Below are 288358 nucleotides of genomic sequence, written 5' to 3'. Positions count from 1 at the left end.
TGTGAAGCCACTTTTAGATTCGGATGCTTCACTTCAGGTTTACTGTTTCCTTTGGACTTTCTTATTGACGATGAAACACAGAAATTGCATCCGAATGTAATTCAAAAGGCACAATGCCGACTTAAGTAAAACAGGACTGCCACTCTCACTTTCTATGATTTGAACCTCTCCTGTGAGTCCAGTTTTAGATTCCGATGCTTCACTTCAGTATTATTGTATACCTTGCACCTTCTTATTGACGATGAAACACAGATATTGCATCGGAATTGAACTCAAAAGGCACAATGCCCACTTAAGTACAAGAGGACTGAGACTGTAACTTTCTAAGATTTGAACCCCTCCTGTGAGTCCAGTTTTAGATTCCGATGCTTCACTTCAGGTTTACTGTATACCTTGCACCTTCTTATTGACGATGAAACACAGAAATTGCATCGGAATTGAATTCAATAGGCATAATGCCGACTTAAGTACAAGAGGACTGACACTCTAACTTTCTATCATTTGAACGTCTCCTGTGAGTCCAGTTTTACATTCCGATGCTTCACTTCTGGTTTACTGTATACCTTGCACCCTCATATTGACGATGAAACACAGAAATTGCATCGGAATTTAATACAAAAGGCACAATGCCGATTTAAGTAAAAGAGAACTGCCACTCTCACTTTCTATGATTTGAACCTCTCCTGTGAGTCCAGTTTTAGATTCCGATGCTTCACTTCAGTTATATTGTATACCTTGCACCTTCTTATTGACGATGAAACACAGAAATTGCATCGGAATTGAACTCAAAAGGCACAATTCCCACTTAAGTACAAGAGGACTGACACTGTAACTTTCTAAGATTTGAACCTCTCCTGTGAGTCCAGTTTTAGATTTCGATGGTTCACTTCAGGTTTAGTGTATACCATGCACCTTCTTATTGACGATGAAACAAAGCAATTGCATCCGAATTTAATACAAAAGGCACAATGCCGACTTAAGTACAAGAGGACTGACACGCTCACTTTCTATGATTTGAACCTCTCCTGTGAGTCCAGTTTTAGATTCCGATGCTTCACTTCAGGTTTACTGTATCTCTTGGACCTTCTTATTGTCGATGAAACACAGAAATGGCTTCCGAATTTAATACAAAATTAACAATACCGACTAATGTACAAGAGGACTGACACTCTAAATTTCAATGATTTGAACCTCTCCTGTGAGTCCAGTTTTAGATTCCGATGCTTCACATCAGGTTTACTGTATCCCTTGGACTTTCTTATTGACGATGAAACACAGAAATTGCACCCGCATTTAATACAAAAGGCACAATTCCGACTTAAGTACAAGTGGACTGACACTCTAACTTTCTAAGATTTTAACCTCTCCTGTGAGTCCAGTTTTAGATTCCGATGCTTCCCTTCAGGTTTACTGTTTCCTATGGATATTCGTATTGACAATGAAACACAGAAGTTAAATCCGAATTTAATTCAAATGACACAATGCCGACTTAAGTAAAAGAGGACTGACACTCTCACTTTCTATGATTTGAACCTCTCCTGGGAGTCAAGTTTTACATTCCGATGCTTCACTTCAGTTTTATTGTATACCTTGGACCTTCTTATTGACGATGAAACACAGAAATTGCATCGGAATTGAACTCAAAAGGCACAATGCCGACTTATGTACAAGAGGACTGACGCTCTAACTTTCTAAGATTTGAACCTCTCCTGTGAGTCCAGTTTTAGAATCCGTTTTTTCACTTCCTATTAACTGTATACCTAGCACCTTCTTATTGACGATGAAACACAGAAATTGCATCGGAATTTAATACAATAGGCACAATGCCGACTTAAGTACAAGAGGACTGACACTCTAACTTTCTTTGATTTGAACTTCTCCTGTGAGTCCAGTTATAGATTCTGATGCTTCACTTCCCGGTATCTGTATACCTTGCACCTTCTTATTGACGATGAACACAGAAATTGCATCGGAATTTAATACAAAAGGCACAATGCCGACTTAACTAAATGAGGACTGACACTCTCATTTTCTATGATTTGAACCTCTCCTGTGAGACCAGTTTTGGATTCCGATGCTTCACTTCAGGTTTACTGTATTCCTTGGACCTTCTTATTGACGATGAAACCAGACTTTGAATACGAATTTAATACAAAAGGGACAATGCCGACTTAAGTACAAGAGGACTGACATTCTAACTTTCTATGATTTGAACCTCTCCTGTGAGTCCAGTTTTAGATTCCGATGCTTCACTTCAGGTTTACTGTATCCTTAGGACCTTCTTATTGACGATGTAACACAGAAAATGCGTCCGAATTTAATTCAAAAGGTACATAGCCGACTTAAGAAAAAGAGGACTGACACTCTGACTTTCTATGATTTGAACCCCTCCTGTGAGTCCAGTTTTAGATTCCGATGTTTTACCTCAGGTGTATTGTATCCCTTGGACCTTCTTATTGACGATGAAAGACAGAAATTGCATCGGAATTAAATTCAAAAGCACAATGCCGACTTAAGTAAAAGAGGACTGACACTCTAACTTTCTAAGATTTGACCCTCTCCCGCGAGTCCAGTTTTAGATTCCGATTCTTCACTTCAGGTTTACTGTATACCTTGGACCTTCCTATTGACGATGAAACACAGAAATTGCATCCGAATTTAATACAATAGGGACAATGCCGACTTAAGTACAAGAGGACTGACACTCTCACTTCCTATGACTTGAACCTCTCCTGTGAGTCCAGTTTTAGATTCCGATGCTTCACTTTAGGTTTACTGTATCCCTTAGACCTTCTTATTGACGATGAAACACAGAGTTTGAATCCGAATTAAATTCAAAAGGCACAATGCCGACTTAAGTAAAAGAGGACTGACACTCTAAATTTCTATGATTTGAACCTCTCCTGTGAGTCCAGTTCAAGATTCCGATGAATCACTTCAGGTTTACTGTATCCCTTGGACCTTCTTATTGACGATGAAACACAGAAATTACATCCGAATTTAATACAAAAGGCACAATGCCGACTTAAGTACAAGAGGACTGACACTCTAACTTTCTATGATTTGAACCTCTCCTGTGAGTCCTGTTTTAGATTCCGATGCTTCACTTCAGGTTTACTTTATCCCTTGGACCTTCTTAATGACGATGAAACACAGAGTTCGCATCCCAATTCAATACAAAAGGCACAATGCGGACTTAAGTACAAGAGGACTGACACTCTCACTTTCTATGATTTGAACCTCTCCTGTGAGTCCAGTTTTAGATTCCGTTGCTTCACTTCAGGTTTACAGTATACCTTACACCTTCTTATTGACGATGGAAAACAAATATTGCATCCGAATTTAATACAAAATGCACAATGCCGACTTAAGTACAAGAGGACTGACACACTCTCTTTCTATGATTTGAACCTCTCTTGAGAGTCCAGTTTTAGATTCCGATGCTTCACTTCAGGTTTATAGTATACCTTGGACCTTCTTATTGACGATGAAACACAGAAATTGCATCGGAATTAAATTCAAAAGGCACAATGCCGACTTAAGTAAAAGAGGACTGACACTCTAAGTGTCTAAGATTTGAACCTCTCCTGTGAGTCCAGTTTTAGATTCCGATGCTGCACTTCAGGTTTACTGTATACCTTGGACCTTCTTATTGACGATGAAACACAGAAATTGCATCCGAATTTAATACAATAGGGACAATGCCGACTTAAGTACAAGAGGACTGGCACTCTAACTTTCAATGATTTGAACCTCTCCTGTGAGTCCAGTTTTAGATTCCGATGCTTCACTTAAGGTTTACTGTATCCCTTGGACTTTATTATTGACGATGAAACACAAAAATTGCTTTCGAATTTAATACAAATGGCACAATGCCGACTTAAGTACAAGATTACTGACACTCTATCTTTCAATGATTTGAACCTCTCCTGTGAGTCCAGTTTTAGATTCCGATGCTTCACTTCAGGTTTACTGTATCCCTTGGACCTTCTTATTGACAATGAAACACAGAATTTGCATCCGAATTTAATGCAAAAGGCACAATGCCGACTTAAGTACAAGAGGACTGACACTCTCACTTTCTATGATTTGAACCTCTCCTGTGAGTCAAGCTATAGATTCCGATGGTTCACATCAGGTTTACTGAACACCTTTGACCTTCTTATTGACGATGAAACACAGAAATTGCATCGTAATTAAATTCAAAAGGCACAATGCCGACTTAAGGTCAAGAGGACTGACACTCTAACTTTCTATGATTTGAACCTCACCTGTGAGACCAGTTTTAGATTCCGATGCTTCACATCATATTTACTTTATCCCTTGGACCTTCTTATTGACGACGAAACACAGAAATTGTATGCGAATTTAATACAAAAGGCACAATGCCGACTTAAGTACAAGAGGACTGACACTCTAACTTTCTATGATTTGAACCTCTCCTGTGAGTACAGTTTTAGATTCCGAAGCTTCACTTCAGGTTAACTGTATCCCTTGGACCTTCATATTGACGATGAAACACAGAAATTGCATCCGCAATTAATACAAAAGTCACAATGCTGACGTAAGTGCAAGAGGACTGACACTCTAACTTTCTATGAGTTTAACCTCTCCTGTGAGTCCAATTTTAGATTCCGATGCTTCACTTAAGGTTTACAGTATCCCTTGGACTTTATTATTGACGATGAAACACAGAAATTGCTTCCGAATGTAATACAAAAGGCACAATGCAGACTTAAAAACAAGTGGACTGACACTACAACTTTAAATGATTTCGACCTCTCCTGTGAGTCCAGTTTTAGATTCCGATGCTTCACTTCAGGTTTACTGAATCCCTAGGACCTTCTTATTGACGATGAAATACAGAAATTGCATCGGAATTTAATACAAAAGGCACAATGCCGACTTAAGTAAAAGAGGACTGCCACTCTCACTTTCTATGATTTGAACCTCTCCTGTGAGTCCAGTTTTAGATTCCGATGCTTCACTTCAGTTTTATTGTATACCTTGCACCTTCTTATTGACGATGAAACACAGAAATTGCATCGGAATTGAACTCAAAAGGCACAATGCCCACTTAGGTACAAGAGGACTGACACTGTAACTTTCTAAGATTTGAACCTCTCCTGTGAGTCCAGTTTTAGATTTTGATGGTTCACTTCAGGTTTAGTGTATACCATGCACCTTCTTATTGACGATGAAACAAAGCAATTGCATCCGAATTTAATACAAATGGCACAATGCCGACTTAAGTACAAGAGGACTGACACTCTCACTTTCTATGATTTGAACCTCTCCTGTGAGTCCAGTTTTAGATTCCGATGCTTCACTTCAGGTTTACTGTATCTCTTGGACCTTCTTAATGACGATGAAACACAGAAATGGCATCCGAATTTAATACAAAATTAACAATACCGACTAATGTACAAGAGGACTGACACTCTAACTTTCAATGATTTGAACCTCTCCTGTGAGTCCAGTTTTAGATTCCGATGCTTCACATCAGGTTTACTGTATCCCTTGGACTTTCTTATTGACGATGAAACACAGAACTTGCACCCGCATTTAATACAAAAGGCACAATTCCGACTTAAGTACAAGTGGACTGACACTCTCACTTTTAAAGATTTAAACCTCTCCTGTGAGTGCAGTTTTAGTTTCCGATGATTCACTTCAGGTTTACTGTATCCCTTGCACCTTCTTATTGACGATGAAACGCAGAAAATGCATCCAATATTAATACAAAAGGCACAATGCCGACTTAAGTTCAAGAGGACTGACACTCTAACTTTCTAAGATTTGAACCTCTCCAGTGAGTCCAGTTTTAGATTCCTATGCTTATCTTCAGGTTTACTGTATCCCTAGGACCTTCTTATTGACTATGAAACACAGAAATTGCATCGGAATTAAATTCAAAAGACACAATGCCGACTTAAGTAAAAGAGGATTGACACTCTAACTTTCTAAGATTTGAACATTTTCGGTGAGTCCAGTTTTAGATTCCGATGCTTATCTTCAGGTTTACTGTATACCTTGGACCTTCTTATTGACGATGAAACACAGAAATTGCATCCGAATTTAATACAATAGGGACAATGCCGACTTAAGTACAAGAGGACTGACACTCTCACTTTCTATGTTTTTACCTCTTCTGTGAGTCCAGTTTTAGATTCCGATGCTTCACTTCAGGTTTACTGTATCCCTTGGACCATCATATTGACGATGAAACACTGAAATTGCATCCGAATTCAATACAAAAAGCACAATGCCGACTTAAGTAAAAGAAGACTGACACTCTCACTTTCTATGATTTGAACTATTCCTGTGAGTCCAGTTTTAGATTCCAATGCTTCACTTCAGGTTTACTGTATACCTTGCACCTTCTTATTGACGATGAAACGCAGAAAATGCATCCAATATTAATACAAAAGGCACAATGCCGACTTAAGTTCAAGAGGACTGACACTCTAACTTTCTATGATTTGAACCTCTCCTGCGAGTTCAGTTTTAGATTCCGATGGTTCACTTCAGGTTTAGCGTATACCATGCACCTTCTGATTGACGATGGAACACAGCAATTGCCTCCGAATTTAATACAAAAGGCACAATGCCGACTCAAGTACAAGAGGACTGACACTCTCACTTTCAATGATTTGAAACTCTCCTGTGAGTCGAGTTTTAGATTCCGATGTTTCACTTCAGGTTTAGTTTATACCATGCACCTTCTGATTGACGATGATACACAGAAATGGCATCCGAATTTAATATAAAATTCACACGCCGACTTATGTACAAGAGGACTGACACTCTAACTTTCAATGTTTTGAACCTCTCCTGTGAGTCCAGTTTTAGATTCCGATGCTTCACTTCAGGTTTACTGAATCCCTTGGACTTTCTTATTGACGATGAAACACAGAAATTGCATCCACATTTAATACAAAAGGCACAATGCCGACTTAAGGACAAAATGACTAACACTCAAACTTTCAATGATTCGAACCTCTCCTGTGAGTCCAGTTTTAGATTCTGATGCCTCACTTCAGGTTTACTGTATCCCTTGCACTTTCTTATTGGCGATGAAACACAGAAATTCTATCCGAATTTAATACAAAAGGCACAATGCCGACTTAAGTACAAGAGGACTGACACTCTCACTTTCTATGATTTGAACCTCTCCTATGAGTCCAGTTTTAGATTCCGATGCTTCACTTCAGGTTCACTGTATCTCTTGCACCTTCTTATTGACGATGAAACATAGAAATTGCATCGGAATTAAATTCAAAAGGCACAATGCCGACTTAAGTACAAGAGGGCTGCCACTCTCTAACTTTCTATGATTAGAACCTCTCCTGTGAGTCCAGTTTTAGATTCCGACGCTTCACTTAAGGTTTACTGTATCCCTTGGACCATCTTATTGACGATGAAACACAGAAATTGCATCGGAATTTAATACAAAAGGCACAATGCCGACTTAAGTACAAGAGGACTGACACTCTAACTTTCAAAGATTTGAACCTCTCCTGTGAGTCCAGTTTTAGATTCCGATGCTTCACTTCGGGTTTACTGTATCCCTTTGACCTTCTTATGGACGATGAAACACAGAAATTGCATTCGAATTTAATACCAAGGCACAATGACGACTGAAGTACAAGAGGACTGACACTCTCACTTTCTATGATTTGAACCTCTCCTGTGAGTCCAGTTCTAGATTCCGATCCTTCACTTCAGGTTTACTGTATCTCTTGGACCTTCTTATTGACGATGAAACACAGAAATGGCATCCGAATATAATACAAAATTAACAATATCGACTAATGTACAAGAGGACTGACACTCTAACTTTCAATGATTTGAACCTCTCCTGTGAGTCCAGTTTTAGATTCCGATGCTTCACATCAGGTTTACTGTATGCCTTGGACTTTCTTATTGATGATGAAACACAGAAATTGCACCCGCATTTAATACAAAAGGCACAATTCCGACTTAAGTACAAGTGGACTGACACTCTCACTTTCAAAGATTTTAACCTCTCCTGTGAGTCCAGTTTTAGATTCCGATGATTCACTTCAGGTTTACTGTATCCCTTGGACCTTCTTATTGACGATGACACACAGAAACTGCATCGGAATTAAATTCAAAAGGCACAATGCCGACTTAAGTAAAAGAGGACTGACACTCTAACTTTCTAAGATTTGAACCTCTCCAGTGAGTCCAGTTTTAGATTCCTATGCTTATCTTCAGGTTTACTGTATCCCTAGGACCTTCTTATTGACTATGAAACACAGAAATTGCATCGGAATTAAATTAAAAAGGCACAATGCCGACTTAAGTAAAAGAGGACTGACACTCTAATTTTCTAAGATTTGAACATTTTCTGTGAGTCATGTTTTAGATTCCGATGCTTATCTTCAGGTTTACTGTATACCTTGGACCTTCTTATTGACGATGAAACACAGAAATTGCATCCGAATTTAATACAATAGTGACAATGCCGACTTAAGTACAAGAGGACTGACACTCTCACTTTCTATGTTTTTACCTCTCCTGTGAGTCCAGTTTTAGATTCCGATGCTTCACTTCAGGTTTACTGTATCCCTTGGACCATCTTATTGACGATGAAACACAGAAATTGCATCCGAATTTAATACAAAAAGCACAATGCCGACTTAAGTAAAAGAAGACTGACACTCTCACTTTCTATGATTTGAACCTTTCCTGTGAGTCCAGTTTTAGATTCCAATGCTTCACTTCAGGTTTACTGTATACCTTGCACCTTCTTATTGACGATGAAACGCAGAAAATGCATCCAATATTAATACAAAAGGCACAATGCCGACTTAAGTACAAGAGGACTGACACTCTAACTTTCTATGATTTGAACCACTCCTGCGAGTCCAGTTTTAGATTCCATTGCTTCACTTAGGGTTTACTGTATACCTTGCACCATCTTATTGACGATGAAACACAGATATTGCATCGGAATTAAATTCAAAAAGGCATAATGCCGACTTAAGTACAAGAGCACTGACACCCTAACTTTCTATTATTTGAACCTCTCCTGTGAGTCCAGTTTTAGACTCCTATGCTTCACCTTAGGATTACTGTATACCTTGGACCTTCTTATTGTCGATGAAACACAGAAATAGCATCCGAATTTAATACAAAAGGCACAATGCCGACTTCAGTACAAGAGGACTAACACTCTCACTTTCTATGATTTGAACCTCTCCTGTGAGTCGAGTTTTAGATTCCGATGGTTCACTTCAGGTTTAGTGTATACCATGCACCTTCTGATTGACGATGAAACACAGAAATGGCATCCGAATTTAATATAAAATTCACACGCCGACTTATGTACAAGAGGACTGACACTCTAACTTTCAATGTTTTTAACCTCTCCTGTGAGTCAAGTTTTAGATTCCGATGCTTCACTTCAGGTTTACTGTATCCCTTGGACTTTCTTATTGACGATGAAACACAGAAATTGCATCCGCATTTAATACAAAAGGCACAATGCCGACTTAAGGACAAGATGACTAACACTCAAATTTTCATAGATTTGAACCTCTATTGTGAGTCCAGTTTTAGATTCTGATGCCTCACTTCAGGTTTACTGTATACCTTGCACTTTCTTATTGACGATGAAACACAGAAATTGCATCCGAATTTAATACAAAAGGCACAATGCCGACTTAAGTACAAGAGGACTGACACTCTCACTTTCTATGATTTGAACCTCTCCTATGAGTCCAGTTTTAGATTCCGATGCTTCACTTCAGGTTCACTGTATCTCTTGGACCTTCTTATTGACGATGAAACACAGAAATTGCATCCGAATTTAATACAAAAGCCACAATGCCGATTTAAGTACAATAGGACTGACACTCTCACTTTCTATGATTTGAACCTCTCCTGTGAGTCCAGTTTTAGATTCCGATGCTTCACTTCAGGTTTACTGTATACCTTGCACCTTCTTATTGACGATTAAACATAGAAATTGCATCGGAATTAAATTCAAAAAGCACAATGCCGACTTAAGTACAAGAGGGCCGCCACTCTCTAAATTTCTATGATTAGAACCTCTCCTGTGAGTCCAGTTTTAGATTCCGACGCTTCACTTAAGGTTTACTGTATCCCTGGGACCATCTTATTGACGATGAAACACAGAAATTGCATCGGAATTTAATACAAAAGGCACAATGCCGACTTAAGTACAAGAGGACTGACACTCTAACTTTCAAAGATTTGAACCTCTCCTGTGAGTGCAGTTTTAGATTCCGATGCTTCACTTCAGGTTTACTGTATCCCTTTGACCTTCTTATTGACGATGAAACACAGAAATTGCATTCGAATTTCATACAAAAGGCACAATGCCGACTGAAGTACAAGAGGACTGACACTCTCACTTTCTATGATTCGAACCTCTCCTGTGAGTCCAGTTTTAGATTCCGATGCTTCACTTCAGGGTTACTGTATCTGTTGGACCTTCTTATTGACGATGAAACACAGAAATTGCATCCGAATTTAATACAAAAGGCACAATGCCGATTTAAGTACAAGAGGACTGACACTCTAACTTTCTATGATTTGAAAACCTCCTGTGAGTCCAGTTTTAGATTCCGATGATTCACTTCTGGTTTACTGTATCCCTTGGACCTTCTTATTGACGATGAAACACAGAAATTGCACCGGAATTTAATACAAAAGGCACAATGCCGACTTAAGTACAAGAAAACTGACACTCTACCTTTCAATGATTTGAACCTCTCCTGTGAGTCCCGTTTTAGATTCCGATGCTTCATTTCAGTCTTACTGTATCCCTTGGACCTTCTTATTGACGATGAAACACAGAAATTGCATCCGAATTTACTACAAAAGGCACAATGCCGACTTAAGAACAAGAGGACTGACACTCTCACTTTCTATGATTTGAACCTCTCCTGTGAGTCCAGTTTTAGATTCCAATGGTTCACTTCAGGTTTACTGAATACCTTGGACCTTCGTATTGACGATGAAACACAGAAATTGCATCGGAATTAAATTCAAAAGATACAATGCCGACTCAAGTACAAGAGGACTGACGCTCTAACTTTCTATGATTTGAACCTCTCCTGTGAGTACGGTTTTAGATTCCGAAGCTTCACTTCAGGTATACTGTATCCCTTGGACCTTCATATTGACGATGAAACACATTAATTGCTTCCGAAATTAATACAAAAGTCACAATGCCGACGTAAGTACAAGAGGACTGACACTCTAACTTTCTATGATTTGAACCTCTCCTGTGAGACCAGATTTTGATTCCGACGCTTCACTTAAGGTTTACTGTACCCCTTGGACTTTCTTATTGACGATGAAGCACAGAAATTGCATCGGAATTTAATACAAAAGGCACAATGCCGACTTAAGTACAAGAGGACTGACACTCTAATTTTCTAAGATTTGAACCTCTCCTGTGAGTCCAGTTTTAGATTCCGATGCTTCACTTCAGGTTTACTGTTTCCTTTCGATCTCCGTATTGACGATGAAACACATAAATTGCTTCCGAATTTAATTCAAATGGCACAATGCCGACTTAAGTAAAAGAGGACTGACACTCTCACTATCTATGATTTGAACCCTGTCCTGTGAGTCCAGTTTTAGATTCCGATGCTTCACTTCAGGTTTACTGTATCCCTAGGACCTTCTTATTGACGATGAAACACAGAAAATGCATCCGAATTTAATTCAAAAGGCACAAAGCCGTCTTAAGTAAAATAGGACTGACACTCTCACTTTCTATGATTTGAACCTCTCCTGTGAGTCCAGTTTTCGATTCCGATGCTTCACCTCAGGTGTATTGTATACCTCGGACCTTCTTATTGACGATGAAAGACAGAAATTGCATCGGAATTAAATTCAAAAGGCACAATGCCGACTTAAGTAAAAGAGGACTGACACTCAAACTTTCTAAGATTTGACCCTCTCCTGTGAGTCTAGTTTTAGATTCCGATGCTTCACTTCAGGTTTACTGTATACCTTGGACCTTCTTATTGACGTTGAAACACAGTAATTGCATCCGAATTTTATACAATAGGGACAATGCCGACTTAAGTACAAGAGGACTGACACTCTCACTTTCTATGATTTGAACCTCTCCTGTGAGTCCAGTTTTAGATTCCGATGCTTCACTTTAGGTTTATTGTATCCCTTGGACCTTCTTATTGACGATGAAACACAGAAATTACATCCGAATTTAATACAAAAGGCACAATGCCGACTTAAGTACAAGAGTACTGACACTCTAATTTTCAATGATTTGAACCTCTCCTGTGAGTCCAGTTTTTGATTCCGATGCTTCACTTCAGGTTTACTATATTCCATGGACCCTCTTATTGACGATGACACACCGAAATTGCATCCAAATTTAATACAAAAGGCACAATGCCGACTTAAGTACAAGAGGACTGACACTGTAACTTTCTATGATTTGAACCTCTCCTGTGAGTCCAGTCTTCGATTCCGATGCTTCACTTCAGGTTTACTGTATCCCTTGGACCTTCTTATTGACGATGAAACACAGAGTTTGCATCCGAATTTAATACAAAAGGCACAATGCGGACTTAAGTACAAGAGGACTGACACTCTCACTTTCTATGATTTGAACCTCCCCTGTGAGTCCAGTTTTAGATTCTAATGCTTCACTTCAGGTTTACAGTATACCTTACACCTTCTTATTGACGATGAAACACAGATATTACATCCGAATTAAATACAAAAGGCACAATGCCGACTTAAGTACAAGAGGACTGACACTCTAATTTTCAATGATTTCAACCTCTCCTGTGATCCCAGTTGTAGATTCCGATGCTTCTCTTCAGGTTTACTGTATCACTTTGACCTTCTTATTGACGATGAAACACAGAAATTGCATTCGAATTTAATACAAAATTCACAATGCCGACTTAAATACAGGAGGAGTGACACTCTCATTTTCTATGATTTGAACCTCTCCTGTGAGTTCAGTTTTAGATTCCTATGCTTCACTTCAGATTTACTGTATCTCTCGGACCTTCTTATTGACGATGAAACACAGAAATTGCATCCGAATGTAATACAAAAGGCACAATGCCGACTTAAGTACAAGAGGACTGACACTCTAAGTTTCTATGATTTGAACCTCTCCTGTGAGTCCAGATTTAGATTCCGATGATTCACTTCAGGTTTACTGTATCCCTTGGACCTTCTTATTGACGATGAAACACAGAAATTGCATCCGAATTTAATACAAATGGCACAATGCCGACTTAAGTACAAGAGGACTGACACTCTAACTTTCAATGATTTGAACCTCTCCTGTGAGTCCAGTTTTAGATTCCGATGCTTCACTTCAGCTTTACTGTATCCCTTGGACCTTCTTATTGACGATGAAACACAGAATTTGCATCTGAATTTAATGCAAAATGCACAATGCCGACTTAAGTACAAGAGGACTGACACTCTTACTTTCTATGATTTGAACCTGTCCTGTGAGTCCAGTTTTAGATTCCGATGCTTCACTTCAGGTTTACTGTATACCTTGCATCTTCTTATTGACGATGAAACATAGAAATTGCATCGGAATTAAATTCAAAAGGCTCAATGCCGACTTAAGTACAAGAGGGCTGACACTCTCTAACTTTCTATGATTAGAACCTCTCCTGTGAGTCCAGTTTTAGATTCCGACGCTTCACTTAAGGTTTACTGTATCCCTTGGACCTTCTTATTGACGATGAAACACAGAAATTGCATTCGAATTTAATACAAAAGGCACAATGCCGATTGAAGTACAAGCGGACTGACACTCTCACTTTTAATGATTTGAACCTCTCCTGTGAGTCCAGTTTTAGATTCCGATGCTTCACTTCAGGGTTACTGTATCTGTTGGACCTTCTTATTGACGATGAAACACAGAAATTGCATCCGAATTTAATACGAAAGGCACAATGCAGACTTCAGTACAAGAGGACTGACACTCTAACTTTCTGTGATTTGAACCTCACCTGTGAGTCCAGTTTTAGATTCCGATGCTTCACTTCAGGTTTACTGTATCCCTTGGACCATCTTATTGACGATGAAACACGGAAATTGCACCTGAATTTAATACAAAAGGCACAATGCAGACTTCAGTACAAGAATACTGAAACTCTACCTTTCAATGATTTGAACATCTCCTGTGAGTCCAGTTTTAGATTCCGATGCTTCATTTCAGTTTTACTGTATCCCTTGGACTTTCTTATTGACGATGAAACACAGAAATTGCATCCGAATTTACTACAAAAGGCACAATGCCGACTTAAGTACAAGAGGACTGACACTCTCACTTACTATGATTTGAACCTCTCCTGTGAGTCCAGTTTTAGTTTCCAATGGTTCACTTCAGGTTTACTGAATACCTTGGACCTTCTTATTGACGATGAAACACAGAAATTGCATCGGAATTAAATTCAAAAGGCACAATGCCGACTTAAATTCAAGAGGACTGACACTCTAACTTTCTATGATTTGAACCTCACCTGTGAGTCCAGTTTTAGATTCCGATGCTTCACTTCAGGATTACTGTATCTTTTGGACCTTCTTATTGACGACGAAACACCGAAATTGTATCCGAATTTAATAAAAAAGGCACAATGCCGACTTAAGTACAAGAGGACTGACACTCTAACTTTCTATGATTTGAACCTCTCCTGTGAGTCCAGATTTAGATTCCGATGCTTCACTTCAGGTTTACTGTATACCTTGGACCTTCTTATTGACGTTGAAACACAGTAATTGCATCCGAATTTTATACAATAGGGACAATGCCGACTTAAGTACAAGAGGACTGACACTCTCACTTTCTATGATTTGAACCTCTCCTGTGAGTCCAGTTTTAGATTCCGATGCTTCACTTTAGGTTTACTGTATCCCTTGGACCTTCTTATTGACGATGAAACACAGAAATTACATCCGAATTTAATACAAAAGGCACAATGCCGACTTAAGTACAAGAGTACTGACACTCTAATTTTCAATGATTTGAACCTCTCCTGTGAGTCCAGTTTTTGATTCCGATGCTTCACTTCAGGTTTACTATATTCCATGGACCCTCTTATTGACGATGACACACCGAAATTGCATCCGAATTTAATACAAAAGGCACAATGCCGACTTAAGTACAAGAGGACTGACACTGTAACTTTCTATGATTTGAACCTCTCCTGTGAGTCCAGTCTTCGATTCCGATGCTTCACTTCAGGTTTACTGTATCCCTTGGACCTTCTTATTGACGATGAAACACAGAGTTTGCATCCGAATTTAATACAAAAGGCACAATGCGGACTTAAGTACAAGAGGACTGACACTCTCACTTTCTATGATTTGAACTTCCCCTGTGAGTCCAGTTTTAGATTCTAATGCTTCACTTCAGGTTTACAGTATACCTTACACCTTCTTATTGACGATGAAACACAGATATTACATCCGAATTAAATACAAAAGGCACAATGCCGACTTAAGTACAAGAGGACTGACACTGTAACTTTCTATGATTTGAACCTCTCCTGTGAGTCCAGTCTTCGATTCCGATGCTTCACTTCAGGTTTACTGTATCACTTTGACCTTCTTATTGACGATGAAACACAGAAATTGCATCCGAATTTAATACAAAATTCACAATGCCGACTTAAATACAGGAGGAGTGACACTCTCATTTTCTATGATTTGAACCTCTCCTGTGAGTTCAGTTTTAGATTCCTATGCTTCACTTCAGATTTACTGTATCTCTCGGACCTTCTTATTGACGATGAAACACAGAAATTGCATCCGAATGTAATACAAAAGGCACAATGCCGACTTAAGTACAAGAGGACTGACACTCTAAGTTTCTATGATTTGAACCTCTCCTGTGAGTCCAGATTTAGATTCCGATGATTCACTTCAGGTTTACTGTATCCCTTGGACCTTCTTATTGACGATGAAACACAGAAATTGCATCCGAATTTAATACAAATGGCACAATGCCGACTTAAGTACAAGAGGACTGACACTCTAACTTTCAATGATTTGAACCTCTCCTGTGAGTCCAGTTTTAGATTCCGATGCTTCACTTCAGGTTTACTGTATCCCTTGGACCTTCTTATTGACGATGAAACACAGAATTTGCATCTGAATTTAATGCAAAATGCACAATGCCGACTTAAGTACAAGAGGACTGACACTCTTACTTTCTATGATTTGAACCTGTCCTGTGAGTCCAGTTTTAGATTCCGATGCTTCACTTCAGGTTTACTGTATACCTTGCATCTTCTTATTGACGATGAAACATAGAAATTGCATCGGAATTAAATTCAAAAGGCTCAATGCCGACTTAAGTACAAGAGGGCTGACACTCTCTAACTTTCTATGATTAGAACCTCTCCTGTGAGTCCAGTTTTAGATTCCGACGCTTCACTTAAGGTTTGCTGTATCCCTTGGACCTTCTTATTGACGATGAAACACAGAAATTGCATTCGAATTTAATACAAAAGGCACAATGCCGATTGTAGTACAAGCGGACTGACACTCTCACTTTTAATGAGTTGAACCTCTCCTGTGAGTCCAGTTTCAGATTCCGGTGCTTCACTTCAGGGTTACTCTATCTGTTGGACCTTCTTATTGACGATGAAACACAGAAATTGCATCCGAATTTAATACGAAAGGCACAATGCAGACTTCAGTACAAGAGGACTGACACTCTAACTTTCTGTGATTTGAACCTCACCTGTGAGTCCAGTTTTAGATTCCGATGCTTCACTTCAGGTTTACTGTATCCCTTGGACCTTCTTATTGACGATGAAACACGGAAATTGCACCTGAATTTAATACAAAAGGCACAATGCAGACTTCAGTACAAGAATACTGAAACTCTACCTTTCAATGATTTGAACATCTCCTGTGAGTCCAGTTTTAGATTCCGATGCTTCATTTCAGTTTTACTGTATCCCTTGGACTTTCTTATTGACGATGAAACACAGAAATTGCATCCGAATTTACTACAAAAGGCACAATGCCGACTTAAGTACAAGAGGACTGACACTCTCACTTTCTATGATTTGAACCTCTCCTGTGAGTCCAGTTTTGGATTCCAATGGTTCACTTCAGGTTTACTGAATACCTTGGACCTTCTTATTGACGATGAAACACAGAAATTGCATCGGAATTAAATTCAAAAGGCACAATGCCGACTTAAATTCAAGAGGACTGACACTCTAACTTTCTATGATTTGAACCTCACCTGTGAGTCCAGTTTTAGATTCCGATGCTTCACTTCAGGATTACTGTATCTTTTGGACCTTCTTATTGACGACGAAACACCGAAATTGTATCCGAATTTAATAAAAAAGGCACAATGCCGACTTAAGTACAAGAGGACTGACACTCTAACTTTCTATGATTTGGACCTCTCCTGTGAGTACGGTTTTAGATTCCGATGCTTCACTTCAGGTTTACTGTTTCCCTTGGACCTTCATATTGACGATGAAACACAGTAATTGCTTCCGAAATTAATACAAAAGTCACAATGCCGACGTAAGTACAAGAGGACTTACACTCTAACTTTCTATGATTTGAACCTCTCCTGTGAGTCCAGATTTTGATTCCGACGCTTCACTTAAGGTTTACTGTATCCCTTGGACATTCTTCTTGACGATGAACCACAGAAATTGCATCGGAATTTAATACAAAAGGCACAATGCCGACTTATGTACAAGAGGACTGACACTCTAATTTTCTAAGATTTGAACCTCTCCTGTGAGTCCAGTTTTAGATTCCGATGCTTCACTTCAGGTTTCCAGTATACCTTACACCTTCTTATTGACGATGAAACACAGATATTACATCCAAATTAAATACAAAAGGCACAATGCCGACTTAAGTACAAGAGGACTGACACTCTAATTTTCAATGATTTCAACCTCTCCTGTGATCCCAGTTGTAGATTCCGATGCTTCACTTCAGGTTTACTGTATCACTTTGACCTTCGTATTGACGATGAAACACAGAAATTGCATTCGAATTTAATACAAAATTCACAATGCCGACTTAAATACAGGAGGACTGACACTCTCACTTTCTATGATTTGAACCTCTCCTGTGAGTTCAGTTTTAGATTCCTATGCTTCACTTCAGATTTACTGTATCTCTCGGACCTTCTTATTGACGATGAAACACAGAAATTGCATCCGAATTTAATACAAAAGGCACAATGCCGACTTAAGTACAAGAGGACTGACACTCTAACTTTCTATGATTTGAACCTCTCCTGTGAGTCCAGATTTAGATTCCGATGATTCACTTCAGGTTTACTGTATCCCTTGGACCTTCTTATTGACGATGAAACACAGAAATTGCATCCGAATTTAATACAAATGGCACAATGCCGACTTAAGTACAAGAGGACTGACACTCTAACTTTCAATGATTTGAACCTCTCCTGTGAGTCCAGTTTTAGATTCCGATGCTTCACTTCAGGTTTACTGTATCCCTTGGACCTTCTTATTGACGATGAAACACAGAATTTGCATCTGAATTTAATGCAAAATGCACAATGCCGACTTAAGTACAAGAGGACTGACACTCTTACTTTCTATGATTTGAACCTCTCCTGTGAGTCCAGTTTTAGATTCCGATGCTTCACTTCAGGTTTACTGTATACCTTGCACCTTCTTATTGACGATGAAACATAGAAATTGCATCGGAATTAAATTCAAAAGGCACAATGCCGACTTAAGTACAAGAGGGCTGACACTCTCTAACTTTCTATGATTAGAACCTCTCCTGTGAGTCCAGTTTTAGATTCCGACGCTTCACTTAAGGTTTACTGTATCCCTTGGACCTTCTTATTGACGATGAAACACAGAAATTGCATTCGAATTTAATACAAAATGCACAATGCCGATTGAAGTACAAGCGGACTGACACTCTCACTTTTAATGATTTGAACCTCTCCTGTGAGTCCAGTTTTAGATTCCGATGCTTCACTTCAGGGTTACTGTATCTGTTGGACCTTCTTATTGACGATGAAACACAGAAATTGCATCCGAATTTAATACGAAAGGCACAATGCAGACTTCAGTACAAGAGGACTGACACTCTAACTTTCTGTGATTTGAACCTCACCTGTGAGTCCAGTTTTAGATTCCGATGCTTCACTTCAGGTTTACTGTATCCCTTGGACCTTCTTATTGACGATGAAACACGGAAATTGCACCTGAATGTAATACAAAAGGCACAATGCAGACTTAAGTACAAGAATACTGAAACTCTACCATTCAATGATTTGAACCTCTCCTGTGAGTCCAGTTTTAGATTCCGATGCTTCATTTCAGTTTTACTGTATCCCTTGGACTTTCTTATTGACGATGAAACACAGAAATTGCATCCGAATTTACTACAAAAGGCACAATGCCGACTTAAGTACAAGAGGACTGACACTCTCACTTTGTATGATTTGAACCTCTCCTGTGAGTCCAGTTTTAGATTCCAATGGTTCACTTCAGGTTTACTGAATACCTTGGACCTTCTTATTGACGATGAAACACAGAAATTGCATCGGAATTAAATTCAAAAGGCACAATGCCGACTTAAAATCAAGAGGACTGACACTCTAACTTTCTATGATTTGAACCTCACCTGTGAGTCCAGTTTTAGATTCCGATGCTTCACTTCAGGATTACTGTATCTTTCGGACCTTCTTATTGACGACGAAACACCGAAATTGTATCCGAATTTAATAAAAAAGGCACAATGCCGACTTAAGTACAAGAGGACTGACACTCTAACTTTCTATGATTTGGACCTCTCCTGTGAGTACGGTTTTAGATTCCGATGCTTCACTTCAGGTTTACTGTATCCCTTGGACCTTCATATTGACGATGAAACACAGTAATTGCTTCCGAAATTAATACAAAAGTCACAATGCCGACGTAAGTACAAGAGGACTGACACTCTAACTTTCTATGATTTGAACCTCTCCTGTGAGTCCAGATTTTGATTCCGACGCTTCACGTAAGGTTTACTGTATCCCTTGGACGTTCTTATTGACGATGAAGCACAGAAATTGCATCGGAATTTAATACAAAAGGCACAATGCCGACTTATGTACAAGAGGACTGACACTCTAATTTTCTAAGATTTGAACCTCTCCTGTGAGTCCAGTTTTAGATTCCGATGCTTCACTTCAGGTTTACTGTTTCCTTTGGATCTTCGTATTGACGATGAAACACATAAATTGCATCCGAATTTAATTCAAATGGCACAATACCGACTTAAGTAAAAGAGGACTGACACTCTCACTTTCTATGATTTGAACCTCTCCTGTGAGTCCAGTTTTAGATTCCGATGCTTCACTTCAGTTTTATTGTATACCTTGGACCTTCTTATTGAGGATGAAACACTGAAATTGCATCGCAATTGAACTCAAAAGGCACAATGCCCACTTAAGTACAAGAGGACTGACGCTCTAACTTTCTAAGAATTGAACCACTCCTGTGAGTCCAGTTTTAGATTCCGTTGCTTCACTTCCTATTAACTGTATACCTTGCAGCTTCTTATTGACGATGAAACACAGAAATTGCATCGGAATTTAATACAATTGGCACATTGCCGACTTAAGTACAAGAGGACTGACACTCTAACTGTCTATGATTTGAACTTTTCCTGTCAGTCCAGTTATAGTTTCCGATGCTTCACTTCCGGTTTTATGTATACCTTGCACCTTCTTATTGACGATGAAACACAGAAATTGCATCGGAATTTAATACAAAATGCACAATGACGACTTAACTAAAAGAGGACTGACACTCTCACTTTCTATGATTTGAACCTCTCCTGTGAGTCCAGTTTTAGATTCCGATGCTTCACTTCAGGTTTACTGTATACCTTGGACCTTCTTATTGACGATGAAACACAGAAATTGCATCCGAATTTAATACAATAGGGACAATGCCGACTTAAGTTTAAGAGGACTGACACTCTCACTTTCTATGATTTGAACCTCTCCTGTGAGTCCAGTTTTAGATTCCGATGCTTCACTTTAGGTTTACTGTATCCCTTGGACCTTCTTATTGACGATGAAACACAGAGTTTGAATCCGAATTAAATTCAAAAGGCACAATGCCGACTTAAGTAAAAGAGGACTGACACTCTAACTTTCTATGATTAGAACCTCTCCTGTGAGTCCAGTTTTAGATTCCGATGATTCACTTCAGGTTTACTGTATCCCTTGGACCTTCTTATTGACGATGAAACACAGAAATTACATCCGAATTTAATACAAAAGGCACAATGCCGACTTAAGTACAAGAGTACTGACACTCTAACTTTCCATGATTTCAACCTCTCCTGTGAGTCCAGTTTTTGATTCCGATGCTTCACTTCAAGTTTACTGTATCCCATGGACCTTCTTATTGACGATGAAACACCGAAATTGCATCCGAATTTAATACAAAAGGCACAATGCCGACTTAAGTACAAGAGGACTGACACTCTAACTTCCTATGATTTGAACCTCTCCTGTGTGTCCAGTTTTAGATTCCGATGCTTCACTTCAGTTTTACTGTATCCCTTGGACCTTCTTATTGACGATGAAACACAGAGTTTGCATCCGAATTTAATACAAAAGGCACAATGCAGACTTAAGTACAAGAGGACTGACACTCTCACTTTCTATGATTTGAACCTCTCCTGTGAGTCCAGTTTTAGATTCCGATGCTTCACTTCAGGTTTACAGTATACCTTAGACCTTCTTATTGACGATGAAACACAGATATTGCATCCGAATTTTATACAAAAGGCACAATGCCGACTTAAGTACAAGAGGACTGACACACTCTCTTTCTATGATTTGAACCTCTCTTGAGAGTCCAGTTTTAGATTCCGATGCTTCACTTCAGGTTTATTGTAAACCTTGGACCTTTTTATTGACGATGAAACACAGAAATTGCATCGGAATTAAATTCAAAAGGCACAATGCCGACTTAAGTTCAAGAGGACTGACACTCTAACTTTCTAAGATTTAAACCTCACCTGTGAGTCCAGTTTTAGATTCCGATGCTTCATTTCAGGTTTACTGTATCCCTTGGACCTTCTTATTGACGACGAAACACAGAAATTGTATCCGAATTTTATACAAAAGGCACAATGCCGACTTAAGTACAAGAGGACTGACACTCTAACTTACTATGATTTGAACCTCTCCTGTGAGTACAGTTTTAGATTCCGAAGCTTCACTTCAGGTTTACTGTATCCCTTGGACCTTCATATTGACGATGAAACACAGAAATTGCATCCGAAATTAATACAAAAGTCACAATGCCGACGTAAGTGCAAGAGGACTAACACTCGAACTTTCTATATGTTGAACCTCTCCTGTGAGTCCAGTTTTAGATTCCGATGATTCACTTCAGGTTTACTGTTTCCTTTGGACCTTCTTATTGACGATGAAACACAGAAATTGCATCCGAATTTAATTATAAAGGCACAATGCCGACTTAAGTAAAAGAGGGCTGCCACTCTCACTTTCTATGATTTGAACCTTTCCTGTGAGTCCAGTTTTTGATTCCGATGCTTCACTTTAGTTTTATTGTATACCTTGCACCTTCTTATTGACGATGAAACACAGAAATTGCATCGGAATTGAACTCAAAAGGCACAATGCCCACTTAAGTACAAGAGGACTCACACTGTAACTTTCTAAGATTTGAACCTCTCCTGTGAGTCCAGTTTTAGATTCCGATGCTTCACTTCAGGTTAACTGTATAAATTGCACCTTCTTATTGACGATGAAACACAGAAATTGCATCGGAATTGAACTCAAAAGGCACAATGCCCACTTAAGTACAAGAGGTCTGAGCTCTAACTTTCTAAGATTTGAACCTCTCCTGTGAGTCCAGTTTTAGATTCCGTTGCTTCACTTCCTATTAACTGTATACCTTGCACCTTCTTATTGACGATGAAACACAGAATTTGCATCCGAATTTAATACAATAGGGACAATGCCGACTTAAGTTTAAGCGGACTGACACTCTCACTTTCTAAGATTTGAACCTCTCCTGTGAGTCCAGTTTTAGATTCCAATGCTTCACTTTAGGTTTACTGTATCCCTTGGAACTTCTTATTGACGATGAAACACAGAGTTTGAATCCGAATTAAATTCAAAAGGCACAATGCCGACTTAAGTACAAGAGTACTGACACTCTAACTTTCAATGATTTGAACCTCTCCTGTGAGTCCAGTTTTTGATTCCGATGCTTCACTTCAGGTTTTTTGTATCCCATGGACCTTATATTGACGATGAAACACCGAAATTGCATCCGAATTTAATACAAAAGGCACTATGCCGACTTAAGTACAAGAGGACTGACACTCTAACTTTCTATGATTTGAACCTCTCCTGTGAGTCCAGTTTTAGATTCCGATGCTTCACTTCAGGTTTACTGTATCCCTTGGACCTTCTTATTGACGATGAAACACAGAGTTTGCATCCGAATTTAATAAAAATGGCACAATGCCTACTTAAGTACAAGAGGACTGACACTCTCACTTTCCATGATTTGAACGTCACATGTGAGTCCAGTTTTAGATTCCGATGCTTCACTTCAGATTTACTGTATCCCTTGGACGTTCTTATTGATGATGAAGCACAGAAATTGCATCCGAATTTAGTACAACAGGCAGAATGCCGACTTAAGTACAAGAGGACTGACACTCAAACTTTCTATGATTTGAACCTTTCCTGTGAGTCCAGTTTTAGATTCCGATGCTTCACTTCAGGTTTACTGTTTCCTTTGGACCTTCTTATTGACGATGAAACACAGAAATTGCATCAGAATTTAATTCAACAGGCACAATGCCGACTTAAGTAAAAGAGGACGGCCACTCTCACTTTCTATGATTTGAACCTCTCCTGTGAGTCCAGTTTTAGATTCCGATGCTTCACTTCAGGTTAACTGTATCTCTTGGACCTTGTTATTGACGATGAAACACAGAAATGGCATCCGAATTTAATACAAAATTCACAATACCGACTAATGTACAAGAGGACTGACACTCTAACTTACAATGATTTGAACCTCTCCTGTGAGTCCAGTTTTAGATTCCGATGCTTCACATCAGGTTTACTGTATCCCTTGGACTTTCTTATTGACGATGAAACACAGAAATTGCATCCGCATTTAATACAAAAGGCACAATGCCGACTTAAGTACAAGAGGACTGACACTGTAACTTTCAATGTTTTGAACCTCTCCTGTGAGTCTAGTTTTAGATTCCGATGCCTCACTTCAGGTTTACTGTATCCCTTGGACCATCTTATTGACGATGAAACACAGAAATTGCATCCGAATTTAATACAAAAGGCACAATTCTGACTTAAGTACAAGAGGACTGACACTCTCACTTTCAAAGATTTTAACCTCTCCTGTGAGTCCAGTTTTAGATTCCGATGATTCACTTCAGGTTTACTGTATCCCTTGGACCTTCTTATTGACGATGAAACACAGAAATTGCATCCGAATTTAATACAAAAGGCACAATGCCGACTTAAGTAAAAGAGGACTGACACTCTAACTTTCTAAGATTTGAACATCTTCTGTGAATCCAGTTTTAGATTCCGATGCTTATCTTCAGGTTTACTGTATACCTTGGACCTTCTTATTGACGATGAAACACAGAAATTGCATCCGCATTTAATACAAATGGCACAATGCCGACTTAAGTACAAGAGGACTGACACACTAACTTTCAATGTTTTGAACCTCTCCTGTGAGTCCAGTTTTAGATTCCGATGCCCCACTTCAGGTTTACTGTATCCCTTGGACCTTCTTATTGACGATGAAACACAGAAATTGCATCCGAATTTAGTACAAAAGGCACAATGCCGACATAAGTACAAGTGGACTGACGCTCTCACTTTCAAAGATTTTAACCTCTCCTGTGAGTCCAGTATTAGATTCCGATGATTACCTTCAGGTTTACAGTATCCCTTGGACCTTCTTATTGACGATGAAACACAGAGTTTGCATCCGAATTTAATACAAAAGGCACAATGCCTAGTTAAGTACAAGAGGACTGACACTCTCACTTTCTATGATTTGAACCTCACCTATGAGTCTAGTTTTGGATTCCGATGCTTCACTTCAGGTTTACTGTATCCCTTGCACCTTCTTATTGACGACGAAATACAGAAATTGTATCCGAATTTAATACAAAAGGCACAATGCCGACTTAAGTACAAGAGGACTGACACTCTAACTTTCTTTGATTTGAACCTCTCCTGTGAGTCCAGTTTTAGATTCCGAAGCTTCACTTCAGGTTTACTATATCCCTTGGACCTTCATATTAACGATGAAACACAGAAATTGCATCTGAAATTAATACAAAAGTCACAATGCCGACGTAAGTGCAAGAGGACTGACACTCTAACTTTCTATGAGTTGAACCTCTCCTGTGAGTCCAGTTTTAGATTCCGATGCTTCACTTAAGGTTTACTGTATCCCTTGGACTTTATTATTGACGATGAAACACAGAAATTGCATCCGAATTTAATACAAAAGGCACAATGCCGACTTAAATACAAGAGGACCGACACTCTAACTTTCAATGATTTCGACTTCTCCTGTGAGTCCAGTTTTAGATTCCGATGCTTCACTTCAGGTTTACTGTATCCCTTGGACCTTCTTATTGACGATGAAACACAGAAATTGCATCCGAATTTAATTGAAAAGGCACAATGCCGACTCAAGCACTAGATGACTGACACTCTAACTTTCTATGATTTGAACCTCTCCTGTGAGTCCACTTTTCGATTCGGATGCTTCACCTCAGGTTTACTGTATCCCTTGGACGTTCTTATTGACGATGAAGCACAGAAATTGCATCCGAATTTAATACAAAAGGCAGAATGCCGACTTAAGTACAAGAGGACTGACACTCAAACTTTCTATGATTTGAACCTTTCCTGTGAGTCCAGTTTTAGATTCCGATGCTTCACTTCAGGTTTACTGTTTATTTTGGACCTTCTTATTGACGATGAAACACAGAAATTGCATCCGAATTTAATTCATAAGGCACAATGCCGACTTAAGTAAAAGAGGACTGCCACTCTCACTTTCTATGATTTGAACCTCTCCTGTGAGTCCAGTTTTAGATTCCGATGCTTCACTTCAGTTTTATTGTATACCTTGCACCTTCTTATTGACGATGAAACACAGAAATTGCATCGGAATTGAACTCAAAAGGCACAATGCCCACTTAACTACAAGAGGACGGACACTGTAACTTTCTAAGATTTGAACCTCTCCTGTGAATCCAGTTTTAGATTTCGATGGTTCACTTCAGGTTTAGTGAATACCATGCACCTTCTTATTGACGATGAAACAAAGCAATTGCATCCGAATTTAATACAAAAGGCACAATGCCGACTTAAGTACAAGAGGACTGACACTCTCACTTTCTATGATTTGAACCTCTCCTGTGAGTCCAGTTTTAGATTCCGATGCTTCACTTCAGGTTAACTGTATCTCTTGGACCTTGTTATTGACGATGAAACACAGAAATGGCATCCGAATTTAATACAAAATTCACAATACCGACTAATGTACAAGAGGACTGACACTCTAACTTACAAAGATTTGAACCCCTCCTGTGAGTCCAGTTTTAGATTCCGATGCTTCACATCAGGTTTACTGTATCCCTTGGACTTTCTTATTGTCGATGAAACACAGAAATTGCATCCGCATTTAATACAAAAGGCACAATGCCGACTTAAGTACAAGAGGACTGACACTCTAACTTTCAATGCTTTGAACCTCTCCTGTGAGTCTAGTTTTAGATTCCGATGCCTCACTTCAGGTTTACTGTATCCCTTGGACCTTCTTATTGACGATGAAACACAGAAATTACATCCGAATTTAATACAAAAGGCACAATTCTGACTTACGTACAAGAGGACTGACACTCTCACTTTCAAAGATTTTAACCTCTCCTGTGAGTCCAGTTTTAGATTCCGATGATTCACTTCAGGTTTACTGTATCCCTTGGACCTTCTTATTGACGATGAAACACAGAAACTGCGTCGGAATTAAATTCAAAAGGCACAATGCCGACTTAAGTAAAAACGGACTGACACTCTAACTTTCTAAGATTTGAACCTCTCCAGTGAGTCCAGTTTTAGATTCCTATGCTTACCTTCAGGTTTACTGTAACCCTAGGACCTTCTTATTGACTATGAAACACAGAAATTGCATCGCAATTAAATTCAAAAGGCACAATGCCGACTTAAGTAAAAGAGGACTGGCACTCTAACTTTCTAAGATTTGAACATCTTCTGTGAGTCCAGTTTTAGATTCCGATGCTTATCTTCAGGTTTACTGTATAACTTGGACCTTCTTATTGACGATGAAACACAGAAATTGCATCCGCATTTAATACAAAAGGCACAATGCCGACTTAAGTACAAGAGGACTGACACTCTAACTTTCAATGTTTTGAACCTCTCCCGTGAGTCCAGTTTTAGATTCCGATGCCTCACTTCAGGTTTACTGTATCCCTTGGACCTTCTTATTGACGATGAAACACAGAAATTGCATCCGAATTTAATACAAAAGGCAGAATGCCGACTTAAGTACAAGTGGACTGACGCTCTCACTTTCAAAGGTTTTAACCTCTCCTGTGAGTCCAGTATTAGATTCCGATGATTCACTTCAGGTTTACTGTATCCCTTGGACCTTCTTATTGACGATGAAACACAGAGTTTGCATCCGAATTTAATACAAATGGCACAATGCCTACTTAAGTACAAGAGGACTGACACTCTCACTTACTATGATTTGAACCTCACCTGTGAGTCCAGTTTTAGATTCCGATGCTTCACTTCAGGTTTACTGTATCCCTTGGACCTTCTTATTGACGATGAAACACAGAAATTGCATCCGAATTTAATACAAAAGGCACAATGCCGACTTAAGTACAAGTGGACTGACGCTCTCACTTTCAAAGATTTTAACCTCTCCTGTGAGTCCAGTATTAGATTCCGATGATTCACTTCAGGTTTACTGTATCCCTTGGACCTTGTTATTGACGATGAAACACAGAAACCGCATCGGAATTAAATTCAAAAGGCACAATGCCGACTTAAATACAAGAGGACCGACACTCTAACTTTCAATGATTTCGACTTCTCCTGTGAGTCCAGTTTTAGATTCCGATGCTTCACTTCAGGTTTACTGTATCCCTTGGACCTTCTTATTGACGATGAAACACAGAAATTGCATCCGAATTTAATTGAAAAGGCACAATGCCGACTCAAGCACTAGATGACTGACACTCTAACTTTCTATGATTTGAACCTCTCCTGTGAGTCCACTTTTCGATTCGGATGCTTCACCTCAGGTTTACTGTATCCCTTGGACGTTCTTATTGACGATGAAGCACAGAAATTGCATCCGAATTTAATACAAAAGGCAGAATGCCGACTTAAGTACAAGAGGACTGACACTCAAACTTTCTATGATTTGAACCTTTCCTGTGAGTCCAGTTTTAGATTCCGATGCTTCACTTCAGGTTTACTGTTTATTTTGGACCTTCTTATTGACGATGAAACACAGAAATTGCATCCGAATTTAATTCATAAGGCACAATGCCGACTTAAGTAAAAGAGGACTGCCACTCTCACTTTCTATGACTTGAACCTCTCCTGTGAGTCCAGTTTTAGATTCCGATGCTTCACTTCAGTTTTATTGTATACCTTGCACCTTCTTATTGACGATGAAACACAGAAATTGCATCGGAATTGAACTCAAAAGGCACAATGCCCACTTAACTACAAGAGGACGGACACTGTAACTTTCTAAGATTTGAACCTCTCCTGTGAATCCAGTTTTAGATTTCGATGGTTCACTTCAGGTTTAGTGAATACCATGCACCTTCTTATTGACGATGAAACAAAGCAATTGCATCCGAATTTAATACAAAAGGCACAATGCCGACTTAAGTACAAGAGGACTGACACTCTCACTTTCTATGATTTGAACCTCTCCTGTGAGTCCAGTTTTAGATTCCGATGCTTCACTTCAGGTTAACTGTATCTCTTGGACCTTGTTATTGACGATGAAACACAGAAATGGCATCCGAATTTAATACAAAATTCACAATACCGACTAATGTACAAGAGGACTGACACTCTAACTTACAAAGATTTGAACCCCTCCTGTGAGTCCAGTTTTAGATTCCGATGCTTCACATCAGGTTTACTGTATCCCTTGGACTTTCTTATTGACGATGAAACACAGAAATTGCATCCGCATTTAATACAAAAGGCACAATGCCGACTTAAGTACAAGAGGACTGACACTCTAACTTTCAATGCTTTGAACCTCTCCTGTGAGTCTAGTTTTAGATTCCGATGCCTCACTTCAGGTTTACTGTATCCCTTGGACCTTCTTATTGACGATGAAACACAGAAATTACATCCGAATTTAATACAAAAGGCACAATTCTGACTTACGTACAAGAGGACTGACACTCTCACTTTCAAAGATTTTAACCTCTCCTGTGAGTCCAGTTTTAGATTCCGATGATTCACTTCAGGTTTACTGTATCCCTTGGACCTTCTTATTGACGATGAAACACAGAAACTGCGTCGGAATTAAATTCAAAAGGCACAATGCCGACTTAAGTAAAAACGGACTGACACTCTAACTTTCTAAGATTTGAACCTCTCCAGTGAGTCCAGTTTTAGATTCCTATGCTTACCTTCAGGTTTACTGTAACCCTAGGACCTTCTTATTGACTATGAAACACAGAAATTGCATCGCAATTAAATTCAAAAGGCACAATGCCGACTTAAGTAAAAGAGGACTGACACTCTAACTTTCTAAGATTTGAACATCTTCTGTGAGTCCAGTTTTAGATTCCGATGCTTATCTTCAGGTTTACTGTATAACTTGGACCTTCTTATTGACGATGAAACACAGAAATTGCATCCGCATTTAATACAAAAGGCACAATGCCGACTTAAGTACAAGAGGACTGACACTCTAACTTTCAATGTTTTGAACCTCTCCCGTGAGTCCAGTTTTAGATTCCGATGCCTCACTTCAGGTTTACTGTATCCCTTGGACCTTCTTATTGACGATGAAACACAGAAATTGCATCCGAATTTAATACAAAAGGCAGAATGCCGACTTAAGTACAAGTGGACTGACGCTCTCACTTTCAAAGATTTTAACCTCTCCTGTGAGTCCAGTATTAGATTCCGATGATTCACTTCAGGTTTACTGTATCCCTTGGACCTTCTTATTGACGATGAAACACAGAGTTTGCATCCGAATTTAATACAAATGGCACAATGCCTACTTAAGTACAAGAGGACTGACACTCTCACTTACTATGATTTGAACCTCACCTGTGAGTCCAGTTTTAGATTCCGATGCTTCACTTCAGGTTTACTGTATCCCTTGGACCTTCTTATTGACGATGAAACACAGAAATTGCATCCGAATTTAATACAAAAGGCACAATGCCGACTTAAGTACAAGTGGACTGACGCTCTCACTTTCAAAGATTTTAACCTCTCCTGTGAGTCCAGTATTAGATTCCGATGATTCACTTCAGGTTTACTGTATCCCTTGGACCTTGTTATTGACGATGAAACACAGAAACCGCATCGGAATTAAATTCAAAAGGCACAATGCCGACTTAAGTAAAAGAGGACTGACACATTAACTATCTAAGATTTGAACCTCTCCAGTGAGTCCAGCTTTAGATTCCTATGCTTATCTTCAGGTTTACTGTATCCCTAGGACCTTCTTATTGACTATGAAACACAGAAATTGCATCGGAATTAAAGTCAAAAGGCACAATGCCGACTAAAGTAAAAGAGGACTGTCACTCTAACTTTCTAAGATTTGAACATCTTCTGTGAGTCCAGTTTTAGATTCCGTTGCTTATCTTCAGGTTTACTGTATACCTCGGACCTTCTTATTGACGATCAAACACAGAAATTGCATCCGAATTTAATACAATAGGGACAATGCCGAGTTAAGTACAAGAGGACTGACACTCTCACTATCTATGTTTTGAACCTCTCCTGTGAGCCCAGTTTTTGATTCCGATCCTTCACTTCAGGTTTACTGTATCCCTTGGACCATCTTGTTGACGATGAAACACAGAAATTGCATCCGAATTTAATACAAAAAGCACAATGCCGACTTAAGTAAAAGAAGGCTGACACTCTCACTTTCTATGATTTGAACCTTTCCTGTGGGTCCAGTTTTAGATTCCAATGCTTCACATCAGGTTTACTGTATACCTTGCACCTTCTTATTGACGATGAAACGCAGAAAATGCTTCCAATATTAATACAAAAGGCACAATGCCGACTTAAGTACAAGAGGACTGACACTCTAACTTTCTATGATTTGAACCTTTCCTGTGAGTCCAGTTTTAGATTCCAATGCTTCACTTCAGGTTTACTGTATAAATTGCCCCATCTTATTGACGATGAAACACAGAAATTGCATCGGAATTAAATTCAAAAAGGCATAATGCTGACTTAAGTACAAGAGGACTGACACTCTAACTTTCTATTATTTGAAGCTCTCCTGTGAGTCCAGTTTTAGACTCCGATGCTTCACTTTAGGTTTACTGTATCCCTTGGACCTTCTTATTGTTGATGAAACACAGAAATAGCATCCGAATTTAATACAAAAGGCACAATGCAGACTTAAGTACAAGAGGACTAACACTCTCACTTTCTATGATTTGAGCCTCTCCATTGAGTCCAGTTTCAGATTCCGAAGGTTCACTTCAGGTTTAGTGTATACCATGCACCTTCTGATTGACGATGGAACACAGCAATTGCCTCCGAATTTAATACAAAAGGCACAATGCCGACTTAAGTACAAGAGGACTGACACTCTCACTTTCTATGATTTAACCTCTCCTGTGAGTCCAGTTTTAGATTCCGATGCTTCACTTCAGGTTTACCGTATCCCTTGGACCTTCTTATTGACGATGAAACACAGAAATTGCCTCCGAATTTAATTCAAAAGGCACAATGCCGCCTTAAGTACAAGAGGACTGACACACTCACTTTCAATGATTTGAACCTCTCCTGTGAGTCCAGTTTTAGATTCCGATGCATCACTTCAGGTTTACTGTATCCCTTGCACTTTCTTATTGACGATGAAACACAGAAATTGCATCCGCATTTAATACAAAAGGCACAATGCCGACTTTAGGACAAGAGGACTGACACTCTAACTTGCTATGATTTGAAAACCTCCTGTGAGTCCAGTTTTAGATTCTGATGCCTCACTTCAGGTTTACTGTATCCCTTGGACTTTCTTATTGACGATGAAACACAGAAATTGCATCCGAATTTAATACAAAAGGCAGAATGCCGACTTAAGTACAAGAGGACAGACACTCTCACTTTCTATGATTTGAACCTCTCCTGTGAGTCCAATTTAGATTCCGATGCTTCACTTCAGGTTCACTGTATCTCTTGGACCTTCGTATTGACGATGAAACACAGAAATTGCATCCGAATTTAATACAAAAGGCACAATGCCGACTTAAGTACAAGAGGACTGACACTCTAACTTTCTAAGATTTGAACCTCTCCTGTGAGTCCAGTTTTAGATTTCGATGCTTATCTTCAGGTTTACTGTATACCTTGGACCTTCTTATTGACTTTGAAACACGGAAGATGCATCCGAATTTAATACAATAGAGACAATGCCGACTTAAGGACAAGGGGACTGACACTCTCACTTTCTATGATTTGAACCTCTCCTGTGAGTCCAGTTTTAGATTCCCATGCTTCACTTCAGGTTTACTGTATCCCTTGGACCTTCTCATTGACGATGAAACACAGAAATTGCATCCGAATTTAATACAAAAGGCACAATGTCAACTTAAGTACAAGTGGACTGACGCTCTCACTTTCAGAGATTTTAACCTCTCCTGTGAGTCCAGTTTTAGATTCCGATGATTCACTTCAGGTTTACTGTATCCCTTGGACCTTCTTATTGACGATGAAACACAGAAACTGCAGCGGAATTAAATTCAAAAAGCACAATGCCGACTTAAGTAAAAGAGGACTGACACTCTAACTTTCTAAGATTAGAATCTCTCCTGTGAGTCCAGTTTTAGATTTCGATGCTTATCTTCAGGTTTACAGTATACCTTGGACCTTCTTATTGACGATGAAACGCAGAAATAGCATCCGAATTTAATACAATAGAGACAATGCCGACTTAAGGACAAGGGGACTGACACTCTCACTTTCTATGATTTGAACCTCTCCTGTGAGTCCAGTTTTAGATTCCGATGCTTCACTTCAGGTTTACTGTATCCCTTGGACCTTCTTATTGACGATGAAACACAGAGTTTGCAACCAAATTTAATACAAAAGGCACAATGCCGACTTAAGTACAAGAGGACTGACACCCTCACTTTCTATGATTTAACCTCTCCTGTGAGTCCAGTTTTAGATTCCGATGCTTCACTTCAGGTTTACCGTATCCCTTGGACCTTCTTATTGACGATGAAACACAGAAATTGCCTCCGAATTTAATTCAAAAGGCACAATGCCGCCTTAAGTACAAGAGGACTGACACACTCACTTTCAATGATTTGAACCTCTCCTGTGAGTCCAGGTTTAGATTCCGATGCATCACTTCAGGTTTACTGTATCCCTTGGACTTTCTTATTGACGATGAAACACAGAAATTGCATCCGCATTTAATACAAAAGGCACAATGCCGACTTTAGGACAAGAGGACTGACACTCTAACTTGCTATGATTTGAAATCCTCCTGTGAGTCCAGTTTTAGATTCTGATGCCTCACTTTAGGTTTACTGTATCCCTTGGACCTTCTTATTGACGATGAAACACAGAGTTTGCAACCAAATTTAATACAAAAGGCACAATGCCGACTTAAGTACAAGAGGACTGACACTCTAACTTTCAATGATTTGAACCTCTCCTGTGAGTCCAGTTTTAGATTCCGATGCTTCACATCAGGTTTACCGTATCCCTTGAACTTTCTTATTGACGATGAAACACAGAAATTGCATCCGCATTTAATACAAAAGGCACAATGCCGACTTAACTACAAGAGGACTGACACTCTAATTTTCAATGTTTTGAACCTCTCCTGTGAGTCTAGTTTTAGATTCCGATGCCTCACTTCAGGTTTACTGTATCCCTTGGACCTTCTTATTGACGATGAAACACAGAAATTGCATCCGAATTTAATACAAAAGGCACAATTCTGACTTAAGTACAAGAGGACTGAAACTCTCACTTTCAAAGATTTTAACCTCTCCTGTGAGTCCAGTTTTAGATTCCGATGATTCACTTCAGGTTTACTGTATCCCTTGGACCTTCTTATTGACGATGAAACACAGAAACTGCATCGAATTAAATTGAAAAGGCACAATGCCGACTTAAGTAAAAGCGGACTGACACTCTAACTTTCTAAGATTTGAACCTCTCCAGTGAGCCCAGTTTTAGATTCCTATGCTTACCTTCAGGTTTACTGTAACCCTAGGACCTTCTTATTGACTATGAAACACAGAAATTGCATCGCAATTAAATTCAAAAGGCACAATGCCGACTTAAGTAAAAGAGGACTGACACTCTAACTTTCTAAGATTTGAACATCTTCTGTGAGTCCAGTTTTAGATTCCGATGCTTCACTTAATGTTTACTGTATCCCTTGGACTTTATTATTGACGATGAAACACAGAAATTGCATCCGAATTTAATACAAAAGGCACAATGCCAACTTAAGTACAAGAGGACTGACACTCTAACTTTCTATGATTTGAACCTCTCCTGTGAGTACACTTTTAGATTCCGAAGCTTCACTTCAGGTTTACTGTATCCCTTGGACCTTCATATTGACGATGAAACACAGAAATTGCATCTGAAATTAATACAAATGTCACAATGCCGACGTAAGTGCAAGAGGACTGACACTCTAACTTTCTATGAGTTGAACCTCTCCTGTGAGTCCAGTTTTAGATTCCGATGCTTCACCTAAGGTTTACTGTATCCCTTGGACTTTCTTATTGACGATGAAACACAGAAATTGCATCCGAATTTAATACAAAAGGCACAATGCCGACTTAAATACAAGAGGACGGACACTCTTACTTTCAATGATTTCGACCTCTCCTGTGAGTCCAGTTTTAGATTCCGATGCCTCACTTCAGGTTTACTGTATCTCTTGGACCTTGTTATTGACGATGAAACAGAGAAATGGCATCCGGATTTAATACAAAATTCACAAAACCGACTAATGTACAAGAGGACTGACAATTTAATTTACAATGATTTGAACCTCTCCTGTGAGTCCAGTTTTAGATTCCGATGATTCACTTCAGGTTTACTGTATCCCTTGGACCTTCTTATTGACGATGAAACACAGAAACTGCATCGGAATTAAATTCAAAAGGCACAATGCCGACTTAAGTAAAAGCGGACTGACACTCTAACTTTCTAAGATTTGAACCTCTCCAGTGAGTCCAGTTTTAGATTCCTATGCTTACCTTCAGGTTTACTGTAACCCTAGGACCCTCTTATTGACTATGAAACACAGAAATTGCATCGCAATTAAATTCAAAAGGCACAATGTCGACTTAAGTAAAAGAGAACTGATACTCTAACTTTCTAAGATTTGAACATCTTCTGTGAGTCCAGTTTTAGATTCCGATGCTTATCATCAGGTTTACTGTATACCTTGGACCTTCTTATTGACGATGAAACACAGAAATTGCATCCAAATTTAATACAATTGGGACAATGCCGAGTTAAGTACAAGAGTACTGACACTCTCACTTTCTATGTTTTGAACCTCTCCTGTGAGTCCAGTTTTTGATTCCGATGCTTCACTTCAGGTTTACTGTATCCCTTTGACCATCTTATTGACGATGAAACACAGAAATTGCATCCGAAGTTAATACAAAAAGCACAATGTCGACTTAAGTAAAAGAAGACTGACACTCTCACTTACTATGATTTGAACCTTTCCTGTGAGTCCAGTTTTAGATTCCAATGCTTCACATCAGGTTTACTGTATACCTTGCACCTTCTTATTGACGATGAAACGCAGAAAATGCTTCCAAAATTAATACAAAAGGCACAATGCCGACTTAAGTACAAGAGGACTGGCACTCTAACTTTCTAAGATTTGAACCTCTCCTGTGAGTCCAGTTTTAGATTTCGATGATTATCTTCAGGTTTACTGTATACCTTGGACCTTCTTATTGACTTTGAAACACGGAAATTGCATCCGAATTTAATACAATAGAGACAATGCCGACTTAAGGACAAGGGGACTGACACTCTCACTTTCTATGATTTTAACCTCTCCTGTGAGTCCAGTTTTAGATTCCCATGCTTCACTTCAGGTTTACTGTATCCCTTGGACCTTCTCATTGACGATGAAACACAGAAATTGCATCCGAATTTAATACAAAAGGCACAATGTCGACTTAAGTACAAGTGGACTGACGCTCTCACTTTCAGAGATTTTAACCTCTCCTGTGAGTCCAGTTTTAGATTCCGATGATTCACTTCAGGTTTACTGTATCCCTTGGACCTTCTTATTGACGATGAAACACAGAAACTGCAGCGGAATTAAATACAAAAGGCACAATGCCGACTTAAGTAAAAGAGGACTGACACTCTAACTTTCTAAGATTTGAACCTCTCCTGTGAGTCCAGTTTTAGATTTCGATGCTTATCTTCAGGTTTACTGTATACCTTGGACCTTCTTATTGACGATGAAACGCAGAAATTGCATCCGAATTTAATACAATAGAGACAATGCCGACTTAAGGACAAGGGGACTGACACTCTCACTTTCTATGATTTGAACCTCTCCTGTGAGTCCAGTTTTAGATTCCGATGCTTCACTTCAGGTTTACTGTATCCCTTGGACCTTCTTATTGACGATGAAACACAGAGTTTGCAACCAAATTTAATACAAAAGGCACAATGCCGACTTAAGTACAAGAGGACTGACACTCTAACTTTCAATGATTTGAACCCCTCCTGTGAGTCCAGCTTTAGATTCCGATGCTTCACATCAGGTTTACTGTATCCCTTGAACTTTCTTATTGACGATGAAACACAGAAATTGCATCCGCATTTAATACAAAAGGCACAATGCCGACTTAAGTACAAGAGGACTGACACTCTAACTTTCAATGTTTTGAACCTCTCCTGTGAGTCTAGTTTTAGATTCCGATGCCTCACTTCAGGTTTACTGTATCCCTTGGACCTTCTTATTGACGATGAAACACAGAAATTGCATCCGAATTTAATACAAAAGGCACAATTCTGACTTAAGTACAAGAGGACTGACACTCTCACTTTCAAAGATTTTAACCTCTCCTGTGAGTCCAGTTTTAGATTCCGATGATTCACTTCAGGTTTACTGTATCCCTTGGACCTTCTTATTGACGATGAAACACAGAAACTGCATCGAATTAAATTCAAAAGGCACAATGCCGACTTAAGTAAAAGCGGACTGACACTCTAACTTTCTAAGATTTGAACCTCTCCAGTGAGCCCAGTTTTAGATTCCTATGCTTACCTTCAGGTTTACTGTAACCCTAGGACCTTCTTATTGACTATGAAACACAGAAATTGCATCGCAATTAAATTCAAAAGGCACAATGCCGACTTAAGTAAAAGAGGACTGACACTCTAACTTTCTAAGATTAGAACATCTTCTGTGAGTCCAGTTTTAGATTCCAACGCTTATCTTCAGGTTTACTGTATACCTTGGACCTTCTTAGTGACGATGAAACACAGAAATTGCATCCGCATTTAATGCAAAAGGCACAATGCCGACTTAAGTACAAGAGGACTGATACTCTAACTTTCAATGTTTTGAACCTCTCCTGTGAGTCCAGTTTTAGATTCCGATGCCTCACTTCAGGTTTACTGTATCCCTTGGACCTTCGTATTGACGATGAAACACAGAAATTGCATCCGAATGTAATACAAAATGCACAATGCCGACTTAAGTACAAGTGGACTGACGCTCTCACTTTCAAAGATTTTAACCTCTCCTGTGAGTCCAGTATTAGATTCCGATGATTCACTTCAGGTTTACTGTATCCCTTGGACCTTCTTATTGACGATGAAACACAGAGTTTGCATCCGAATTTAATACAAAAGGCACAATGCCTACTTAAGTACAAGAGGACTGACACTCTCACTTTCTATGATTTGAACCTCACCTGTGAGTCCAGTTTTAGATTCCGATGCTTCACTTCAGGTTTACTGTATCCCTTGGACCTTCTTATTGACGACGAAACACAGAAATTGTATCCGAATTTAATACAAAAGGCACAATGCCGACTTAAGTACAAGAGGACTGACACTCTAACTTTCTATGATTTGAACCTCTCCTGTGAGTACACTTTTAGATTCCGAAGCTTCACTTCAGGTTTACTGTATCCCTTGGACCTTCATATTGACGATGAAACACAGAAATTGCATCTGAAATTAATACAAATGTCACAATGCCGACGTAAGTGCAAGAGGACCGACACTCTAACTTTCTATGAGTTGAACCTCACCTGTGAGTCCAGTTTTAGATTCCGATGTTTCACTTCAGGTTTACTGTATCCCTTGGACCTTCTTATTGACGATGAAACACAGAGTTTGCAACCAAATTTAATACAAAAGGCACAATGCCGACTTAAGTACAAGAGGACTGACACTCTAACTTTCAATGATTTGAACCTCTCCTGTGAGTCCAGCTTTAGATTCCTATGCTTCACATCAGGTTTACTGTATCCCTTGAACTTTCTTATTGACGATGAAACACAGAAATTGCATCCGCATTTAATACAAAAGGCACAATGCCGACTTAAGTACAAGAGGACTGACACTTTAACTTTCAATGTTTTGAACCTCTCCTGTGAGTCTAGTTTTAGATTCCGATGCCTCACTTCAGGTTTACTGTATCCCTTGGACCTTCATATTGACGATGAAACACAGAAATTGCATCCGAATTTAATACAAAAGGCACAATTCTGACTTAAGTACAAGAGGACTGACACTCTCACTTTCAAAGATTTTAACCTCTCCTGTGAGTCCAGTTTTAGATTCCGATGATTCACTTCAGGTTTACTGTATCCCTTGGACCTTCTTATTGACGATGAAACACAGAAACTGCATCGAATTAAATTCAAAAGGCACGATGCCGACTTAAGTAAAAGCGGACTGACACTCTAACTTTCTAAGATTTGAACCTCTCCAGTGAGCCCAGTTTTAGATTCCTATGCTTACCTTCAGGTTTACTGTAACCCTAGGACCTTCTTATTGACTATGAAACACAGAAATTGCATCGCAATTAAATTCAAAAGGCACAATGCCGACTTAAGTAAAAGAGGACTGACACTCTAACTTTCTAAGATTAGAACATCTTCTGTGAGTCCAGTTTTAGATTCCGATGCTTATCTTCAGGTTTACTGTATACCTTGGACCTTCTTATTGACGATGAAACACAGAAATTGCATCCGCATTTAATGCAAAAGGCACAATGGCGACTTAAGTACAAGAGGACTGATACTCTAACTTTCATTGTTTTGAACCTCACCTGTGAGTCCAGTTTTAGATTCCGATGCCTCACTTCAGGTTTACTGTATCCCTTGGACCTTCTTATTGACGATGAAACACAGAAATTGCATCCGAATTTAATACAAAATGCACAATGCCGACTTAAGTACAAGTGGACTGACGCTCTCAATTTCAAAGATTTTAACCTCTCCTGTGAGTCCAGTATTAGATTCCGATGATTCACTTCAGGTTTACTGTATCCCTTGGACCTTCTTATTGACGATGAAACACAGAAATTGCATCCGAAGATAATACAAAAAGCACAATGCCGACTTAAGTAAAAGAAGACTGACACTCTCACTTACTATGATTTGAACCTTTCCTGTGAGTCCAGTTTTAGATTCCAATGCTTCACTTCAGGTTTACTGTATACCTTGCACCTTCTTATTGACGATGAAACGCAGAAAATGCTTCCAATATTAATACAAAAGGCACAATGCCGACTTAAGTACAAGAGGACTGACACTCTAACTATCTAAGATTTGAACCTCTCCTGTGAGTCCAGTTTTAGATTCCGATGAATCACTTCAGGTTTACTGTATCCCTTGGACCTTCTTATTGACGATGAAACACAGAAACTGCAGCGGAATTAAATTCAAAAGGCACAATGCCGATTTAAGTAAAACAGGACTGACACTCTAACTTTCCAAGATTTGAACCTCTCCTGTGAGTCCAGTTTTAGATTTCGATGCTTATCTTCAGGTTTACTGTATACCTTGGACCTTCTTATTGACGATGAAACACAGAAATTGCATCCGAATTTAATACAATTGAGACAATGCCGACTTAAGGACAAGGGGACTGACACTCTCACTTTCTATGATTTGAACCTCTCCTGTGTCCAGTTTTAGATTCCGATGCTTCACTTCAGGTTTACGGTATCCCTTGGACCTTCTTATTGACGATGAAACACAGAGTTTGCAACCAAATTTAATACAAAATGCACAATGCCGACTTAAGTACAAGAGGACTGACACTCTAACTTTCAATGATTTGAACCTGTCCTGTGAGTCCAGTTTTAGATTCCGATGCTTCACATCAGGTTTACTGTATCCCTTGGACTTTCTTATTGACGATGAAACACAGAAATTGCATCCACTTAATACAAAAGGCACAATGCCGACTTAAGTACAAGAGGACTGACACTCTAACTTTCAATGTTTTGAACCTCTCCTGTGAGTCTAGTTTTAGATTCCGATGCCTCACTTCAGGTTTACTGTATCCCTTGGACCTTCTTATTGACGATGAAACACAGAGTTTGCATCCGAATTTAATACAAAAGGCACAATACCTACTTAAGTACAAGAGGACTGACACTCTCACTTTCTATGATTTGAACCTCACCTGTGAGTCCAGTTTTAGATTCCGATGCTTCACTTCAGGTTTACTGTATCCCTTGGACCTTCTTATTGACGACGGAACACAGAAATTGTATCCGAATTTAATACAAAAGGCACAATGCCGACTTAAGTACAAGAGGACTGACACTCTAACTTTCTATGATTCGAACCTCTCCTGTGAGTACACTTTTAGATTCCGAAGCTTCACTTCAGGTTTACTGTATCCCTTGGACCTTCATATTGACGATGAAACACAGAAATAGCATCTGAAATTAATACAAAAGTCACAATGCCGACGTAAGTGCAAGAGGACTGACACTCTAACTTTATATGAGTTGAACCTCTCCTGTGAGTCCAGTTTTAGATTCCGATGCCTCACTTAAGGTTTACTGTATTCCTTGGACTTTATTATTGACGATGAAACAAAGAAATTGCATCCGAATTTAATACAAAAGGCACAATGCCGACAATACAAGAGGACTGACACTCTAACTTCCAATGATTTCGACCTCTCCTGTGAGTCCAGTTTTAGATTCCGATGCCTCACTTCAGGTTTACTGTATCTCTTGGACCTTGTTATTGACGATGAAACACAGAAATGGCATCCGAATTTAATACAAAATTCACAATACCGACCAATGTACAAGAGGACTGATACTCTAACTTACAATGATTTGAACCTCTCCTGTGAGTCCAGTTTTAGATTCCGATGCTTCACATCAGGCCTACTGTATCCCTTGGACTCTCTTATTGACGATGAAACACAGAAATTGCATCCGCATTTAATACAAAAGGCACAATGCCGACATAAGTACTAGAGGACTGACACTCTAACTTTCAATGTTTTGAACCTCTCCTGTGAGTCTAGTTTTAGATTCCGATGCCTCACTTCAGGTTTACTGTATCCCTTGGACCTTCGTATTGACGATGAAACACAGAAATTGCATCCGAATTTAATAAAAAAGGCACAATTATGACTTAAGTACAAGAGGTCTGACACTCTCACTTTCAAAGATTTTAACCTCTCCTGTGAGTCCAGTTTTAGATTCCGATGATTCACTTCAGGTTTACTGTATCCCTTGGACCTTCTTATTGACGATGAAACACAGAAACTGCATCGGAATTAAATTCAAAAGGCACAATGCCGACTTAACTAAAAGAGGACTGACACTCTAACTTTCTAAGATTTGAACATTTTCTGTGAGTCCAGTTTTAGATTCCGATGCTTATCTTCAGGTTTACTGTATACCTTGGACCTTCTTATTGACGATCAAACACAGAAATTGCATCCGCATTTAATACAAAAGGCACAATGCCGACTTAAGTACAAGAGGACTGACACTCTAACTTTCAATGTTTTGAACCTCTCCTGTGAGTCCAGTTTTAGATTCCGATGCCTCACTTCAGGTTTACTGTATCCTTTGGACCTTCTTATTGACGATGAAACACAGAAATTGCATCCGAATGTAATACAAAAGGCACAATGCCGACTTAAGTACAAGTGGACTGACGCTCTCACTTTCAAAGGTTTTAACCTCTCCTGTGAGTCCAGTATTAGATTCCGATGATTCAATTCAGGTTTACTGTATCCCTTGGACCTTGTTATTGACGATGAAACACAGAAACTGCATCGGAATTAAATTCAAAAGGCTCAATGCCGACTTAAGTAAAAGAGGACTGACACTCTAACTAGCTAAGATTTGAACCTCTCCAGTGAGTCCAGCTTTAGATTCCTATGCTTATCTTCAGGTTTACTGTATCCCTAGGACGTTCGTATTGTCTATGAAACACAGAAATTGCATCCGAATTTAATACAATAGGGACAATGCCGAGTTAAGTACAAGAGGACTGACACTCTCACTTTCTATGACTTGAACCTCTCCTGTGAGTCCAGTTTTAGATTCCGATGCTTCACTTCAGGTTTAGTGTATACCATGCACCTTCTGATTGACGATGGAACACAGCAATTGCCTCCGAATTTAATACAAAAGGCACAATGCCGACTTAAGTACAAGAGGACTGACACTCTCACTTTCCATGATTTAACCTCTCCTGTGAGTCCAGTTTTAGATTCCGATGCTTCACTTCAGGTTTACTGTATCTTTTGGACCTTCTTATTGACGATGGAAAACAGAAATGGCATCCGAATTTAATATAAAATTCACAATGCTGACTTATGTACAAGAGGACTGACACTCCAACTTTCAATGTTTTGAACCTCTCCTGTGAGTCCAGTTTTAGATTCCGATGCATCACTTCAGGTTTACTGTATCCCTCGGACTTTCTTATTGGCGATGAAACACAGAAATTGCATCCGCATTTAATACAAAAGGCACAATGCCGACTTTAGGACAAGAGGACTGACACTCTAATTTGCTATGATTTGAAAACCTCCTGTGAGTCCAGTTTTAGATTCTGATGCCTCACTTCAGGTTTACTGTATCCCTTGGACTTTCTTATTGACGATGAAACACAGAAATTGCATCCGAATTTAATACAAAAGGCACAATGCCGACTTAAGTACAAGAGGACAGACACTCTCACTTTCTATGATTTGAACCTCTCCTGTGAGTCCAGTTTTAGATTCCGATGCTTCACTTCAGGTTCACTGTATCTCTTGGACCTTCGTATTCACGATGAAACACACAAATTGCATCCGAATTTAATACAAAAGCCACAATGCCGACTTAAGTACAAGAGGACTGACACTGTAACTTTCTAAGATTTGAACCTCTATTGTGAGTCCAGTTTTAGATTTCGATGCTTATCTTCAGGTTTACTGTATCACTTGGACCTTCTCATTGACGATGAAACACAGAAATTGCATCCGAATTTAATACAAAAGGCACAATGCCGACTTAAGTACAAGTGGACTTACGCTCTCACTTGCAAAGATTTTAACCTCTCCTGTGAGTCCAGTTTTAGGTTCCGATGATTCACTTCAGGTTTACTGTATCCCTTGGACCTTCTTATTGACGATGAAACATAGAAACTGCAGCGGAATTAAATTCAAAAGGCACAATGCCGACTTAAGTAAAAGAGGACTGACACTCTAACTTTCTATAATTTGAACCTCTCCTGTGAGTCCAGTTTTAGATTTCGATGCTTACCTTCAGGTTTACTGTAACCCTAGGACCTTCTTATTGACTATGAAACACAGAAATTGCATCCCAATTAAATTCAAAAGGCACAATGCCGACTTAAGTAAAATAGGACTGACACTCTAACTTTCTAAGATTTGAACATCTTCTGTGAGTCCAGTTTTAGATTCCGATGCTTATCTTCAGGTTTACTGTATACCTTGGACCTTCTTATTGACGATGAAACACAGAAATTGCATCCGCATTTAATGCAAAAGGCACAATGCCGACTTAAGTACAAGAGGACTGACACTCTCACTTTCTATGATTTTAACCGCACCTGTGAGCCCAGTTTTAGATTCCGATGCCTCACTTCAGGTTTACTGTATCCCTTGGACCTTCTTATTGACGATGAAAAACAAAAATTGCATCCGAATTTAATTCAAAAGGCACAATGCCGACTCAAGCACAAGATGCCTGACACTCTAACTTTCAATGATTTCGACCTCTCCTGTGAGTCCAGTTTTAGATTCCGATGCTTCACTTCAGGTTTACTGTATCCCTTGGACCTTCTTATTGACGATGAAACACAGAAATTGCATCCGAATTTAATTCAAAAGGCACAATGCCGACTCAAGCACAAGATGACTGACACTCTAACTTTCTATGATTTGAACCTCTCCTGTGAGTCCACTTTTAGATTCGGATGCTTCACCTCAGGTTTACTGTACCCTTGGACGTTCTTATTGACGATGAAGCACAGAAATTGCATCCGAATTTAATACAAAAGGCAGAATGCCGACTTAAGTACAAGAGGACTGACACTCAAACTTTCTATGATTTGAACCTTTCCTGTGAGTCCAGTTTTAGATTCCGATGCTTCACTTCAGGTTTACTGTTTCCTTTGGACCTTCTTATTGACGATGAAACACAGAAATTGCATCCGAATTTAATTCAAAAGGCACAATGCCGACTTAAGTAAAAGAGGACTGCCACTCTCACTTTCTATGATTTGAACCTCTCCTGTGAGTCCAGTTTTAGATTCCGATGCTTCACTTCAGTTTTATTGTATACCTTGCACCTTCTTATTGACGATGAAACACAGAAATTGCATCGGAATTGAACTCAAAAGGCACAATGCCCACTTAAATACAAGAGGACTGGCACTGTAACTTTCTAAGATTTGAACCTCACCTGTGAGTTCAGTTTTGGATTTCGATGGTTCACTTCAGGTGTAGTGAATACCATGCACCTTCTTATTGACGATGAAACAAAGCAATTGCATCGGAATTTAATACAAAAGGCACAATGCCGACTTAAGTACAAGAGGACCGACACTCTCACTTTCTATGATTTGAACCTCTCCTGTGAGTCCAGTTTTAGATTCCGATGCTTTACTTCAGGTTAACTGTATCTCTTGGACCTTGTTATTGACGATGGATCACAGAAATGGCATCCGAATGTAATACAAAATTCACAATACCGACTAATGTTCAAGAGGACTGACACTCTAACTTACAATGATTTGAACCTCTCCTGTGAGTCCAGTTTTAGATTCCGATGCTTCACATCAGGTTTACTGTATCCCTTGGACTTTCTTATTGACGATGAAACACAGAAATTGCATCCGCATTTAATACAAAAGGCACAATGCCGACTTAAGTACAAGAGGACTGACACTATAACTTTCAACGTTTTGAACCTCTCCTGTGAGTCCAGTTTTAGATTCCGATGCCTCACTTCAGGTTTACTGTATCCCTCGGACCTTCTTATTGACGATGAAACACAGAAATTGCATCCGAATTTAATACAAATGGCACAATGCCGACTTAAGTACAAGTTTACTGACGCTCCCACTTTCAAAGATTTTAACCTCTCCTGTGAGTCCAGTATTAGATTCCGATGATTCACTTCAGGTTTACTGTATCCCTTGGACCTTGTTATTGACGATGAAACACAGAAACTGCATCGGAATTAAATTCAAAAGGCACAATGCCGACTTATGTAAAAGAGGACTGACACTCTAACTATCTAAGATTTGAACCTCTCCAGTGAGTCCAGCTTTAGATTCCTATGCTTATCTTCAGGTTTACTGTATCCCTAGGACGTTCTTATTGACTATGAAACACAGAAATTGCATCGGAATTAAAGTCAAAAGGCACAATGCCGACTTAAGTAAAAGAGGACTGACACTCTAACTTTCTAAGATTTGAACCTCTCCTGTGAGTCCAGTTATAGATTTCGATGCTTATCTTCAGGTTTACTGTATACCTTGGACCTTCTTATTGACGATGAAACACAGAAATTGCATCCGAATTTAATACAATAGAGACAATGCCGACTTAAGGACAAGGGGACCGACACTCTCACTGTCTATGATTTGAACCTCTCCTGTGAGTCCAGTTTTAGATTCCGATGCTTCACTTAGGTTTACTGTATCCCTTGGACCTTCTTATTGACGATGAAACACGGAGTTTGCAACCAAATTTAATACAAAAGGCACAATGCCGACTTAAGTACAAGAGGACTGACACTCTAACTTTCAATGATTTGAACCTAACCTGTGAGTCCAGTTTTAGATTCCGATGCTTCACATCAGGTTTACTGTATCCCTTGGACTTTCTTATTGACGATGAAACACAGAAATTGCATCCGCATTTAATACAAAAGGCACAATGCCGACTTAAGTACAAGAGGACTGACACTCTAACTTTCAATGTTTTGAACCTCTCCTGTGAGTCTAGTTTTAGATTCCGATGCCTCACTTCAGATATACTGTAACCCTTGGACCTTCTTATTGACTATGAAACACAGAAATTGCATCGCAATTAAATTCAAAAGGCACAATGCCGACTTAAGTAAAAGAGGACTGACACTCTAACTTTCTAAGATTTGAACATCTTCTGTGAGTCCAGTTTTAGATTCCGATGCTTATCTTTAGGTTTACTGTATACCTTGGACCTTCTTATTGACGATGAAACACAGAAATTGCATCCGCATTTAATGCAAAAGGCACAATGCCGACTTAAGTACAAGAGGACTGACACTCTAACTTTCAATGTTTTGAATATCTCCTGTGAGTCCAGTTTTAGATTCCGATGCCTCACTTCAGGTTTACTGTATCCCTTGGACCTACTTATTGACGATGAAACACAGAAATTGGATCCGAATTTAATACAAAAGGCACAATGCCGACTTAAGTACAAGTGGACTGACGCTCTCACTTTCAAAGATTTTAACCTCTCCTGTGAGTCCAGTATTAGATTCCGATGATTCACTTCAGGTTTACTGTATCCCTTGGACCTTCTTATTGACGATGAAACACAGATTTTGCATCCGAATTTAACACAAAAGGCACAATGCCTACTTAAGTACAAGAGGACTGACACTCTCACTTTCTATGATTTGAACCTCACCTGTGAGTCCAGTTTTAGATTCCGATGCTTCACTTCAGCTTTACTGTATCTCTTGGACCTTCTTATTGACGACGAAACACAGAAATTGTATCCGAATTTAATACAAAAGGCTCAATGCCGACTTAAGTACAAGAGGACTGACACTCTAACTTTCTATGATTTGAACCTCTCCTGTGAGTACACTTTTAGATTCCGAAGCTTCACTTCAGGTTTACTGTATGACTTGGACCTTCATATTGACGATGAAACACAGAAATTGCATCTGAAATTAATACAAAAGTCACAATGCCGACGTAAGTGCAAGAGGACTGACACTCTAACTTTCTATGAGTTGAACCTCTCCTGTGAGTCCAGTTTTAGATTCCGATGCTTCACTTAAGGTTTACTGTATCCCTTGGACTTTATTATTGACGATGAAACACAGAAATTGCATCCGAATTTAATACAAAAGGCACAATGCCGACTTAAATACAACAGGACCGACACTCTAACTTTCAATGATTTCGACCTCTCCTGTGAGTCCAGTTTTAGATTCCGATGCCTCACTTCAGGTTTACTGTATCCCATGGACCTTCTTATTGACGATGAAACACAGATATTGCATCCGTATTTAATTCAAAAGGCACAATGCCGACTCAAGCACAAGATGACTGACACTCTAACTTTCTATGATTTGAACCTCTCCTGTGAGTCCACTTTTAGATTCGGATGCTTCACCTCAGGTTTACTGTATCCCTTGGACGTTCTTATTGACGATGAAGCACAGAAATTGCATCCGAATTTAATACAAAATGCAGAATGCCGACTTAAGTACAAGAGGACTCACACTCAAACTTTCTATGATTTGAACCTTTCCTGTGAGTCCAGTTTTAGATTCCGATGCTTCACTTCAGGTTTACTGTTTCCTTTGGAGCTTCTTATTGACGAAGAAACACAGAAATTGCATCCGAATGTAATTCAAAAGGCACAATGCCGACTTAAGTACAAGAGGACTGCCACTCTCACTTTCTATGATTTGAACCTCTCCTGTGAGTCCAGTTTTAGATTCCGATGCTTCACTTCAGTTTTATTGTATACCTTGCACCTACTTATTGACAATGAAACACAGAAATTGCATCGGAATTGAACTCAAAATGCACAATGCCCACTTAAATACAAGAGGACTGACACTGTAACTTTCTAAGATTTGAACCTCACCTGTGAGTCCAGTTTTAGATTTCGATGGTTCACTTCAGGTTTAGTGAATACCATGCAACTTCTTATTGACGATGAAACAAAGCAATTGCATCCGAATTTAATACAAAAGGCACAATGCCGACTTAAGTACAAGAGGACTGACACTCACACTTTCTATGATTTGAACCTCTCCTGTGAGTCCAGTTTTAGATTCCGATGCTTCACTTCAGGTTAACTGTATCTCTAGGACCTTGTTATTGACGATGAAACACAAAAATGGCATCCGAATTTAATACAAAATTCACAATACCGAGTAATGTACAAGAGGACTGACACTCTAACTTTCAATGTTTTGAACCTCTCCTGTGAGTCTACTTTTAGATTCCGATGCCTCACTTCAGGTTTACTGTATCCCTTGGACCTTCTTATTGACGATGAAACACAGAAATTGCATCCGAATTTAATAAAAAAGGCAGAATTATGACTTAAGTACAAGAGGTCTGACATTCTCACTTTCAAAGATTTTAACCTCTTCTGTGAGTACAGTTTTAGATTCCGATGATTCACTTCAGGTTTACTGTATCCCTTGGACCTTCTTATTGACGATGAAACACAGAAACTGTATCGCAATTAAATTCAAAAGGCACAATGCCGACTTAAGTAAAAGCGGACTGACACTCTAACTTTCTAAGATTTGAACCTCTCCAGTGAGTCCAGTTTTAGATTCCTATGCTTACCTTCAGGTTTACTGTAACCCTAGGACCTTCTTATTGACTATGAAACATAGAAATTGCATCGCAATTAAATTCAAAAGGCACAATGCCGACTTAACTAAAAGAGGACTGACACTCTAACTATCTAAGATTTGAACCTCTCCAGTGAGTCCAGCTTTAGATTCCTATGCTTATCTTCAGGTTTACTGTATACCTTGGACCTTCTTATTGACGATGAAACACAGAAATTGCATCCGAATTTAATACAAAAGGCAGAATTATGACTTAAGTACAAGAGGACTGACACTCTAACTTTCAATCTTTTGAACCTCTCCTGTGAGTCCAGTTTTAGATTCCGATGCCTCACTTCAGGTTTACTGTATCCCTTGGACCTTCTTATTGACGATGAAACACAGAAATTGCATCCGAATTTAATACAAAAGGCACAATGCCGACTTAAGTACAAGTGGACTGACGCTCTCACTTTCAAAGATATTAACCTCTCTTGTGAGTCCAGTATTAGATTCCGATGATTCACTTCAGGTTTACTGTATCCCTTGGACCTTGTTATTGACGATGAAACACAGAAACTGCATCGGAATTAAATTCAAAAGGCACAATGCCGACTTAAGTAAAAGAGGACTGACACTCTAACTATCTAAGATTTGAACCTCTCCAGTAAGTCCAGCTTTAGATTCCTATGCTTATCTTCAGGTTTACTGTATCCCTAGAACGTTCCTATTGACTATGAAAAGCAGAAATTGCATCGGAATTAATGTCAAAAGGCACAATGCCGACATAAGTAAAAGAGGACTGACACTCTAACTTTCTAAGATTTGAACATCTTCTGTGAGTCCAGTTTTAGATTCCGATGCTTATCATCAGGTTTACTGTATACCTTGGACCTTCTTATTGACGATGAAACCCAGAAATTGCATCCGAATTTAATACAATAGGGACAATGCCGAGTTAAGTACAAGAGGACTGACACTCTCACTTTCTATGTTTTGAACCTCTCCTGTGAGTCCAGTTTTAGACTCCGATGCTTCACTTTAGGTTTACTGTATCCCTTGGACCTTCTTATTGTCGATGAAACACAGAAATAGCATCCGAATTTAATACAAAAGGCACAATGCCGACTTAAGTACAAGTGGACTGACGCTCTCACTTTCAAAGATTTTAACCTCTCCTCTGAGTCCAGTTTTAGATTCCGATGATTCACTTTAGGTTTACTGTATCTTTTGGACCTTCTTATTGACGATGGAAAACAGATATGGCATCCGAATTTAATATAAAATTCACAATGCTGACTTATGTACAAGAGGACTGACACTCAAACTTTCAATGTTTTGAACCTCTCCTGTGAGTACAGTTTTAGATTCCTATGCTTACCTTCAGGTTTACTGTATCCCTTGGACTTTCTTATTGACGATGAAACACAGAAATTGATCCGCATTTAATACAAAAGGCACAATGCCGATTTAGGACAAGAGGACTGACACTCTAACTTGCTATGATTTTAAAACCTCCTGTGAGTCCAGTTTTAGATTCTGATGCCTCACTTCAGGTTTACTGTACCGCTTGGACTTTCTTATTGACAATGAAACACAGAAATTGCATCCGAATTTAATACAAAAGGCACAATGCCGACTTAAGTACAAGAGGACTGACACTCTAACTTTCTAAGATTTGAACCTCTCCTGTGAGTCCAGTTTTAGATTTCGATGCTTATCTTCAGGTTTACTGTATACCTTGGACCTTCTTATTGACGATGAAACACAGAGTTTGCATCCGAATTTAATACAAAAGGCACAATGCCGACTTAAGTACAAGTGGACTGACGCTCTCACTTTCAAAGATTTTAACCTCTCCTCTGAGTCCAGTTTTAGATTCCGATGATTCACTTCAGGTTTACTGTATCCCTTGGACCTTGTTATTGACGATGAAACACAGAAACTGCAGCGGAATCAAATTCAAAAGGAACAATGCCGACTTAAGTAAAAGAGGACTGACACTCTAACTTTCTAAGATTTGAACCTCTCCTGTGAGTCCAGTTTTAGATTTCGATGCTTATCTTCAGGTTTACTGTACACCTTGGACCTTCTTATTGACGATGAAACACAGAAATTGCATCCGAATATAATACAATAGAGACAATGCCGACTTAAGGACAAGGGGACTGACACTCTCACTTTCTATGATTTGAACCTCTCCTTTGAGTCCAGTTTTAGATTCCGATGCTTCACTTCAGGTTTACTGTATCCCTTGGACCTTCTTATTGACGATGAAACACAGAGTTTGCAACCAAATTTAATACAAAAGGCACAATGCCGACTTAAGTACAAGAGGACTGACACTCTAATTTTCAATGTTTTGAACCTCCACTGTGAGTCTAGTTTTAGAATCCGATGCCTCACTTCAGGTTTACAGTATCCCTTGGACCATCTTATTGACGATGAAACACAGAAATTGCATCCGAATTTATTACAAAAGGCACAATTCTGACTTAAGTACAAGAGGACTGACACTCTCACTTTCAAAGATTTTAACCTCTCCTGTGAGTCCAGTTTTAGATTCCGATGATTCACTTCAGGTTTACTGTATCCCTTGGACCTTCTTATTGACGATGAAACACAGAAACTGCATCGGAATTAAATTCAAAAGGCACAATGCCGACTTAAGTAAAAGCGGACTGACACTCTACCATTCTAAGATTTGAACATCTTCTGTGAGTCCAGTTTTAGATTCCGATGTTTATCTTCAGGTTTACTGTATACCTTGGACCTTCTTATTGACGATGAAACACAGAAATTGCATCCGCATTTAATGCAAAAGGCACAATGCCGACTTAAGTACAAGAGGACTGACACTCTAACTTTCAATGTTTTGCACCTCTCCTGTGAGTCCAGTTTTAGATTCCGATGCCTCACTTCAGGTTTACTGTATCCCTTGGACCTTCTTATTGACGATGAAACACAGAAATTGCATCCGAATTTAATACAAAAGGCACAATGCCTACTTAAGTACAAGCGGACTGACACTCTCACTTTCTATGATTTGAACCTCACCTGTGAGTCCAGTTTTAGATTCCGATGCTTCACTTCAGGTTTACTGTATCCCTTGGACCTTCTTATTGACGACGAAACACAGAAATTGTATCCGAATTTAATACGAAAGGCACAATGCCGACTTAAGTACAAGAGGACTGACACTCTAACTTTCTATGATTTGAACCTCTCCTGTGAGTACACTTTTAGATTCCGAAGCTTCACTTCAGGTTTACTGTATCCCTTGGACCTTCATATTGACGATGAAACACAGAAATTGCATCTGAAATTAATACAAAAGTCACAATGCCGACGTAAGTGCAAGAGGACTGACACTCTAACTTTCAATGATTTCGACCTCTCCTGTGAGTCCAGTTTTAGATTCCGATGCTTCACTTCAGGTTTACTGTATCCCTTGGACCTTCTTATTGACGATGAAACACAGAAATTGCATCCGAATTTAATTCAAAAGGCACAATGCCGACTCAAGCACAAGATGACTGACACTCTAACTTTCTATGATTTGAACCTCTCCTGTGAGTCCACTTTTAGATTCGGATGCTACACCTCAGGTTTACTGTATCCCTTGGACGTTCTTATTGACGATGAAGCATAGAAATTGCATCCGAATTTAATACAAAAGGCAGAATGCCGACTTAAGTACAAGAGGACTGACACTCAAACTTTCTATGATTTGAACCTTTCCTGTGAGTCCAGTTTTAGATTCCGATGCTTCACTTCAGGTTTACTGTTTCCTTTGGACCTTCTTATTGACGATGAAACACAGAAATTGCATCCGAATTTAATTCAAAAGGCACAATGCCGACTTAAGTAAAAGAGGACTGCCACTCTCACTTTCTATGATTTGAACCTCTCCTGTGAGTCCAGTTTTAGATTCCGATGCTTCACTTCAGTTTTATTGTATACCTTGCACCTTCTTATTGACGATGAAACACAGAAATTGCATCGGAATTGAACTCAAAAGGCACAATGCCCACTTAAATACAAGAGGACTGACACTGTAACTTTCTAAGATTTGAACCTCACCTGTGAGTCCAGCTTTAGATTTCGATGGTTCACTTCAGGTTTAGTGAATACCATGCACCTTCTTATTGACGATGAAACAAAGCAATTGCATCCGAATATAATACAAAAGGCACAATGCCGACTTAAGTACAAGAGGACTGACACTCTCACTTTCTATGATTTGATCCTCTCCTGTGAGTCCAGTTTTAGATTCCGATGCTTCACTTCAGGTTAACTGTATCTCTTGGACCTTGTTGTTGACGATGAAACACAGAAATGGCATCCGAATTTAATACGAAATTTTCAATACCGACTAATGTACAAGCGGACTGACACTCTAACTTTCAATGATATGAACCTCTCCTGTGAGTCCAGTTTTAGATTCCGATGCTTCACATCAGGTTTACTGTATCCCTTGGACCTTCTTATTGACGATGAAACACAGAAATTGCATCCGAATTTAATAAAAAAGGCACAATTATGACTTAAGTACAAGAGGTCTGACACTCTCACTTTCAAAGAATTTAACCTCTCCTGTGAGTCCAGTTTTAGATTCCGATGATTCACTTCAGGTTTACTGTATCCCTTGGACCTTCTTATTGACGATGAAACCCAGAAACTGCACCGGAATTAAATTCAAAAGGCACAATGCCGACTTAAGTAAAAGCGGACTGACACTCTAACTTTCTAAGATTTGAACCTCTCCAGTGAGTCCAGTTTTAGATTATTATGCTTACCTTCAGGTTTACTGTAACCCTAGGACCTTTTTATTGACTATGAAACACAGAAATTGCATCGCAATTAAATTCAAAAGGCACAATGCCGACTTAAGTAAAAGAGGACTGACACTCTAACTTTCTAAGATTTGAACATCTTCTGTGAGTCCAGTTTTAGATTCCGATGCTTATCTTCAGGTTTACTGTATACCTTGGACCTTCTTATTGACGATCAAACACAGAAATTGCATCCGCATTTAATACAAAAGGCACAATGCCGACTTAAGTAAAAGAGGACTGACACTCTAACTTTCAATGTTTTGAACCTCTCCTGTGAGTCCAGTTTTAGATTCCGATGCCTCACTTCAGGTTTACTGTAACCCTTGGACCTTCTTATTGACGATGAAACAAAGAAATTGCATCCGAATTTAATACACAAGGCACAATGCCGACTTAAGTACAAGTGGACTGACGCTCTCACTTTCAAAGATTTTAACCTCTCCTGTGAGTCCAGTATTAGATTCCGATGATTCACTTCAGGTTTACTGTATCCCTTGGACCTTGTTATTGACGATGAAACACAGAAACTGCATCGGAATTAAATTCAAAAGGCACAATGCCGACTTAAGTAAAAGAGGACTGACACTCTAACTATCTAAGATTTGAACCTCTCCAGTAAGTCCAGCTTTAGATTCCTATGCTTATCTTCAGGTTTACTGTATCCCTAGGACGTTCTTATTGACTATGAAACACAGAAATTGCATCGCAATTAAAGTCAAAAGGCACAATGCCGACTTAAGTAAAAGAGGACTGACACTCTAACTTTCTAAGATTTGAACATCTTCTGTGAGTCCAGTTTTAGATTCCGATGCTTATCATCAGGTTTACTGTATACCTTGGACCTTCTTATTGACGATGAAACACAGAAATTGCATCCGAATTTAATACAATAGGGACAATGCCGAGTTAAGTACAAGAGGACTGACACTCTCACTTTCTATGTTTTGAACCTCTCCTGTGAGTCCAGTTTTTGATTCCGATGCTTCACTTCAGGTTTACTGTATCCCTTGGACCATCTTATTGACGACGAAACACAGAAATTGCATCCGAATTTAATACAAAAAGCACAATGCCGACTTAAGTAAAAGAAGACTGACACTCTCACTTTCTATGATTTGAACCTTTCCTGTGAGTCCAGTTTTAGATTCCAATGCTTCACATCAGGTTTACTGTATACCTTGCACCTTCTTATTGACGATGAAACGCAGAAAATGCTTCCAATATTAATACAAAAGGCACAATGCCGACTTAAGTACAAGAGGACTGACACTCTATCTTTCTATTATTTGAAGCTCTCCTGTGAGTCCAGTTTTAGACTCCGATGCTTCACTTTAGGTTTACTGTATCCCTTGGACCTTCTTATTGTCGATGAAACACAGAAATAGCATCCGAATTTAATACAAAAGGCACAATGCCGACTTAATTTCAAGAGGACTAACACTCTCACTTTCTATGATTTGAACCTCTCCATTGAGTCCGGTTTTAGATTCCGATGCTTCACTTCAGGTTTACTGTATCTTTTGGACCTTCTTATTGACGATGGAAAACAGAAATGGCATCCGAATTTATTATAAAATTCACAATGCCGACTTATGTACAAGAGGACTGACACTCTAACTTTCAATGATTTGAACCTCTCCTGTGAGTCCAGTTTTAGATTCCGATGCATCACTTCAGGTTTACTGTATCCCTTGGACTTTCTTATTGACGATGAAACACAGAAATTGCATCCGAATTTAATACAAGAGGCACAATGCCGACTTAAGTACAAGAGGACAGACACTCTCAATTTCTATGATTTGAACCTCTCCTGTGAGACCAGTTTTAGATTCCAATGCTTCACTTGAGGTTCACTGTATCTCTTGGACCTTCGTATTGACGATGAAACACAGAAATTGCATCCGAATTTAATACAAAAGGCACAATGCCGACTTAAGTACAAGAGGACTGACACTCTAACTTTCTGTGATTTGAACCTCTCCTGTGAGTCCAGTTTTAGATTTCGATGCTTATCTTCAGGTTTACTGTATACCTTGGACCTTCTTATTGACGATGAAACACAGAAATTGCATCCGAATTTAATACAATAGAGACAATGCCGACTTAAGGACAAGGGGACTGACACTCTCACTTTCTATGATTTGAACCTCTCCTGTGAGTCCAGTTTTAGATTCCGATGCTTCACTTCAGGTTAACTGTATCTCTTGGACCTTGTTGTTGACGATGAAACACAGAAATGGCATCCGAATTTAATACAAAATTCACAATACCGACTAACGTACAAGAGGACTGACACTCTAACTTTCAATGATTTGAACCTCTCCTGTGAGTCCAGTTTTAGATTCCGAAGCTTCACATCAGGATTACTGTATCCCTTGGACTTTCTTTATGACGATGAAACACAGAAATTGCATCCGCATTTAATACAAAAGGCACAATGCCGACTTAAGTACAAGAGGACTGACACTCTAACTTTCAATGTTTTGAACCTCTCCTGTGAGTCTAGTTTTAGATTCCGATGCCTCACTTCAGGTTTACTGTATCCCTTGGACCTTCTTATTGACGATGAAACACAGAAATTGCATCCGAATTTACTAAAAGGCACAATTATGACTTAAGTACAAGAGGTCTGACACTCTCACTTTCAAAGATTTTAACCTCTCCTGTGAGTCCAGTTTTAGATTCCGATGATTCACTTCAGGTTTACTGTATCCGTTGGACCTTCTTATTGACGATGAAACACAGAAACTGCACCGGAATTAAATTCAAAAGGCACAATGCCGACTTAAGTAAAAGCGGACTGACACTCTAACTTTCTAAGATTTGAACCTCTCCAGTGAGTCCAGTTTTAGATTCCTATGCTTACCTTCAGGTTTACTGTAACCCTAGGACCTTCTTACTGACTATGAAACACAGAAATTGCATCGCAATTAAATTCAAAAGGCACAATGCCGACTTGAGTAAAAGAGGACTGACACTCTAACTTTCTAAGATTTGAACATCTTCTGTGAGTCCAGTTTTAGATTACGATGCTTAACTTCAGGTTTACTGTATACCTTGGACCTTCTTATTGACGATCAAACACAGAAATTGCATCCGCATTTAATACAAAAGGCACAATGCCGACTTAAGCACAAGAGGACTGACACACTAACTTTCAATGTTTTGAACCTCTCCTGTGAGTCCAGTTTTAGATTCCGATGCCTCACTTCAGGTTTACTGTATCCCTTGGACCTTCTTATTGACGATGAAACACAGAAATTGCATCCGAATTTAATACAAAAGGCACAATGCCGACTTAAGTACAAGTGGACTGACGCTCTCACTTTCAAAGATTTTAACCTCTCCTGTGAGTCCAGTATTAGATTCCGATGATTCACTTCAGGTTTACTGTATCCCTTGGACCTTGTTATTGACGATGAAACACAGAAACTGCATCGGAATTAAATTCAAATGGCACAATGCCGACTTAAGTAAAAGAGGACTGACACTCTAACTATCTAAGATTTGAACCTCTCCAGTGAGTCCAGCTTTAGATTCCTATGCTTATCTTCAGGTTTACTGTATCCCTAGGACGTTCTTATTGACTATGAAACACAGAAATTGCATCGGAATTAAAGTCAAAAGGCACAATGCCGACTTAAGTAAAAGAGGACTGACACTCTAACTTTCTAAGATTTGAACATCTTCTGTGAGTCCAGTTTTAGATTCCGATGTTATCATCAGGTTTACTGTATACCTTGGACCTTCTTATTGACGATGAAACACAGAAATTGCATCCGAATTTAATACAAAAGGGACAATGCCGAGTTAAGTACAAGAGGACTGACACTCTCACTTTCTATGTTTTGAACCTCTTCTGTGAGTCCAGTTTTTGATTCCGATGCTTCACTTCAGGTTTACTGTATCCCTTGGACCATCTTATTGACGACGAAACACAGAAATTGCATCCGAATTTAATACAAAAAGCACAATGCCGACATAAGTAAAAGAAGACTGACACTCTCACTTTCTATGATTTGAACCTTTCCTGTGAGTCCAGTTTTAGATTCCAATGCTTCACATCAGGTTTACTGTATACCTTGCACCTTCTTATTGACGATGAAACGCAGAAAATGCTTCCAATATTAATACAAAAGGCACAATGCCGACTTAAGTACAAGAGGACTGACACTCTACCTTTCTATGATTTGAACCTCTCCTGTGAGTCCAGTTTTAGATTCCAATGCTTCACTTCAGGTTTACTGTATAAATTGCCCCATCTTATTGACGATGAAACACAGAAATTGCGTCGGAATTAAATTCAAAAAGGCATAATGCTGACTTAAGTACAAGAGGACTGACACTCTATCTTTCTATTATTTGAAGCTCCCCTGTGAGTCCAGTTTTAGACTCCGATGCTTCACTTTAGGTTTACTGTATCCCTTGGACCTTCTTATTGTCGATGAAACACAGAAATAGCATCCGAATTTAATACAAAAGGCACAATGCCGACTTAAGTTCAAGAGGACTAACACTCTCACTTTCTATGATTTGAACCTCTCCATTGAGTCCAGTTTTAGATTCCGATGCTTCACTTCAGGTTTACTGTATCTTTTGGACCTTCTTATTGACGATGAAACACAGAAATTGCATCCGAATTTAATACAATAGAGACAATGCCGACTTATGGACAAGGGGACTGACACTCTCACTTTCTATGATTTGAACCTCTCCTGTGAGTCCAGTTTTAGATTCCGATGCTTACCTTCAGGTTAACTGTATCTCTTGGACCTTGTTGTTGACGATGAAACGCAGAAATGGCATCCGAATTTAATACAAAATTCACAATACCGACTAATGTACAAGAGGACTGACACTCTAACTTTCAATGATTTGAACCTCTCCTGTGAGTCCAGATTTAGATTCCGAAGCTTCACATCAGGATTACTGTATCCCTTGGACTTTCTTTATGACGATGAAACACAGAAATTGCATCCGCATTTAATACAAAAGGCACAATGCCGACTTAAGTACAAGAGGACTGACACTCTAACTTTCAATGTTTTGAACCTCTCCTGTGAGTCTAGTTTTAGATTCCGATGCCTCACTTCAGGTTTACTGTATCCCTTGGACCTTCTTATTGACGATGAAACACAGAAATTGCATCCGAATTTAATAAAAAAGGCACAACTATGACTTAAGTACAAGAGGTCTGACACTCTCACTTTCAAAGATTTTAACCTCCCCTGTGAGTCCAGTTTTAGATTCCGATGATTCACTTCAGGTTTACTGTATCCCTTGGACCTTCTTATTGACGATGAAACACAGAAACTGCACTGGAATTAAATTCAAAAGGCACAATGCCGACTTAAGTAAAAGCGGACTGACACTCTAACTTTCTAAGATTTGAACCTCTCCAGTGAGTCCAGTTTTAGATTCCTATGCTTACCTTCAGGTTTACTGTAACCCTAGGACTTTCTTATTGACTATGAAACACAGAAATTGCATCGCAATTAAATTCAAAAGGCACAATGCCGACTTGAGTAAAAGAGGACTGACACTCTAATTTTCTAAGATTTGAACATCTTCTGTGAGTCCAGTTTTAGATTCCGATGCTTATCTTCAGGTTTACTGTATACCTTGGACCTTCTTATTGACGATCAAACACAGAAATTGCATCCGCATTTAATACAAAAGGCACAATGCCGACTTAAGTACAAGAGGACTGACACACTAACTTTCCTTGTTTTGAACCTCTCCTGTGAGTCCAGTTTTAGATTCCGATGCCTCACTTCAGGTTTACTGTATCCCTTGGACCTTCTTATTGACGATGAAACACAGAAATTGCATCCGAATTTAATACAAAAGGCACAATGCCGACTTAAGTACAAGTGGACTGACGCTCTCACTTTCAAAGATTTTAACCTCTCCTGTGAGTCCAGTATTAGATTCCGATGATTCACTTCAGGTTTACTGTATCCCTTGGACCTTGTTATTGACGATGAAACACAGAAACTGCATCGGAATTAAATTCAAAAGGCACAATGCCGACTTAAGTAAAAGAGGACTGTCACTCTAACTTTCTAAGATTTGAACATCTTCTGTGAGTCCAGTTTTAGATTCCGATGTTATCATCAGGTTTACTGTATACCTTGGACCTTCTTATTGACGATGAAACACAGAAATTGCATCCGAATTTAATACAATAGGGACAATGCCGAGTTAAGTACAAGAGGACTGACACTCTCACTTTCTATGTTTTGAACCTCTTCTGTGAGTCCAGTTTTTGATTCCGATGCTTCACTTCAGGTTTACTGTATCCCTTGGACCATCTTATTGACGACGAAACACAGAAATTGCATCCGAATTTAATACAAAAAGCACAATGCCGACTTAAGTAAAAGAAGACTGACACTCTCACTTTCTATGATTTGAACCTTTCCTGTGAGTCCAGTTTTAGATTCCAATGCTTCACATCAGGTTTACTGTATACCTTGCACCTTCTTATTGACGATGAAACGCAGAAAATGCTTCCAATATTAATACAAAAGGCACAATGCCGACTCAAGTACAAGAGGACTGACACTCTAACTTTCTATGATTTGAACCTCTCCTGTGAGTCCAGTTTTAGATTCCAATGCTTCACTTCAGGTTTACTGTATAAATTGCCCCATCTTATTGACGATGAAACACAGAAATTGCGTCGGAATTAAATTCAAAAAGGCATAATGCTGACTTAAGTACAAGAGGACAGACACTCTATCTTTCTATTATTTGAAGCTCTCCTGTGAGTCCAGTTTTAGACTCCGATGCTTCACTTTAGGTTTACTGTATCCCTTGGACCTTCTTATTGTCGATGAAACACAGAAATAGCATCCGAATTTAATACAAAAGGCACAATGCCGACTTAAGTTCAAGAGGACTAACACTCTCACTTTCTATGATTTGAACCTCTCCATTGAGTCCAGTTTTAGATTCCGATGCTTCACTTCAGGTTTACTGTATCTTTTGGACCTTCTTATTGACGATGAAACACAGAAATTGCATCCGAATTTAATACAATAGAGACAATGCCGACTTATGGACAAGGGGACTGACACTCTCACTTTCTATGATTTGAACCTCTCCTGTGAGTCCAGTTTTAGATTCCGATGCTTCACTTCAGGTTAACTGTATCTCTTGGACCTTGTTGTTGACGATGAAACGCAGAAATGGCATCCGATTTTAATACAAAATTCACAATACCGACTAATGTACAAGAGGACTGACACTCTAACTTTCAATGATTTGAACCTCTCCTGTGAGTCCAGATTTAGATTCCGAAGCTTCACATCAGGATTACTGTATCCCTTGGACTTTCTTTATGACGATGAAACACAGAAATTGCATCCGCATTTAATACAAAAGGCACAATGCCGACTTAAGTACAAGAGGACTGACACTCTAACTTTCAATTTTTGAACCTCTCCTGTGAGTCTAGTTTTACATTCCGATGCCTCACTTCAGGTTTACTGTATCCCTTGGACCTTCTTATTGACGATGAAACACAGAAATTGCATCCGAATTTAATAAAAAAGGCACAACTATGACTTAAGTACAAGAGGTCTGCCACTCTCACTTTCAAAGATTTTAACCTCTCCTGTGAGTCCAGTTTTAGATTCCGATGATTCACTTCAGGTTTACTGTATCCCTTGGACCTTCTTATTGACGATGAAACACAGAAACTGCACTGGAATTAAATTCAAAAGGCACAATGCCGACTTAAGTAAAAGCGGACTGACACTCTAACTTTCTAAGATTTGAACCTCTCCAGTGAGTCCAGTTTTAGATTCCTATGCTTACCTTCAGGTTTACTGTAACCCTAGGACTTTCTTATTGACTATGAAACACAGAAATTGCATCGCAATTAAATTCAAAAGGCACAATGCCGACTTGAGTAAAAGAGGACTGACACTCTAATTTTCTAAGATTTGAACATCTTCTGTGAGTCCAGTTTTAGATTCCGATGTTATCATCAGGTTTACTGTATACCTTGGACCTTCTTATTGACGATGAAACACAGAAATTGCATCCGAATTTAATACAAAAAGCACAATGACGACTTAAGTAAAAGAAGACTGACACTCTCACTTTCTATGATTTGAACCTTTCCTGTGAGTCCAGTTTTAGATTCCAATGCTTCACATCAGGTTTACTGTATACCTTGCACCTTCTTATTGACGATGAGACGCAGAAAATGCTTCCAATATTAATACAAAAGGCACAATGCCGACTTAAGTACAAGAGGACTGACACTCTAACTTTCTATGATTTGAACCTCTCCTGTGAGTCCAGTTTTAGATTCCAATGCTTCACTTCAGGTTTACTGTATAAATTGCCCCATCTTATTGACGATGAAACACAGAAATTGCGTCGGAATTAAATTCAAAAAGGCATAATGCTGACTTAAGTACAAGAGGACTGACACTCTATCTTTCTATTATTTGAAGCTCTCCTGTGAGTCCAGTTTTAGACTCCGATGCTTCACTTTAGGTTTACTGTATCCCTTGGACCTTCTTATTGTCGATGAAACACAGAAATAGCATCCGAATTTAATACAAAAGGCACAATGCTGACTTAAGTTCAAGAGGACTATCACTCTCACTGTCTATGATTTGAACCTGTCCATTGAGTCCAGTTTTGGATTCCGATGCTTTACTTCAGGTTTACTGTATCTTTTGGACCTTCTTATTGACGATGGAAAACAGAAATGGCATCCGAATTTAATATAAAATTCACAATGCCGACTTATGTACAAGAGGACTGACACTCTAACTTTCAATGTTTTGAACCTCTCCTGTGAGTCCAGTTTTAGATTCCGATGCATCACTTCAGGTTTACTGTATCCCTTGGACTTTCCTATTTACGATGAAACACAGAAATTGCATCCGAATTTAATACAAAAGGCACAATGCCGACTTAAGTACAAGAGGACAGACACTCTCACTTTCTATGATTTGAACCTCTCCTGTGAGTCCAGTTTTAGATTCCAATGCTTCACTTCAGGTTCACTGTATCTCTTGGACCTTCGTATTGACGATGAAACACAGAAATTGCATCCGAATTTAATACAAAAGGCACAATGCCGACTTAAGTACAAGAGGACTGACACTCTAACTTTCTGTGATTTGAACCTCTCCTGTGAGTCCAGTTTTAGATTTCGATGCTTATCTTCAGGTTTACTGTATACCTTGGACCTTCTTATTGACGATGAAACACAGAAATTGCATCCGAATTTAATTCAATAGAGACAATGCCGACTTAAGGACAAGGGGACTGACACTCTCACTTTCTATGATTTGAACCTCTCCTGTGAGTCCAGTTTTAGACTCCCACGCTTCACTTCAGGTTTACTGTATTCCTTGCACCTTCTGATTGACGATGAAACACAGAAATTGCATCGGAATTAAATTCAAAAGTCACAATGCAAACTCAATTACAAGAGGACTGACACTCTAAGTCTCTATGATTTGAACCTCTCCTGTGAGTCCAGTTTTAGATTCCGAAGCTTCACTTCAGGTTTATTGTATACCTTGCACCTTCTTATTGACGATGAAACACAGAAACTGCGTCGTAATTAAATTCAAAAGACACAATGCCGACTTAAGTACAAGAAGACTGACACTCTCTAACTTTCTATGATTAGAACTTCTCCTGTGAGTCCAGTTTTAGATTCCGATGCTTTACTTCACGTTTACTGTATCCCTTGGACCCTCTTATTGACGATGAAACACAGAAATTGCATCCGAATTCAATACAAAAGGCACAATGCCGACTTAAGTACAAGAGGATTGACACTCTAACTTTCTATGATTTGAACCTCTCCTGTGAGTCCAGTTTTAGATTCCAATGCTTCACTTCAAGTTTACTGTATCCCTAGGACCTTCTTATTGACGATGAAACACAGAAATTGCATTCGAATGTAATTCAAAAGGCACAATGCCGACTTGAGTAAAAGAGGACTGACACTCTCACTTTCTATGATTTGAACCTCTCCTGTGAGTCCAGTTTTAGATTCTGATGCTTCACTTCAGGTTTGTTGTATACCTTGGACCTTCTTATTTACGATGAAACACAGAAATTGCATCGGAATTAAATTCAAAAGGCACAATGCCGACTTAAGTAAAAGAGGACTGACACTCTAAATTACTAAGATTTGAACATCTCCTGTGAGTCCAGCTTTACATTCCGATGCTTCACTTCAGGTTTACTGTATCCCTTGGACCTTCTTATTGACGATGAAACACAGAAATTACATCCGAATTTAGTACAAAAGGCACAATGCCGACTTCAGTAAAACAATACTGACACTCTCACTTTCTACGATTTGAACCTTTCCTGTGAGTCCAGTTTTAGATTCCAATGCTTCACTTCAAGTTTACTGTATACCTTGCACCTTCTTATTGACGATGAAACACAGAAAATGCATCCAAAATTAATACAAAAGGCACAATGCCGACTTAGTTACAAGAGGACTGACACTCCAAGTTTCTATGATTTGAACCTCTCCTGTGAGTCCAGTTTTAGATTCCAATGCTTCACATCAGGTTTACTGTATACCTTGCACCATCTTATTGACGAAGAAACACAGAAATTGCATCGGAATTAAATTCAAAAGGCATAATGCCGACTTAAGTACAAGAGGACTTACACTCTAACTTTCTATTATTTGAACCTCTTCTGTGAGTCCAGTTTTAGATTCCAATGCTTCACTTTAGGTTTACTGTATCCCTTGCACCTTCTTATTGTCGATGAAACACAGAAATTGCATCCGAATTTAATACAAAATGCACAATGCCGACTTAAGTACAAGAGGACTAACACTCTCACATTCTATGATTTGAATCTCTCCTCTGAGTCCAGATTTAGATTCCGATGGTTCACTTCAGGTTTAGTGTATACCATGCACCTTCTTATTGTCGATGAAACACAGCAATTGCATCCGAATTAATTACAAAAGACACAATGCCGACTTAAGTACAAGATTACTGATACTCTCACTTTCTATGATTTTATCCTCTCCTGTGCGTCCAGTTTTAGATTCCGATGCTTCACTTCAGGTTTACTGTATCTCTTGGTCCTTCTTCTTGACGATGAAACACAGAAATAGCATCCGAATTTAATAAAAAATTCACAATGCCGACTTATGTACAAGAGGACTGACACTCTAACTTTCAATGATTTGAACCTCTCCTGTGAGGCCAGGTTTAGATTCCGATGCTTCACTTCAGGTTTACTGTATCCCTTGGACCTTGTTATTGACGATGAAGCACAGAAATTGCATCCGCATTTAATACAAAAGGAGCAATGCCGACTTAAGTACAAGAGGACTGACACTCTAACATTCAATGATTTGAACCTCTCCTGTGACACCAGTTTTAGATTCCGATGCCTCATTTCAGGTTTACCGTATCCCTTGCACCTTCTTATTGACGATGAAAAACAGAAATTGCATCCGAATTTAATACAAAAGGCACAATGCCGACTTAAGTACAAGAGGACTGACACTTTCACTTTCTATGATTTGAACCTCTCCTGCGAGTCCAGTTTTAGATTCCGATGCTTCACTTCAGGTTTACTGTATCCCTTGGACCTTCTTATTGACGATGAAACACAGAAATTGCATCCGAATTTAATACAAACGCACAATGCCGACTTAAGTACAAGAGGACTGACACTCTAACTTTCTATGATTTGAACCTCTCCTGTGAGTCCAGTTTTAGATTCCGATGATTCACTTCAGGTTTACTGTACCCCTTGGACCTTCTTATTGACGATGAAACACAGAAACTGCAGCGGAATTAAATTCAAAAGCCACAATGCCGACTTAAGTAAAAGAGGACTGACACTCTAACTTTCTGAGATTTGAACCTCTGCTGTGAGTCCTGTTTTAGATTCCGATGCTTATATTCAGGTTTACTGTATCCCTTGGACCTTCTTACTGACGATGAAACACAGAAATTGCATCCGAATTTAATACAAAAGGCACAATGGCGACTTAAGTAAAAGAGGCATGACACTCTTACTTCCTATGATTTGAACCTTTCCTGTGGGTCCAGTTCTAGAAGCCGATGCTTCACTTCAGGTTTACTGTATACCTTGCACCTTCTCATTGACGAGGAAGCATAGAAATTGCATCCGAATTTAATACAGTAGGGACAATGCCGACTTAAGGACAAGGGGACTGACCTTCTCACTTTCTATGGTTTGAACCTCTACTGTGAGTCCAGATTTAGATTCCAATGCTTCACTTCAAGTTTTACTGTATCCCTAGGACCTTCCTATTGACGATGAAACACAGAGTTTGCAACCGAATGTAATACAAAAGGCACAATGCCGACTTAGGTACAAGAGGACTGACACTCTAACTTTCAATTATTTGAACCTCTACTGTGAGTCCAGTTTTAGATTTCGATCATCACTTCAGGTTTACTGAATACCTTGCACCTTCTTATTGACGATGAAACACAGAAATTGCATCCGAATTTAATTCAAAAGACACAATGCCGACTCAAGTCAAAGAGGACTGACACTCTCACTTTCTATGATTTGAACCTCTCCTGTGAGTCCAGTTTTAGATTCTGATGCTTCACTTCAGGTTTATTGTATACCTTGGACCTTCTTATTGACGATGAAACACAGAAATTGGATCCGAATTTAATACAAAAGGGACAATGCCGACATAAGTACAAGAGGACTGACACTCTCACGTTCTATGATTTGAACCTCTCCTGTAAGTCCAGTTTTAGATTCCGATGCTTCACTTCACGTTACCGTATCCCTTGGCCCAACTTATTGACGATGAAACACAGAAATTGCATTCGAATTTAATACAAAATGCACAATGCCGACTTAAGTAAAAGAAGATTGACACTCTCACTTTCTATGATTTGAACCTTTCCTGTGAGTCCAGTTTTAGATTCCAATGCTTCACTTCAAGTTTACTGTATAAACTGCACCTTCTAATTGACGATGAAACACAGAAAATGCATCCAAATTTAATACAAAAGGCACAATGCCGACATAAGTACAAGAGGACTGCCACTCTAACTTTCTATGATTTGAACCTCTCCTGTGAGTCCAGTTTTAGATTCCAATGCTTCACATCAGGTTTACTGTATTCCTTGCACCATCTTATTGACGATGAAACACAGAAATTGAATCGGAATTAAGTTCAAAATGCATAATGCCGACTTGAGTAAAAGAGGACTGACACTCTAACTTTCTATTATTTGAACCTCTCCTGTGAGTCCAGTTTTTGATTCCGATGCTTATCTTCAGGTTTACTGTATACCTTGCACCTTCTTATTGACGATGAAACACAGAAATTGCATCGGAATTAAATTCAAAAGGAACAATGCCAAATCAATTACAAGTGGACTGACACTCTAAGTCTCTATGATTTGAACCTCTCCTGTGAGTCCAGTTTTAGATTCCTATGCTTCACTTCAGGTTTATTGTATACCTTGCACCTCCTTATTGACGAAGTAACATAGAAATTGCATCGGAATTAAATTCAAAAGGCACAATGCCGACTTAAGTACAAGAAGACTGACACTCTCTGACTTTCTATGATTAGGACCTCTCCTGTGAGTCCAGTTTTAGATTCCGATGCTTTACTTCACGTTTACTGTATCCCTTGGACAGTCTTATTGACGATGAAACACAGAAATTGCATCCGAATTTAATACAAAAGGCACAATGCCGACTTAAGTACAAGAGGACTGACACTCTAACTTTCGATGATTTGAACCTCTCCTGTGAGTCCAGTTTTAGATTCCAATGCTTCACTTCAGGTTTACTGTATCCCTAGGACCTTCTTATTGACGATTAAACACAGAAATTGCATCCGAATTTAATTAAAAAGCACAATGCCGTCTTAAGTAAAAGAGGACTGACACTCTCACTTTCTATGATTTGAACCTCTCCTGTGAGTCCAGTTTTAGATTCTAATGCTTCACGTCAGGTTTATTATATACCTTGGACCTTCTTATTGATGATGGAACACAGAAAATGCTTCCAAATTTAATACGAAAGGCACAATGCCGACTTAAGTACAAGAGGACTGACACTCTAACTTTCTATGATTTGAACCTCTCCTGTGAGTCCAGTTTCTGTTTCCAATGCTTCACATAAGGTTTACTGTATACCTTGTACCATCTTATTGACGATGAAACACAGAAATTGCATCGGAATTAAATTCAAAAGGCATAATGCCGACTTAAGTACAAGAGGACTGACACTCTTACTTTCTATGATTTGAACCTCTCCTGTGAGTCCAGTTTTAGATTCCGATGCTTCACTTCAGGTTTACTGTATCTCTTGGACCTTCTTATTGACGATGAAACACAGAAATTGCATCCTAATTTAATACAAAAGCACAATGCCGACTTAAGTATAAGAGGACTGACACTCTAACTTTCTATGATTTGAACCTCTCCTGTGAGGCCAGTTTTAGATTCCGATGATTCACTTCAGGTTTACTGTACCCCTTGGACCTTCTTATTGACGATGTAACACAGAAACTGCAGCGGAATTAAATTCAAAAGGCACAATGCCGACTTAAGTAAAAGAGGACTGACACTCTAACTTTCTAAGATTTGAACCTCTGCTGTGAGTCCTGTTTTAGATTCCGATGCTTATATTCAGGTTTACTGTATCCCTTGGACCTTCTTATTGACGATGAAACACAGAAATTGCATCCAAATTTCATACAAAAGGCACAATGGCGACTTAAGTAAAAGAGGCATGACACTCTTACTTTCTATGATTTGAACCTTTCCTGTGGGTCCAGTTCTAGAAGCCGATGCTTCACTTCAGGTTTACTGTATACCTTGCACCTTCTCATTGACGAGGAAGCATAGAAATTGCATCCGAATTTAATACAGTAGGGACAATGCCGACTTAAGGACAAGGGGACTGACCTTCTTACTTTCTATGGTTTGAACCTCTACTGTGAGTCCAGATTTAGATTCCAATGCTTCACTTCAAGTTTTACTGTATCCCTTGGACCTTCTTATTGACGATGAAACACAGAGTTTGCAACCGAATGTAATACAAAAGGCACAATGCCGACTTAGGTACAAGAGGACTGACACTCTAACTTTCAATTATTTGAACCTCTACTGTGAGTCCAGTTTTAGATTTCGATCATCCCTTCAGGTTTACTGAATACCTTGCACCTTCTTATTGACGATGAAACACAGAAATTGCATCCGAATTTAATTCAAAAGACACAATGCCGACTTAAGTCAAAGAGGACTGACACTCTCACTTTCTATGATTTGAACCTCTCCTGTGAGTCCAGTTTTTAGATTCTGATGCTTCACTTCAGGTTTATTGTATACCTTGGACCTTCTTATTGACGATGAAACACAGAAATTGGATCCGAATTTAATACAAAAGGGACAATGCCGACATAAGTACAAGAGGACTGACACTCTCACGTTCTATGATTTGAACCTCTCCTGTAAGTCCAGTTTTAGATTCCGATGCTTCACTTCACGTTACCGTATCCCTTGGCCCAACTTATTGACGATGAAACACAGAAATTGCATTCGAATTTAATACAAAATGCACAATGCCGACTTAAGTAAAAGAAGATTGACACTCTCACTTTCTATGATTTGAACCTTTCCTGTGAGTCCAGTTTTAGATTCCAATGCTTCACTTCAAGTTTACTGTATAAACTGCACCTTCTAATTGACGATGAAACACAGAAAATGCATCCAAATTTAATACAAAAGGCACAATGCCGACATAAGTACAAGAGGACTGCCACTCTAACTTTCTATGATTTGAACCTCTCCTGTGAGTCCAGTTTTAGATTCCAATGCTTCACATCAGGTTTACTGTATTCCTTGCACCATCTTATTGACGATGAAACACAGAAATTGAATCGGAATTAAGTTCAAAATGCATAATGCCGACTTGAGTAAAAGAGGACTGACACTCTAACTTTCTATTATTTGAACCTCTCCTGTGAGTCCAGTTTTTGATTCCGATGCTTATCTTCAGGTTTACTGTATACCTTGCACCTTCTTATTGACGATGAAACACAGAAATTGCATCGGAATTAAATTCAAAAGGCACAATGCCAACTCAATTACAAGTGGACTGACACTCTAAGTCTCTATGATTTGAACCTCTCCTGTGAGTCCAGTTTTAGATTCCTATGCTTCACTTCAGGTTTATTGTATACCTTGCACCTCCTTATTGACGAAGTAACATAGAAATTGCATCGGAATTAAATTCAAAAGGCACAATGCCGACTTAAGTACAAGAAGACTGACACTCTCTGACTTTCTATGATTAGGACCTCTCCTGTGAGTCCAGTTTTAGATTCCGATGCTTTACTTCACGTTTACTGTATCCCTTGGACCCTCTTATTGACGATGAAACACAGAAATTGCATCCGAATTTAATACAAAAGGCACAATGCCGACTTAAGTACAAGAGGACTGACACTCTAACTTTCGATGATTTGAACCTCTCCTGTGAGTCCAGTTTTAGATTCCAATGCTTCACTTCAGGTTTACTGTATCCCTAGGACCTTTTTATTGACGATTAAACACAGAAATTGCATCCGAATTTAATTAAAAAGCACAATGCCGTCTTAAGTAAAAGAGGACTGACACTCTCACTTTCTATGATTTGAACCTCTCCTGTGAGTCCAGTTTTAGATTCTAATGCTTCACGTCAGGTTTATTATATACCTTGGACCTTCTTATTGATGATGAAACACAGAAAATGCTTCCAAATTTAATACGAAAGGCACAATGCCGACTTAAGTACAAGAGGACTGACACTCTAACTTTCTATGATTTGAACCTCTCCTGTGAGTCCAGTTTCTGTTTCCAATGCTTCACATAGGGTTTACTGTATACCTTGTACCATCTTATTGACGATGAAACACAGAAATTGCATCGGAATTAAATTCAAAAGGCATAATGCCGACTTAAGTACAAGAGGACTGACACTCTTACTTTCTATGATTTGAACCTCTCCTGTGAGTCCAGTTTTAGATTCCGATGCTTCACTTCAGGTTTACTGTATCTCTTGGACCTTCTTATTGACGATGAAACACAGAAATTGCATCCTAATTTAATACAAAAGCACAATGCCGACTTAAGTATAAGAGGACTGACACTCTAACTTTCTATGATTTGAACCTCTCCTGTGAGGCCAGTTTTAGATTCCGATGATTCACTTCAGGTTTACTGTACCCCTTGGACCTTCTTATTGACGATGTAACACAGAAACTGCAGCGGAATTAAATTCAAAAGGCACAATGCCGACTTAAGTAAAAGAGGACTGACACTCTAACTTTCTAAGATTTGAACCTCTGCGGTGAGTCCAGTTTTAGATTCCGATGCTTATATTCAGGTTTACTGTATCCCTTGGACCTTCTTATTGACGATGAAACACAGAAATTGCATCCAAATTTCATACAAAAGGCACAATGGCGACTTAAGTTGAAGAGGAATGACACTCTCACTTTCTATGATTTGAACCTTTCCTGTGGGTCCAGTTCTAGATTCCGATGCTTCACTTCAGGTTTACTGTATACCTTGAACCTTCTCATTGACGAGGAAGCACAGAAATTGCATCCGAATTTAATACAGTAGGGACAATGCCGACTTAAGGACAAGGGGACTGACCTTCTCAATTTCTATGATTTGAACCTCTACTGTGAGTCCAGATTTAGATTCCGATGCTTCACTTCAAGTTTTACTGTATCCCTTGGACCTTCTTATTGACGATGAAACACAGAGTTTGCAACCGAATGTAATACAAAAGGCACAATGCCGACTTAGGTACAAGAGGACTGACACTCTAACTTTCAATTATTTGAACCTCTACTGTGAGTCCAGTTTTAGATTTCGATCATCACTTCAGGTTTACTGTATACCTTGCACCTTCTTATTGACGATGAAACACAGAAATTGCATCCGAATTTAATTCAAAAGACACAATGCCGACTTAAGTCAAAGAGGACTGACACTCTCACTTTCTATGATTTGAACCTCTCCTGTGAGTCCAGTTTTAGATTCTGATGCTTCACTTCAGGTTTATTGCATACCTTGGACCTTCTTATTGACGATGAAACACAGAAATTGGATCCGAATTTAATACAAAAGGGACAATGCCGACATAAGTACAAGAGGACTGACACTCTCACGTTCTATGATTTGAACCTCTCCTGTAAGTCCAGTTTTAGATTCCGATGCTTCACTTCACGTTACCGTATCCCTTGGCCCAACTTATTGACGATGAAACACAGAAATTGCATTCGAATTTAATACAAAATGCACAATGCCGACATAAGTAAAAGAAGATTGACACTCTCACTTTCTATGATTTGAACCTTTCCTGTGAGTCCAGTTTTAGATTCCAATGCTTCACTTCAAGTTTACTGTATAAACTGCACCTTCTAATTGACGATGAAACACAGAAAATGCATCCAAATTTAATACAAAAGGCACAATGCCGACATAAGTACAAGAGGACTGCCACTCTAACATTCTATGATTTGAACCTCTCCTGTGAGTCCAGTTTTAGATTCCAATGCTTCACATCAGGTTTACTGTATTCCTTGCACCATCTTATTGACGATGAAACACAGAAATTGAATCGGAATTAAGTTCAAAATGCATAATGCCGACTTGAGTAAAAGAGGACTGACACTCTAACTTTCTATTATTTGAACCTCTCCTGTGAGTCCAGTTTTTGATTCCGATGCTTATCTTCAGGTTTACTGTATACCTTGCACCTTCTTATTGACGATGAAACACAGAAATTGCATCGGAATTAAATTCAAAAGGCACAATGCCAACTCAATTACAAGTGGACTGACACTCTAAGTCTCTATGATTTGAACCTCTCCTGTGAGTCCAGTTTTAGATTCCTATGCTTCACTTCAGGTTTATTGTATACCTTGCACCTCCTTATTGACGAAGTAACACAGAAATTGCATCGGAATTAAATTCAAAAGGCACAATGCCGACTTAAGTACAAGAAGACTGACACTCTCTGACTTTCTATGATTAGGACCTCTCCTGTGAGTCCAGTTTTAGATTCCGATGCTTTACTTCACGTTTACTGTATCCCTTGGACCCTCTTATTGACGATGAAACACAGAAATTGCATCCGAATTTAATACAAAAGGCACAATGCCGACTTAAGTACAAGAGGACTGACACTCTAACTTTCGATGATTTGAACCTCTCCTGTGAGTCCAGTTTTAGATTCCAATGCTTCACTTCAGGTTTACTGTATCCCTAGGACCTTCTTATTGACGATTAAACACAGAAATTGCATCCGAATTTAATTAAAAAGCACAATGCCGTCTTAAGTAAAAGAGGACTGACACTCTCACTTTCTATGATTTGAACCTCTCCTGTGAGTCCAGTTTTAGATTCTAATGCTTCACGTCAGGTTTATTATATACCTTGGACCTTCTTATTGATGATGAAACACAGAAAATGCTTCCAAATTTAATACGAAAGGCACAATGCCGACTTAAGTACAAGAGGACTGACACTCTAACTTTCTATGATTTGAACCTCTCCTGTGAGTCCAGTTTCAGTTTCCAATGCTTCACATAAGGTTTACTGTATACCTTGTACCATCTTATTGACGATGAAACACAGAAATTGCATCGGAATTAAATTCAAAAGGCATAATGCCGACTTAAGTTGAAGAGGAATGACACTCTCACTATCTATGATTTGAACCTTTCCTGTGGGTCCAGTTCTAGATTCCGATGCTTCACTTCAGGTTTACTGTATACCTTGAACCTTCTCATTGACGAGGATGCACAGAAATTGCATCCGAATTTAATACAGTAGGGACAATGCCGACTTAAGGACAAGGGGACTGACCTTCTCAATTTCTCTGATTTGAACCTCTACTGTGAGTCCAGATTTAGATTCCGATGCTTCACTTCAAGTTTTACTGTATCCCTTGGACCTTCTTATTGACGATGAAACACAGATTTTGCAACCGAATGTAATACAAAAGGCACAATGCCGACTTAGGTACAAGAGGACTGACACTCTAACTTTCAATGATTTGAATCTCTCCTGTGAGTCGAGTTTTAGATTTCGATGCATCACTTCAGGTTTACTGGATACCTTGCACCTTCTTATTGACGATGAAACACAGAAATTGCATCGTAATTAAATTCAAAAGGCACAATGCCAACTTAATTACTAGAGGACTGAAACTCTAAGTCTCTATGATTTGAACATCTCCTGCGAGTCCAGTTTTAGATTCCGATGCTTTACTTCACGTTTACTGTATCCCTTGGACCCTCTTATTGACGATGAAACACAGAAATTGCATCCGAATTTAATTCAAAAGGCACAATGCCGACTTAAGTCTAAGAGGACTGACACTCTAACTTTCTATGATTTGAACCTCTCCTGTGAGTCCAGTTTTAGATTCTGATGCTTCACTTCAGGTTTATTGTATACCTTGGACCTTCTTATTGACGATGAAACACAGAAAATGCATCGGAATTAAATTCAAAAGGCACAATGCCGACTTAAGTAAAAGAGGACTAACACTCTAACTTTCTAAGATTTGAACATCTCCTGTGAGTCCAGTTTTAGATTCCGATGCTTATATTAGGTTTACTGTATACCTTGGACCTTCTTATTGACGATGAAACTCAGAAATAGGATCCGAATTTAATACAATAGGGACAATGCCGACATAAGTACAAGAGGACTGACGCTCTCACGTTCTATGATTTGAACCTTTCCTGTGAGTCCAGTTTTAGATTCCGATGCTTCACTTCTCGTCACTGTATCCCTTGGACCATCTTATTGACGATGAAACACAGAAAATGCATCCGAATTTAATACAAAAGGCACAATGCCGACATAAGTACAAGATGACTGCCACTCTAACTTTGTATGATTTGAACCTCTCCTGTGAGTCCAGTTTTAGATTAAAATGCTTCACATCAGGTTTACTGTATTCCTTGCACCATCTTATTGACGATGAAACACAGAAATTGCATCGGAATTAAGTTCAAAAGGCATAATGCCGACTTAAGTACAAGAGGACTGACACTCTAACTTTCTATTATTTGAACCTCTCCTGTGAGTCCAGTTTTAGATTCCGATGCTTCACTTCAGGTTTATTGTATACCTTGCACCTTCTTACTGACGAAGTAACACAGAAATTGCATCGGAATTAAATTCAAAAGGCACAATGCCAACTCAATTACAAGTGGACTGACACTCTAAGTCTCTATGATTTGAACCTCTCCTGTGAGTCCAGTTTTAGATTCCGATGCTTCACTTCAGGTTTATTGTAGACCTTGCACCTCCTTATTGACGAAGTAACACAGAAATTGCATCGGAATTAATTTCAAAAGGCACAATGCCGACTTAAGTACAAGAAGACTGACACTCTCTGACTTTCTATGATTAGAACCTCTCCTGTGAGTCCAGTTTTAGATTCCGATGCTTTACTTCACGTTTACTGTATCCCTTGGACCCTCTTATTGACGATGAAACACAGAAATTGCATCCGAATTTAATACAAAAGGCACAATGCCGACTTAAGTAAAAGTGGACTGACACTCTAACTTTCGATGATTTGAACCTCTCCTGTGAGTCCAGTTTTAGATTCCAATGCTTCACTTCAGGTTTTCTGTATCCCTAGGACCTTCTTATTGACGATTAAACACAGAAATTGCATCCGAATTTAATTCAAAAGGCACAATGCCGACTTAAGTAAAAGAGGACTGACACTCTTACTTTCTATTATTTGAACCTCTCCTGTGAGTCCAGTTTTAGATTCCGAAGCTTCACTTTAGGTTTACTGTATCCCTTGGACCTTCTTATTGTCGATGAAACACAGAAATTGCATCCGAATTTAATACAAAAGGCACAATGCCGACTTAAGTACAAGATCACTAACACTCTCACTTTCTATGATTTGAACCTCTCCTGTGAGTCCAGTTTTAGATTCCGATGGTTCACTTCAGGTTTAGTGTATACCATGCACCTTCTTATTGACGATGAAACACAGCAATTGCATCCGAATTTAATACAAAAGGCACAATGCCGACTTAAGTACAAGAGGACTGACACTCTAACTTTCAATGATTTGAACCTCTCCTGTGAGTCCAGTTTTAGATTCCGATGCATCACTTCAGGTTTAGTGTATACCTTGCACCTTCTTATTGACGATGAAACACAGAAATTGCATCGGAATTAAATTATAAAGGCACAATGCCAACTCATTTACAAGTGGACTGACACTCTAAGTCTCTATGATTTGAACCTCTCCTGTGAGTCCAGTTTTAGATTCCGATGCTTCACTTCAGGTTTATTGTATACCTTGCACCTTCTTATTGACGATGAAACACAGAAATTGCGTCGGAATTAAATTCAAAAGGCACATTGCCGACTTATATACAAGAAGACTGACACTCTCTAACTCTCTTTGATTAGAACTTCTTCTGTGAGTCCAGTTTTAGATTCCGATGGTTCACTTCAGGTTTAGTGTATACCATGCACCTTCCAATTGACGATGAAACACAGCAATTGCATCCGAATTTAATACAAAAGACACAATGCCGACTTAAGTACAAGAGGACTGATACTCTCACTTTCTATGATTTTAACCTCTCCTGTGCGTTCAGTTTTAGATTCCGATGCTACACTTCAGGTTTACTGTATCTCTTGGTCTTTCTTCTTGACGATGAAACACAGAAATGGCATCCGAATTTAATAAAAATTCACAATGTCGACTTATGTACAAGAGGACTGACACTCTAACTTTCAATGATTTGAACCTTTCCTGTGAGGCCAGTTTTAGATTCCGATGCTTCACTTCAGGTTTACTGTATCCCTTGGACTTTCTTATAGACGATGAAACACAGAAATTGCATCCGCATTTAATACAAAAGGAGCAATGCCGACTTAAGTACAAGAGGACTGACTCTCTAACTTTCAATGATTTGAACCTCTCCTGTGAGTCCAGTTTTAGATTCCGATGCCTCATTTAAAGTTTACCGTATCCCTTGGACCTGCTTATTGACGATGAAAAACAGAAATTGCATCCGAATTTAATACAAAAGGCACAATGCCGACTTAAGTACAAGAGGACTGACACTTTCACTTTCTATGATTTGAACCTCTCCTGTGAGTCCAGTTTTAGATTCAGATGCTTCACTTCAGGTTTACTCTATCTCTTGGACCTTCTTATTGACGATGAAACACAGAAATTGCATCCGAATTTAATACAAAAGGCACAATTCCGACTTAAGTACAAGAGGACTGACACTCTAACTTTCTGTGATTTGAACCTCTCCTGTGAGTCCAGTTTTAGATTCCGATGATTCACTTCAGGTTTACTGTACCCCTTGGACCTTCTTATTGACGATTAAACACAGAAACTGCATCGTAATTAAATTCAAAAGGTACAATGCCGACTTAAGTAAAAGAGGACTGACACTCTAACTTTCTAAGATTTGAACCTCTCCTGTGAGTCCTTTTTTAGATTCCGATGCTTATATTCAGGTTTACTGCATCCCTTGGACCTTCTTATTGACGATGAAACACAGAGTTTGCATCCGAATGTAATACAAAAGGCACAATGCCGACTTAGGTACAAGAGGACTGACACTCTAACTTTCAATGATTTGAACCTCTCCTGTGAGTCCAGTTTTAGATTTCGATGCATTACTTCAGGTTTACTGTATACCTTGCACCTTCTTATTGACGATGAAACACAGAAATTGCATCGGAATTAAATTCAAAAGGCACAATGCCAACTTATTTACAAGAGGACTGACACTCTAAGTCTCTATGATTTGAACCTCTCCTGCGAGTCCAGTTTTAGATTCCAATGCTTTACTTCACGTTTACTGTATCCCATGGACCCTCTTATTGACGATGAAACACAGAAATTGCATCCGAATTTAATTCAAAAGGCACAATGCCGACTTAAGTAAAAGAGGACTGACATTCTCACTTTCTATGATTTGAACCTCTCCTGTGAGTCCAGTTTTAGATTCTGATGCTTCACTTCAGGTTTATTGTATACCTTGGACCTTCTTATTGACGATGAAACACAGAAATTGCATCGGAATTAAATTCAAAAGGCACAATGCCGACTTAAGTAAAAGAGGACTGACACTCTCACTTTCTAAGATTTGAACATCTCCTGTGGGTCCAGTTTTAGATTCCGATGCCAATCTTCATGTTTACTGTATACCTTGGACCTTCTTATTGACGATGAAAGACAGAAATTGCATCCAAATTTAATACAAAAGGCACAATGCCGACATAAGTACAAAATGACTGACACTCTAACTTTCTATGATTTGAACCTCTCCTGTGAGTCCAATTTTAGATTCCAATGCTTCACATCAGGTTTACTGTATACCTTGCACCATCTTATTGACGATGAAACACAGAAACTGCATCGGAATTAAATTCAAAAGGCACAATGCCAACTCAATTACAAGAGGACTGTCACTCTAAGTCTCTATGATTTGAACCTCTCCTGTGGGTCCAGTTTTAGATTCCGATGCTTCACGTCAGGTTTACTGTATCCCTTGGACCTTCTTATTGACGATGAAACACAGAGTTTGCATCCGAATGTAATACAAATGGCACAATGCCGACTTAGGTACAAGGGGACTGACACTCCAACTTTCAATGATTTGAACCTCTCCTGTGAGTCGAGTTTTAGATTTCGATGCATTACTTCAGGTTTACTGTATACCTTGCACCTACTTATTGACGATGAAACACAGAAATTGCATCGGAATTAAATTCAAAAGGCACAATGCCAACTTAATTACAAGAGGACTGACACTCTAAGTATCTATTATTTGAACCTCTCCTGCGTGTCCAGTTTTAGATTCCGATGCTTTACTTCACGTTTACTGTATCCCTTGGACCCTCTTATTGACGATGAAACACAGAAATTGCATCTGAATTTAATTCAAAAGGCACAATGCCGACTTAAGTAAAAGAGGACTGACGTTCTCACTTTCTATGATTTGAACCTCTCCTGTGAGTCCAGTTTTAGATTCTGATGCTTCACTTCAGGTTTATTGTATACCTTGGACCTTCTTATTGACGATGAAACACAGAAATTGCATCGGAATTAAATTCAAAAGGCACAATGCCGACTTAAGTAAAAGAGGACTGACACTCTCACTTTCTAAGATTTGAACATCTCCTGTGGGTCCAGTTTTAGATTCCGATGCTAATCTTCATGTTTACTGTATACCTTGGACCTTCTTATTGACGATGAAAGACAGAAATTGCATCCGAATTTAATACAATAGGGACAATGCCGACATAAGTACAAGAGGACTGACACTCTCACTTTCTATGATTTGAACCTCTCCTGTGAGTCCAGTTTTAGATTCCGATGCTTCACTTCAGGTTACTGTATCCCTTGGACCATCTTATTGACGATGAAACACAGAAATTGCATCCGAATTTAATACAAAATGCACAATGCCGACTTAAGTAAAAGAAGACTGACACTCTCACTTTCTATGATTTGAACCTTTCCTGTGAGTCCAGTTTTAGATTCCAATGCTTCACTTCAAGTTTACTGTATACCTTGCACCGTCTTATTGACGATGAAACACAGAAAATGCATCCAAATTTAATACAAAAGGCACAATGCCGACATAAGTACAAAAGGACTCACACTCTAACTTTCTATGATTTGAACCTCTCCTGTGAGTCCAATTTTAGATTCCAATGCTTCACATCACGTTTACTGTATACCTTGCACCATCTTATTGACGATGAAACACAGAAACTGCATCGGAATTAAATTCAAAAGGCACAATGCCAACTCAATTACAAGAGGACTGTCACTCTAAGTCTCTATGATTTGAACCTCTCCTGTGGGTCCAGTTTTAGATTCCGATGCTTCACGTCAGGTTTACTGTATCCCTTGGACCTTCTTATTGACGATGAAACACAGAGTTTGCATCCGAATGTAATACAAAAGGCAGATTGCCGACTTAGGTACAAGAGGACTGACACTCTAACTTTCAATGATTTGAACCTCTTCTGTGAGTCCAGTTTTAGATTTCGATGCATTACTTCAGGTTTACTGTATACCTTGCACCTACTTATTGACGATGAAACACAGAAATTGCATCGGAATTAAATTCAAAAGGCACAATGCCAACTTAATTACAAGAGGACTGACACACTAAGTCTCTATTATTTGAACCTCTCCTGCGTGTCCAGTTTTAGATTCCGATGCTTTACTTCACGTTTACTGTATCCCTTGCACCCTCTTATTGACGATGAAACACAGAAATTGCATCCGAATTTAATTCAAAAGGCACAATGCCGACTTAAGTAAAAGAGGACTGACATTCTCACTTTCTATGATTTGAACCTCTCCTGTGAGTCCAGTTTTAGATTCTGATGCTTCACTTCAGGTTTATTGTATACCTTGGACCTTCTTATTGACGATGAAACACAGAAATTGCATCGGAATTAAATTCAAAAGGCACAATGCCGACTTAAGTAAAAGAGGACTGACACTCTCACTTTCTAAGATTTGAACATCTCCTGTGGGTCCAGTTTTAGATTCCGATGCTAATCTTCATGTTTACTGTATACCTTGGACCTACTTATTGACGATGAAAGACAGAAATTGCATCCGAATTTAATACAATAGGGACAATGCCGACATAAGTACAAGAGGACTGACACTCTCACTTTCTATGATTTGAACCTCTCCTGTGAGTCCAGTTTTAGATTCCGATGCTTCACTTCAGGTTACTGTATCCCTTGGACCATCTTATTGACGATGAAACACAGAAATTGCATCCGAATTTAATACAAAATGCACAATGCCGACTTAAGTAAAAGAAGACTGACACTCTCACTTTCTATGATTTGAACCTTTCCTGTGAGTCCAGTTTTAGATTCCAATGCTTTACTTCAAGTTTACTGTATACCTTGCACCGTCTTATTGACGATGAAACACAGAAAATGCATCCAAATTTAATACAAAAGGCACAATGCCGACATAAGTACAGAAGGACTGACACTCTAACTTTCTATGATTTGAACCTCTCCTGTGAGTCCAATTTTAGATTCCAATGCTTCACATCAGGTTTACTGTATACCTTGCACCATCTTATTGACGATGAAACACAGAAACTGCATCGGAATTAAATTCAAAAGGCACAATGCCAACTCAATTACAAGAGGACTGTCACTCTAAGTCACTATGATTTGAACCTCTCGTGTGGGTCCAGTTTTAGATTCCGATGCTTCACGTCAGGTTTACTGTATCCCTTGGACCTTCTTATTGACGATGAAACAAGAGTTTGCATCCGAATGTAATACAAAAGGCACAATGCCGACTTAGGTACAAGAGGACTGACACTCTAACTTTCAATGATTTGAACCACTCCTGTGAGTCCAGTTTTAGATTTCGATGCATTACTTCAGGTTTACTGTATACCTTGCACCTACTTATTGACGATGAAACACAGAAATTGCATCGGAATTAAATTCAGAAGGCACAATGCCAACTTAATTACAAAAGGACTGACACACTAAGTCTCTATTATTTGAACCTCTCCTGCGTGTCCAGTTTTAGATTCCGATGCTTTACTTCACGTTTACTGTATCCCTTGCACCCTCTTATTGACGATGAAACACAGAAATTGCATCCGAATTTAATTCAAAAGGCACAATGCCGACTTAAGTAAAAGAGGACTGACATTCTCACTTTCTATGATATAACCTCTCCTGTGAGACCAGTTTTAGATTCTGATGCTTCACTTCAGGCTTATTGTATACCTTGGACCTTCTTATTGACGATGAAACACAGAAATTGCATCGGAATTAAATTCAAAAGGCACAATGCCGACTTAAGTAAAAGAGGACTGACACTCTCACTTTCTAAGATTTAAACATCTCCTGTGGGTCCAGTTTTAGATTCTGATGCTAATCTTCATGTTTACTGTATACCTTGGACCTTCTTATTGACGATGAAAGACAGAAATTGCATCCGAATTTAATACAATAGGGACAATGCCGACATAAGTACAAGAGGACTGACACTCTCACTTTCTATGATTTGAACCTCTCCTGTGAGTCCAGTTTTAGATTCCGATGCTTCACTTCAGGTTACTGTATCCCTTGGACCATCTTATTGACGACGAAACACAGAAATTGCATCCGAATTTAATACAAAATGCACAATGCCGACTTAAGTAAAAGAAGACTGACACTCTCACTTTCTATGATTTGAACCCTTCCTGTGAGTCCAGTTTTAGATTCCAATGCTTCACTTCAAGTTTACTGTATACCTTGCACCGTCTTATTGACGATGAAACACAGAAAATGCATCCAAATTTAATACAAAAGGCACAATGCCGACATAAGTACAAAAGGACTGACACTCTAACTTTCTATGATCTGAACCTCTCCTGTGAGTCCAATTTTAGATTCCAGTGCTTCACATCACGTTTACTGTATACCTTGCACCATCTTATTGACGATGAAACACAGAAACTGCATCGGAATTAAATTCAAAAGGCACAATGCCAACTCAATTACAAGAGGACTGTCACTCTAAGTCTCTATGATTTGAACCTCTCGTGTGGGTCCAGTTTTAGATTCCGATGCTTCACGTCAGGTTTACTGTATCCCTTGGACCTTCTTATTGACGATGAAACACAGAGTTTGCATCCGAATGTAATACAAAAGGCACAATGCCGACTTAGGTACAAGAGGACTGACACTCTAACTTTCAATGATTTGAACCTCTCCTGTGAGTCCAGTTTTAGATTTCGATGCATTACTTCAGGTTTACTGTATACCTTGCACCTACTTATTGACGATGAAACACAGAAATTGCATCGGAATTAAATTCAAAAGGCACAATGCCAACTTAATTACAAGAGGACTGACACTCTAAGTCTCTATTATTTGAACCTCTCCTGCGTGTCCAGTTTTAGATTCCGATGCTTTACTTCACGTTTACTGTATCCCTTGGACCCTCTTACTGACGATGAAACACAGAAATTGCATCAGAATTTAATTCAAAAGGCACAATGCCGACTTAAGTAAAAGAGGACTGACATCCTCACTTTCTATGATTTCAACCTCTCCTGTGAGTCCAGTTTTAGATTCTGATGCTTCACTTCAGGTTTATTGTATACCTTGGACCTTCTTATTGACGATGAAACACAGAAATTGCATCGGAATTAAATTCAAAAGGCACAATGCCGACTTAAGTAAAAGAGGACTGACACTCTCACTTTCTAAGATTTGAACATCTCCTGTGGGTCCAGTTTTAGATTCCGATGCTAATCTTCATGTTTACTGTATACCTTGGACCTTCTTATTGACGATGAAACACAGAAATTGCATCCGAATTTAATACAATAGGGACAATGCCGACATAAGTACAACAGGATTGACACTCTCACTTTCTATGATTTGAACCTCTCCTGTGAGTCCAGTTTTATATTCCGATGCTTCACTTCAGGTTACTGTATCCCTTGGACCATCTTATTGACGATGAAACACAGAAATTGCATCCGAATTTAATACAAAATGCACAATGCCGACTTAAGTAAAAGAACACTGACACTCTCACTTTCTATGATTTGAACCTTTCCTGTGAGTCCAGTTTTAGATTCCAATGCTTCACTTCAAGTTTACTGTATACCTTGCACCTTCTTATTGACGATGAAACACAGAAAATGCATCCAAATTTAATACAAAAGGCACAATGCCGACATAAGTACAAAAGGACTGACACTCTAACTTTCTATGATTTGAACCTCTCCTGTGAGTCCAATTTTAGATTCCAATGCTTCACATCAGGTTTACTGTATACCTTGCACCATCTTATTGACGATGAAACACAGAAACTGCATCGGAATTAAATTCAAAAGGCTCAATGCCAACTCAATTACAAGAGGACTGTCACTCTAAGTCTCTATGATTTATAACTCTCCTGTGAGTCCAGTTTTAGATTCCGATGCTTCACTTCAGGTTTATTGTATACCTTGCACCATCTTATTGACGAAGTAACACAAGAATTGCATCGGAATTAAATTCAAAAAGCACAATGCCGACTTGAGTACAAGAAGACTGACACCCTCTAACTTTCTACGATTAGAACCTCTCCTGTGAGTCCAGTTTTAGATTCCGATGCTTTACTTCACGTTAACTGTATCTCGTGGACCCTCTTATTGACGATGAAACACAGAAATTGCATCCGAATTTAATACAAAAGGCACAATGTCGACTTAAGTACACGAGGACTGACACTCTAACTTTCGATGATTTGAACCTCTCCTGTGAGTCCAGTTTTTGATTCCAATGCTTCGCTTCAGGTTTGCTGTATCCCTAAGACCTTCTTATTGACGATGAAACACAGAAATTGCATCCTAATGTAATTCAAAAGTCACAATGCCGACTTAAGTAAAAGAGGACTGACACTCTCATTTTCTATGATTTGAACCTCTCCAGTGAGGCCAGTTTTAGATTCTGATGCTTCACGTCAGGTTTATTGTAAACCTTGGACCTTCTTATTGATGATAAAACACAGAAATTGCATCGGAATTAAATTCAAAAATCACAATGCCGACTTAAGTAAAAGCGGACTGACACTCTAACTTTGTAAGGTTTGAACATCTCCTGTGAGTCCAGTATTACATTCCAATGCTTCACTTCAGGTTTACTGTATCCCTTGGACCTTCTTATTGACGATGAAACCCAGAAATTGCATTCGAAATTAATACAAAAGGCACAATGCCGACTTAAGTAAAAGATGACTAACACTCCCACTCTCTATGATTTGAACCTTTCCTGTGAGTCCAGTTTTAGATTCCAATGCTTCACTTCAAGTTTACTGTATACCTTGCACCTTCTTATTGACGATGAAAGACAGAAAATGCATCCAAATTTAATACGAAAGGCACAATGCTGACTTAAGTACAAGAGGACTGACACTCTAACTTTTTATGATTTGAACCTCTCCTGTAAGTCCAGTTTTAGTTTCCAATGCTTCACATCAGGTTTACTGTATACCTTGCATCATCTTATTGACAATGAAACACAGAAATTGCATCGGAATTAAATTCAAAAGGCATAATGCCGACTTAAGTACAAGAGGACTGTCACTCTAAGTTTCTATTATTTGAACCTCTCCTGTGAGACCAGTTTTAGATTCCGATGTTTCACTTTAGGTTTACTGTATCCCTTGGACCTTCTTATTGTCGATGAACCACAGAAATTGCATCCCAATTTAATACAAAAGGCACAATGCCGACTTAAGTACAAGAGGACTGACACTCTAACTTTCTATGATTTGAACCTCTCCTGTGAGTCCAGTTTTAGATTCCGATGGTTCACTTCAGGTTTAGTGCATACCATGCGCCTTCTTATTGATGATAAAACACAGCAATTGCATCCGAATTTAATACAAAAGGCACAATGCCGACTTAAGTACAAGAGGACTGACACTCTCACTTTCTATGATTTGAACCTCTCCTGTGAGTCCAGTTTTAGATTCCGATGCCTCACTTCAGGTTTACCGTATCCCTTGGACCTTCTTATTGACGATGAAACACAGAAATTGCCTCCGAATTTAATTCAAAAGGCACAATGCCGCCTTAAGTTCAAGAGGACTGACACACTCACTTTCAATGATTTGAACCTCTCCTGTGAGTCCAGTTTTAGATTCCGATGCTTCACTTCAGGTTTACTGTATCTCTTGGACCTTCTTATTGACGATGAAACACAGAAATTGCATCCGAATTTAATACAAAAAGCACAATGCCGACTTAAGTACAAGAGGACTGACACTCTAACTTTCTATGATTTGAACCTCTCCTGTGAGTCTAGTTTTAGATTCCGATGCTTCACTTCAGGTTTACTGTATCCCTTGGACCATCTTATTGACGATGAAACACAGAAATTGCATCCAAATTTAATACAAAATGCAGAATGCTGACTGAAGTAAAAGAAGACTGACACTCTAACTTTCTATGATTCGAACCTTTCCTGTGAGTCCAGTTTTAGCTTCCAATGCTTCACTTCAAGTTTACTGCATACCTTGCACCTTCTTATTGACGATGGAACACAGAAAATGCATCCAAATTTAATACAAAAGGCACAATGCCGACATATGTACAAAAGGACTGACACTCTAACTTTCTATGATTTGAACCTCTCCTGTGAGTCCAGTTTTAGATTCCAATGCTTCACATCAGGTTTACTGTATACCTTGCACCATCTTATTGACGATGAAACACAGAAATTGCATCGGAATTAAATTCAAAAGGCATAATGCAGACTTAAGTACAAGAGGACTGACACTCTAAGTTTCTATTATTTGAACATCTCCTGTGAGTCCAGTTTCAGATTTTGATGCTTCACTTTAGGTGTACTGTATCCCTTGGACCTTCTTATTGTCGATGAAACACATATATTGCATCCGAATGTAATACAAAAGGCACAATGCCGACTTAAGTACAAGAGGACTAACACACTCACTTTCTATGATTTGAACCTCTACTGTGAGTCCAGTTTTAGATTCCGATGCTTCAGTTCAGGTTTACTGTATCCCTTGGACCATCTTATTGACGATGAAACACAGAAATTGCATCCGAATTTAATACAAAATGCAGAATGCTGACTGAAGTAAAAGAAGACTTACACTCTAACTTTCTATGATTTGAACCTTTCCTGTGAGTCCAGTTTTAGCTTCCAATGCTTCACTTCAAGTTTACTGTATACCTTGCACCTTCTTATTGACGATGGAACACAGAAAATGCATCCAAATTTAATACAAAAGGCACAATGCCGACACAAGTACAAAAGGACTGACACTCTAAATTTCTGTGATTTGAACCTCTCCTGTGAGTCCAGTTTTAGATTCCAATGCTTCACATCAGGTTTACTGTATCCCTAAGACCTTCTTACTGACGATGAAACACAGAAATTGCATCCTAATGTAATTCAAAAGGCACAATGCCGACTTAAGTAAAAGAGGACTGACACTCTCATTTTCTATGATTTGAACCTCTCCAGTGAGTCCAGTTTTAGATTCTGATGCTTCACGTCAGGTTTATTGTAAACCTTGGACCTTCTTATTGATGATGAAACACAGAAATTGCATCGGAATTAAATTCAAAAATCACAATGCCGACTTAAGTAAAAGCGTACTGACACTCTAACTTTGTAAGGTTTGAACATCTCCTGTGAGTCCAGTATTACATTCCAATGCTTCACTTCAGGTTTACTGTATCCCTTGGACCTTCTTATTGACGATGAAACCCAGAAATTGCATCCGAAATTAATACAAAAGGCACAATGCCGACTTAAGTAAAAGATGACTAACACTCCCACTCTCTATGATTTGAACCTTTCCTGTGAGTCCAGTTTTAGATTCCAATGCTTCACTTCAAGTTTACTGTATACCTTGCACCTTCTTATTGACGATGAAAGACAGAAAATGCATCCAAATTTAATACGAAAGGCACAATGCTGACTTAAGTACAAGAGGACTGACACTCTAACTTTTTATGATTTGAACCTCTCCTGTAAGTCCAGTTTTAGTTTCCAATGCTTCACATCAGGTTTACTGTATACCTTGCATCATCTTATTGACAATGAAACACAGAAATTGCATCGGAATTAAATTCAAAAGGCATAATGCCGACTTAAGTACAAGAGGACTGTCACTCTAACTTTCTATTATTTGAACCTCTCCTGTGAGACCAGTTTTAGATTCCGATGTTTCACTTTAGGTTTACTGTATCCCTTGGACCTTCTTATTGTCGATGAACCACAGAAATTGCATCCCAATTTAATACAAAAGGTACAATGCCGACTTAAGTACAAGAGGACTGACACTCTAACTTTCTATGATTTGAACCTCTCCTGTGAGTCCAGTTTTAGATTCCGATGGTTCACTTCAGGTTTAGTGCATACCATGCGCCTTCTTATTGATGATAAAACACAGCAATTGCATCCGAATTTAATACAAAAGGCACAATGCCGACTTAAGTACAAGAGGACTGACACTCTCACTTTCTATGATTTGAACCTCTCCTGTGAGTCCAGTTTTAGATTCCGATGCCTCACTTCAGGTTTACCGTATCCCTTGGACCTTCTTATTGACGATGAAACACAGAAATTGCCTCCGAATTTAATTCAAAAGGCACAATGCCGCCTTAAGTACAAGAGGACTGACACACTCACTTTCAATGATTTGAACCTCTCCTGTGAGTCCAGTTTTAGATTCCGATGCTTCACTTCAGGTTTACTGTATCTCTTGGACCTTCTTATTGACGATGAAACACAGAAATTGCATCCGAATTTAATACAAAAAGCACAATGCCGACTTAAGTACAAGAGGACTGACACTCTAACTTTCTATGATTTGAACCTCTCCTGTGAGTCCAGTTTTAGCTTCCAATGCTTCACTTCAAGTTTACTGTATACCTTGCACCTTCTTATTGACGATGGAACACAGAAAATGCATCCAAATTTAATACAAAAGGCACAATGCCGACATAAGTACAAAAGGACTGACACTCTAAATTTCTGTGATTTGAACCTCTCCTGTGAGTCCAGTTTTAGATTCCAATGCTTCACATCAGGTTTACTGTATCCCTTGGACCTTCTTATTGACGATGAAACACAGAAACTGCATCGGAATTAAGTTCAAAAAGCACAATGCCGACTTAATCAAAAGAGGACTGACACTCTAACTTTCTAAGATTTGAACCTCTCCTGTGAGTCCTGTTTTAGATTCTGATGCTTATATTAAGGCTTACTGGACGCCTTGGACCTTCTTATTGACGATGAAACACAGATATTGTATCCGAATTTATACAATAGGGACAATGCCGACTTAAGGACAAGAGGACTGACCTTCTCACTTTATATGATTTGAACCTCTCCTGTGTGTCCAGATTTAGATTCCGATGCTTCACTTCAGGTTTACTGTGTCCCTTGGACCTTCTTATTGACGATGAAACACAGAGTTTGCATCCGAATGTAATACAAAAGGCACAATGCCGACTTAAGTACAAGAGGACTGACACTCTAACTTTCAATGATTTGAGCCTCTCTTGTGAGTCCAGATTTAGATTCCGATGCATCACTTCAGGTTTACTGTATACCTTGCACCTTCTTATTGACGATGAAACACAGAAATTGCATCGGAATTAAATTCAAAAGGCAGAATGCACACTTAATTGCAAGAGGACTGACACTCTAAGTCTCTATGATTTGAACCTCTTCTGTGAGTCCAGTTTTAGATTCCGATGCTTCACTTGAGGTTTATTGGATTCCTGGCACCTTCTTATTGACGATGAAACACATAAATTGCATCGGAATTAAATTCAAAAGGCACAATGCCGACTTAAGTACAAGTAGACTGACACTCTCTAACTTTCTATGATTAGTACCTCTCCTGTGAGTCCAGTTTTAGATTCCGATGCTTTAATTCACGTTTACTGTATCCCTCGGACCCTCTTATTGACGATGAAACACAGAAATTGCACCCGAATTTAATTCAAAAGGCACAATGCCGACTTAAGTAAAAGAGGACTGACAATCTCACTTTCTATGATTTGAACCTCTCCTGTAAGTCCAGTTTTAGATTCTGATGCTTCACTTCAGGTTTATTGTATACCTTGGACCTTCTTATTGACGATGAAACACTGAAATTGCGTCGAAATTAAATTCAAAAGGCACAATGCCGACTTAAGTAAAAGAGGACTGACGCTCTAACTTTCTAGTATTTGAACATCTCCTGTGAGTCCAGTTTTAGATTCCGATGCTCATCTTCAGGTTTACTGTATGCCTTGGACCTTCTTATTAACGATGAAACACAGAAATTGCATCCGAATTTAATACAATAGGGACAATGCCGACATACGTACAAGAGGACTGACACTCTCACTTTCTATGATTTGAACCTCTCCTGTGAGTCCAGTTTTAGATTCCGATTCTTCACTTCAGGTTTACTGTATCCCTTGGACCATCTTATTGACGATGAAACACAGAAATTGCATCCGAATTTAATACAAAATGCACAATGCCGACTTAAGTAAAAGAAGACTGACACTCTCACTTTCTATGATTTCAACCTTTCCTGTGAGTCCAGTTTTAGATTCCAATGCCTCACTTCAAGTTTACAGTATACCTTGCACCTTCTTATTGACGATGAAACACAGAAAATGCATCCAAATTTGATACAAAAGGCACAATGCCGACTTAAGTACAAGAGGGCTGACACTCTAACTTTCCATGATTTGAACCTCTCCTGTGAGTCCAGTTTTAGATTCCAATGCTTCATATCAGGATAACTGTATACCTTGCACCATCTTATTGACGATGAAACACAGAAATTACATCGGAATTAAATTCAAAAGGCATAATGCCGACTTAAGTACAAGAGGACTGACACTCTAACTTTCTATTATTTGAACCTCTTCTGTGAGTCCAGTTTTAGATTCCGAAGCTTCACTTTAGGTTTACTGTATCCCTTGGACCTTCTTATTGTCGATGAAACACAGAAATTGCTACCGAATTTAATACAAAAGGCACAATGCCGACTTAAGTACAAGAGGACTAACACTCTCACTTTCTGTGATTTGAACCTCTCCTGTGAGTCCTGTTTTAGATTCCGATGGTTCACTTCAGGTTTAGTGTATACCATGCACCTTCTTATTGACGATGAAACACAGCAATTGCATCCGAATTTAATACAAAAGGGACAATGACGACTTAAGTACAAGAGGACTGACACTCTCACTTTCTATGATTTGAACCTCTCCTATGAGTCCAGTTTTAGATTCCGATGCATCACTTCAGGTTTACTGTATACCTTGCACCTTCGTATTGACGATGAAACACAGAAACTGCATCGGAATTAAATTCAAAAGGCACAATGCCGACTTAATCAAAAGAGGACTGACACTCTAACTTTCTAAGATTTGAACCTCTCCTGTGAGTCCTGTTTTAGATTCTGATGCTTATAATAAGGCTTACTGTATACCTTGGACCTTCTTATTGACGATGAAACACAGAAATTGCATCCGAATTTAATACAATAGGGACAATGCCGACATAAGTACAACAGGACTGACACTCTCACTTTCTATGATTTCAACCCCTCCTGTGAGTCCAGTTTTAGATTCCGATGCATCACTTCAGGTTTACTGTATACCTTGCACCTTCTTATTGACGATGAAACACAGAAATTGCATCGGAATTAAATTCAAAAGGCAGAATGCCAACTTAATTGCAAGAGGACTGACACTCTAAGTGTCTATGTTTTGAACCTCTTCTGTGAGTCCAGTTTTAGATTCGGATGCTTCACTTCAGGTTTATTAGATACCTGGCACCTTCTTATTGACGATGAAACACAGAAATTGCATCGGAATTAAATTCAAAAGGCACAATGCCGACTTAAGTACAGGAAGACTGACACTCTCTAACTTTCTATGAGTAGAACCTCTCCTGTGAGTCCAGTTTTAGATTCCGATGCTTTAATTCACGTTTACTGTATCCCTCGGACCCTCTTATTGACGATGAAACACAGAAATTGCACCCGAATTTAATTCAATAGGCACAATGCCGACTTAAGTAAATGAGGACTGACAATCTCACTTTCTAGTATTTGAACATCTCCTGTGAGTCCAGTTTTAGATTCCGATGCACATCTTCAGGTTTACTGTATACCTTGGACCTTCTCATTAACGAAGAAACACAGAAATTGCATCCGAATTAAATACAATAGGGACAATGCCGACATAAGTGCAAGAGGACTGACACTCTCACTTTCTATGGTTTCAACCCCTCCTGTGAGTCCAGTTTTAGATTCCGATTCTTCACTTCAGGTTTACTGTATCCCTTGGACCATCTTATTGACGATGAAACACAGAAATTGCATCCGAATTTATTACAAAATGGACAATGCCGACTTATGTAAAAGAAGACTGACACTCTCACTTTCTATGATTTGAACCTTTCCTGTGAGTCCAGTTTTTGATTCCAATGCCTCACTTCAAGTTTACTGTATACCTTGCACCTTCTTATTGACGATGAAACACAGAAAATGCATCCAAATTTAATACAGATGGCACAATGCCGACTTAAGTACAAGAGGGCTGACACTCTAACTTTCTATGATTTGAACCCCTCCTGTGAGTCCAGTTTTAGATTCCAATGCTTCACATCAGGATAACTGTATACCTTGCATCATCTTATTGACGATGAAACACAGAAATTGCATCGGAATTAAGTTCAAAAGGCATAATACCGACTTAAGGACAAGAGGACTGACACTCTCACTTTCTATGATATGAACCTCTTCTGTGAGTCCACTTTTCGATTCCGATGCCTCACTTCAGGTTTACTGTATCCCTTGGACCTTCTAATTGACGATGAAACACAGAAATTGCATCCGAATTTAAATCAAAAGGCACTATGCCGACTTAAGTAAAAGAGGACTGACACTCCCACTTTCTATGATTTGAACCTCTCCTGTGAGTCCAGTCTTAGATTCTGTTGCTTCACTTCAGGTTTATTGTATACCTTGGACCTTCTTATGATGATGAAACACAGAAATTGCATCGGAATTAAATTCAAAAGGCATAATGCCGACTTAAGTACAAGAGGACTGACACTCTAACTTTCTATTATTTGAACCTCTCCTGTGAGTCCAGTTTTAGATTCCAATTCTTCACATCAGGTTTACTGTATACCTTGCACCATCTTATCCCAATGAAGCACAGAAATTGCATCGGAATTAAATTCAAAAGGCATAATGCCGACTTAAGTACAAGAGGACTGACACTCTAACTTTTTATTATTTGAACCTCTCCTGTGAGACCAGTCTTAGATTCCGATGCTTCACTTTAGGTTTACTGTATCCCTTGGACCTTCTTATTGTCGATGAAACACAGCAATTGCATCCGAATTTAATACAAAAGGCACAATGCCGGCTTAAGTACAAGAGGACTGACACTCTCAATTTCTATGATTTGAACCTCTCCTGTGAGTCCAGTTTTAGATTGCGATGGTTCACTTCAGGTTTACTGTATCTCTTGGACCTTCTTATTCACGATGAAACAGAGAAATGGCATCCGAATTTAATAAAAAATTCACAATGCCGACTTATGTACAAGAGGACTGACACTCTAACTTTCAGTGACTTGAACCTCTCCTGTGAGTCCAGTTTTAGATTCCGATGCTTCACTTCAGGTTTACTGTATCCCTTGGACTCTCTTACTGACGATGAAACACAGAAATTGCATCCGCATTTAATACAAAAGGCACAATGCCGACTTAAGTACAAGAGGACTGACACTCTAACTTTCAATGATTTGAACCTCTCCTGTGAGTCCAGTTTTAGATTCCGATGCCTCACTTCAGGTTTACCGTATTCCTTGGACCTTCTTATTGACGATGAAACACAGAAATTGCATCCGAATTTAATAAAAAAAGCACAATGCCGACTTAAGTAGAAGAGGACTGACACTCTCAGGTTCTATGATTTGAACCTCTCCTGTGAGTCCAGTTTTAGATTCCGATGCTTCACTTCAGGGTTACTGTATCTCTTGGACCTTCTTATTGACGATGAAACACAGAAATTGCATCCGAATTTAATACAAAAGGCACAATGCCGACTTAAGGACAAGAGGACAGACACTCTAACTTTCTATGATTTGAACCTCTCCTGTGAGTCCAGTTTTAGATTCCGATGATTCACTTCAGGTTTACTGTACCCCTTGGACCTTCTTATTGACGATGAAACGCAGAAATTGCATCGGAATTAAGTTCAAAAGGCATAATACCGACTTAAGTACAAGAGGACTGACACTCTAACTTTCTATTATTTGAACCTCTCCTGTGAGTCCAGTTTTAGATTCCGATGCTTATCTTCAGGATTACTGTATACCTTGGACCTTCTTATTGACGATGAAACACAGAAATTGCATCCGAATTTAATACAATAGGGACAATGCCGACTTAAGGACAAGAGGACTGACACTCTCACTTTCTATGATTTGAACCTCTTCTGTGAGTCCAGTTTTCGATTCCGATGCCTCACTTCAGGTTTACTGTATCCCTTGGACCTTCTAATTGACGATGAAACACAGAGTTTGCAACCGAATTTAATACAAAAGGCACAATGCCGACTTAAGTACAAGAGGACTGACACTCTAACTTTCAATGATTTGAACCTCTCCTGTGAGTCCAGTTTTAGATTCCGATGCATCACTTCAGGATTACTGTATACCTTGCACCTTCTTATTGACGATGTAACACAGAAACTGCATCGGAATTAAATTCAAAAGGCACAATGCCAACTTAATTACAAGAGGACTGACACTCTAAGTCTCTATGATTTGAACCTCTCCTGTGAGTCCAGTTTTAGATTCCGATGCTTCACTTCAAGTTTATTGTATACCTTGGACCTTCTTATTGACGATGAAACACAGAAATTGCATGGGAATTAAATTCAAAAGGCACAATGCCGACTTAAGTAAAGACGACTGACACTCTCTAACTTTCTATGATTAGAACCTCTCCTGTGAGTCCAGTTTTAGACTGCGATGCTTTACTTCACGTTTACTGTATCCCTTGGACCCTCTTATTGACGATGAAACACAGAAATTGCATCCGAATTTAATACAAAAGGCACAATGCCGACTTAAGTACAAGAGCACTGACACGCTCACTTTCTATGATTTGAACCTCTCCTGTGAGTCCTGTTTTAGATTGCGATGGTTCACTTCAGGTTTACTGTATCTCTTGGACCTTCTTATTCACGATGAAACAGAGAAATGGCATCCGAATTTAATAAAAAATTCACAATGCCGACTTATGTACAAGAGGACTGACACTCTAACTTTCAGTGATTTGAACCTCTCCTGTGAGTCCAGTTTTAGATTCCGATGCTTCACTTCAGGTTTACTGTATCCCTTGGACTCTCTTATTGACGATGAAACACAGAAATCGCATCCGCATTTAATACAAAAGGCACAATGCCGACTTAAGTACAAGAGGACTGACACTCTAACTTTCAATGATTTGAACCTCTCCTGTGAGTCCAGTTTTAGATTCCGAAGCCTCACTTCAGGTTTACCGTATTCCTTGGACCTTCTTATTGACGATGAAACACAGAAATTGCATCCGAATTTAATAAAAAAAGCACAATGCCGACTTAAGTAGAAGAGGACTGACACTCTCACGTTCTATGATTTGAACCTCTCCTGTGAGTCCAGTTTTAGATTCCGATGCTTCACTTCAGGTTTACTGTATCCCTTGGACTCTCTTATTGACGATGAAACACAGAAATTGCATCCGCATTTAATACAAAAGGCACAATGCCGACTTAAGTACAAGAGGACTGACACTCTAACTTTCAATGATTTGAACCTCTCCTGTGAGTCCAGTTTTAGATTCCGAAGCCTCACTTCAGGTTTACCGTATTCCTTGGACCATCTTATTGATGATGAAACACAGAAATTGCATCGGAATTAAATTCAAAATGCACAATGTTGACTTAAGCAAAAGAGGACTGACACTCTGACTTTCTAAGATTTGAACATCTCCTGTGAGTCCAGTTTTACATTCCGATGCTTCACTTTAGGTTTACTGTTTCCCTTGGACCTTCTTATTGACGATGAAACACAGAATTTTCATCCGAATTTAATACAAAAGGCACAATGCCGACTTAAGTAAAAGAAGACTAACACTCTCACTCTCTATGATTTGAACCTTTCCTGTGAGTGCAGTTTTGGATTTCAATGCTTCACTTCAAGTTTACTGTATACCTTGCACCTTCTTATTGACGATGAAACACAGAAAATGCATCCAAATTTAATACGAAAGGCACAATGCCGACTTAAGCACAATAGGACTGACACTCTAACATTCTATGATTTGAACCTCTCCTGTGAGTCCAGTTTTAGTTTCCAATGCTTCACTTCAGGTTTACTGTATCCCTTGGACCTTCTTATTGACGATGAAACACAGAAATTGCATCGGAATTAAGTTCAAAAGGCATAATACCGACTTAAGTACAAGAGGACTGACACTCCAACTTTCTATTATTTGAACCTCTCCTGTGAGTCCAGTTTTAGATTCCGATGCTTATCTTCAGGATTACTGTATACCTTGGACCTTCTTATTGACGATGAAACACAGAAAATGCATCCGAATTTAATGCAATAGGGACAATGGCGACTTAAGGACAAGAGGACTGACACTCTCACTTTCTATGATTTGAACCTCTTCTGTGAGTCCAGTTTTCGATTCCGATGCCTCACTTCAGGTTTACTGTACCCCTTGGACCTTCTTATTGACGATGAAACACAGAGTTTGCAACCGAATTTAATACAAAAGGCACAATGCCGACTTAAGTACAAGAAGACTGACACTCTCTAACTTTCTATGATTAGAACCTCTCCTGTGAGTCCAGTTTTAGATTCCGGAGCTTTACTTCACGTTTACTGTATTCCTTGGACCCTCTTATTGACGATGAAACACAGAAATTTCATCCGAATTTAATACAAAAGGCACAATGCCGACTTACGTACAAGAGGACTGACACTCTAACTTTCTAAGATTTGAACCTCGCCTGTGAGTCCAGTTTTAGATTCCAATGCTTCACTTCAGGATTACTGTATCCCTAGGACCCTCTTATTGACGATGAAACACAGAAATTGCATCCGAATTTAAATCAAAAGGCACAATGCCGATTTAAGTAAAAGAGGACTGACACTCTCACTTTCTATGATTTGAACCTCTCCTGTAAGTCCAGTTTTAGATTCTGATGCTTCACTTCAGGTTTATTGTATACCTTGGACCATCTTATTGATGATGAAACACAGAAATTGCATCGGAATTAAATTCAAAATGCACAATGTTGACTTAAGTAAAAGAGGACTGACACTCTAACTTTCTAAGATTTGAACATCTCCTGTGAGTCCAGTTTTACATTCCGATGCTTCACTTTAGGTTTACTGTATCCCTTGGACCTTCTTATTGACGATGAAACACAGAATTTGCATCCGAATTTAATACAAAAGGCACAATGCCGACTTAAGTAAAAGAAGACTGACACTCTCACTTTCTATGATTTGAACCTTTCCTGTGAGTGCAGTTTTGGATTTAAATGCTTCACTTCAAGTTTACTGTATACCTTGCACCTTCTTATTGACGATGAAACACAGAAAATGCATCCAAATTTAATACGAAAGGCACAATGCCGACTTAAAAACAATAGGACTGACACTCTAACATTCTATGATTTGAACCTCCCCTGTGAGTCCAGTTTTAGTTTCCAATGCTTCACTTCAGGTTTACTGTATCCCTTGGACATTCTTATTGACGATGAAACTCAGAAATTGCATCCGAATTTAATACAAAAGGCACAATGCCGACTTAAGTACAAAGGACTGACACTCTCACTTTCTATGATTTGAGCCTCTCCTGTGAGTCCACCTTTAGATTCCGATGCTTCACTTCAGGTTTACTGTATCTCTTGGACCTTCCTATTGACGATGAAACACAGAAACTGCATCGGAATTAAATTCAAAAGGCACAATGCCGACTTAAGTAAAAGAGGACTGACACTCTAACTTTCTAAGATTTGAACCTCTCCTGTGATTCCTGTTTTAGATTCCGATGCTTATATTCAGGTTTACTGTATACCTTGGACCTTCTTATTGACGATGAAACACAGATATTGCATCCGAATTTAATACAATAGGGACAATGCCGACTTAAGGACAAGAGGACTGACACTCTCACTTTCTATGATTTGAACCTCTCCTGTGAGTTCAGTTTTAGATTCCGATGCTTATCTTCAGGATTACTGTATACCTTGGACCTTCTTATTGACGAGGAAACACAGAAATTGCATCCGTATTTAATACAATAGGGACAATGCCGTCTTAAGGACAAGAGGACTGACCTTCTCACTTTCTATGATTTGAACCTCTCCTGTGAGTCCAGTTTTAGATTCCGATGCTTGACTTCAGGTTTACTGTATCCCTTGGACCTTCTTATTGACGTTGAAACACAGAGTTTGCATCTGAATTTAATACAAAAGGCACAATGCCGACTTAAGTACAGGAGGACTGAAACTCTAACTTTCAATGATTTGAACCTCTCCTGTGAGACCAGTTTTAGATTCCGATGCATCACTTCAGGTTTACTGTATACCTTACACCTTCTTATTGACGATGAAACACAGAAATTGCATCGTAATTAAATTCAAAAGGCACAATGCCAAATTAATTACAAGAGGACTGACACTCTACGTCTCTATGATTTGAACCTCTCCTGTGAGTCCAGTTTTAGATTCCGATGCGTTACTTCACGTTTACTGAATCCCTTGGACCCTCTTATTGACGATGAAACACAGAAATTGCATCCGAATTTAATTCAAAAGGCACAATGCCGTCTTAAGTAAAAGAGGACTGACACTCTCAGTTTCTATGATTAGAACCTCTCCTGTGAGTCCAGTTTTAGATTCTGATGTTTCACGTCAGGTGTATTGTATACCTTGGACATTCTTATTGACGATGAAACACAGAAATTGCATCGGAATTAAATTCAAAAGGCACAATGCCGACAGAAGTACAAGCAGACTGACACTCTCACTTTCTATGATTTGAACCTCTCCTGTGAGTCCAGTTTTAGATTCCGATGCTTCACTTCAGGTTTACTGTATCGCTTGGACCATCTTATTGACGTTGAAACACGGAAACTGCATCCGAATTTAATACAAAATGCACAATTCCGACTTAAGTAAAAGAAGACTGACACTCTCACTTTCTATGCTTTGAACCTTTCCTGTGAGTCCAGTTTTAGCTTCCAATGCTTCACTTCAATTTTACTGTATACCTTGCACCATCTTATTGACGATGAAACACAGAAAATGCATCCTAATTTATTACAAAAGGCACAATGCCGACATAAGTACAAGAGGACTGACACTCTAACTTTCTTTGATTTGAACCTCTCCTGTGAGTCCAGTTTTAGAATCCAATGCTTCACATCAGGTTTACTGTATACCTTGCACCATCTTATTGACGATGAAACACAGAAATTGCATCGGAATTAAATTCAAAAGGCATAATGCAGACTTAAGTACAAGAGGACTGACTCTCTAACTTTCTATTATTTGAACCTCTCCTGTGAGTCCAGTTTTAGATTTCGATGCTTTACTTTAGGTTTACTGTATCCCTTGGACCTTCTTATTGTCGGTGAAACACAGAAATTGCATCCGAATTTAATACAAAAGGCACAATGCCGACTTAAGTACAAGAGGACTAACACTCTCACTTTCTATGATTTGAACCTCTCCTGTGAGTCCAGTTTTAGATTCCGATGGTTCACTTCAGGTTTAGTGTATACCATGCACCTTCTTATTGACGATGAAACACAGCAATTGCATCCGAATTTAATACAAAAGGCACAATGCCGGCTTAAGTACAAGAGGACTGACCCTCTCACTTTCTATGATTTGAACCTCTCCTGTGTGTCCAGTTCAGGATTCCGATGATTCACTTCAGGTTTACTGTATCTCTTGGACCTTCTTATTCACGATGAAACACAGAAATGGCATCCGAATTTAATAAATAATTCACAATCCCGACTTACGTACAAGAGGACTGACACTCTAATTTTCAATGATTTGAACCTCTCCTGTGAGTCCAGTTTTAGATTCCGATGATTCACTTCAGGTTTACTGTATACCTTGCACCTTCTTATTGACGATGAAACACAGAAATTGCATCGTAATTAAATTCAAATGGCACAATGCTATCTTAATTACAAGAGGACTGACACTCTCACTTTCTATGATTTGAACCTCTCCTGTGAGTCCAGTTTTGGATTCCGATTCTTCACTTCAGGTTTACTGTATCCCTTGGACCATCTTATTGACGATGAAACACAGAAATTGCATCCGAACTGAATACAAAATGCACGATGCCGACTTAAGTAAAAGAAGACTGACACTCTCACTTTCTATGATTTGAACCTTTCCTGTGAGTCCAGTTTTAGATTCCAATGCTTTTCTTCAAGTTTACTGTATACCTTGCACCTTCTTATTGACGATGAAACACAGAAAATGCATCCAAATTTAATACAAAAGGCACAATGCCGACTTAAGTACAAGAGGACTGACACTCTAACATTCTATGATTTGAACCTCTCCTGTGAGTCCAGTTTTAGATTCCAATGCTTCACATCAGGTTTACTGTATACCTTGCACCATCTTATTGACGATGAAACACCGAAATTGCATCGGAATTAAATTCAAAAGGCATAATGCCGACTTAAGTACAAGAGGACTGACGTTCTAACTTTCTATTATTTGAACCTCTCCTGTGAGTTCAGTTTTAGATTCCGATGCTTCACTTTCGGTTTACTGTATCCCTTGGACCTTCTTATTGACGATGAAACACAGAAATTGCATCCGAATTTAATACAAAAGGCACAATGCCGACTTAAGTACAAGAGGACAAACACTCTCACTTTCTATGATGTGAACCTCTCCTGTGAGTCCAGTTTTAGATTCCGATGGTTCACTTCAGGTTTAGTGTATACCATGCACCTTCTTATTGACAATGAAACACAGCAATTGCATACGATTTTAATACAAAAGGCACAATGCCGACTTAAGTACAAGAGGACTGACACTCTAACTTTCAATGATTTGAACCTCTCCTGTGAGTCCAGTTTTAGATTCCGAAGCCTCACTTCAGGTTTACCATATCCCTTGGACCTTCTCATTGACGATGAAATACAGAAATTGCATCCGAATTTTATACAAAAGGCACAATGCCGACTTAAGTACAAAAGGACTGACACTCTCACTTTCTATGATTTGAGCCTCTCCTGTGAGTCCACTTTTAGATTCCGATGCTTCACTTCAGGTTTACTGTATCTCTTGGACCTTCCTATTGACGATGAAACACAGAAATTGCATCCGAATTTAATACAAAAGGCACAATGCCGACTTAAGTACAAGAGGACTGACACTCTATCTTTCTATGATTTGAACCTCTCCTGTGAGTCCAGTTTTAGATTCCGATGATTCACTTCAGGTTTACTGTACCCCTTGGACCCCTCTTATTGACGATGAAACACAGAAACTGCATCGGAATTAAATTCAAGAGGCACAATGCCGATTTAAGTAAAAGAGGACTGACACTCTAACTTTCTAAGATTTGAACCTCTCCTGTGAGTCCTGTTTTAGATTCCGATGCTTATATTCAGATTTACTGTATACCTTGGACCTTCTTATTGACGATGAAACACAGAAATTGCATCCGAATTTAATACAATAGGGACAATGCCGACTTAACGACAAGAGGACTGACACTCTCACTTTCTATGATTTGAACCTCTCCTGTGAGTTCAGTTTTAGATTCCGACGCTTATCTTCAGGATTACTGTATACCTTGGACCTTCTCATTGACGAGGAAACACAGAAATTGAATCCGTATTTAATACAATAGGGACAATGCCGTCTTAAGGACAAGAGGACTGACCTTCTCACTTTCTATGATTTGAACCTCTCCTGTGAGTCCAGTTTTAGATTCCGATGCTTCACTTCAGGTTTACTGTATCCCTTGGACTTTCTTATTGACGTTGAAACACAGAGTTTGCATCTGAAATTAATACAAAAGGCACAATACCGACTTAAGTACAAGAGGACTGAAACTCTAACTTTCAATGATTTGAACCTCTCCTGTGAGTCCAGTTTTAGATTCCGATGCATCACTTCAGGTTTACTGTATACCTTGCACCTTCTTATTGACGATGGAACACAGAAATTGCATCGTAATTAAATTCAAAAGGCACAATGGCAACTTAATTACAAGAGGACTGACACTCTACGTCTCTATGATTTGATCCTCTCCTGTGAGTCCAGTTTTAGATTCCGATGCTTTACTTCACGTTTACTGTATCCCTTGGACCCTCTTATTGACGATGAAACAGAGAAATTGCATCCGAATTTAATTCAAAAGGCACAATGCCGACTTAAGTAAAAGAGGACTGACACTCTCACTTTCTATGATTTGAACCCCTCCTGTGAGTCGAGTTTTAGATTCTGATGCTTCACGTCAGGTTTATTGTATACCTTGGACATTCTTATTGACGATGAAACACAGAAAATGCATCGGAATTAAATTCAAAAGGCACAATGCCGACTTAAGTAAAAGAGGACTGACACTCTAACTTTCAAAGATTTGAACATCTTCTGTGAGTCCAGTTTTAGATTCCGATGCTTATCTTCAGGTTTACTGTATACCTTGGACCTTCGTATTGACGATGAAGCACAGAAATTTCATCCGAATTTAATACAATAGGGACAATGCCGACATAAGTACAAGCAGACTGACACTCTCACTTTCTATGATTTGAACCTCTCCTGTGAGTCCAGTTTTAGATTCCGATGCTTCACTTCAGGTTTACTGTATCCCTTGGACCATCTTATTGACGATGAAACACGGAAACTGCATCCGAATTTAATACAAAATGCACAATTCCGACTTAAGTAAAAGAAGACTGACACTCTCACTTTCTATGATTTGAACCTTTCCTGTGAGTAAAGTTTTAGCTTCCAATGCTTCACTTCAAGTTTACTGTATACCTTGCACCATCTTATTGACGATGAAACACAGAAAATGCATCCGAATTTAATACAAAAGGCACAATGCCGACATAAGTACAAGAGGACTGACACTCTAACTTTCTATGATTTGAACCTCTCCTGTGAATCCAGTTTTAGATTCCAATGCTTCACATCAGGTTTACTGTATACCTTGCACCATCTTATTGACGATGAAACACAGAAATTGCATCGGAATTAAATTCAAAAGGCATAATGCCGACTTAAGTACAAGAGGACTGACACTCTAACTTTCTATTATTTGAACCTCTCCTGTGAGTCCAGTTTTAGATTCCGATGCTTCACTTTAGGTTTATTGTATACCTTGGACATTCTTATTGACGATGAAACACAGAAAATGCATCGGAATTAAATTCAAGAGGCACAATGCCGATTTAAGTAAAAGAGGACTGACACTCTAACTTTCTAAGATTTGAACCTCTCCTGTGAGTCCTGTTTTAGATTCCGATGCTTATATTCAGATTTACTGAATACCTTGGACCTTCTTATTGACGATGAAACACAGAAATTGCATCCGAATTTAATACAATAGGGACAATGCGACTTAACGACAAGAGGACTGACACTCTCACTTTCTATGATTTGAACCTCTCCTGTCAGTTCAGTTTTAGATTCCGACGCTTATCTTCAGGATTACTGTATACCTTGGACCTTCTCATTGACGAGGAAACACAGAAATTGAATCCGTATTTAATACAATAGGGACAATGCCGTCTTAAGGACAAAAGGACTGACCTTCTCACTTTCTATGATTTGAACCTCTCCTGTGAGTCCAGTTTTAGATTCCGATGCTTCACTTCAGGTTTACTGTATCCCTTGGACTTTCTTATTGACGTTGAAACACAGAGTTTGCATCTGAAATTAATACAAAAGGCACAATGCCGACTTAAGTACAAGAGGACTGAAACTCTAACTTTCAATGATTTGAACCTCTCCTGTGAGTCCAGTTTGAGATTCCGATGCATCACTTCAAGTTTACTGTATACCTTGCACCTTCTTATTGACGATGGAACACAGAAATTGCATCGTAATTAAATTCAAAAGGCACAATGGCAACTTAATTACAAGAGGACTGACACTCTACGTCTCTATGATTTGATCCTCTCCTGTGAGTCCAGTTTTAGATTCCGATGCTTTACTTCACGTTTACTGTATCCCTTGGACCCTCTTATTGACGATGAAACACAGAATTTGCATCCGAATTTAATTCAAAAGGCACAATGCCGACTTAAGTAAAAGAGGACTGACACTCTCACTTTCTATGATTTGAACCCCTCCTGTGAGTCCAGTTTTAGATTCTGATGCTTCACGTCAGGTTTATTGTATACCTTGGACATTCTTATTGACGATGAAACACAGAAAATGCATCGGAATTAAATTCAAAAGGCACAATGCCGACTTAAGTAAAAGAGGACTGACACTCTAACTTTCAAAGATTTGAACATCTCCTGTGAGTCCAGTTTTAGATTCCGATGCTTATCTTCAGGTTTACTGTATACCTTGGACCTTCTTATTGACGATGAAGCAGAGAAATTTCATCCGAATTTAATACAATAGGGACAATGCCGACATAAGTACAAGCAGACTGACACTCTCACTTTCTATGATTTGAACCTCTCCTGTGAGTCCAGTTTTAGATTCCGATGCTTCACTTCAGGTTTACTGTATCCCTTGGACCATCTTATTGACGATGAAACACGGAAACTGCATCCGAATTTAATACAAAATGCACAATTCCGACTTAAGTAAAAGAAGACTGACACTCTCACTTTCTATGATTTGAACCTTTCCTGTGAGTAAAGTTTTAGCTTCCAATGCTTCACTTCAAGTTTACTGTATACCTTGCACCATCTTATTGACGATGAAACACAGAAAATGCATCCGAATTTAATACAAAAGGCACAATGCCGACATAAGTACAAGAGGACTGACACTCTAACTTTCTATGATTTGAACCTCTCCTGTGAATCCAGTTTTAGATTCCAATGCTTCACATCAGGTTTACTGTATACCTTGCACCATCTTATTGACGATGAAACACAGAAATTGCATCGGAATTAAATTCAAAAGGCATAATGCCGACTTAAGTACAAGAGGACTGACACTCTAACTTTCTATTATTTGAACCTCTCCTGTGAGTCCAGTTTTAGATTCCGATGCTTCACTTTAGGTTTATTGTATACCTTGGACATTCTTATTGACGATGAAACACAGAAAATGCATCGGAATTAAATTCAAGAGGCACAATGCCGATTTAAGTAAAAGAGGACTGACACTCTAACTTTCTAAGATTTGAACCTCTCCTGTGAGTCCTGTTTTAGATTCCGATGCTTATATTCAGATTTACTGTATACCTTGGACCTTCTTATTGACGATGAAACACAGAAATTGCATCCGACTTTAATACAATAGGGACAATGCCGACTTAACGACAAGAGGACTGACACTCTCACTTTCTATGATTTGAACCTCTCCTGTGAGTTCAGTTTTAGATTCCGACGCTTATCTTCAGGATTACTGTATACCTTGGACCTTCTCATTGACGAGGAAACACAGAAATTGAATCCGTATTTAATACAATAGGGACAATGCCGTCTTAAGGACAAGAGGACTGACCTTCTCACTTTCTATGATTTAAACCTCTCCTGTGAGTCCAGTTTTAGATTCCGATGCTTCACTTCAGGTTTACTGTATCCCTTGGACTTTCTTATTGACGTTGAAACACAGAGTTTGCATCTGAAATTAATACAAAAGGCACAATGCCGACTTAAGTACAAGAGGACTGAAACTCTAACTTTCAATGATTTGAACCTCTCCTGTGAGTCCAGTTTGAGATTCCGATGCATCACTTCAGGTTTACTGTATACCTTGCACCTTCTTATTGACGATGGAACACAGAAATTGCATCGTAATTAAATTCAAAAGGCACAATGGCAACTTAATTACAAGAGGACTGACACTCTACGTCTCTATGATTTGATCCTCTCCAGTGAGTCCAGTTTTAGATTCCGATGCTTTACTTCACGTTTACTGTATCCCTTGGACCCTCTTATTGACGATGAAACACAGAAATTGCATCCGAATTTAATTCAAAAGGCACAATGCCGACTTAAGTAAAAGAGGACTGACACTCTCACTTTCTATGATTTGAACCCCTCCTGTGAGTCCAGTTTTAGATTCTGATGCTTCACGTCAGGTTTATTGTATACCTTGGACATTCTTATTGACGATGAAACACAGAAAATGCATCGGAATTAAATTCAAAAAGCACAATGCCGACTTAAGTAAAAGAGGACTGACACTCTAAATTTCAAAGATTTGAACATCTCCTGTGAGTCCAGTTTTAGATTCCGATGCTTATCTTCAGGTTTACTGTATACCTTGGACCTTCTTATTGACGATGAAGCACAGAAATTTCATCCGAATTTAATACAATAGGGACAATGCCGACATAAGTACAAGCAGACTGACACTCTCACTTTCTATGATTTGAACCTCTCCTGTGAGTCCAGTTTTAGATTCCGATGCTTCACTTCAGGTTTACTGTATCTCTTGGACCATCTTATTGACGATGAAACACGGAAACTGCATCCGAATTTAATACAAAATGCACAATTCCGACATAAGTAAAAGAAGACTGACACTCTCACTTTCTATGATTTGAACCTTTCCTGTGAGTAAAGTTTTAGCTTCCAATGCTTCACTTCAAGTTTACTGTATACCTTGCACCATCTTATTGACGATGAAACACAGAAAATGCATCCGAATTTAATACAAAAGGCACAATGCCGACATAAGTACAAGAGGACTGACACTCTAACTTTCTATGATTTGAACCTCTCCTGTGAATCCAGTTTTAGATTCCAATGCTTCACATCAGGTTTACTGTATACCTTGCACCATCTTATTGACGATGAAACACAGAAATTGCATCGGAATTAAATTCAAAAGGCATAATGCCGACTTAAGTACAAGAGGACTGACACTCTAACTTTCTATTATTTGAACCTCTCCTGTGAGTCCAGTTTTAGATTCCGATGCTTCACTTTAGGTTTACTGTATCCCTTGGACCTTCTTATTGTCGGTGAAACACAGAAATTGCATCCGAATTTAATACAAAAGGCACAATGCCGACTTAAGTACAAGAGGACTAACACTCTCACTTTCTATGATTTGAACCTCTCCTGTGAGTCCAGTTTTAGATTCCGATGGTTCACTTCAGGTTTACTGCACACCATGCACCTTCTTATTGACGATGAAACACAGCAATTGCATCCGAATTTAATACAAAAGGCACAATGCCAGCTTAAGTTCAAGAGGACTGACACTCTCACTTTCTATGATATGAACCTCTCCTGTGTGTCCAGTTCAGGATTCCGATGATTCACTTCAGGTTTACTGTATCTCTTGGACCTTCTTATTCACGATGAAACACAGAAATGGCATCCGAATTTAATAAAAAATTCACAATGCCGACTTATGTACAAGAGGACTGACACTCTCACTTTCTATGATTTAAACCTCTCCTGTGAGTCCAGTTTTAGATTCTGATGCTTCACGTCAGGTTTATTGTATACCTTGGACCTTCTTATTAACGATGAAACACAGAAATTGCATCTGAATTTAATACAATAGGGACAATGCCGACATAAGTACAAGAGGACTGACACTCTCACTTTCTATGATTTGAACCTCTCCTGTGAGTCCAGTTTTAGATTCCGATTCTTCACTTCAGGTTTACTGTATCCCTTGGACCATCTTATTGACGATGAAACACAGAATTTGCATCCGAATTTAATTCAAAATGCACAATGCCGACTTAAGTAAACGAAGACTGACACTCTCACTTTCTATGATTTGAACCTTTCCTGTGAGTCCAGTCTTAGATTCCAATGCTTTACTTCAAGTTTACTGTATACCTTTCACCTCCTTATTGACGATGAAACACAGAAAATGCATCCAAATATAATACAAAAGGCACAATGCCGACTTAAGTACAAGAGGACTGACACTCTAACTTTCTATGATTTGAACCTCTCCTGTGAGTCCAGTTTTAGATTCCAATGTTTCCCATCAGGTTTACTGTATACCTTGCACCATCTTAATGACGATGAAACACAGAAATTGCATCGGAATAAATTCAAAAGGCATAATGCCGACTTAAGTACAAGAGGACTGACACTCTAACTTTCTATTATTTGAACCTCTACTGTGAGACCAGTTTTAGATTCCGATGATTCACTTCAGGTTTACTGTACCACTTGGACCCCTCTTATTGACGATGAAACACAGAAACTGCATCGGAATTAAATTCAAAAGGCACAATGCCGACTTAAGTAAAAGAGGACTGACACTCTAACTTTCTAAGATTTGAACCTCTCCTGTGAGTCCTGTTTTAGATTCCGATGCTTATATTCAGGTTTACTGTATACCTTGGACCTTCTTATTGACGACGAGACACAGAAATTGCATCCGTATTTAATACAATAGGGACAATGCCGTCTTAAGGACAAGAGGACTGACCTTCTCACTTTCTATGATTTGAAACTCTCCTGTGAGTCCCGTTTTAGACTCCGATGCTTCACTTCAGGTTTACTGTATCCCTTGGACCTTCTTATTGACGTTGAAACACAGAGTTTGTATCTGAATTTAATACAAATGGCACAATGCCGACTTAAGTACAAGAGGACTGATACTCTAACTTTCAATGATTTGAACCTCTCCTGTGAGTCCAGTTTTAGATTCCGATGCATCACTTCAGGTTTACTGTATGCCTTGCACCTTCTTATTGACGATGAAACACAGAAATTGCATCGTAATTAAATTCAAAAGGCACAATGCCAACTTAACTACAAGAGGACTGACACTCTACGTCTCTATGATTTGAACCTCTCCTGCGAGTCCAGTTTTAGACTCCGATGCTTTACTTCAAGTTTACTGTATCCCTTGGACCCTCTTATTGGCGATGAAACACAGAAATTGCATCCGAATTTAATTCAAAAGGCACAATGCCGACTTAAGTAAAAGAGGACTGACACTCTCACTTTCTATGATTTGAACCTCTCCTGTGACTCCAGTTTTAGATTCTGATGCTTCACGTCAGGTTTATTGTATACCTTGGACATTCTTATTGACGATGAAACACAGAAATTGCATCGGAATTAAATTCAAAAGGCACAATGCCGACATAAGTAAAGGAGGACTGACACTCTAACTTTCAAAGATTTGAACATCTCCTGTGAATCCAGTTTTAGATTCCGAAGCTTATCTTCAGGTTTACTGTATACCTTGGACCTTCTGATTGACGATGAAACACAGAAATTGCATCCGAATTTAATACAATAGGGACAATGCCGACATAAGTACAAGCAGACTGACACTCTCACTTTCTATGATTTGAACCTCTCCTGTGAGTCCAGTTTTAGATTCCGATGCTTCACTTCAGGTTTACTGTATCCCTTGGACCATCTTAGTGACTATGAAACACGGAAACTGCATCCGAATTTAATACAAAATGCACAATTCCGACTTAAGTAAAAGAAGACTGACACTCTCACTTTCAATGATTTGAACCTTTCCTGTGAGTCCACTTTTAGCTTCCAATGCTTCACTTCAAGTTAACTGTATACCTTGCACCATCTTATTGACGATGAAACACTGAAAATGCATCCGAATTCAATACAAAAGGCACAATGCCGACATAAATACAAGAGGACTGACACTCTAACTTTCTATGATTTGAACCACTCCTGCGAGTCCAGTTTTAGATTCCAATGCTTCACATCAGGTTTACTGTATACCTTGCACCATCTTATTGACGATGAAACACAGAAAATGCATCGGAATTAAATTCAAAAGGCATAATGCCGACTTGAGTACAAGAGGACTGACACTCTAACTTGCTATTATTTGAACCTCTCCTGTGAGTCCAGTTTTAGATTCCGATGCTTCACTTTAGATTTACTGTATCCCTTGGACCTTCTTATTGTCGGTGAAACACAGAAATTGCATCCGAATTTAATACAAAAGGCACAATGCCAACTTAAGTACAAGAGTACTAACACTCTTACATTCTATGATTTGAACCTCTCCTGTGAGTCCAGTTTTAGATTCCGATGGTTCACTTCAGGTTTAGTGTATACCATGCACCTTCTTATTGACGATGAAACACAGCAATTGCATCCGAATTTAATACAAAAGGCACAATGCCGGCTTAAGTACAAGAGGACTGACACTCTCACTTTCTATGATTTGAACCTCTCCTGTGTGCCCAGTTCAGGATTCCGATGATTCACTTCAGGTTTACTGTATCTCTTGGACCTTCTTATTCACGATGAAACACAGAAATGGCATCCGAATTTAATAAAAAATTCACAATGCCGACTTATGTACAAGAGGACTGACACTCTCACTTTCCATGATTTAAACCTCTATTGTGAGTCCAGTTTTAGATTCTGATGCTTCACGTCAGGTTTATTGTATACCTTGGACCTTCTTATTAACGATGAAACACAGAAATTGCATCCGAATTTAATACAATAGGGGCAATGCCGACATAAGTACAAGAGGACTGACACTCTCACTTTCTATGATTTGAACCTCTCCTGTGAGTCCAGTTTTAGATTCCGATTCTTCACTTCAGGTTTACTGTATCCCTTGGACCATCTTATTGACGATGAAACACAGAAATTGCATCCGAATTTAATACAAAATGCACAATGCCGACTTAAGTAAAAGAAGACTGACACTCTCACTTTCTATGATTTGAACCTTTCCTGTGAGTCCAGTCTTAGATTCCAATGCTTTACTTCAAGTTTACTGTATACCTTGCACCTTCTTATTGACGATGAAACACAGAAAATGCATCCAAATTTAATACAAAAGGCACAATGCCGACTTAAGTACAAGAGGACTGACACTCTAATTTTCTATGATTTGAACCCCTCCTGTGAGTCCAGTTTTAGATTCCAATGCTTCACATCGGGTTTACTGTATACCTTGCACCATCTTATTGACGATGAAACACAGAAATTGCATCGGAATTAAATTCAAAAGGCATAATGCCGACTTAAGTACAAGAGGACTGACACTCTAACTTTCTAAGATTTGAACCTCTCCTGTGAGTCCTGTTTTAGATTCCGATGCTTATATTCAGGTTTACTGTATACCTTGGACCTTCTTATTGACGATGAAACACAGAAATTGCATCCGAATTTAACACAATAGGGACAATGCCGACTTAAGGACAAGAGGACTGACACTCTCACTTTCTATGATTTGAACCTCTCCTGTGAGTTCAGTTTTAGATTCCGATGCTTATCTTCAGGATTACTGTATACCTTGGACCTTCTTAATGACGAGGAAACACAGAAATTGCATCCGTATTTAATACAATAAGGACAATGCCGTCTTAAGGACAAGAGGACTGACCTTCTCACTTTCTATGATTTGAACCCCTCCTGTGAGTCCAGTTTTAGATTCCGATGCTTCACTTCAGGTTTACTGTATCCCTTGGATCTTCTTATTGGCGATGAAACACAGAAATTGCATCCGAATTTAATTCAAAAGGCACAATGCCGACTTAAGTAAAAGAGGACTGACACTCTCACTTTCTATGATTTGAACCCCTCCTGTGAGTCCAGTTTTAGATTCTGATGCTTCACGTCAGGTTTATTGTATACCTTGGACATTCTTATTGACGATGGAACGCAGAAATTGCATCGGAATTAAATTCAGAAGGCACAATGCCGACTTAAGTAAATGAGGACTGACATTCTAACTTTCTAAGATTTGAACATCTCCTGTGAGTCCAGTTTTAGATTCCGATGCTTATCTTCAGGTTTACTGTATACCTTGGACCTTCTTATTGACGATGAAACACAGAAATTGCATCCGAATTTAATACAATAGGGACAATGCCGACATAAGTACAAGCAGACTGACACTCTCACATTCTATGATTTGAACCTCTCCTGTGTGTCCAGTTTTAGATTCCGATGCTTCACTTCAGGTTTACTGTATCCCTAGGACCATCTTATTGACGTTAAAACATGGAAACTGCATCCTAATTTAATACCAAATGCACAATTCCGACTTAAGTAAAAGAAGACTGACACTCTCACTTTCTATGATTTGAACCTTTCCTGTGAGTCCAGTTTTAGCTTCCAATGCTTCACTTCAAGTTTACTGTATACCTTGCACCATCTTATTGACGATGAAACACAGAAAATGCATCCGACTTTAATACAAAAGGCAATATGCCGACATAAGTACAAGAGGACTGACACTCTAACTTTCTATGATTTGAACCACTCCTGTGAGTCCAGTTTTAGATTCCAATCCTTCACATCAGGTTTACTGTATACCTTGCACCATCTTATTGACGATGAAACACAGAAATTGCATCGGAATTAAATTCAAAAGGCATAATGCCGACTTAAGTACAAGAGGACTGACACTCTAACTTTCTATTATTTGAACCTCTCCTGTGAGTCCAGTTTTAGATTCCGATGCCTCACTTTAGGTTTACTGTATCCCTTGGACCTTCTTATTGTCAGTGAAACACAGAAAATGCATCCGAATTTAATACAAAAGGCACAATGCCGACTTAAGTACAAGAGGACTAACACTCTTACTTTCTATGATTTGAACCTCTCCTGTGAGTCCAGTTTTAGATTCCGATGGTTCACTTCAGGTTTAGTGTATACAATGCACCTTCTTATTGACGATGAAACACAGAAATTGCATCCGAATTTAATACAAAAGGCACAATGCCGGCTTAAGTACAAGAGGACTGACACTCTCACTTTCTATGATTTGAACCTCTCCTGTGTGTCCAGTTCAGGATTCCGATGATTCACTTCAGGTTTACTGTATCTCTTGGACCTTCTTATTCACGATGAAACACAGAAATGGCATCCGAATTTAATAAAAAATTCACAATGCCGACTTATGCACAAGAGGACTGACACTCTAATTTTCAATGATTTGAACCTCTCCTGTGAGTCCAGTTTTAGATTCCGATGATTCACTTCAGGTTTTCTGTATCCCTTGGACCTTCTTATTGACGATGAAACACAGAAACTGCATCGGAATTAAATTCAAAAGGCACAACGCCGACTTAACCAAAGAGGACTGACACTCTAACTATCTAAGATTTGAACCTCTCCTGTGAGTCCTGTGTTAGATTCTGATGCTTATATTCACGTTTACTGTACACCATGGACCTTCTTATTGACGACGAAACACAGAAATTGCATCCGAATTTAATACAATAGGGACAATGCCGACTTAAGGACAAGAGGACTGACCTTCTCACTTTCTATGATTTGAACCTCTCCTGTGAGTCCAGATATAGATTCCGATGCTTCACTTCAGGTTTAGTGAATACCTTGCACCTTCTTATTGACGATAAAACACAGAAATTGCATCGGAATTAAATTCAAAAGGCACAATGCCGACTTAAGTACAAGAAGACTGACACTCTCTAACTTCCTATGATTAGAAACTCTCCTGTGAGTCCAGTTTTAGATTCCGATGCTTTACCTCACGTGTACTGTATCCCTCGGACCCTCTTATTGACGATGAAACACAGAAATTGCACCCGAATTTAATTCAAAAGGCACAATGCCGACTTAAGTAAAAGAGGACTGACACTCTCAGTTCCTATGATTTGAACCTCTCCTGTGAGCCCAGTTTTAGATTCTGTTGTTTCACTTCAGGTTTAATGCATACCTTGGACCTTTTAATTGACGATGAAACACAGAAATAGCATCGGAATAAAATTCAAAAGGCACAATGTCGACTTAAGTAAAAGAGGACTGACACTCTAACCTACTAAGATTTGAACATCTCCTGTTAGTCCAGTTTTTGATTCCGATGCTCATCTTCAGGTTTACTGAATACCTTTGACCTTCTTATTAACGATGAAACACAGAAATTGCATCCGAATTTAATACAATAGGGACAATGCCGACATAAGTACAAGAGGACTGACACTCTCACTGTCTATGATTTGAACCTCTCCTGTGAGTCCAGTTTTAGATTCCGATGATTCACTTCCGGTTTACTGTATCCCTTGGACCTTCTTATTGACGATGAAACACAGAAACTGCATCGGAATTAAATTCAAAAGGCACAATGCCGACTTAACCAAAGAGGACTGACACTCTAACTTCCTAAGATTTGAACCTCTCCTGTGAGTCCTGTTTTATATTCTGATGCTTATATTCACGTTTACTGTACACCATGGACCTTCTTATTGACGACTAAACACAGAAATTGCATCCGAATTTAATACAATAGGGACAATGCCGACTTAAGGACAAGAGGACTGACCTTCTCACTTACTATGATTTGAACCTCTCCTGTGAATCCAGATTTAGATTCCGATGCTTCACTTCAGGTTTACTGTATCCCTTGGACCTTCTTGATGACGATGAAACACAGAGTTTGCATCCGAATTTAATACAAAAGGCACAATGCCGACTTAAGTACAAGAGGACTGACACTCCAACTTTCAATGATTTGAACCTCTCCTGTGAGTCCAGATTTAGATTCCGATGCATCACTTCAGGTTTACTGTATACCTTTCACCTTCTTACTGACGATGAAACACACAAATTGCATCGGAATAAAATTCAAAAGGCACAATGCCAACATAATTACAAGAGGACTGACACTCTAAGTCTCTATGATTTGGACCCCTTCTGTGAGTCCAGTTTTAGATTCCGATGCTTCACTTCAGGTTTATTGGATACCTTGCAGCTTCTTATTGACGATGAAACACAGAAATTGCATCGGAATTAAATTCAAAAGGCACAATGCCGACTTAAGTACAAGAAGACTGACACTCTCTAACTTTCTATGATTAGAAACTCTCCTGTGAGTCCAGTTTTAGATTCCGATGCTTTACCTCACGTTTACCGTATCCCTCGGACCCTCTTATTGACGATGAAACACAGAAATTGCATCCGAATTTAATTCAAAAGGCACAATGCCGACTTAAGTAAAAGAGGACTGACACTCTCAGTTCCTATGATTTGAACCTCTCCTGTGAGCCCAGTTTTAGATTCTGTTGCTTCACTTCAGGTTTAATGCATACCTTGGACCTTTTTATTGACGATGAAACACAGAAATAGCATCGGAATAAAATTCAAAAGGCACAATGTCGACTTAAGTAAAAGAGGACTGACACTCTAACCTACTAAGATTTGAACATCTCCTGTTAGTCCAGTTTTAGATTCCGATGCTCATCTTCAGGTTTACTGAATACCTTGGACCCTCTTATTAACGATGAAACAAAGAAATTGCATCCGAATTTAATACAATAGGGACAATGCCGACATAAGTACAAGAGGACTGACACTCTCACTTTCTATGATTTGAACCTCTCCTGTGAGTCCAGTTTTAGATTCCGATGATTCACTTCAGGTTTACTGTATCCCTTGGACTTTCTTATTGACGATGAAACACAGAAACTGCATCGGAATTAAATTCAAAAGGCACAATGCCGACTTAACCAAAGAGGACTGACACTCTAACTTCCTAAGATTTGAACCTCTCCTGTGAGTCCTGTTTTATATTCTGATGCTTATATTCACGTTTACTGTACACCATGGACCTTCTTATTGACGACGAAACACAGAAATTGCATCCGAATTTAATACAATAGGGACAATGCCGACTTAAGGACAAGAGGACTGACCTTCTCACTTACTATGATTTGAACCTCTCCTGTGAATCCAGATTTAGATTCCGATGCTTCACTTCAGGTTTACTGTATCCCTTGGACCTTCTTGATGACGATGAAACACAGAGTTTGCATCCGAATTTAATACAAAAGGCACAATGCCGACTTAAGTACAAGAGGACTGACACTCTAACTTTCAATGATTTGAACCTCTCCTGTGAGTCCAGATTTAGATTCCGATGCATCACTTCAGGTTTACTGTATACCTTGCACCTTCTTATTGACGATGAAACACACAAATTGCATCGGAATAAAATTCAAAAGGCACAATGCCAACTTAATTACAAGAGGACTGACACTCTAAGTCTCTATGATTTGAACCCCTTCTGTGAGTCCATTTTTAGATTCCGATGCTTCACTTCAGGTTTATTGGATACCTTGCAGCTTCTTATTGACGATGAAACACAGAAATTGCATCGGAATTAAATTCAAAAGGCACAATGCCGACTTAAGTACAAGAAGACTGACACTCTCTAACTTTCTATGATTGGAAACTCTCCTGTGAGTCCAGCTTTAGATTCCGATGCTTTACCTCACGTTTACTGTATCCCTCGGACCCTCTTATTGACGATGAAACACAGAAATTGCATCCGAATTTAATTCAAAAGGCACAATGCCGACTTAAGTAAAAGAGGACTGACACTCTCACTTTCTATGATTTGAACCTCTCCTGTGAGTCCAGTTTTAGACTCTGTTGCTTCACTTCAGGTTTAATGCATACCTTGGACCTTTTTATTGACGATGAAACACAGAAATTGCATCGGAATGAAATTCAAAGGGCACAATGTTGACTTAAGTAAAAGAGGACTGACACTCTAACCTACTAAGATTTGAACATCTCCTGTTAGTCCAGTTTTAGATTCCGATGTTCATCTTCAGGTTTACTGTATACCTTGGACCTTCTTATTAACGATGAAACACAGAAATTGCATCCGAATTTAATACAATAGGGACAATGCCGACATAAGTACAAGAGGACTGACACTCTCACTTTCTATGATTTGAACCTCTCCTGTGAGTCCAGTTTTAGATTCCGATTCTTCACTTCAGGTTTACTGTATCCCTTGGACCATCTTATTGACGATGAAACACAGAAATTGCATCCGAATTTAATACAAAATGCACAATGCCGACTTAAGTAAAAGAAGACTGACACTCTCACTTTCTATGATTTGAACCTTTCCTGTGAATCCAGTTTTAGATTCCAATGCTTTACTTCAAGTTTACTGTATACCTTGCACCTTCTTATTGACGATGAAACACAGAAAATGCATACAAATTTAATACAAAAGGCACAATGCCGACTTAAGTACAAGAGGACTGACACTCTTACTTTCTATGATTTGAACCGCTCCTGTGAGTCCAGTTTTAGGTTCCAATATTCACATCAGGTTTACTGTATACCTTGCACCATCTTATTGACGATGAAACACAGAAATTGCATCGGAATTAAATTCAAAAGGCATAATGCCGACATAAGTACAAGAGGACTGACACTCTAACTTTCTATTATTTGAACCTCTCCTGTGAGTTCAGTTTTAGATTCCGATGCTTCACTTTAGGTTTACTGTATCCCTTGGACCTTTTTATTGACGATGAAACACAGAAATTGCACCCCAATTTAATACAAAAGGCACAATGCCGACTTAAGTACAAGAGGACTAACACTCTCACATTCTATGATTTGAACCTCACCTGTGAGTCCAGTTTTAGATTCCGATGGTTCACTTCAGGTTTAGTGTATACCATGCACCTTCTTATTGACAATGAAACACAGCAATTGCATCCGATTTTAATACAAAAGGCACAATGCCGACTTAAGTACAAGAGGACTGACACTCTAACTTTCAATGATTTGAACCTCTCCTGTGAGTCCAGTTTTAGATTCCGAAGCCTCACTTCAGGTTTACCGTATCCCTTGGACCGCTTATTGACGATGAAACACAGAAATTGCATCCGAATGTAATACAAAAGGCACAATGCCGACTTAAGTACAAGAGGACTGACACTCTCACTTTCTATGATTTGAGCCTCTCCTGTGAGTCCACATTTAGATTCCGATGCTTCACTTCAGGTTTACTGTATCTCTTGGACCTTCCTATTGACGATGAAACACAGAAATTGCATCCGAATTTAATACAAAAGGCACAATGCCGACTTAAGTACAAGAGGACTGACACTCTAACTTTCTATGATTTGAACCTCTCCTGTGAGTCCAGTTTTAGATTCCGATGATTCACTTCAGGTTTACTGTACCCCTTGGACCCCTCTTATTGACGATGAAACACAGAAACTGCATCGGAATTAAATTCAAAAGGCACAATGCCGACTTAAGTAAAAGAGGACTGACACTCTAACTTTCTAAGATTTGAACCTCTCCTGTGAGTCCTGTTTTAGATTCCGATGCTTATATTCAGGTTTACTGTATACCTTGGATCTTCTTATTGACGATGAAACACAGAAATTGCATCCGAATTTTTCACAATAGGGACAATGCCGACTTAAGGACAAGAGGACTGACACTCTCACTTTCTATGATTTGAACCTCTCCTGTGAGTTCAGTTTTAGATTCCGATGCTTATCTTCAGGATTACTGTATACCTTGGACCTTCTTAATGACGAGGAAACACAGAAATTGCATCCGTATTTAATACAATAGGGACAATGCCGTCTTAAGGACAAGAGGACTGACCTTCTCACTTTCTATGATTTGAACCCCTCCTGTGAGTCCAGTTTTAGATTCCGATGCTTCACTTCAGGTTTACTGTATCCCTTGGATCTTCTTATTGACGGTTAAACACAGAGTTTGCATCTGAATTTAATACAAATGGCACAATGCCGACTTAAGTACAAGAGGACTGAAACTCTAACTTTCAATGATTTGAACCTCTCCTGTGAGTCCAGTTTTTGATTCCGATGCATCACTGCAGGTTTACTGTATACCTTGCACCTTCTTATTGACCATGAAACACAGAAATTGCATCGTAATTAAATTCAAAAGGCACAATGCCAACTTAATTACAAGAGGACTGACACTCTACGTCTCTATGATTTGAACCTCTCCTGTGAGTCCACTTTTAGATTCCGATGCTTTACTTCACGTTTACTGTATCCCTTGGACCCTCTTATTGGCGATGAAACACAGAAATTGCATCCGAATTTAATTCAAAAGGCACAATGCCGACTTAAGTAAATGAGGACTGACACTCTCACTTTCTATGATTTGAACCCCTCCTGTGAGTCCAGTTTTAGATTCTGATGCTTCACGTCAGGTTTATTGTATACCTTGGACATTCTTATTGACGATGGAACGCAGATATTGCATCGGAATTAAATTCAAAAGGCACAATGACGACTTAAGTAAATGAGGACTGACACTCTAACTTTCTAAGATTTGAACATCTCCTGTGAGTCCAGTTTTAGATTCCGATGCTTATCTTCAGGTTTACTGTATACCTTGGACCTTCTTATTGACGATGAAACACAGAAATTGCATCCGAATTTAATACAATAGGGACAATGCCGACATAAGTACAAGCAGACTGACACTCTCACATTCTATGATTTGAACCTCTCCTGTGTGTCCAGTTTTAGATTCCGATGCTTCACTTCGGGTTTACTGTATCCCTAGGACCTTCTTATTGTCGGTGAAACACAGAAAATCCATCCGAATTTAATACAAAAGGCACAATGCCGACTTAAGTACAAGAGGACTAACACTCTTACTTTCTATGATTTGAACCTCTCCTGTGAGTCCAGTTTTAGATTCCGATGGTTCACTTCAGGTTTAGTGTATACAATGCACCTTCTTATTGACGAAGAAACACAGAAATTGCATCCGAATTTAATACAAAAGGCACAATGCCGGCTTAAGTAAAAGAAGACTGACACTCTCACTTTCTATGATTTGAACCTTTCCTGTGAGTCCAGTTTTAGCTTCCAATGTTTCACTTCAAGTTTACTGTATACCTTGCACCATCTTATTGACGATGAAACACAGAAAATGCATCCGAATTTAATACAAAAGGCAATATGCCGACATAAGTACAAGAGGACTGACACTCTAACTTTCTATGATTTGAACCACTCCTGTGAGTCCAGTTTAAGATTCCAATCCTTCACATCAGGTTTACTGTATACCTTGCACCATCTTATTGTCGATGAAACACAGAAATTGCATCGGAATTAAATTCAAAAGGCATAATGCCGACTTAAGTACAAGAGGACTGACACTCTAACTTTCTATTATTTGAACCTCTCCTGTGAGTCCAGTTTTAGATTCCAATGCTTCACTTTAGGTTTACTGTATCCCTTGGACCTTCTTATTGTCGGTGAAACACAGAAAATGCATCCGAATTTAATACAAAAGGCACAATGCCGACTTAAGTACAAGAGGACTAACACTCTTACTTTCTATGATTTGAACCTCTCCTGTGAGTCCAGATTTAGATTCCGATGCTTTACCTCACGTTTACTGTATCCCTCGGACCCTCTTATTGACGATGAAACACAGAAATTGCATCCGAATTTAATTCAATAGGCACAATGCCGACTTAAGTAAAAGAGGACTGACACTCTCACTTTCTATGATTTGAACCTCTCCTGTGAGCCCAGTTTTAGATTCTGTTGCTTCACTTCAGATTTAATGCATACCTTGGACCTTTTTATTGACGATGAAACACAGAAATAGCATCGGAATAAAATTCAAAAGGCACAATGTCGACTTAAGTAAAAGAGGACTGACACTCTAACCTACTAAGATTTGAACATCTCCTGTTAGTCCAGTTTTAGATTCCGATGCTCATCTTCAGGTTTACTGAATACCTTGGACCTTCTTATTAACGATGAAACACAGAAATTGCATCCGAATTTAATACAATAGGGACAATGCCGACATAAGTACAAGAGGACTGACACTCTCACTTTCTATGATTTGAACCTCTCCTGTGAGTCCAGTTTTAGATTCCGATGATTCACTTCAGGTTTACTGTATCCCTTGGACCTTCTTATTGACGATGAAACACAGAAACTGCATCGGAATTAAATTCAAAAGGCACAATGCCGACTTAACCAAAGAGGACTGACATTCTAACTTTCTAAGATTTGAACCTCTCCTGTGAGTCCTGTTTTATATTCTGATGCTTATATTCTCGTTTACTGTACACCATGGACCTTCTTATTGACGACGAAACACAGAAATTGCATCCGAATTTAATACCATAGGGACAATGCCGACTTAAGGACAAGAGGACTGACCTTCTCACTTACTATGATTTGAACCTCTCCTGTGAATCCAGATTTAGATTCCGATGCTTCACTTCAGGTTTACTGTATCCCTTGGACCTTCTTGATGACGATGAAACACAGAGTTTGCATCCGAATTTAATACAAAAGGCACAATGCCGACTTAAATACAAGAGGACTGACACTCTAACTTTCAATGATTTGAACCTCTCCTGTGAGTCCAGATTTAGATTCCGATGCATCACTTCAGGTTTACTGTATACCTTGCACCTTCTTATTGACGATGAAACACACAAATTGCATCGGAATAAAATTCAAAAGGCACAATGCCAACTTAATTACAAGAGGACTGACACTCTAAGTCTCTATGATTTGAACCCCTTCTGTGAGTCCAGTTTTAGATTCCGACGCTTCACTTCAGGTTTATTGGATACCTTGCAGCTTCTTATTGACGATGAAACACAGAAATTGCATCGGAATTAAATTCAAAAGGCACAATGCCGACTTAAGTACAAGAAGACTGACACTCTCTAACTTTCTATGATTAGAAACTCTCCTGTGAGTCCAGCTTTAGATTCCGAAGCTTTACCTCACGTTTACTGTATCCCTCGGACCCTCTTATTGACGATGACACACAGAAATTGCATCCGAATTTAATTCAAAAGGCACAATGCCGACTTAAGTAAAAGAGGACTGACACTCTCACTTTCTATGATTTGAACCTCTCCTGTGAGTCCAGTTTTAGACTCTGTTGCTTCACTTCAGGTTTAATGCATACCTTGGACCTTTTTATTGACGATGAAACACAGAAATTGCATCGGAATGAAATTCAAAAGGCACAATGTTGACTTAAGTAAAAGAGGACTGACACTCTAACCTACTAAGATTTGAACATCTCCTGTTAGTCCAGTTTTAGATTCCGATGTTCATCTTCAGGTTTACTGTATACCTTGGACCTTCTTATTAACGATGAAACACAGAAATTGCATCCGAATTTAATACAATAGGGACAATGCCGACATAAGTACAAGAGGACTGACACTCTCACTTTCTATGATTTGAACCTCTCCTGTGAGTCCAGTTTTAGATTCCGATTCTTCACTTCAGGTTTACTGTATCCCTTGGATCATCTTATTGACGATGAAACACAGAAATTGCATCCAAATTTAATACAAAATGCACAATGCCGACTTAAATAAAAGAAGACTGACACTCTCACTTTCTATGATTTGAACCTTTCCTGTGAATCCAGTTTTAGATTCCAATGCTTTACTTCAAGTTTACTGTATACCTTGCACCTTCTTATTGACGATGAAACACAGAAAATGCATCCAAATTTAATACAAAAGGCACAATGCCGACTTAAGTACAAGAGGACTGACACTCTTACTTTCTATGATTTGAACCGCTCCTGTGAGTCCAGTTTTAGGTTCCAATGCTTCACATCAGGTTTACTGTATACCTTGCACCATCTTATTGACGATGAAACACAGAAATTGCATCGGAATTAAATTCAAAAGGCATAATGCCGACATAAGTACAAGGGGACTGACACTCTAACTTTCTATTATTTGAACCTCTCCTGTGAGTTCAGTTTTAGATTCCGATGCTTCACTTTAGGTTTACGGTATCCCTTGGACCTTTTTATTGACGATGAAACACAGAAATTGCACCCCAATTTAATACAAAAGCACAATGCCGACTTAAGTACAAGAGGACTAACACTCTCACATTCTATGATTTGAACCTCACCTGTGAGTCCAGTTTTAGATTCCGATGGTTCACTTCAGGTTTAGTGTATACCATGCACCTTCTTATTGACATTGAAACACAGCAATTGCATCCGATTTTAATACAAAAGGCACAATGCCGACTTAAGTACAAGAGGACTGACACTCTCACTTTCTATGATTTGAACCTCTCCTGTGAGTCCAGTTTTAGATTCCGATGCTTCACTTCAGGTTTACTGTATCTCTTGGAACTTCTTATTGACGGTGAAACACAGAAATGGCATCCGAATTTAATAAAAAATTCCCAATGCCGACTTATGTACAAGAGGACTGACAGTCTAACTTTCAATGATTTGAACCTCTCCTTTGAGTCCAGTTTTAGATTCCGATGCTTCACTTCAGGTTTACTGTATCCCTTGGACTTTCTTATTGACGATGAAACACAGAAATTGCATCCGAATTTAATACAAAAGGCACAATGCCGACTTAAGTACAAGAGGACTGACACTCTAACTTTCTATGATTTGAACCTCTCCTGTGAGTCCAGTTTTAGGTTCCGATGATTTACTTCAAGTTTACTGCATCCCTTGGACCTTCTTATTGACGATGAAACACAGAAACTGCATCGGAATTAAATTCAAAAGGCACAATGCCGACTTAAGTAAAAGAGGACTGACACTCTAACTTTCTAAGATTTGAACCTCTCCTGTGAGTCCACTTTTAGATTCCGATGCCTCACTTCAGGTTTACCGTATCCCTAGGACCTTCTTATTGACGATGAAACACAGAAATTGCATCCGAATTTAATACAAAATGCACAATGCCGACTTAAGTACAAGAGGACTGACACTCTCACTTTCTATGATTTGAACCTCTCCTGTGAGTCCAGTTTTAGATTCCGCTGCTTTACTTCAGGTTTACTGTATCTCTTGGACCTTCTTATTGACGATGTAACACAGAAATTGCTTCGGAATTTAATACAAAAGGCACAATGCCGACTTAATTACAAGAGGACTGACACTCTAACTTACTATGATTTGAACCTCTCCTGTGAGTCCAGTTTTAGATTCCGATGATTCACTTCAGGTGTACTGTATCCCTTGGACCTTCTTATTGACGATGAAACACAGAAACTGCATCGGAATAAAATTCAAAAGGCACAATGCCGACTTAAGTAAAAGAGGACTGACACTCTCACTTTCTATGATTTGAACCTCTCCTGTGACTCCAGTTTTAGATTCCGATGCTTTACTTCAGGTTTACTGTATCTCTTGGACCTTCTTATTGACGATGAAACACAGAAATTGCATCGGAATTTAATACAAAAGGCACAATGCCGACTTAATTACAAGAGGACTGACACTCTAACTTTCTATGATTTGAACCTCTCCTGTGAGTCCAGTTTTGGATTCCGATGATTCACTTCAGGTGTACTGTATCCCTTGGACCTTCTTATTGACGATGAAACACAGAAACTGCATTGGAATAAAATTCAAAAGGGACAATGCCGACATAAGTAAAAGAGGACTGACACTCTAACTTTCTATGATTTGAACCTCTCCTGTGAGTCCAGTTTCAGATTCCGATGCTTATCTTCAGGTTTACTGTATAACTTAGACCTTCTTATTGACGATGAAACACAGAAATTGCATCCGAAATTAATACAATAGGGTCAATGCCGATTAAAGTACATGAGGACTGACACTCTCACTTTCTATGCTTTGAACCTCTCCTGTGAGTCCAGTTTTAGATTCCAATGCTTCACTTCAGGTTTACTGTATCCCTTGGACCATCAAATTGACGATGAAACACAGAAATTGGATCCGAATTTAATACAAAATGCACAATACCGACTTAAGTAAAAGAAGACTGACACTCTCACTTTCTATGATTTGAACTTTTCCTGTGAGTCCAGTTTTAGATTCCAATGCTTCAGTTCAGGTTTACTGTATACCTTGCACCTTCTTATTGACGATGAAGCGCAGAAAATGCATCCAAATTTAATACAAAAGGCACAATGCCGACTTAAGTACAAGAGGACTGACACTCTAACAATCCTTGGTTTGAACCCCTCCTGTGAGTCCAGTTTTAGATTCCAATGCATCACTTCAGGTTTACTGTATACCTTGCACCATCTTATTGACGATGAAACACAGAAATTGCATCGGAATTAAATTCAAAAGGCATAATGCCGACTTAAGTACAAGAGGACTGACACTCTAACTTTCTATTATTTGAACCTCTCCTGTGAGTACAGTTTTAGATTCCGATGCTTCACTTTAGGTTTACTGTATCCCTTGGACCTTCTTATTGTCGATGAAACACAGAAATTGCATCCGAATTTAATACAAAAGGCACAATGCCGACTTAAGTACAAGAGGACTAACACTCTCACTTTCTATGATTTGAACCTCTCCTGTGAGTCCAGTTTTAGATTCCGATGGTTCACTTCAGGTTTAGTGTATACAATGCACCTTTTCATTGACGATGAAGCACAGCAATTGCATCCGAATTTAATACAAAAGGCACAATGCCGACATAAGTACAAGAGGACTGACACTCTCACTTTCTATGATTTGAACCTCTCCTGTGAGTCCAGTTTTAGATCCCGATGCTTCACTTCAGGTTTACTGCATCTCTTGGACCTTCTTATTGACGATGAAACACAGAAATGGCGTCCGAAATTAATACAAAATTCACAATGCCGACTTATGTACAAGAGGACTGACACTCTAACTTTCTATGATTTGGACCTCTCCTGCGAGTCCAGTTTTAGATTCCGATGCTTCACTTGAGGTTTACTGTATCCCTTGGACTCTCTTATTGACGATGAAACACAGAAATTGCATCCGCATTTAATACAAAAGGCACAATGCCGACTTAAGTACAAGAGGACTGACACTCTAACTTTCAATGATTTGAACCTCTCCTGTGAGTCCAGTTTTCGATTCCGATGCCTCACTTCAGGTTTACTGTATCCCTTGCATTTTCTTATTGACGATGAAACACAGAAATTGCATCCGAATTTAATACAAAAGGCACAATGCCGACTTAAGTACAAGAGGACTGACACTCTCACTTTCTATGATTTGAACCTCTCCTGTGACTCCAGTTTTAGATTCCGATGCTTATCTTCAGGTTTACTGTATACCATGGACCTTCTTATTGACGATGAAACACAGAAATTGCATTCGAATGTAATACAATAGGGACAATGCCGACTTAAGGACAAGAGGACTGACACTCTCACTTTCAATGATTTGAACCTTTCCTGTGGGTCCAGTTTTAATTTCCGATGCTTCACTTCAGGTTTACTGTATCCCTTGGACCTTCGTATTGACGATGAAACACAGGGTTTGCATCCGAATTTAATACAAAAGGCACAATGCCGACTTAAGTACAAGAGGACTGACACTCTAACTTTCAATGATTTGAACCTCTCCTGTGAGCCCAGTTTTAGATTCTGTTGCTTCACTTCAGGTTTAATGCATACCTTGGACCTTTTTATTGACGATGAAACACAGAAATAGCATCGGAATAAAATTCAAAAGGCACAATGTCGACTTAAGTAAAAGAGGACTGACACTCTAACCTACTAAGATTTGAACATCTCCTGTTAGTCCAGTTTTAGATTCCGATGCTCATCTTCAGGTTTACTGAATACCTTGGACCTTCTTATTAACGATGAAACACAGAAATTGCATCCGAATTTAATACAATAGGGACAATGCCGACATAAGTACAAGAGGACTGACACTCTCACTTTCTATGATTTGAACCTCTCCTGTGAGTCCAGTTTTAGATTCCGATGATTCACTTCAGGTTTACTGTATCCCTTGGACCTTCTTATTGACGATGAAACACAGAAACTGCATCGGAATTAAATTCAAAAGGCACAATGCCGACTTAACAAAAGAGGACTGACACTCTAACTTTCTAAGATTTGAACCTCTCCTGTGAGTCCTGTTTTATATTCTGATGCTTATATTCTCGTTTACTGTACACCATGGACCTTCTTATTGACGACGAAACACAGAAATTGCATCCGAATTTAATACCATAGGGACAATGCCGACTTAAGGACAAGAGGACTGACCTTCTCACTTACTATGATTTGAACCTCTCCTGTGAATCCAGATTTAGATTCCGATGCTTCACTTCAGGTTTACTGTATCCCTTGGACCTTCTTGATGACGATGAAACACAGAGTTTGCATCCGAATTTAATACAAAAGGCACAATGCCGACTTAAATACAAGAGGACTGACACTCTAACTTTCAATGATTTGAACCTCTCCTGTGAGTCCAGATTTAGATTCCGATGCATCACTTCAGGTTTACTGTATACCTTGCACCTTCTTATTGACGATGAAACACACAAATTGCATCGGAATAAAATTCAAAAGGCACAATGCCAACTTAATTACAAGAGGACTGACACTCTAAGTCTCTATGATTTGAACCCCTTCTGTGAGTCCAGTTTTAGATTCCGATGCTTCACTTCAGGTTTATTGGATACCTTGCAGCTTCTTATTGACGATGAAACACAGAAATTGCATCGGAATTAAATTCAAAAGGCACACTGCCGACTTAAGTACAAGAAGACTGACACTCTCTAACTTTCTATGATTAGAAACTCTCCTGTGAGTCCAGCTTTAGATTCCGAAGCTTTACCTCACGTTTACTGTATCCCTCGGACCCTCTTATTGACGATGAAACACAGAAATTGCATCCGAATTTAATTCAAAAGGCACAATGCCGACTTAAGTAAAAGAGGACTGACACTCTCACTTTCTATGATTTGAACCTCTCCTGTGAGTCCAGATTTAGACTCTGTTGCTTCACTTCAGGTTTAATGCATACCTTGGACCTTTTTATTGACGATGAAACACAGAAATTGCATCGGAATGAAATTCAAAAGGCACAATGTTGACTAAAGTAAAAGAGGACTGACACTCTAACCTACTAAGATTTGAACATCTCCTGTTAGTCCAGTTTTAGATTCCGATGTTCATCTTCAGGTTTACTGTATACCTTGGACCTTCTTATTAACGATGAAACACAGATATTGCATCCGAATTTAATACAATAGGGACAATGCCGACATAAGTACAAGAGGACTGACACTCCCACTTTCTATGATTTGAACCTCTCCTGTGAGTCCAGTTTTAGATTCCGATTCTTCACTTCAGGTTTACTGTATCCCTTGGATCATCTTATTGACGATGAAACACAGAAATTGCATCCAAATTTAATACAAAATGCACAATGCCGACTTAAGTAAAAGAAGACTGACACTCTCACTTTCTATGATTTGAACCTTTCCTGTGAATCCAGTTTTAGATTCCAATGCTTTACTTCAAGTTTACTGTATACCTTGCACCTTCTTATTGACGATGAAACACAGAAAATGCATCCAAATTTAATACAAAAGGCACAATGCCGACTTAAGTACAAGAGGACTGACACTCTTACTTTCTATGATTTGAACCGCTCCTGTGAGTCCAGTTTTAGGTTCCAATGCTTCACATCAGGTTTACTGTATACCTTGCACCATCTTATTGACGATGAAACACAGAAATTGCATCGGAATTAAATTCAAAAGGCATAATGCCGACATAAGAACAAGAGGACTGACACTCTAACTTTCTATTATTTGAACCTCTCCTGTGAGTTCAGTTTTAGATTCCGATGCTTCACTTTAGGTTTACGGTATCCCTTGGACCTTTTTATTGACGATGAAACACAGAAATTGCACCCCAATTTAATACAAAAGGCACAATGCCGACTTAAGTACAAGAGGACTAACACTCTCACATTCTATGATTTGAACCTCACCTGTGAGTCCAGTTTTAGATTCCGATGGTTCACTTCAGGTTTAGAGTATACCATGCACCTTCTTATTGACATTGAAACACAGCAATTGCATCCGATTTTAATACAAAAGGCACAATGCCGACTTAAGTACAAGAGGACTGACACTCTCACTTTCTATGATTTGAACCTCTCCTGTGAGTCCAGTTTTAGATTCCGATGCTTCACTTCAGGTTTACTGTATCTCTTGGAACTTCTTATTGACGGTGAAACACAGAAATGGCATCCGAATTTAATAAAAAATTCCCAATGCCGACTTATGTACAAGAGGACTGACAGTCTAACTTTCAATGATTTGAACCTCTCCTGTGAGTCCAGTTTTAGATTCCGATGCTTCACTTCAGGTTTACTGTATCCCTTGGACCATCATATTGACGATGAAACACAGAAATTGCATCCGAATTTAATACAAAATGCACAATACCGACTTAAGTAAAAGAAGACTGACACTCTCACTTTCTATGATTTGAACCTTTCCTGTGAGTCCAGTTTTAGATTCCAATGCTTCAGTTCAGGTATACTGTATACCTTGCACCTTCTTATTGACGATGAAGCGCAGAAAATGCATCCAAATTTAATACAAAAGGCACAATGCCGACTTAAGTACAAGAGGACTGACACTCTAACAATCCTTGGTTTGAACCCCTCCTGTGAGTCCAGTTTTAGATTCCAATGCATCACTTCAAGTTTACTGTATACCTTGCACCATCTTATTGACGATGAAACACAGAAATTGCATCGGAATTAAATTCAAAAGGCATAATGCCGACTTAAGTACAAGAGGACTGACACTCTAACTTTCTATTATTTGAACCTCTCCTGTGAGTACAGTTTTAGATTCCGATGCTTCACTTTAGGTTTACTGTATCCCTTGGACCTTCTTATTGTCGATGAAACACAGAAACTGCATCCGAATTTAATACAAAAGGCACAATGCCGACTTAAGTACAAGAGGACTAACACTCTCACTTTCTATGATTTGAACCTCTCCTGTGAGTCCAGTTTTAGATTCCGATGGTTCACTTCAGGTTTAGTGTATACAATGCACCTTTTCATTGACGATGAAGCACAGCAATTGCATCCGAATTTAATACAAAAGGCACAATGCCGACATAAGTACAAGAGGACTGACACTCTCACTTTCTATGATTTGAACCTCTCCTGTGAGTCCAGTTTTAGATCCCGATGCTTCACTTCAGGTTTACTGCATCTCTTGGACCTTCTTATTGACGATGAAACACAGAAATGGCGTCCGAAATTAATACAAAATTCACAATGCCGACTTATGTACAAGAGGACTGACACTCTAACTTTCAATGATTTGGACCTCTCCTGCGAGTCCAGTTTTAGATTCCGATGCTTCACTTGAGGTTTACTGTATCCCTTGGACTCTCTTATTGACGATGAAACACAGAAATTGCATCCGCATTTAATACAAAAGGCACAATGCCGACTTAAGTACAAGAGGACTGACACTCTAACTTTCAATGATTTGAACCTCTCCTGTGAGTCCAGTTTTCGATTCCGATGCCTCACTTCAGGTTTACTGTATCCCTTGCAATTTCTTATTGACGATGAAACACAGAAATTGCATCCGAATTTAATACAAAAGGCACAATGCCGACTTAAGTACAAGAGGACTGACACTCTCACTTTCTATGATTTGAACCTCTCCTGTGAGTCCAGTTTTAGATTCCGATGCTTATCTTCAGGTTTACTGTATACCATGGACCTTCTTATTGACGATGAAACACAGAAATTGCATTCGAATGTAATACAATAGGGACAATGCCGACTTAAGGACAAGAGGACTGACACTCTCACTTTCTATGATTTGAACCTCTCCTGTGGGTCCAGTTTTAATTTCCGATGCTTCACTTCAGGTTTACTGTATCCCTTGGACCTTCGTATTGACGATGAAACACAGAGTTTGCATCCGAATTTAATACAAAAGGCACAATGCCGACTTAAGTACAAGAGGACTGACACTCTAACTTACAATGATTTGAACCTCTCCTGTGAGTCCAGTTTTAGCTTCCGATGCATCACTTCAGGTTTACTGTATACCTTGCACCTTCTTATTGATGATGAAACACAGAAATTGCATCCGAATTTAATTCAAAAGGCACAATGCCGACTTAAGTAAAAGAGGACTGACACTCTCACTTTCTATGATTTGAACCTCTCCTGTGAGTCCAGTTTTAGACTCTGTTGCTTCACTTCAGGTTTAATGCATACCTTGGACCTTTTTATTGACGATGAAACACAGAAATTGCATCGGAATGAAATTCAAAAGGCACAATGTTGACTTAAGTAAAAGAGGACTGACACTCTAACCTACTAAGATTTGAACATCTCCTGTTAGTCCAGTTTTAGATTCCGATGTTCATCTTCAGGTTTACTGTATACCTTGGACCTTCTTATTAACGATGAAACACAGAAATTGCATCCGAATTTAATACAATAGGGACAATGCCGACGTAAGTACAAGAGGACTGACACTCTCACTTTCTATGATTTGAACCTCTCCTGTGACTCCAGTTTTAGATTCCGATTCTTCACTTCAGGTTTACTGTATCCCTTGGATCATCTTATTGACGATGAAACACAGAAATTGCATCCAAATTTAATACAAAATGCACAATGCCGACTTAAGTAAAAGAAGACTGACACTCTCACTTTCTATGATTTGAACCTTTCCTGTGAATCCAGTTTTAGATTCCAATGCTTTACTTCAAGTTTACTGTATACCTTGCACCTTCTTATTGACGATGAAACACAGAAAATGCATCCAAATTTAATACAAAAGGCACAATGCCGACTTAAGTACAAGAGGACTGACACTCTTACTTTCTATGATTTGAACCGCTCCTGTGAGTCCAGTTTTAGGTTCCAATGCTTCACATCAGGTTTACTGTATACCTTGCACCATCTTATTGACGATGAAACACAGAAATTGCATCGGAATTAAATTCAAAAGGCATAATGCCGACATAAGTACAAGAGGACTGACACTCTAACTTTCTATTATTTGAACCTCTCCTGTGAGTTCAGTTTTAGATTCCGATGCTTCACTTTAGGTTTACGGTATCCCTTGGACCTTTTTATTGACGATGAAACACAGAAATTGCACCCCAATTTAATACAAAAGGCACAATGCCGACTTAAGTACAAGAGGACTAACACTCTCACATTCTATGATTTGAACCTCACCTGTGAGTCCAGTTTTAGATTCCGATGGTTCACTTCAGGTTTAGTGTATACCATGCACCTTCTTATTGACAATGAAACACAGCAATTGCATCCGATTTTAATACAAAAGGCACAATGCCGACTTAAGTACAAGAGGACTGACACTCTCACTTTCTATGATTTGAACCTCTCCTGTGAGTCCAGTTTTAGATTCCGATGCTTCACTTCAGGTTTACTGTATCTCTTGGAACTTCTTATTGACGGTGAAACACAGAAATGGCATCCGAATTTAATAAAAAATTCCCAATGCCGACTTATGTACAAGAGGACTGACAGTCTAACTTTCAATGATTTGAACCTCTCCTGTGAGTCCACTTTTAGATTCCGATGCCTCACTTCAGGTTTACCGTATCCCTAGGACCTTCTTATTGACGATGAAACACAGAAATTGCATCCGAATTTAATACAAAATGCACAATGCCGACTTAAGTACAAGAGGACTGACACTCTCACTTTCTATGATTTGAGCCTCTCCTGTGAGTCCAGTTTTAGATTCCGATGCTTTACTTCAGGTTTACTGTATCTCTTGGACCTTCTTATTGACGATGTAACACAGAAATTGCTTCGGAATTTAATACAAAAGGCACAATGCCGACTTAATTACAAGAGGACTGACACTCTAACTTACTATGATTTGAACCTCTCCTGTGAGTCCAGTTTTAGATTCCGATGATTCACTTCAGGTGTACTGTATCCCTTGGACCTTCTTATTGACGATGAAACAGAGAAACTGCATCGGAATAAAATTCAAAAGGCACAATGCCGACTTAAGTAAAAGACGGCTGACACTCTCACTTTCTATGATTTGAACCTCTCCTGTGACTCCAGTTTTAGATTCCGATGCTTTACTTCAGGTTTACTGTATCTCTTGGACCTTCTTATTGACGATGAAACACAGAAATTGCATCGGAATTTAATACAAAAGGCACAATGCCGACTTAATTACAAGAGGACTGACACTCTAACTTTCTATGATTTGAACCTCTCCTGTGAGTCCAGTTTTGGATTCCGATGATTCACTTCAGGTGTACTGTATCCCTTGGACCTTCTTATTGACGATGAAACACAGAAACTGCATTGGAATAAAATTCAAAAGGGACAATGAAGACATAAGTAAAAGAGGACTGACACTCTAACTTTCTATGATTTGAACCTCTCCTGTGAGTCCAGTTTCAGATTCCGATGCTTATCTTCAGGTTTACTGTATAACTTGGACCTTCTTATTGACGATGAAACACAGAAATTGCATCCGAAATTAATACAATAGGGTCAATGCCGATTAAAGTACATGAGGACTGACACTCTCACTTTCTATGCTTTGAACCTCTCCTGTGAGTCCAGTTTTAGATTCCGATGCTTCACTTCAGGTTTACTGTATCCCTTGGACCATCATATTGACGATGAAACACAGAAATTGCATCCGAATTTAATACAAAATGCACAATACCGACTTAAGTAAAAGAAGACTGACACTCTCACTTTCTATGATTTGAACCTTTCCTGTGAGTCCAGTTTTAGATTCCAATGCTTCAGTTCAGGTTTACTGTATACCTTGCACCTTCTTATTGACGATGAAGCGCAGAAAATGCATCCAAATTTAATACAAAATTCACAATGCCGACATAAGTACAAGAGGACTGACACTCTAACAATCCTTGGTTTGAACCCCGCCTGTGAGTCCAGTTTTAGATTCCAATGCATCACTTCAGGTTTACTGTATACCTTGCACCATCTTATTGACGATGAAACACAGAAATTGCATCGGAATTAAATTCAAAAGGCATAATGCCGACTTAAGTACAAGAGGACTGACACTCTAACTTTCTATTATTTGAACCTCTCCTGTGAGTACAGTTTTAGATTCCGATGCTTCACTTGAGGTTTACTGTATCCCTTGGACTCTCTTATTGACGATGAAACACAGAAATTGCATCCGCATTTAATACAAAAGGCACAATGCCGACTTAAGTACAAGAGGACTGACACTCTAACTTTCAATGATTTGAACCTCTCCTGTGAGTCCAGTTTTCGATTCCGATGCCTCACTTCAGGTTTACTGTATCCCTTGCATTTTCTTATTGACGATGAAACACAGAAATTGCATCCGAATTTAATACAAAAGGCACAATGCCGACTTAAGTACAAGAGGACTGACACTCTCACTTTCTATGATTTGAACCTCTCCTGTGAGTCCAGTTTTAGATTCCGATGCTTATCTTCAGGTTTACTGTATACCATGGACCTTCTTATTGACGATGTAACACAGAAATTGCATTCGAATGTAATACAATAGGGACAATGCCGACTTAAGGACAAGAGGACTGACACTCTCACTTTCTATGATTTGAACCTCTCCTGTGGGTCCAGTTTTAATTTCGGATGCTTCACTTCAGGTTTACTGTATCCCTTGGACCTTCGTATTGACGATGAAACACAGAGTTTGCATCCGAATTTAATACAAAAGGCACAATGCCGACTTAAGTACAAGAGGACTGACACTCTAACTTTCAATGATTTGAACCTCTCCTGTGAGTCCAGTTTTAGCTTCCGACGCATCACTTCAGGTTTACTGTATACCTTGCACCTTCTTATTGATGATGAAACACAGAAATTGCATCGGAATTCAATTCAAAAGGCACAATGCCAACTTAATTACAAGAGGACTGACACTCTAAGTCTCTATGATTTGATCATCTCCTGTGAGTCCGGTTTTAGATTCCGATGCACCACTTCAGGTTTATTGTATACCTTGCACCTTCTTATTGACGATGAAACACAGAAATTGCATCGGAATTAAATTCAAAAGGCACAATGCCGACTTAAGTACAAGAGGACTGACACTCTCTAACTTTCTACGATTAGAACCTCTCCTGTGAGTCCAGTTTTAGTTTCCGATGCTTTACTTCACGTTTACTGTATCCCTTGGACCCTCTTATTGACGATGAAACACAGAAATTGCATCCGAATTTAATACAAAAGGCACGATGCCGACTTAAGTACAAGAGGACTGACACTCTAACTTTCTATGATTTGAACCTCTCCTGTGAGTCCAGTTTTAGATTCTAATGCTTCACTGCAGGTTCACTGTATACCTTGCACCATCTTATTGACGATGAAACACAGAAATTGCATCGGAATTAAATTCAAAAGGCATAATGCCGACTTAAGTACAAGAGGACTGACACTCTCTAGATTTCTACGATTAGAACCTCTCCTGTGAGTCCAGTTTTAGTTTCCGATGCTTCACTTTAGGTTTACTGTATATCTTGGACCCTCTTATTGTCGATGAAACACAGAAATTGCATCCGAATTTAATACAAAAGGCACAATGCCGACTTAAGAACAAGAGGACTAACACTCTCAATTTCTATGATTTGAACCTCTCCTGTGAGTCCAGTTTTAGATTCCGATGCATCACTTCAGGTTTACTGTATACCTTGCACCTTCTTATTGACGATGAAACACAGAAATTGCATCGGAATTCAATTCAAAAGGCACAATGCCAACTTAATTACAAGAGGACTGACACTCTAAGTCTCTATGATTTGAACCTCTCCTATGAGTCCAGTTTTGGATTCCGATGCCTCACTTCAGGTTTATTGTATACCATGCACCTTCTTATTGACGATGAAACACAGAAATTGCATCGGAATCAAATTCAAAAGGCACAATGCCGACTTAAGTACAAGAGGACTGACACTCTAACTTTCTATGATTCGAATCTCTCCTGTGAGTCCAGTTTTAGATTCCAATGCTTCACTTCATGTTTACTGTATACCTTGCACCATCTTATTGACGATGAAACACAGAAATTGCATCGGAATTACATTCAAATGGCATAATGCCAACTTAAGTACAAGAGGACTGACACTCAAACTTTCTTTTATTTGAACCTCTCCTGTGAGTCCAGTTTTAGATTCTGATGCTCCACTTTAGGTTTACTGTATCCCTTGGACCTTCTTATTGTCGATGAAACACAGAAATTGCATCCGAATTTAATGCAAAAGGCACAATGCCGACTTAAGGACAAGAGGACTAACACTCTCACTTTCTATGATTTGAACCTCTCCTGTGTGTCCAGTTTTAGATTCCGATGGTTCACTTCAGGTTTAGTGTATACCATGCACCTTCTTATTGACGATGAAACACAGCAATTGCATCCGAATTTAATACAAAAGGTACAATGCCGACCTGAGTACAAGAGGACTGACACTCTCACTTTCTATGATTTGAACCTCTCCTGTGAGTCCAGTTTTAGATTCCGATGCTTCACTTCAGGTTTACTGTATCTCTTGGACCTTCTTATTGTCGATGAAACACAGAAATGGCATCCGAATTTAATACAAAATTCACAATGCCGACTTATGTACAAGAGGACTGAAACTGTAACTTTCTATGATTTGAACCTCTCCTGTGAGTCCAGTTTTGGATTCCGACGCTTCACTTCATTTTTACTGTATCCCTTGGACTTTCTTATTGACGATGAAACACAGAAATTGCATCCGCATTTAATACAAAAAGCCCAATGCCGTTTTAAGTACAAGAGGACTGACACTCTAACTTTAAATGATTTGAACCTCCCCTGTGAGTCCAGTTTTAGATTCCGATGCCTCACTTCAGGGTTACTGAATCCCTTGGACCTTCTTATTGACGATGAAACACAGAAATGGCATCCGAATTAAATACAAAATTCACAATGCCGACTTATGTACAAGAGGACTGACACTCTAACTTTCAAAGATTTGAACCTCTCCTGTGAGTCCAGTCTTAGATTCCGATGCTTCACTTCAGGTTTACTGTATCCCTTGGACCTTCTTATTGACGATGAAACACAGAAATTGCATCCGCATTTAATACAAAAGCCACAATGCCCACTTAAGTACAAGAGGACTGACACTCTAACTTTCAACGATTTGAACCTCTCCTGTGAGTCCAGTTTTCGATTCCGATGCCTCACTTCAGGTTTACTGTATCCCTTGGACCTTCTTATTGACGATGAAACACAGAAATTGCATCCGAATTTGATACAAATGGCACCATGCCAACTTAAGTACAAGAGGACTGACACTCTCACTTACTATGATTTGAACCTCTCCTGTGAGTCCAGTTTTAGATTCCGATGCTTCACTCCAGGTTTACTGTATCTCTTGAACCTTCTTATTGACGATGAATCACAGAAATTGCATCCTAATATATTACAAAATGCACAATGCCGACTTAAGTACAAGAGGACTGACACTCTAACTTTCTATGATTTGAACCTCTCCTGTGAGTCCAGTTTTAGATTCCGATGATTCACTTCAGGTTTACTGTATCCCTTGGACCTTCTTATTGACGATGAAACACAAAAACTGCATCGGAATTAAATTCAAAAAGCACAATGCCGACTTAAGTAGAAGAGGACTGACACTCTAACTTTCTAAGATTTGAACCTCTCCAGTGAGTCCAGTTTTAGATTCCGATGCTTATCTTCAGGTTTACTGTATACCTAGGACCTTCTTATTGGCGATGAAACACAGAAATTGCATCCGAATGTAATACAGTAGGGTCAATGCCGGCTTAAGGACAAGAGGACTGACACTCTCACTTTCTATGATTTGAGCCTCTCCTGTGAGTCCAGTTTTAATTTCCGACGCTTCACTTCAGGTTTACTGTATCCCTTGGACCTTCGTATTGACGATGAAACACAGAGTTTGCATCCGAACTTAATACAAAAGGCACAATGCCGACATAAGCACAAGAGGACTGACACTCTAACTTTCAATGATTTGAACCTCTCCTGTGAGTCCAGTTTTAAATTCCGATGCATCACTTCAGGTTTACTGTATACCTTGCACCTTCTTATTGACGATGAAACACAGAAATTGCAACGGAATTAAATTCAAAAAGCACAATGCCGACTTAATTACAAGATGACTGACACTCTAAGTCCCTATGATTTAAACCTCTCCTGTGAGTCCAGTTTTAGATTCCGTTCCTTCACTTCAGGTTTATTGGATACCTTGCACCTTCTTATTGACGATGAAACACAGAAATTGCATCGGACTTAAATTCCAGAGGCACAATGCCGACTTAAGTACAAGAAGACTGACACTCTCTCTTTCAATGATTTGAACGTTTCCTGTGAGTCCAGTTTTAGATTCCAATTCTTCACTTCAGGTTTACTGTATACCTTGCACCTTCTTATTGACGATGACACACAGAGAATGCATCCAAATTTCATACAAAAAGCACAATGCCGACTTAAGTACAAGAGGACTGACACTCTCACTTTCTATGATTTGAACCTCTCCTGTGAGTCCAGTTTTAGATTCCGATGCTTCTCTTCAGGTTTACTGTATCTCTTGGACCTTCTTATTGACGATGAAACACAGAAGTTGCATCCGAATTTATTACAAAAGGCACATTGCCGACTTAAGTACAAGAGGACTGGCACTCTAACTTTCAATGATTTGAACCTCTCCTGTGAGTCCAGTTTTAGATTCCGATGCTTATCTTCAGGTTTACTGTATACCATGGACCTTCTTATTGACGATGAAACACAGAAATTGCATTCGAATGTAATACAATAGGGACAATGCCGACTTAAGGAAAAGAGGACTGACACTCTCACTTTCTATGATTTGAACCTCTCCTGTGAGTCCAGTTTTTGATTCCGATGCTTCACTTCAGGTTTATTGTATACCATGCACCTTCTTATTGACGATGAAACACAGAAATTGCATCGGAATTAAATTCAAAAGGCACAATGCCGACTTAAGTACAAGAGGACTGACACTCTCTAACTTTCTGTGATTAGAACCTCTCCTGTGAGTCCAGTTCTAGATTCCGATGCTTTACTTCTCGTTTACTGTATCCCTTGGACCCTCTTATTGACGATGAAACACAGAAATTGCATCCTAATTTAATACAAGAGGCACAATGCCGACTTAAGTACAAGAGGACTGACACTCTAACTTTCTATGATTCGAATCTCTCCTGTGAGTCCAGTTTTAGATTCCAATGCTTGACTTCAGGTTTACTGTATACCATGCACCATCTTATTGACGATGAAACACAGGAATTGCATCGGAATTACATTCAAATGGCATATTGCCAACTTAAGTACAAGAGGACTGACACTCAAATTTTCTTTTATTTGAACCTCTCCTGTGAGTCCAGTTTTAGATTCCGATGCTCCACTTTAGGTTTACTGTATCCCTTGGACCTTCTTATTGTCGATGAAACACAGAAATTGCATCCGAATTTAATGCAAAAGGCACAATGCCGACTTAAGGACAAGAGGACTAACACTCTCACTTTCTATGATTTGAACCTCTCCTGTGAGTCCAGTTTTAGATTCCGATGGTTCACTTCAGGTTTAGTGTATACCATGCACCTTCTTATTGACGATGAAACACAGCAATTGCATCCGAATTTAATACAAAAGGTACAATGCCGACTTAAGTACAAGAGGACTGACACTCTCACTTTCTATGATTTGAACCTCTCCTGTGAGTCCAGTTTTAGATTCCGATGCTTCACTCCAGGTTTACTGTATCTCTTGAACCTTCTTATTGACGATGAATCACAGAAATTGCATCCGAATATATTACAAAATGCACAATGCCGACTTAAGTACAAGAGGACTGACACTCTAACTTTCTATGATTTGAACCTCTCCTGTGAGTCCAAATTTAGATTCCGATGATTCACTTCAGGTTTACTGTATCCCTTGGACCTTCTTATTGACGATGAAACACAAAAACTGCATCGGAATTAAATTCAAAAAGCACAATGCCGACTTAAGTAGAAGAGGACTGACACTCTAACTTTCTAAGATTTGAACCTCTCCAGTGAGTCCAGTTTTAGATTCCGATGCTTATCTTCAGGTTTACTGTATACCTGGGACCTTCTTATTGGCGATGAAACACAGAAATTGCATCCGAATGTAATACAGTAGGGTCAATGCCGGCTTAAGGACAAGAGGACTGACACTCTCACTTTCTATGATTTGAGCCTCTCCTGTGAGTCCAGTTTTAATTTCCGACGCTTCACTTCAGGTTTACTGTATCCCTTGGACCTTCGTATTGACGATGAAACACAGAGTTTGCATCCGAACTTAATACAAAAGGCACAATGCCGACATAAGCACAAGAGGACTGACACTCTAACTTTCAATGATTTGAACCTCTCCTGTGAGTCCAGTTTTAAATTCCGATGCATCACTTCAGGTTTACTGTATACCTTGCACCTTCTTATTGACGATGAAACACAGAAATTGCATCGGAATTAAATTCAAAAAGCACAATGCCGACTTAATTACAAGATGACTGACACTCTAAGTCCCTATGATTTAAACCTCTCCTGTGAGTCCAGTTTTAGATTCCGTTGCTTCACTTCAGGTTTATTGGATACCTTGCACCTTCTTATTGACGATGAAACACAGAAATTGCATCGGAATTAAATTCCAGAGGCACAATGCCGACTTAAGTACAAGAAGACTGACACTCTCACTTTCAATGATTTGAACCTCTCCTGTGAGTCCAGTTTTAGATTCTGATGCTTCACTTCAGGTTTATTGTATACCTTGGACCTTCTTATTGACGATTAAACACAGAAATTGCATCGGAATTAAATTCAAAAGGCACAAGGCTGACTTAAGTAAAAGAGGACTGACACTCTAACTTTCTATGATTTGAACCTATCCTTTGAGTCCAGTTTTAGATTCCGATGCTTATCTTAAGGTTTACTGTATACCTTGGACCTTCTTATTGACGATGAAACACAGAAATTGCATCCGAATTTAATACAACAGGGACAATGCCGACTTAAGTACAAGAGGACTGACCCTCTCACTTTCTAAGATTTGAACCTCTCCTGTGAGTCCAGTTTTAGATTCCGATGCTTCACTTCAGGTTTACTGTATCCCTTGGACCATCTTATTGACGATGAAACACAGAAATTGCATCCGAATTTAATAAAAAATGCACAATGCCGACTTAAGTAAAAGACGGATGACACTCTCACTTTCTACGATTTGAACGTTTCCTGTGAGTCCAGTTTTAGATTCCAATTCTTCACTTCAGGTTTACTGTATACCTTGCACCTTCTTATTAACGATGACACACAGAGAATGCATCCAAATTTCATACAAAAAGCACAATGCCGACTTAAGTACAAGAGGACTGACACTCTCACTTTCTATGATTTGAACCTCTCCTGTGAGTCCAGTTTTAGATTCCGATGCTTCTCTTCAGGTTTACTGTATCTCTTGCACCTTCTTATTGACGATGAAACACAGAAATTGCATCCGAATTTATTACAAAAGGCACATTGCCGACTTAAGTACAAGAGGACTGGCACTCTAACTTTCAATGATTTGAACCTCTCCTGTGAGTCCAGTTTTAGATTCCGATGCTTATCTTCAGGTTTACTGTATACCATGGACCTTCTTATTGACGATGAAACACAGAAATTGCATTCGAATGTAATACAATAGGGACAATGCCGACTTAAGGAAAAGAGGACTGACACTCTCACTTTCTATGATTTGAACCTCTCCTGTGGGTCCAGTTTTAATTTCCGATGCTTCACTTCAGGTTTACTGTATCCCTTGGACCTTCGTATTGACGATGAAACACAGAGTTTGCTTCCGAATTTAATACAAAAGGCACAATGCCGACTTAAGTACAAGAGGACTGACACTCTAACTTTCAATGATTTGAACCTCTCCTGTGAGTCCAGTTTTAGATTCCGATGCATCACTTCAGGTTTACTGTATACCTTGCACCTTCTTATTGATGATGAAACACAGAAATTGCATCGGAATTCAATTCAAAAGGCACAATGCCAACTTAATTACAAGAGGACTGACACTCTAAGTCTCTATGATTTGAACCTCTCCTGTGAGTACAGTTTTAGATTCCGATGCACCACTTCAGGTTTATTGTATACCTTGCACCTTCTTATTGACGATGAAACACAGAAATTGCATCGGAATTAAGTTCAAAAGGCACCATGCCGACTTAAGTACAAGAGGACTGACACTCTAACTTTCTATGATTAGAACCTCTCCTGTGAGTCCAGTTTTAGTTTCCGATGCTTTACTTCACGTTTACTGTATCCCTTGGCCCCTCTTATTGACGATGAAACACAGAAATTGCATCCGAATTTAATACAAAAGGCACGATGCCGACTTAAGTACAAGAGGACTGACACTCTAACTTTCTATGATTTGAACCTCTCCTGTGAGTCCAGTTTTTGATTCCGATGCTTCACTTCAGGTTTATTGTATACCATGCACCTTCTTATTGACGATGAAACACAGAAATTGCATCGGAATTAAATTCAAAAGGCACAATGCCGACTTAAGTACAAGAGGACTGACACTCTCTAACTTTCTGTGATTAGAACCTCTCCTGTGAGTCCAGTTTTAGATTCCGATGCTTTACTTCTCGTTTACTGTATCCCTTGGACCCTCTTATTGACGATGAAACACAGAAATTGCATCCTAATTTAATACAAGAGGCACAATGCCGACTTAAGTACAAGAGGACTGACACTCTAACTTTCTATGATTCGAATCTCTCCTGTGAGTCCAGTTTTAGATTCCAATGCTTGACTTCAGGTTTACTGTATACCATGCACCATCTTATTGACGATGAAACACAGGAATTGCATCGGAATTACATTCAAATGGCATATTGCCAACTTAAGTACAAGAGGACTGACACTCAAATTTTCTTTTATTTGAACCTCTCCTGTGAGTCCAGTTTTAGATTCCGATGCTCCACTTTAGGTTTACTGTATCCCTTGGACCTTCTTATTGTCGATGAAACACAGAAATGGCATCCGAATTTAATACAAAATTCACAATGCCGACTTATGTACAAGAGGACTGAAACTGTAACTTTCTATGATTTGAACCTCTCCTGTGAGTCCAGTTTTGGATTCCGACGCTTCACCTCATTTTTACTGTATCCCTTGGACTTTCTTATTGACGATGAAACACAGAAATTGCATCCGCATTTAATACAAAAAGCCCAATGCCGTTTTAAGTACAAGAGGACTGACACTCTAACTTTAAATGATTTGAACCTCCCCTGTGAGTCCAGTTTTAGATTCCGATGCCTCACTTCAGGGTTACTGTATCCCTTGGACCTCCTTATTGACGATGAAACACAGAAATGGCATCCGAATTTAATACAAAATTCACAATGCCGACTTATGTACAAGAGGACTGACACTCTAACTTTCAATTATTTGAACCTCTCCTGTGAGTCCAGTCTTAGATTCCGATGCTTCACTTCAGGTTTACTGTATCCCTTGGACCTTCTTATTGACGATGAAACACAGAAATTGCATCTGCATTTAATACAAAAGCCACAATGCAAACTTAAGTACAAGAGGACTGACACTCTAACTTTCAACGATTTGAACCTCTCATGTGAGTCCAGTTTTCGATTCCGATGCCTCACTTCAGGTTTACTTTATCCCTTGGACCTTCTTATTGACGATGAAACACAGAAATTGCATCCGAATTTGTTACAAATGGCACCATGCCAACTTAAGTACAAGAGGACTGACACTCTCACTTACTATGATTTGAACCTCTCCTGTGAGTCCAGTTTTAGATTCCCATGCTTCACTCCAGGTTTACTGTATCTCTTGAACCTTCTTATTGACGATGAATCACAGAAATTGCATCCGAATATATTACAGAATGCACAATGCCGACTTAAGTACAAGAGGACTGACACTCTAACTTTCTATGATTAGAACCTCTCCTGTGAGTCCAGTTTTAGATTCCGATGATTCACTTCAGGTTTACTGTATCCCTTGGACCTTCTTATTGACGATGAAACACAAAAACTGCATCGGAATTAAATTCAAAAGCCACAATGCCGACTTAAGTAGAAGAGGACTGACACTCTAACTTTCTAAGATTTGAACCTCTCCTGTGAGTCCAGTTTTAGATTCCGATGCTTATCTTCAGATTTACTGTATACCTGGGACCTTCTTATTGGCGATGAAACACAGAAATTGCATCCGAATGTAATACAGTAGGGTCAATGCCGGCTTAAGGACAAGAGGACTGACACTCTCACTTTCAATGATTTGAACCTCTCCTGTGAGTCCAGTTTTAGATTCTGATGCTTCACTTCAGGTTTATTGTATATCTTGGACCTTCTTATTGACGATGAAACACAGAAATTGCATCCGAATTTAATACAATAGGGACAATGCCGACTTAAGTACAAGAGGACTGACTCTCTCACTTTCTAAGATTTGAACCTGTCCTGTGAGTCCAGTTTTAGATTCCGATGCTTCACTTCAGGTTTACTGTATCCCTTGGACCATCTTATTGACGATGAAACACAGAAATTGCATCCGAATTTAATAAAAAATGCACAATGCCGACTTAAGTAAAAGACGAATGACACTCTCACTTTCTACGATTTGAACCTTTCCTGTGAGTCCAGTTATAGATTCCAATTCTTCACTTCAGGTTTACTGTATACCTTGCACCTTCTTATTGACGATGAAACACTGAAAATGCATCCAAATTTCATACAAAAAGCACAATGCCGACTTAAGTACAAGAGGACTGACACTCTCACTTTCTATGATTTGAACCTCTCCTGTGAGTCCAGTTTTAGATTCAGATGCTTCACTTCAGGTTTACTGTATCTCTTGGACCTTCTTATTGACGATGAAACACAGAAATTGCATCGGAATTAAATTCAAAAGGCATAATGCCGACTTAAGTACAAGGGGACTGACAATCAAACTTTCTATTATTTGACCCTCTCCTGTGAGTCCAGTTTTAGATTCCGATGCTTCACTTTAGGTTTACTGTATATCTTGGACCTTCTTAATGTCGATGAAGCACAGAAATTGCATCCGAATTTAATACAAAAGGCACAATGCCGACTTAAGTACAAGAGGACTAACACTCTCACTTTCTATGATTTGAACCTCTCCTGTGAGTCCAGTTTTAGATTCCGATGGTTCACTTCAGGTTTAGTGTATACCATGCACCTTCTTATTGACGATGAAACACAGCAATTGCATCCGAATTTAATACAAAAGGCACAATGCCGACATAAGTACAAGAGGACTGACACTCTCACTTTCTATGATTTGAACCTCTCCTGTGAGTGCAGTTTTAGATTCCGATGCTTCACTTCAGGTTTACTGTATCCCTTAGACTTTCTTATTGACGATGAAACACAGCAATTGCATCCGAATTTAATACAAAAGGCACAATGCCGACTTAAGTACAAGTGGACTGACACTCTCACTTTCTCTGATTTTAACCTCTCCTGTGAGTCCAGTTTGAAATTCCAATGCTTCACTTCAGGTTTACTGTATCCCTAGGACCTTCTTATTGACGATGAAACACAGAAATTGCATCCGAATTAAATTCAAAATGCACAATGCCGAATTAAGTAAAAGAGGACTGACACTCACACTTTCTATGATTTGAACCTCTCTTGTGAGTCCAGTTTTAGATTCTGATGCTTCACTTCAGGTTTATTGTATACCTTGGACCTTCTTATTGACGATTAAACACAGAAATTGCATCGGAATTAAATTCAAAAGGCACAATGCCGACTTAAGTAAAAGAGGACTGACACTCTAACTTTCTAAGATTTGAACCTGTCCTGTGAGTCCAGTTTTAGATTCCGATGCTTATCTTAAGGTTTACTGTATCCCTTGGACCATCTTATTGACGATGAAGCACAGAAATTGCATCCGAATTTTAAACAAAATGCACAATGCCGACTTAAGTAAAAGACGAATGACACTCTCACTTTCTACGATTTGAACATTTCCTGTGAGTCCAGTTTTAGATTCCAATGCTTCACTTCAGGTTTACTGTATACCTTGCACCTTCTTATTGACGATGGAACACAGAAAATGCATCCAAATTTCATACAAAAAGCACAATGCCGACTTAAGTACAAGAGGACTGACACTCTAACTTTCTATGATTTGAACCTCTCCTGTGAGACCAGTTTTAGATTCTAATGCTTCACTGCAGGTTTTCTGTATACCTTGCACCATCTTATTGACGATGAAACACAGAAATTGCATCGGAATTAAATTCAAAAGGCATAATGCCGACTTAAGTACAAGAGGACTGACACTCTAACTTTCTATTATTTGAACCTCTCCTGTGAGTCCAGTTTTAGATTCCGATGCTTCACTTCAGGTTTACTGTATATCTTGGACCTTCTTATTGTCGATGAAACACAGAAATTGCATCCGAATTTAATACAAAAGGCACAATGCCGACTTAAGTACAAGATGACTAACACTCTCACTTTCTATGATTTGAACCTCTCCTATGAGTCCAGTTTTAGATTCCGATGCTTCACTTCAGGTTTACTGTATCTCTTGGACCTTCTTATTGACGATGAAACACAGAAATGGCACCCAAATTTAATACAAAATTCACAATTCCGACTTATGTACAAGAGGACAGACACTCTAACTTTCAATGATTTGAACCTCTCGTGTGAGTCCAGTTTTAGATTCCGATGCTTCACTTCAGGTTTACTGTATCCCTTAGACATTCTTATTGACGATGAAACACAGAAATTGCATCCGCATTTAATACAAAAGGCATAATGCCGACTTAAGTACAAGAGGACTGACACTCTAACCATCAATGATTTGAACCTCTCCTGTGAGTCCAGTTTTCGATTCCGATGCCTCACCTCAGGTTTACTGTATACCTTGGACCTACTTATTGACGATGAAGCACAGAAATTGCATCCGAATTTAATACAATAGGGACAATGTCGACTTAAGGACAAGAGGACTGACACTCTCACTATCTATGATTTGAACCTCTCCTGTGAGTCCAGTTTTAATTTCCGATGCTTCACTTCAGGTTTACTGTATCTCTTGGACCTTCTTATTGACGATGAAACACAGAAATTGCATCCAAATTTATTACAAAAGGCACAATGCCGACTTAAGTACAAGAGGACTGACACTCTAACTTTCAATGATTTGAACCTCTCCTGTGAGTCCAGTTTTCGATTCCGATGCCTCACCTCAGGTTTACTGTATACCTTGGACCTACTTATTGACGATGAAGCACAGAAATTGCATCCGAATTTAATACAATAGGGACAATGTCGACTTAAGGACAAGAGGACTGACACTCTCACTATCTATGATTTGAACCTCTCCTGTGAGTCCAGTTTTAATTTCCGATGCTTCACTTCACGTTTACTGTATCCCTTGGACCTTCGTATTGACGATGAAACACAGAGTTTGCATCCGAATTGAGTACAAAAGGCACAATGCCGACTTAAGTACAAGACGACTGACACTCTAACTTTCAATGATTTGAACCTCTCCGGTGAGTCCAGTTTTAGATTCCGTTGTTTCCCTTCAGGTTTACTGTGTACCTTGCACCTTCTTATTGACGATGAAACACAGAAATTGCATCGGAATTAAATTCAAAAGATATAATGCCGACTTAAGTACAAAAGGACTGACACTCTAACTTTCTTTTATTTGAACTTCTCCTGTGACTCCAGTTTTAGATTCCGATGCTCCACTTTAGGTTTACTGCATCCCATGGACCTTCTTATTGTCGATGAAACACAGAAATTGCATCCGAATTTAATGCAAGAGGCACAATGCCGACATAAGTACAAGAGGACTAACACTCTCACTTTCTATGATTTGAACCTCTCCTGTGAGTCCAGTTTTAGATTCCGATGGTTCACTTCAGGTTTACTGTATACCATGCACCTTAATATTGACGATGAAACACAGCAATTGCATCCGAATTTAATACAAAAGGTACAATGCCGACTTAAGTACAAGAGGACTGACACTCTCACTTTCTATGATTTGAACCTCACCTGTGATTCCAGTTTTAGATTCCGATGCTTCACTTCAGGTCTACTGTATCTCTTGGACCTTCTTATTGTCGATGAAATACAGAAATGGCATCCGAATTTAATACAAAATTCACAATGCCGACTTATGTACAAGAGGACTGAAACTCTAAATTTCTACGATTTGAACCTCTCCTGTGAGTCCAGTTTTAGTTTCCGACGCTTCACTTCAGGTTTACAGTATCCCTTGGACTTTCTTATTGACGATGAAACACAGAAATTCCATCCGCATTTAATACAAAAGGCGCAATGCCGACTTAAGTACAAGAGGACTAACACTCTAACTTTCAATGATTTGAACCGCTCCTGTGAGTCCAGTTTAGATTCCGATGCCTCACTTCAGGTTTATTGGATACCTTGCACCTTCTTATTGACGATGAAACACAGAAATTGCATTGGAATTAAATTCCAAAGGCACAATGCCGACTTAAGTACTAGAAGACTGACACTCTCTAACTTTCAATGATTAGAACCTCTCCTGTGAGTCCAGTTTTAGATTCCGATGCTTTACTTCACGTTTACTGTATCCCTTGGACCCTCTTATTGACGATGAAACACAGAAATTGCATCCGAATTTAATACAAAAGGCACAATGCCGACTTAAGTACAAGAGGACTGACACTCTAACTTTCTATGATTTGAACCTCTCCTGTGAATCCAGTTTTAAATTCCAATGCATCACTTCAGGTTTACTCTATACCTAGGACCTTCTTATTGACGATGAAACACAGAAATTGCATCCGAATTAAATTAAAAATGCACAATGCCGACTTAAGTAAAAGAGGACTGACACTCTCACTTTCTATCATTTGAACCTCTCCTGTGAGTCCAGTTTTAGATTCTGATGCTTCACTTCAGGTTTATTGTATACCTTGGACCTTCTTATTGACGATTAAACACAGAAATTGCATCGGAATTAAATTCAAAAGGCACAATGCCGACTTAAGTAAAAGAGGACTGACACTCTAACTTTCTAAGATTTGAACCTGTCCTGTGAGTCCAGTTTTAGATTCCGATGCTTATCTCAAGGTTTACTGTATACCTTGGACCTTCGTATTGACGATGAAACACAGAAATTGCATCTGAATTTAATACAATAGGGACAATGTCGACTTAAGTACAAGAGGACTGACTCTCTCACTTTCTATGATTTGAACCTCTCCTGTGAGTCCAGTTTTAGATTCCGATGCTTCACTTCAGGTTTACTGTATCCCTTGAACCATCTTATTGACGATGAAACACAGAAATTGCATCCGAATTTAATACAAAATGCACAATGCCGACTTAAGTAAAAGACGAATGACACTCTCACTTTCTACGATTTGAACCTTTCCTGTGAGTCCAGTTTTAGATTCAATGCTTCACTTCAGGTTTACTGTATACCTTGCACCTTCTTATTGACGATGAAACACAGAATATGCATCCAAATTTCATACAAAAAGGACAATGCCGACTGAAGTACAAGAGGACTAACACTCTCACTTTCTATGATTTGAACCTCTCCTGTGAGTCCAGTTTTAGATTCCGATGGTTCACTTCAGGTTTACTGTATCTCTTGGACCTACTTATTGACGATGAAACACAGAAATGGCATCCAAATTTTATACAAAATTCACAATGCCGACTTATGTACAAGAGGACAGACACTCTAACTTTCAATGATTTGAACCTCTCGTGTGAGTCCAGTTTTAGATTCCGATGTTTCACTTTAGGTTTACTGTATCCCTTAGACTTTCTTATTGACGATGAAACACAGAAATTGCATCCGCATTTAATACAAAAGGCACAATGCCGACTTAAGTACAAGAGGACTGACACTCTAACTTTCAATGATTTGAACCTCTCCTGTGAGTCCAGTTTTCGATTCCGATGCCTCACCTCAGGTTTACTGTATCATTTGGACCTTCTTATTGATGATGAAACACAAAAGTTGCATCCGAATTTAATACAAAAGGCACAATGCCGACTTAAGTACAAGAGGACTGACACTCTCACTTTCTATGATTTGAACCTCTCCTGTGAGTCCAGTTTTAGATTCCGATGCTTCACTTCAGGTTTACTGTATCTCTTGGACCTTCTTATTGACGATGAAACACAGAAATTGCATCCGAATTTATTACAAAAGGCACAATACCGACTTAAGTACAAGAGGACTGACACTCTAACTTTCAATGATTTGAACCTCTCCTGTGAGTCCAGTTTTCGATTCCGATGCCTCACCTCAGGTTTACTGTATACCTTGGACCTACTTATTGACGATGAAGCACAGAAATTGCATCCGAATTTAATACAATAGGGACAATGTCGACTTAAGGACAAGAGGACTGACACTCTCACTATCTATGATTTTAACCTCTCCTGTGAGTCCAGTTTTAATTTCCGATGCTTCACTTCACGTTTACTGTATCCCTTGGACCTTCGTATTGACGATGAAACACAGAGTTTGCATCCGAATTGAATACAAAAGGCACAATGCCGACTTAAGTACAAGAGGACTGATACTCTAACTTTCAATGATTTGAACCTCTCTGGTGAGTCCAGTTTTAGATTCCGTTGCTTCCCTTCAGGTTTACTGTATACCTTGCACCTTCTTATTGACGATGAAACACATAAATTGCATCGGAATTAAATTCAAAAGACATAATGCCGACTTAAGTACAAAAGGACTGACACTCTAACTTTCTTTCATTTGAACTTCTCCTGTGACTCCAGTTTTAGATTCCGATGCTCCACTTTAGGTTTACTGCATCCCATGGACCTTCTTATTGTCGATGAAACACAGAAATTGCATCCGAATTTAATGCAAGAGGCACAATGCCGACTTAAGTACAAGAGGACTAACACTCTAACTTTCAATGATTTGAACTTCTCCTGTGAGTCCAGTTTTAGATTCCGATGCCTCACTTCAGGTTTACTGTATCCCTTGAACCTTCTTATTGACGATGAAACACAGAAATGGCATCCGAATTTAATAAAAAATTCACAATGCCGACTTATGTACAAGAGGACAGACACTCTAACTTTCAATGATTTGAACCTCTCCTGTGAGTCCAGTTTTAGATTCCGATGCTCATCTTCAGGTTTACTGTATACCTTGGACCTTCTTATTGACCATGAAACACAGAAATTGCATCCGCATTTAATACAAAAGGCACAATGCCGACCGAAGTATAAGAGGACTTACACTCTAACTTTCAGTGATTTGAACCTCTCCTGTGAGTCCAGTTATCGATTCCGATGCCTCACTTCAGGTTTACTGTGTCCCTTGGACCTTCTTATTGACGATGAGACACAGAAATTGCATCCGAATTTAATACAAAAGGCAAAATGCCGACTTAAGTAGAAGCGGACTGACACTCTCGCTTTCTATGATTTGAACCTCTCCTGTGAGTCCAGTTTTACATTCCAATGCTGCACTTTAGGTTTACTGTATCTCTTGAACCTTCTTATTGACGATGAAACACAGAAATTGCATCCGAATTTATTACAAAACGCACAATGCCGACTTAAGTACAAGAGGACTGACACTCTAACTTTCTATGATTTGAACCTCTCCTGTGAGTCCAGTTTTAGATTCCGATGATTCACATCAGGTTTACTTTATCCCTTGGACCTTCTTATTGACGATGAAACACAGAAACTGCTTCGGAATTAAATTCAAAAGGCAGAATGCCGACTTAAGTAATAGAAGACTGACACTCTAACTTTCTAAGATTTGAACCTCTCCTGTGAGTCCAGTTTTAGATTCCGATGCTTATCTTCTGGTTTACTGTATCCCTTGGACCTTCTTATTGACGATGAAACACAGAAATGGCATCCGAATTTAATAAAAAATTTACAATGCCGACTTATGTACAAGAGGACTGACACACTAACTTTCAATGATTTGAACCTCTCCTGTGAGTCCAGTTTTAGATTCCGATGCTTATCTTCAGGTTTACTGTATACCTTGGATCTTCTTATTGACGATGAGACACAGAAATTGCATCCGAATTTAATACAAAAGGCACAGTGCCCACTTAAGTACAAGAGGACTGACACTCTCGTTTTCTATGATTTGAACCTGTCCTGTGAGACCAGTTTTAGATTCCGACGCTTCGCTTCAGGTTTACTGTATCCCTTGGACCATCTTATTGACGATGAAACACAGAAATTGCATCCGAATTTAATACAAAATGCACAATGCCGACTTCAGTAAAAGACGAATGACACTCTCACTTTCTACGATTTGAACCTTTCCTGTGAGTCCAGTTTTAGATTCAATGCTTCACTTCAGGTTTACTGTATACCTTGCATCTTCTTATTGACGATGAAACACAGAATATGCATCCAAATTTCATACAAAAAGCACAATGCCGACTTAAGTACAAGAGGACTAACACTCTCACTTTCTATGATTTGAACCTCTCCTGTGAGTCCGGTTTTAGATTCCGATGGTTCACTTCAGGTTTAGTGTATACCATGCACCTTCTTATTGACGATGAAACACAGCAATTGCATCCGAATTTACTACAAAAGGCACAATGCCGGCATAAGTACAAGAGGACTGACACTCTCACTTTCTATGATTTGAACCTCTTCTGTGAGTCCAGTTTTAGATTCCGATGCTTCACTTCAGGTTTACTGTATTTCTTGGACCTTCTTATTGACGATGAAACACAGAAATGGCATCCAAATTTAATACAAAATTCACAATGCCAACTTATGTACAAGAGGACAGACACTCTAACTTTCAATGATTTGAACCTCTCGTGTGAGTCCAGTTTTAGATTCCGATGCTTCACTTCAGGTTTACTGTGTCCCTTAGAGTTCCTTATTGACGATGAAACACAGAAATTGCATCCGCATTTAATACAAAAGGCACAATGCCGACTTAAGTACAAGAGGACTGACACTGTAACTTTCAATAATTTGAACCTCTCCTGTGAGTCCAGTTTTCGATTCCGATGCCTCACCTCAGGTTTACTGTATCCCTTGGACCTTCTTATTGATGATGAAACACAAAAGTTGCATCCGAATTTAATACAAAAGGCACAATGCCGACTTAAGTACAAGAGGACTGACACTCTCACTTTCTATGATTTGAACCTCTCCTGTGAGTCCAGTTTTAGATTCCGATGCTTCACTTCAGGTTTACTGTATCTCTTGGACCTTCTTATTGACGATGAAACACAGAAATTGCATCCGAATTTATTACAAAAGGCACAATGCCGACGTAAGTACAAGAGGACTGACACTCTAACTTTCAATGATTTGAACCTCTCCTGTGAGTCCAGTTTTCGATTCCGATGCCTCACCATAGGTTTACTGTATACCTTGAACCTACTTATTGACGATGAAGCACAGAAATTGCATCCGAATTTAATACAATAGGGACAATGTCGACTTAAGGACAAGAGGACTGACACTCTCACTATCTATGATTTGAACCTCTCCTGTGAGTCCAGATTTAATTTCCGATGCTTCACTTCACGTTTACTGTATCCCTTGGACCTTCGTATTGACGATGAAACACAGAGTTTGCATCCGAATTGAATACAAAAGGCACAATGCCGACTTAAGTACAAGAGGACTGATACTCTAACTTTCTACGATTTGAACCTCTCCTGTGAGTCCAGTTTTAAATTCCGACGCTTCACTTCAGGTTTACTGTATCCCTTGGACTTTCTTATTGACGATGAAACACAGAAACTCCATCCGCATTTAATACAAAAGGCGCAATGCCGACTTAAGTACAAGAGGACTAACACTCTAACTTTCAATGATTTGAACCTCTCCTGTGAGTCCAGTTTTAGATTCCGATGCCTCACTTCAGGTTTACTGTATCCCTTGGACCTTCTTATTGACGATGAAACACAGAAATGGCATCCGAATTTAATAAAAAATTCACAATGCCGACTTATGTACAAGAGGACAGACACTCTAACTTTCTTTTATTTGAACTTCTCCTGTGACTCCAATTTTAGATTCCGATGCTCCACTTTAGGTTTACTGCATCCCATGGACCTTCTTATTGTCGATGAAACACAGAAATTGCATCCGAATTTAATGCAAGAGGCACAATGCCGACTTAAGTACAAGAGGACTAACACTCTCACTTTCCATGATTTGAACCTCTCCTGTGAGTCCAGTTTTAGATTCCGATGGTTCACTTCAGGTTTACTGTATACCATGCACCTTCTTATTGACGATGAAACACAGAAATGGCATCCGATTTAATACAAAATTCACAATGCCGACTCATGTACAAGAGGACTGAAACTCTAACTTTCTACGATTTGAACCTCTCCTGTGAGTCCAGTTTTAAATTCCGACGCTTCACTTCAGGTTTACTGTATCCCTTGGACTTTCTTATTGACGATGAAACACAGAAACTCCATCCGCATTTAATACAAAAGGCGCAATGCCGACTTAAGTACAAGAGGACTAACACTCTAACTTTCAATGATTTGAACCTCTCCTGTGAGTCCAGTTTTAGATTCCGATGCCTCACTTCAGGTTTACTGTATCCCTTGGACCTTCTTATTGACGATGAAACACAGAAATGGCATCCGAATTTAATAAAAAATTCACAATGCCGACTTATGTACAAGAGGACAGACACTCTAACTTTCAATGATTTGAACCTCTCCTGTGAGTCCAGTTTTAGATTCCGATGCTCATCTTCAGGTTTACTGTATACCTTGGACCTTCTTATTGACGATGAAACACAGAAATTGCATCCGCATTTAATACAAAAGGCACAATGCCGACCGAAGTATAAGAGGACTTACACTCTAACTTTCAGTGATTTGAACCTCTCCTGTGAGTCCAGTTATCGATTCCGATGCCTCACTTCAGGTTTACTGTGTCCCTTGGACCTTCTTATTGACGATGAGACACAGAAATTGCATCCGAATTTAATACAAAAGGCACAATGCCGACTTAAGTACAAGAGGACTGACACTCTCGCTTTCTATGATTTGAACCTCTCCTGTGAGTCCAGTTTTAAATTCCGATGCTTATCTTCAGGTTTACTGTATACCTTGGATCTTCTTATTGACGATGAGACACAGAAATTGCATCCGAATTTAATACAAAATGCACAATGCCCACTTAAGTACAAGAGGACTGACACTCTCGCTTTCTATGATTTGAACCTGTCCTGTGAGACCAGTTTTAGATTCCGACGCTTCGCTTCAGGTTTACTGTATCCCTTGGACCATCTTATTGACGATGAAACACAGAAATTGCATCCGAATTTAATACAAAATGCACAATGCCGACTTCAGTAAAAGACGAATGACACTCTCACTTTCTACGATTTGAACCTTTCCTGTGAGTCCAGTTTTAGATTCAATGCTTCACTTCATGTTTACTGTATACCTTGCATCTTCTTATTGACGATGAAACAAAGAATATGCATCCAAATTTCATACAAAAAGCACAATGCCGACTTAAGTACAAGAGGACTAACACTCTCACTTTCTATGATTTGAACCTCTCCTGTGAGTCCAGTTTTAGATTCCGATGCTTCACTTCAGGTTTACTGTATCCCTTGGACCATCATATTGACGATGAAACACAGAAATTGCATCCGAATTTAATACAAAATGCACAATGCCGACATAAGTACAAGAGGACTGACACTCTCACTTTCTATGATTTGAACCTCTTCTGTGAGTCCAGTTTTAGATTCCGATGCTTCACTTCAGGTTTACTGTATCTCTTGGACCTTCTTATTGACGATGAAACACAGAAATGGCATCCAAATTTAATACAAAATTCACAATGTCAACTTATGTACAAGAGGACAGACACTCTAACTTTCAATGATTTGAACCTGTCGTGTGAGTCCAGTTTTAGATTCCGATGCTTCACTTCAGGTTTACTGTATCCCTTAGACTTCCTTATTGACGATGAAACACAGAAATTGCATCCGCATTTAATACAAAAGGCACAATGCCGACTTAAGTACAAGAGGACTGACACTGTAACTTTCAATAATTTGAACCTCTCCTGTGAGTCCAGTTTTCGATTCCGATGCCTCACCTCAGGTTTACTGTATCCCTTGGACCTTCTTATTGATGATGAAACGCAAAAGTTGCATCCGAATTTAATACAAAATGCACAATGCCGACTTAAGTACAAGAGGACTGACACTCTCACTTTCTATGATTTGAACCTCTCCTGTGAGTCCAGTTTTAGACTCCGATGCTTCACTTCAGGTTTACTGTATCTCTTGGACCTTCTTATTGACGATGAAACACAGAAATTGCATCCGAATTTATTACAAAAGGCACAATGCCGACTTAAGTACAAGAGGACTGACACTCTAACTTTCAATGATTTGAACCTCTCCTGTGAGTCCAGTTTTCGATTCCGATGCCTCACCTCAGGTTTACTGTATACCTTGAACCTACTTATCGACGATGAAGCACAGAAATTGCATCCGAATTTAATAAAATAGGGACAATGTCGACTTAAGGACAAGAGGACTGACACTCTCACTATCTATGATTTGAACCTCTCCTGTGAGTCCAGATTTAATTTCCGATGCTTCACTTCACGTTTACTGTATCCCTTGGACCTTCGTATTGACGATGAAACACAGAGTTTGCATCCGAATTGAATACAAAAGGCACAATGCCGACTTAAGTACAAGAGGACAGATACTCTAACTTTCAATTATTTGAACCTCTCCGGTGAGTCCAGTTTTAGATTCCGTTGCTTCCCTTCAGGTTTACTGTATACCTTGCACCTTCTTATTGACGATGAAACACAGAAATTGCATCGGAATTAAATTCAAAAGACATAATGCCGACTTAAGTACAAAAGGACTGACACTCTAACTTTCTTTTATTTGAACTTCTCCTGTGACTCCAATTTTAGATTCCGATGCTCCACTTTAGGTTTACTGCATCCCATGGACCTTCTTATTGTCGATGAAACACAGAAATTGCATCCGAATTTAATGCAAGAGGCACAATGCCGACTTAAGTACAAGAGGACTAACACTCTCACTTTCTATGATTTGAACCTCTCCTGTGAGTCCAGTTTTAGATTCCGATGGTTCACTTCAGGTTTACTGTATACCATGCACCTTCTTATTGACGATGAAACACAGCAATTGCATCCGAATTTAATACAAAAGGTACAATGCCGACTTAAGTACAAGAGGACTGACACTCTCACTTTCTATGATTTGAACCTCTCCTGTGATTCCAGTTTTAGATTCCGATGCTTCACTTCAGGTTTACTGTATCTCTTGGACTTTCTTATCGTCGATGAAACACAGAAATGGCATCCGATTTAATACAAAATTCACAATGCCGACTTATGTACAAGAGGACTGAAACTCTAACTTTCTACGATTTGAACCTCTCCTGTGAGTCCAGTTTTAGATTCCGACGCTTCACTTCAGGTTTACTGTATCCATTGGACTTTCTTATTGACGATGAAACACAGAAACTCCATCCGCATTTAATACAAAAGGCGCAATGCCGACTTAAGTACAAGAGGACTAACACTCTAACTTTCAATGATTTGATCCTCTCCTGTGAGTCCAGTTTTAGATTCCGATGCCTCACTTCAGGTTTACTGTATCCCTTGGACCTTCTTATTGACGATGAAACACAGAAATGGCATCCGAATTTAATAAAAAATTCACAATGCCGACTTATGTACAAGAGGACAGACACTCTAACTTTCAATGATTTGAACCTCTCCTGTGAGTCCAGTTTTAGATTCCGATGCTTATCTTCAGGTTTACTGTATACCTTGGACCTTCTTATTGACAATGAAACACGGAAATTGCATCCGCATTTAATACAAAAGGCACAATGCCGACCGAAGTACAAGAGGACTGACACTCTAACTTTCAGTGATTTGAACCTCTCCTGTGAGTCCAGTTATCGATTCCGATGCCTCACTTCAGGTTTACTGTATCCCTTGGACCTTCTTATTGACGATGAGACACAGAAATTGCATCCGAATTTAATACAAAAGGCACAATGCCGACTTAAGTACAAGAGGACTGTTACTCTCGCTTTCTATGATTTGAACCTCTCCTGTGAGTCAGTTTTACATTCCAATGCTGCACTTTAGGTTTACTGTATCTCTTGAACCTTCTTGTTGACGATGAAACACAGCAATTGCATCCGAATTTATCACAAAAAGCACAATGCCGACTTAAGTACAAGAGGACTGACACTCTAACTTTCTATGATTTGAACCTCTCCTGTGAGTCCAGTTTTAGATTCTGATGATTCACATCAGGTTTACTTTATCCCTTGGACCTTCTTATTGACGATGAAACACAGAAACTGCTTCGGAATTAAATTCAAAAGGCACAATGCCGACTTAAGTAATAGAAGACTGACACTCTAACTTTCTAAGATTTGAACCTCTCCTGTGAGTCCAATTTTAGATTCCGATGCTTATCTTCAGGTTTACTGTATCCCTTGGACCTTCTTATTGACGATGAAACACAGAAATGGCATCCGAATATAATAAAAAATTCACAATGCCGACTTATGTACAAGAGGACTGACACTCTAACTTTCAATGATTTGAACCTCTCCTGTGAGTCCAGTTTTAGATTCCGATGCTTATCTTCAGGTTTACTGTATACCTTGGATCTTCTTATTGACGATAAGACACAGAAATTGCATCCGAATTTAATACAAAAGGCACAATGCCGACTTAAGTACAAGAGGACTGACACTCTCGCTTTCTATGATTTGAACCTCTCCTGTGAGTCCAGTTTTACATTCCAATGCTGCACTTTAGGTTTACTGTATCTCTTGAACCTTCTTATTGACGATGAAACACAGAAATTGCATCCGAATTTATTACAAAAAGCACAATGCCGACTTAAGTACAAGAGGACTGACACTCTAACTTTCTATGATTTGAAGCTCTCCTGTGAGTCCAGTTTTAGATTCCGATGCCTCACTTCAGGTTTACTGTATCCCTTGGACCTTCTTATTGACGATGAAACACAGAAATGGCATCCGAATTTAATAAAAAATTCACAACGCCGACTTATGTACAAGAGGACTGACACTCTAACTTTCAGTGATTTGAACCTCTCCTATGAGTCCAGTTTTAGATTCCGATGCTTATCTTCAGGTTTACTCTATACCTTGGATCCTCTTATTGACGATGAAACACAGAAAATGCATCCGAATTTAATACAATAGGGACAATGCCGACTTAAGGACAAGAGGACTGACACTCTTACTTTCTATGATTTGAACCTCTCCTGTGAGTCTAGTTTTAATTTCTGATGCATCACTTCAGGTTTTCTGTATCCCTTGGACCTTCGTATTGACGACGAAACACAGAGGTTGCATCCGAATTTAATACAAAAGGCACAATGCCGACTTAAGTACAAGAGGACTGACACTCTAACTTTCAATGATTTGAACCTCTTCTGTGAGTCCAGTTTTAGATTCCGATGCATCACTTCAGGTTTACTGTGTACCTTTCACATTCTTATTGACGATGAAACACAGAAACTGCATCGGAATTAAATTCAAAAGGCACAATGCCGACTTAAGTTCAAGAAGACTTACACTCTCTAACTTTCTATGATTAGGACCTCTCCTGTGAATCCAGTTTTAGATTCCGATGCTTTACTACACGTTTACTGTATCCCTTGGACCCTCTTATTGCCGATGAAACACAGAAATTGCATCCGAATTTAATACAAAAAGCACAATGCCGACTTAAGTAAAAGAGGACTGACACTCTCACTTTCTATGATTTGAACCTCTCCTGTGAGTCCAGTTTTAGGTTCTGATGCTTCATTTCAGGTTTATTGTATACCTTGGACCTTCTTATTGACGATGAAACACGGAAATTGCATCGGAATTAAATTCAAAAGGCACATTGCAGACTTAAGTAAAGGAGGACTGACACTCTAACTTTCTAAGATTTAAACCTCTCCTGTGAGTCCAGTTTTAGATTCCGATGCTTATCTTCAGGTTTACTGTATACCTTGGACCTCCTTATTGACGATAAAACACAGAAATTGCATCCGAATTTAATACAATAGGGACAAAGTCGACATAAGTACAAGAGGACTGACACTCTCACTTTCTATGATTTGAACCTCTCCTGTGAGTCCAGTTTTAGATTCCGATGCTTCACTTCAGGTTTACTGTATCCCATGGACCATCTTATTGACGATGAAACACAGATATTGCATCAGAATTTAATACAAAATGCACAATGCCGACTTATGTAAAAGAAGAATGACAGTCTCACTTTCTATGATTTGAACCTTTCCTGTGAGTCCAGTTTTAGATACCAATGCTTCACTTCAGGTTTACTGTATACCTTGCACCTTCTTATTGACGATCAAACACAGAAAATGCATCCAAATTTAATACAAAAGGCACAATGCCGACTTAAGTACAAGAGGACTGACACTCTAACTTTCTATGATTTGAACATCTCCTGTGAGTCCAGTTTTGGATTCGATGCTTCACTTAAGCTTTAATGTATACCTTGAACCTTCTTATTGACGAGGAAACACAGAAATTGCATCGGAATTAAATTCAAAAGGCACAATGACGACTTAAGTACAAGAGGACTGACACTCTCACTTTCTATGATTTGAACCTCTCCTGTGAGTCCAGTTGTAGATTCCGATGCTTCACTTCAGGTTTACTGTATCTCTTGGACCTTCTTATTGACGATGAAACACAGAAATGGCATCCGAATTTAATACAAAATTCACAATGCCGACTTATGTACAAGAGGACTGACACTCTAACTTTCAATGATTTGAACCTCTCCTGCGAGCCCAGCTTTAGATTCCGATGCCTCACTTCAGGTTTACTGTATCCCTTGGACTTTCTTATTGACTATGAAACACAGAACTTGCATCCGCATTTAATACAAAGGGCACAATGCCGACTTAAGTACAAGAGGACTAACACACTCACTTTCTATGATTTGAACCTCTCCTGTGAGGCCAGTTTTAGATTCCGATGCTTCACTTTAGGTTTACTGTATCCCTTGGACCTTCTTATTGTCGATGAGACACAGAAATTGCATCCGAATTAAATGCAAAATGCACAATGCCGACGTAAGTACAAGATTACTAACACTCTCACTTTCTATGATTTGAACCTCTCCTGTGAGTCCAGTTTTAGATTCCGATGATTCACATCAGGTTTACTTTATCCCTTGGACCTTCTTATTGATGATGAAACACAGAAACTGCACCGGAATTAAATTCAAAAGGCACAATGCCGACTTAAGTAAAAGAGGACTGACACTCTAACTTTCTAAGATTTGAACCTCTCCTGTGACTCCAGTTTTAGATTCCGATGCTTATCTTCAGGGTCACTGTATACCTTGGACCTTCTTATTGACGATGAAACACAGAGATTGCATCTGAATTTAAAACAATAGGGACAATGCCGACTTAAGGACAAGAGGACTGACACTCTCACTTTCTATGATTTGAACCTCTCCTGTGAGTCCAGTTTTAATTTCTGATGCATCACTTCAGGTTTTCTGTATCCCTTGGACTTTCGTATTGACAATGAAACACAGAGTTTGCATCCCAATATAATACAAAAGGCACAATGCCGACTTAAGTACAAGAGGACTGACACTCTAACTTTCAATGATTTGAACCTCTCCTGTGAGTCCACTTTTAGATTCCGATGCATCACTTCAGGTTTACTGTATACCTTGCACCTTCTTATTGACGATGAAACACAGAAATTGCATCCGAATTAAATTCAAAAAGCACAATCCCATCTTAATTACAAGAGGACTGACATTCTAAGTCTCTATGATTTGAACCTCTCCTGTGAGTCCAGTTTTAGATTCCGATGCTTCACTTCAGGTTTATTGTATACCTTGCACCTTCTTATAGACGATGAAACACAGAAATTGCATCCGAATTTAATACAAAAGGCACAATGCCGACTTAAGTACAAGAGGACTGACACTCTAATTTTCTATGATTCGAACCTCTCCTGTGAGTCCAGTTTTAGATTCCAATGCTTCACTTCAGGTTTACTGTATACCTTGCACCATCTTATTGACGATGAATCACAGAAATTGCATCGGAATTAAATTCAAATGGCATAATGCCGACTTAAGTACAGGAATACTGACACTCTAACTTTCTTTTATTTGAACCTCTCCTGTGAGACCAGTTTTACATTCCGGTGCTTCACTTTAGGTTTACTGTATCCCTTGGACCTTCTTAATGTCGATGAAACACAGAAATTGCATCCGAATTTAATGCAAAAGGCACAATGCCGACTTAAGTACAAGAGGACTGACACTCTCACTTTCTATGATTTGAACCTCTCCTGTGAGTCCAGTTTTAGATTCCGATGCTTCACTTCAGGTTTACTGTATCTCTTGGACCTTCTTATTGTCGATGAAACACAGAAATGGCATCCGAATTTAATACAAAATTCACAATGCCGACTTATGTACAAGAGGACTGAAACTCTAACTGTCTATGATTTGAACCTCTCCTGTGAGTCCAGTTTTAGATTCCTATGCTTCACTTCAGGTTTACTGTATCCCTTGGACCTTCTTGTTGACGATCAAACACAGAAATTGCATCCGAATTTAATACAAAGGGCACAATGCCGACTTAAGTACAAGAGGACTGACACTATCACTTTCTATGATTTGAACCTCTCCTGTGAGTCCAGTTTTAGATTCCGATGCTTCACTTCACGTTTACTGTATCTCTTGGAACTTCTTATTGACGATGAAACTCAGAAATTGCATCCGAATTTAATACAAAATGCACAATGCCGACTTAAGTAAAAGAGGACTGACACTCTCACTTTCTATGATTTGAACCTCTCCTGTGAGTCCAGTTTTAGATTCTGATGCTTCATTTCAGGTTTATTGTATACCTTGGACCTTCTTATTGACGATGAAACACGGAATTTGCATCGGAATTAAATTCAAAAGGCACAATGCCGACTTAAGTAAAAGAGGACTGACACTCTAACTTTCTAAGATTTGAACCTCTCCTGTGAGTCCAGTTTTAGATTCCGATGCTTATCTTGAGGTTTACTGTATACCTTGCACCTTCTTATTGACGATGAAACACAGAAAATGCATCCAAATTTAATACAAAAAATCACAATGCCGACTTAAGTACAAGAGGACTGACACTCTAATTTTCTATGATTTGAACCTCTCCTGTGAGTCCAGTTTTAGATTCCGATGCTTCACTTAAGCTTTATGTATACCTTGGACCATCTTATTGACGATGAAACACAGAAATTGTATCGGAATTAAATTCAAAAGGCACAATGACGACTTAAGTACAAGAGGACTGACACTCTAATTTTTATATTATTTGATCCTCTCCTGTGAGTCCAGTTTTAGATTCCGATGCTTCACTTTAGGTTTACTGTATCCCTTGCACCTTCTTATTGTCGATGAGACGCAGAAATTGCATCCGAATTTAATACAAAAGGCACAATGCCGACTTAAGTACTAGGGGACAAACACTCTCACTTTCTATGATTTGAACCTCTCCTGTGAGTCCAGTTTTAGATTCTGATGGTCCACTTCAGGTTTAGTGTATACCATGCACCATCTTATTGACGATGAAACACAGCAATTGCATCCGAGATTAATACAAAAGGCACAATGCCGACATTAGTACAAGAGGACTGACACTCTCACTTTCTATGATTTGAACCTCTCCTGTGAGTCCAGTTTTAGATTCCGATGCTTCGCTTCAGTTTTACTGTATCTCTTGGACTTTCTTATTGACGATGAAACACAGAAATGGCATCCGAATTTAATACAAAATTCACAATGCCGACTTATGTACAAGAGGACTGACACTCTAACTTTCAATGATTTGAACCTCTCCTGTGAGTCCAGTTTCAGATTCCGATGCTTCATTTCAGGTTTACTGTATCCCTTGGACTTTCTTATTGACTATGAAACACAGAACTTGCATCCGCATTTAATGCAAAAAAGCACAATGCCGACTTAAGTACAAGAGGACTAACACTCTCACTTTCTATGATTTGAACCTCTCCTGTGAGTCCAGTTTTAGATTCCGATGCTTCACTTCAGGTTTACTGTATCCCTTGGACCTTCTTGTTGACGATGAAACACAGAAATTGCATCCGAATTTAATACAAAGGGCACAATGCCGACTTAAGTACAAGAGGACTGACACTCTAACTTTCTATGATTTGAACCTCTCCTGTGAGTCCAGTTTTAGATTCCGATGGTTCACTTCAGGTTTAGTGTATACCATGCACCTTCTTATTGACGATGAAACACAGCAATTGCATCCGAGATTAATACAAAAGGCACAATGCTGACATAAGTACAAGAGGACTGACACTCTCACTTTCTATGATTTGAACCTCTCCTGTGAGTCCAGTTTTAGATTCCGATGCTTCACTCCAGGTTTACTGTATCTCTTGGACCTTCTTATTGACGATGAAACACAGAAATGGCATCCGAATTTAATACAAAATTCACAATGCCGACTTATGTACAAGAGGACTGACACTCTAACTTTCAATGATTTGAACCTCTCCAGTGAGTCCAGTTTTAGATTCCGATGCTTCACTTCAGGTTTACTGTATCCCTTGGACTTTCTTATTGACTATGAAACACAGAACTTGCATCCGCATTTAATACAAAAGGCACAATGCCGACTTAAGTACAAGAGGACTAACACTCTCACTTTCTATGATTTGTACTTCTCCTGTGAGTCCAGTTTTAGATTCCGATGCTTCACTTTAGGTTTACTGTATCCCTTGGACCTTTTTATTGTCGATGAGACACAGAAGTTGCATCCGAGTTAAATACAAGAGGCACAATGCCGACTTAAGTACAAGAGGACTAACACTCTCACTTTCTATGATTTGAACCTCTCCTGTGAGTCCAGTTTTAGATTCCGATGATTCACTTCAGGTTTACTGTATACCTTGGACCTTCTTATTGACGATGAAACACAGAGATTGCATCTGAATTTAATACAATAGGGACAATGCCGACTTAAGGACAAGAGGACTGACACTCTCACTTTCTATGATTTGAGCCTCCCCTGTGACTCCAGTTTTAGATTCCGATGCATCACTTCAGGTTTACTGTATCAATTGCACCTTCTTATTGTCGATGAAACACAGAAATTGCATCCGAATTAAATTCAAAAAGCACAATCCCATCTTAATTACAAGAGGACTGACACTCTAAGTCTCTATGATTTGAACCTCTCCTGTGAGTCCAGTTTTAGATTCCGATGCTTCACTTCAGGTTTATTGTATACCTTGCACCTTCTTATTGACGATGAAACACAGAAATTGCTTCGGAATTAAATTCAAAAGGCACAATGACGACTTAAGTACAAGAGGACTGACACTCTCTAACTTTCTATGATTAGAACCTCTCCTGTGAGTCCAGTTTTAGATTCCGATGCTTTACTTCATGTTTACTGTATCCCTTGGACCGTCTTATTGACGATGTAACACAGAAATTGCATCGGAATTAAATTCAAAAGGCATAATGCCGACATAAGTACAGGAGGACTGACACTCTAACTTTCTTTTATTTGAACCTCTCCTGTGAGTCCAGTTTTAGATTCCGGTGCTTCACTTTAAGTTTACTGTATCCCTTGGACATTCTTATTGTCGATGAAACACAGAAATTGCATCCGAATTTAATGCAAAAGGCACAATGCCGACTTAAGTACAAGAGGACTGACACTCTAACTTTCTATGATTTGAACCTCTCCTGTGAGTCCAGTTTTAGATTCCGATGCTTCACTTCAGGTTTACTGTATCCCTTGGACCTTCTTGTTGACGATGAAACACAGAAATTGCATCCGAATTTAAAACAAAGGACACAATGCCGACTTAAGTACAAGAGGACTGCCACTATCACTTTCTATGATTTGATTCTCTCCTGTGAGTCCAGTTTTAGATTCCGATGCTTCACTTCAGGTTTACTGTATCTCTTGGAACTTCTTATTGTCGATGAAACACAGAAATGGCATCCGAATTTAATACAAAATTCACAATGCCGACTTATGTACAAGAGGACTGAAACTCTAACTTTCAATGATGTGAACCTCTCCTGTGATTCCAGTTTTAGATTTTGATGCCTCACTTCAGGTTTACTGTATCCCTTGGACCTTCTTGTTGACGATGAAACACAGAAATTGCATCCGAATTTAATACAAAGGGCACAATGCCGACTTAAGTACAACATGACTGACACTATCACTTTCTATGATTTGAACCTCTCCTGTGAGTCCAGTTTTAGATTCCGATGCTTGACTTCAGGTTTACTGTATCTCTTGGAACTTCTTATTGACGATGAAACTTATAAATTGCAACCGAATTTAATGCAAAAGGAACAATGCCGACTTACGTAAAAGAGGACTGACACTCTAACTTTCTCAGATTTGAACCTCTCCTGTGAGTCCAGTTTTAGATTCCGATGCTTATCTTCAAGTTTACTGTATACCTTGGACCTTCTTATTGACGATGAAACACAGAGATTGCATCTGAATTTAATACAATAGGGACAATGCCGACTTAAGGACAAGAGGACTGACACTCTCACTTTCTATGATTTGAACCTCTCCTGAGAGTCCAGTTTTAATTTCCGATGCTTCACTTCAGGTTTACTGTATCCCTTGGACCTTCGTATTGACGATGAAACACAGAGTTTGCATCCGAATATAATACAAAAGGCACAATGCCGACTTAAGTACAAGAGGACTGACACTCTAACTTTCAATGATTTGAACCTCTCCTGCGAGTCCAGTTTTAGATTCCGATGCTTCACTTCAGGTTTATTGTATACCTTGCGCCTTCTTATTGACGATGAAACACAGAAATTGCATCGGAATTAAATTCAAAAGGCACAATGCCGACTTAAGTACAAGAGGACTGACACTCTCTTACTTTCTATGATTAGAACCTCTCCTGTGAGTCCAGTTTTAGATTCCGATGCTTTACTTCACGTTTACTGTATCCCTTGGAACCTCTTATTGACGATGAAACACAGAAATTGCATCCGAATTTAATACAAGAGGCAAAATGCCGACTTAAGTACAAAAGGACTGACACTCTAACTTTCTATGATTCGAACCTCTCCTGTGAGTCCAGTTTTAGATTCCAATGCTTCACTTCAGGTTTACTGTATACCTTGCACCATCTTATTGACGATGAAACACAGAAATTGCATCGGAATTAAATTTAAAAGGCATAATGCCGACTTAAGTACAGGAGGACTGACACTCTAACTTTCTTTTATTTGAACCTCTCCTGTGAGTCCAGTTTTAGATTCCGGTGCTTCACTTCAGGTTTACTGTATCCCTTGGACCTTCTTGTTGACGATGAAACACAGAAATTGAATCCGAATTTAATACAAATTACACAATGCCGACTTAAGTACAAGAGGACTGCCACTATCACTTTCTGTGATTTGATTCTCTCCTGTGAGTCCAGTTTTAGATTCCGATGCTTCACTTCAGGTTCACTGTATCTCTTGGAACTTCTTATTGTCGATGAGACACAGAAATTGCATCCGAATGTAATTCAAAAGGCACAATGCCGACTTGAGTACAAGTAGACTAACACTCTCACTTTCTATGATTTGAACCTCTCCTGTGTGTCCAGTTTTAGATTCCGATGGTTCACTTGAGGTTTAGTGTATACCATGCAACTTCTTATTGACGATGAAACACAGCAATTGCATCCGAGATTAATAGAAAAGGCACAATGCCGACATAAGTACAAGAGGACTGACACTCTCACTTTCTATGATTTGAACCTCACCTGTGAGTCCAGTTTTAGATTCCGATGCTTCACTTCAGGTTTACTGTATCTCTTGGACCTTCTTATTGACGATGAAACACAGAAATGGCATCCGAATTTAATACAAAATTCACAATGCCGACTTATGTACAAGAGGACTGACACTCTAACTTTCAATGATTTGAACCTCTCCTGTGAGTCCAGTTTTAGATTCCGATGCTTCACTTCAGGTTTACTGTATCCCTTGGACTTTCTTATTGACTATGAAACACAGAACTTGCATCCGAAGTAAGTACAAAAGGCACAATGCCGACTTAAGTACAAGAGGACTAACACTCTCACTTTCTATGATTTGAACCTCTCCTGTGAGTCCAGTTTTAGATTCCGATGATTCACTTCAGATTTACTTTATCCCTTGGACCTTCTTATTGACGATGAAACACAGAAACTGCACCGGAATTAAATTCAAAAGGCACAATGCCGACTTAAGTAAAAGAGGACTGACACTCTAATTTCCTAAGATTTGAACCTCTCCTGTGAGTCCAGTTTTAAATTCCGAAGCTTATCATCAGGTTTACTGTATACCTTGGACCTACTTATTGACGATGATACACAGAGATTGCATCTGAATTTAATACAATAGGGACAATGCCGACTTAAGGACAAGAGGACTGACACTCTCACTTTCTATGATTTGAGCCTCTCCTGTGAGTCCAGTTTTAATTTCCGATGCTTCACTTCAGGTTTACTGTATCCCTTGGACCTGCGTATGACGATGAAACACAGAGTTGGCATCCGAATATAATACAAAAGGCACAATGCCGACTTAAGTACAAGAGGACTGACACTCTAACTTTCTATGCTTTGAACCTCTCCTGTGAGTCCAGTTTTAGATTCCGATGCATCACTTCAGGTTTACTGTATACCTTGCACCTTCTTATTGACGATGAAACACCGAAATTGCATCCGAATTAAATTCAAAAAGCACAATCCCATCTTAATTACAAGAGGACTGACACTCTAAGTCTCTATGATTTGAACCTCTCCTGTGAGTCCAGTTTTAGATTCCGATGCTTCACTTCAGGTTTATTGTATACCTTGCATCTTCTTATTTACGATGAAACACAGAAATTGCATCGGAATTAAATTCAAAAGGCACAATGCCGACTTAAGTACAAGAGGACTGACACTCTAACTTTCTATGATTCGAACCTCTCCTGTGAGTCCAGTTTTAGATTCCAATGCTTCACTTCAGGTTTACTGTATACCATGCACCATCTTATTGACGATGAAACACAGAAATTGCATCGGAATTAAATTCAAAAGGAATAATGCCGACTTAAGTACAGGAGGACTGACACTCTAACTTTCTTTTATTTGAACCTTTCCTGTGAGTCCAGTTTTAGATTACGGTGCTTCACTTTAGGTTTACTGTATCCCTTGGACCTTCTTATTGTCGATGAAACACAGAAATTGCATCCGAATTTAATGCAAAAGGCACAATGCCGACTTAAGTACAAGAGGACTGACACCCTCACTTTCTATGATTTGAACCTCTCCTGTGAGTCCAGTTTCAGATTCCGATGCTTCTTTTCAGGTTTACTGTATTTCTTGGACCTTCTTATTGTCGATGAAACACAGAAATGGCATCCGAATTTAATACAAAATTCACAATGCCGACTTATGTACAAGAGGACTGAAACTCTAACTTTCTATGATTTGAACCTCTCCTGTGAGTCCAGTTTTAGATTCCGATGCTCCACTTCAGGTTTACTGTATAGCTTGGACTTTCTTATTAACGATGAAACACAGAAATTGCATCCGCATTTAATACTAAAGGCGCAATGCCGACTTAAGTACAAGAGGACTGACACTCTAACTTTCAATGATGTGAACCTCTCCTGTGATTCCAGTTTTAGATTCTGATGCCTCACTTCAGGTTTACTGTATCCCTTGGACCTTCTTGTTGACGATGAAACACAGAAATTGCATCCGAATTTAATACAAAGGGCACAATGCCGACTTGAGTACAAGAGGACTGACACTAACACTTTCTATGATTTGAACCTCTCCTGTGAGTCCAGTTTTAGATTCCGATGCTTCACTTCAGGTTTACTGTATCTCTTGGAACTTCTTATTGACGATGAAACTCAGAAATTGCATCCGAATATAATACAAAAGGCACAATGCCGACTTAAGTACAAGAGGACTGACACTCTAACTTTCTATGATTTGAACCCCTTCTGTGAGTCCAGTTTTAGATTCCGATGATTCACTTCAGGTTTACTGTATCCCTTGGACCTTCTTATTGACGATGAAACACAGAGACTGCATCGGAATTAAATTGAAAAGTCACAATGCCGACTTAAGTAAAAGAGGACTGACACTCTAACTTTCTAAGATTTGAACCTCTCCTGTGAGTCCAGTTTTAGATTCCGATGCTTATCTTCAGGTTTACTGTATACCTTGGACCTTCTTATTGACGATGCAACACAGAAATTGCATCCGAATTTAATACAATTGGGACAATGCCGACTTAAGGACAAGAGGACTGACCCTCTCACTTTCTATGATTTGAACCTCTCCTGTGAGTCCAGTTTTAGAGTCCGATGCTTCACTTCAGGTTTACTGTATCCCTTGGACCTTCTTATTGACGATGAAACACAGAAATGGCATCCGAATTTAATACAAAAAGCACAATCCCATCTTAATTACAAGAGGACTGACACTCTAAGCCTCTATGATTTGAACCACTCCTGTGAGTCCAGTTTTAGATTCCGATGCTTCACTTCAGGTTTATTGTATACCTTGCACCTTCTTATGACGATGAAACACAGAAATTGCATCGGAATTAAATTCAAAAGGCACAATGCCGACTTAAGTACAAGAGGACTGACACTCTAACTTTCTAAGATTTGAACCTCTCCTGTGAGTCCAGTTTCAGATTCCGATGCTTCACTTCAGGTTTACTGTATGTCTTGGACCTTCTTATTGTCGATGAAACACAGAAGTGGCATCCGAATTTAATACAAAATTCACAATGCCGACTTATGTACAAGAGGACTGAAACTCTAACTTTCAATGATGTGAACCTCTCCTGTGATTCCAGTTTTAGATTCTGATGCCTCACTTCAGGTTTACTGTATCCCTTGGACATTCTTGTTGACGATGCAACACAGAAATTGCATCCGAATTTAATACAATTGGGACAATGCCGACTTAAGGACAAGAGGACTGACCCTCTCACTTTCTATGATTTGAACCTCTCCTGTGAGTCCAGTTTTAGAGTCCGATGCTTCACTTCAGGTTTACTCTATCCCTTGGACCTTCTTATTGACGATGAAACACAGAGTTTGCATCAGAATTTAATACAAAAGGCACAATGCCGCCATAAGTACAAGTGGACTGACACTCTAACTTTCTATGATTTGAACCTTTCCTGAGAGACCAGTTTTAGATTCCGATGCTTCACATCAGGTTTACTGTATCCCTTGGACCTTCTAATTGACGATGAAACACAGAAATTGCATCCGAAATTAATACAAAAGGCACAATGCCGACTTAAGTACAAGAGGACTGACACTCTCACTTTCTATGTTTTGAACCTCTCCTGTGAGTCCAGTTTTGGATTCCGATGCTTCACTTCAGGTTTACTGTATCCCTTGGGCCTTCTTATTGACGATGAAACACAGAAATTGCATTCGAATGTAATACAAAAGGCACAATGCTGACTTAAGTAAAAGAGAACTGACACTCTTTCTATGATTTGAACCTCTCCTGTGAGTCCAGTTTTAGATTCCGAAGCTTCACTTCAGGTTTACTGTATACCTTGCACCTTCTAACTGACGATGAAACACAGATATGGCATCGGAATTAAATGCAAAAGGCACAATGCCGACTTATGTACAAGAGGACTGACACTCAAACTGTCTATGATTTGAACCTCTCCTGTAGGTCCAGTTTTGGATTCCGATGCTTCACTTCAGGTTTACTGTATACCTTGCACCTTCTTATTGACGATGAAACACCGAAATTGCATCAGAATTAAATTCAAAAGGCACAATGCCGACTTAAGTACACGAGGACTGACACACTAACTTTCTATGATTTGAACCTCTCCTGTGAGTCCAGTTCTACATTCCGATGCTTCACTTCAGGTTTACTGTATCCCTTGGACCTTCTTATTGACGATGAAACACAGAAATTGCATCCGCATATAATACAAAAGGCACAATGCCGACTTAAGTACAAGAGGACTGACACTCTAACTTTCAATGATTTGAACCTCTCCTGTGAGTCCAGTTTTCGATTCCGATGCCTCACTTCAGGTTTACTGTATCCCTTGGACCTCCTTATTGACGATGAAACACAGATATTGCATCCGAATTTAATACAAAAGGCACAATGCAGACTTAAGTACAAGAGGACTGACACTCTCACTTTCTATGATTTGAACCTCTCCTGTGAGTCAAGTTTTAGATTCCGATGCTTCACTTCAGGTTTACTGTATCTCTTGGACCTTCTTATTGACGATGAAACACAGATATTGCATCCTAATTTATTACAAAAGTTACAATGCCGACTTAAGTACAAGAGGACTGACACTCTAACTTTCTATGATTTGAACCGCTCCTGTGAGTCCAGTTTTAGATTCCGATGATTCACTTCAGGTTTACTTTATCCCTTGTACCTTCTTATTGACGATGAAACACAGAAACTGCATCGGAATTAAATTCAAAAGGCACAATGCCGACTTAAGTAAAAGAGGACTGACACTCTAACTTTCTAAGATTTGAACCTCTCCTGTGAGTCCAGTTTTAGATTCCGATGCTTATCTTCAGGTGTACTGTATACCTTGGACCTTCCTATTGACGATGAAACACAGAAATTGCATCTGAATTCAATACAATAGGGACAATGCCGACTTAAGGACAAGAGGACTGACACTCTCACTTTCTATGATTTGAACCTCTCCTGTGAGTCCAGTTTTAATTTCCGATGCTTCACTTCAGGTTTACTGTATCCCTTGGACCTTCGTATTGACGATGAAACACAGAGTTTGCATCCGAATTTAATACAAAAGGCACAATGCCGACTTAAGTACAAGAGGACTGACACTCTAACTTTCAATAATTTGAACCTCTCCTGTGAGTCCAGTTTTAGATTCCGATGCATCACTTCAGGTTTACTGTATACCTTGCACCTTCTTATTGACGATGAAACACAGAAATTGCATCGGAATTAAATTCAAAAGCCACAATGCCAACTTAATAACAAGAGGACTGACACTCTAAGTCTCTATGATTTGAACCTCTCCTGTGAGTCCAGTTTTAGATTCCGATGCTTCACTTCAGATTTATTGTATACCTTGCAAACTCTTATTGACGATGAAACTCAGAAATTGCATCGGAATTAAATACAAAAGGCACAATGCCGACTTAAGTACAAGAGGACTGACACTCTCTAACTTTCTATGATTAGAACCTCTCCTGTGAGTCCAGTATTAGATTCCGATGCATTATTTCACGTTTACTGTATCCCTTGGACCCTCTTATTGACGATGAAACACAGAAATTGCATCCGAATTTAACACAAGAGGCACAATGCCGACTTAAGTACAAGAGGACTGACACTCTAACATTCTATGAATCGAACCTCTCCTGTGAGTCCAGTTTTAGACTCCAATGCTTCACTTCTGGTTTACTGTATACCTTGCACCATCTTATTGACGATGAAACACAGAAATTGCATCGGAATTAAATTCAAAAGGCATAATGCCGACTTAAGTACAGGAGGACTGACACTCTAACTTTCTTTTATTTGAACCTCTCCTGTGAGTCCAGTTTTAGATTCCGATGCTTATCTTCAGGTTTACTGTATACCTTGGACCTTCTTATTGACGATGAAACACAGAAATTGCATCCGAATTTAATACAATTGGGACAATGCCGACTTAAGGACAAGAGGACTGACCCTCTCACTTTCTATGATTTGAACCTCTCCTGTGAGTCCAATTTTAGATTCCGATGCTTCACATCAGGTTTACTGCATCCCTTGGACCTTCTAATTGACGATGAAACACAGAAATTGTATCCGAAATTAATACAAAAGGCACAATGCCGACTTAAGTACAAGAGGACTGACACTCTCACTTTCTGTGATTTGAACCTCTCCTGTGAGTCCAGTTTTAGATTCCGATGCTTCACTTCAGGTTTACTGTATCCCTTGGACCTTCTTATTGACGATGAAACACAGAATTTGCATCCGAATTTTATACAAAAGACACAATGCCAACTTAAGTACAAGAGGACTGACACACTCACTTTCTATGTTTTGAACCTCTCCTGTGAGTCCAGTTTTAGATTCCGATGCTTCACTTCAGGTTTACTGTATCCCTTGGGCCTTCTTATTGACGATGAAACACAGAAATTGCATTCGAATGTAATACAAAATGCACAATGCTGACTTAAGTAAAAGAGAACTGACACTCTTTCTATGATTTGAACCTCTCCTGTGAGTCCAGTTTTAGATTCCGATGATTCACTTCAGCTTTTCTGTATACCTTGCACCTTCTAACTGACGATGAAACACAGATATGGCATCGGAATTAAATGCAAAAGGCACAATGCCGACTTAAGTACACGAGGACTGACACTCTAACTTTCTATGATTTGAACCTCTCCTGCGAGTCCAGTTCTACATTCCGATGCTTCACTTCAGGTTTACTGTATCCCTTGGACCTTCTTATTGACGATGAAACACAGAAACGGCATCCGAATTTAATACAAAAGGCACAATGCCGACTTAAGTAAAAGAGGACTGACACTCTCACTTTCTATGATTTGAACCAATCCTGTGTGTCCAGTTTTAGTTTCCGATGCTTCACTTCAGGTTTACAGTATAAATTACACCTTCTTATTTACGATGAAACACAGATATTGCATCCGAATTTAATACAAATGGCACATTGCTGACCTAAGTACAAGAGGACTGACACTCTAACTTTCTATGATTTGAACCTCTCCTGTGAGTCCAGTTTTAGATTCCGATGCTTCAGTTCAGGTTTACTGTATCCCTTGGACCTACTTATTGACGATGAAACACAGAAATTGCATCCGAATTGAATACAAGAAGCTAAAAGGCGACATAAGTAAAAGAAGACAGACCCTCTCACTTTCTATTATTTGAACCTTTCCTGTGAGTCCAGTTTTAGATTCCGAAGCTTCACTTCAGGTTTACTGTATACCATGCACCTTCTTATTGACGATGAAACACAGAAGATGCATCCAAATTTAATACAAAAGGCACAATGCCAACGTAAGTACAAGAGGACTGACACTCTCACTTTCTGTGATTTGAACCTCTCCTGTGAGTCCAGTTTTAGATTCCGATGCTTCACTTCAGGTTTACTGTATACCTTGCACCTTCTTATTGACCGTGAAACACAGAAATTGCAATGGAATTAAATTCAAAATGCACAATGCCGACATAGGTACAAGAGGACTGACACTCTCACTTTCTATGATTTGAACCTCTCCTGTGAGTTCAGTTTTAGATTCCGATGCTTCACTTCAGGTTTACTGTATCTCTTGGACCTTCTTATTGACGATGAAACACAGAAATGGCATCCGAATTTAATACAAAATTCACAATGCCGACTTATGTACAAGAGGACTGACACTCTAACTTTCAATGATTTGAACCCCTCCTGTGGGTCCAGTTTTAGGTTCCGATGCTTCACTTCAGGTTTACTGTATCCCTTGGACTTTCTTATTGACGATGAAACACAGAAATTGCATCCGCATATATTACAAAAGGCACAATGCCGACCTAAGTACAAGAGGACTGACACTCTAACTTTCAATGATTTGAACCTCTCCTGTGAGTCCAGTTTTCGATTCCGATGCCTCACTTCTGGTATACTGTATCCCTTGGACCTCCTTATTGACGATGAAACACAGAAATTGCATCCGATTTTAATACAAAAGGAACAATGCAGACTTAAGTACAAGAGGACTGACACTCTCACTTTCTATGATTTGAACCTCTCCTGTGAGTCAAGTTTTATATTCCGATGCTTCACTTCAGGTTTACTGTATCTCTTGGACCTTCTTATTGTCGATGAAACACAGATATTGCATCCGAATTTATTACAAAAGTTACAATGCCGACTTAAGTACAAGAGGACTGACACTCTAACTTTCTATGATTTGAACCTCTCCTGTGAGTCCAGTTTTAGATTCCTATGATTCACTTCAGGTTTACTTTATCCCTTGTACCTTGTTATTGACGATGAAACACAGAAACTGCATCGGAATTAAATTCAAAAGGCACAATGCCGACTTAAGTAAAAGAGGACTGACACTCTAACTTTCTAAGATTTGAACCTCTCCTGTGAGTCCAGTTTTAGATTCCGATGCTTATCTTCAGGTGTACTGTATACCTTGGACCTTCCGATTGACGATGAAACACAGAAATTGCATCTGAATTTAATACAATAGGGACAATGCCGACTTAAGGACAAGAGGACTGACACTCTCACTTTCTATGATTTGAACCTCTCCTGTGAGTCCAGTTTTAATTTCCGATGCTTCACTTCAGGTTTACTGTATCCCTTGGACCTTCGTATTGACGATGAAACACAGAGTTTGCATCCGAATTTAATACAAAAGGCACAATGCCGACATAAGTACAAGAGGACTGACACTCTAACTTTCAAAGATTTCAACCTCTCCTGTGAGTCCAGTTTTTGATTCCGATGCATCACTTCAGGTTTACTGTATACCTTGCACCTTCTTATTGACGATGAAACACAGAAATTGCATCGGAATTAAATTCAAAAGGCACAATGCCAACTTAATAACAAGAGGACTGACACTCTAAGTTTCTATGATTCGAACCTCTCCTGTGAGTCCAGTTTTAGATTCCAATGCTTCACTTCTGGTTTACTGTATACCTTGCAAAATCTTAGTGACGATGAAACACAGAAATTGCATCGGAATTAAATTCAAAAGGCATAATGCCGACTTAAGTACAGGAGGACTGACACTCTAACTTCCTTTTATTTGAACCTCTCCTGTGAGTCCAGTTTTAGATTCCGATGCTTCACTTTAGGTTTACTGTATCCCTTGGACCTTCTTATTGTCGATGAAACACAGAAATTACATCCGAATTTAATGCAAAAGGCACAATGCCGACTTAAGTACAAGAGGACTAACACTCCCACTTTCTATGATTTGAACCTCTCCTCTGAGTCCAGTTTTAGATTCCGATGGTTCACTTCAGGTTTACTGTATACCATGCACCTTCTAATTGGCGATGGAACACAGCAATTGTATCCGAATTTAATACAAAAGGTACAATGCCGACTTAAGTACAAGAGGACTGACACTCTCACTTTCTATGATTTGAACCTCTCTTGTGAGCCCAGCTTTAGATTCTGATGGTTCACTTCAGGTTTACTGTTTCCCTCGGACTTTCTTATTGACGATGAAACACAGAAATTGCATCCGCATTTAACACAAAAGGCGCAATGCCGACTTAAGTACAAGAGGACTGACACTCTAACTTTCAATGATTTGAACCTCTCCTGTGAGTCCAGTTTTAGATTCCGATGCCTCACTTCAGGTTTACTGTATCCCTTGGACCTTCTTGTTGTCGATGAAACACAGAAATTGTATCCGAATTTAATACAAAGGGCACAATGCCGACTTAAGTACAAGAGGCCTGACCCTCTCATTTTCTATGATTTGAACCTCTCCTGTGAGTCCAGTTTTAGATTCCGATGCTTCACTTCAAGTTTACTGTATCTCTTGGACCTTCTTATTGACGATGAAACTCAGAAATTGCATCCGAATTGAATACAAAAGGCACAATGCCGACTTAAGTAAAAGAGGACTGACACTCTAACTTTCTATGATTTGAACCGCTCCTGTGAGTCCAGTTTTAGATTCCGATGATTCACTTCAGGTTTACTGTATCCCTTGGACCTTCTTATTGACGATGAAACTCAGAAATTGCATCCGAATTGAATACAAAAGGCACAATGCCGACTTAAGTAAAAGAGGACTGACACTCTAACTTTCTATGATTTGAACCTCTCCTGTGAGACCAGTTTTAGATTCCGATGCTTCACATCTGGTTTACTGTATCTCTTGGACCTTCTAATTGACGATGGAGCACAGAAATTGCATCCGAATTTAATACAAAAGGCACAAAGCCGACTTAAGTACAAGAGGACTGACACACTCACTTTCTACCTCTCCTTTGAGTCCAGTTTTAGATTCCGATGCTTAACTTCAGGTTTACTGTATCCCTTGGACCTTCTTATTGACGATGAGACACAGAAATTGCATCCGAATTTAATACAAAAGGCACAATGCCGACTTAAGTACAAGAGGACTGACACTCTCACTTTCTATGATTTGAACCTCTCCTGTGAGTCCAGTTTTAGATTCCGATGCTTCACTTCGGGTTTACTGTATCCCTTGGACCTTCTTATTGACGATGAAACACAGAATTAGCATCCGAATTTAATACAAAAGACACAATGCCAACTTAAGTACAAGAGGACTGACACTCTCACTTTCTATGTTTTGAACCGCTCCTGTGAGTCCAGTTTTGGATTCCGATGCTTCACTTCAGGTTTACTGTATCCCTTGGGCCTTCTTATTGACGATGAAACACAGAAATTGCATTCGAATGTAATACAAAAGGCACAATGCTGACTTAAGTAAAAGAGAACTGACACTCTTTCTATGATTTGAACCTCTCCTGTGAGTCCAGTTTTAGATTCCGATGCTTCACTTCAGGTTTACTGTATACCTTGCACCTTCTAACTGACGATGAAACACAGATATGGCATCGGAATTAAATGCAAAAGGCACAATGCCGACTTATGTACAAGAGGACTGACACTCAAACTGTCTATGATTTGAACCTCTCCTGTAGGTCCAGTTTTGGATTCCGATGCTTCACTTCAGGTTTACTGTATTCCTTGCACCTTCTTATTGACGATGAAACACAGAAATTGCATCAGAATTAAATTCAAAAGGCACAATGCCGACTTAAGTACACGAGGACTGACACCCTAACTTTCTATGATTTGAACCTCTCCTGTGAGTCCAGTTCTACATTCCGATGCTTCACTTCAGGTTTACTGTATCCCTTGGACCTTCTTATTGACGATGAAACACAGAAACGGCATCCGAATTTAATACAAAAGGCACAATGCCGACTTAAGTAAAGGAGGACTGACACTCTCACTTTCTATGATTTGAACCACTCCTGTGTGTCCAGTTTTAGTTTCCGATGCTTCACTTCAGGTTTACAGTATAAATTACACCTTCTTATTTACGATGAAACACAGATATTGCATCCGAATTTAATACAAATGGCACATTGCCGACCTAAGTACAAGAGGACTGACACTCTAACTTTCTATGATTTGAACCTCTCCTGTGAGTCCAGTTTTAGATTCCGATGCATCACTTCAGGTTTACTGTATACCTTGCACCTTCTTATTGACGATGAAACACAGATATTGCATCCGAATTTAATACAAATGGCACATTGCCGACCTAAGTACAAGAGGACTGACACTCTAACTTTCTATGATTTGAACCTCTCCTGTGAGTCCAGTTTTAGATTCCGATGCATCACTTCAGGTTTACTGTATACCTTGCACCTTCTTATTGACGATGAAACACAGAAATTGCATCGGAATTAAAATCAAAAGCCACAATGCCAACTTAATAACAAGAGGACTGACACTCTAAGTCTCTATGATTTGAACCTCTCCTGTGAGTCCAGTTTTTGATTCCGATGCTTCACTTCAGTTTTATTGTATACCTTGGACCTTCCTATTGACGATGAAACACAGAAATTGCATCTGAATTTAATACAATAGGGACAATGCCGACTTAAGGACAAGAGGACTGACACTCTCACTTTCTATGATTTGAACCTCTCCTGTGAGTCCAGTTTTAATTTCCGATGCTTCACTTCAGGTTTACTGTATCCCTTGGACCTTCGTATTGACGATGAAACACAGAGTTTGCATCCGAATTTAATACAAAAGGCACAATGCCGACTTAAGTACAAGAGGACTGACACTCTAACTTTCAATGATTTGAACCTCTCCTGTGAGTCCAGTTTTAGATTCCGATGCATCACTTCAGGTTTACTGTATACCTTGCACCTTCTTATTGACGATGAAACACAGAAATTGCATCGGAATTAAATTCAAAAGCCACAATGCCAACTTAATAACAAGAGGACTGACACTCTAAGTCTCTATGATTTGAACCTCTCCTGTGAGTCCAGTTTTAGATTCCGATGCTTCACTTCAGTTTTATTGTATACCTTGCAAACTCTTATTGACGATGAAACACAGAAATTGCATCGGAATTAAATTCAAAAGGCATAATGCCGACTTAAGTACAGGAGGACTGACACTCTAACTTTCTTTTATTTGAACCTCTCCTGTGAGTCCAGTTTTAGATTCCGATGCTTATCTTCAGGTTACTGTATACCTTGGACCTTCTTATTGACGATGAAACACAGAAATTGCATCCGAATTTAATACAATTGGGACAATGCCGACTTAAGGACAAGAGGACTGACCCTCTCACTTTCTATGATTTGAACCTCTCCTGTGAGTCCAATTTTAGATTCCGATGCTTCACATCAGGTTTACTGCATCCCTTGGACCTTCTAATTGACGATGAAACACAGAAATTGTATTCGAAATTAATACAAAAGGCACAATGCCGACTTAAGTACAAGAGGACTGACACTCTCACTTTCTGTGATTTGAACCTCTCCTGTGAGTCCAGTTTTAGATTCCGATGCTTCACTTCAGGTTTACTGTATCCCTTGGACCTTCTTATTGACGATGAAACACAGAATTTGCATCCGAATTTTATACAAAAGACACAATGCCAACTTAAGTACAAGAGGACTGACACACTCACTTTCTAAGTTTTGAACCTCTCCTGTGAGTCCAGTTTTGGATTCCGATGCTTCACTTCAGGTTTACTGTATCCCTTGGGCCTTCTTATTGACGATGAAACACAGAAATTGCATTCGAATGTAATACAAAATGCACAATGCTGACTTAAGTGAAAGAGAACTGACACTCTTTCTATGATTTGAACTTTTCCTGTGAGTCCAGTTTTAGATTCCGATGATTCACTTCAGGTTTACTGTATACATTGCACCCTCTAACTGACGATGAAACACAGATATGGCATCGGAATTAAATGCAAAAGGCACAATGCCGACTTATGTACAAGAGGACTGACACTCAAACTCTCTATGATTTGAACCTCTCCTGTAGGTCCAGTTTTGGATTCCGACTCTTCACTTCAGGTTTTCTGTATACCTTGCACCTTCTTATTGACGATGCAACACAGAAATTGCATCAGAATTAAATTGAAAAGGCACAATGCCGACTTAAGTACACGAGGACTGACACTCTAACTTTCTATGATTTGAACCCCTCCTGTGAGTCCAGTTCTACATTCCGATGCTTCACTTCAGGTTTACTGTATCCCTTGGACCTTCTTATTGACGATGAAACCCGGAAACGGCATCCGAATTTAATACAAAAGGCACAATGCCGACTTAAGTAAAAGAGGACTGACACTCTCACTTTCTATGATTTGAACCAATCCTGTGTGTCCAGTTCTAGTTTCCGATGCTTCACTTCAGGTTTACAGTATAAATTACACCTTCTTATTTACGATGAAACACAGATATTGCATCCGAATTTAATACAAATGGCACATTGCTGACCTAAGTACAAGAGGACTGACACTCTAACTTTCTATGATTTGAACCTCTCCTGTGAGTCCAGTTTTAGATTCCGATGCTTCAGTTCAGGTTTACTGTATCCCTTGGACCTACTTATTGACGATGAAACACAGAAATTGCATCCGAATTGAATACAAGAAGCTAAAAGGCGACATAAGTAAAAGAAGACAGTCCCTCTCACTTTCTATTATTTGAACCTTTCCTGTGAGTCCAGTTTTAGATTCCGAAGCTTCACTTCAGGTTTACTGTATACCATGCACCATCTTATTGACGATGAAACACAGAAGATGCATCCAAATTTAATACAAAAGGCACAATGCCAACGTAAGTACAAGAGGACTGACACTCTCACTTTCTGTGATTTGAACTTCTCCTGTGAGTCCAGTTTTAGATTCCGATGCTTCACTTCAGGTTTACTGTATACCTTGCACCTTCTTATTGACCGTGAAACACAGAAATTTCAATGGAATTAAATTCAAAATGCACAATGCCGACATAGGTACAAGAGGACTGACACTCTCACTTTCTATGATTTGAACCTCTCCTGTGAGTTCAGTTTTAGATTCCGATGCTTCACTTCAGGTTTACTGTATCTCTTGGACCTTCTTATTGACGATGAAACACAGAAATGGCATCCGAATTTAATACAAAATTCACAATGCCGACTTATGTACAAGAGGACTGACACTCTAACTTTCAATGATTTGAACCCCTCCTGTGGGTCCAGTTTTAGGTTCCGATGCTTCACTTCAGGTTTACTGTATCCCTTGGACTTTCTTATTGACGATGAAACACAGAAATTGCATCCGCATATAATACAAAAGGCACAATGCCGACCTAAGTACAAGAGGACTGACACTCTAACTTTCAATGATTTGAACCTCTCCTGTGAGTCCAGTTTTCGATTCCGATGCCTCACTTCTGGTATACTGTATCCCTTGGACCTCCTTATTGACGATGAAACACTGAAATTGCATCCGAATTTAATACAAAAGGAACAATGCAGACTTAAGTACAAGAGGACTGACACTCTCACTTTCTATGATTTGAACCTCTCCTGTGAGTCAAGTTTTAGATTCCGATGCTTCACTTCAGGTTTACTGTATCTCTTGGACCTTCTTATTGTCGATGAAACACAGATATTGCATCCGAATTTATTACAAAAGTTACAATGCCGACTTAAGTACAAGAGGACTGACACTCTAACTTTCTATGATTTGAACCTCTCCTGTGAGTCCAGTTTTAGATTCCTATGATTCACTTCAGGTTTACTTTATCCCTTGTACCTTGTTATTGACGATGAAACACAGAAACTGCATCGGAATTAAATTCAAAACTCACAATGCCGACTTAAGTAAAAGAGGACTGACACTCTAACTTTCTAAGATTTGAACCTCTCCTGTGTGTCCAGTTTTAGATTCCGATGATTATCTTCAGGTGTACTGTATACCTTGGACCTTCCTATTGACGATGAAACACAGAAATTGCATCTGAATTTAATACAATAGGGACAATGCCGACTTAAGGACAAGAGGACTGACACTCTCACTTTCTATGATTTGAACCTCTCCTGTGAGTCCAGTTTTAATTTCCGATGCTTCACTTCAGGTTTACTGTATCCCTTGGACCTTCGTATTGACGATGAAACACAGAGTTTGCATCCGAATTTAATACAAAAGGCACAATGCCGACATAAGTACAAGAGGACTGACACTCTAACTTTCAATGAATTGAACCTCTCCTGTGAGTCCAGTTTTAGATTCTGATGCATCACTTCAGGTTTACTGTATACCTTGCACCTTCTTATTGACAATGAAACACAGAAATTGCATCGGAATTAAATTCAAAAGCCACAATGCCAACTTAATAACAAGAGGACTGACACTCTAAGTCTCTATGATTTGAACCTCTCCTGTGAGTCCAGTTTTAGATTCCGATGCTTCACTTCAGTTTTATTGTATACCTTGCAAACTCTTATTGACGATGAAACTCAGAAATTGCATCGGAATTAAATACAAAAGGCACAATGCCGACTTAAGTACAAGAGGACTGACACTCTCTAACTTTCTATGATTAGAACCTCTCCTGTGAGTCCAGTATTAGATTCCGATGCATTCTTTCACGTTTACTGTATCCCTTGGACCCTCTTATTGACGATGAAACACAGAAATTGCATCCGAATTTAACACAAGAGGCACAATGCCGACTTAAGTACAAGAGGACTGACACTCTAACTTTCTATGAATCGAACCTCTCCTGTGAGTCCAGTTTTAGATTCCAATGCTTCACTTCTGGTTTACTGTATACCTTGCACCATCTTATTGACGATGAAACACAGAAATTGCATCGGAATTAAATTCAAAAGGCATAATGCCGACTTAAGTACAGGAGGACTGTCACTCTAACTTTCTTTTATTTGAACCTCTCCTGTGAGTCCAGTTTTAGATTCCGATGCTTATCTTCAGGTTTACTGTATACCTTGGACCTTCTTATCGACGATGAAACACAGAAATTGCATCCGAATTTAATACAATTGGGACAATGCCGACTTAAGGACAAGAGGACTGACCCTCTCACTTTCTATGATTTGAACCTCTCCTGTGAGTCCAATTTTAGATTCCGATGCTTCACATCAGGTTTACTGTATCCCTTGGACCTTCTAATTGACGATGAAACACAGAAATTGTATCCGAAATTAATACAAAAGGCACAATGCCGACTTAAGTACAAGAGGACTGACACTCTTACTTTCTGTCATTTGAACCTCTCCTGTGAGTCCAGTTTTAGATTCCGATGCTTCACTTCAGGTTTACTGTATCCCATGGACCTTCTTATTGACGATGAAACACAGAATTTGCATCCGAATTTTATACAAAAGACACAATGCCAACTTAAGTACAAGAGGACTGACACACTCACTTTCAATGTTTTGAACCTCACCTGTGAGTCCAGTTTTGGATTCCGATGCTTCACTTCAGGTTTACTGTATCCCTTGGGCCTTCTTATTGACGATGAAACACAGAAATTGCATTCGAATGTAATACAAAATGCACAATGCTGACTTAAGTAAAAGAGAACTGACACTCTTTCTATGATTTGAACCTCTCCTGTGAGTCCAGTTTTAGATTCCGATGATTCACTTCAGGTTTACTGTATACCTTGCACCTTCTAACTGACGATGAAACACAGATATGGCATCGGAATTAAATGCAAAAGGCACAATGCCGACTTATGTACAAGAGGACTGACACTCAAACTCTCTATGATTTGAACCTCTCCTGTAGGTCCAGTTTTGGATTCCGATGCTTCACTTCAGGTTTTCTGTATACCTTGCACCTTCTTATTGACGATGCAACACAGAAATTGCATCAGAATTAAATTGAAAAGGTACAATGCCGACTTAAGTACACGAGGACTGACACTCTAACTTTCTATGATTTGAACCTCTCCTGTGAGTCCAGTTCTACATTCCGATGCTTCACTTCAGGTTTACTGCATCCCTTGGACCTTCTTATTGACGATGAAACACAGAAACGGCATCCGAATTTAATACAAAAGGCACAATGCCGACTTAAGTAAAAGAGGACAGACACTCTCACTTTCTATGATTTGAACCAATCCTGTGTGTCCAGTTTTAGTTTCCGATGCTTCACTTCAGGTTTACAGTATAAATTACACCTTCTTATTTACGATGAAACACAGATATTGCATCCGAATTTAATACAAATGGCACATTGCTGACCTAAGTACAAGAGGACTGACACTCTAACTTTCTATGATTTGAACCTCTCCTGTGAGTCCAGTTTTAGATTCCGATGCTTCAGTTCAGGTTTACTGTATCCCTTGGACCTACTTATTGACGATGAAACACAGAAATTGCATCCGAATTGAATACAAGAAGCTAAAAGGCGACATAAGTAAAAGAAGACAGACCCTCTCACTTTCTATTATTTGAACTTTTCCTGTGAGTCCAGTTTTAGATTCCGAAGCATCACTTCAGGTTTACTGTATACCATGCACCTTCTTATTGACGATGAAACACAGAAGATGCATCCAAATTTAATACAAAAGGCACAATGCCAACGTAAGTACAAGAGGACTGACACTCTCACTTTCTGTGATTTGAACCTCTCCTGTGAGTCCAGTTTTAGATTCCGATGCTTCACTTCAGGTTTACTGTATACCTTGCACCTTCTTATTGACCGTGAAACACAGAAATTGCAATGGAATTAAATTCAAAATGCACAATGCCGACATAGGTACAAGAGGACTGACACTCTCACTTTCTATGATTTGAACCTCTCCTGTGAGTTCAGTTTTAGATTCCGATGCTTCACCTCAGGTTTACTGTATCTCTTGGACCTTCTTATTGACGATGAAACACAGAAATGGCATCCGAATTTAATACAAAATTCACAATGCCGACTTATGTACAAGAGGACTGACACTCTAACTTTCAATGATTTGAACCCCTCCTGTGGGTCCAGTTTTAGGTTCCGATGCTTCACTTCAGGTTTACTGTATCCCTTGGACTTTCTTATTGACGATGAAACACAGAAATTGCATCCGCATATAATACAAAAGGCACAATGCCGACCTAAGTACAAGAGGACTGACACTCTAACTTTCAATGATTTGAACCTCTCCTGTGAATCCAGTTTTCGATTCCGATGCCTCACTTCTGGTATACTGTATCCCTTGGACCTCCTTATTGACGATGAAACACAGAAATTGCATCCGAATTTAATACAAAAGGAACAATGCAGACTTAAGTACAAGAGGACTGACACTCTCACTTTCTATGATTTGAACCTCTCCTGTGAGTCCAGTTTTAGATTCCTATGATTCACTTCAGGTTTACTTTATCCCTTGTACCTTGTTATGGACGATGAAACACAGAAACTGCATCGGAATTAAATTCAAAAGGCACAATGCCGACTTAAGTAAAAGAGGACTGACACTCTAACTTTCTAAGATTTGAACCTCTCCTGTGAGTCCAGTTTTAGATTCCGATGCTTATCTTCAGGTGTACTGTATACCTTGGACCTTCCTATTGACGATGAAACACAGAAATTGCATCTGAATTTAATACAATAGGGACAATGCCGACTTAAGGACAAGAGGACTGACACTCTCACTTTCTATGATTTGAACCTCTCCTGTGATTCCAGTTTTAATTTCCGATGCTTCACTTCCGGTTTACTGTATCCCTTGGACCTTCGTATTGACGATGACACACAGAGTTTGCATCCGAATTTAATACAAAAGGCACAATGCCGACATAAGTACAAGAGGACTGACACTCTAACTTTCAATGATTTCAACCTCTCCTGTGAGTCCAGTTTTTGATTCCGATGCATCACTTCAGGTTTACTGTATACCTTGCACCTTCTTATTGACATTGAAACACAGAAATTGCATCGGAATTAAATTCAAAAGGCACAATGCCAACTTAATAACAAGAGGACTGACACTCTAACTTTCAATGATTCGAACCTCTCCTGTGAGTCCAGTTTTAGATTCCAATGCTTCACTTCTGGTTTACTGTATACCTTGCACCATCTTAGTGACGATGAAACACAGAAATTGCATCGGAATTAAATTCAAAAGGCATAATGCCGACTTAAGTACAGGAGGACTGACACTCTAACTTCCTTTTATTTGAACCTCTCCTGTGAGTCCAGTTTTAGATTCCGATGATTCACTTCAGGTTTACTGTATCCCTTGGACCTTCTTGTTGTCGATGAAACACAGAAATTACATCCGAATTTAATGCAAAAGGCACAATGCCGACTTAAGTACAAGAGGACTAACACTCCCACTTTCTATGATTTGAACCTCTCCTCTGAGTCCAGTTTTAGATTCCGATGGTTCACTTCAGGTTTACTGTATCCCTTGGACCTTCTTGTTGTCGATGAAACACAGAAATTGCATCCGAATTTAATACAAAGGGCACAATGCCGACTTAAGTACAAGAGGCCTGACCCTCTCATTTTCTATGATTTGAACCTCTCCTGTGAGTCCAGCTTTAGATTCCGATGCTTCACTTCAGGTTTACTGTATCTCTTGGACCTTCTTATTGACGATGAAACTCAGAAATTGCATCCGAATTGAATACAAAAGGCACAATGCCGACTTAAGTAAAAGAGGACTGACTCTCTAACTTTCTATGATTTGAACCTCTCCTGTGAGTCCAGTTTTAGATTCCGATGATTCACTTCAGGTTTACTGTATCCCTTGGACCTTCTTATTGACGATGAAACTCAGAAATTGCATCCGAATTGAATACAAAAGGCACAATGCCGACTTAAGTAAAAGAGGACTGACACTCTAACTTTCTATGATTTGAACCTCTCCTGTGAGACCAGTTTTAGATTCCGATGCTTCACATCTGGTTTACTGTATCCCTTGGACCTTCTAATTGACGATGGAGCACAGAAATTGCATCCGAATTTAATACAAAAGGCACAAAGCCGACTTAAGTACAAGAGGACTGACGCACTCACTTTCTACCTCTCCTTTGAGTCCAGTTTTAGATTCCGATGCTTAACTTCAGGTTTACTGTATCCCTTGGACCTTCTTATTGACGATGAGACACAGAAATTGCATCCGAATTTAATACAAAAGGCACAATGCCGACTTAAGTAAAAGAGGACTGACACTCTCACTTTCTGTGATTTGAACCTCTCCTGTGAGTCAGGTTTTAGATTCCGATGCTTCACTTCAGGTTTACTGTATCCCTTGGACCTTCTTATTGACGATGATACACAGAAATTGCATCCGAATTTAATACAAAAGGGACAATGCCTACTTAAGTACAAGAGGACTGACATTCTCACTTTCTATGATTTGAACCTCTCCTGTGAGTCCAGTTTTAGATTCCGATGCTTCACTTCAGGTTTACTGTATCCCTTGGACAATCTTTTTGACGATGAAACACAGAAATTGCATATGAATTTAATACAAAAGGCACAATGCCAACTTAAGTACAAGAGGACTGACACTCTCACTTTCTATGTTTTGAACCTCTCCTGTGAGTCCAGTTTTAGATTCCGATGCCTCACTTCAGGTTTACTGTATCCCTTGGGCCTTCTTATTGACGATGAAACACAGTAATTGCATCCGAATTAAATACAAAAGGCACAATGCTGACTTAAGTAAAATAGAACTGACACTCTTTCTATGATTTGAATCTCTCCTGTGAGTCCTGTTTTAGATTCCGATGCCTCACTTTAGTTTTACTGTATACATTGCACCTTCTAACTGGCGATGAAACACAGAAATTGCATCGGAATTAAATGCAAAAGGCACAATGCCGACTTATGTACAAGTGGACTGACACTCTAACTCTCTATGATTTGAACCTCTCCTGTAAGTCCAGTTTTGGATTCCGATGCTTCACTTCAGGTTTACTGTATACCTTGCACCTTCTTATTGACGATGAAACACAGAAATTGCATCAGAAATAAATTCAAAAGGCACAATGCCGATTTAATTACAAGAGGACTGACACTCTAAGTCTCTATGCTTTGAACCTCTCCTGTTAGTCCAGTTTTAGATTCCGATGCTTCACTTTGGGTTTACTGTATACCTTGCACCTTCTTAATGACGATGAATCACAGAAATTGCAACGGAATTATATTCAAAAGGCACAATGCCGACTTAAGTACAAGAGGACTGACACTCTCTAACTTTATATGATTAGAACCTCTCCTGTGAGTCCAGTTTAGGGGTTCCGATGCTTTACTTCACGATTACTGTATCCCTTGGACCCTCTTATTGACGATGAAACACAGAAATTGCATCCGAATTTAATACAAAAGGCACAATGCCGACTTATGTACAAGAGGACTGACACTCTAAATTTCTATGATTTGAACATCTACTGTGAGTCCAGTTTTAGATTCCGATGCATCACTTTAGGTTTACTGTATCCCTTGGACCTTCTTATTGACGATGAAACACAGAAATGGCATCCGAATTTAATACAAAAGGCACAATGCCGACTTCAGTACAAGAGGACCAACACTCTCACTTTCTATGATTTGAACCTCTCCTGTGAGTCAAGTTTAAGATTCCGGTGGTTCACTTCAGGTGTACTGTATACCATGCACCTTCTTATTGACGATGAAACACAGCAATTGCATCCGAATTTAATACAAAAGGCACAATGCCGACTTAAGTACAAGTGGACTGACACTCTCACTTTCTATGATTTGAACCTCTCCTGTGAGTCCAGTTTTAGATTCCGATGTTTCTCTTCAGGTTTACTGTATCTCTTGGACCTTCTTATTGACGATGAAACACAGAAATTGCATACGAATTTAATACAAAAGGCACAATGCCGACTTAAGTACAAGAGGACTGACACTCTAACTTTCTATGATTTGGACCTCTCCTGTGAGTCCAGTTTTAGATTCCGATGATTCACTTCAGGTTTACTATACCCCTTGGACTTTCTTATTGACGATGAAACACAGAAATTGCATCCGAATTTATACAAAGGGCACAATGCCGACTTAAGTACAAGAGGACTTACACTCTAACTTTCTACGACTTAAACCTCTCCTGTGAGTACAGTCTTAGATTCCGAAGCTACACTTCAGATTTACTGTATCCTTTGGCCTTCATATTGACGATGAAACACAGCAATTGCATCCGAAATTAATACAAAAGTCACAATGCCAACGTAAGTACAAAGGGACTGACACTCTCACTTTCTATGATTCAAAGCTCTCCTGTGAGTCCAGTTATAGATTCCGATGCTTCACTTGAGGTTTGCTGTATCCCTTGGACTTTCTTATTGACGATGAAACACAGAAATTGCATCCGCATATAATACAAAAGGCACAATGCCGACTTAAGTACAAGAGGACTGACATTCTAACTTCCAATGATTTGAACCTCTTCTGTGAGTCCAGTTTTAGATTCCGATGCTTCCCTTCAGGTTTACTGTACCCCTTGGACCCTCTTATTGACGATGAGACACAGAAATTGCATCCGAATTTAATGCAAAAGGCACAATGCCGACTTAAGCACAAGATGACTGACACTCTAACTTTCTATGATTTGAAACTCTCCTGTGAGTGCAGTTTTAGATTCGGATGCTTCACTTCAGGTTTACTGTATCCCTTGGATTTTCTTTTTGAAGATGAAACACAGAAATTGCATCCGAAATTAATACAAAAGGCACAATGCCGACTTAAGTACAGGAGGACTGACACTCTAAATTTCTATGATTTGAACCTCTCCTGTGAGTCCACTTTTAGATTCCGATGCTTCACTTCAGGTTTACTGTATCCCTTGGACCTTCTTATTGACGATGAAACACAGAAATTGCATCCGAATTTAATTCAAAAGGCACAAGGCCGACTTAAGTAAAAGACGACTGACACTCTCACTTTCAATGATTTGAAACTCTCCTGTGAGTCCAGTTTTAGATTCCGATGCTTCACTTCAGTTTTATTGTATACCTTTGACCCTCTTATTGACGATGAAACACAGAAAATGCATCGGAATTGAACTCAAAAGGCACAATGCCCACTTAAGTACAAGAGGACTGACACTCTAATTTTCTATGACTTGAACCTCTCCTGTGAGTCCAGTTTTAGATTCCGATGCTTCACTTCAGGTTTACTGTGTCTCTAGGACCTTCGTATTGACGATGAAACACAGAAATTGCATCCGAATTTAATTGAAAAGGCACAATGCCGACTTAAGTAAAAGACGACTGACACTCTCACTTTCAATGATTTGAACCTCTTCTGTGAGTCCAGTTTTAGATTCCGATGCTTCACTTCAGGTTTACTGTACCCCTTGGACCTTCTTATTGACGATGAAACTCAGAAATTGCATCCGAATTTAATACAAAAGGCACAACGCCGACTTAAGCACAAGATGACTGACACTCTAACTTTCTATGATTTGAACCTCTCCTGTGAGGCCAGTTTTAGATTCCGATGCTTCACTTTTGGTTTACTGTATACCTTGGACTTTCTTATTGACGAAGAAACACAGAAATTGCATTGGAATTTAATACAAAAAGCACAATGCCGACTTAAGTACAAGAGGACTGACACTCTAAATTTCTATGATTTGAACCTCTCCTCTGAGTCCAATTTTAGATTCCGATGCTTCACTTCAGGTTTACTGTATCCCTTGGACCTGCCTATTGACGATGAAACACAGATATTGCATCCGAATTTAATTCAAAAGGCACAATGCCGACTTAAGTAAAAGAGGACTGACACTCTCACTTTCTATGATTTGAACCTCTCCTGCGAGTTCATTTTTAGATTCCGATGCTTCACTTCAGTTTTATTGTATACCTTGGACCCTCTTATTGAAGTTGAAACACAGAAATTGGATCGGAATTGAACTCAAAAGCCACAATGCCCACTGAAGTACAAGAGGACTGACACTCTAACTTTCTAGGATTTGAACCTCTCCTGTGAGTCCAGTTTTAGATTCCGATGCCTCACTTCAGGTTTACTGTATACCTTGCACCTTCTTATTGACGATGAAACACAGAAATTGAATCGGAATTTAATACAAAATGCACAATGCCGACTTAAGTACAAGAGTACTTACACTCTAACTTTCTATGATTTGAACCTCTCCTGTGAGGCCAGTTTTAGATTCCGATGCTTCACTTTAGGTTTACTGTATACGTTGCACCTTTTTATTGACGATGAAAGACAGAAATTGCATCGGAATTTAATACAAGAGGCACAATGCCGACTTAAGTAAAAGAGGAATGACACTCTCACTTTCTATGATTTGAACCTCTCCAGTGAGTCCAGTTTTAGATTCCGATGCTTCACTTCAGGTTTACTGTTTCCCTTGGACCATCTTATTGACGATGAGACATAGAGTTTGCATCCGAATTTAATACAAAAGGCACAATGCCAACTTAAGAACAAGAGAACTGACACTCTAACTTTCTATGATTTGAACCTCTCCTGTGAGTGCAGTTTTAGATTCCGATGCTTCACTTCAGGTTTATTGTGTACCTTGGACCCTCTTATTGACGATGAAACACAAAAATTGCATCGGAATTAAATTCAAAAGGCACAATGCCGACTTAAGTAAAAGAGGACTGTCACTCTAAGTTTCTAAGATTTGAACCTCTCCTGTGGGTCCAGTTATAGAGTCCGAAGCTTCACTCCGCGTTTACTGTATACCTTGGAAGTTCTTACTGACGATTAAACACAGAAATTGCATCGGAATTTAATACAAAAGGCACAGCGCCGACTTAAATAAAAGAGGACTGACACTCTCACTTTCTAAGATTTGAACCTTTCCTGTGAGTCCAATTTTAGGATCCGATGCTTCACTTAAGGTTTACTGTATCCCTTGGACCTTCTTATTGACGATGAAACACAGATATTGCATCCGAATATCATACAAAAGGCACAATGCCGTCTTAAGTAAAAGAGGACTGACACTCTCACTTTCTATGATTTGAACCTCTCCTGCGAGTCCAGTTTTCGATTCCGATGCTTCACTTCAGTTTTATAGTATACCTTGGACACTCTTATTGAAATTGAAACACAGAAATTGCATCGGTATTGAACTCAAAAGGCACAATGCCGACTTAAGTACAAGAGGACTGACACTCTAACTTTCTATGATTTGAACCTCTCCTGTGAGGCCAGTTTTAGATTCCGATGCTTCACTTTTGGTTTACTGTATACCTTGCACCTTCTTATTGACGATGAAAGACAGAAATTGCATCGGAATTTAATACAAAAGGCACAATGCCGACTTAAGTAAAAAAGGACTGACACTCTCACTATCTATGATTTGAACCTCTCCTGTGAGTCCAATTTTAGATTCCGATGCTTCACCTCAGGTTTACTGTTTCCCTTGGACCTTCTTATTCACGATGAAACACAGAGTTTGCATCCGAATTTAATACAAAAGCACAATGCCGACTTAAGAACAAGGGAACTGACACTCTAATTTTCTATGATTTGAACCTCTCCTGTGAGTCAGTTTTAGATTCCGATGCTTCACTTCAGGTTTACTGTATCCCTTGGACCATCTTATTGACGATGAAACACTGATATTCCATCGGAATTAAATTCAAAATGCAGAACGCCGACTTAAGTACAAGAGGACTGACACTCTAACTTTCTATGATATGAACCTCTTCTGTGAGTCCAGTTTTAGATTACGATGCTTCACTTCAGGTTTACTGTATACCTTGCACCTTCTTATTGACGATGAAACACAGAAATAGCATCGGAATTTAATACAAAAGGCACATTGCCGACTTAAGTAAAAGAGGACTGACACTCTCACTTTCTAAGATTTGAACCTCTCCTGTGAGTCCAGTTTTAGATTCCGATGCTTCACTTTAGGTTTACTGTATACGTTGCACCTTTTTATTGACGATGAAAGACAGAAATTGCATCGGAATTTAATACAAAAGGCACATTGCCGACTTAAGTACAAGAGGACTGACACTCTAACTTTCTATGATTTGAACCTCTCCTGTGAGGCCAGTTTTGGATTCCCATGCTTCACTTCTGGTTTACTGTATAGCTTGCACCTTCTTATTGACGATGAATCACAGAAATTGCATCGGAATTTAATACTAAAGGAACAATGCCGACTTAAGTAAAAGAGGACTGACACTCTAACTCTCTATGATTTGAACCTCTCCTGTGAGTCCAGTTTTAGATTCCGATGCTTCACTTCTGGTTTACTGTATACCTTGCACCTTCTTATTGACGATGAACCACAGAACTTGCATCGGAATAATATTCAAAAAGCACAATGCCGACTTAAGTACAAGAAGACTGACACTCTAACTTTCTATGATTTGAACCACTCCTGTGAGTCCAGTTTGACATACCGATGCTTCACTTCAGGTTTACTGTATCCCTAGGACCTTCTTATTGACGATGAAACTCAGAAATTGTATCCGAATTTAATACAAAAGGCACAATGCCGACTTAAGTAAAAGAGTACTGACACTCTCACTTTCTATGATTTGAAGCTCTCCTGGGAGTACAGTTTTAGATTCCGATGCTTCACTTCGGGTTTACAGTATACCTTACACCTTCTTATTGACGATGAAATACAGATATTGCATCCGAATTTAATACAAATGGCACATTGCCGACTTAAGTACAAGAGGGCTGACACTTTAACTTTCTATGCTTTGAACCACTCCTGTGAGTCCAGTTTTAGATTACGATGCTTCACTTCAGGTTTACTGTATCCCTTGGACCTTGATATTGACGATGAAACACGGAAATTGCATCCGAATAAAATACAAAAAGGACAATGCCGACATAAGTAAAAGAGGACTGACACTCTAACTTTCAATGATTTGAACCGCTCCTGTGAGTCCAGTTTTAGATTCCGATGCTTCACTTCAGGTTTATTGTGTACCTTGGACCCTCTTATTGACGATGAAACACAAAAATTGCATCGGAATTAAATTCAAAAGGCACAATGCCGACTTAAGTAAAAGAGGACTGTCACTCTAAGTTTCTAAGATTTGAACCTCTCCTGTGGGTCCAGTTATAGAGTCCGAAGCTTCACTCCGCGTTTACTGTATACCTTGGAAGTTCTTACTGACGATTAAACACAGAAATTGCATCGGAATTTAATACAAAAGGCACAATGCCGACTTAAATAAAAGAGGACTGACACTCTCACTTTCTAAGATTTGAACCTTTCCTGTGAGTCCAATTTTAGGATCCGATGCTTCACTTAAGGTTTACCGTATCCCTTGGACCTTCTTATTGACGATGAAACACAGAGTTTGCATCCGAATTTAATACAAAAGCACAATGCCGACTTAAGAACAAGAGAACTGACACTCTAATTTTCTATGATTTGAACCTCTCCTGTGAGTCAGTTTTAGATTCCGATGCTTCACTTCAGGTTTACTGTATCCCTTGGACCATCTTATTGACGATGAAACACTGATATTCCATCGGAATTAAATTCAAAATGCACAACGCCGACTTAAGTACAAGAGGACTGACACTCTAACTTTCTATGATATGAACCTCTTCTGTGAGTCCAGTTTTAGATTACGATGCTTCACTTCAGGTTTACTGTATACCCTGCACCTTCTTATTGACGATGAAACACAGAAATTGCATCGGAATTTAATACAAAAGGCACATTGCCGACTTAAGTAAAAGAGGACTGACACTCTCACTTTCTAAGATTTGAACCTCTCCTGTGAGTCCAGTTTTAGATTACGATGCTTCACTTCAGGTTTACTGTATACCTTGCACCTTCTTATTGACGATGAAACACAGAAATTGCATCGGAATTTAATACAAAAGGCACATTGCCGACTTAAGTACAAGAGGACTGACACTCTAACTTTCTATGATTTGAGCCTCTCCTGTGAGGCCAGTTTTGGATTCCCATGCTTATTTTCTGGTTTACTGTATAGCTTGCACCTTCTCATTGACGATGAAACACAGAAATTGCATCGGAATTTAATACAAAAGGAACAATGCCGACTTAAGTAAAAGAGGACTGACACTCTAACTCTCTATGATTTGAACCTCTCCTGTGAGTCCAGTTTTAGATTCCGATGCTTCACTTCTGGTTTACTGTAAACCTTGCACCTTCTTATTGACGATGAAACACAGAACTTGCATCATAATAATATTCAAAAAGCACAGTGCCGACTTAAGTACAAGAAGACTGACACTCTAACTTTCTATGATTTGAACCTCTCCTGTGAGTCCAGTTTGACATACCGATGCTTCACTTCAGGTTTACTGTATCCCTAGGACCTTCTTATTGACGATGAAACTCAGAAATTGTATCCGAAATTTATACAAAAGGCACAATGCCGACTTAAGTAAAAGAGGACTGACACTCTCACTTTCGATGATTTGAAGCTCTCCTGGGAGTACAGTTTTCGATTCCGATGCTTCACTTCGGGTTTACAGTATACCTTACACCTTCTTATTGACGATGAAATACAGATATTGCATCCGAATTTAATACAAATGGCACATTGCCGACTTAAGTACAAGAGGGCTGACACTTTGACTTTCTATGCTTTGAACCACTCCTGTGAGTCCAGTTTTAGATTCCGATGCTTCACTTCAGGTTTACTGTATCCCTTGGACCTTCATATTGACGATGAAACACGGAAATTGCATCCGAATAAAATACAAAAAGGACAATGCCGACATAAGTAAAAGAGGACTGACACTCTAACTTTCAATGATTTGAACCGCTCCTGTGAGTCCAGTTTTAGATTCCGATGCTTCACTTCAGGTTTACTGTATACCTTGCACCTTCTTATTGACGATGCAACGCAGAAATTGCAGCGGAATTAAATTCAAAAGGCACAATGCCGACTTAAATACAAGAGGACTGACACTCTAAGTCTCTATGATTGAACCTCTCCTGTTAGTCCAGTTTTAGATTCCGATGCTTCACTTCAGGTTTACTGTATACCTTGCACCTTCTTATGGACGATGAAACACAGAAATTGCACCGGAATTAAATTCAAAAGGCACAATGCCGACTTAAGTACAAGAGGACTGACACTCTCTAACTTTATATGATTAGAACCTCTCCTGTGAGTCCAGTTTTAGATTCCGATGCTTTACTTCACGTTTACCGTATCACTTAGACCCTCTTATTGACGATGAAACACAGAGATTGCATCCGAAGTTAATACAAAAGGCACAATGCCGACTTAACTACAAGAGGACTGACACTCTAACTTTCTATGATTTGAACCTCTCCTGTTAGTCCAGTTTTAGATTCCCATGCTTCACTTCAGGTTTACTGTATACCTTGCAACTTCTTATGGACGATGAATCACAGAAATTGCATCGGAATTAAATTCAAAAGGCACAATGCCGACTTAAGTACAAGAGGACTGACACTCTAAGTTTCTAAGATTTGAACCTCTCCTGTGGGTTCAGTTATAGAGTCCGAAGCTTCACTTCAGGTTTACTGTATCCCTAGGACCTTCGTATTGACGATGAAACACAGAAATTGCATCCGAATTTAATTCAAAAGGCACAATGCCGACTTAAGTAAAAGAGCACTGACACTCTCACTTTCTATGATTTGAACCTCTCCTGTGAGTCCAGTTTTAGATTCCCATGCTTCACTTCAGGTTTATTGTATACCTTGGACCCTCTTATTGACGATGAAACACAGAAATTGCATCGGAGTTAAATTCAAAAGGCACAATGCCGACTTAAGTAAATGAGGACTGTCACTCTAAGTTTCTAAGATTTGAACCTCTCCTGTGGGTCCAGTTATAGAGTCCGAAGCTTCACTTCAGGTTTACTGTATACCTTGGACGTTCTTACTGACGACTAAACACAGAAATTGCATCGGAATGTAATACAAAAGGCACAATGCCGACTTAAATAAAAGAGGACTGACACACTAACTTTCTATGATTTGAACCTCTCCTGTGAGGCCAGTTTTAGATTCCGATGCTTCACTTTTGGTTTACTGTATACCTTGCACCTTCTTATTGACGATGAAAGACAGAAATTGCATCGGAATTTAATACAAAAGGCACAATGCCGACTTAAGTAAAAGAGGACTGACACTCTCACTTTCTATGTTTTGAACCCCTCCTGTGAGTCCAGTTTTAGATTCCGATGCTTCACTTCAGGTTTACTGTTTCCCTTGGACCTTCTTATTGACGATGAAACACAGAGTTTGCATCCGATTTTAATACAAAAGGCACAAAGCCAACTTAAGAACAAGAGAACTGACACTCTAACTTTCTATGATTTGAACCTCTCCTGTGAGTCAGTTTTAGATTCCGATGCTTCACTTCAGGTTTACTGTATCCCTAGGACCTTCTTATTGACGATGAAACACAGAAATTCCATCGGAATTAAATTCAAAATGCACAATGCCGACTTAAGTGCAAGAGGACTGACACTCTAACTTTATATGATTTGAACCACTCCTGTGAGTACAGTTTTAGATTCCGATGCTTCACTTCAGGTTTAGTGTATACCTTGCACCTTCTTATGGACGATGAAACACAGAAATTGCATCGGAATTAAATTCAAAAGGCACAATGCCGACTTAAGTACAAGAGGACTGACACTCTCTAACTTTATATGATTAGAACCTCTCCTGTGACTCCAGTTTTAGATTCCGATGCTTTACTTCACGATTACCGTATCCCTTAGACCCTCCTATTGACGATGAAACACAGAGATTGCATCCGAAGTTAATACAAAAGGCACAATGCCGACTTAACTACAAGCGGACTGACACTCTAACTTTCTATGATTTGAACCTCTCCTGTTAGTCCAGTTTTAGATTCCGATGCTTCACTTCAGGTTTACTGTATACCTTGCACCTGCTTATGGACGATGAAACACAGAAATTGCATCGGAATTAAATTCAAAAGGCACAATTCCGACTTAAGTACAAGAGGACTGACACTCTAACTTTCTATGAATTGAACCTCTCCTGTGAGTCCAGTTTTAGATTCCGATGCTGCACTTCAGGTTTACTGTATCCTAGGACCTTCGTATTGACGATGAAACACAGAAATTGCATCCGAATTTAATTCAAAAGGCACAATGCCGACTTAAGTAAAAGAGCACTGACACTCTCACTTTCTATGATTTGAACCTCTCCTGCGAGTCCAGTTTTAGATTCCGATGCTTCACTTCAGGTTTATTGTATACCTTGGACCCTCTTATTGACGATGGAACACAGAAATTGCATCGGAATTAAAATCAAAAGGCACAATGCCGACTTAAGTAAAGGAGGACTGTCACTCTAAGTTTCTAAGATTTGAACCTCTCCTGTGGGTCCCAGTTATAGAGTCCGAAGCTTCACTTCAGGTTTACTGTATACCTTGGACGTTCTTACTGACGATGAAACACAAATATGGCATCGGAATTTAATACAAAAGGCACAATGCAGACTTAAATAAAAGAGGACTGACACACTAACTTTCTATGATTTGAACCTCTCCTGTGAGGCCAGTTTTAGATTCCGATGCTTCACTTTTGGTTTACTGTATCCCTTGCACCTTCTTATTGACGATGAAAGACAGAAATTGCATCGGAATTTAATACAAAAGGCACAATGCCGACTTAAGTAAAAGAGGACTGACACTCTCACTTTCTATGTTTTGAACCTCTCCTGTGAGTCCAGTTTTAGATTCCGATGCTTCACTTCAGGTTTACTGTTTCCCTTGGACCTTCTTATTGACGATGAAACTCAGAGTTTGCATCCGAATTTAATACAATAGCACAATGCCAACTTAAGAACAAGAGAACTGACACTCTAACTTTCTATGATTTGAACCTCTCCTGTGAGTCAGTTTTAGATTCCGATGCTTCACTTCAGGTTTACTGTATCCCTTGGACCTTCTTATTGACGATGAAACACAGAAATTCCATCGGAATTAAATTCAAAATGCACAATGCCGCCTTAAGTACAAGAGGACTGACACTCTAACTTTCTATGATTTGAACCCCTCCTGTGAGTCCAGTTTTAGATTCCGATGCTTCACTTCAGGTTTAGTGTAGACCTTGCACCTTCTTATGGACAATGAAACACAGAAATTGCATCGGAATTAAATTCAAAAAGCACAATGCCGGCTTAAGTACAAGAGGACTGACACTCTCTAACTTTACATGATTAGAACCCCTCCTGTGAGTCCAGTTTTAGATTCCGATGCTTTACTTCACGTTTACCGTATCCCTTAGACCCTCTTATTGACGATGAAACACAGAGATTGCATCCGAAGTTAATACAAAAGGCACAATGCCGACTCAACTACAAGAGGACTGACACTCTAACTTTCTATGATTTGAACCTCTCCTGTTAGTCCAGTTTTAGATTCCGATGCTTCACTTCAGGTTTACTGTATACCTTGCACCTTCTTATTGACGATGAAAGACAGAAATTGCATCCGAATTTAATACAAAAGGCACAATGCCGACTTAAGTAAAAGAGGACTGATACTCTCACTTTCTATGATTTGAACCTCTCCTGTGAGTCCAGTTTTAGATTCCGATGCTTCACTTCAGGTTTACTGTTTCCCTTGGACCTTCTTATTGACGATGAAACACAGAGTTTGCATCCGAATTTAATACAAAAGGCACAATGCCAACTTAAGAACAAGAGAACTGACACTCTAACTCTCTATGATTTGAACCTCTCCTGTGAGTCAGTTTTAGATTCCGATGCTTCACTTCAGGTTTACTGTATCCCGTGGACCTTCTTATTGACGATGAAACACAGAAATTCCATCGGAATTAAATTCAAATTGCACAATGCCGACTTAAGTACAAGAGGACTGATACTCTAACTTTCTATGATTTGAACCCCTCCTGTGAGTCCAGTTTTAGATTCCGACGCTTCACTTCCGGTTTACTGTATCCCTAGGACCTTCGTATTGACGATGAAACATAGAAATTGCATCCAAATTTAATTCAAAAGGCACAATGGCGACTTAAGTAAAAGAGCACTGACACTCTAACTTTCTAGGATTTGAACTTCTCCTGTGAGTCCAGTTATAGATTCCGATGCTTCACTTCAGGTTTACTGTATCCCTAGGACCTTCTTATTGACGATGAAACACAGAAATTCCATCGGAATTAAATTCAATTTGCACAATGCCGACTTAAGTGCAAGAGGACTGACACTCTAACTTTCTAGGATTTGAACCACTCCTGTGAGTACAGTTTTAGATTCCGATGCTTCACTTCAGGTTTAGTGTATACCTTGCACCTTCTTATGGACGATGAAACACAGAAATTGCATCGGAATTAAATTCAAAAGGCACAATGCCGACTTAAGTACAAGAGGACTGACACTCTCTAACTTTATATGATTAGAACCTCTCCTGTGACTCCAGTTTTAGATTCCGATGCTTTACTTCACGTTTACCGTATCCCTTAGACCCTCCTATTGACGATGAAACACAGAGATTGCATCCGAAGTTAATACAAAAGGCACAATGCCGACTTAACTACAAGCGGACTGACACTCTAACTTTCTATGATTTGAACCTCTCCTGTTAGTCCAGTTTTAGATTCCGATGCTTCACTTCAGGTTTACTGTATACCTTGCACCTGCTTATGGACGATGAAACACAGAAATTGCATCGGAATTAAATTCAAAAGGCACAATTCCGACTTAAGTACAAGAGGACTGACACTCTAACTTTCTATGAATTGAACCTCTCCTGTGAGTCCAGTTTTAGATTCCGATGCTTCACTTCAGGTTTACTGTATCCTAGGACCTTCGTATTGACGATGAAACACAGAAATTGCATCCGAATTTAATTCAAAAGGCACAATGCCGACTTAAGTAAAAGAGCACTGACACTCTCACTTTCTATGATTTGAACCTCTCCTGCGAGTCCAGTTTTAGATTCCGATGCTTCACTTCAGGTTTATTGTATACCTTGGACCCTCTTATTGACGATGGAACACAGAAATTGCATCGGAATTAAAATCAAAAGGCACAATGCCGACTTAAGTAAAGGAGGACTGTCACTCTAAGTTTCTAAGATTTGAATCTCTCCTGTGGGTCCCAGTTATAGAGTCAGAAGCTTCACTTCAGGTTTACTGTATACCTTGGACGTTCTTACTGACGATTAAACACAGATATGGCATCGGAATTTAATACAAAAGGCACAATGCCGACTTAAATAAAAGAGGACTGACACACTAACTTTCTATGATTTGAACCTCTCCTGTGAGGCCAGTTTTAGATTCCGATGCTTCACTTTTGGTTTACTGTATCCCTTGCACCTTCTTATTGACGATGAAACACAGAGTTTGCATCCGAATTTAATACAATAGGCACAATGCCAACTTAAGAACAAGAGAACTGACACTCTAACTTTCTATGATTTGAACCTCTCCTGTGAGTCAGTTTTAGATTCCGATGCTTCACTTCAGGTTTACTGTATCCCTTGGACCTTCTTATTGACGATGAAACACAGGAATTCCATCGGAATTAAATTCAAAATGCACAATGCCGACTTAAGTACAAGAGGACTGACACTCTCACTTTCTATGATTTGAACCCCTCCTGTAAATCCAGTTTTAGATTCCGATGCTTCACTTCAGGTTTAGTGTAGACCTTGCACCTTCTTATGGACAATGAAACACAGAAATTGCATCGGAATTAAATTCAAAAAGCACAATGCCGGCTTAAGTACAAGGGGACTGACACTCTCTAACTTTACATGATTAGAACCCCTCCTGTGAGTCCAGTTTTAGATTCCGATGCTTTACTTCACGTTTACCGTATCCCTTAGACCCTCTTATTGACGATGAAACTCAGAGATTGCATCCGAAGTTAATACAAAAGGCACAATGCCGACTTAAGTGAAAGAGGACTGACACTCTCACTTTCTATGATTTGAACCTCTCCTGTGAGTCCAGTTTTAGATTCCGATGCTTCACTTCAGGTTTACTGTTTCCCTTGGACCTTCTTATTGACGATGAAACACAGAGTTTGCATCCGAATTTAATACAAAAGGCACAATGCCAACTTAAGAACAAGAGAACTGACACTCTAACTCTCGACGATTTGAACCTCTCCTGTGAGTCAGTTTTAGATTCCGATGCTTCACTTCAGGTTTACTGTATCCCTTGGACCTTCTTATTGACGATGAAACACAGAAATTCCATCGGAATTAAATTCAAAATGCACAATGCCGACTTAAGTACAAGAGGACTGATACTCTAACTTTCTATGATTTGAACCCCTCCTGTGAGTCCAGTTTTAGATTCCGATGCTTCACTTCCGGTTTACTGTATCCCTAGGACCTTCGTATTGACGATGAAACACAGAAATTGCATCCAAATTTAATTCAAAAGGCACAATGGCGACTTAAGTAAAAGAGCACTGACACTCTAACTTTCTATGATTTGAACCTCTCCTGTGAGTCCAGTTATAGATTCCGATGCTTCAGTTCAGGTTTATTGTATACCTTGGACCCTCTTATTGACGATGAAACACAGAAATTGCATCGGAATTAAATTCAAAAATCACAATGCCGACTTAAGTAAAAGAGGACTGTCACTCTAAGTTTCTAAGATTTGAACCTCTCCTGTGGGTCCAGTTATGGAGTCCGAAGCTTCACTTCAGTATTACTGTATACCTTGGACGTTCTTACTGACGATTAAACACAGAAATTGCATTGGAATTTAATACAAAAGGCACAATGCCGACTTAAGTACAAGAGGACTGACACTCTCTAACTTTATATGATTAGAACCTCTCCTGTGACTCCAGTTTTAGATTCCGATGCTTTACTTCACGATTACCGTATCCCTTAGACCCTCCTATTGACGATGAAACACAGAGATTGCATCCGAAGTTAATACAAAAGGCACAATGCCGACTTAACTACAAGCGGACTGACACTCTAACTTTCTATGATTTGAACCTCTCCTGTTAGTCCAGTTTTAGATTCCGATGCTTCACTTCAGGTTTACTGTATACCTTGCACCTGCTTATGGACGATGAAACACAGAAATTGCATCGGAATTAAATTCAAAAGGCACAATTCCGACTTAAGTACAAGAGGACTGACACTCTAACTTTCTATGAATTGAACCTCTCCTGTGAGTCCAGTTTTAGATTCCGATGCTGCACTTCAGGTTTACTGTATCCTAGGACCTTCGTATTGACGATGAAACACAGAAATTGCATCCGAATTTAATTCAAAAGGCACAATGCCGACTTAAGTAAAAGAGCACTGACACTCTCACTTTCTATGATTTGAACCTCTCCTTCGAGTCCAGTTTTAGATTCCGATGCTTCACTTCAGGTTTATTGTATACCTTGGACCCTCTTATTGACGATGGAACACAGAAATTGCATCGGAATTAAAATCAAAAGGCACAATGCCGACTTAAGTAAAGGAGGACTGTCACTCTAAGTTTCTAAGATTTGAACCTCTCCTGTGGGTCCCAGTTATAGAGTCCGAAGCTTCACTTCAGGTTTACTGTATACCTTGGACGTTCTTACTGACGATTAAACACAGTTATGGCATCGGAATTTAATACAAAAGGCACAATGCCGACTTAAATAAAAGAGGACTGACACACTAACTTTCTATGATTTGAACCTCTCCTGTGAGGCCAGTTTTAGATTCCGATGCTTCACTTTTGGTTTACTGTATCCCTTGCACCTTCTTATTGACGATGAAAGACAGAAATTGCATCGGAATTTAATACAAAAGGCACAATGCCGACTTAAGTAAAAGAGGACTGACACTCTCACTTTCTATGTTTTGAACCTCTCCTGTGAGTCCAGTTTTAGATTCCGATGCTTCACTTCAGGTTTACTGTTTCCCTTGGACCTTCTTATTGACGATGAAACTCAGAGTTTGCATCCGAATTTAATACAATAGGCACAATGCCAACTTAAGAACAAGAGAACTGACACTCTAACTTTCTATGATTTGAACCTCTCCTGTGAGTCAGTTTTAGATTCCGATGCTTCACTTCAGATTTACTGTATCCCTTGGACCTTCTTATTGACGATGAAACACAGAAATTCCATCGGAATTAAATTCAAAATGCACAATGCCGCCTTAAGTACAAGAGGACTGACACTCTAACTTTCTATGATTTGAACCCCTCCTGTGAGTCCAGTTTTAGATTCCGATGCTTCACTTCAGGTTTAGTGTAGACCTTGCACCTTCTTATGGACAATGAAACACAGAAATTGCATCGGAATTAAATTCAAAAAGCACAATGCCGGCTTAAGTACAAGAGGACTGACACTCTCTAACTTTACATGATTAGAACCCCTCCTGTGCGTCCAGTTTTAGATTCCGATGCTTTACTTCACGTTTACCGTATCCCTTAGACCCTCTTATTGACGATGAAACACAGAGATTGCATCCGAAGTTAATACAAAAGGCACAATGCCGACTCAACTACAAGAGGACTGACACTCTAACTTTCTATGATTTGAACCTCTCCTGTTAGTCCAGTTTTAGATTCCGATGCTTCACTTCAGGTTTACTGTATACCTTGCACCTTCTTATTGACGATGAAAGACAGAAATTGCATCCGAATTTAATACAAAAGGCACAATGCCGACTTAAGTAAAAGAGGACTGATACTCTCACTTTCTATGATTTGAACCTCTCCTGTGAGTCCAGTTTTAGATTCCGATGCTTCACTTCAGGTTTACTGTTTCCCTTGGACCTTCTTATTGACGATGAAACACAGAGTTTGCATCCGAATTTAATACAAAAGGCACAATGCCAACTTAAGAACAAGAGAACTGACACTCTAACTCTCTATGATTTGAACCTCTCCTGTGAGTCAGTTTTAGATTCCGATGCTTCACTTCAGGTTTACTGTATCCCGTGGACCTTCTTATTGACGATGAAACACAGAAATTCCATCGGAATTAAATTCAAATTGCACAATGCCGACTTAAGTACAAGAGGACTGATACTCTAACTTTCTATGATTTGAACCCCTCCTGTGGGTCCAGTTTTAGATTCCGACGCTTCACTTCCGGTTTACTGTATCCCTAGGACCTTCGTATTGACGATGAAACATAGAAATTGCATCCAAATTTAATTCAAAAGGCACAATGGCGACTTAAGTAAAAGAGCACTGACACTCTAACTTTCTATGATTTGAACCTCTCCTGTGAGTCCAGTTATAGATTCCGATGCTTCAGTTCAGGTTTATTGTATACCTTGGACCCTCTTATTGACGATGAAACACAGAAATTGCATCGGAATTAAATTCAAAAATCACAATGCCGACTTAAGTAAAAGAGGACTGTCACTCTAAGTTTCTAAGATTTGAACCTCTCCTGTGGGTCCAGTTATAGAGTCCAAAGCTTCACTTCAGGTTTACTGTATACCTTGGACGTTCTTACTGACGACTAAACACAGAAATTGCATCGGAATGTAATACAAAAGGCACAATGCCGACTTAAATAAAAGAGGACTGACACACTAACTTTCTATGATTTGAACCTCTCCTGTGAGGCCAGTTTTGATACCGATGCTTCACTTTTGGTTTACTGTATACCTTGCACCTTCTTATTGACGATGAAAGACAGAAATTGCATCCGAATTTAATACAAAAGGCACAATGCCGACTTAAGTAAAAGAGGACTGATACTCTCACTTTCTATGATTTGAACCTCTCCTGTGAGTCCAGTTTTAGATTCCGATGCTTCACTTCAGGTTTACTGTTTCCCTTGGACCTTCTTATTGACGATGAAACACAGAGTTTGCTTCCGAATTTAATACAAAAGGCACAATGCCAACTTAAGAACAAGAGAACTGACACTCTAACTCTCTATGATTTGAACCTCTCCTGTGAGTCAGTTTTAGATTCCGATGCTTCACTTCAGGTTTACTGTATCCCGTGGACCTTCTTATTGACGATGAAACACAGAAATTCCATCGGAATTAAATTCAAATTGCACAATGCCGACTTAAGTACAAGAGGACTGATACTCTAACTTTCTATGATTTGAACCCCTCCTGTGAGTCCAGTTTTAGATTCCGACGCTTCACTTCCGGTTTACTGTATCCCTAGGACCTTCGTATTGACGATGAAACATAGAAATTGCATCCAAATTTAATTCAAAAGGCACAATGGCGACTTAAGTAAAAGAGCACTGACACTCTAACTTTCTAGGATTTGAACCTCTCCTGTGAGTCCAGTTATAGATTCCGATGCTTCAGTTCAGGTTTATTGTATACCTTGGACCCTCTTATTGACGATGAAACACAGAAATTGCATCGGAATTAAATTCAAAAATCACAATGCCGACTTAAGTAAAAGAGGACTGTCACTCTAAGTTTCTAAGATTTGAACCTCTCCTGTGGGTCCAGTTATAGAGTCCGAAGCTTCACTTCAGGTTTACTGTATACCTTGGACGTTCTTACTGACGACTAAACACAGAAATTGCATCGGAATGTAATACAAAAGGCACAATGCCGACTTAAATAAAAGAGGACTGACACACTAACTTTCTATGATTTGAACCTCTCCTGTGAGGCCAGTTTTAGATACCGATGCTTCACTTTTGGTTTAATGTATACCTTGCACCTTCTTATTGACGATGAAAGACAGAAATTGCATCGGAATTTAATACAAAAGGCACAACGCCGACTTAAGTAAAAGAGGACTGACACTCTCACTTTCTATGTTTTGAACCTCTCCTGTGAGTCCAGTTTTAGATTCCGATGCTTCACTTCAGGTTTACTGTTTCCCTTGGACCTTCTTATTGACGATGAAACACAGAGTTTACATCCGATTTTAATACAAAAGGCACAAAGCCAACTTAAGAACAAGAGAACTGACACTCTAACTTTCTATGATTTGAACCTCTCCTGTGAGTCAGTTTTAGATTCCGATGCTTCACTTCAGGTTTACTGTATCCCTAGGACCTTCTTATTGACGATGAAACACAGAAATTCCATCGGAATTAAATTCAAAATGCACAATGCCGACTTAAGTGCAAGAGGACTGACTCTCTAACTTTCTATGATTTGAACCACTCCTGTGAGTACAGTTTTAGATTCCGATGCTTCACTTCAGGTTTAGTGTATACCTTGCACCTTCTTATGGACGATGAAACACAGAAATTGCATCGGAATTAAATTCAAAAGGCACAATGCCGACTTAAGTACAAGAGGACTGACACTCTCTAACTTTATATGATTAGAACCTCTCCTGTGACTCCAGTTTTAGATTCCGATGCTTTACTTCACGTTTACCGTATCCCTTAGACCCTCCTATTGACGATGAAACACAGAGATTGCATCCGAAGTTAATACAAAAGGCACAATGCCGACTTAACTACAAGCGGACTGACACTCTAACTTTCTATGATTTGAACCTCTCCTGTTAGTCCAGTTTTAGATTCCGATGCTTCACTTCAGGTTTACTGTATACCTTGCACCTGCTTATGGACGATGAAACACAGAAATTGCATCGGAATTAAATTCAAAAGGCACAATTCCGACTTAAGTACAAGAGGACTGACACTCTAACTTTCTATGAATTGAACCTCTCCTGTGAGTCCAGTTTTAGATTCCGATGCTTCACTTCAGGTTTACTGTATCCTAGGACCTTCGTATTGACGATGAAACACAGAAATTGCATCCGAATTTAATTCAAAAGGCACAATGCCGACTTAAGTAAAAGAGCACTGACACTCTCACTTTCTATGATTTGAACCTCTCCTGCGAGTCCAGTTTTAGATTCCGATGCTTCACTTCAGGTTTATTGTATACCTTGGACCCTCTTATTGACGATGGAACACAGAAATTGCATCGGAATTAAAATCAAAAGGCACAATGCCGACTTAAGTAAAGGAGGACTGTCACTCTAAGTTTCTAAGATTTGAATCTCTCCTGTGGGTCCCAGTTATAGAGTCCGAAGCTTCACTTCAGGTTTACTGTATACCTTGGACGTTCTTACTGACGATTAAACACAGATATGGCATCGGAATTTAATACAAAAGGCACAATGCCGACTTAAATAAAAGAGGACTGACACACTAACTTTCTATGATTTGAACCTCTCCTGTGAGGCCAGTTTTAGATTCCGATGCTTCACTTTTGGTTTACTGTATCCCTTGCACCTTCTTATTGACGATGAAACACAGAGTTTGCATCCGAATTTAATACAATAGGCACAATGCCAACTTAAGAACAAGAGAACTGACACTCTAACTTTCTATGATTTGAACCTCTCCTGTGAGTCAGTTTTAGATTCCGATGCTTCACTTCAGGTTTACTGTATCCCTTGGACCTTCTTATTGACGATGAAACACAGAAATTCCATCGGAATTAAATTCAAAATGCACAATGCCGACTTAAGTACAAGAGGACTGACACTCTCACTTTCTATGATTTGAACCCCTCCTGTAAATCCAGTTTTAGATTCCGATGCTTCACTTCAGGTTTAGTGTAGACCTTGCACCTTCTTATGGACAATGAAACACAGAAATTGCATCGGAATTAAATTCAAAAAGCACAATGCCGGCTTAAGTACAAGAGGACTGACACTCTCTAACTTTACATGATTAGAACCCCTCCTGTGAGTCCAGTTTTAGATTCCGATGCTTTACTTCACGTTTACCGTATCCCTTAGACCCTCTTATTGACGATGAAACTCAGAGATTGCATCCGAAGTTAATACAAAAGGCACAATGCCGACTTAACTACAAGAGGACTGACACTCTAACTTTCTATGATTTGAACCTCTCCTGTTAGTCCAGTTTTAGATTCCGATGCTTCACTTCAGGTTTACTGTATACCTTGCACCTTCTTATTGACGATGAAAGACAGAAATTGCATCCGAATTTAATACAAAAGGCACAATGCCGACTTAAGTGAAAGAGGACTGACACTCTCACTTTCTATGATTTTGAACCTCTCCTGTGAGTCCAGTTTTAGATTCCGATGCTTCACTTCAGGTTTACTGTTTCCCTTGGACCTTCTTATTGACGATGAAACACAGAGTTTGCATCCGAATTTAATACAAAAGGCACAATGCCAACTTAAGAACAAGAGAACTGACACTCTAACTCTCGACGATTTGAACCTCTCCTGTGAGTCAGTTTTAGATTCCGATGCTTCACTTCAGGTTTACTGTATCCCTTGGACCTTCTTATTGACGATGAAACACAGAAATTCCATCGGAATTAAATTCAAAATGCACAATGCCGACTTAAGTACAAGAGGACTGACACTCTCTAACTTTATATGATTAGAACCTCTCCTGTGACTCCAGTTTTAGATTCCGATGCTTTACTTCACGTTTACCGTATCCCTTAGACCCTCCTATTGACGATGAAACACAGAGATTGCATCCGAAGTTAATACAAAAGGCACAATGCCGACTTAACTACAAGCGGACTGACACTCTAACTTTCTATGATTTGAACCTCTCCTGTTAGTCCAGTTTTAGATTCCGATGCTTCACTTCAGGTTTACTGTATACCTTGCACCTGCTTATGGACGATGAAACACAGAAATTGCATCGGAATTAAATTCAAAAGGCACAATTCCGACTTAAGTACAAGAGGACTGACACTCTAACTTTCTATGAATTGAACCTCTCCTGTGAGTCCAGTTTTAGATTCCGATGCTTCACTTCAGGTTTACTGTATCCTAGGACCTTCGTATTGACGATGAAACACAGAAATTGCATCCGAATTTAATTCAAAAGGCACAATGCCGACTTAAGTAAAAGAGCACTGACACTCTCACTTTCTATGATTTGAACCTCTCCTGCGAGTCCAGTTTTAGATTCCGATGTTTCACTTCAGGTTTATTGTATACCTTGGACCCTCTTATTGACGATGGAACACAGAAATTGCATCGGAATTAAAATCAAAAGGCACAATGCCGACTTAAGTAAAGGAGGACTGTCACTCTAAGTTTCTAAGATTTGAATCTCTCCTGTGGGTCCCAGTTATAGAGTCCGAAGCTTCACTTCAGGTTTACTGTATACCTTGGACGTTCTTACTGACGATTAAACACAGATATGGCATCGGAATTTAATACAAAAGGCACAATGCCGACTTAAATAAAAGAGGACTGACACACTAACTTTCTATGATTTGAACCTCTCCTGTGAGGCCAGTTTTAGATTCCGATGCTTCACTTTTGGTTTACTGTATCCCTTGCACCTTCTTATTGATGATGAAACACAGAGTTTGCATCCGAATTTAATACAATAATCACAATGCCAACTTAAGAACAAGAGAACTGACACTCTAACTTTCTATGATTTGAACCTCTCCTGTGAGTCAGTTTTAGATTCCGATGCTTCACTTCAGGTTTACTGTATCCCTTGGACCTTCTTATTGACGATGAAACACAGAAATTCCATCGGAATTAAATTCAAAATGCACAATGCCGACTTAAGTACAAGAGGACTGACACTCTCACTTTCTATGATTTGAACCCCTCCTGTAAATCCAGTTTTAGATTCCGATGCTTCACTTCAGGTTTAGTGTAGACCTGGCACCTACTTATGGACAATGAAACACAGAAATTGCATCGGAATTAAATTCAAAAAGCACAATGCCGGCTTAAGTACAAGAGGACTGACACACTCTAACTTTACATGATTAGAACCCCTCCTGTGAGTCCAGTTTTAGATTCCGATGCTTTACTTCACGTTTACCGTATCCCTTAGACCCTCTTATTGACGATGAAACTCAGAGATTGCATCCGAAGTTAATACAAAAGGCACAATGCCGACTTAACTACAAGAGGACTGACACTCTAACTTTCTATGATTTGAACCTCTCCTGTTAGTCCAGTTTTAGATTCCGATGCTTCACTTCAGGTTTACTGTATACCTTGCACCTTCTTATTGACGATGAAAGACAGAAATTGCATCCGAATTTAATACAAAAGGCACAATGCCGACTTAAGTGAAAGAGGACTGACACTCTCACTTTCTATGATTTGAACCTCTCCTGTGAGTCCAGTTTTAGATTCCGATGCTTCACTTCAGGTTTACTGTTTCCCTTGGACCTTCTTATTGACGATGAAACACAGAGTTTGCATCCGAATTTAATACAAAAGGCACAATGCCAACTTAAGAACAAGAGAACTGACACTCTAACTCTCGACGATTTGAACCTCTCCTGTGAGTCAGTTTTAGATTCCGAAGCTTCACTTCAGGTTTACTGTATCCCTTGGACCTTCTTATTGACGATGAAACACAGAAATTCCATCGGAATTAAATTCAAAATGCACAATGCCGACTTAAGTACAAGAGGACTGATACTCTAACTTTCTATGATTTGAACCCCTCCTGTGAGTCCAGTTTTAGATTCCGATGCTTCACTTCCGGTTTACTGTATCCCTAGGACCTTCGTATTGACGATGAAACACAGAAATTGCATCCAAATTTAATTCAAAAGGCACAATGGCGACTTAAGTAAAAGAGCACTGACACTCTAACTTTCTATGATTTGAACCTCTCCTGTGAGTCCAGTTATAGATTCCGATGCTTCAGTTCAGGTTTATTGTATACCTTGGACCCTCTTATGGACGATGAAACACAGAAATTGCATCGGAATTAAATTCAAAAATCACAATGCCGACTTAAGTAAAAGAGGACTGTCACTCTAAGTTTCTAAGATTTGAACCTCTCCTGTGGGTCCAGTTGTGGAGTCCGAAGCTTCACTTCAGTATTACTGTATACCTTGGACGTTCTTACTGACGATTAAACACAGAAATTGCATTGGAATTTAATACAAAAGGCACAATGCCGACTTAAGTAAAAGAGGACTGACACTCTCACTTTCTATGATTTGAACATCTCCTGTGAGTCCAGTTTTACATTCCGATGCTTCACTTCAGGTTTACTGTTTCCCTTGGACCTTCTTATTGACGATGAAACACAGAGTTTGCATCTGAATTTAATACAATAGCACAATGCCGACTTAAGAACAAGAGAACTGACACTCTAATTTTCTATGATTTGAACCTCTCCTGTGAGTCAGTTTTAGATTCCGATGCATCACTTCAGGTTTACTGTATCCCTTGGACCTTCTTATTGACGATGATACACAGAAATTCCATCGGAATTAAATTCAAAATGCACAATGCCGACTTAAGTACAAGAGGCCTGACACTCTAACTTTCTATGATATGAACCTCTCCTGTGAGTCCAGTTTTAGGTTCCGATGCTTCACTTCAGGTTTACTGTATCCCTAGGACCTTCGTATTGACGATGAAACACAGAAATTGCATCCGAATTTAATTCAAAACGCACAATGCCGACTTAAGTAAAAGAGCACTGAGACTCTCACTTTCTAAGATTTGAACCTCTCCTGTGGGTCCAGTTATAGATTCCGAAGCTTCACTTCAGGTTTACTGTATACCTTGGACCTTCTTACTGACGATTAAACACAGAAATTGCATCGGATATTAATACAGGAGGCACAATGCCGACTTAAGTAAAAGAGGACTGACACTCTCACATTCTAAGATTTGAACCTTTCCTGTGAGTCCAGTTTTAGATTACGATGCTTCACTTCAGGTTTACTGTATACCTTGCACCTTCTTATTGACGATGCAACACAGAAATTGCGTCGGAATTAAATTCAAATGGAACAATGCCGACTTAAGTACAAGAATACTTACACTCTCTAACTTTATATGATTAGAACCTCTCCTGTGAGTCCAGTTTTAGATTCCGATGCTTTACTTCACGTTTACTGTATCCCTTGGACCCTCTTATTGACGATGAAACACAGAGATTGTATCCGAAGTTAATACAAAAGGCACATTGCCGACTTAAGTACAAGAGGACTGACACTCTAACTTTCTATGATTTGAAACTCTCATGTGAGGCCAGTTTTAGATTCCGATGCTTCACTTCTGGTTTACTGTATAGCTTGCATCTTCTTATTGACGATGAAACACAGAAATTGCATCGGAATAAAATTCAAAAAGCACAATGCTGACTTAAGTACAAGGGGACTGACACTCTAACTTTCTATGATTTGAACCTCTCCTGTGAGTCCAGTTTTACATACCGATGCTTCACTTCAGGTTTACTGTATCCCTAGGATGATCTTATTGACGATGAAACACAGAAATTGTATCCGAATTTAATACAAAAGGCACAATGCCGACTTAAGTACAAGAGGACTGACACTCTCACTTTCTATGATTTGAACCTCTCCTGGGAGTCCAGTTTCAGATTCCGATGCTTCACTTCCGGTTTCTAGTATACCTTACACCTTCTTATTGACGATGAAATACAGATATTGCATCCGAATTTAATACAAATGGCACATTGCCGACTTAAGTACAAGAGGGCTGACACTCTAACTTTCAATGATTTGAACCTCTCCTGTGAGTCCAGTTTTAGATTCCGATGCTTCACTTCAGGTTTACTCTATACCTTGCACCTTCTTATTGACGATGCAACACAGAAATTGCGTCGGAATTAAATTCAAATGGAACAATGCCGACTTAAGTACAAGAATACTTACACTCTCTAACTTTATATGATTAGAACCTCTCCTGTGAGTCCAGTTTTAGATTCCGATGCTTTACTTCACGTTTACTGTATCCCTTGGACCCTCTTTTGACGATGAAACACAGAGATTGTATCCGAAGTTAATACAAAAGGCACAATGCCGACTTAAGTACAAGAGGACTGACACTCTAACTTTCTATGACTTGAACCTCTCCTGTTAGTCCAGTTTTAGATTCCGATGCTTCACTTCATGTTTACTGTATACCTTGCACCTTTTTATGGACGATGAAACACAGAAATTGCATCGGAATTAAATTCAAAAGGCACAACGCCGACTTAAGTACAAGAGGACTGACACTCTCTAACTTTATATGATTAGAACCTCTCCTGTGAGTCCAGTTTTAGATTCCGATGCTTTACTTCACGTTTACTGTATCCCTTGGACCCTCTTATTGACGATGAAACACAGAGATTGCATCCGAAGTTAATACAAAAGGCACAATGCCGACTTAAGTAAAAGAGGACTGACACTCTAACTTTCTATGATTTGAACCTCTACTGTGAGTCCAGTTTTAGATTCCATTGCTTCACTTCAGGTTTAATGTATACCTTGCACCTTCTTATTGACGGTGAAACACAGAAATTGCATCGGAATTAAATTCAAAAGGCACAATGCCGACTTAAGTACAAGAGGACTGACACTCTAACTTTCAATGAATTGAACCTCTCCTGTGAGTCCAGTTTTAGATTCCGATGCTTCACTTCAGGTTTACTGTACCCCTTGGACCTTCTTATTGACGATGAAACAAAGAAATTGCATCCGAATTTAATACAAAAGGCACAATGCCGACTTAAGCACAAGATGCCTTACACTCTAACTTTCTATGTTTTGAACCTCTCCTGTGAGTGCTGTTTTAGATTCGGATGCTTCACTTCAGGTTTACTGTATCCCTTGGACTTCCTTATTGACGATGAAACACAGAATTTGCATCGGAATTTAATACAAAAGGCACAATGCCGACTTAAGTACAAGAGGACTGACACTCTAACTTTCAATGATTGTAACCTCTCCTGTGAGTCCAGTTTTATATTCCGATGCTTCACTTCAGGTTTACTGTACCCCTTGGACCTTCTTATTGACGATGAAACAAAGAAATTGCATCCGAATTTAGTACAAAAGGCACAATGCCGACTTAAGCACAAGATGACTGACACTCTAACTTTCTATGATTTGATCCTCTCCTGTGAGTGCAGTTTTAGATTCGGATGCTTCACTTCAGTTTTGTTGTATACCTTGGAACCTCTTATTGACGATGAAACACTGAAATTGCATCGGAATTGAACTCAAAAGGTACAATGCCAACTTAAGTACAAGAGGACTGATACTCTGACTTTCTAAGACTTGAACCTCTCCTGTGAATCCAGTTTTACATTCCGATGCTTCACCTCTGGTTTACTGTACATCTTGCACCTTCTTATTGACGATGAAACACAGAAATTGCATCCGAATTTAATTGAAAAGGCACAATGCCGACTTAAGTACAAGAGGAATGACACTCTAACTTACTATGAATTGAACCTCCCCTGTGAGGCCAGTTTTAGATTCCGATGCTTCACTTCTGGTTTACTGTATACCTTGCACCTTCTTATTGACGATGAAACACAGAAATTGCATCGGAATTTAATACAAAAGGCACAATGCCGACTTAAGTAAAAGAGGACTGACACTCTCACTTTCCATGATTTGAACCTCTGCTGTGAGTCCAGTTTTAGATTCCGATGCTTCACTTCAGGTTTACTGTATCCCTTGGACCTTATTATTGACGATGAAACACAGAGTTTGCATCCGAATTTAATACAAAACGCACAATACCGACTTAAGAACAAGAGAACTGACACTCTAACTTTCTATGATTTGAAACTCTCCTGGGAGTCAGTTTTAGATTCCGATGCTTCACTTCAGGTTTACTGTATCCCTTGGACCTTCTTATTGACGATGAAACACAGAAATTGCATCCGAATTTTATACAATAGGGACAATGCCGACTTAAGTACAAGAGGACTGACACTCTAACATTCCATGATTTGAACCTCTCCTGTGAGTCCAGTTTTAGATTCCGATGCTTCACTTCAGGTGTTTTGTATACTTTGCACCTTCTTATTGACGATTAAACACAGAAATTGCATCGGATATTAATACAAGAGGCACAATGCCGACTTAAGTAAAAGAGGACTGACACTCTCACTTTCCATGATTTGAACCTCTGCTGTGAGTCCAGTTTTAGATTCCGATGCTTCACTTCAGGTTTACTGTATCCCTTGGACCTTATTATTGACGATGAAACACAGAGTTTGCATCCGAATTTAATACAAAACGCACAATGCCGACTTAAGAACAAGAGAACTGACACTCTAACTTTCTATGATTTGAAACTCTCCTGGGAGTCAGTTTTAGATTCCGATGCTTCACTTCAGGTTTACTGTATCCCTTGGACCTTCTTATTGACGATGAAACACAGAAATTGCATCCGAATTTTATACAATAGGGACAATGCCGACTTAAGTACAAGAGGACTGACACTCTAACATTCCATGATTTGAACCTCTCCTGTGAGTCCAGTTTTAGATTCCGATGCTTCACTTCAGGTGTTTTGTATACTTTGCACCTTCTTATTGACGATTAAACACAGAAATTGCATCGGATATTAATACAAGAGGCACAATGCCGACTTAAGTAAAAGAGGAGTGACACTCTCACTTTCTAAGATTTGAACCTTTCCTGTGAGTCCAGTTTTAGATTACGATGCTTCACTTCAGGTTTACTGTATACCTTGCACCTTCTTATTGTCGATGAAACACAGAAATTGCATCGGAATTTAATACAAAAGGCACATTGCCGACTTAAGTACCAGAGGACTGACACTCTAACTTTCTATGATTTGAAACTCTCCTGTGAGTCCAGTTTTAGATTTCGATGCTTCACTTCAGGTTTACTGTATACCTAGGACCTTCGTATTGACGATGAAACACAGAAATTGCATCCGAATTTAGTTCAAAAGGCACAATGCCGACTTAAGTAAAAGAGGACTGACACTCTCACTTTCTATGATTTGAACCTCTCCTGTGAGTCCAGTTTTAGAATCTGATGCTTCACTTCAGGTTTATTGTATACCTTGGACCCTATTATAGACGATGAAACACAGAAATTCCATTGGAATTAAATTCAAAAGGCACAATGCCGACTTAAGTAAAAGAGGACTGACACTCTAACTTTCTAAGATTTAAACCTCTCCTGTGAGTCCAGTTTTAGATTCCGAAGCTTCACTTCAGGTTTACTGTATACCTTGGACCTTCTTACTGACGATGAAACACAGAAATTGCATCCGAATTTTATACAATAGGGACAATGCCGACTTAAGTACAAGAGGACTGACACTCTAACATTCCATGATTTGAACCTCTCCTGTGAGTCCAGTTTTAGATTCCGATGCTTCACTTCAGGTGTTTTGTATACTTTGCACCTTCTTATTGACGATTAAACACAGAAATTGCATCGGATATTAATACAAGAGGCACAATGCCGACTTAAGTAAAAGAGGACTGACACTCTCACTTTCTAAGATTTGAACCTTTCCTGTGAGTCCAGTTTTAGATTACGATGCTTCACTTCAGGTTTACTGTATACCTTGCACCTTCTTATTGACGATGAAACACAGAAATTGCATCGGAATTTAATACAAAAGGCACATTGCCGACTTAAGTACCAGAGGACTGACACTCTAACTTTCTATGATTTGAAACTCTCCTGTGAGGCCAGTTTTAGATTCCGATGCTTCACTTCTGGTTTACTGTATAGCTTGCACCTTCTTATTGACGATGAAACACAGAAATTGCATCGGAATAAAATTCAAAAAAGCACATTGCTGACTTAAGTACAAGGGGACTGACACTCTAACTTTCTATGATTTGAACCTCTCCTGTGAGTCCAGTTTTACATACCGATGCTTCACTTCAGGTTTACTGTATCCCTAGGATGTTCTTATTGACGATGAAACACAGAAATTGTATCCGAATTTAATACAAAAGGCACAATGCCGACTTAAGTACAAGAGGACTGTAACTCTCACTTTCTATGATTTGAACCTCTCCTGGGAGTCCAGTTTCAGATTCCGATGCTTCATTTCCGGTTTCTAGTATACCTTACACCTTCTTATTGACGATGAAATACAGATATTGCATCCGAATTTAATACAAATGGCACATTGCCGACTTAAGTACAAGAGGGCTGACACTCTAACTTTCTATGCTTTGAACCTCTTCTGTGAGTCCAGTTTTAGATTCCGATGCTTCACTTCAGGTTTACTGTATCCCTTGGACCTTCATATTGACGATGAAACACGGAAATTGCATCCGAATTAAATACAAAAAGCACAATGCCGACATTAGTAAAAGAGGACTGACACTCTAACTTTCAATGATTTGAACCTCTCCTGTGAGTCCAGTTTTAGATTCCGATGCTTCACTTCAGGTTTACTGTATACCTTGCACCTTCTTATTGACGATGCAACACAGAAATTGCATCGGAATTAAATTCAAATGGAACAATGCCGACTTAAGTACAAGAATACTTACACTCTCTACCTTTATATGATTATAACCTCTCCTGTGAGTCCAGTTTTAGATTCCGATGCTTTACTTCACGTTTACTGTATCCCTTGGACCCTCTTATTGACGATGAAACACAGAGATTGTATCCGAAGTTAATACAAAAGGCACAATGCCGACTTAAGTACAAGAGGACTGACACTCTAACTTTCTATGACTTGAACCTCTCCTGTTAGTCCAGTTTTAGATTCCGATGCTTCTATTCATGTTTACTGTATACCTTGCACCTTTTTATAAACGATGAAACACAGAAATTGCATCGGAATTAAATTCAAAAGGCACAACGCCGACATAAGTACAAGAGGACTGACACTCTCTAACTTTATATGATTAGAACCTCTCCTGTGAGTCCAGTTTTAGATTCCGATGCTTTACTTCACGTTTACTGTATCCCTTGGACCCTCTTATTGACGATGAAACACAGAGATTGCATCCGAAGTTAATACAAAAGGCACAATGCCGACTTAAGTAAAAGAGGACTGACACTCTAACATTCTATGATTTGAACCTCTACTGTGAGTCCAGTTTTAGATTCCATTGCTTCACTTCAGGTTTAATGTATACCTTGCACCTTCTTATTGACGGTGAAACACAGAAATTGCATCGGAATTAAATTCAAAAGGCACAATGCCGACTTAAGTACAAGAGGACTGACACTCTAACTTTCAATGAATTGAACCTCTCCTGTGAGTCCAGTTTTAGATTCCGATGCATCACTTCAGGTTTACTGTACCCCTTGGACCTTCTTATTGACGATGAAACAAAGAAATTGCATCCGAATTCAATTCAAAACGCACAATGCCGACTTAAGTAAAAGAGCACTGAGACTCTCACTTTCTAAGATTTGAACCTCTCCTGTGGGTCCAGTTATAGATTCCGAAGCTTCACTTCAGGTTTACTGTATACCTTGGACCTTCTTACTGACGATTAAACACAGAAATTGCATCGGATATTAGTACAAGAGGCACAATGCCGACTTAAGTAAAAGAGGACTGACACTCTCACATTCTAAGATTTGAACCTTTCCTGTGAGTCCAGTTTTAGATTACGATGCTTCACTTCAGGTTTACTGTATACCTTGCACCTTCTTATTGACGATGCAACACAGAAATTGCGTCGGAATTAAATTCAAATGGAACAATGCCGACTTAAGTACAAGAATACTTACACTCTCTAACTTTATATGATTAGAACCTCTCCTGTGAGTCCAGTTTTAGATTCCGATGCTTTACTTCACGTTTACTGTATCCCTTGGACCCTCTTATTGACGATGAAACACAGAGATTGTATCCGAAGTTAATACAAAAGGCACATTGCCGACTTAAGTACAAGAGGACTGACACTCTAACTTTCTATGATTTGAAACTCTCATGTGAGGCCAGTTTTAGATTCCGATGCTTCACTTCTGGTTTACTGTATAGCTTGCACCTTCTTATTGACGATAAAACACAGAAATTGCATCGGAATAAAATTCAAAAAGCACAATGCTGACTTAAGTACAAGGGGACTGACACTCTAACTTTCTATGATTTGAACCTCTCCTGTGAGTCCAGTTTTACATACCGATGCTTCACTTCAGGTTTACTGTATCCCTAGGATGTTCTTATTGACGATGAAACACAGAAATTGTATCCGAATTTAATACAAAAGGCACAATGCCGACTTAAGTACAAGAGGACTGACACTCTCACTTTCTATGATTTGAACCTCTCCTGGGAGTCCAGTTTCAGATTCCGATGCTTCACTTCCGGTTTCTAGTATACCTTACACCTTCTTATTGACGATGAAATACAGATATTGCATCCGAATTTAATACAAATGGCACATTGCCGACTTAAGTACAAGAGGGCTGACACTCTAACTTTCAATGATTTGAACCTCTCCTGTGAGTCCAGTTTTAGATTCCGATGCTTCACTTCAGGTTTACTGTATACCTTGCACCTTCTTATTGACGATGCAACACAGAAATTGCGTCGGAATTAAATTCAAATGGAACAATGCCGACTTAAGTACAAGAATACTTACACTCTCTAACTTTATATGATTAGAACCTCTCCTGTGAGTCCAGTTTTAGATTCCGATGCTTTACTTCACGTTTACTGTATCCCTTGGACCCTCTTTTGACGATGAAACACAGAGATTGTATCCGAAGTTAATACAAAAGGCACAATGCCGACTTAAGTAAAAGAGGACTGACACTCTAACTTTCTATGACTTGAACCTCTCCTGTTAGTCCAGTTTTAGATTCCGATGCTTCACTTCATGTTTACTGTATACCTTGCACCTTCTTATTGACGATGAAACACAGAAATTGCATCGGAATTTAATTCAAAAGGCACAACGCCGACTTAAGTACAAGAGGACTGACACGCTCTAACTTTATATGATTAGAACCTCTCCTGTGAGTCCAGTTTTAGATTCCGATGCTTCACTTCTGGTTTACTGTATAGCTTGCACCTTCTTATTGACGATGAAACACAGAAATTGCATCGGAATAAAATTCAAAAAGCACATTGCTGACTTAAGTACAAGGGGACTGACACTCTAACTTTCTATGATTTGAACCTCTCCTGTGAGTCCAGTTTTACATACCGATGCTTCACTTCAGGTTTACTGTATCCCTAGGATGTTCTTATTGACGATGAAACACAGAAATTGTATCCGAATTTAATACAAAAGGCACAATGCCGACTTAAGTACAAGAGGACTGTAACTCTCACTTTCTATGATTTGAACCTCTCCTGGGAGTACAGTTTCAGATTCCGATGCTTCATTTCCGGTTTCTAGTATACCTTACACCTTCTTATTGACGATGAAATACAGATATTGCATCCGAATTTAATACAAATGGCACATTGCCGACTTAAGTACAAGAGGGCTGACACTCTAACTTTCTATGCTTTGAACCTCTTCTGTGAGTCCAGTTTTAGATTCCGATGCTTCACTTCAGGTTTACTGTATCCCTTGGACCTTCATATTGACGATGAAACACGGAAATTGCATCCGAATTAAATACATAAAGCACAATGCCGACATAAGTAAAAGAGGACTGACACTCTAACTTTCAATGATTTGAACCTATCCTGTGAGTCCAGTTTTAGATTCCGATGCTTCACTTCAGGTTTACTGTATACCTTGCACCTTCTTATTGACGATGCAACACAGAAATTGCATCGGAATTAAATTCAAATGGAACAATGCCGACTTAAGTACAAGAATACTTACACTCTCTACCTTTATATGATTATAACCTCTCCTGTGAGTCCAGTTTTAGATTCCGATGCTTTACTTCACGTTTACTGTATCCCTTGGACCCTCTTATTGACGATGAAACACAGAGATTGTATCCGAAGTTAATACAAAAGGCACAATGCCGACTTAAGTACAAGAGGACTGACACTCTAACTTTCTATGACTTGAACCTCTCCTGTTAGTCCAGTTTTAGATTCCGATGCTTCACTTCATGTTTACTGTATACCTTGCACCTTTTTATGGACGATGAAACACAGAAATTGCATCGGAATTAAATTCAAAAGGCACAACGCCGACATAAGTACAAGAGGACTGACACTCTCTAACTTTATATGATTAGAACCTCTCCTGTGAGTCCAGTTTTAGATTCCGATGCTTTACTTCACGTTTACTGTATCCCTTGGACCCTCTTATTGACGATGAAACACAGAGATTGCATCCGAAGTTAATACAAAAGGCACAATGCCGACTTAAGTAAAAGAGGACTGACACTCTAACTTTCTATGATTTGAACCTCTACTGTGAGTCCAGTTTTAGATTCCATTGCTTCACTTCAGGTTTAATGTATACCTTGCACCTTCTTATTGACGGTGAAACACAGAAATTGCAATGGAATTTAATACAAAAGGCACAATGCCGACTTAAGTACAAGAGGACTGACACTCTAACTTTCAATGTTTTTTACCTCTCCTGTGAGTCCAGTTTTACATTCCGATGCTTCACTTCAGGTTTACTGTACCCCTTGGACCTTCTCATTGACGATGAAACAAAGAAATTCCATCCGAATTTAGTACAAAAGGCACAATGCCGACTTAAGCACGAGATGACTGACACTCTAACTTTCTATGATTTGATCCTCTCCAGTGAGTGCAGTTTTAGATTCGGATGCTTCACTTCAGTTTTGTTGTATACCTTGGAACCTCTTATTGACGATGAAACACTGAAATTGCATCGGAATTGAACTCAAAAGGTACAATGCCAACTTAAGTACAAGAGGACTGATACTCTGACTTTCTAAGATTTGAACCTCTCCTGTGAATCCAGTTTTACATTCCGATGCTTCACTTCTGGTTTACTGTACATCTTGCACCTTCTTATTGACGATGAAACACAGAAATTGCATCGGAAGTTAATACAAAAGGCACAATGCCGACTTCAGTACAAGAGGACTGACACTCTAACTTACTATGAATTAAACCTCTCCTGTGAGGCCAGTTTTAGATTCCGATGCTTCACTTCTGGTTTACTGTATACCTTGCACCTTCTTATTGACGATGAAACACAGAAATTGCATCGGAATTTAATACAAAAGGCACAATGCCGACTTAAGTAAATGAGGACCGACACTCTCACTTTCCATGATTTGAACCTCTGCTGTTAGTCCAGTTTTAGATTCCGATGCTTCACTTCAGGTTTACTGTATCCCTTGGACCTTCTTATTGACGATGAAACACAGAGTTTGCATCCGAATTTAATACAAAACGCACAATGCCGACTTAAGAACAAGAGAACTGACACTCTAACTTTCTATGATTTGAACCTCTCCTGGGAGTCAGTTTTAGATTCCGATGCTTCACTTCAGGTTTACTGTATCCCTAGGACCTTCTTATTGACGATGAAACACAGAAATTCCATCGGAATTAAATTCAAAAGGCACAATGCCGACTTATGTACAAGAGGACTGACACTCTAACTTTCTATGATTTGAACCTCTCCTGTGAGTCCTGTTTTAGATTTCGATGCTTCACTTCAGGTTTACTGTATACCTAGGACCTTCGTATTGACGATGAAACTCAGAAATTGCATCCGAATTTAGTTCAAAAGGCACAATGCCGACTTAAGTAAAAGAGAACTGACACTCTCACTTTCTATGATTTGAACCTCTCCTGTGAGTCCAGTTTTAGATTCTGATGCTTCACTTCAGGTTTATTGTATACCTTGGACCCTCTTATAGACGATGAAACACAGAAATTCCATTGGAATTAAATTCAAAAGGCACAATACCGACTTAAGTAAAAGAGGACTGACACTCTAACTTTCTAAGATTTAAACGTCTCCTGTGTGTCCAGTTTTAGATTCCGAAGCTTCACTTCAGGTTTACTGTATACCTTGGACCTTCTTACTGACGATGAAACACAGAAATTGCATCCGAATTTAATACAATAGGGACAATGCCGACTTAAGTACAAGAGGACTGACACTCTAACATTCCATGATTTGAACCTCTCCTGTGAGTCCAGTTTTAGATTCCAATGCTTCACTTCAGGTGTTTTGTATACTTTGCACCTTCTTATTGACGATGAAACACAGAAATGGCATTGGAATTAAATTCAAAAGGCACAATGCCGACTTAAGTACAAGAGGACTGACACTCTAACTTTCTAAGATTTGAACCTCTCCTGTGAGTCCAGTTTTAGATTCCGATGATGCACTTTAGGTTTACTGTATACCTTAGACCTTCTTATTGACGATGAAACACAGAAATTGCATCGGAATTTAATACAAAAGGCACAATGCCGCCTCAAGTAAAAGAGGACTGACACTCTCACATTCTATGATTTGAACCTATCCTGTGAGTCCTGTTTTAGATTCCGATGCTTCACTTCTTGTTTACTGTATCCCTTGGACCTTCTTTTTGACGATGAAACACAGAGTTTTCATCCGAATTTAATACAAAAGGCACAATGAAGACTTAAGTACAAGAGGACTGACTCTCTAACTTTCTATGATTTGAACCTCTCCTGTGAGTCCAGTTTTAGATTCCGATGCTTCACTTCAGGTTTACTGTATACCTTGGACCTTCTTATTGACGATGAAACACAGAAATTGCATCCGATTTTAATACAAAATGAACAATGCCGACTTAAGTAAAAGAGGACTGACACTCTCTAACTTTATATGATTAGAACCTCTCCTGTGAGTCCAGTTTTAGATTCCGATGCTTTACTTCACGTTTAATGTATCCCTTGGACCCTCTTATTGACGATGTAACACAGAGATTGCATCCGAAGTTAATACAAAAGGCACAATGCCGACTTAAGTAAATGAGGACTAACACTCTAACTTTCTATGATTTGAACCTCTACTGTGAGTCCAGTTTTAGATGCCAATGCTTCACTTCAGGTTTAATGTATACCTTGCACCTTCTTATTGACGGTGAAACACAGAAATTGCATCGGAATTACATTCAAGAGGCACAATGCCGACTTAGGTACAAGAGGACTGTCACTCTAACTTTCAATGATTTGAACCTCTCCTGTGGGTCCAGTTTTAGATTCCGATGCTTCACTTCAGGTTTACTGTACCCCTTGGACCTTCTTATTGACGATGAAACAAAGAAATTGCATCCGAATTTAATACAAAAGGCACAATGCCGACTTAAGCACAAGTTGACTGACACTCTAACTTTCTATGATTTGAACCTCTCCTGTGAGTGCAGTTTTAGATTCGGATGCTTCACTTCAGTTTTGTTGTATACCTTGGAGCCTCTTATTGACGATGAAACACTGAAATTGCATCGGAATTGAACTCAAAAGGTACAATGCCCACTTAAGTACAAGAGGACTGACACTCTAACTTTCTAAGATTTGAACCTCTCCTGTGAGTCCAGTTTTAGATTCCGATGCTTCACTTCTGGTTTACTGTATACCTTGCACCTTCTTCTTGACGATGAAACACTGAAATTGCATCGGAATTTAATACAAAGGGCACAATGCCGACTTAAGTACAAGAGGACTGACACTCTAACTTACTATGATTGGAACCTGTCCTGTGAGGCCAGTTTTAGATTCCGATGCTTCACTTCTGGTTTACTGTATACCTAGCACCTTCTTATTGACGATGAAACACAGAAATTGCATCGGAATTTAATACAAAAGGCACAATGCCGACTTAAGTAAAATAGGACTGACACTTTCACTTTCTATGATTTGAACCTCTCCTGTGAGTCCAATTTTAGATTCCGATGCTTCACTTCAGGTTTACTGTATCCCTTGGACCTTCTTATTTACGATGAAACACAGAGTTTGCATCCGAATTTAATACAAAAGGCACAATGCCGACTTAGGAACAAGAGAACTGACACTCTAACTTTCTATGATTTGAACCTCTCGCGTGAGTCAGTTTTAGATTCCGATGCTTCACTTCAGGTTTACTGTATCTCTTGGACCTTCTTATTAACGATGAAACACAGAAATTCCATCGGAATTAAATTCAAAAGGCACAATGCCGACTTAAGTACAAGAGGACTGACACTCTAACTTTCTATGATTTGAACCTCTCCTGTGAGTCCAGTTTTAGATTCCGATGCTACACTTCAGGTTTACTGTATACCTAGGACCTTCGTATTGACGATGAAACACAGAAAATGCATCCGAATTTAATTCAAAAGGCACAATGCCGACTTAGGTAAAAGAGGACTGACACTCTCACTTTCTATGATTTGAACCTCTCCTGTGAGTCCAGTTTTAGATTCTGATGCTTCACTTCAGGTTTATTGTATACCTTGGACCCTCTTATAGACGATGAAACACAGAAATTGCATCGGAATTAAATTCAAAAGGCACAATGCCGACTTAAGTAAAAGAGGACTGACACTCTAACTTTCTAAGATTTAAACCTCTCCTGTGAGTCCAGTTTTAGATTCCGAAGCTTCACTTCAGGTTTACTGTATACCTTGGACCTTCTTACTGACGATGAAACACAGATATTGCATCCGAATTTAATACAATAGGGACAATGCCGACTTAAGTACAAGAGGACTGACACTCTAACATTCCATGATTTGAACCTCTCCTGTGAGTCCAGATTTAGATTCCGATGCTTCACTTTAGGTTTACTGTATCCCTTGGACCTACTAATTGACGATGAAACACAGAAATTGCATCCAGTTTTAATACAAAAGGCACAATGCCGACATAAGTACAAGAGGACTGACAGTCTAACTCTCTATGATTTGAACCTCTCCTGTGAGTCCACTTATAGATTCCGATGCTTCACTTCAGGTTTATTGTATACTTTGCACCTTGTTATTGACGATGAAACACAGAAATTGCATTGGAATTAAATTCAAAAATCACAATGCCGACTTAAGTACAAGAGGACTGACACTCTAACTTTCTAAGATTTGAACCTCTCCTGTGAGTCCAGTTTTAGATTCCGATGATGCACTTTAGGTTTACTGTATACCTTGGACCTTCTTATTTACGATGAAACACAGAGTTTGCATCCGAATTTAATACAAAAAGCACAATGCCGACTTAAGAACAAGAGAACTGACACTCTAACTTTATATGATTTGAACCTCTCGTGTGAGTCAGTTTTAGATTCCGATGCTTCACCTCAGGTTTACTGTATCCCTTGGACCTTCTTATTGACGATGAAACACAGAAATTCCATCGGAATTAAATTCAAAAGGCACAATGCCGACTTAAGTACAAGAGGACTGACACTCTAACTTTCTATGATTTGATCCTCTCCTGTGGGTCCAGTTTTAGATTCCGATGCTTCACTTCAGGTTTACTGTATACCTAGGACCTTCGTATTGACGATGAAACACAGAAAATGCATCCGAATTTAATTGAAAAGGCACAATGCCGACTTAGGTAAAAGAGGACTGACACTCTCACTATCTATGATTTGATCCTCTCCTGTGAGTCCAGTTTTAGATTCTGATGCTTCACTTCAGGTTTATTGTATACCTTGGACCCTCTTATAGACGATGAAACACAGAAATTGCATCGGAATTCAATTCAAAAGGCACAATGCCGACTTAAGTAAAAGAGGACTGACACTCTAACTTTCTAAGATTTAAACCTCTCCTGTGAGTTCAGTTTTAGATTCCGAAGCTTCACTTCAGGTTTACTCTATACCTTGGACCTTCCTACTGACGATGAAACACAGATATTGCATCCGAATTTAATACAATAGGGACAATGCCGACTTAAGTACAAGAGGACTGACACTCTAACTTTCAACGATTGTAACCTCTCCTGTGAGTCCAGTTTTATATTCCGATGCTTCACTTCAGGTTTACTGTACCCCTTGGACCTTCTTATTGACGATGAAACAAAGAAATTGCATCCGAATTTAGTACAAAAGGCACAATGCCGACTTAAGCACAAGATGACTGACACTCTAACTTTCTATGATTTGATCCTCTCCTGTGAGTGCAGTTTTAGATTCGGATGCTTCACTTCAGTTTTGTTGTATACCTTGGAACCTCTTATTGACGATGAAACACTGAAATTGCATCGGAATTGAACTCAAAAGGTACAATGCCAACTTAAGTACAAGAGGACTGATACTCTGACTTTCTAAGACTTGAATCTCTCCTGTGAATCCAGTTTTACATTCCGATGCTTCACCTCTGGTTTACTGTACATCTTGCACCTTCTTATTGACGATGAAACACAGAAATTGCATCGGAAGTTAATACAAAAGGCACAATGCCGACTTAAGTAAAAGAGGACTGACACTCTAACTTACTATGAATTGAACCTCCCCTGTGAGGCCAGTTTTAGATTCCGATGCTTCACTTCTGGTTTACTGTATACCTTGCACCTTCTTATTGACGATGAAACACAGAGTTTGCATCCGAATTTAATACAAAACGCACAATGCCGACTTAAGAACAAGAGAACTGACACTCTAACTTTCTATGATTAGAACCTCTCCTGGGAGTCAGTTTTAGATTCCGATGCTTCACTTCAGGTTTACTGTATCCCTTGGACCTTCTTATTGACGATGAAACACAGAAATTCCATCGGAATTAAATTCAAAAGGCACAATGCCGACTTATGTACAAGAGGACTGACACTCTAACTTTCTATGATTTGAACCTCTCCTGTGAGTCCAGTTTTAGATTTCGATGCTTCACTTCAGGTTTACTGTATACCTAGGACCTTCGTATTGACGATGAAACACAGAAATTGCATCCGAATTTAATTCAAAACGCACAATGCCGACTTAAGTAAAAGAGCACTGACACTCTCACTTTCTAAGATTTGAACCTCTCCTGTGGGTCCAGTTATAGATTCCGAAGCTTCACTTCAGGTTTACTGTATACCTTGGACCTTCTTACTGACGATTAAACACAGAAATTGCATCGGATATTAATACAAGAGGCACAATGCCGACTTAAGTAAAAGAGGACTGACACTCTCACTTTCTAAGATTTGAACCTTTCCTGTGAGTCCAGTTTTAGATTACGATGCTTCACTTCAGGTTTACTGTATACCTTGCACCTTCTTATTGACGATGAAACACAGAAATTGCATCGGAATTTAATACAAAAGGCACATTGCCGACTTAAGTACCAGAGGACTGACACTCTAACTTTCTATGATTTGAAACTCTCCTGTGAGGCCAGTTTTAGATTCCGATGCTTCACTTCTGGTTTACTGTATAGCTTGCACCTTCCTATTGACGATGAAACACAGAAATTGCATCGGAATAAAATTCAAAAAGCACATTGCTGACTTAAGTACAAGGGGACTGACACTCTAACTTTCTATGATTTGAACCTCTCCTGTGAGTCCAGTTTTACATACCGATGCTTCACTTCAGGTTTACTGTATCCCTAGGATGTTCTTATTGACGATGAAACACAGAAATTGTATCCGAATTTAATACAAAAGGCACAATGCCGACTTAAGTACAAGAGGACTGTAACTCTCACTTTCTATGATTTGAACCTCTCCTGGGAGTCCAGTTTCAGATTCCGATGCTTCATTTCCGGTTTCTAGTATACCTTACACCTTCTTATTGACGATGAAATACAGATATTGCATCCGAATTTAATACAAATGGCACATTGCCGACTTAAGTACAAGAGGGCTGACACTCTAACTTTCTATGCTTTGAACCTCTTCTGTGAGTCCAGTTTTAGATTCCGATGCTTCACTTCAGGTTTACTGTATCCCTTGGACCTTCATATTGACGATGAAACACGGAAATTGCATCCGAATTAAATACAAAAAGCACAATGCCGACATAAGTAAAAGATGACTGACACTCTAACTTTCAATGATTTGAACCTATCCTGTGAGTCCAGTTTTAGATTCCGATGCTTCACTTCAGGTTTACTGTATACCTTGCACCTTCTTATTGACGATGCAACACAGAAATTGCATCGGAATTAAATTCAAATGGAACAATGCCGACTTAAGTACAAGAACACTTACACTCTCTGCCTTTATATGATTATAACCTCTCCTGTGAGTCCAGTTTTAGATTCCGATGCTTTACTTCACGTTTACTGTATCCCTTGGACCCTCTTATTGACGATGAAACACAGAGATTGTATCCGAAGTTAATACAAAAGGCACAATGCCGACTTAAGTACAAGAGGACTGACACTCTAACTTTCTATGACTTGAACCTCTCCTGTTAGTCCAGTTTTAGATTCCGATGCTTCACTTCATGTTTACTGTATACCTTGCACCTTTTTATGGACGATGAAACACAGAAATTGCATCGGAATTAAATTCAAAAGGCACAACGCCGACATAAGTACAAGAGGACTGACACTCTCTAACTTTATGTGATTAGAACCTCTCCTGTGAGTCCAGTTTTAGATTCCGATGCTTTACTTCACGTTTACTGTATCCCTTGGACCCTCTTATTGACGATGAAACACAGAGATTGCATCCGAAGTTAATACAAAAGGCACAATGCCGACTTAAGTAAAAGAGGACTGACACTCTAACTTTCTATGATTTGAACCTCTACTGTGAGTCCAGTTTTAGATTCCATTGCTTCACTTCAGGTTTAATGTATACCTTGCACCTTCTTATTGACGGTGAAACACAGAAATTGCATCGGAATTTAATACAAAAGGCACAATGCCGACTTAAGTACAAGAGGACTGACACTCTAACTTTCAATGTTTTTTACCTCTCCTGTGAGTCCAGTTTTACATTCCGATGCTTCACTTCAGGTTTACTGTACCCCTTGGACCTTCTCATTGACGATGAAATAAAGAAATTGCATCCGAATTTAGTACAAAAGGCACAATGCCGACTTAAGCACAAGATGACTGACACTCTAACTTTCTATGATTTGATCCTCTCCTGTGAGTGCAGTTTTAGATTCGGATGCTTCACTTCAGTTTTGTTGTATACCTTGGAACCTCTTATTGACGATGAAACACTGAAATTGCATCGGAATTGAACTCAAAAGGTACAATGCCAACTTAAGTACAAGAGGACTGATACTCTGACTTTCTAAGATTTGAACCTCTCCTGTGAATCCAGTTTTACATTCCGATGCTTCACTTCTGGTTTACTGTACATCTTGCACCTTCTTATTGACGATGAAACTCAGAAATTGCATCGGAAGTTAATACAAAAGGCACAATGCCGACTTGAGTACAAGAGGACTGACACTCTAACTTACTATGAATTAAACCTCTCCTGTGAGGCCAGTTTTAGATTCCGATGCTTCACTTCTGGTTTACTGTATACCTTGCACCTTCTTATTGACGATGAAACACAGAAATTGCATCGGAATTTAATACAAAAGGCACAATGCCGACTTAAGTAAAAGAGGACTGACACTCTCACTTTCCATGATTTGAACCTCTGCTGTTAGTCCAGTTTTAGATTCCGATGCTTCACTTCAGGTTTACTGTATCCCTTGGACCTTCTTATTGACGATGAAACACAGAGTTTGCATCCGAATTTAATACAAAACGCACAATGCCGACTTAAGAACAAGAGAACTGACACTCTAACTTTCTATGATTTGAACCTCTCCTGGGAGTCAGTTTTAGATTCCGATGCTTCACTTCAGGTTTACTGTATCCCTAGGACCTTCTTATTGACGATGAAACACAGAAATTCCATCGGAATTAAATTCAAAAGGCACAATGCCGACTTATGTACAAGAGGACTGACACTCTAACTTTCTATGATCTGAACCTCTCCTGTGAGTCCTGTTTTAGATTTCGATGCTTCATTTCAGGTTTACTGTATACCTAGGACCTTCGTATTTACGATGAAACACAGAAATTGCATCCGAATTTAGTTCAAAAGGCACAATGCCGACTTAAGTAAAAGAGGACTGACACTCTCACTTTCTATGATTTGAACCTCTCCTGTGAGTCCAGTTTTAGATTCTGATGCTTCACTTCAGGTTTATTGTATACCTTGGACCCTCTTATATACGATGAAACACAGAAATTCCATTGGAATTAAATTCAAAAGGCACAATGCCGACTTAAGTAAAAGAGGACTGACACTCTAACTTTGTAAGATTTAAACGTCTCCTGTGTGTCCAGTTTTAGATTCCGAAGCTTCACTTCAGGTTTACTGTATACCTTGGACCTTCTTACTGACGATGAAACACAGAAATTGCATCCGAATTTAATACAATAGGGACAATGCCGACTTAAGTACAAGAGGACTGACACTCTAACATTCCATGATTTGAACCTCTCCTGTGAGTCCAGTTTTAGATTCCGATGCTTCACTTCAGGTGTTTTGTATACTTTGCACCTTCTTATTGACGATGAAACACAGAAATGGCATTGGAATTAAATTCAAAAGGCACAATGCCGACTTAAGTACAAGAGGACTGACACTCTAACTTTCTAAGATTTGAACCTCTCCTGTGAGTCCAGTTTTAGATTCCGATGATGCACTTTAGGTTTACTGTATACCTTAGACCTTCTTATTGACGATGAAACACAGAAATTGCATCGGAATTTAATACAAAAGGCACAATGCCGCCTCAAGTAAAAGAGGACTGACACTCTCACATTCTATGATTTGAACCTATCCTGTGAGTCCTGTTTTAGATTCCGATGCTTCACTTCTTGTTTACTGTATCCCTTGGACCTTCTTTTTGACGATGAAACACAGAGTTTTCATCCGAATTTAATACAAAAGGCACAATGAAGACTTAAGTACAAGAGGACTGACTCTCTAACTTTCTATGATTTGAACCTCTCCTGTGAGTCCAGTTTTAGATTCCGATGCTTCACTTCAGGTTTACTGTATAACTTGGACCTTCTTATTGACGATGAAACACAGAAATTGCATCCGATTTTAATACAAAATGAACAATGCCGACTTAAGTAAATGAGGACTAACACTCTAACTTTCTATGATTTGAACCTCTACTGTGAGTCCAGTTTTAGATGCCAATGCTTCACTTCAGGTTTAATGTATACCTTGCACCTTCTTATTGACGGTGAAACACAGAAATTGCATCGGAATTACATTCAAAAGGCACAATGCCGACTTAGGTACAAGAGGACTGTCACTCTAACTTTCAATGATTTGAACGTCTCCTGTGGGTCCAGTTTTAGATTCCGATGCTTCACTTCAGGTTTACTGTACCCCTTGGACCTTCTTATTGACGATGAAACAAAGAAATTGCATCCGAATTTAATACAAAAGGCACAATGCCGACTTAAGCACAAGATGACTGACACTCTAACTTTCTATGATTTGAACCTCTCCTGTGAGTGCAGTTTTAGATTCGGATGCTTCACTTCAGTTTTGTTGTATACCTTGGAGCCTCTTATTGACGATGAAACACTGAAATTGCATCGGAATTGAACTCAAAAGGTACAATGCCCACTTAAGTACAAGAGGACTGATACTCTAACTTTCTAAGATTTGAACCTCTCCTGTGAGTCCAGTTTTAGATTCCGATGCTTCACTTCTGGTTTACTGTATACCTTGCACCTTCTTCTTGACGATGAAACACTGAAATTGCATCGGAATTTAATACAAAGGGCACAATGCCGACTTAAGTACAAGAGGACTGACACTCTAACTTACTATGATTGGAACCTGTCCTGTGAGGCCAGTTTTAGATTCCGATGCTTCACTTCTGGTTTACTGTATACCTAGCACCTTCTTATTGACGATGAAACACAGAAATAGCATCGGAATTTAATACAAAGGGCACAATGCCGACTTAAGTAAAATAGGACTGACACTCTCACTTTCTATGATTTGAACCTCTCCTGTGAGTCCCATTTTAGATTCCGATGCTTCACTTCAGGTTTACTGTATCCCTTGGACCTTCTTATTTACGATGAAACACAGAGTTTGCATCCGAATTTAATACAAAAGGCACAATGCCGACTTAGGAACAAGAGAACTGACACTCTAACTTTCTATGATTTGAACCTCTCGCGTGAGTCAGTTTTAGATTCCGATGCTTCACTTCAGGTTTACTGTATCTCTTGGACCTTCTTATTAACGATGAAACACAGAAATTCCATCGGAATTAAATTCAAAAGGCACAATGCCGACTTAAGTACAAGAGGACTGACACTCTAACTTTCTATGATTTGAACCTCTCCTGTGAGTCCAGTTTTAGATTCCGATGCTTCACTTCAGGTTTACTGTATACCTAGGACCTTCGTATTGACGATGAAACACAGAAAATGCATCCGAATTTAATTCAAAAGGCACAATGCCGACTTAGGTAAAAGAGGACTGACACTCTCACTTTCTATGATTTGAACCTCTCCTGTGAGTCCAGTTTTAGATTCTGATGCTTCACTTCAGGTTTATTGTATACCTTGGACCCTCTTATAGACGATGAAACACAGAAATTGCATCGGAATTAAATTCAAAAGGCACAATGCCGACTTAAGTAAAAGAGGACTGACACTCTAACTTTCTAAGATTTAAACCTCTCCTGTGAGTCCAGTTTTAGATTCCGAAGCTTCACTTCAGGTTTACTGTATACCTTGGACCTTCTTACTGACGATGAAACACAGATATTGCATCCGAATTTAATACAATAGGGACAATGCCGACTTAAGTACAAGAGGACTGACACTCTAACATTCCATGATTTGAACCTCTCCTGTGAGTCCAGATTTAGATTCCGATGCTTCACTTTAGGTTTACTGTATCCCTTGGACCTACTAATTGACGATGAAACACAGAAATTGCATCCAGTTTTAATACAAAAGGCACAATGCCGACATAAGTACAAGAGGACTGACAGTCTAACTCTCTATGATTTGAACCTCTCCTGTGAGTCCACTTATAGATTCCGATGCTTCACTTCAGGTTTATTGTATACTTTGCACCTTCTTATTGACGATGAAACACAGAAATTGCATTGGAATTAAATTCAAAAATCACAATGCCGACTTAAGTACAAGAGGACTGACACTCTAACTTTCTAAGATTTGAACCTCTCCTGTGAGTCCAGTTTTAGATTCCGATGATGCACTTTAGGTTTACTGTATACCTTGGACCTTCTTATTTACGATGAAACACAGAGTTTGCATCCGAATTTAATACAAAAAGCACAATGCCGACTTAAGAACAAGAGAACTGACACTCTAACTTTATATGATTTGAACCTCTCGTGTGAGTCAGTTTTAGATTCCGATGCTTCACTTCAGGTTTACTGTATCCCTTGGACCTTCTTATTGACGATGAAACACAGAAATTCCATCGGAATTAAATTCAAAAGGCACAATGCCGACTTAAGTACAAGAGGACTGACACTCTAACTTTCTATGATTTGATCCTCTCCTGTGAGTCCAGTTTTAGATTCCGATGCTTCACTTCAGGTTTACTGTATACCTAGGACCTTCGTATTGACGATGAAACACAGAAAATGCATCCGAATTTAATTCAAAAGGCACAATGAAGACTTAGGTAAAAGAGGACTGACACTCTCACTTTCTATGATTTGATCCTCTCCTGTGAGTCCAGTTTTAGATTCTGATGCTTCACTTCAGGTTTATTGTATACCTTGGACCCTCTTATAGACGATGAAACACAGAAATAGCATCGGAATTAAATTCAAAAGGCACAATGCCGACTTAAGTAAAAGAGGACTGACACTCTAACTTTCTAAGATTTAAACCTCTCCTGTGAGTTCAGTTTTAGATTCCGAAGCTTCACTTCAGGTTTACTCTATACCTTGGACCTTCCTACTGACGATGAAACACAGATATTGCATCCGAATTTAATACAATAGGGACAATGCCGACTTAAGTACAAGAGGACTGACACTCTATCATTCCATGATTTGAACATCTCCTGCGAGTCCAGTTTTAGATTCCGATGCTTCACTTTAGGTTTACTGTATCCCTTGGACCTTCTTATTGACGATGAAACACATAAATTGCATCCAGTTTTAATACAAAAGGCACAATGCCGACATAAGTACAAGAGGACTGACAGTCTAACTCTCTATGATTTGAACCTCTCCTGTGAGTCCAGTTATAGATTCCGATGCTTCACTTCAGGTTTATTGTATACTTTGCACCTTCTTATTGACGATGAAACACAGAAATTGCATTGGAATTAAATTCAAAAGGCACAATGCCGACTTAAGTACAAGAGGACTGACACTCTAACTTTCTAAGATTTGAACCTCTCCTGTGAGTCCAGTTTTAGATTCCGATGATGCACTTTAGGTTTACTGTATACCTTAGACCTTCTTATTGACGATGAAACACAGAAATTGCATCCGATTTTAATACGAAAGGCACAATGCCGACTTAAGTCCAAGAGGACTGACACTCTAACTTCCTATGATTTGAAACTCTCCTCTGTGTCCAGTTTTAGATTCCGATGCTTCACTTCAGGTTTACTGTATCCCTTGGACCGTCGTATTGACGATGAGACACAGAGATTGCATCCGAATTTAATACAAAAGGCACAATGCTGCCTCAAGGAACAGCGGACTGACACTCTCACATTCTATGATTTGAACCTCTCCTGTGAGTCCTGTTTTAGATTCCGATGCTTCACTTCTGGTTTACTGTATCCCTTGGACCTTCTTATTGACGATGAAACACAGAGTTTTCATCCGAATTTAATACAAAAGGCACAATGAAGACTTAAGTACAAGAGGACTGACACTCTCACTTTCTATGATTTGAACCTCTCCTGTGAGTCCAGTTTTACATTCCGATGCTTCACTTCAGGTTTATTGTATACCTTGGACCTTCTTATTGACGATGAAACACAGAAATTGCATCCGAATTTAATACAAAATGAACAATGCCGACTTAAGTACAAGAGGACTGACACTCTAACTTTCTATGATTTGAACCTCTCCTCAGAGTCCAGTTTAAGATTCAAATGCTTCACTTCAGGTTTACTGTATCCCTTGGACCTTCTTATTGACGATGAGACACAGAAATTGCATCGGAATTAAATTCAAAAGGCACAATGCCGACTTAAGTACAAGAGGACTGACACTCTAACTTTCAATGATTTGAACCTCTCCTGTCAGTCCAGTTTTAGATTCCGATGCTTCACTTCAGGTTTACTGTATCCCTTGGACCTTCTTATAGACCATGAAACACAGAAATTGCATCGGAATTAAATTCAAAGTGCACAATGCCGGCTTAAGTACAAGAGGACTGACACTCTAACTTTCTATGATTTGAACCTCTCCTGTGAGTCCAGTTTTAGATTCCGATGCATCACTTCTGGTTTACTGTATCCCTTGGACCTTCTTATTGACGATGAAACACAGAAATTGCATCCGAATTTAATACAAAAAGCACAATGCCGACTTAAGCACAAGATGACTGACACTCTAACTTTCTATGATTTGAACCTCACCTGTGAGTGCAGTTTTAGATTCGGATGCTTCACTTCAGGTTTACTGTATCCCTTGGACTCTCTTACTGACGATGAAACACAGAAATCGCATCCGAATTTAATACAAAAGGCGCAATGCCGACTTAAGTACAAGAGGACTGACACTCTAACTTTCTATGATTTGAACCCCTCCTGTGAGTCCAGTTTTAGATTCCGATGCTTCACTTCAGGTTTACTGTATCCCTTGGACCTTCTTATTGACGATGAAACACAGAAATTGCATCCGAATTTAATTCAAAAGGCACAATGCTGACTTAAGTAAAAGAGGACTGACACTCTCACTTTCTATGATTTGAACCTCTCCTGTGAGTCCAGTTTTAGATTCCGAAGCTTCACTTCAGGTTTACTGTATCCCTTGGACCTTCTTATTGACGATGAAACACAGAAATTGCATCCGAAATTAATTCAAAATGCAGAATGCCGACTTAAGTAAAAGAGGACTGACACTCTCACTATCTATGATTTGAACCTCTCGTGTGAGTCCAGTTTTAGATTCCGATGCTTCACTTCAGTTTTATTGTATACCTTGGACCCTCTTCTTGACGATGAAACACAGAAATTGCATCGGACTTGAACTCAAAAGGCACAATGCCGACTTAAGTACAACAGGACTGACACTCTGACTTTCTATGTTTTGAACCTCTCCTGTGAGTCCAGTTTTAGATTCCGATGATTCACATCAGGTTTACTGTATTCCTTGGACCTTCTTATAGACGATGAAACACAGAAATTGCATCGGAATTAAATTCAAAAGGCACAATGCCGACCTAAGTACAAGAGGACTGACACTCTAACTTTCTATGATTTGAACCTCTCCTGTGAGTCCAGTTTTACATTGCGATGCATCACTTCCGGTTAACTGTATACCTTGGACCTTCTTATTGACGATGAAACACAGAAATTGCATCCGAATTTAATACAAAAGGCACAATGCCGACTTAAGTCCAAGAGAACTGACACTCTAACTTCCTATGACTTGAATCTCTCCTGTGAGTCCAGTTTTAGATGCCGATGCTTCACTTCAGGTTTACTGTATCCCTTGGACCTTCGTATTGACGATGAGACACAGAGATTGCATCCGAATTTAGTACAAAATGCACAATGCCGACTTAAGTACAAGAGGACTGACACTCTCACTTTCTATGATTTGGACCTCTCCTGTGAGTCCAGTTTTAGATTCCGATGATGCACTTTAGGTTTACTGTATACCTTGGACCTTCTTATTTACGATGAAACACAGAGTTTGCATCCGAATTTAATACAAAAAGCACAATGCCGACTTAAGAACAAGAGAACTGACACTCTAACTTTATATGATTTGAACCTCTCGTGTGAGTCAGTTTTAGATTCCGATGCTTCACTTCAGGTTTACTGTATCCCTTGGACCTTCTTATTGACGATGAAACACAGAAATTCCATCGGAATTAAATTCAAAAGGCACAATGCCGACTTAAGTACAAGAGGACTGACACTCTAACTTTCTATGATTTGATCCTCTCCTGTGAGTCCAGTTTTAGATTCCGATGCTTCACTTCAGGTTTACTGTATACCTAGGACCTTCGTATTGACGATGAAACACAGAAAATGCATCCGAATTTAATTCAAAAGGCACAATGCCGACTTAGGTAAAAGAGGACTGACACTCTCACTTTCTATGATTTGATCCTCTCCTGTGAGTCCAGTTTTAGATTCTGATGCTTCACTTCAGGTTTATTGTATACCTTGGACCCTCTTATAGATGATGAAACACAGAAATAGCATCGGAATTAAATTCAAAAGGCACAATGCCGACTTAAGTAAAAGAGGACTGACACTCTAACTTTCTAAGATTTAAACCTCTCCTGTGAGTTCAGTTTTAGATTCCGAAGCTTCACTTCAGGTTTACTCTATACCTTGGACCTTCCTACTGACGATGAAACACAGAAATTGCATCTGAATTTAATACAATAGGGACAATGCCGACTTAAGTACAAGAGGACTGACACTCTATCATTCCATGATTTGAACATCTCCTGCGAGTCCAGTTTTAGATTCCGATGCTTCACTTTAGGTTTACTGTATCCCTTGGACCTTCTTATTGACGATGAAACACAGAAATTGCATCCAGTTTTAATACAAAAGGCACAATGCCGACATAAGTACAAGAGGACTGACAGTCTAACTCTCTATGATTTGAACCTCTCCTGTGAGTCCAGTTATAGATTCCGATGCTTCACTTCAGGTTTATTGTATACTTTGCACCTTCTTATTGACGATGAAACACAGAAATTGCATTGGAATAAAACTCAAAAGGCACAATGCCGACTTAAGTACAAGAGGACTGACACTCTAATTTCTAAGATTTGAACCTCTCCTGTGAGTCCAGTTTTAGATTCCGATGATGCACTTTAGGTTTACTGTATACCTTAGACCTTCTTATTGACGATGAAACACAGAAATTGCATCCGATTTTAATACGAAAGGCACAATGCCGACTTAAGTCCAAGAGGACTGACACTCTAACTTCCTATGATTTGAAACTCTCCTCTGTGTCCAGTTTTAGATTCCGATGCTTCACTTCAGGTTTACTGTATCCCTTGGACCTTCGTATTGGCGATGAGACACAGAGATTGCATCCGAATTTAATACAAAAGGCACAATGAAGACTTAAGTACAAGAGGACTGACACTCTAACTTCCTATGATTTGAAACTCTCCTCTGTGTCCAGTTTTAGATTCCGATGCTTCACTTCAGGTTTACTGTATCCCTTGGACCTTCGTATTGACGATGAGACACAGAGATTGCATCCGAATTTAATACAAAAGGCACAATGCTGCCTCAAGGAACAGCGGACTGACACTCTCACATTCTATGATTTGAACCTCTCCTGTGAGTCCTGTTTTAGATTCCGATGCTTCACTTCTGGTTTACTGTATCCCTTGGACCTTCTTATTGACGATGAAACACAGAGTTTTCATCCGAATTTAATACAAAAGGCACAATGAAGACTTAAGTACAAGAGGAATGACACTCTCACTTTCTATGATTTGAACCTCTCCTGTGAGTCCAGTTTTACATTCCGATGCTTCACTTCAGGTTTATTGTATACCTTGGACCTTCTTATTGACGATGAAACACAGAAATTGCATCCGAATTTAATACAAAATGAACAATGCCGACTTAAGTACAAGAGGACTGACACTCTAACTTTCTATGATTTGAACCTCTCCTCAGAGTCCAGTTTAAGATTCAAATGCTTCACTTCAGGTTTACTGTATCCCTTGGACCTTCTTATTGACGATGAGACACAGAAATTGCATCGGAATTAAATTCAAAAGGCACAATGCCGACTTAAGTACAAGAGGACTGACACTCTAACTTTCAATGATTTGAACCTCTCCTGTCAGTCCAGTTTTAGATTCCGATGCTTCACTTCAGGTTTACTGTATCCCTTGGACCTTCTTATAGACCATGAAACACAGAAATTGCATCGGAATCAAATTCAAAGGGCACAATGCCGGCTTAAGTACAAGAGGACTGACACTCTAACTTTCTATGATTTGAACCTCTCCTGTGAGTCCAGTTTTAGATTCCGATGCATCACTTCTGGTTTACTGTATCCCTTGGACCTTCTTATTGACGATGAAACACAGAAATTGCATCCGAATTTAATACAAAAAGCACAATGCCGACTTAAGCACAATATGACTGACACTCTAACTTTCTATGATTTGAACCTCACCTGTGAGTGCAGTTTTAGATTCGGATGCTTCACTTCAGGTTTACTGTATCCCTTGGACTCTCTTACTGACGATGAAACACAGAAATCGCATCCGAATTTAATACAAAAGGCGCAATGCCGACTTAAGTACAAGAGGACTGACACTCTAACTTTCTATGATTTGAACCTCTCCTGTGAGTCCAGTTTTAGATTCCGATGCTTCACTTCAGGTTTACTGTATCCCTTGGACCTTCTTATTGACGATGAAACACAGAAATTGCATCCGAATTTAATTCAAAAGGCACAATGCTGACTTAAGTAAAAGAGGACTGACACTCTCACTTTCTATGATTTGAACCTCTCCTGTGAGTCCAGTTTTAGATTCTGAAGCTTCACTTCAGGTTTACTGTATCCCTTGGACCTTCTTATTGACGATGAAACACAGAAATTGCATCCGAAATTAATTCAAAATGCAGAATGCCGACTTAAGTAAAAGAGGACTGACACTCTCACTATCTATGATTTGAACCTCTCGTGTGAGTCCAGTTTTAGATTCGGTGCTTCACTTCAGTTTTATTGTATACCTTGGACCCACTTATTGACGATGAAACACAGAAATTGCATCGGACTTGAACTCAAAAGGCACAATGCCGACTTAAGTACAACAGGACTGACACTCTAACTTTCTATGTTTTGAACCTCTCCTGTGAGTCCAGTTTTAGATTCCGATGATTCACTTCAGGTTTACTGTATTCCTTGGACCTTCTTATAGACGATGAAACACAGAAATTGCATCGGAATTAAATTCAAAAGGCACAATGCCGACCTAAGTACAAGAGGACTGACACTCTAACTTTCTATGATTTGAACCTCTCCTGTGAGGCCAGTTTTACATTCCGATGCATCACTTCAGGTTAACTGTATACCTTGCACCTTCTTATTGACGATGAAACACAGAAATTGCATCGGAATTTAATACAAAAGGCACAATGCCGACTTAAGTAAAAGAGGACTGACACATTCACTTTCTATGATTTGAACCTCTCCTGTGAGTCCAGTTTTAGATTCCGATGCTTCACTTCAGGTTTACTGTATCCCTTGGACCTTCTTATTGACGATGAAACACAGATATTGCATCCGAATTTAATTCAAAAGAAACAATGCCGACTTAAGTAAAAGAGGACTGACACTCTCACATTCTATGATTTGAACCTCTCGTGTGAGTCCAATTTTAGATTCCGATGCTTCACTTCAGTTTTATTGTATACCTTGGACCCTCTTATTGACGATGAAACACAGAAATTCCATCGGAATTGAACACAAAAGGCACAATGCCGACTTAAGTACAACAGGACTGGCACTCTAACCTTCTATGATTTGAACCTCTCCTGTGAGTCCAGTTTTAGATTCCGATGATTCACTTAAGGTTTACTGTATCCCTTGGACCTTCTTATAGACGATAAAACACAGAAATTGCATCGGAATTAAATTCAAAAGGCACAATGCCGACTTAAGTACAAGAGGACTGGCACTCTAACTTTCTATGATTAGAACCTCTCCAGTGAGTCCAGTTTTACATTCCGATGCATCACTTCAGGTTTACTGTATTCCTTGGACCTTCTTATTGACGATGAAACACAGAAATTGCATCCGAATGTAATACAAAAGGCATAATGCCGACTTAAGCAGAAAATGACTGACACTCTAACTTTCTATGATTTGAACCTCTCCTGTGAGTGCAGTTTTTGATTCGGATGCTTCACTTCAGGTTTACTGTATCCCTTGGACTTTCTTATTGACGATGAAACACAGAAATTGCATCCGAATTTAATACAAAAGGCACAATGCCGGCTTAAGTACAAGAGGACTGACACTCTAACTTTCTATGATTTGAACCTCTCCTGTGAGTCCAGTTTTAGATTCCGCTGCATCACTTCAGTTTTGTTGTATACCTTGGACCATCTTATTGACGATGAAACACAGAAATTGCATCGGAATTGAACTCAATAGCCACAATGCCAACTTAAGTGCAACAGGACTGACATTCTAACTTTCTATGATTTTAACCTCTCCTGTGAGTCCAGTTTGAGATTCCGATGATGCACTTTAGGTTTACTGTATACCTTGGACCTTCTTATTGACGATGAAACACAGAAATTGCATCCGAATTTAACACAAAAGGCACAATGCCGACTTAAGTACAAGTAGACTGACACTCTAACTTTCTATGATTTGAACCTCTCCTGTGAGTCCAGTTTTAATTCCGATGCTTCACTTCAGGTTAACTGTATCCCTTGGACCTTCTTATTGCGATGAAACACAGAAATTGCATCCGAATGTAATACAAAAGGCACAATGCCGACCTAAGTAAAAGAGGACTGACACTCTCTCTTTCTATGATTATAACCTCTCCTGTGAGTTCAGTTTTAGATTCCGATGCTTCACTTCAGGTTTACTGTATAACTTGCACCTTCTTACTGATGATGAAACACAGATATTGCATCGGAATTAAATTCAAAAAGCACAATGCCGACTTAAGTACAAGAGGACTGACACTCTAACTTTCTATGATTTGAACCTCTCCTGTGAGTCAGTTTTAGATTCCGATGCTTCACTTCAGGGTTATTGTATACCATGGACCCTCTTATTGACAATGAAACACAGAAATTGCATCCGAATCTAATACAATAGGGACGATGGCGACTTAAGTACAAGAGGACTGACACTCTAACATTCTATAATTTGAACCTCCCCTGTGAGTCCTGTTTTAGATTCCGACGCTTCACTTCAGGTTTACGGTATCCCTTGGACCATCTTATTGACGATGAAACACAGAAATTGCATCCAATTTTAATACAAAAGGCACAATGCCGACATAAGTACAAGAGGACTGACACTCTAACTGTCTATGATTTGAACCTCTCGTGTGAGTCCAATTTTAGATTTCGATGCTTCACTTCAGTTTTATTGTATACCTTGGACCCTCTTATTGACGATGAAACACAGAAATTCCATCGGAATTGAACACAAAAGGCACAATGCCGACTTAAGTACAACAGGACTGGCACTCTAACCTTCTATGATTTGAACCTCTCCTGTGAGTCCAGTTTTAGATTCCGATGATTCACTTAAGGTTTACTGTATCCCTTGGACCTTCTTATAGACGATAAAACACAGAAATTGCATCGGAATTAAATTCAAAAGACACAATGCCGACTTAAGCACAAGATGACTGACACTCTAACTTTCTATGATTTGAACCCCTCCTGTGAGTGCAGTTTTAGATTCGGATGCTTCACTTCAGGTTTACTGTATCCCTTGAACCTTCATATTGACGTTGAAACACAGATATTGCATCCGAATGTAATACAAAAGGCACAATGCCGACTTAAGTACAAGAGGACTGACACTCTCCCTGTCTATGATTTGAACCTATCCTGTGCGACCAGTTTTAGATTCCGATGCTTCACTTCAGGTTTACTGTATCCCTTGGACCTTCTTATTGACGATGAAACACAGATATTGCATCCGAATTTAATTCAAAAGAAACAATGCCGACTTAAGTAAAAGAGGACTGACACTCTCACATTCTATGATTTGAACCTCTCGTGTGAGTCCAATTTTAGATTCCGATGCTTCACTTCAGTTTTATTGTATACCTTGGACCCTCTTATTGACGATGAAACACAGAAATTCCATCGGAATTGAACACAAAAGGCACAATGCCGACTTAAGTACAACAGGACTGGCACTCTAACCTTCTATGATTTGAACCTCTCCTGTGAGTCCAGTTTTAGATTCCGATGATTCACTAAGGTTTACTGTATCCCTTGGACCTTCTTATAGACGATAAAACACAGAAATTGCATCGGAATTAAATTCAAAAGGCACAATGCCGACTTAAGTACAAGAGGACTGGCACTCTAACTTTCTATGATTAGAACCTCTCCAGTGAGTCCAGTTTTACATTCCGATGCATCACTTCAGGTTTACTGTATTCCTTGGACCTTCTTATTGACGATGAAACACAGATATTGCATCCGAATGTAATACAAAAGGCATAATGCCGACTTAAGCAGAAAATGACTGACACTCTAACTTTCTATGATTTGAACCTCTCCTGTGAGTGCAGTTTTTGATTCGGATGCTTCACTTCAGGTTTACTGTATCCCTTGGACTTTCTTATTGACGATGAAACACAGAAATTGCATCCGAATTTAATACAAAAGGCACAATGCCGGCTTAAGTACAAGAGGACTGACACTCTAACTTTCTATGATTTGAACCTCTCCTGTGAGTCCAGTTTTAGATTCCGATGCATCACTTCAGTTTTGTTGTATACCTTGGACCATCTTATTGACGATGAAACACAGAAATTGCATCGGAATTGAACTCAATAGCCACAATGCCAACTTAAGTGCAACAGGACTGACATTCTAACTTTCTATGATTTTAACCTCTCCTGTGAGTCCAGTTTGAGATTCCGATTATGCACTTTAGGTTTACTGTATACCTTGGACCTTCTTATTGACGATGAAACACAGAAATTGCATCCGAATTTAACACAAAAGGCACAATGCCGACTTAAGTACAAGTAGACTGACACTCTAACTTTCTATGATTTGAACCTCTCCTGTGAGTCCAGTTTTAATTCCGAAGCTTCACTTCAGGTTAACTGTATCCCTTGGACCTTCTTATTGCGATGAAACACAGAAATTGCATCCGAATGTAATACAAAAGGCACAATGCCGACCTAAGTAAAAGAGGACTGACACTCTCTCTTTCTATGATTATAACCTCTCCTGAGAGTTCAGTTTTAGATTCCGATGCTTCACTTCAGGTTTACTGTATAACTTGCACCTTCTTACTGATGATGAAACACAGATATTGCATCGGAATTGAATTCAAAAAGCACAATGCCGACTTAAGTACAAGAGGACTGACACTCTAACTTTCTATGATTTGAACCTCTCCTGTGAGTCAGTTTTAGATTCCGATGCTTCACTTCAGGGTTATTGTATACCATGGACCCTCTTATTGACAATGAAACACAGAAATTGCATCCGAATCTAATACAATAGGGACGATGGCGACTTAAGTACAAGAGGACTGACACTCTAACATTCTATAATTTGAACCTCCCCTGTGAGTCCTGTTTTAGATTCCGACGCTTCACTTCAGGTTTACGGTATCCCTTGGACCATCTTATTGACGATGAAACACAGAAATTGCATCCAATTTTAATACAAAAGGCACAATGCCGACATAAGTACAAGAGGACTGACACTCTAACTGTCTATGATTTGAACCTCTCGTGTGAGTCCAATTTTAGATTTCGATGCTTCACTTCAGTTTTATTGTATACCTTGGACCCTCTTATTGACGATGAAACACAGAAATTCCATCGGAATTGAACACAAAAGGCACAATGTCGACTTAAGTACAACAGGACTGGCACTCTAACCTTCTATGATTTGAACCTCTCCTGTGAGTCCAGTTTTAGATTCCGATGATTCACTTAAGGTTTACTGTATCCCTTGGACCTTCTTATAGACGATAAAACACAGAAATTGCATCGGAATTAAATTCAAAAGGCACAATGCCGACTTAAGTACAAGAGGACTGGCACTCTAACTTTCTATGATTAGAACCTCTCCAGTGAGTCCAGTTTTACATTCCGATGCATCACTTCAGGTTTACTGTATTCCTTGGACCTTCTTATTGACGATGAAACACAGAAATTGCATCCGAATGTAATACAAAAGGCATAATGCCGACTTAAGCAGAAAATGACTGACACTCTAACTTTCTATGATTTGAACCTCTCCTGTGAGTGCAGTTTTTGATTCGGATGCTTCACTTCAGGTTTACTGTATCCCTTGGACTTTCTTATTGACGATGAAACACAGAAATTGCATCCGAATTTAATACAAAAGGCACAATGCCGGCTTAAGTACAAGAGGACTGACACTCTAACTTTCTATGATTTGAACCTCTCCTGTGAGTCCAGTTTTAGATTCCGATGCATCACTTCAGTTTTGTTGTATACCTTGGACCATCTTATTGACGATGAAACACAGAAATTGCATCGGAATTGAACTCAATAGCCACAATGCCAACTTAAGTGCAACAGGACTGACATTCTAACTTTCTATGATTTTAACCTCTCCTGTGAGTCCAGTTTGAGATTCCGATGATTCACTTAAGGTTTACTGTATCCCTTGGACCTTCTTATAGACGATAAAACACAGAAATTGCATCGGAATTAAATTCAAAAGGCACAATGCCGACTTAAGTACAAGAGGACTGGCACTCTAACTTTCTATGATTAGAACCTCTCCAGTGAGTCCAGTTTTACATTCCGATGCATCACTTCAGGTTTACTGTATTCCTTGGACCTTCTTATTGACGATGAAACACAGAAATTGCATCCGAATGTAATACAAAAGGCATAATGCCGACTTAAGCAGAAAATGACTGACACTCTAACTTTCTATGATTTGAACCTCTCCTGTGAGTGCAGTTTTTGATTCGGATGCTTCACTTCAGGTTTACTGTATCCCTTGGACTTTCTTATTGACGATGAAACACAGAAATTGCATCCGAATTTAATACAAAAGGCACAATGCCGGCTTAAGTACAAGAGGACTGACACTCTAACTTTCTATGATTTGAACCTCTCCTGTGAGTCCAGTTTTAGATTCCGATGCATCACTTCAGTTTTGTTGTATACCTTGGACCATCTTATTGACGATGAAACACAGAAATTGCATCGGAATTGAACTCAATAGCCACAATGCCAACTTAAGTGCAACAGGACTGACATTCTAACTTTCTATGATTTTAACCTCTCCTGTGAGTCCAGTTTGAGATTCCGATGATGCACTTTAGGTTTACTGTATACCTTGGACCTTCTTATTGACGATGAAACACAGAAATTGCATCCGAATTTAACACAAAAGGCACAATGCCGACTTAAGTACAAGTAGACTGACACTCTAACTTTCTATGATTTGAACCTCTCCTGTGAGTCCAGTTTTAATTCCGAAGCTTCACTTCAGGTTAACTGTATCCCTTGGACCTTCTTATTGCGATGAAACACAGAAATTGCATCCGAATGTAATACAAAAGGCACAATGCCGACCTAAGTAAAAGAGGACTGACACTCTCTCTTTCTATGATTATAACCTCTCCTGTGAGTTCAGTTTTAGATTCCGATGCTTCACTTCAGGTTTACTGTATAACTTGCACCTTCTTACTGATGATGAAACACAGATATTGCATCGGAATTAAATTCAAAAAGCACAATGCCGACTTAAGTACAAGAGGACTGACACTCTAACTTTCTATGATTTGAACCTCTCCTGTGAGTCAGTTTTAGATTCCGATGCTTCACTTCAGGGTTATTGTATACCATGGACCCTCTTATTGACAATGAAACACAGAAATTGCATCCGAATCTAATACAATAGGGACGATGGCGACTTAAGTACAAGAGGACTGACACTCTAACATTCTATAATTTGAACCTCCCCTGTGAGTCCTGTTTTCGATTCCGACGCTTCACTTCAGGTTTACGGTATCCCTTGGACCATCTTATTGACGATGAAACACAGAAATTGCATCCAATTTTAATACAAAAGGCACAATGCCGACATAAGTACAAGAGGACTGACACTCTAACTGTCTATGATTTGAACCTCTCCTGTGAGTCTAGTTATAGATTCCGATGCTTAACTTCAGGTTTACTGTATACTTTGCACCTTCTTATTGACGATGAAACACAGTAATTGCATTGGAATTAAATTCAAAAGGCACAATGCCGACTTAAGTACAAGAGAACTGACACTCTAACTTTCCAAGATTTGAACCTCTCCTGTGAGTCCAGTTTTAGATTTCGATGCTTCACTTCAGGTTTACTGTATACCTTAGACCTACTTATTGACGATGAAACACAGAGTTTTCATCCGAATTTAATACAAAAGGCACAATGAAGACTTAAGTACAAATGGACTGACACTCTCACATTCTATGATTTGAACCTCTCCTGTGGGTCCAGTTTTAGATTCCGATGCTTCACTTCAGGTTTACTGTATCCCTTGGACCTTCTTATTGAAGATGAAACAAAGAAATTGCATCGGAATTAAATTCAAAAGGCACAATGCCGACTTAAGTACAAGAGGACTGACACTCTATCTTTCTATGATTTGAACCTTTCCTGTGAGTCCTGTTTTAGATTCTGATGCATCACTTCAGGTTTACTGTATCCCTAGGACCTTCTTATTGACGATGAAACACAGAAATTGCATCCCAATTTAATACAAAAGGCACAATGCCGACTTAAGTAAAAGGGGACTGACACTCTCACTTTCTATGATTTGAACCTCTTCTGTGAGTCCAGTTTTAGATTACGATGCTTCACTTCAGTTTTATTGTATACCTTGGACCTTCTTATTGATGATGAAACACAGAAATTGCATCCGAATTTAATTCAAAAGGCACAATGCCGACTTAAGTACAAGTGGACTGACACTCTAACTTTCTATGATTTGAACCATTCCTGTGAGTCCAGTTTTAATTCCGAAGCTTCACTTCAGGTTTACTGTATCCCTTGGACCTTCTTATTGCCGATGAAACACAGAAATTGCATCCCAATTTAATACAAAAGGCACAATGCCGACCTAAGTAGAAGAGGACTGACTCTCTCTCCTTCTATGATTTGAACCTCACCTGTGAGTCCAGTTTTAGATTCCGATGCTTCACTTCAGGTTTACTGTATAACTTGCACCTTCTTACTGATGATGAATCACAGAAATTGCATCGGAATTAAATTCAAAAAGCACAATGCCGACTTAAGTACAAGAGGACTGACACTCTAACTTTCTATGATTTGACCTCTCCTGTGAGTCAGTTTTAGATTCCGATGATTCACTTTAGGTTTACTGTATCCTTTGGACCTTCTTATAGGCGATGAAACACAGAAATAGCATCGGAATTAAATTCAAAAGGCACAATGCCGACTTAAGTACAAGAGGACTGACACTCTAACTTTCTATGATTAGAACCTCTCCTGTGAGTCCAGTTTTACATTCCGATGCATCACTTCAGGTTTACTGTATTCCTTGGACCTTCTTATTGACGATGAAACACAGAAATTGCATCCGAATTTAATACAAAAGGCATAATGCCGACTTAAGCAGAAAATGACTGACACTCTAACTTTCTATGATTTGAACCTCTCCTGTGAGTCCAGTTTTCGATTCCGATGCTTCACTTCAGGTTTACTGTATCCCTTGGACATTCTTATTGACGATGAAACACAGAAATTGCATCCGAATTTAATACAAAAGACACAATGCCGACTTAAGCACAAGATGACTGACACTCTAACTTTCTATGATTTGAACCCCTCCTGTAACTGCAGTTTTAGATTCGGATGCTTCACTTCAGGTTTACTGTATCCCTTGAACCTTCATATTGACGTTGAACCACAGATATTGCATCCGAATGTAATACAAAAGGCACAATGCCGACTTAAGTACAAGAGGACTGACACTCTCCCTGTCTATGATTTGAACCTCTCCTGTGCGACCAGTTTTAGATTCCGATGCTTCACTTCAGGTTTACTGTATCCCTTGGACCTTCTTATTGACGATGAAACACAGATATTGCATCCGAATTTAATTCAAAAGAAACAATTCCGACTTAAGTAAAAGAGGACTGACACTCTCACATTCTATGATTTGAACCTCTCGTGTGAGTCCAATTTTAGATTCCGATGCTTCACTTCAGTTTTATTGTATACCTTGGACCCTCTTATTGACGATGAAACACAGAAATTCCATCGGAATTGAACACAAAAGGCACAATGCCGACTTAAGTACAACAGGACTGGCACTCTAACCTTCAATGATTTGAACCTCTCCCGTGAGTCCAGTTTTAGATTCCGATGATTCACTTAAGGTTTACTGTATCCCTTGGACCTTCTTATAGACGATAAAACACAGAAATTGCATCGGAATTAAATTCAAAAGGCACAATGCCGACTTAAGTACAAGAGGACTGACACTCTAACTTTCTATGATTAGAACCTCTCCTGTGAGTCCAGTTTTACATTCCGATGCTTCACTTCAGGTTTACTGTATTCCTTGGACCTTCTTATTGACGATGAAACACAGAAATTGCATCCGAATTTAATACAAAAGGCATAATGCCGACTTAAGCAGAAAATGACTGACACTCTAACTTTCTATGATTTGAACCTCTCCTGTGAGTGCAGTTTTTGATTCGGATGCTTCACTTCAGGTTTACTGTATCCCTTGGACTTTCTTATTGACGATGAAACACAGAAATTGCATCCGAATTTAATACAAAAGGCACAATGCCGGCTTAAGAACAAGAGGACTGACACTCTAACTTTCTATGATTTGAACCTCTCCTGTGAGTCCAGTTTTCGATACCGATGCTTCACTTCAGGTTTACTGTATCCCTTGGACCTTCTTATTGACGATGAAACACAGAAATTGCATCCGAATTTAATTCAAAAGGCACAATGCCGACTTAAGTAAAAGAGGACTGACACTCTCACTTTATATGATTTGAACCTCTCCTATGAGTCCAGTTTTAGATTCCGATGCATCACTTCAGTTTTGTTGTATACCTTGGACCATCTTATTGACGGTGAAACACAGAAATTGCATCGGAATTGAACTCAATAGCCACAATGCCAACTTAAGTGCAACAGGACTGACATTCTAACTTTCTATGATTTGAACCTCTCCTGTGAGTCCAGTTTTAGATTCCCATGATGCACTTTAGGTTTACTGTATACCTTGGACCTTCTTATTGACGATGAAACACAGAAATTGCATCCGAATTTAACACAAAAGGCACAATGCCGACTTAAGTACAAGTGGACTGACACTCTAACTTCTATGATTTGAACCTCCCCTGTGAGTCCAGTTTTAATTCCGAAGCTTCACTTCAGGTTAACTGTATCCCTTGGACCTTCTTATTGCGATGAAACACAGAAATTGCATCCGAATGTAATACAAAAGGCACAATGCCGACCTAAGTAAAAGAGGACTGACACTCTCTCTTTCTATGATTATAACCTCTCCTGTGAGTCCAGTTTTAGATTCCGATGCATCACTTCAGGTTTACTGTATAACTTGTACCTTCTTACTGATGATGAAACACAGATATTGCATCGGAATTAAATTCAAAAAGCACAATGCCGACTTAAGTACAAGAGGACTGACACTCTAACTTTCTAGGATTTGAACCTCTCCTGTGAGTCAGTTTTAGATTCCGATGCTTCACTTCAGGGTTATTGTATACCTTGGACCCTCCTATTGACAATGAAACACAGAAATTGCATCGGAATTAAATTCAAAAGGCACAATGCCGACTTAGGTAAAAGAGGACTGACACTCTAACTTTCTATGATTTGAACCTCTCCTGTGAGTCCAGTTTTAGATTCCGAAGCTTCACTTCAGGTTCACTGTATACCTTGGACCTTCTTACTGACGATGAAACACAGAAATGGCATCCGAATTTAATACAATAGGAACGATGGCGACTTAAGTACAAGAGGACTGACACTCTAACTTTCTAAGATTTGAACCTCTCCTGTGAGTCCAGTTTTAGATTTCGATGCTTCACTTTAGGTTTACTGTATACCTTAGACCTACTTATTGACGACGAAACACAGAGTTTTCATCCGAATTTAATACAAAAGGCACAATGAAGACTTAAGTACAAATGGACTGACACTCTCACATTCTATGATTTGAACCTCTCCTGTGAGTCCAGTTTTAGATTCCGATGCTTCACTTCAGGTTTACTGTATCCCTTGGACCTTCTTATTGACGATGAAACAAAGAAATTGCATCGGAATTAAATTCAAAAGGCACAATGCCGACTTAAGTACAAGAGGACTGACACTCTATCTTTCTATGATTTGAACCTTTCCTGTGAGTCCTGTTTTAGATTCTGATGCATCACTTCAGGTTTACTGTATCCCTAGGACATTCTTATTGACGATGAAACACAGAAATTGAATCCGAATTTAATTGAAAAGGCACAATGCCGACTTAAGTAAAAGGGGACTGACACTCTCACTTTCTATGATTTGAACCTCTTCTGTGAGTCCAGTTTTAGATTACGATGCTTCACTTCAGTTTTATTGTATACCTTGGACCTTCTTATTGACGATGAAACACAGAAATTGCATCGGAATTGAAGTCAAAAGGCACAATGCCCACTTAAGTACAAGAGGACAGACACTCTAACTTTCTAAGATTTGAACCCCTCCTGTGAGTCCAGTTTTACATTCCGATGCTTCACTTCAGGTTTACTGTATACCTTGGACCTCCTTATTGACGATGAAACTCAGAAATTGCATCCGAATTTAACACAAAAGGCACAATGCCGACTTAAGTACAAGTGGACTGACACTATAACTTTCTATGATTTGAACCTCTCCTGTGAGTCCAGTTTTTTTTCCGAAGCTTCACTTCTGGTTTACTGTATCCCTTGGACCTTCTTATTGCCGATGACACACAGAAATTGCATCCCAACTTAATACAAAAGGCACAATGCCGACCTAAGTAGAAGAGGACTGACACTCTCTCCTTCTATGATTTGAACCTTTCCTGTGAGTCCTGTTTTAGATTCTGATGCTTCACTTCAGGTTTACTGTATCCCTTGAACCTTCATATTGACGTTGAAACACAGATATTGCATTCGAATGTAATACAAAAGGCACAATGCCGACTTAAGTACAAGAGGACTGACACTCTCCCTGTCTATGATTTGAACCTCTCCTGTGCGACCAGTTTTAGATTCCGATGCTTCACCTCAGGTTAACTGTATCCCTTGGACCTTCTTATTGACGATGAAACACAGATATTGAATCCGAATTTAATTCAAAAGAAACAATGCCGACTTAAGTAAAAGAGGACCGACACTCTCACATTCTATGATTTGAACCTCTCGTGTGAGTCCAGTTTTAGATTCCGATGATTCACTTAAGGTTTACTGTATCCCTTGGACCTTCTTATAGACGATAAAACACAGAAATTGCATCGGAATTAAATTGAAAAGGCACAATGCCGACTTAAGTACAAGAGGACTGACACTCTAACTTTCTATGATTAGAACCTCTCCTGTGAGTCCAGTTTCACATTCCGATGCATCACTTCAGGTTTACTGTATTCCTTGGACCTTCTTATTGACGATGAAACACAGAAATTGCATCCGAATTTAATACAAAAGGCATAATGCCGACTTAAGCAGAAAATGACTGACACTCTAACTTTCTATGATTTGAACTTCTCCTGTGAGTGCAGTTTTAGATTCGGATGCTTCACTTCAGGTTTACTGTATCCCTTGGACTTTCTTATTGACGATGAAACACAGAAATTGCATCCGAATTTAATACAAAAGGGACAATGCCGGCTTAAGTACAAGAGGACTGACACTCTAACTTTCTATGATTTGAATCTCTCCTGTGAGTCCAGTTTTCGATTCCGATGCTTCACTTCAGGTTTACTGTATCCTTTGGACCTTCTTATTGACGATGAAACACAGAAATTGCATCCGAATTTAATTCAAAAGGCACAATGCCGACTTAAGTAAAAGAGGACTGACACTCTCACTTTCTATGATTTGAACCTCTCCTATGAGTCCAGTTTTATATTCCGATGCATCACTTCAGTTTTGTTGTATACCTTGGACCATCTTATTGACGATGAAACACAGAAATTGCATTGGAATTGAACTCAAAAGCCACAATGCCGACTTAAGTGCAACAGGACTGACATTATAACTTTCTATGATTTGAACCTCTCCTGTGAGTCCAGTTTTAGATTCCGATGATGCACTTTAGGTTTACTGTATACCTTGGACCTTCTTATTGACGATGAAACACAGAAATTGCATCCGAATTTAACACAAATGGCACAATGCCGACTTAAGTACAAGTGGACTGACACTCTAACTTTCTATGATTTGAACCACTCCTGTGAGTCCAGTTTTAATTCCGAAGCTTCACTTCAGGTTTACTGTATCCCTTGGACCTTCTTATTGCGATGAAACACAGAAATTGCATCCGAATTTAATACAAAAGGCACAATGCCGACTTAAGTAAAAGGGGACTGACACTCTCACTTTCTATGATTTGAACCTCTTCTGTGAGTCCAGTTTTAGATTACGATGCTTCACCTTAGGTTTACTGTATACCTTAGACCTACTTATTGACGATGAAACACAGAGTTTTCATCCGAATTTAATACAAAAGGCACAATGAAGACTTAAGTACAAATGGACTGACACTCTCACATTCTATGATTTGAACCTCTCCTGTGAGTCCAGTTTTAGATTCCGATGCTTCACTTCAGGTTTACTGTATCCCTTGGATCTTCTTATTGACGATGAAACAAAGAAATTGCATCGGAATTAAATTCAAAAGGCACAATGCCGACTTAAGTACAAGAGGACTGACACTCTATCTTTCTATGATTTGAACCTTTCCTGTGAGTCCTGTTTTAGATTCTGATGCATCACTTCAGGTTTACTGTATCCCTAGGACCTTCTTATTGACGATGAAACACAGAAATTGAATCCGAATTTAATTCAAAAGGCACAATGCCGACTTAAGTAAAAGGGGACTGACACTCTCACTTTCTATGATTTGAACCTCTTCTGTGAGTCCAGTTTTAGATTACGATGCTTCACTTCAGTTTTATTGTATACCTTGGACCTTCTTATTGACGATGAAACACAGAAATTGCATCGGAATTGAAGTCAAAAGGCAAAATGCCCACTTAAGTACAAGAGGACAGACACTCTAACTTTCTAAGATTTGAACCTCTCCTGTGAGTCCAGTTTTACATTCCGATGCTTCACTTCAGGTTTACTGTATACCTTGGACCTTCTTATTGACGATGAAACACAGAAATTGCATCCGAATTTAACACAAAAGGCACAATGCCGACTTAAGTACAAGTGGACTGACACTCTAACTTTCTATGATTTGAACCTCTCCTGTGAGTCCAGTTTAAATTCCGAAGCTTCACTTCAGGTTTACTGTATCCCTTGGACCTTCTTATTGCCGATGAAACACAGAAATTGCATCCCAATTTAGTACAAAAGGCACAATGCCGACCTAAGTAGAAGAGGACTGACACTCTCTCCTTCTATGATTTGAACCTCTCCTGTGAGTCCAGTATTAGATTCCGATGCTTCACTTCAGGTTTACTGTATAACTTGCACCTTCTTACTGATGATGAATCACAGAAATTGCATCGGAATTAAATTCAAAAAGCACAATGCCAACTTAAGTACAAGAGGACTGACACTCTAACTTTCTATGATTTGACCTCTCCTGTGAGTCAGTTTTAGATTCCGATGATTCACTTTAGGTTTACTGTATCCTTTGGACCTTCTTATAGGCGATGAAACACAGAAATTGCTTCGGAATTAAATTCAAAAGGCACAATGCCGACTTAAGTACAAGAGGACTGACACTCTAACTTTCTATGATTTGAACCTCTCCTGTGAGTACAGTTATACATTCCGATGCATTACTTCAGGTTTACTGTATCCCTTGGACATTCTTATTGACGATGAAACACAGAAATTGCATCCGAATTTAATACAAAAGGCACAATGCCGACTTAAGCACAAGATGACTGACACTCTAACTTTCAATGATTTGAACCCCTCCTGTGAGTGCAGTTTTAGATTCGGATGCTTCACTTCAGGTTTACTGTATCCCTTGAACCTTCATATTGACGTTGAAACACAGATATTGCATCTGAATGTAATACAAAAGGCACAATGCCGACTTAACTACAAGAGGACTGACACTCTCCCTGTCTATGATTTGAACCTCTCCTGTGCGACCAGTTTTAGATTCCGATGCTTCACTTCAGGTTTACTGTATCCCTTGGACCTTCTTATTGACGATGAAACACAGATATTGCATCCGAATTTAATTCAAAAGAAACAATGCCGACTTAAGTAAAAGAGGACTGACACTCTCACATTCTATGATTTGAACCTCTCGTGTGAGTCCAAATTTAGATTCCGATGCTTCACTTCAGTTTTATTGTATACCTTGGACCTTCTTATTGACGATGAAACACATAAATTGCATCCGAATTTAATACAAAAGGCATAATGCCGACTCAAGCAGAAAATGACTGACACTCTAACTTTCTATGATTTGAACCTGTCCTGTGAGTCCAGTTTTCGATTCCGATGCTTCACTTCAGGTTTACTGTATCCCTTGGACCTTCTTATTGACGATGAAACACAGAAAATGCATCCGAATTTAATTCAAAAGGCACAATGCCGACTTAAGTAAAAGAGGACTGACACTCTCACTTTCTATGATTTGAACCTCTCCTATGAGTCCAGTTTTAGATTCCGATGCATCACTTCAGTTTTGTTGTATACCTTGGACCATCTTATTGACGATGAAACACAGAAATTGCATCGGAATTGAACTCAAAAGCCACAATGCCGACTTAAGTGCAACAGGACTGACATTCTAACTTTCTATGATTTGAACCTCTCCTGTGAGTCCAGTTTTAGATTCCGATGATGCACTTTAGGTTTACTGTATACCTTGGACCTTCTTATTGACGATGAAACACAGAAATTGCATCCGAATTTAACACAAAAGGCACAATGCCGACTTAAGTACAAGTGGACTGACACTCTAACTTTCTATGATTTGAACCTCTCCTGTGAGTCCAGTTTTAATTTCGAAGCTTCACTTCAGGTTTGTTGTATCCCTTGGACCTTCTTATTGCGATGAAACACAGAAATTGCATCCGAATTTAATACAAAAGGCACAATGCCGACCTAAGTAAAAGAGGACTGACACTCTCTCTTTCTATGATTTGAACCTCTCCTGTGAGTCCAGTTTTAGATTCCGATGCTTCACTTCAGGTTTACTGTATAACTTGCACCTTCTTACTGATGATGAAACACAGATATTGCATCGGAATTAAATTCCAAAAGCACAATGCCGGCTTAAGTACAAGAGGACTGACACTCTAGCTTTCTAAGATTTGAACCTCTCCTGTGAGTCCAGTTTTAGATTCCGAAGCTTCACTTCAGGTTTACTGTATACCTTGGACCTTCTTACTGCCGATGAAACACAGAAATGGCATCCGAATTTAATACAATAGTAACGATGGCGACTTAAGTACTAGAGGACTGCCACTCTAACATTCTATGATTTGAACCTCCCCTGTGAGTCCTGTTTTAGATTCCGATGATTCACTTCAGGTTTACTGTATCCCTTGGACCTTCTTATTGACGATGAAACACAGAAATTGCATCCAATTTTAATACAAAAGGCACAATGCCGACATAAGTACAAGAGGACTGACACTCTAACTGTCTATGATTTGAACCTCTCCTGTGAGTCCAGTTATAGATTCCGATGCTTAACTTCAGGTTTACTGTATACTTTGCACCTTCTTATTGACGATGAAACACAGTAATTGCATTGGAATTAAATTCAAAAGGCACAATGCCGACTTAAGTACAAGAGAACTGACACTCTAACTTTCTAAGATTTGAACCTCTCCTGTGAGTCCAGTTTTAGATTCCGATGCTTCACTTCAGGTTTACTGTATCCCTTGGACCTTCTTATTGACGATGAAACACAGAAATTGCATCGGAATTAAATTCAAAAGGCACAATGCCGACTTAAGTACAAGAGGACTGACACTCTATCTTTCTATGATTTGAACCTCTCCTGTGAGTCCAGTTTTAGATTCTGATGCATCACTTCAGGTTTACTGTATCCCTAGGACCTTCTTATTGACGATGAAACACAGATATTGAATCCGAATTTAATTCAAAAGGCACAATGCCGACTTAAGTAAAAGGGGACTGACACTCTCACTTTCTATGATTTGAACCTCTTCTGTGAGTCCAGTTTTAGATTACGATGCTTCACTTCAGTTTAATTGTATACCTTGGACCTTCTTATTGACGATGAAACAAAGAAATTGCGTCGGAATTGAAGTCAAAAGACACAATGCCCACTTAAGTGCAAGAGGACAGACACTCTAACTTTCTAAGATTTGAACCTCTCCTGTGAGTCCAGTTTTACATTCCGATGCTTCACTTCAGGTTTACTGTATACCTTGGACTTTCTCATTGACGATGAAACACAGAAATTGCATCCGAATTTAACACAAAAGGCACAATGCCGACCTAAGTAGAAGAGGACTGACACTCTCTCTTTCTATGATTAGAACCTCTCCTGTGAGTCCAGTTTTAGATTCCGAAGCTTCACTTCAGGTTTACTGTATAACTTGCACCTTCTTACTGATGATGAATCACAGAAATTGCATCGGAATTAAATTCAAAAGGCACAATGCCGACTTAAGTACAAGAGGACTGACACTCTAACTTTCTATGATTTGAACCTCTCCTGTGAGTCCAGTTTTACATTCCGATGCATTACTTCAGCTTTACTGTATCCCTTGGAGCTTCTTATTGACGATGAAACACAGAAATTGCATCCGAATTTAATACAAAAGGCACAATGCCGACTTAAGCACAAGATGACTGACACTCTAACTTTCTATGATTTGAACCCCTCCTGTCAGTGCAGTTTTAGATTCGGATGCTTCACTTCAGGTGTACTGTATCCCTTGGACCTTCATATTGACGTTGAAACACAGATATTGCATCCAAATTTAATACAAAAGGCACAATGCCGGCTTAAGTACAAGAGTACTGACACTCTAACTTTCTATGATTTGAACCTCTCCAGTGAGTCCAGTTTTAGATTCCGATGCATCACTTCGGGTTTACTGTATCCCTTGGACCTTCTTATTGACGATGAAACACAGAAATTGCATCCGAATTTAATTCAAAAGGCACAATGCCGACTTAAGTAAAAGAGGACTGACACTCCCACTTTCTATGATTTGAATCTCTCCTATGAGTCCAGTTTTAGATTCCGATGCATCACTTCAGTTTTGTTGTATACCTTGGACCCTCTTATTGACGATGAAACACAGAAATTGCATCGGAATTGAACTCAAAAGCCACAATGCCGACTTAAGTGCAACAGGACTGACATTCTAATTTTCTATGATTTGAACCCCTCCCGTGAGTCCAGTTTTAGATTCCGATGATGCACTTTAGGTTTACTGTATACCTTGGACCTTCTTGTTGACGATGAAACACAGAAATTGCATCCGAATTTAACACAAAAGGCACAATGCCGACATAAGTACAAGTGGACTGACACTCTAACTTTCTATGATTTGAACCTCTGCTGCGAGTCCAGTCTTAATTCCGAAGCTTCACTTCAGGTTTACTGTATCCTTTGGACCTTCTTATTGTCGATGAAACACAGAAATTGCATCCGAATTTAATACAAAAGGCACAATGCCGAAATAAGTAAAAGAGGACTGACACTCTCTCTTTCTATGATTTGAACCTCTCCTGTGAGTCCACTTTTAGATTCCGATGCTTCACTTCAGGTTTACTGTATAACTTGCACCTTCTTACTGATGATGAAACACAGAAATTGCATCGGAATCAAATTCAAAAAGCACAATGCCGACTTAAGTACAAGACGACTGACACTCTAATTTCTATTATTTGAACCTCTCCTGTGAGTCAGTTTTAGATTCCGATGCTTCACTTCAGGGTTATTGTATACCTTGGACCCTCTTATTGACAATGAAACACAGAAATTGCATCGGAATTAAATTCAAAAGGCACAATGCCGACTTAAGTAAAAGAGGACTGACACTCTAGCTTTCTAAGATTTGAACCTCTCCTGTGAGTCCAGTTTTAGATTCCGAAGCTTCACTTCATGTTTACTGTATACCTTGGACCTTCGTACTGACGATGAAACACAGAAATTGCATCCGAATTTAATACAATAGGGACGATGGCGACTTCAGTACAAGAGGACTGACACTCTAACATTCTATGATTTGAACCTCCCCTGTGAGTCCTGTTTTAGATTCCGTTGCTTCACTTCAGGTTTACTGTATCCCATGGACCTTCTTATTGACGATGAAACACAGAAATTGCATCCAATTTTAATACAAAAGGCACAATGCCGACATAAGTACAAGAGGACTGACACTCTAACTGTCTATGATTTGAACCTCTTCTGTGAGTCCAGTTATAGATTCCGATGCTTAACTTCAGGTTTACTGTGTTCTTTGCACCTTCTTATTGACGACGAAACACAGTAATTGCATTGGAATTAAATTCAAAAGGCACAATGCCGCCTTAAATACAAGAGAACTGACACTCTAACTTTCTAAGATTTGAACCTCTCCTGTGAGTCCAGTTTTAGATTTCGATGCTTCACTTTGGGTTTACTGTATACCTTAGACCTACTTATTGACGATGAAACACAGAGTTTTCATCCGAATTTAATACAAACGGCCAATGAAGACTTAAGTACAAGTGGACTGACACTCTCACATTCTATGATTTGAACCTCTCCTGTGAGTCCAGTTTTAGATTCCGATGCTTCACTTCAGGTTTACTGTATCCCTTGGACCTTCTTATTGACGATGAAACACAGAAATTGCATCGGAATTAAAATAAAAAGGCACAATGCCGACTTAAGTACAAGAGGACAGACACTCTATCTTTCTATGATTGAACCTCTCCTGTGAGTCCAGTTTTAGATTCTGATGCATCACTTCAGGTTTACTGTATCCCTAGGACCTTCTTATTGACTATGAAACACAGAAATTGAATCCGAATTTAATTCAAAAGGCACAATGCCGACTTAAGTAAAAGGGGACTGACACTCTCACTTTCTATGATTTGAACCTCTTCTGTGAGTCCAGTTTTAGATTACGATGCTTCACTTCAGTTTTATTATATACCTTGGACCTTCTTATTGACGATGAAACACTGAAATTGCATCGGAATTGAAGTCAAAAAGCACAATGCCCACTTAAGTACAAGAGGACAGACACTCTAACTTTCTAAGATTTGAACCTCTCCTGTGAGTCCAGTTCTACATTCCGATGCTTCACTTCAGGTTTACTGTATACCTTGGACCTTCTTATTGACGATGAAACACAGAAATTGCATCCGAATTTAACACAAAAGGCACAATGCCGGCTTAAGTACAAGTGGACTGACACTCTAACTTTCTATGATTTGAACCTCTCCTGTGAGTCCAGTTTTAATTCCGAAGGTTCACTTCAGGTTTACTGTATCCCTTGACCTTCTTATTGTCGATGAATCACACAAAAATTGCATCGGAATTAAATTCAAAAGGCACAATGCCGACTTAAGTAAAAGAGGACTGACACTCTATCTTTCTATGATTTGAACCTCTCCTGTGAGTCCAGTTTTAGATTCTGATGCATCACTTCAGGTTTACTGTATCCCTAGGTCCTTCTTATTGACGATGAAACACAGATATTGAATCCGAATTTAATTCAAAAGGCACAATGCCGACTTAAGTAAAAGGGGACTGACACTCTCACTTTCTATGATTTGAACCTCTTCTGTGAGTCCAGTTTTAGATTACGATGCTTCACTTCAGTTTTATTGTATACCTTGGACCTTCTTATTGACGATGAAACAAAGAAATTGCATCGGAATTGAAGTCAAAAGACACAATGCCCACTTAAGTACAAGAGGACAGACACTCTAACTTTCTAAGATTTGAACCTCTCCTGTGAGTCCAGTTTTACATTCCGATGCTTCACTTCAGGTTTACTGTATACCTTGGACCTTCGTACTGACGATGAAACACAGAAATTGCATCCGAATTTAATACAATAGGGACGATGGCGACTTCAGTACAAGAGGACTGACACTCTAACATTCTATGATTTGAACCTCCCCTGTGAGTCCTGTTTTAGATTCCGTTGCTTCACTTCAGGTTTACTGTATCCCATGGACCTTCTTATTGACGATGAAACACAGAAATTGCATCCAATTTTAATACAAAAGGCACAATGCCGACATAAGTACAAGAGGACTGACACTCTAACTGTCTATGATTTGAACCTCTTCTGTGAGTCCAGTTATAGATTCCGATGCTTAACTTCAGGTTTACTGTGTTCTTTGCACCTTCTTATTGACGACGAAACACAGTAATTGCATTGGAATTAAATTCAAAAGGCACAATGCCGCCTTAAATACAAGAGAACTGACACTCTAACTTTCTAAGATTTGAACCTCTCCTGTGAGTCCAGTTTTAGATTTCGATGCTTCACTTTAGGTTTACTGTATACCTTAGACCTACTTATTGACGATGAAACACAGAGTTTTCATCCGAATTTAATACAAACGGCCAATGAAGACTTAAGTACAAGTGGACTGACACTCTCACATTCTATGATTTGAACCTCTCCTGTGAGTCCAGTTTTAGATTCCGATGCTTCACTTCAGGTTTACTGTATCCCTTGGACCTTCTTATTGACGATGAAACACAGAAATTGCATCGGAATTAAAATAAAAAGGCACAATGCCGACTTAAGTACAAGAGGACAGACACTCTATCTTTCTATGATTGAACCTCTCCTGTGAGTCCAGTTTTAGATTCTGATGCATCACTTCAGGTTTACTGTATCCCTAGGACCTTCTTATTGACGATGAAACACAGAAATTGAATCCGAATTTAATTCAAAAGGCACAATGCCGACTTAAGTAAAAGGGGACTGACACTCTCACTTTCTATGATTTGAACCTCTTCTGTGAGTCCAGTTTTAGATTACGATGCTTCACTTCAGTTTTATTATATACCTTGGACCTTCTTATTGACGATGAAACACTGAAATTGCATCGGAATTGAAGTCAAAAAGCACAATGCCCACTTAAGTACAAGAGGACAGACACTCTAACTTTCTAAGATTTGAACCTCTCCTGTGAGTCCAGTTCTACATTCCGATGCTTCACTTCAGGTTTACTGTATACCTTGGACCTTCTTATTGACGATGAAACACAGAAATTGCATCCGAATTTAACACAAAAGGCACAATGCCGGCTTAAGTACAAGTGGACTGACACTCTAACTTTCTATGATTTGAACCTCTCCTGTGATTCCAGTTTTAATTCAGAAGGTTCACTTCAGGTTTACTGTATCCCTTGACCTTCTTATTGTCGATGAATCACACAAAAATTGCATCGGAATTAAATTCAAAAGGCACAATGCCGACTTAAGTAAAAGAGGACTGACACTCTATCTTTCTATGATTTGAACCTCTCCTGTGAGTCCAGTTTTAGATTCTGATGCATCACTTCAGGTTTACTGTATCCCTAGGTCCTTCTTATTGACGATGAAACACAGATATTGAATCCGAATTTAATTCAAAAGGCACAATGCCGACTTAAGTAAAAGGGGACTGACACTCTCACTTTCTATGATTTGAACCTCTTTTGTGAGTCCAGTTTTAGATTACGATGCTTCACTTCAGTTTTATTGTATACCTTGGACCTTCTTATTGACGATGAAACAAAGAAATTGCATCGGAATTGAAGTCAAAAGACACAATGCCCACTTAAGTACAAGAGGACAGACACTCTAACTTTCTAAGATTTGAACCTCTCCTGTGAGTCCAGTTTTACATTCCGATGCTTCACTTCAGGTTTACTGTATACCTTGGACCTTCTCATTGACGATGAAACACAGAAATTGCATCCGAATTTAACACAAAAGGCACAATGCCGACCTAAGTAGAAGAGGACTGACACTCTCTCTTTCTATGATTTGAACCTCTCCTGTGAGTCCAGTTTTAGATTCCGATGCTTCACTTCAGGTTTACTGTATAACTTGCACCTTCTTACTGATGATGAATCACAGAAATTGCATCGGAATTAAATTCAAAAGGCACAATGCCGACTTAAGTACAAGAGGACTGACACTCTAACTTTCTATGATTTGAACCTCTCCTGTGAGTCCAGTTTTACATTCCGATGCATTACTTCAGCTTTACTGTATCCCTTGGACCTTCTTATTGACGATGAAACACAGAAATTGCATCCGAATTTAATACAAAAGGCACAATGCCGACTTAAGCACAAGATGACTGACACTCTAACTTTCTATGATTTGAACCCCTCCTGTCAGTGCAGTTTTAGATTCTGATGCATCACTTCAGGTTTACTGTATCCCTAGGACTTTCTTATTGACGATGAAACACAGAAATTGAATCCGATTTTAATTCAAAAGGCACAATGCCGACTTAAGTAAAAGGGGACTGACACTCTCAATTTCTACGATTTGAACCTCTTCTGTGAGTCCAGTTTTAGATTACGATGCTTCACTTCAGTTTCATTATATACCTTGGACCTTCTTATTGACGATGAAACACTGAAATTGGATCGGAATTGAAGTCAAAAGGCACAATGCCCACTTAAGTACACGAGGACAGACACTCTAACTTTCTAAGATTTGAACCTCTCCTGTGAGTCCAGTTCTACATTCCGATGCTTCACTTCAGGTTTACTGTATACCTTGGACCTTCTTATTGACGATGAAACACAGAAATTGCATCCGAATTTAACACAAAAGGCACAATGCCGACTTAAGTACAAGTGGACTGACACTCTAACTTTCTATGATTTGAACCTCTCCTGTGAGTCCAGTATTAATTCCGAAGCTTCACTTCAGGTTTACTGTATCCCTTGGACCTTCTTATGGTCGATGAAACACAGAAATTGCATCCGAATTTAATACAAAAGGAACAATGCCGACCTAAGTAGAAGAGGACTGACACTCTCACTTTCTATGATTTGAACCTCTCCTGTGAGTCCAGTTTTAGATTCCGATGCTTCACTTCAGGTTTACTGTATAACTTGCACCTACTTACTGATGATGAAACACAGAAATTGCATCGGAATTAAATTCAAAAAGCACAATGCCGAGTTAAGTACAAGAGGACTGACACTCTAACTTTCTATGATTTGAACCTCTCCTGTGAGTCAGTTTTACATTCCGATGCTTCACTTCAGGTTTACTGTATACCTTGGACCTTCTTATTGACGATAAAACACAAAAATTGCATCCGAATTTAACACAAAAGGCACAATGCCGACTTAAGTACAAGTGGACTGACACTCTAACTTTCTTTGGTTTGAACCTCTCCTGTGAGTCCAGTTTTAGATTCCGATGCTTCACTTCAGGTTTACTGTATCCCTAGGACCTTCGTATTGACGATGAAACACTGAAATTGCATCTGAATTTAATTCAAAAGGCACAATGCCAACTTAAGTAAAAGAGGACTGAGGCTCACACTTTCTATGATTTGAACTTCTCCTGTGAGTCCAGTTTTAGATTCCGATGCTTCACTTCAGGTTTATTGTATACCTTGGACCCTCTTATTGACGATGAAACACAGAAATTGCATCGGAATTAAATTCAAAGGCTCAATGCCGACTTAAGTAAAGGAGAACTGACACTCTATTTTTCTAAGATTTGAACCTCTCCTGTGAGTCCAGTTTTAGATTCCAAAGCTTCACTTCAGGTTTACTGTGTACCTTGGACCTTCTTACTGACGATGAAACACAGAAATTGCATCCGAATTTAATACAATAGGGACAATGACGACTTAAGTACACGAGGACTGACACTCTAACATTCAATGAATTGAACCTCTCCTGTGAGTCCAGTTTTAGATTCCGATGCTTCACTTCAGGTTTACTGTATCCCTTGGACCTTCTTATTGACGGTGAAACACAGAAATTGCATCCAATTTTAATACAAAAGGCACAATGCCGACATGGGTACAAGAGGACTGACACTCTAACTCTCTATGATTTGAACCTCTCCTGTGAGTCCAGTTATAGATTCCGATGCTTCATTTCAGGTTTACTGTATACTTTGCATCTTCTTATTGACGATGAAACACAGAAATTGCATTGGAATTAAATTCTAAAGGCACAATGCCGACTTAAGTACAAGAGGACTGACACTCTGACTCTCTATGACTTGATCCTCTCCTGTGAGTCCAGTTATAGATTCGGATACTTCACTTTAGGTTTACTGAATACCTTAGACCTTCTTATTGACGATGAAACACAGAAATTTCATCCGAATTTAATACAAAAGGCACAATGCCGACTTAAGTACAAGAGGACTGACACTCTAACGTTCTATGATTTGAATCTCTCCTGTGAGTCCAGTTTTAGATACCGATACTTAACTTCAGGTTTACTGTATCCCTTGGACCTTCGTATTGACGATGAAACACAGTGACTGCAACCGAATTTAATACAAAAGGCACAATGCCGACTTAAGTACAAGAGGGCTGACACTCTCACTTTCTATGATATGAACCTCTCCTGTGTGTCCAGTTTTAGATTCCGATGCTTAACTTCAGGTTTACTGTATCCCTTGGACCTCCTTATTTACGATGAAACACAGAAATAGCATCGGAATTTAAAATACAAAAGGCACAATGCCGCCTCTAGTAAAAGAGGACTGACACTCTCACTTTCTATGATTTGAAACTCTCCTGTGAGTCCTGTTTTAGATTCCGATGCTTCACTTCAGGTTTACTGTATCCCTTGGACATTCTTATTGACGATGCAACACAGAAATTGCATCGGAATTAAATTCAAAATGCACAATGCCGACTTAAGTACAAGAGGATTGACACTCTAACTTTCTGAGATTTGAACCTCTCCTGTGAGTCCAGTTTTAAATGCCGATGCCTCACTTCAGGTTTACTGTATCCCTTGGACCGTCTTATTGACGATGAAACACAGAAATTGCATCGGAATTAAATTCAAAATGCACAATGTCGACTTAAGTACAAGAGGTCTGACACTCTAAGATTCTATGATTTGAACCCCTCCTGTGAGTCCAGTTTTAGATTCCGATGCATCACTTCAGGTTTACTGTATCCCTTGGACCTTCTTATTGACGATGAAACACAGAAATCGCATCCGAATTTAATTCAAAAGGCACAATGCCGACTTATGTAAAAGAGGACTGACACTGTCACTTTCTATGATTTGAACCTCTTCTGTGAGTCCAGTTTTAGATTCCGATGCCTTACTTCAGTTTTATTGTATACCTTGGACCTTCTTATTGACGATGAAACACAGAAATTGCATCCGAATTTAATACAAAACGCACAATGCCGACATAAGTAAAAGAGGACTGACACTCTCTCTTTCTATGATTTGAACCTCTCCTGTGAGTCCAGTTTTAGATTCCGATGCCTAAATCCAGGTTTAATGTATTACTTGCACCTTCTTATTGACGATGAAACACAGAAATTGCGTCGGAATTAAATTCCAAACGCACAATGCCGACTTAAGTACAAGAGGACTGACACTCTAACTCTCTATGATTTGAACCTCACCTGTGAGTCCAGTTTTAGATTCCGATGCTTCACTTCAGGTTTACTGATTACCTTGCACCTTCTTATTGACGATGAAACACAGAAATAGCATCGGAATTTAATACAAAAGGCACAATGCCGACTTAAGCAAAAGAGGACTGACACACTAACATTCTATGATTTGAACCTCTCCTCTGAGTACAGTTTAAGATTCCGATGCTTCACTTCAGGTTTACTGTATACCTTGGACCTTCTTATTGACGATGAAACACAGAAATTGCATCCGAATTTAATACAAAACGCACAATGCCGACATAAGTAAAAGAGGACTGACACTCTCTCTTTCTATGATTTGAACCTCTCCTGTGAGTCCAGTTTTAGATTCCGATGCTTCAATCCAGGTTTAATGTATTTCTTGCACCTTCTTATTGACGATGAAACACAGAAATTGCGTCGGAATTAAATTCCAAACGCACAATGCCGACTTAAGTACAAGAGGACTGACACTCTAACTCTCTATGATTTGAACCTCACCTGTGAGTCCAGTTTTAGATTCCGATGCTTCACTTCAGGTTTACTGATTACCTTGCACCTTCTTATTGACGATGAAACACAGAAATAGCATCGGAATTTAATACAAAAGGCACAATGCCGACTTAAGCAAAAGAGGACTGACACACTAACATTCTATGATTTGAACCTCTCCTCTGAGTACAGTTTAAGATTCCGATGCTTCACTTCAGGTTTACTGTATACCTTGGACCTTCTTATTGACGATGAAACACAGAAATTGCATCGGAATTAAATTCAAAAGGCACAATGCTGACTTAAGTACAAGAGGACTGACACTCTAACTTTCTATGATTTGAACCTCTCCTGTAAGTCCAGTTTTAGATTGCGATGCTTCACTTCATGTTTACTGTACCCCTTGGACTTTCTTAATGACGATGAAACACAGAAATTGGATCGGAATTAAATTTAAAAGGCACAATGCCGACTTAAGTACAAGAGGACGGACATTCTAACTTTCTATGATTTGAACCTCTCTTGTGAGTCCAGTTTTAGATTCCGATGCATCACTTCAGGTTTACTGTATCCCTTGGCCCTTCATATTGACGATGAAACACAGAAATTGCATCCGAATTTAATTCAAAAGGCACAATGCCGACTTAAGTAAAAGAGGACAGGTACTCTCACTTTCTATGATTTGAACCTCTTCTGTGAGTCCATTTTTAGATTCTGATGCTTCACTTCAGTATTATTGTATACCTTGGACCTTCTTACTGCCGATGAAACACAGAAATTGCATCGCAAGTGAACTCAAAAGTCACAATGCCCTCGTAAGTACAAGAGGACTGAAACGCTAACTTTCTAAGATTTGATCCTCTTCTGTGAGGCCAGTTTTAGATTCCGATGCTTCACTTCAGGTTAACTGTATACCTTGGACCTTCTTATTGACGATGAAACACAGAAATTGCATCCGAATTTAACACAAAAGGCACAATGCAAACTTAAGTACAAAAGGACTGACACTCTAACTTTCTATGATTTGAACCTCTCCAGTGAGTCCACTTTAGATTCCGATGCTTCACTTCAGGTATACTGAATACCTTGCACCTTCCTATTGACGATGAAACACAGAAATTGCATCCGATTTTAATACAAAAGGCACAATGCCGACATAAGCAAAAGAGGACCGACACGCTCTCTTCCTATGATTTGAACATCTCCTGTGAGTCCAGTATTAGATTCCGATGCTTCACTTCAGGTTTACTGTATCCCTTGGACCTTGTTATTGACGATGAAACACAGAAATTGCATCCGAATTTAATACAAAAGGCACAATGCCGACTTAAGTAAAAGAGGACTGAGTCACTCACTTTCTATGATTTGAATATCTCCTGTGAGTCCAGTTTTAGATTCCGATGCTTCACTTCAGGCTTACTGTATCCCTTGGACCGTCTTATTGACGATGAAACTCAAATAATTGCATCCGAATTTTAAAACAAAAGGCACAATGCCGACTTAAGTACAAGAGAACCGACATTCTCACTTTCTATGATTTGAACCCCTCCTGTGAGTCCAGTTTTAGATTCCGATGCTTCACTTCAGGTTTACTGTATCCCTTGGACCTTCTTATTGACGATGAAACACAGAAATTGCATCAGAATTTAATGCAAAAAGCACAATGCCGACTTAAGTACAAGAGGACTGACACTCTCCAATTCCATGATTTGAACCTCTCCTGTGAGTCCAGTTTTAGAGTCAGATGCTTCACTTCCGGTTTACTGTATCCCTTGGACCTTCTTATTGACGATGAAACACAGAACTTGCATCCGAATTTAATACAAAAGGCACAATGCCGACTTAAGTATAGGAGGACTGACACTCCCTCTTTCTATGATTTGAACGTTTCCTGTGAGTCCAGTTTTAGATTCGGATGCTTCACTTCAGGTTTACTGTATACCTTGCACCTTCTAACTGACGATGAAACACAGAAATTGCATCGGAATAAAATTCAAAAGGCACAATGCCGACTTCAGTACAAGTGGACAGACACACTACCTTTCTATGATTTGAACCTCACCTGTGAGTCCAGTTTTAGATTCCGATGCTTCACTTCAGGTTTACTGTATACCTTGCGTCTTCTTATTGACGATGAGACACAGAAATTGCATCCAAATTTAATACAAAAGACACAATGCCGACTTAAGTACAAGCGGTCTGACACTCTCACTTTCTCTGATTTGAACCTCTCCTGTGAGTCAAGTTTTAGATTCCGATGCTTCCCTTCAGGTTTACTGTATGCATTGCACCTTCTTATTGAGGATGATACACAGAAATTGCATCGGAATTAAATTCAAAAGGCACAATGCCGACTTAAGTACAAGAGGACTGGTGCTCTAACTTTCTATCATTTGAACCAATCCTGTGAGTCCAGTTTTAGATTCCAATGCTTCACTTCAGGTTTACTGTATACCTTGCACCTTCTTATTGACGATGAAACACAGAAATTGCACTCGAATTTAATACAAAATGCACAATGCCGACTTAGGTCCAAGAGGACTGACACTCTCACTTTCTATGATTTGAACCTCTCCTGTGAGTCCAGTTATAGATTCCGATGCTTCACTTCAGGATTACTGTATCTCTTGGACCGTCTCATTGACGATGAAACACAGAAATTGCATCCGAATTTAATACAAAAGGCACAATGCCGACTTATGTACAAGAGGACTGACACTCTAACTTTCTATGATTTGAGCCTCTCCTGTGAGTCCAGTTTTAGATTCCGATGCTTCACTTCATGTTTACTGTATCCCTTGGACTTTGTTATTGACGTTGAGACACAGAAACTGCATCCGAATTTAATAAAAAAGGCACAATGCCGACTTAAACACAAGAGGACTGACACTCTAACTTTCAATGCTTTGAACCTCTCCTGTGAGTCCAGTTTTAGATTGCGATGCTTCACTTCAGGTTTACTGTATCCTTTGGACCTTCTTATTGACGATGAAACACAGAATTTGCATCCAAATTAATACAAAAGGCACAATTCCGACTTAAGTACAAGAGGACTGACACTATCACTTTCTATGATTTGAACCTCTCCTGTGAGTCCAGTTTTAGATTCCGATGGTTCACTTCAGGTTTACTGTATCTCTTGGACCTTCTTATTGACGATAAAACACAGAAATTGCATCCGAAATTAATACGAAAGGCACAATGCCGACTTAAGTACAAGAGGACTGACACTTTAACTTACTATGATTTGAACCTCTCCTCTGGGTCCAGTTTTAGATTCCGATGGTTCACTCCAGGTTTACTGAATACCATGCACCTTCTTATTGACGATGAAACCCAGAAATTGCATCCGAATTAAATACAAAAGACACAATGCCGACTTAAGTACAAGAGGACTGACACTCTCACTTTCTATGATTTGAACCTCTCCTGTGAGTCGAGTCTTAGTTTCCGATGCTTCACCTAAGGTTTACAGTATCCCTTCGACTTTCTTATTGACGCTGAAACACAGAAATTGCATCCGAATTTAATACAAAAGGCACAATGCCGACTTATGTACAAGAGGACTGACACTCTAACTTTCAATGGTTTGAACCTCTCCTGTGAGTCCAGTTTTAGATTCCGATGCTTTACTTCAGGTTTACTGTATCCCTTGGACGTTCTTATTGACGATGAAACACAGAAATTGCATCATAAATTAACACAAAAGGCACAATGCCGACTTAAGTACAAGAGGACTGACACTCTCACTTTCTATGATTTGAACCTCTCCTGTGAGTCCAGTTTTAGATTCCGATGGTTCACTTCAGGTTTACTGTATCTCTTGGACCTTCATATTGACGATGAAACACAGAAATTGCATCCGAAATTAATACAAAAGACACAATGCCGACATAAGTGCAAGAGGACTGACACTCTAACTTTCTATGATTTGAACCTCTCCTGTGAGTCCACTTTTAGATTCTGATGGTGCACTTCAGGTTTACTGTATACAATGCACCTTCTTATTGACGATGAAACACAGAAATTGCATCCGAATTTAATACAAAAGGCACAATGCCGACTTAAGTATAGGAGGACTGACACTCTCACTTTCTACGATTTGAACCTCTCCTGTGAGTCCAGTTTTACATTCCGATGCTTCACTTCAGGTTTACTGTATCCCGTGGACCTTCTTATTGACGATGAAACACAGAAATTGCATCTGAATTTAATACAGAAGGCACAATGCCGACTTAAGTAAAAGAGGAAAGACGCTCTCACTTTCTGTGAATTGAACCTCTCCTGTGAGTCCAGTTTTAGATTCCGAATGCTTCACTACAGGTTTACTGTATACCTTGCACCTTCTTATTGACGATGAAACACAGAAATTGCATCGGAATTAAATTAAAACGGCACAATGCCGACTTAAGAACAAGAGGACTGACACTCTAACTTTCTATGATTTAAACCTCTTCAGAGAGTCCAGATTTAGGTTCCGATGCTTCACTTCAGGTTTACTGTATCTTTTGGACCTTCTTGTTGACGATGAAACACAGAAATTTCATCAGAATTTAGTACAAAAAGCACAATGCCGACTTAAGTACATGTGGACTGACACACTATCTTTCTATGATATGAACCTCTCCTGTGAGTCCAGTTTTAGATACCGATGCTTCACTTCAGGTTTACTGTATCCCTTGGACTTTCTTATTGACGATGAAACACAGAAATTGCATCCGAATTTTAATACAAAAGGCACAATGCCGACTTAAGTACAAGAGGACTGACATTCTCACCTTCTATGATTTGAACCCCTCCTGTGAGTCCAGTTTTAGATTCCGATGCTTCACTTCAGGTTTACTGTATCCCTTGGACCTTCTTATTGACGACGAAACACAGAAATTGCATCCGAATTTAATACAAATTGCACAATGCCGACTTAAGTAAAAGAGGACTGACTCTCTCACTTTCTATGATTAGAATATCTCCTGTGAGTCCAGTTTTAGATTCCGATGCTTCACTTCAGGCTTACTGTATCCCTAGGACCGTCTTATTGACGATGAAACACAGAAATTGCATCCGAATTTTAATAAAAATGGCACAATGCCGACTTAAGTACAAGAGGACTGACATTCTCACTTTCATTGATTTGAACCCCTCCTGTGAGTCCAGTTTTAGATTCCGATGCTTCCCTTCAGGTTTACTGTATCCCATGGACTTTCTAATTGACGATGTAAAACAGAAATTGCATCCGAATTTAATACAAAAGGCACAATGCCGACTTATGTACAAGAGGACTGATACTCTCATTTTCTATGTTTTGAACCTCTCCTGTGAGTCCAGTTTTAGATTCTGATGCTTCACTTCCGGTTTACTGTATCCCTTGGACCTTCATATTGACGATGAAACACAGAAATTGCATCGGAATTAAATTAAAAAGGCACAATGCCGACTTAAGAACAAGAGGACTGACACTCTAACTTTCTATGATTTAAACCTCTTCAGAGAGTCCAGATTTAGGTTCCGATGCTTCACTTCAGGTTTACTGTATCTTTTGGACCTTCTTGTTGACGATGAAACACAGAAATTTCATCAGAATTTAGTACAAAAGGCACAATGCCGACTTAAGTACATGTGGACTGACACACTATCTTTCTATGATATGAACCTCTCCTGTGAGTCCAGTTTTAGATACCGATGCTTCACTTCAGGTTTACTGTATCCCTTGGACTTTCTTATTGACGATGAAACACAGAAATTGCATCCGAATTTTAATACAAAAGGCACAATGCCGACTTAAGTACAAGAGGACTGACATTCTCACCTTCTATGATTTGAACCCCTCCTGTGAGTCCAGTTTTAGATTCCGACGCTTCACTTCAGGTTTACTGTATCCCTTGGACCTTCTTATTGACGACGAAACACAGAAATTGCATCCGAATTTAATACAAATTGCACAATGCCGACTTAAGTAAAAGAGGACTGACTCTCTCACTTTCTATGATTAGAATATCTCCTGTGAGTCCAGTTTTAGATTCCGATGCTTCACTTCAGGCTTACTGTATCCCTAGGACCGTCTTATTGACGATGAAACACAGAAATTGCATCCGAATTTTAATAAAAATGGCACAATGCCGACTTAAGTACAAGAGGACTGACATTCTCACTTTCATTGATTTGAACCCCTCCTGTGAGTCCAGTTTTAGATTCCGATGCTTCCCTTCAGGTTTACTGTATCCCATGGACTTTCTTATTGACGATGTAAAACAGAAATTGCATCCGAATTTAATACAAAAGGCACAATGCCGACTTATGTACAAGAGGACTGATACTCTCATTTTCTATGTTTTGAACCTCTCCTGTGAGTCCAGTTTTAGATTCTGATGCTTCACTTCCGGTTTACTGTATCCCTTGGACCTTCATATTGACGATGAAACACAGAAATTGCATCCGAATTTAATACGAATAGCACATTGCCGACTTAAGTAAAAGAGGACTGACACTCCCTCTTTCTATGATTTGAACGTCTCCTGTGAGTCCAGTTTTAGATTCCGATGCTCCCTTCAGGTTTACTGTATACCTTGCACCCTGTAACTGACGATGAAGCACAGAAATTGCATCGGAATAAAATTCAAGAGGCACAATGCCGACTTAAGTACAAGAGGACTGACACTCTAACTTTCTATGATTTGAATCTCTCCTGTGAGTCCAGTTTTAGATTTCGATGCTTCACTTCAGGTTTACTGTATACCTTGCACCTTCTTATTGACGATGAAACACAGAAATTGCATCCAAATTTAATACAAAAGACACAATGCCGACTTAAGTACAAGAGGACTGACACTCTCACTTTCTCTGATTTGAACCTCTCATGTGAGTCCAGTTTTAGATTCCGATGCTTCACTTCAGGTTTACTGTATACCTTACACCTTCTTATTGACGGTGAAACACAGAAATTGCATCGGAATTAAATTCAAAACGCACAATACCGACTTAATTACAAGATAACTGACACTCTAATCTCTATGATTTGAACCTCTCCTGTGTGTCCAGTTTTAGATTCCGATGCTTCACTTCAGGTTTACTGTATACATTGCACCTTCTTATTGACGATGATACACAGAAATTGCATCGGAATTAAATTCAAAAGGCACAATGCCGACTTAAGTACAAGAGGACTGACAATCTCTAACTTTCTATGATTAGAACCTCTCCTGTGAGTCCAGTTTTTGATTCCGATGGTTCACTTCGGGTTTACTATATCATTTGGACCTTCTTATGGACGGTGAAACACAGAAATTGCATCCGAATTTAATACAAAAGGCACAATGACGACTTAAGTACAAGAGGACTGACACTCTAACTTTCTATGATTTGAACCCCTCCAGTGAGTCCAGTTTTAGTTTCCACTGCTCCACTTCAGGTTTACTGTATACCTTGCACCTTCTTATAGACGATGAAACAAAGAAATTGCATCCGAATTTGATACAAAATGCACAGTGCCGACTTAGGTACAAGAGGACTGACACTCTCACTGTCTATGATTTGAACCTCTCCTGTGAGTCCAGTTATAGATTCCGATGCTTCACTTCAGGTTTACTGTATCTCTTGGACCGTCTCATTGACGATGAAACACAGAAATTGCATCCGAATTTAATACAAAAGGCACAATGCTGACTTATGTACAAGAGGACTGACACTCAAATTTTCTATGATATGAACCTCTCCTGTGAGTCCAGTTTTAGATTCCGATGCTTCACTTCAGGTTTAGTGTATCCCTTGGACTTTGTTATTGACGCTGAGACACAGAAACTGCATCCGAATTTAATACAAAAGGCACAATGCCGACTTAAGTACAAGAGGACTGACACTCTCACTTTCTATGATTTGAACCTCTCCTGTGAGTCCAGTTATAGATTCCGATGGTTCACTTCAGGTTTACTGTATACCATGCAACTTCTTATTGACGATGAAACACAGAAATAGCATCCGAATTAAATACAAAAGGCACAATGCCGACTTAAGTACAAGAGGACTGACACTCTAACTTTCAATGGTTTGAACCTCTCCTGTGAGTCCAGTTTTAGATTCCAATGCTTCACCTAAGGTTTACTGTATCCCTTGGACTTTCTTATTGACGATGAAACACAGAAATTGCATCCGAATTTAATACAAAAGGCACAGTGCCAACTTAAGTTCAAGAGGACTGACACTCTAACTTTCAATGATTTGAACCTCTCCTGTGAGTCAAGTTTTAGATTCCGATGCTTCACTTCAGGTTTACTACATCCCGTGGACCTACTAATTGACGATGAAACTCAGAAACTGCATACGAATTAAATACAAAAGGCACAGTGCCAACTTAAGTTCAAGAGGACTGACACTCTAATTTTCTATGATTTGAACCTCTCCTGTGAGACCAGTTTTAGATTCCGATGGTTCACTTCAGGTTTACTGGATACCATGCACCTTCTTATGGACGATGAAACCCAGAAATTGCATCCGAATTTAATACAAAAGGCACAATGCCGACTTATGTACAAGAGGACTGACACTCTCACTTTCAATGATTTGAACCTCTCCTGTGAGTCCAGTTTTAGATTCCGATGCTTCACTTCAGGTTTGCTGTATCTGTTGGACTTTGTTATTGACGATGAAACACAGATATATCATCCGAATTTAATACAAAAGCACAATGCCGACTTAAGTACAAGAGGACTGACAGTCTAACTTTCAATGATTTGAACCTCTCCTGTGAGTCCAGTTTCAGATTCCGATGCTTAACTTCAGGTTTACTGTATACCTTGGACCTTCGTATTGACGATGAAACACAGAAATTGCATCTGAATTTAATACAAAAGGCACAATGCCGACTTAAGTACAAGAGGACTGACACTCTAACTTTCTATGATTTGAACCTCTCCTGTGAGTCCAGTATTAGATTCCGATGCTTCACTTTAGGTTTACTGCATCCCTTCGACCTTCTTATTGACGATGAAACACAGAAATTGCATCCGAATTTAATACAAAAATCACAATGCCGACTTAAGTACAAGAGGACTGACACTCTAACTTTCTATGATTTGAACCTCTCCTGTGAGACCAGTTTCTGATTCCGATGGTTCACTTCAGGTTTACTGGATACCATGCACCTTCTTACTGACGATGAAACCCAGAAATTGCATCCGAATTTAATACAAAAGGCACAATGCCAACTTAAGCACAAGATGACTGACACTCTAACTTTCTATTATTTGAACCTCTCCTGTGAGTCCAGTTTTAGATTCCGATGCTTCACTTCAGGCTTACTGTATCCCTTGGACTTTCATATTGACGATGAAACACAGAAATTGCATCTGAATTTAATACAAAAGGCACAATGCCGACGTAAGTACAAGAGGACTGACACTCTCACTTTCTATGATTTGAACCTGTCCTGTGAGTCCAGTTTCAGATTCCGATGCTTAACTTCAGGTTTACTGTATACCTTGGACCTTCGTATTAACGATGAAACACAGAAATTGCATCTGAATTTAATACAAAAGGCACAATGCTGACTTAAGTACAAGAGGACTGACACTCTAACTTTCAATGATGTGAACCTCTCCTGTGAGTCAAGTTTTAGATGCCGATAATTCACTTCAGGTTTACTGTATCCCTTGGACCTTCTTATTGACGATGAAACACAGAAATTGATTCCGAATTTAATACAACAGGCACAATGCCGGCTTAAGCACAAGAGGACAGAAACTCTCACTTTATATGATTTGAACTGCTCCTGTGAGTCCAGTTATGGATTCCGATGGTTCACCTCAGGTTTACTGTATACCTTGTACCGTCTTATTGACGATGAAATACAGAAATTGCATCAGAATTAAATTCAAAATCCACAATGCCGACTTCAGTACAAGAGGACTGACACTCCAACTTTCTATGATTTGCACCTCTCTTGTGAGTCTAGTTTTAGTTTCCGATGCTTCATTTCAAGTTTAATGTATCCCTTGGACCTTCTTATTGACGATGGAACACACCAATTGTATCCGAATTTAATACAAAAGGCGCAATGCCGACTTCAGTACAAGAGGACTGACACTCTCACTTTCTATGATTTGAACCTCTCCTGTGAGTCCGATTTTAGATTCGGAAGCTTCACTTCAGGTTTACTGTATACCATGGAACTTCGTATTGACGATGAAACACAGAAATTGCATCGGAATTAAATTCAGAAGGCAGAATGCCGACTTAAGTAAAAGAGGATTGACACTCTAACTTTCAATGATTTGAACCACTCCTGTGAGTCCAGTTTTAGATTCCGATGCTTCACTTCAGGTTTACATTATCCCTTGGACCTTATTGACGATGAAACACAGAAATTGAATCCGAATTTAATACAAAAGGCACAATGCCGTCTTAAGTAAAAGAGGACTGACACTCTCACTATCTATGATTTGAACCTCACCTGTGAGTCCAGTTTTAGATTCCGATGCTTCACTTCAGTTTTACTGTATTCCTTGCACCTTCTTATTGACGATGAAACACAGGAATTGCATCCGATTTTAATACAAAAAGCACAATGCCGACTTAAGTACCAAAGGACTGACACTCTCACTTTCTATGATTTGAACCTCTCCTGTGAGTCCTGTTTTAGATTCCGATGGCTCACATCAGGTTTACTGTATACCTTGGACCTTCGTATTGGCGATGAAACACAGAAATTGCATCGGAATTAAAGTCAAATAGCACAATGCCGACTTAAGTACAAGAGGACTGACACTTTAACTTTCTATGATTTGGACCTCTCCTGTGAGTCCAGTTCTAGAATCCGATGCGTCACTTAAGGTTTACTGTATCCCTTGGACCTTCTTATTGACGATGAAACACAGAAATTGTATCCGATTTTAATACAAAAGGCACAATGCAGACTTAAGTACAAGAGGACTGACACTCTAACTTTCTATGATTTGAACCTCTCCTGTGAGTACAGTTTTAGATTCCAGAGCTTCACTTCAGGTTTACTGTATCCCTTGGACCTTCATATTGACGATGAAACACAGAAATTGCATACGAAATTAATACAAAAAGTCACAATGCCGACGTAAGTACAAGAGGACTGACACTCCAACTTTCTATGAATTGAACCTCTCCAGTGAGTCCAGTTTTAGATTCCGATGCTTCACTTAAGTTTTACTGTATCCCTTGGACTTTCTTATTGACGATGAAACACAGAAATTGCATCCGAATTTAGTACAAAGGGCACAATGCCGACTTAAGTACTAGGGGAGTGACACTCTCACTTTCTACGATTTGAACCTCTTCTGTGAGTCCAGTTTTAGATTCCAATGGTTCACTTCAGGTTTACTGTATCTTGGACCTTCTTATTGACGATGAAACACAGAAATTGCATCGGAATAAAATTCAAAAGGCACAATGCCGACTAAAGTACAAGAGGCCTGACACTCTAGTATTCTATGATTTGAACCTCTCCTGTGAGTACAGTTTTAGATTCCAGAGCTTCACTTCAGGTTTACTGTATCTCTTGGACCTTCATATAGACGATGAAACACAGAAATTGCGTACGAAATTAATACAAAAGTCACAATGCCGACGTAAGTACAAGTGGACTGACACTCTAACTTTCAATTATTTGAACCTCTCCTGTGAGTCCAGTTTTAGATTCCGATGCTTCACTTAAGGTTTAATGTATCCCTTGGACTTTCTTATTGACGATGAAACACAGAAATTGCTTCCGAGTTTAATAAAAGAGGCACAATGCCGACTTAGGTACAAGAGGACTGACCCTCTAACTCTCTATTATTTGAACCTCTCCTGTGAGTCCAGTTTTAGTTTCTGATGCTTCACTTCAGGTTTACTGTATCCCTTGAACTTTCTTATAGACGATGAAACACAGAAACGGCATCGGAATTTGATACAAAAGGCACAATGCCGACTTAAGTACAAGAGGACTGACACCCAAATTTTCAATGATCTGAACGTCTCCTGTGAGTCCAGTTTTAGATTCCGATGCTTCACTTCAGGTTTACTGTATCACTTGGACCTTCTTATTGACGATGAAACACAGAAATTGCATCTGAATTTAATACAAAATGCACAATGCCGACGTAAGTACAAGAGGACTGACACTCTCACTTTCTATGATTTGAACCTCTCCTGTAAGTCCAGTTTTTGATTCCGATGGTTCACTTCAGGCTTACTGTATACCTTGCACCTTCTTATTGACGATGAAACACAGAAAATGCAGCGGAAATTAATACAAAAGGCACAATGCCGACTTAAGTACAAGAGGACTGACACTCTCACTTATTATGATTTGAACCACTCCTGTGAGTCCAGTTTTAGATTCCGATGCTACACTTCAGGTTTACTGTATCCCTTGGACCTTCTTATTGACGATGAAACACAGAAATTGCATCCGAATTTAATACAAAAGGCACAATACTGACTTAAATGAAAGCGGACTGACACTCTCTTTTTCTATTATTTGAACCTCTCCTCTGAGTCCAGTTTTACATTCCGATGCTTCACTTCAGGTTTACTGTATTCCTTGGACCTTCTTATTGACGATGAAACACAGAAATTGAATCCGAATTTAATACAAAAGCCACAATGCCGACTTAAGCACAAGAGGACTGACACTCTAACTTTCCATGATTTGAACCTCTCCTGTGAGTACAGTTTTAGATTTCACAGCTTCACTTCAGGTTTACCGTATCCCTTGGACCTTCATATTGACGATGAAACACAGAAATTGCATACGAAATTAATACAAAAGTCACAATGCCGACGTAAGTACAAGAGGACAGACACTCTAACTTTCTATGATTCGAACCTCTCCTTTAAGTCCAGTTTTAGATTCCGATGCTTCACTTAAGTTTTACTGTATCCCTTGGACTTTCTTATTGACGATGAAACACAGAAATTGCATCTGAATTTAATACAAAAGCCACAATGCCGACTTAAGTACTAGGGGACTGACCCCCTCACTTTCTATGATTTGAACCTCTCCTGTGAGTCCAGTTTTAGATTTTGATGGTTCACTACAGGTTTACTGTATACCTCGGACCTTCTTATTGACGATGAAACACAGAAATTGCATCAGAATTAAATTCAAATGGCACAATGCCGACTTAAGTAGAAGAGGACTGAAACTTTAACTTTCTATGATTTGAACCTCTCCTGCGAGTCCAGTTTTAGATTCCGATGCTTCACTTCAGGTTTACTGTATCCCTTGGACCATTTTATTGACGATGAAACACAGAAATTGCATCTGAATTTAATACAAAAGGCACAATGCCGACGTAAGTACAAGAGGACTGACACTCTCACTTTCTATGATTTGAACCTCTCCTGTAAGTCCAGTTTTGTATTCCGATGGTTCACTTTAGGTTTACCGTATACATTGGACCTTCTTATTGACGATGAAACACAGAAATTGCATCGGAATTAAATTCAGAAGGCACAATGCCGACTTAAGTACAAGAGGATTGACACTCTAACTTTCAATGATTTGAACCTCTCCTGTGAGCCCAGTTTTAGATTACGATGCTTCACTTCAGGTTTACTGTATCCCTAGAACCTTATTGACGATGAAACACAGAAATTGAATCCGAATTTAATACAAAAGGGACAATGCCGACTTAAGTAAAAGAGGACTGACACTCTCACTATCTATGATTTGAACCTCTCCTGTGAGTCCGGTTATAGATTCCGATGCTTCAATTCAGGCATACTGTATCCCTTGGACCTTCTTATTGACGATGAAACACAGAAATTACATCCGAATTTAATACAAAAGGTACAATGCTGACTTAAGTGAAAGTGGACTGACACTCTCTATTTCTATGATTTGAACCTCTCCTGTGAGTCCAGTTTTAGACTCCGATGCCTCACATCAGGTTTACTGTATACCTTGCATCTTCTTATTGACCATGAAACACAGAAATTGTATTGGAATTAAATTCAAAAGGCGCAATGCCGACTTAAGTACTAGAGGACTGACACTCTCTAACATTCTATGATTAGAACCTCTCCTGTGAGTCCAGTTTTAGATGCCGATGCTTCACTTCAGGTTTACTGTATCTCTTGGACCTTCTTATTGACGATGAAACACAGAAGTTGCATCTGAATTTAATACAAAAGGCACAATGCCGACTTAAGTACAAGAGGACTGACACTCTAACTTTCTATGATTTGAACCTCTCCTGTGAGTACAGTTTTAGATTCCAGAGCTTCACTTCAGGTTTACTGTATCCCTTGGACCTTCATATAGACGATGAAACACAGAAATTGCGTACGAAATTAATACAAAAGTCACAATGCGAACGTAAGTACAAGAGGACTGACACTGTAACTTTCAATGATTTGAACCTCTCCTGTGAGTCCAGTTTTAGATTCCGATGCTTCACTTCAGGTTTACTGTATCCGTTGGACCTTCGTATTGACGATGAAACACAGAAATTGCATCCGAATTTAATACAAAAGCACAATGCCGACTTAAGCACAAGATGACTGACTCTCTAACTCTCTATTATTTGAACCTCTCCTGTGAGTCCAGTTTTAGATTCCGATGCTTCACTTCAGGTTTACTGTATCCCTTGGACTTACTTATTGACGATGAAACACAGAAACGGCATCCGAATTTGATACAAAAGGCACAATGCCGACTTAAGTACAAGAGGAGTGACACTCAAATTTTCAATGATTTGAACCTCTCCTGTGAGTCCAGTTCTAGAATCCGATGCTTCACTTCAGTTTTACAGTATCCCTTGGACCTTCTTATTGACGATGAAACACAGAAATTGCATCTGAATTTAATACAAAAGGCACAATGCCGACGTAAGTACAAGAGGGCTGACACTCTCACTTTCTATGATTTGATCCTCTCCTGTTAGTCCAGTTTTGGATTCCAATGGTTCACTTTAGGTTTACCGTATACATTGGACCTTCTTATTGACGATGAAACACAGAACTTGCATCGGAATTAAATTCAGAAGGCACAATGCCGACTTAAGTACAAGAGGATTGACACTCTAACTTTCAATGATTTGAACCTCTCCTGTGAGTTTAGTGTTAGATTCCGATGCTTCACTTCAGGTTTACTGTATCCCTAGAACCTTATTGACGATGAAACACAGAAATTGAATCCGAATTTAATACAAAAGGGACAGTGCCGACTTAAGTAAAAGAGGACTGACACTCTCACTATCTATGATTTGAACCTCTCCTGTGAGTCCGGTTGTAGATTCCGATGCTTCACTTCAGGCTTACTGTATCCCTTGACCTTCTTATTGACGATGAAACACAGAAATTGCATTCGAATTTAATACAAAAGGCACAATGCTGACTTAAGTGAAAGCGCACTGACACTCTCTTTTTCTATGATTTGAATTCTCCTGTGACTCCAGTTTTAGAATCCGATGCCTCACATCAGGTTTACTGTATACCTTGCATCTTCTCATTGACCATGAAACACAGAAATTGTAATGGAATTAAATTCAAAAGGCACAATGCCAACTTAAGTACTAGAGGACTGACACTCTCTAACTTTCTACGATTAGAACCTCTCCTGTGAGTCCAGTTTTAGATTCCGATGCTTGACTTCAGGTTTACTGTATCTCTTGGACCTTCTTATTGACGATGAAACACAGAAGTTGCATCTGAATTTAATACAAATCTCACAATGCCGACTTAAGTACAAGAGGACTGACACTCTAACTTTCTATGATTTGAACCTCTCCTGTGAGTCCAGTTTTAGATTCCGATGCTTCACTTCAGGTTTACTGTATCCCTTGGGCTTTCTTATTGACGATGAAACACAGAAATTGCATCCGAATTTAATACAAAAGGCACAATGCTGACTTAAGTTAAAGCATACTGACACTGTCTCTTTCTATGATTTGAACCTCTCCTGTATGTCCAGTTTTAGATTCCGATGCTTCACTTCAGGTTTACTGTATACCTTGCATCTTCTAATTGACCATGAAACAGAGAAATTGTATCGGAAATAAATTCCAAAGGCACAATGCCGACTTAAGTACAAGAGGACTGACACTCTCTAACTTTCTATTATTAGAACCTCTCCTGTGAGTCCAGTTTTAGATTCCGATGCTTCACTTCAGGTTTACTGTATCTCTTGGACCTTCTTATTGACGATGAAACACAGAAGTTGCATCCGAATTTTATACAAAAAGCACAATGCCGACGTAAGTACAAGAGGACTGACACTCTAACTTTTTATGATTTGAACCTCTCCTGTGAGTCCAGTTTTAGATTCCGATGCTTCACTTCAGGTTTACTGTATCGTATCCCTTGGGCTTTCTTATTGACGATGAAACACAGAAATTGCATCCGAATTTAATACAAAAGGCACAATGCCGACTCAATTACAAGAGGTCTGACACTCTAGCTTTCAATGATTTGAACCTCTCCTGTTAGTCCAGTTTTAGATTCCGATGCTTGACTTCAGGTTTACTGTATCCCCTGGACCTTCTCATTGACGATGAAACACAGAAATTGCATCCGAATTTGATACAAAAGGCACAATGCCGACTTAAGTACAAGAGGACTGACACTCTCACTTTCTATGATTTGAACCTCTCCTGTGAGTCCAGTATTAGATTCCGATGCTTCACTTCAGGTTCACTGTATCCCTTGGACCTACTTATTGACGGTGAAACACAGAAATTGCATCCTAATTTAATACAAAAGGCACAATGCCGACTTAAGTACAAGAGGACTGACACTATAAATTTCAATGATTTGAACCTCTCCTGTGAGTCCAGTTATAGATTCCGATGCTTCACTTCTGGTTTGCTGTATCCGTTGGACCTTCTTATTGACGATGAAACACAGAAATTGCATCCGAATTTAATACAAAATGCACAATGCCGACTTAAGTACAAGAGGACTGACACTCTCAGTTATTATGATTTGAACCTCTCCTGTGAGTCCAGTTTTAGATTCCGATGGTTCACTTCAGGGTTACTGTATCCCTTGGACATCTTATTGACGATGAAACACAGAAATTGTATCCGAATTTAATACAAAAGGCACAATGCCGACTTAAGTACAAGAGGACTGACACTCTTTCTATGATTTGAACCTCTCCAATGAGTACAGTTTTAGATTCCGAAGCTTCACTTCAGGTTTACTGTATCCCTTGGACCTTCATATTGACGATGAAACACAGAAATTGCACGTGAATTTAATACAAAAGTCACAATGCCGACGTAAGTACAAGAGGACTGACACTCTAACTTTCTATGATTTGAACCTCTCCTGTGAGTCCAGATTTAGATTTCGATGCTTCACTTCAGGTTTACTGTATCGTATCCCTTGGGCTTTCTTATTGACGATGAAACACAGAAATTGCATCCGAATTTAATGCAAAAGGCACAATGCCGACTTAAGTACAAGAGGTCTGACACTCTAGCTTTCGATGATTTGAACATCTCTTGTGAGTCCAGTTTTAGATTCTGATGCTTCACTTCAGGTTTACTGTATCCCCTGGACCTTCTTATTGACGATGAAACACAGAAATTGCATCCGAATTTAATACAAAAGGCACAATGCCGACTTAAGTACAAGAGGACTGACACTCTCACTTTCTATGATTTGAACCTCTCCTGTGAGTCCAGTTTTACATTCCGATGCTTCACTTCATTTTTACTGTATCCCTTGGACATCTTATTGACGATGAAACACAGAAATTGCATGTGAATTTAATACAAAAGTCACAATATCGACGTAAGTACAAGAGGAATGACACTCTAATTTTCTATGATTTGAACCTCTCCTGTGAGTCCAGTTTTAGATTTCGATGCTTCACTTAAGGTTTACTGTATCCCTTGGACTTTTCTATTGACGATGAAACACAGAAATTGCATCCGAATTTAATTCAAAAGGCACAATGCCCACTTAAGTACAAGAGGACTGACACTCTAACTTTCAATGATTTGAACCTCTCCTGTGAGTCCAGTTTTAGATTCCGATGCTACCTTCAGGTTTACTGTATCCCTCGGACCTTCTTATTGACGATGAAACACAGAAATTGAATCCGAAATTAATACAAAAGGCACAATGCCAACTTAAGCACAAGATGACTGAAACTCTAACTTTCTATTATTTGAACCTCTCCTGTGAGTCCAGTTTTAGATTCCGATGCTTCACTTCAGGCTTACTGTATCCCTTGGACTTTCATATTGACGATGAAACACAGAAATTGCATCCGAATTTAATACAAAAGGCACAATGCCGACTTAAGTGCAGGAGGACTGACACTCTAATTTTTAATGATTTGAACCTCTCCTGTGAGTCCAGTTTTAGATTCCGATGCTTCACTTCAGGATTACTGTATCCCTTGTACCTTCTTATTGACGATGAAACACAGAAATTGCATCTGAATTTAATACAAAAGCCACAATGCCGACGTAAGTACAAGAGGACTGACACCCTCACTTTCTATGATTTGAACCTCTCCTGTGAGTCCAGTTTTAGATTCCGATGGTTCACTTCAGGTTTACTGTATACCTTGCACCTTCTTAATGACGATGAAACACAGAAATTGCATCGGAATTAAATTCAAAAGGCACAATGCCGACTTAAGTACAAGAGGACTGACACTCTAACTTTCTATGATTTGAACCTCTCCTGTTAGTCCAGTTTTAGATTCCGATGCTTCACTTCAGGTTTACTGTATCCCTTGGGCCTTCTTATTGACGATGAGACACAGAATTTGTATCCGAAATTAATACAAAAGGCACAATGCCGACTTAAGTACAAGAGGACTGACACTCTAACTTTCTATGATTTGAACCTCTCCAGTGAGTACCGTTTTAGATTCCGAAGCTTCACTTCAGGTTTACTGTACCCCTTGGACCTTCATATTGAATATGAAACACAGAAATTGCATGTGAATTTAATACAAACATCACAAT

This window comes from Schistocerca americana, chromosome 5, assembly GCF_021461395.2.
Source record: "Schistocerca americana isolate TAMUIC-IGC-003095 chromosome 5, iqSchAmer2.1, whole genome shotgun sequence".
Lineage (NCBI taxonomy): Eukaryota > Metazoa > Arthropoda > Insecta > Orthoptera > Acrididae > Schistocerca > Schistocerca americana.
Note: the sequence above shows the minus strand (reverse complement) of the source record.